The sequence below is a fragment of the Marmota flaviventris genome, chromosome 9 (genome assembly GCF_047511675.1).
Source record: "Marmota flaviventris isolate mMarFla1 chromosome 9, mMarFla1.hap1, whole genome shotgun sequence".
Taxonomy (NCBI): Eukaryota; Metazoa; Chordata; class Mammalia; order Rodentia; family Sciuridae; genus Marmota; species Marmota flaviventris.
This window is the reverse complement of record NC_092506.1, coordinates 50,891,408-51,179,765: the sequence shown is the minus strand read 5'-3', so window position 1 is coordinate 51,179,765 and position 288,358 is coordinate 50,891,408. Positions and strand designations below refer to the sequence as shown.

The 288,358-nt window shown below is 46.7% G+C and overlaps 1 protein-coding gene and 2 long non-coding RNA genes across 7 annotated transcripts; 1 reads left to right on the top strand and 2 right to left on the bottom strand.

Annotated features, from left to right (window-relative positions):
* The first annotated feature begins 76,905 nt into the window (after positions 1-76,905).
* Mical2 (microtubule associated monooxygenase, calponin and LIM domain containing 2) lies at positions 76,906-283,488 on the top strand. 2 transcript variants are annotated; one of them, XM_071616384.1, is made up of 35 exons: positions 76,906-77,057; positions 101,767-101,837; positions 120,964-121,303; positions 155,652-155,859; positions 158,231-158,347; positions 159,790-159,891; positions 162,661-162,816; positions 166,130-166,230; positions 170,623-170,880; positions 172,146-172,261; positions 173,073-173,199; positions 173,855-173,945; positions 175,009-175,156; positions 176,176-176,375; positions 176,729-176,835; positions 184,264-184,332; positions 187,404-187,553; positions 188,976-189,098; positions 190,148-190,339; positions 190,533-190,634; positions 203,339-203,446; positions 204,380-204,566; positions 205,762-205,850; positions 207,061-207,151; positions 222,000-222,180; positions 226,569-226,750; positions 232,625-232,699; positions 237,079-237,233; positions 238,458-239,781; positions 255,943-256,061; positions 260,708-260,800; positions 263,859-263,952; positions 277,931-278,033; positions 280,166-280,239; positions 283,188-283,488. In XM_071616384.1, the coding sequence occupies exons 3-35, from the start codon at positions 121,040-121,042 to the stop codon at positions 283,370-283,372; spliced, it is 5,691 nt and encodes a 1,896-aa protein (XP_071472485.1). In that variant the 5' UTR covers positions 76,906-77,057; positions 101,767-101,837; positions 120,964-121,039; the 3' UTR covers positions 283,373-283,488. The 2 variants fall into 2 exon arrangements, with proteins under 2 accessions (XP_071472485.1, XP_027798227.1); XM_027942426.3 differs by lacking the exons at positions 188,976-189,098; positions 190,148-190,339; positions 190,533-190,634; ... (10 more) ...; positions 280,166-280,239; positions 283,188-283,488 and having other exon boundaries at positions 207,061-210,979.
* Positions 77,792-85,907, bottom strand: LOC114098272 (uncharacterized). Its single transcript, XR_003583712.3, has 3 exons — positions 85,821-85,907; positions 84,791-84,921; positions 77,792-78,039 (listed from the first exon to the last, which is right to left on the bottom strand). It is a non-coding gene; the product is annotated as an uncharacterized lncRNA (long non-coding RNA).
* Positions 258,522-283,322, bottom strand: LOC139706877 (uncharacterized). Of its 4 annotated transcripts, XR_011708557.1 has the most exons (7): positions 283,237-283,322; positions 280,162-280,214; positions 276,861-277,000; positions 275,240-275,323; positions 263,639-264,017; positions 262,177-263,056; positions 258,522-261,648 (listed from the first exon to the last, which is right to left on the bottom strand). It is a non-coding gene; the product is annotated as an uncharacterized lncRNA (long non-coding RNA). The 4 variants fall into 4 exon arrangements; XR_011708554.1 differs by having other exon boundaries at positions 258,522-263,056; XR_011708555.1 differs by having other exon boundaries at positions 258,522-263,056; positions 263,772-264,017.
* Positions 283,489-288,358: the final 4,870 nt, after the last annotated feature.

The following is a 288,358-nucleotide window of genomic DNA, read 5'->3' as shown; positions in this document are numbered from 1 at the left end:
TCGAACCCGGGCTGCACGCATGCCAGGCGAGCACGCTACCGCTTGAGCCACATCCCCAGCCCGCATATATTATTTATGAGTGTTACACATTCAGCAAAAATTGCAGATATGTGCAGGTTGCCTCTGAGTGGGATATGGGAAGATATGGGGGACATCTGTAGTTGTATTAGGGCATTTTATTTCTTTAAGAAAGGGAATGTACTATGGGAAAACACTGAGAAAAAGAGTCCAAATATTCACATCTGTTTAATCATCATAGTGGATTTACTGCATGTGGGTACATGAGCATGTCTGCTTTGTTATTTTTAGTATATTTGAAATATTTTGTGAATTAATTAGTAAAAGAAAAGGGACGCCCCCCCACCCCCAATATGGCAAAAGAAGAAAAAATGAAAGGAAAAACACCACCAAAGAAACCGTCTTGCAGTGGAGCAACTTCTCTTAGATCTATTCTCCACAGTCGCTAACCCTCCCAAGGGCCAGCAGTGGGTTCCATTGCTGTGAGGGACAAGGGTCTACATGAGATGGGTGGAGGGGCATTTTCCTTATATAGAAGGCCCTCTGTCTGCTTGAATGGTGGGGTGGCTTCCTGCCACAAGGATCTGAGTGGTGGCTCTGCTCAGTAAAGGGAACTCATCTGAGGATTTTTCCCTCAGGCCCCAGGGGAGAGAAGAACTCTCCAATGGAGAAACCCCAGGTATCTGGAACACACAGACAGTCTAGTTATATGATTATTATTGACTGATTTTTAAAACTTTAAGCATTCTGTGTACACATGGGAGGAGAGTTTATCACACATTTCCTTCTCCCCTCACCCCTTGCCTTCCATCTTAAATAGACCATTCTGAATATAATTTGGAACAAAAGTGGGAAGAGTTGTGATCAGAGATAACACATCCACCAGCTCTTTTGTTTTCCCCGCTGGAAGGCAAACCACGTGAGATTGCATATGGCACTTGTCCCCCACCAGTCTCTCCCGGGGCCTTGATAGGGATGTGCTGAATAAATGCAGGCCTGCTAAGCCACAGTGCAAACAAGAGACAGGACAGGGATAAGATGGCATGAAAACACAAGGAGAAACTGGCAGGTGAAGGAAGGTAGGGTGAAGACACCTGTGAAAATCAACTCTTTTCAGAACACCTGATTCAATGAACTATGGTGGGAGTTGGGGTTAGATAGCATCAGCAGGGGTGACCACCCCACTTGATTGGAGACCAAGGATGGACATCTGACTGAAACTGGACTCATCAGATACTTGCTTGGATATGAGGCTGGTAAAACCATTCAACTGAGGAAGAGAGAAACAGAGAAGAGCCTGTGAGCCTGAGGGAGGGTAGAGAAGGGTGGCAGGAGGAGAGCAGCTGCTCCATTCCACGATGCCACTCTGGTTCTTGGGTCTAGTCTTTTCTGAGTCTTTTTGAGATCCAGCTGTACCATCCGTGTTTAAATGCTGTAAGATGTTTTATATCCTTCTCACACAGAGTCGACCTTCAGTATCTTTGAGGGATGGATTCCAGAGCTTCCCACAGTTACCAAAATCTTTGGATGTTCAAGTACCATATATAAAATGGCATCTATGTGCAGATATCCTATGCACATCTTCCTGTAGACTTTGTTGTTTCTTTCTCTTCTGTTTCTTGTTATGTTGGGCATGCAACCCAGGACCTCACACACACTAGGCAAATGCTGTACCACTGAGATACATTCCCAGCCATGACCTGTGGAAGTTAAATCACCTCTAGATTACTTATAATACCGAATGCAACGTAAATGCTATGCAAATTGTTCTTATACTATGTTGTTTAGGGAAGACCAAAGTGTGTACATGTTCAGTAAAGATACAATTTGCGGGTGCAGATTTTTGATCTGGTTGAATCCATTAATGCAGGACCACAGATATGGAGGGCCAGCTGTATTCCCTTTTTTGGAGCTGTTTGGTGATTTTTTGGTTACTGTCTATCAAACTGCCTTACCTTAGACACTCATAGTTCTTATAAACCTCTGGGATAGGGATGCCTACATGTCAACAAAGTGATTCTCTTCAAGGAAGGTTTGCTTTAAAGGAGATTTTCCCCTTTGAAATCCCTCAGAAACAGAGCCATCTGGTCTGTTGAACAGGGACAAGTCACCAGGAACACCTCCCCTTTGCTAGCCAACTTCTGAACCACAGTGCCCTTACCAATTTCACAGAGCCTCCTCAGGTCCTGCCTGTAACTTGTTATTGTTCTGAAGAAATTGGTGCCAAGATTTTTCTGAAAGGAAACTCCATCTGTCTCTGGAAAGAGTATCCACGTGGATTCAGGATTTCCATGAGTAAAACCACTGAATATCCAAAACATACATTTAATTTGCCAAGTTTCCATGGGTTGGTGCAAAAGAGACCCAGAGGACCTAATTCCTGGCCATCACCCCTGGAATGCAGCATAGGAGGGGTGAGCTCGAGCCTAGCCCTCTTGCTTTTTTACTTAGCAGGTGGATCTGTGTTCTCTGTATATTCTTGTGTCTAGAGTGGCAGATGACTAAGGAGCAGAGGATTTTGGTGGAACCATCACCAAAAGAGGAAAAGTGAAGAATTGATATTAGGCAACTATGCAGGGAAAATATCTAGAAATGTGCTTCTTCCCAGTTCTTGCCACTGCTTAGGGATAGAATGATGTGTTTATTTCTTCCTGAGAGCAATTTCTGATGCTGGTTGCGTAGTGGAGTCGTGTTTATATAAGTTTGTTAAAAAATACAGATGCTGGGGGGCTGCCTTTAGAGATACTGATTCAGTGGGTGTGAGATGGGGTCCCCTTTGTGCTCTTGACCTAGTCCTGGCTCTGCAGGCCACAAGGAAAATCCTTGCTAAGCCTTTTGTTATCATCAGTCTCTCCACAAAGCTCTCCACCCAGCCAGTTAGCCTCCTCTCTGCCTTCAGAGTGATTTGGATAGGCTCAGTAAGGCTTGCTTTCCTCTGGATGCAGTTTGAAGCTGCTGGAGTCTTTGGAAGAAGACTGGACTTAGACTAGCTAGCACTGGAATTGGATTCTGACTCTGACCCTTACTGCCATAACTTGACTCTCCCAGGATTCTCTTGCCTATTGGCAAGTTAATGCCCAAACCCCAGGGCTCCTAGCTCCCACCAACTGACACTCAGATCATGTGGGAAGTCTCCAAGGGATGTGTCTGTGCACCCAAGATTCAGTCCTGCTTCCATGATCTTTGCTATCACCATCTCCAGGACAATTGTGCTGTCTTATACATAGTGAACCACAACCCGACAGGTGCTGCTCTCAGCCTGGCAGAAATTTCCAGTGAAGTGGGTCAGCTCCTATTGGGCTTTGTTGCATTAAGGTCTTTGCTGGTGAGCAATAAAAAGGAATGAGCTGCTTATGTCCACAACAATACGATGTATCTCAAATGCATTTTGCTAAGTGAAAGAAGTTGACTTCAAAAGGTTACCTACTGTTTCCATTTATATAATGTCCTAGAAAAGGCAAAACTATCAGGACTGCAAACAGACCACTGACTGCCAGGGGTTAAGGGCGGGTGGGGGGTGGTGACAATAAAGGAACTCTGGGATATTTGAAGGGGTCTATGCCTTCATCCAGGTGGGTAGGTACATGGCAATGGTATATATTTATCAAAGCGGAATTGAAAAAGACTGAATTTTATGTATGTAGTACATATCAAAATTAAAAGAAAATGGGGTTAAAGAAGGAAAATAACTTGCTCAAGGTCAGAGCCAGGGATTCAAACAGGTGTGTTGAACTCCTGAATCCTGACTTTTAGCTGCAACACAATATAGCCACTCAAAAGCCTTTTCCTGAGGAGGGGCACTTCTAGGAAATGGGGCTTTGTCTGGACCAGGATCAGACAAAGAAGTAAGACGTAGGGGCAGCATAGTGTGGAAACAGAATAGGGGTTTGCTGCCTCCTCCATACTATCTTGACTAAGCCAATGCATCTCTCTGAACTTTTCTCATTTTATGTAATTTCTCCTTTGCTAAGAGAGTAACAAAAGCCTACTTTTACCATAAAAAAAAAAAATCCTCTTTGGGAGGCATGGTGATTATATTGTCAAATCAGAGACTGGGCCAATGCCAGTTCTGTATCATTCCCCAGGTGACCCGGACCACCTTCTCCACTCCTCTGAGCTCCATTGTCTTCATCTATAAAAGGAAGGCAAAGATTTTTATCTATCTCATGGGACAGTTGTGATTCTTACAAGAAATAGTTCCTTAAAGCATTTAACAGAGTGCCTGGTGTGTACTTTGCACCAGGAAATGGTAGCTGCTATTATACAATCTCGTTGTGCACACAATTACCACGAGGCTCTGCAAAGTGGGCAGGGAACAGAGCCCCTTTGTATGTGCTCAGTGGGGCTCCGGGAAGGCAGGGTGAGGGGGTGCCCACAGCAAATGTGCTTAGACCACAAAGGGCTGTGGAGGGTCTGGTGCCGCAGCTCTTTCTGTTTGCGCAGGCAAACCTTTTATTTGCCTCCTGCACAGAGCTGCCAGGATGAGTGGGTCAGAAGTTCACATGGCAAATAAGCTCTGCCCCCAGATATGCTCCATCCTCTCCCAGGACCTGACACTGGGACTGGCACACTTTAGACAGCTTTTCTTTTCTCATAACCTTAGCATCTCCACATCCTCTTCTGCAATTTGATTTTCACTTGAACATGTGATGAAATGTAAGATTCAAAAGAAGAGACTTGTCCAATGTCCCACTATTAACTAGGGACAGCCATCCCACAATCAGAGCCACTTGGATATAATTATTGCTGCAACTGTGTCTTCTCATTTTGATTCTTCTGTCATTGTCATGCTCAGCCTTCTCCTTCTGGACTGGAGACAGGCCCTAACAGTGGTCCACGGACTTAATATCTTGGCAAGACCATAGCCCCATGCCCATTTGTCTGGGTTGCTTTGCGTGTCCACCCACTGGCCCTCAGGTTGATTAACATTGCCAGGAGCACAGCCCAGCATCTGGCATTCTGTAGCCCTGTGGTGCTCAAACTTCAGCAGGCACTCAGAATGAACTGGGTTCCCCAGGGCCAGTGGATGTTAAACACAGGCTTCTGGATGAGGTCCTAGACTTGGCAGAGCTACAAGTTCTCTGTTTGTTTTTTTTTTTTATCATCCTAACAAGATTCGTCCAGGGACCAAAATTTCAGAACCTCTATTCTTTTTGTCGTTGCTGTTCTTGTTCTTTTTAGATATGCATGACAGTAGAATAAATTTTGACATATTATATACACCCATGGAGTACAACTTAGGATCCATTTTTGTGGTTGTACATAATATGGAGTTTCACTGGTGGTGTATTCATATATGAACATAGGAAGAACCTCTATTCTTAACTGCTGGGGAGATTACAAACTTCCCTGGTGGTGAGAAGCTGGGGGTGGTATTGCTGGTATTAGCTCCTCAGCTCAGGTAGAGATTGTGACTATAGATAAAATGAAAAGGAAAACTGAGTTCCTTTCTAAGTTTCACATTCTTCTTTTAGCCAGTTACCATTACACATTCTTTCCCGCCCCCTTCATACTGGAGATTGAACTCAGGGGCACTTAACCACTGAGCCACATCCCCAGCCCTAGTTTGTGTTTTATTTAGAGACAGGGTCTCACTGAGTTGCTAAACACCTCTCCATTGCTGAGGCTGGCTTTGAACTCTCAATCCTCCTGACTCAGCCTCCTGAGTCGCTGGAATTACAGGTGTGCACCACTGCGCCGGCACCCAGCTCCTTTACACATTCTTGATAGGTCCATATTACAGGACAAAGAAAGGAGGAATCAGTGACAAATCTACTAAAATGGACCAGCATAGAGGGTTCCAGAAAATTAGTGGATAAGGAGTGATATTTACAGAACACAACTGATAAGGGAAGGGAAGGGCTGTAAAAGCAATGCTGAATGTCACATCCAAGGCGAACAAGGGAGAGAGTAAAAAGCATCAGGTTAGAAACTAGCCTGGAGATGTTCCTGAAGCAGTTTAGAATGAGTAGTTCAGGCCCAAGTGTTCAAAGGGTAGACAGGTGGTGGGCAGCAGCTGTCTATACGAGCTGATGGCCAGATGTATCCTAGAGTGGGCTGCTGATAGGTCAGGGGTCCACTGGGACTGAATATCACTTGCACATTTGATAAGCAGAGAAATTGGGTAATTTTGGAAAACCCCAATGAGAGATTATTTTCACCTATGAGAAGAAATAGGCAAATCTATGTATTCTCATTTATAGATGCTACAAGTAGTTATTAAGGAATTCCATGTGCTGAGTGGGCTCTGCCCCAGGGGCTGGAATAGAGGTGAACATATTTTAATAGCATTTACATTCTATGGGATAGACCACCACCACCACCTCTGTGCAAAGAGAAATAAATGATATTTGAGACAGTGATAAATGCTATGAAACAGTAACACAGACAGGTAAGGGGAAAGGAGAGGAAAGTTGCTTTTAATATGAACCATGTTAGAAAACCTTGGCTGATAAAGGGACATTGAAGTGGAGACATAGAGGGAGGGATAGTATCTGACAAGGTCTGGAAGCCACAACTGGTAGAGCACTCTTAAAACCCAAAACAAAAAGACAAAAAAAAAAAAAAAGGCAGAGGATCTGAAGAGATGTTTCTCCAGAGAAAATAAATGAACGGTCAACAAGCACAAGAAAAGATGCCAAACATCATTAGTCATGAGGAAAATGCAGATCAAAACCACAATGAGACGCTACTTCACACTTATGAGGATGTGTTCACACTCATAACAAGGGTTGGTAAAAATGTGGAGAAATTAGAATCCTCATACATCATTGATGGAAATGCAAAACGGTCTGCTCACTGTGGAAAACAGATAATTTCTCCAAAAGTTAAACATTGAGTTACCATAAGACTAGCAGTTCTACTTCCAGAATTGGAAATAGGTCTATGGAAGCTGAACTGGGAAACTCACAAGATGAAGGCCAGTCACTGAACTCAGCAAGACAATGTCTAAATAGTGAAGGAAAAAAAATGCTGGAGAAGTAGCTCAGAGGTAGAGAGCCAATATTAATTAAAACAAACAAACAAACAAACAAACAAAACACTGGTCTGGGGCTAGGGCTCAGCAGTAGAGCACTCGATTAGCACATGTGAGGCACTGGGTTCAATCCTCAGCACCACATAAAAATAAATAAATAAAATGAAGGTATTTTGCTCAACTACAACTAAAACAAACAAACAAACAAAAAAACCTAAACCTATACCTAAATGGGATGCTTCCACTACCACTACTATTAACCATAAACTCCTAACCTAACATACTAACCGTAACCTAAATCATGACTCTAGTTGTAAACACTAACCCAAAATGCTGGCCTAAACCCTAATCCTATTAAAAACTAAACCCTAAAGCCAAATTCCTAACCCTATCTCTAAATGTAATACAAAATTAACCCAAACCTTAAACTGAACACTAATAGTAAACGAGCCAGAGCCCTAATGAAATACTTTCCAGTAACAAAAACACTAAACAAAAAACGTAACTCAAACCCAAAACCTTATACAATCTGAATTGTAACCCTTAACTGTAACCCTAATGTTAACCATTAAACCTAACCACAATCCCAAACCTAAACATACCCCTAACCAAACCCTAAGGCAAAACTAACACTAACCCTAAGTCTATCACAAAACAATAACCCTAATCCTAACCCTAATCACGGAGCTAGACCCTAACCATAAACAATAAACCTAAAAAATAGCACTAAAATCCTAACACTAGTCTAACACTAATTCTAAAACAAATAATAAACCCAAATGTTAAATCCTAAAATCAAACCCTAATCCTAAACCTAAAACAATCAACCTAAACCAGAAACACTAAACCCTAAAAGTAACTCCAACCCCTATCATAACCCTAACTATAACCCTAATGCATGAGTCTAACAATCTGTAATGCTAATGCATGAGTCTAATACTAAACCTAACCCTAAACCCAACCACAAACCTAACTCTAACCCTAACACAAACTAAAGTATAAACATAATGCCAATCTTAAAACAAAAATCCTAACTTTAAATTTAACCATAACACTAAACCCTAAACATAACCATAAAAACAATATCATAAAGCTAACATTTAACCTAAACTTGATTACTAACTATAAACCCTAGACCCTAACACTAAACCCTAACACTAACTGTAATGCTAAACTCGAACCCTAACCTTCATCCTAAGCCCTAACCCCTAACCACAACCCTAACACTAACCCTCTACCCTTAACCCCCAACCCTAACCCTAAAACTGTTACCCTAACCCTAAAAACCTTAGCCTTAACCCTAACCCTAGCCCTAGTACTCACCTAACCCTTTCCCTAACTCAACCCCAACCCTTTTTCCAAATGTGACCTTTAACCCAACCTCTAACCTCCATCCTAAAACAACTCTCACCATAACACTACCTACCTGCAGATGGCGGCAGCTCGCACAGCCTAAGGACTTAGGCCCTCAAGACAGACTCCTCTTCAGACGCCCAAACAAGTACATATATAACATATTCATAGTAGCCAAAAAGTAGAAATAGCTCAGATGTTCACCAGCAGATTGGTGGAATATTTTTCAACCTCAAAATGAATGAAGTATTGATAGGTGCTATACTGGGGGTAAACAGACATACATGCATAAAAGGACAAATGTGTGACTCCATTTACATGACATATCCATAATAGATACCTCTATCATAATTGCCAGGGGCTGAGGAAGGGAAGAAACTGCTTCATGGCTAGAGGAGGGGGTCACTGGGGCAAGTCATGGACATGTACATATTCCCCACATCCCTTCTTCTTTCACCTCCCTCCCTTTATGTGCTTCCTGACCCCACCACAAAAACAGCAGGTTGCCCAGGCTGGCCTCAAACTTAACAATCCTCCTGCTTCAGCCTCCTGCGGAGTTGTGATTACAGGTATGTGGGATTTTACTTTGAAGGGCTATCCCAGAAGTCAATAGAGTCATGGATTGTGATTGTGGACAGCATTGTGAATGTACTAGATGCCCTTGAACTATTCACTTCAAAATGGTTGTTTATGTTATGTAAATTTCACTTCAATAAATTATTAGGGGGGGAAAAAGAAAGTATGGAGTGGAATGATGCCCAAGATAAATTGCTAAGGTTAAAAAAAAAAAGAGAGGGAGGGGCTGGGGCTGGGGCTCAGTGGTAGAGCGCTTGCCTAGCATGTGTGAGGCCCTGGGTTCGATTCTCAGCACCACATACAAACAAACAAATAAATAAAGGTCCATTAATAACTAATAAAAATATTTAAAAAGAGAGAGAGAAAAGGAAAAAAAAAAAAGAAAGAATAATGAAAAGAAAAGAGAGAGAAAAATAAAAAAGAAAAAGCAAGAAGAAGGTACAAACAGTGTGTGCAGTACATTTCTAGGTCTCTATCAGTGGGGAGTCTCTCCTGCTTACTGTTTACTTTCCTGTACCTGATGAAATTGGTGAAATGTGTGTGTGTTGCCTAAGGAGAACATTAGAAGTGCTTTAATAAATTATTTTTGAACCCAGTGCTGAATGCAGAGTCAGACCTGGGCTGAAATCCTGGCTCTGCCCCACCCTGCCACGCCCGCCCAGCTGGTGACCTTGTGTCCCTTTGGTTTCCTTGGCCTCAGGTTCCAGGCTCCACTCTGTAAGTAGGGGTGTTATCTCTGCCTGTGCCCCAGGGCCGTCAAGTCCATTAAGGGCTGGGGTTTGGCAAGTGCTGAGCAGTGTTTATTCCTGACACTTCTGATAACAGCTGTGTGAAGTTTTTCACAACAGCAACCAGCTTGGACACCCGGCATTGTGTCCTGCCATTTAACACCACCCACACTGAAAACCTGGAGTTGGTGCAGACCCCATGGGCTCTGAGCTTCCTCTTACAAGACTGGCCCCCACTGCAGATGCCTGTTCAGAGTCCTCAGTTGTCACCTATGCTTCTGACCTCTGACTGACCAGCTGTAATTAAGGGGCTCATGAACCCCCTCCCCAGGTTTGATGAGTTTGCCAAGGTGGCTCACAGTAAAACACTTATTATGACCTATTTGTCATATTATTATCAGGAAAGTACTTTCCTTGCTGTTGCCGGTTTCCATGGAGGATATGACTCAGGAACAAAGGGATGCAGAGGGCCAGTTCAGGGCATGGAGCCGCCATGCCCTCTCTGTGTGTACCACTTTCCCAGAAAAATTGTTTGACAATTATAACAGTTTGGATCTTAAATGTCCCCCAACGGATCATATTCTATTTTTGTTTGTTTGTTTGTTTTTGTACAGAGAACTGAGCCCAGGGGTGCTTTACCGCCGAGCTACACCTCAGGCCTTTTTTACTGATTTATTTAATATTGAGACAGAGTCTCACTAAGTTGCCCAGGTTGGCCTCAAACTTAACAATCCTCCTGCTTCAGCCTCCTGCGGAGTTGTGATTACAGGTTTGTGTCACCTTGTCTGGTTCAAAGGCCCATATGCTAAAAACTTGCTCATCAGCCTGTGGCACTGTTGGGAGGTGGTGGAACTTTAGGAGGTGGGTCCTGGTTGCAGGAAGTGAAGTTATTGGTCATGTTTTAGTCAGCTTTCCTTTGCTGTGACCAAAACACCCAATAAGAACAACTTAATGGAGGAAAATCATATTTGGGGCCCACAGTTTCAGAGGTCTCAGTGGCTCTGGGTCCAAGGTGAGGTACCGCATCATGGCGGAAGCCTGGAAGAGGAAAACTGCTGTTTTTGTGGTGGGGTCAGGAAGCACATAAAGGGAGGGAGGTAAATGAAGAAGAGAAGCGGGAAAGATGTGCCCTTCCAGGGCTGGCCCCAGTGACCCCCTCCCCTAGCCATGCCCCACCTTCCTGTAGTTACCACCCAGTCAGCCCATTCAAAACTAGGGTGGACTCATCAGGTTAGACCTCCCCTAATGTAATCATTTGAACTCCAAATGTTCCTGAATTAACAGGAGCTTTTGGGGGGGGGGCACCTCACATCCAAACCATGACAGGAGGGATGCCCTTGAAGGGTAAGGTATTAGACCCCAGCCCCTCCTTTCTCTCTTTGCTTCCTAGGCACCTCAGGGTAAGCAGCTTTTCTGTACCCTACACTCCCTGTCATGATGCTCTGCGTCACCACAGGCTGTGCCGCCAGTGACAACAGGCTGAAACCGTGAGTCAAAATAACTCTTTCCTCCTTATAGTTGATTATCTAATGTATCTTGTCACACGGACAGAAAGCTGACTAATGCACCAACCCGGAAGTTCTCCACACACTGTTTTTAAGGTTTTGATGGAGGTTTGACCACACAGAGGTTATTAATTCATTGACCATTGGTGAGTGACTCAATCTCCAGTTCCTCCTTCCTCCTCTGAGGCCAGGTTGGGCTCAGTCACCTTTGGTCTTTCTATAGACCAGGCCTGCAACTGTCTTGTGGCCCTGGACACCAGTCACCTCATTAGCATACAAAAGACACTTCTGTTACTCTGGAGAGTCTGAAGTTTTTAGGAGCAGCGTGCCAGGGACCAAGTTCATAAAGCAAATTTACGCTTTCTGTGGTAACACAGGTTGTTAGCAGCCAGATCCTTAAGAAAGAAAAAAGCGAGAAAAAACACCATGTAAACCCTGCTCCCCAAATCCACCATGCTTTTTCACTTTGATAGGGGAAGAGCCCTTGAGGTTTTGCAAAGATAAGGCCATGCATCACAGACTGCCCAGTCATACAGGCCAAGGCTGAGTGCGGTGACCTCAGCTGGGGATTGAGCTGCCAATGCAGGCTAGAGTAAGGCCACACCGCAGACGGGTGGACTGGAATGATTTTTAAGAGACACTGAGAGAACCAGCCAATATTGCTCTAAAATCAACTCCAGTTTAAGGGCATGCCCTTCATTGCTGCCCAGCTGGCAATACTCTTGAAGTCCAAGGAGGTGACTGTTGAGAGGCCAGCCTGGACTACTTAGCCAGATCCTGTCTCAAAATAAAAAATAAAAAGGGCTGGAGATGTGGATCAGTGGCAAAGTGCTCCTGGGGTTCATTCCCCAGTACAAAAAAAAAAAAAAAAAAAACTCTGAGGAAGCTGCAGGTGGGCTCCTCAGGGTGTGCCCACAGCTTCCTGGCCATTGGCACTTCCTGCTGCCTGCTGCTAAATCAGTTTCCCAGGAGTCACCTGAAAGGATTAGGAAGAAGCTAGCCTCTGCCTCCCTCCTGCTACCTGCTTCCATGTTCTGCTCTTGCTTCAAATGAAATGGCTGCTCCTCTTTTTGTGTCTTGGTGCTTAGCATTTTTTCCTTTGGTTTGTAACTTGATTTAGTTTATCACCCACGCTGGACTGCGAGGTCCTGGAGGGCACCTTATTTACTACTCAGAGTCTGCTGAGCAGCAGGACAGGCCTTCTCATCAGGGCAGTGTCGCTCCTGCGGGGGCAAGAATTCTCTGTTTCATATCTTACTCTTTATGTTGAAAGCACACATGTACTACAGCGTCAAATAGTGTATTGGTGCCATTAAAATTGCACGGGCGGCAGATTGGAAATGTCTGAAAAGCCTCCTAGGGGAGAGATGAAAGAAAAAAAGGAAGGGAGGGAGAAGAAAAGAAGGACTGAGAGAAACTGGAACAGATAAAACCGTCAGAGTCTCAGTCAATCTGGGTTACCCCCGAGGAAGGTCACAGTGCCATGCCTTGGTCTGTGGTGACCATTAAATGAGACCAGGAGTGCGTTCTGCCTGGGGGCTGCGGCACACAGTAGATATGCAATAAAGGCCAGATCCTTCCAGGCTGGGCAGTGCCTCAGAGGACCGTGCTTCTAGGACTCGGCCCTTCCCAGTCTCGTATCCAACTCTACCAGCTGCCAATCTGCCCCGGCTCACTACAGGTACAGGTGGGTCCCATCACTAGGGCTTAGTGGACTCCTGTAGTTCACAGGTGAAGCATTGGTGAGAATGCAGAAAAATTAAATCCTCAGGCCCTGCTGGTGTAAATGTGAAACCACACAGATGCTTGGGGAAAGTCTAGCAGTTCTTCAAATGACTAAATATTGAGTTACCATATGAACCAGCAATTGCATTCCTAGGTATCTATCAGAGAGTAATGAAAATGTCTCCACAAAACTTTGGAGATGAATTTTCATTGTAGCTTGGCTCCCAAGAGTCAAATGTCCGCCAATGGCTGAATGGATAAACTAAGTGTGGTATGTCGATACAATGGGACATCACTGTATGATAAAAGGAAGTGGGTCTAGATATATACCACAATATAAATAAACATTATACTGGGCAACACATTATTGCTAAGCAAAACATTATGCAAATGAAAAGAAGCCCATAAGAAAGAATCCCTTCTTATACAATTTCATTTATACAAAATGTCCAGACTGGGCAAATCCAGAGAGCAGGAAGTAGAGGTGTCATTGTCTATTGCTAAGAGTAGATATTTGGAGGGAAATGAGGTGTGACTGCTGATGCATATGTGATTTCTTTGGGGGATGATGAAAATGTTCTAAAATTGATTGTGGTGGTGGTTGTACAGTTAGTTCCACATTGCACACACAGAAATCACTGAGCTGCATACTTTAAATAGGTGCATTGAATGATATGTGAGTTATATCTCAGAAAAGCTATTAAAAAATAGAAGGAAGCCAGACCCGTGGCACATGCCTGTAATCCGAACTTTTCAGAAGGCTGAGGCAGGAGGATCATGAGTTTAAGGTCAGTCTGGGCAACTTGAGCAGAGCAACCCTGGAAGCCATGGTCGCACTCTGTGACCCTCCTCTCTGTCATTGCTCAGGGGCTCAGTGAAGCACCGAACCCAACAAGGCTAAGTTCATTATCTTTCTGAAATCCAAGGGCCTCCTGCATGTGGCCATGAAATCCTGAGTTTCACCAGGCGCCCAGAGAAAGTCAAAGCTAAATCCCTTCAGTGGAGGGAAGCAGAGCCACACCCAGAGACGGTGCCCCTGTGCCTGGTTCCCAGTCTTCTGAGGTCCATCTGCTTCTTTGCTTCTTTGGAGTCTGTGAGGCACTCCTGCCCCTTATAATTCTCCTTTTGCTTAAACTAGCTTCAAATAACTTGTGCCATTTACAGTTGAACAGTCCTGGCTACAGCTATAAAGAAAAATGAAATTACGTCATTTTCAGGAAAATGGATGGAACTGGAGTGTTCTCCAGTGTTAAGTGAGATAAGCCAGACTCAGAAAGTCAAGGGTCATATGTTTTCTCTCATATGCAGAAGCTGGAGAGGAAAAAGGAGAAAAGAGTGATCTCATGAGAAGAGAAGCCAGACCAGTACAGTAGAGAAGGGATGGGAGGGGGAGGAGTGAAGGCCAAGGGGAGGTGGGGGGGGGGGATGAAATAGACAAAGGTATGCTATGTGCGTGTACAAATAGATCACAACGAATCCCACTATTATGCATAATTATAATGCACCAATAAAAATTTTTAAAAAGTCCTAGCTAGCAAAGAGAGAACTTTTGGAGATTTTTTTTTTCCTCGTTCTGCTTAACTAATGGGAAAAAAAAAAGGTGCCAAGCAAATTGGGATGGGCACGGGCTAGAGACAGGCAGGTAGATCTGAAGCTTTCCAAATATCAGCTTTGAGAGGCAGAGCTGGGTATAGATTACCAGGGCCCAGGACTAAGCTATTTCAAAGGAGCTGGGAAGGGCAGAGGAGTTCCCATTCTTCCCATGACAGTACTCCAAAGCTCTCAGAAAGCACTTTGTTTTCTTTTTCCGATGCCTTCCTTCAGCCTCCCTGGCCTCTTGCCAAGGTCTGGGAGCTCTTGATGTGCCAATGTGGCACCAGGACTTAATGGGTGTCACCTTCCCCTGGGTGTTTCAGGACCGTCTCTTTGTCTGAGCCCCTGGATGTCCAGTGCACTAATTAATCTCTGTGATGCTGGTGCTGAGCAGAAAGGCTGGCACACGGTGAGCCCTGTAAATGTGGAAGACATGAATAAATTTGGTTCTGTGCTCCATCACTCCATGTCAGAGCTCAGGCAAAACAAACTGCCTTCTGCAGTCTGGCTCTGTCACACGTCCCTCCTCCCCACAATGTTCCCTCCTCTGTAGTCATGGGATAAGACATTCCCAGATGGGCTGCCAAGAGGTGACTTGGGTGGGAGAAGTGAGTGAGATGTTCTCCAGCATCCTGGGTGATGTCTGGTCACATTGGCCTGCCTTCAGCAAGAGATCTGTAGGTCATTTTAGCCAGAATCCCCTCACTCTTGAGGTAGTAATTTTCCATCTATAATCTTTATTCTGCTCCTTGGCTCTAAATCCCACTGGACCATGCCCACTTCAAAGTCATGTCCACTTTCTGTCCCCCACTGTAAGATCCCGTTACAATGTCCCTGCACCTATTGCAAAAGTTTTCCAGAATAAGGTTTGCCTTTCTGTTGTTTAAAAAGGGTGGTGCATCTTTTTTTTTTTTCTATAATAACTCCTAATCCTTTTCCCAAATCAAATAATAGTCTTAGGTATAGGCGATTATCTTTCCACTGTCTCATTCAAAGTGTAAATAAAGCCTCTTTAACAGCTTTCCTGATTTTATTGCTCTGTAGCGTGCAGTCTGCTACTTGTGGAAGTCAAAGTCTGTCACTGAGTTGGCAGGTACAGTCCTTCACTGCTTCCGGTGCTGTCTGGAGCTCAGGGAATGGACTGGGCTGTGGGGGATAGGTTCATCTTCCCCTTGGCCCCTCCCTTCCCCTCTCTCTCTGATTTCCAGCTGCCAGGAATGGAGCAGCCTCCTCCATCACACCCTTCCACCATGATGTTCTGCCTCACCTTGGGCCCAGAGCAATAGACTCTGCCCACCATGGACTACATTTCTGGAACTGTGAGCCCAAACACACTCTCCATCCTCTAAGTTGTTCTTGTTGGCTCTTTTGGTTACAGAGATGCAAAGCTGACTAGCACAGTTAAGGAGGTTTAGTTCAAAATTCTGGTGATATGTATGAAGTGGCCATAATTGTTGAGATCAATTTATCAACCCTAGGTGCACATTAGAATTTTCTGGAAAGGTTTAAACTATTTGTGTCTGGCCTTAACACCCAGAAATTCTGTTGCAATGAAGTCTACAGTCTGGAGTCTAGGCTCCCCTGGTTCCTCACTCCCTTTTTTTCATACTAACTCTTCAAAATCAAATGTGTGATTTACACTTATACCATATCCTAATTTGGGCTTATCACATTTCAAGTATTCAGGAGCCACATGTGGCTGGTGGTTGCTGTTCTGGACTGCGCAGGCCTACTCAGTCACCCAAACGATGGTTCAACATGGCAAAATAAATCTTTTCATTTTTCTCTTAAAATATTTTTAAAATATTTACATACCCTTTGGCACATGAATTCCAAGAATCCATTCTTTTTTTTTCTCAAAAAAATTTTTTTTGATAGATAGACAGAATGCCTTTATTTTATTTGTTTATTTTTATGTGGTGCTGAGAATCGAACCCAGTGCCTCACACATGATAGGCAAGCTCTCTGCCACTGAGCTACATCCCCAGCCCAAGAATCCATTCTTCAGAAATATTTGCATAAATGTCAAAAAGCACATGCACAACTATATTCATTGTATCCTTGCTGCTACCACTGGAAGAGTCCAGATGCTGAAGCCAAATGCCTTGATTGTGAATTCTGCCTCTGCCACTTTAGGAGCTGCAAGACCTGAATGAATTAGTAAACCATTACCCTCCATTTCCTCATCTATGATAGCCCATAACAGTGGGCTATTTATAAAGATTAAATGAAATAATCTACATAAAATGCTTTTTATTGTTCCTGGCTCATAATAGATGCTAATTAAATCTCAGCTATCATTATTGTAACCAGTGGAGAAAATATTTCAACTGACAGGCCCAGGAACAGGAAAATGATTTATTGACTTATGGTACATTCATACAGTTTAAGCTACCTGAGACCAGGGACCGTGTTTTATTTCTTATTACATGATACTTAGCATCAGGTTCAGTACAGGGTAGGCACTCGGGTAGTATTTGAAGGATAGATGACATAGAAAGTCTTTATAATGAATGAAGCTGTTCACTGTGAATTAATATGGAAAGAGTCTAGAAAATGAGTATAACATGATTACATTTCTATAGGGAGAAAAAGAGGTACCTATAAAGAGAATGTGTTGGATTATGTAAGCTTAAGTAAAAGATCAGATGTGTGGCAAACTGGTGATGATTCTGAAAGAGCAAGCTAGCAATACTTCTTTTTAATTGTAAGTTACCTTGTCTTTCACTTATTTATGAGCTTATTTTTATAATCTATCTGTCAAGATCTTTGGTTGGTCTTATTTGTTTTCATTTCCCCCGTGTTTTAGTCTATTTTGTGTTGCAATAACTAAATACCTGAGGCTGGGTACTTTATAAAGTAGAGGTTTATTTGACCTGCAATTCTGATGGCTGGAGGGTCCAAATAGCATGGCATCGGCACCTTGACAAGGGCTCCCTTAGTGGTGTCACAACATGGTAGAGAAATGAAAAGGGAACAGGCCAGGTGCAGAAGGGGCTAAGCACATTAAATTGCCTTACTCTATAACAATCTGTCCCCACTAGAGCATTTCACACCAGAAGATCAGCATCAGTCCCTTCCAAGGTGGTGCCCCCATGACCTAAGTATTTTCCAGTAGTCCTCACCTCTAAAAAGATCCTCCACAGCAACACTGCCACACTGGGGCTCAAGCTTCCAGTGCAGTGTGTCGCTGGGGGACACTCTCAACCCGTATCCACACCACAGCACCCACTTGCCCAGCACTTGTTCTTGAGCACCCTGGGGTGCAGTAAATCCTGCCATTGAATTGCCAACCATGGCTTCCTCTACCTTGCCCACCTACACCAGCTAGTGCCTGCTCCAAGCATACACTTTTAAATGTTCTCCTTTTAAGTCTGTCTTTAAATATGGTACCATCAAATGTGCTCTGACTGGTCTATTATACACTCCAGACCTAATGCCCAGCAATCCTTAGGAGGTGGAAAGAAAATATCAGCTAAATGAAAGATTTGAAAAATAAAATTGCTGCAAGAGCCCAGCACTGTTGGAAGTCTGCCTTTTCCCGCAGGGTCACTGTTCAGAAAGACAGGAGAGACCAACAAATCCCTATGCCTTGGAGCCACCCATCAAGCATGTCTGTGTGGGTGATGGAAATGGTATTAACTTGGGCAGAATTTCAATTACATGTCTCTGGAACCAAATGTACTTCTTTATGTATCTCTGTCATTCGACGAAGGTTCAGCAGCCTGCCAGGACCAGCTCTCCCCCAGAGATAGAAAAATGAAGACAGGGTCCTGGCTGCAAGGAGGGAGCACCTCTGCTCTTGGTCTCTGTCACTTGCGCACTGGTACCTGACAGCGTCCTCTTTTTTCCCCCCTCGTTCATAAAGTTTTTTTCCTTATATTTTTTGTTGGTACATTATCTTTTTTCAAAACATGTTTTCCATGAACAAAAAATGTGTAGCAGAACTCAACTCCAGATCATTGGATAGAACTGTCACAGGAATCCAGGTGCAGCAGTGCATGCCTGTAATCCTAGTGGCTCGGGAGGCTGAGACAGGAGGATCATGAGTTCAAATCCAGCCTCAGCAAAGTCGAGGCTCTAAGCAACTCAGTGGGACCCTGTATCTGTTGTAGGGACAGACAAGGCAAGGCACCGAAGACAGCAGGAAACAGTTTTATTTGGCTGCAGCCAGGTTCAGAGGGCAAAGCTTTTGCTGTAATCAATTAATCCCTTGAACCTCAAGTTCAGGTAGTTTCAGAGTTTCATTCCCAGCATGTAAGGGGAGGGGCTCATAAGTTCACAGTCTGCAGAGGTTTACATAAAAGCAGCTTTTTCTTTCACTGTTTTGGGCAAGTTAATCCTTCAAGGACAGCACCTGAGAAGGGGAGAGCTTCTTCTCCCCTTTCTTTCCTTCCCCTGCCAGCTATTACCATGGAGCCCAGTTGGTAACTTCTCTTATCTTAGAAATGTAGACATTTCTGTGAAGCCCAGCTCAAGGGCAGAGCCTTGTTTGCACATTTCTACAAACTACTATACTGGATGTTTGTGAAAAACTAGTAAGGGGGTGTCCAGCACCTGGAGTGCTGGTAGCTTCCTGTCCAGTGGCCAAGTAAAACAGGGCGACATGAAAATAGGAGGTTTATCTACATTGAACTCTTTTGCAGAGACTCTTTTGCTGACAGTTTTAAAATCAGCCATGGTGAAGATTTCTGGAGAAGCCCAGTTAAGATTTTTCTGTGGAGAAATGGGGGTGCCACTTCATCTCTAAATAAAATACAAAACAGGGCTGGGGATGTGGCTCAGTGGTCAAGTGTCCCTGAGTTCAATCCCTGGAACCAAAAATAAAAACAAAACCAAAAAACTGTCACAGGAGATACGTGTGCTTGTCTTCTGTTTTAATGTTGTTTTTATGGATGCACACACTGTGCGCTCCAATGTGAGTGTGGTTCTCTCTGGGCTTTTGTTTCTCTTCAGGTATATGGGGTACTGACTTGTCCCCCAAACTCTCAGAGGCACTGAGGGTCATGTGACAGAAGGTGTTGAAAGAACATGGAGTGAACGTGAATGGAGCTGGGTAGAAGAGCGGGTGCTCTGCTGTTCTACCTGTAATCAATCACTATAATCTAAAGAGAATCTGCACATATGTCACAGAAAATGAAATAGAAACTGTTTTGGGGAGCACCTGCTTTTGGGGGACTTTTAAAAATCAAAATATTTCAGAGCAGGATGTGACTGTAGACAAGACATCCCTTGTCTCTGAGTCTCACTTTATTCTCCTATGAAGCAAGCCAAAGGACTAGGTCAGTGATTTTCAAATCACACTCCAGAAAACTGCCTGGGGAAGAGATTCTTTCTACCCCACCTCTACAAGCAGAGCAGCTATAATATTTACCCCTTTCATTAGATTAATTTAAAAAGTATATATACACTGCAACTAAAACAAAACCAAAAGCCAGACACTGTGAATAACCTGTCAGGCCGTCTTGCTCTGTTCTCTGTGTTGACACACTGAGGACCCGTGTGCATGGGCTCCGTGTGTATGTGCTCTTTGCCTGTGTGTGTCCGGCATGCACAGGGCCTCTAGGTGCAGAATTCCTTTGAAGGGGGGTTGGCAGAGTCTGCAGCCTGCTTGACTGTGTGCACTCGGATGCCCAATTTTCATAGCAGAATTCCTGAATCTGAACAACCTTTGGCCACTGAAGGCTAAGAAAAAAAATTCACCAACCAGTCCAGGGGGGAAAACCTCTTCTTCCTAAGACTGGAATATTTTTGTTGGCAGCAGATTAAATGTGTCTGGGAGTGGGGTCAGGGTGTGTTGGGGAGGGTGGAGGGCTATGGGAACAGCGCCCCCTTGTGGTTTCTGTGATCACGTTCCAGAGCAGCGCCCAGCGGGCTCGGAGCTAAGGGAGGGTTCCTAGATGGCTGTGCTCCTGGGACCGTGTCTGGTTGGGGAAGGAGAGTGCAAAGCCGAGGAGGAGACTGGACAAACTTCACAGCAGACACGTGCTGAGGCCAGGTTAGAAAGATGGTGAACCAGGAAGTCCGTAGAGAGAGGGCCCTAAGATGGCAGGTCTCTACCAGGGTACATGCAAGGAAGAGAAGACCCCCCCCCCCCCACTCTAACCTGAGGGCGCATCGTAAACCTTCCTGCTGAGAGCCGTCGGGTCCTCTCCCACCCACACAGGTTCACGCAGAAGGTAAGATGTTAGAGACTAAGCGTTGAGCTTGGCACCCAGAAATGCTCAGAGGCTTCTGTGTCTGTCCCCTCCCCTACTTTGTCTACTCTGTTGGTTTGACACTGTTGAACTCACAGCCCCTCCCCTCCACCCCGTGCAGCTGTGTCCAGTACCAAGATCAAGTGGCAGCGGGAGGCTGGGGTTGTGGCTCAGTGGTAGAGCGCTTGCCCAGCACATGCGGAGCCCTGGTTTCGATCCTCAGCACCACATAAAAATATAATAAAGCTGTTGTGTCCAACTGCAACTAAAAAATAAGTATTAAAAAAATCATGTGTGCTGTGGATATGAGTCACTCACATGATTTTTAATTTTCTAGTGTCCACTTTCAAAGAAGTAAAAAAAAAATAACATGAAATTAATTTTAACAATATATTTTATTTCACCCAATATATCTAATATCTTGGCATGTTAACATATAATTAAAATAAAATTCAGTAATTAGATATTTTACCCAGTGTTCATATATATATATATATATATATATATATATGTTTTTTTCTTTGAAATTCCTTGTGTATTTTATACTTATGACACATTTTTATTTGGACTTCCTACATTTCAAGTGCTGGATAGCTAAGTGCTCAATATCTGCACAATCTATGAGCTAAGAATAGTTTTCATATTTTAAAATCGTTAAAAAATCAAAAGAATAATATTTCTTGACACATGAAAATTGTAGGATATTCAGATTTCACTGTGCATAAATAGTTCTGTTGGCACACGGCATTCCTTTGTGCTGTAGAGAAATGGTGTGGGGCTGAAGTCTGATTCAGAGTCTCCCCCACCCCCCATAAGCCTCCGGTCTAGCCACACGTCTAACCCTCTATGGGGCCCTGCACCACCTGTTCTCTGACTGAAAACCCCAGACTCTGTCAGCAGAAGAAACCCATTTAACATGTGCTTGTCACTGGAGCCTGGTGGGACAGTCTTTACCCAGGTACCTCTGGGCGGGGGAACATTTGCCAAATGCCTCCACATCTTCTTGTTCATGAGGCCCCAAACTGGTCAAGTCAGAATTGATGGAGACCATCACTCCACCACTTAACCAATGGGGAAACTTAGGCCCCCAAATGGAAGGAACATTGCCGGATCACAAAGCAACTCTCTCATTTCCCATCCTGGGTCTCTGTCCTCCCTGTGCCCCACCAGACCATGTGGCCCATGCCTTCTCTATACAGGCAGCCAGGAACTCAGAAGCCCTGTAGACTTGACCCTAGGGGTCTGCTGCTTAAAGCAAGAAAGACCCTGGAAAGACAGCCCCTGCACCTCTCTCCACTTGTCTGGGCTGCTTCACTCCCCCCACCCCTTCCTCCACTTTCTGGCCACTGTGAGCCACTTCACTGGGCAGCGGACCATCCTCCTGATCACCTCCAGGGTTCTGCCTGCAGGAAGGAGGGCTGTCCTCCGCACACATGGTAAATACCTTCTCCCCAACACAGCCCACCCTCCCTGCCCTCAGAGATCAGCCTGAAGGTTGCTTCCTTCGTCTGTTCTCACCGCCACCTCTGTAAACAGCCACTATCTAGAACCATGTCTGGCTTCTCGCTGTCAATGCAGAACCTGGCACAGTTTGCAGGTGGGAAATGAGGGGTGGGGGCTAGAGGACCTGGAATCAGGAACGTTCCCATCCAGACTCACCCAGTGCTTGGGCTGCCTCCCCTTGCCCTTCCTCAGAATTCCTGGAAAAGTGCCTTTTCCTTGTAGAGAAGGGAGTTGACCCTGCTCTGAACCCCAGCTGGGCTGGGGCAGGGGGCTTGGCAGCCCCTCTAGGCAGTCAGCAGTGGCAGGTCCTCAAGGCTTCCTGGCTGATTTGTACTCACCAGAGCTCTGCAAGGTGACCAGGAGGTGGCGCCAAAGTGCTGCCAACGAGAACGGTGTCCCTGGTACAGTCAGATCAATGCCCTGGGTGGAGGGGGCTCCAGGTGGAGGCCCAGGGCAGGGTGGGTATGGCAGAGCCAGATGGGTTTTGGTCTTCCATTTGTTCTCCTGCCTCCTGCCGTGATGAGCATCCTGCTCTCCAACAATGGTTAGGCAGCAGGCTCCTTGGAGGTGAAGGTCAGGAAGGCTGCTTTGTGACTAGCAGCCCTCAGCCTTGGTCAGCCTTCGGATCTGCCCAGGACCAGACACTGACTTTGTGGGGAGTTGGGAAAGGATACGTGCAGAAGCTGCCTGTGCACTTCCCATGCTGGATTCTCATGATCACCTTGACTTTGGTGTTCTAGGCTCAAAGGCTGGAAGCCAACAAGGAAATCTGGCCATCGTTAAGAGCTGGCATGCCCACGTGGGTTACAAGTCTTTTGAGACTTTGAATCCTCTTCCTCTTGGGTAGGCTGGGTGAAGCCAGGAAGACAGGACCCTTGAGCCAGTTGCCTCTGGCAGCAAGCAGCCTCCATGTTATGCAATTACTATTATTTGTCATGTTGGCTTAACATGAACAAGGTTGGGAAGCCCTGTCCAATATGGTGGCCACTAGCTGCCTTCAACAATTTGAATTTAAATTAATTAATAAAATTAAATTTAAAATCCGGTTCTTTATTTCCATTAGTCACATTTCATGCATTCAATGACCACAGGTGGCTAGTGGCTACCATATCAGACACATTTCTGTCACTGAAAGCTCTACTGGACAGCAAGAAGCTAGAGCTTACTCAGATCTCTTCTGGAGAGGGTATGCTTTGGAATTTCAGAGAGTTTTTGACCCTCTAAGCACACTACCTTCCACGGGTAGTTATCGCAAGGCTGGGAATTGAAATTGGTCCTTATGATTCAGCCCTGATTTTGCCCTATCATTGTGGCCTCGAAGAAGTCATTTAAACTTGTTCCATCTCCATTCCTCATCTATGAACTGAGGAGGATACCAGCTCCCGTGGTTATCATTTAGTGTGGCAGGGCAGATGCGTTTCTAAATGCAGTGGTGGTCTGGTCTTATGGTCCTACCACCCCCACCTAGCTTGTCATCCTGCATGTGCTCAAGTTCTTGTCACCAGTCTATCTCTATCCACACCTGCGCCAGGTTCTGCAGCTCACGCCAAGGGAGCAGAAGCTTTGATTTGTGCCTGGGGGAGACTGCAGTGGAGGTGGGAAGGTGAGATAAGTGCAGCCTGAAGCCACTCCTAGGCAGTGCAGGGGGCATCCGGGCATCCAGGGCTGCAGGTCCCCGGGGAGCACTTTGTTTCTAAGGGATTCATCTGAGCAGGCCTCACAGAGGAGGAGGTGAGAGCAGAACTGGTTGTGAAGGCAGTAGAGGGTTTGGATCAGCAGAGATAATGGGGGAAGTAGCAGTGGGGAACAGTGTTGGGCGGGGGAACGGCGTGTTCCTGGGTTGGGAGGGAGGGTTGAGCTAATGCACAGTGAAGGGCAGAACAGCTGAGCTCTCAAGGAGGGGAGGAACTGAGAGGAAAATGTGTTTAAGGAAAGCTCTCAGGCCTAAGAAGCCAGGACGTGTTGCTCGAGTTGGATGAGGCAGGTGGTCTTCAGGCAGATGGGAACTGGAGCTGGGAAAGAAGCAGAAGATGGTGCTGACAGCACACGCAGGAAGGCTCCTGGGGGAATCTCTGACAGTGACAACAGCACCAGGGGCTTCCAGGGCCGCACACAACACCACCCAGAGAGCTGCTGACACCTTGAGCCCAAATTGCTGGTCTGAACACACTAACCAGAAACTGACTTAATTGTCCTGTGCAAGAGTCCACATGGAATTGGGAGGTGCTGGGGCTGGGCACAGAGAGGAAATGGGCAAAGGGCATGCATGTCATAATTTATCAACATCTGAGCCCCAGCCCCTCAATCGGTTAAGACTAAGGACAGGATGAGAATTGCGACCGAGGACGCAGGAGGAAAGGAGGGGGTGTCTATGGAGAGGACTGAACGTGCGTGAAACAGGGCTGGGTGTCAAATTCCATTCACACTTATATGCACATCTGTGCAAATAAACACATAAAAGTACACAAATATAATCTGTCCAACTTACATACTCATGTCAACCAGCTCCGGAGACCTTTACGGATGCTCACACAACTCTCGTGCAAATGCACCTGCATTACGGGCACAGGTCAGGACACATGCGTGCATGTACATGTTCTCCCTCCAGCCGCCCTTCCGAGGCCTGGAGCTGGGGTTGGCTTTGGGTTCGCAGAAATCAAGCCAGAAAGTGTCCTGTCCTGCGTCCATTTCTGATGCAGCCTTCTCCAGACTTTTCTTGTAAACACGATTTATTTTGGAAAGCAACTTCTCTGTTTTCAAATAAAACATTAGGACATGCAGTATTGGATTTCCCTGATCTGACATTGACCTAGAAAAATGTGCTGGCAGGAACAGAAAATGCTATGCCCCACTGTGTTGGCAGGCACAAGTGAGTCTCACTGCTCTTGGCTTTGACTGCGAAGATTAGGATGCAAGTGAGAGGGGACGGTGCCGCCTCCCCAGGCAGCACTCCCCAGCAGAGCTGCAGCCAAGGAGACTCAGGGAAGCATACTCAATGTCTTTCCCCACTGAGCCATAGCGTCCCGGAATCCCCTAGCTGAACCTCCAACTGAACGCTGTGCCCGTTCAGATCAGTGTTTGTAATTGTCTTCCTTCATGGCCTTTCGTGAGGATGAAATGAGATCAGAAATGTCAAGTGCCCCACCGGGGGCTGGGCGTCTAATACGCTCAATAAACTTGAGATCAAATCCCAGCTTTGCCACTGACTAACTGAGTAATTAGGGCATGCCTGATCTCCTCGGTTATAGAACAAAACAGATAATAACAAAAAGTGTGGATTAAATGAGTTAATACACACCAAGCGCTTTGACCAGTGCTTGTGCTGAGTAAGCATGGGAATACTCAGTCATGATGTTAAATATTACCTCAGTGATAGAATCAAGCCATTAAATCACTCAAGCATTCCATGTGTCTTTATTTAGAGTTTATTATGTGCCAGGCACTGGGGATGCAGCAGTGAACAAGAACCCTGTGGTAGGTAGGATGGTGACCCCCTCAGGCTGACGTCTCCATCCCTGGAGTCACTGTGTGTGTTATGTACATGGCTGGGAGAGCTGAGGTTGCAGGTGGAATTAAAGTTGCCTGTCACCTGGCCAGAGATGGAGAGGTGTGTTCGAGCTCATCCAGGTATGGCCAGTGTGATCACAAAGCAGAGGAGCCAGGGGAGAGGTCTAAGTATCAGGACGGTGGCTTTGAGGATGGAAGGGACCCTGAGCCATGGTCTGAGGTGGTCTTGGAGCTGGGAAAGGGCCAGGAAAAATTGTCCCCTGCAGCTTTAGAAAGAAAACAGCCCTGCCTTTCATCTTAGCCTGGTGAGAACTTCAGAACCGTAAGATGACAAATCTGTGTTGCTTTAAGCCACTAAGTTTGTGGCAATTTGTCATAGCAGTCATAGGAAAGTAATATAAACCCTCCATGAGGAGTGTCCATTCTTCATGGGTTTGAAGGGCGGGACACAGGGGTCAGCCTGGCTAGACCTTGTTGGTCTGCCACCCCTCTAGCCACAGCCATCTCCATGCCCCATGGCCCTCTGCTCACACAGGGCTGAAGGGTGGCCCTACTCTGTCCAGGAGCTTCCGGGCTCTGGCAGGAAGGACACAGCTAAGGTTCACAGGTTCTTGGGCTGGGGAGGGGGCTGGTGTGCCACACCTGGCCCAGGTGTGGGTATGGCTGCTGCAATGAGCAGGTTCCCAGATACCTGCTGGTGGGGAGAAGAGAAGTTGTGATTTGTCAAAGCCAAAAGAGAAGGCCGAGGTGAGCAGGCTGCCTCTGCGAGAGTCTCCCCAGGTTTCTGTAATTACAAGCTCTTGATTGCACATAATCAGGAAAACCTTGACTTCGCCCATTCAGCCTTGGAACACAACATTGGGCTTGGCTCTCATCTTGCCAGGCTGCTGGGCTGCTTAGAGAAGCCTTCTTCTTTCATCTTCTAGGCCTTTAATTGGCAGGTCTGAGCCCAGGGAGCCACCTCAGGAGAGGGTTGAGGCCTGAGTTAGATGGTGCCTCCTCGGCCCCTCCCTGTCCAAGTCACTGAAGTCTCTGCTCCATCCCTGAACTGGGCCAGAGGTCTTGAGCAGCTCAGTTTACCAGCAGGTGGGGTCTGCTACTCAAGTTGGAGTTCAGGGATCTTACAAGGATGGTGCCTTTTGGCCCATGTTTAGGAACTCAGGCTGTGCACTGCTTAAGGGCACTACATCTAAAGGGTGTTATCCTAAAGGCAGACGAATTAATGTAGGTGAGGGCACACTGGATAGCAGGCACTCTGGGCTTCCAGGCAGGTGATTTGGCAGATTTCCCTTTGACCTAAATTCACAATGGCCCACAGGGCTGTGCGTGTGTGCACCCTGACCCCTGCACTTCAGAGGCTCTTTAAGGCTTGATTCCCAGGACTGCAAGACTTTGAACCTGTCACCTGCCCACGCTGGCACTGGGAGTGAGTGTGCTTCTGGCCGTGAGTGTGCATCATGGTGTGCATTCTGTGGAGTCAGGGCTGTTTACACTAACTTGACCTAGACTTTTTAACTTGAGGCAGGAACATCTTTTCCTAATTTGCAGAAAGGCCATTTGTGTGGAGAGACCTGACCCTTGGTTTCCCTTGGTAAAGTTTCCATTCTCCAATAGCTAGAGTCCTGCTCCCAGGGTCAGCTGGACCTGACTTCTGTTCATCTCTGACTCTTACCCCAGGGCTGAGCCCAGACCCGTGCCACTGCCCAGTGCCCACAATGAACTAGCGAGCTACCTGGAGCCCACTACCCTTCAGTGTCCTCCACCAGGGCCAGGCAGGGGAGGAGCGAGCTGAGGAAGTCCTCTCTGATAGCAGGCCTGGGGAGGCTGGAAGAGCAGGTAGGCCTTTCCGGGGAGCAGCTTGGAGTGCAAACGCACATCCTCGGACACAGTGACCTCCCTGGGGAATTTGTTCTTAAGAGGATCCATGCTCAGATTTTGCAGGAAGGATGTGTGTGGCAGTGCTGGTCACGTGCACGACAGTAAAGTCAACCCCATGTCCGTGAAGTGGAGAGACAGCTGACTCCAGCAGCCCTCTGCTGTCTGTCATGGGGTGTTCCTAGAAATCTATCCCAAAGTCAGATGTTTGAAAATTGGACAGTAGTTTATTTTTAAAAACTGATGAGAGCTTTTAAGGTTATGAGAGATGTTTATATCTTGCCTACAAATATACAAACATGATTAAATCACTGATTGACTTTTTCCCAGGGTTTTTCTTTTGAGATATAATTGACAAATAAAAATTGTCTATATCTGAGGTGGATGCACCATTTTTCCATGGACATCTACATTGTGGAATGTCACCACGGTGAAGCTAATGCACATCTCCATCAGCTGGTCACATAGTGTCTTTGTGTGTTCCTGGTGAGAATGTGTAAGATCTCCCTGAAAAAATTCAAGGAATGAATATCGTACTGTTAAGTATAATCCCCATGTTCTAAGTAGCTCTCCAGAACTTCTTCATCCCGCAAACGGAAACTTTGTACCCTTTGTTATCGCCCCATTCCTCCACTCCCAACCCCTGGCAACTATCGTTCTAGTTTTTTGACTTTTTTATATTCCACGTATAAATGAGATCATGCTGTGCCTGTTTTCCTGTACCTGGCACGGTTCATTTGGCATAATGTCCTCAAGGTTCATTTACATTTTGCAGATGACAGGGTAAAATCACTAACTGTTCATCTCTAATGAATGAATGAAATTACTAACTATGCCCAACCTTTTATATACAGTCTTTAACAATATGTGTCTTGGTTTGCTCAAAAGTAACCCTTGATGCAAACATTTGAATGCACGTAGTTTATGCTTGAGGTGATCCCACCCAAAATTCTGATAGGGACTGGGTGCAGTGTCAAATGTCTATAATCCCAGCAGCTCAGGAGGCTAAGGCAGGAGGATTGCAAATTTGAGGCCAGCTTCAGCAATTTAGACCCTTAGCAACTTAATGAGACGGTGTCTCAAATTAAAAAATATAAAGGACTGGGATGTAGCTCAGTGGTAAAGCGGCCCTGGTGTTCAGCTTCCAGTAAAAGAAAAGAAAAGGAAAGAAATACAGATAGGAGATAGTGGAGATGGAGTAGGGAAAGGAGGAAAGAAAGCCAAGCTAGTGAAAAATGGCTTATCAAGCACATTGCCACTGCGGGCAGTGGAGCTGCACTCCCCCGGGAACTCTGGGAAATAGCACAGATACTGACATACGTGCCTGTGGGGAGGGAGCTGGGTATCTATCTACCACCTCCCATCACTCATGGAGGTGGACTGTTCCTAAGGGGCCTGATGTCCCAGCACTTCCTGTCCTGCTTAGCAGGCTCCCTGCCCAGGAGAAGACTTGACAGCATCCCCAGCGTGATCCTGAGGGGAAAGCTTTATAAACCCTCTGTGATCCACAAACACTCAGGGGGCAGGTTGGCTAGGAAAGTGTGTATTCAAAGTTTGGCTTTGAGGAAGATAGAGGAGAACTTTCTGTCTCAAAGCTCCGTCTTTGGGGGACTCAGGGGTGTAGAGAGCTTTTACAAGAGAAAAGTAGGCCTGGGGGAACAAAAGGGGGGAAATTCACACATGTAGATTTAGCTAGCCAGAGAGCATGTCAGACCTCATTTCCTTGGTACCCAGAGGAGGTTTTTAAAATTTTCAGTGGGAGGAAGTTCAGAAGTTAAAACAAGTTGGAGCTTTTCGTTTTAAAGGGGGTGTGTTTCACCAGGGGCCATGCACCCAGCAGCCAGGACCCAGCAGGGATGCTGTGTGTGTTGGGGTGAGAGGGCAGGGCACTGATAGTGTAGGTCACGGCGTGCCTCCAGATTGTGTGGTTTTTCTTTCCTTCTTTTTTTTTTTTGTAAATTGATTTTTAAAGAAATAAATGACAGTGGAATGCATTACAATTCTTATTACACATATACAGCACAATTTTTCATATCTCTGGTTATATACAAAGTATATTCACACTAATTTGTGTCTTCATACATGTACTTTGGATAATGATGTCCATCACATTCCACCAGCCTTGTTAATCCCCTGCCCCCTCCTTTTCCCTTCCACCCCTCTGCCCTATCTAGAGTTCCTCTGTTCCTCCCATGCTCCCCCTCCCTACCCCACTATGAACAGCCTCCTTATATCAGAGAAAACATTTGGCATTTGTTTTTGGGGGGGTTGGCTAACTTCACTTAGCATTATTTTCTCCAATGCCATCCATTTACCTGCAAATGCCATGATTTTATTCTCTTTTAATGCTGAGTAAAATTCCATTGTGTATATATGCCACATTTTCTTTATTCATTCATCTACTGAAGGGCATCTAGGTTGGTTCCACATTTAGCTATTGTGAATTGTGCTGCTATAAACATTGATGTGCCTGTGTCCCTGTAGTAGGGTGTTTTTAAGTCCTTTGGGTATAGACCAAGGAGAGGGACAGCTGAGTCAAATGGTGGTTCCATTCCCAGATTTCCAAGGAATCTCCATACTGCTTTCCATATTGGCTGCATCTATTTGCAGTCCCACCAGCAATGTATGAGTGTACCTTTTTCCCCCCATCCTCGCCAACACTTGTTGTTTGTCTTCATAATAGCTGCCATTCTGACTGGAGTGAGATGGAATCTTAGAGTAGTTTTGATTTGCATTTCTCTAATTGCTAGAGATGATGAACATTTTTCATATATTTGTTGATTGATTATATATCCTCTTCTGAGAAATATCTGTTCAGGTCTTTGGCCCATTTATTGACTGTTTTTTTTTTTTTTTGTGCTCAGCTTTTTGAGTTCTTTATGTACGCTAGAAATTAGTGCTCTATCTGATGTGTGAGGGGTAAAAATTTGCTTCTAGGATGTAGGCTCTCTGTTCACCTCACAGATAGTTTCTTTTGCTGAGAAGAAACTTTTTAGTTTGATTCCATCCCATTGGTTTTAATTCTTGCGCTATAGGAGTCTTATTAAGGAAGTTGGGACCTAATCCCACATGATTAAGATTAGGGCCTACTTTTTCTTCTATTAGACACAAAGTCTCTGGTTTAATTCTTAGGTCCTTGATCCACTTTGAGTTTTGTGCATGGTGAGAGATGGGGTTTAATTTCATTTTATTGCATATGGATTTCCAGTTTTCCCAGCACCATTTGTTGAAGATACTATCTTTTCTCCAATGCATGTTTTTGGCACCTTTGTCTAATATAAGATAACTGTAATTATGTGGGTTAGTCTCTGTGTCCTCTATTCTGTACCATTGGTCTACCCGCCTGTTTTTTCTTTAATCTTATTCTTTTCCCAAACACTGAACCTACAGGTGTCAGACAAATCCAGAGGTGCTAAGCAACTGGGTGAGACCCTGTCTCTAAATAAAATACAAAATAGGGCTGGGGACATGACTCAGTGGCTGAATGCCCCTGAGTTTAATCTCCAGTACCCCCCCCCCCCAAAAAAAAGAGGGTAATGATTTGAGAGTGAAGGTTCCTAGCCTCTGGTGGGCAGAATTTTCTGTCTTTGTCACAATGTAATTATCTCCAGGTATCAGCATTTTTACATTTCTATTACTGCTACTTTTTATAAACAGCAGGAACCAAATGACCTTTCTATGTCAGAGCTTGGAAAAAAACAATAATAGCTAACACTTAGGAATGCTGAGATGGGCCAGGCTTACTTTATCCTAGAAGCAATGCCATGGGATACATATTGTTACTCTCCTTGCTATTTTACAATTAAAGAAATGGAGGCCCAGGGAGGTTAAGTGATTAACTTAAGAACACACAGACATTAGGTGGTATAACCTGAAGTCTAACTCCAGAGCTTATGGGCTTTGTGTGTGTGTGTGTGTGTGTGTGTGTGTGTGCGCGCGTAAGTAATCCTGAGTGTCGAATCCAGGGTCTCATGCATGCTAGGCAAGCACTGTACCTTTGAGAGAACACTACCAACCCTTTGTATTTTATTTTGCAACAGGTTCTCACTAAGTTGTCCAGGCTGGCCTTGAACTCTGGATCCTCCCACCTCAGCCTCCCAAGTCTCTGCTATGACAAGTGAGTGCCACTGTCCAGCCAGTTTCTGTTTTTAATCAGCCTGCCCTCCCCTCAGAGGCCGCAAGACTATTCAACATGGTCTTGCCACTGACTGAAAGCTTGAACATGGCAAATGAAAGAGAGTTTAGGGGTGTCCTATAATAATATACAACAATGTCAATTTTTTCAAATTTGAGTATGTCAACAATAGTACAGTATGAAGAGGTCAGTGTTGGAGCAAATACACGTTTTAATCTGTGAACTTGGCTAGAAACCTTTCATATTTTCTCTGACCTGAAATGAGTTCTCAAGGCACACCTGTCTGAATGAGGGGACTTCAGGCCTTGACCTTCTCCCCAGGGCTGAGAGGGGTGTTCAGTGCCAGAGGCTGAGGTCGGGGAGAGGAGGTGAGGTGGGGGAGGGGGTCCACTCTGAGGGCTTCCTTCACACCCATTGCTGTTTTGCCTGGCCACACCATCTCCCTCATCCTGGCCACATGTCCTCTGTGGGCCCACAGGCTCTGCCGAGTTCCCAGAGCTCTCAGAGTGTAAGAACATCACCCTAACATCCCTGGCCATGCTGAAAGCCAAGGTCCAGGGCTATGTTTTCAAAGGATCCCCAGAAAGTTTATGTGGGAAACTCAATCCCAATGCAATGGTGTTGGGGGCAGGGTCTAATGGGAAGTGGAACTGGTCACCAGGGCTCCTGCGTCACCGGTGGCTTAATGCCCAATATAAAAGGACTTGAGGTGCTTCAGTCCACATGCAAGACTCCTTCTGGGGTGGGGGTGGGGGGACAAGGTGGAACCATACACCAAGAGCATGTGGTCTCCGGTCCAAGCCTCACTCTTCCTCTGCCCTCATCAGGGAAGTCCTTTGGTTTTTGCTTTCAATGGTGAGAAAAAGCTGTTTAGTGACTATATACCTCCAAATCTGGTGTATGGTGCATCCCAAATTCCTTTCTGTCCCCAATGTTCTGGCTATCTCTTATGGCATGACACATGCATTTTATTTTGGTCTGGGGTTGCTAGATAAAACACTGCAGATATTTACCTGTAAATACTATTATATCTTCAGATGAAAACATTTAAGCTTTTCTTTAACACAATACAGATGGAAATTTGAGTTTTCATAGTCTAAATATATCCCATGCAATATTTGGGACATACTGGGACTAAAAAAAAAATCATGGTGGATCTAAAATTCAAATTTAACTAGACTTTCTATTGTTTTATTGTCGAATGCAGCAACCCTCGTGAGGAATTGGGAAAGGGTCTGGCAAGGGCTGAAAAATCCACTTCCAAGATGCCTGTTTGGTGCTTGGTGATCCTTGGCTTTGCATGGCACCTGAAGTGACATCCTCTAGGTTCTCTCAGCATGGCAGCCTCATGGTAATTGGCCTTCCTCCCTGGTGGTTTGGGAAATTGCCTTTGGGAACAGGAAGTGGCAGCAGCCCTTCTCTTCAGCCTGGGCCTTGGCAACATGGCCCCTATGGCTTCTGCCTTATTCTATTGCTCAAGCACCAGGGAGCACAGACCCCACCTCTCAGTGCAGCAGTGGCATAGTCTGTGGTCATCTTTCATCTGTCTCCACCACGGAGGAGGAGTAGACTGTCCTCTACCCCAAAGCTTGTCGGTCACCTATTTTTCTCTTACATCATCCTTTCCTGAGTCAATGGCCCCAGCTCAGTCCAGCTGCTGTCTGATGGGGGAAGAGTCCTAGAATAAGAGGAAGTTCAGAAGGTGTCTTACTGGCAGGTTTTGCCCTGCTGACACCTTGCCTTTGGATGTCTGGCCTCCAGAATGGAAACCCTAGGTTTCTGTGGTCTTGAGCTGTTCAGACTGTGGTGGTTTGTTACAGCAGCTATGAGGAGCTAATACAGCCCTTCATTCCTTGAATCAATATCCAGGGATAGGCACCACATTTTATTGCCTTATTCACTATAAAGATGGGGAAACTGAGATTCTTACCTGGGCTCCACAGCAGAGTAGAACTCAAAACCCAGATCCCTCTGTCCCCAGTGTCTGAACCTTCTCCAGGAGGCCACAGCTGCATCCTATAGCCCCAGGTTTCCAGCAATTTCTGTCAGGCCTCATGCACTGTTTCCAAAGTCAATTCTCCTTATCCTGTCTGGCAGCCTGCAGTGACAAAGAAGCCAGTCCCTAGGGCCTCTCCATGGCAGGAGCTCTCTTCCTCTTGGACCTGCCCTGCATCAGACCCTGCCCTGACCCCCATCCCTAATAGCACGTAAATGTAAGCTGGGATGAATGGAACTGGGCAGCTGGGTCCAGGTGCGTTTTCTGCCATTACGTCTGCAGCTGCTGATAAGCCACTGTGTCACTTCACTGAGCCAGGGTGTGTCCCTCACAGGGGAGCCACAGCCTCTCCTCTGGCCAGGAGAGGACCACCTACCATCACTTTCCTTTCTTTAGATTCTTTGTTTCTGGTTTTAAAATGAAACCATACTTTTTGAAATAAAAAATTAGAAAAGATAATGAAGGACAAAGAAAAAAACCCCCAGAATTTATATAGCTGATAGCAGTTTGCTATTTATATTTGCACAGAAGGGAAAAAACCAGATGCATTCAAATGCTTCTGGATATATCATATATATAGGATTCATCCATTCATAGCACGTATTGAGATATATTTAAAAATAAATATTTATATAGAAACTCATTTTACTCTTGGAGAAATCTGGCTCTAAGAATAATTTTGTATATTAATTTCTAAGCACTATCAAGGTCTTTATAAATTTCTTTGTAAATATCCCTTTCATGAATGTATACTATTTTATCAAGTGGCTTATCATTCCTTAATCATTTATTTTTTCTATTACTAAGCATTCAGGTAATTTCTAGTTTTTCATTACCACTTTGAAAATGATATAATCATTTTTGATGATGCCCTTGACATGAATTATCGGGTTCAAGTCTACAAAGACAATTTTTTTAGAACTTCGAAGGATAATTCACATCACATAAAAATCACACATGGTAAGCCTACAATTTGATGATTTTTGAAAAGTCCACAACTATGCATCCATTCCTCAATTCAGTTTTAGAATTTTTAAAAAAATCATCCCTGAATGTTTCTTTGTGCTCATTTGTAGTCAAATTCACACCACACTAACCCCAGGCAACCACGAACCTACTTTCTGTCTCTACAGTTTTGCTTTTGGAGAGCATTTTGTATACACAGAAGCATACCATACATATTCTGCACATGTGGCCTCAGCATGCTGGCTTTGTGGCCCAGGTGTCGTAGCATGGACGGTTCCTTTATCACCAGGGCCATCTCATTGCCCATACAGTACCACAATTGTTTTATTCACTTGTGAGGGACGTTCTGATTGTTTCCAGCTGTGGAGAGGGAGGCCGCTGTGCTGCCTACACGTGAGCCCTGGTGAGCACACACGTTTCCACCCATCTTGTTAGACACCTGGGAGTGGGTGCAATGAGGAGCCTACATGTGACGTTTTAAGAAATGATCCCACTGGTTTCCGAAGTGGCTGCTCCACTTTATTTTTCCACCAGAGTCAACACTTGTCACTTTGATTTTGCTCATTCTAATAAAATATACATCAGCTTCTCTTGTGGCTTGAATTCACATTTTTTTCCTAATACCTAGTAACGGTGAATATCTTTTCAGGTGCTTGTTGACCATTCATGGATCTTCTTTGGAGAAACGTCTTTAGACATCTTTTGCTCATTTTTAAATTGGGTTGGTTGTCTGTCTCATGATTGCAAGGGTTTTTGTTTTGCAAACAAGTTTCTGATCAGGCATTTGATTTGCAAATCTTTTATCTGGGTCTGTGGGTAATCTCTTTATACATGTGTTTTCATTTTATTTTTGAGATGGGGTCTCCCTATGTTGCTCAGGCTGGCCTCAAATTCCTGGGCTCAAGCAATCCTCTTATTTCAGTCTCCCAAATAGCTGGGGCTACAGGTGCATGCCGGTGTGCTCAGCGTCTTAATTTTTTTTTTTTAATCAGGGATTGAATCCTGGAGCACTTAACCACTGAGCCACATCCCCAGTCCTTTCAAAAATATATTTTATTGAGAGACAGGGTCTCACTAAGTTGCTTAGGGCCTTGCTAAATTGCTGAGGCTGGTTTTGAACTTGTGATCCTCCTTCCTCTGCCTCCTGAGTCACTGGGATTACAGGTGTGTCCCACTTGCCCAGGTATCTTCATATTTTTCATGGTGCTTTTTGAAGAGCTAAAGTTTGTAATTTTGATAAAGTCAAAAAAATTTAATTATCCTTTTTGGTGACTTGTCCATGAAAGTTTTACCTAACAGGAAGTCACAGACATTTCTATTGTATGTTCCTAAAATTGTTTTTTAAAACTTAACTTGAAAATAATTGTGTTCCCTTTTCCATTTTGAAAATAATCTATGGCATGATAAAAAAGTAGAAACTATAGATGAGCAAAAGGAAGAAAATATAGATCCCTTATAACTCATTATCCAGAGATAAGCCATTATTTTTTATTTGTTCTAATTAGTAGAATGCACTATGTCACATCATACATAAATGGAGTATAATTTCTCAGCCTTCTGGTTGTATGTAATGTAGAATCACACTGGTTGTGTAATCTGGTATTAATGATCGATTCATTCTACTCTCCTTCCTACCCCCATATCCCCTCTCTTCTTCCTTCACTACCCACTACCTAATCCAAAGTAACTTTATTCTTCCCTAGCCTCACCCCCACCCCATCCCCCATTGTGAATTAGCATCTGCGTATCAGAGAAAACATTCAGCCTTTGGTTTTTCCGGATTGACTTATTTCACTTAGCATGATATTCTCCAGCTCCATCCATATGCCACCAAATGCCATAATTTCATTCTTCTTTAAGACTGAATAATATTCCATCGTGTATATATACTACATTTTCTTTATCCATTCATCTGTTGAAGGATACCTAGTTTGGTTCCATAGTTTAGCTATTGTGAATTGAGGTGCTATAAACATCAATGTGGCTGCATTACTATAGCATGCTGATTTTAAATCCTTTGGGTATAGACCAAGGAGTGGGATAGCTGGGTCAAATGGTGGTTCCATTCCCAGTTTTCTGAGGAATCTCCATACTGCTTTCCATAATGGTTGCACCAAATGCAGTCCCACCAGCAATGCATGAATGTACCTTTTTCCCCACATTCTCGCCAACATGTATCGTTACTTGTATCCTTGATAATTGCCATTCTGACTGGAGTGAGATGAAATCTTAGCTTTTAAAAAATATTTAATTTTTAGTTGTAGTTGGACATGATACCTTTATTTTACTTATTTATTTTTATGTGGTGCTGAGGATTGAACACAGGGTCTCACATGTGCTAGGCGAGCGTTCTACCGCTGAGCCACAACCCTAGCCCTGCAATCTTAGTTTTGATCTGCATTCCTCTAATTGCTAGTGATGGTGAACATTTTTTTCATATATTTGTTGATCAGTTGTGTTTCTTCTGTGAAGTGTCTGTCCAATTCCTTAGTCCATTTATTGATTGGGTTATTTGTTTTTTTTTTTTAGAGAGAATTTTTTTAATGTTTATTTTTTAGTTTTCAGCGGACACAACATCTTTGTTTGTATGTGGTGCTGAGGATCGAACCCGGGCCGCACGCATGCCAGGCGATCGCGCTACCGCTTGAGCCACATCCCCAGCCCGGGTTATTTGTTTTTTGGGTGTTAAATTTTTTGAGTTCTTTATGTACCCTGGAGATTATTGCTCTATCTGAGGTGCATGTGGTAAAGATTTTTCTCCCATTCTGTAGGCTCTTTGTTCACATTATTGATTGTTTCCGTTGGTGAGAAGAAGCTTTTTAGTTTGAATCCATCCCATTTATTGATTCTTGATTCTACTCCTTGTGCTTTAGGAGTCTTACTAAGGAAGGCAGTTCCTAAGCCAGTGTGGTGAAGGTTTGGGCCTACTTTTTCTTCTATTAGGCACAGAGTCTCTGTTCTAGTGCCTAAGTCTTTGATTCACATTGAGTAGATCGTGCACAGTGAGAGATAGGGGTTTAAGTTTATTTTGTTACATGTAGCTTTCCAAGCATCATTTGTCAAATAGGCCATCTTTTCTCCAGTGAATGTTTCTGGTGCCTTTGCCAAAGGTATCTCCCTAGTATGACGTAACTGTATTTATGTGGGTTTGTCTCTGTATCTTCTATTCTGTACCACTGGTCTACATGTCTGTTTTGGTACCAATACTATGTTGTTTTTGTTAGTATGGCTCTGTAGTATAGTTTAAGGTCTGGTATTATGATGCCTCCTGCTTCACTCTTCTTGCTAAGGATTGCTTTGGATGGATAGTCTGTGTGTCTTAGTTTTCCAAATGAATTTCATGACATCTTTTTCTAGTTCTATGAAGAATGTTACTAGGATTTTAATAGGAATATCAGTCACTATTAATGTTTGCCAATATTGATTACCTTGTACTGCATAACAAATTATCCTCCAAATATAACGGCTAAAACAGCACTCATATATTATCTCAGAGTTTCTGTGGTCAAGAAACTGGGCCTGCTTTTCTGTATGGCCTTGGCTCAGGAACACTCACAAGGTTGTGGTCAAGGTATTAGCTGAGGCAGCAGGCATCTCAAGGCCTGACCGGGAGAGAATGTGTCCCCAGGTTCACTCATGGGGCTGTTGGCTGAGTGTATCAATTCCTTGTCCTGTTGGTGTCTCTACAGGACATTCCAGGTTTCCCTGAAAGCGAGCAAGAGAAGCCATGTCACCTAGTCTCAGAGGTGATGTTCTTTCAGTTTGTGCTCTATTGTATTTGTAGGAGTTGGTCCAGAGGTCCAGTCAACTTTCACACAGTGTCCTTCCTGTTGGTCATTGTTTTTCTTGTCAATTAGGTGTTAAGTCGTTACCTGTGCATCATTACTTTCTGCCAATACAGGGCCCCTTTTTGGATTCTAGATTCTGCTGGGTCAGGATCTTCACAGGTGAGAACTGCAGCCCTCCGTATACCTACCTTCTAGAAACTCTAGGCCTTTCTAGTGGGAGCGGGTTAAGAGTTACAATAGGTAACTGCTCCTTATGAATGACAACTGCACAGATGGCTTAGCAGCATGCTTACTCCCCACCCCCCAAATAGTGTTTAGCACCAATATGTTCCAGCTCCTCGTTCCCAGGGTGGGGGATACCATTTTCGCCTTGTATTCTTCAGGGAGCCATGTTTAAGGGTCCCAAGCAGGCAGAGCCCCAGTAAAGAGGCCTGGCTCTCATGTCCTTCCTCTTGGGGACTGCACAGGCCTTTCCTTTGAGGGAACCTGGGGGCTGCCTGCCTGGTGCTTGCTCCAGAGCAGCTCTGACACCAAGCTGTAAGTCCAGAGGCCACTTTTAGATGCAAGTCTGCTGGTGTGGGGACTTTATGAGAACAGGAATCCCTGGCTGTGAAATTGCTGGCATTTCATGATGTGAGAGAAGATTTACAAGCTCTGTGCTGAGCTGGGCTCTATATTCAGGCCAAGCTGTTATGCAATCCAGCCTGTGAGGCTGGCGGAACCTGAGGGGGTGGCAGGTGGAAGGAAGGGAAGCCACCATCCCACTGTGCCTGGGAACTCTGCCCTATCCAAACACCCACTGTGGGTGGATGCCTTCATCCATGTCCACCTCTGGGAGAGGTCACCTGCAGTGATTAGTGAGCCAGTGGGCAAGTTGCAACATGCGACATGGTGGACTCAGAATGGATGGGTCTCAAAGGTGGCTCTTTCCCTTCCTCACTAAGGGGCCCTCTGTGTGGGCCTGATATTCTCCCTTCCACCCACTCCAAAGGAGATGCAAGTACACCTTTTCCATAATCCCATAACTGTTTTGCATACATATATGCATTTTTTTTGTGTGTGTGTGTGCTTTAGATTTTTTTTTCCAGTCTAGTCTGTCTCCTCCACTAGAATTTAAATTCCCTGAAATCAGGAACTATGCACAGCACTGGTTCACATCCACACACAGGCTGGGCTGGCCTGAGCTCCCTAGGTTTGGAAGGATCCAAACATCTATTCATTCATGGAGTGGACCGTTCACCCTCTGTGCCTCCTCAGGTCTTCTAATTTTTCTGGTGGCCTCACCATGCTGACATCCAGCTTGATATATAATCCAGTGAATAAATGGCTATGTGCATGCTTCCAGAGGTGGGGAGCTCAGGACTTTACAGGCCAGCCCAGCTCATCTGGATGGTCTTCCTTGGATTGTGCTGCCATTACCACCATGTGGCTTCTTCCATTGTCCTCACCTGAAGTCACTTTGCCCAAACCCCCTCCTCCTCTCTATTGTACCCTTCATGGACTTGAAAATAGAGCCACATGCTTTTCAGGATGAGTGTCCCCATGTCTGTTGGCTGTCTCTTCTGTGAAATAGCCACCCTCGTCACTGTCCCTCAATAAGTTGGTGACGCTTGGAGCCTCTCGGGGATTCTTGGCAGCATGCAATGAACATTTAGGTCACATTTTCACACACGGAGTTTTTGACTAGAAAAAGAGCCAGTGGATTTAACTGAGAAGCAACATTTAAAACCCATTCTCACTCTGCTTCTTTGCCCAAATTTTCCAGTAAACAGCAGTCAAAAGAAGGAGCCCTGGATCTTGGAGGCTAAATGGCCCTATAGACCACATCCCCTCATACCTTGGAGGGCCAGGATGAAGGGTGTGGGAGTGAAGGCAGAGTGCCTTTCAGGGTCCCACTCTACAGAGGTGAGGGAACTGGCCTTTCTCTTAGCAAGGGCAGTGCTCACTTGGCAGAGGAGGAGGAAGTGGGGGTCTCGGAGCTCTAGGGCATGCCAGAAGGGTCTGCAATAAAGGGCATATGCTGTTTGAAAGTGGGTATGTAATATTCTTGTTCTCATAACCTACAGATTCAATGCATTTGGGGTTTTTTTGCATGGTGGGGAGAGAAAACGTGGGACACAAGTGTATAAAGGTTGGGATACTGGCTGTGACTACTCTTGGTTCATATAGATACTACTACTATGATCACTATTAATCCTCACCACCCAAGGCCCAGCTTGATGTGTTGATACTGATGCCCTGCCTGACGACCATTCAAGCATCCAGTTGCTCTGTGCCTGCTGTGCCCAGGTCCTCGTGGGTTTCTTCTCCATCTTTCCCTTTCCAAAAGCCTTATCTCCCCATGCTAAGGAATTTGTGGATATTTTTTAAATCTTCAAACATGATAAACTAAATGCCCAAGAAAATCCAATCTTAAGTGTTGCTTAAAGGCTGTTAAAATGGAATGCTCTTTCATCTTCATGACAAACTTTTTTAAAAAAATTAACTGTAGATGGACACAATACCTTTATTTTGTTTATTTAGTTTTTTATATGGTGCTGAGGCTCACACATGCTAGGCAAGCACACTATCACTCAGCCACAACCCTAGCTTCCATGACAAACTTTTAAGGTAAAAAAATTAGTTGTGTAGAAATGTTCACATCTCTATCAATTTCCAGTCTAATAAACTGCTCCCAAGACTTTTCTCATTGCAAGTAGGTGCACTTTAGTTTCATTCTGAAAATAATCATAGCTTGGAATATTTTTAATGGAGAGTTGAGGCGTTTGGGTGACAACCCCTCCCCCTTCTTTTTTTTTTTTTCCAGTAAAGAAAAAAAGAAAAACAAAATGAGTTTCATCATCCCATGGAACCCTAGTGGGCAGCTGGGATTCAGATAACTGTCCATGTCACTTAGGAAAGGCGACTTAAAACAATACACTGTCACAAAACAAATAATACAAACTTAAAAAGGCAGGAAGTTCAGGGGTTTACAAAGGGTTGGATCTGTCATCCAAAGGAGGAGAGGAGCCCTGTTCCACAGGCGTGAATGGGCAGCTCTTCAAGCGTCTGTTTTGGCAGGAAAGCCACCAGCTTTAGGAGTAAATGAGAGCTGCTTCTATCACCATCAACTCCTGGTGTCCAGGACACTGACCACACCATCCACTCTGCTCATCCGGTCCACATGGAGGTGAAGTCAATGTTTTATTTAGAGATACTACTACTATGACCACTATTAATTAATTTAATCTCACAATTAGAACATCAGACACTAAATGGACACACTTGGAATCCACAAGGCATGGGCCTACCAGCCCTCACCAGGCTGTGAATCCCAGCCACAGTGCAAACTTCTTGGTGCCTCAGTTTCCCCTTTCTAATATGCGTGGTTGCACCAGGACTGAGTGTGGGAGGCTCATAGCAGCCACTGTTGTGTAAACAATGAGAGGATCAGAGTGTCCTGAGGGCTCTCTGTGTCATTGGGCCCGTGAAATCTGAGGACCAAAGGGCTGAAGAAGACGGAGCACCTTGTCCCCTGCCACTTGGTGTGCACGCCCTGTACCTTGGCTTTGCGGCTCCCTGAGGCGATGTGCTTGCTCTCAGCCAAAGTCGGCAGCTTCACCCGGTAACATTATAACTTTAATTGTGGTACTGAGCACCATGGTGCCTCTGGTCTATTTCAGTCTGAGCCGAGTCAAGAGGGGATGATCTGACTGCCTTGGTGTGTGCGCAGCCTGAAGGGTGCAGAGGGAGCCCTCTGAACAGGTGTCTGAGCACATAAATGTTGGCTCTGGGCAGCATGGGCTTGCATCCCAGCTCTGCCATGAATGGCTGCTTGCTCTTCTGGCTAACTTTCCTAATGTTGTTAAGACTCAGCCCCCCACCTCTAAATGGGAGATTAAAGTTACTGCCACACACAGAAGGTGACACAGTGGAGTTGTGTGCCAAGGACACAGTCCAGGCTTGACCCTTGCACTTCCACTAGGTTCCCTCCTGGCAGACTGGCAGAAGAGGGGTAAGGGGGCAGGGTGCTACCCTGGCCAGTCTGAGAGAAGCTGCTTCTTCCGCAGCCCTGGACTGCGCAGTGGGACCCCTTCATAGACTTGCCTTGCCCTGCTTATCTTTAGGACTCCCCTTCTACTGAATCCCTGTACAAATCCCCTTCTAGAAGTTACTGCACATGGGTCCTAGTTTTCCCAGCCTCTCTTCCAATGCTCACCTACACCAGTACTGGTGGTTTTAGTCTGTTCTATTCTGGCCAGGCACATACTCATCTGGACCTGGGACCAGTTCATCATTTGTTTACGAGGATTATTTTGGAGAATAGGTCAAAGTTTCCAAGACCACAGGATCTTTCTGCCTGTCCTCTCCCATTACAGTTAGATATGAAGTGTCTCCCAAAAGCGCATGTGTGAGATAATTGAAGAAGGTTTAGAGGAGAAATGATTGGGTTATGAGAGCCTTAACACAATCAGTGGATTAATTTTCCTGACGTCCATGATGGGATTAACTGAGTGGTAACTGTGAAGGCACGTAGGGTGTGGCTGGAGGAGGTGGGTCATCCAGGACGTGTCTTTGGTCAGTAGAGTTTCTCTCTCTCTCTCTCTCTCTCTCTCTCTCTCTCTCTCTCTCTCTCTCTTCCAGATCATCATGTAGGCTGCTTCCCTCCACCATACTCTTCCACCATGATGATCTGCCTTACCTCAAGCCCTGAGAGATGGAGCTGGCTGTCTATGGACTGAGAACTCTGAAACTGTGAGCCTCTAAATAAACTTTTCCTCCTCTAAAATTGTTCTTGGCAAGTCTTTTAGTAACAGCAAGAAAAGAGCTGACTAAAACATCTCCCAAGCTCCCCACCACACACACACACACATGGTGTGGGATTTCTCTCTCTCTCTCTTTCTCTCTCTCTCTCTCTCTCTCTCTCTCTCTCTCCCACTCTCCCTTATTTTCTGGCTCATGAAATTCCTCACTCTAGTTGCTTGACCGCTGGGCTCATACCTTGTTGTTCTTGTTTGCCTGGTTTGGTTTCATTTTTCTTGCAGGTTTTGGGGTAAATAGTCTTTGATCTTTCTGAAAGTTAACAATGAGTAAAGACATTTACATAGAAGTTCTTCAAAACACAAATATTTGTTGCCCAGTTATGTAGTTTCTCTGTTGATCTCGGAACCAAAGTTTTTATGGGGACATCTGCCAATTGAAGAGTTTCTAGAGTTTACGATGAGTTAAAATATACCATTTGCAGTTACTTACTTGTTTTCACCAGGAACTTCCTCAATATTAAGTAACCAGTCAATTAAAAAAAAAAAAAAAAAAAAACAGGCACAAATCGAATACAGAGGACCAGCAATGGCAAGCAGCATCCCAGATCTCGGTTGTTGAGCATGAGGTACCTGTGTTTAGCTCGGGTGGTGTCATAGGAAATGCTGTACTTACTCATAAAATGTGAAACTTGTGAAATACTTTTATACGAGTTCTTTTAAAGTCCACTTTTGTAGTTGTGGATTGGTAGTATAGATTAACCTGTCACCGGCAACCTTTAAATTTCAAGTCTTAATTTAAATTTCACATCAGAATATAATGTGGCAAGGTGACAGCTTCTGAGTCATTCAGGGACCCTGACCTCCTCCACCCTATGGTCCAACTTCCTCCAAGTCCTTGGAGTCCTCTTCACTTAGTGCACTGATGAGAAGCTTGAGGAGCCCATGGGAGGGTGTTTGTGTGGGCCAGGCTCCTTGGTGGGGCTCATCACTTCTGTCCCCACCCTATTGACAAAAACTTGATTGATGCTTGTCACACTTGACCACAAGAAAGTGTGTGCCCAGAGGAAAAGAGCAGATGGATAGTGGAGAGGAGCAGCAGTTTCTGCTGTCAGTATGTAACCTCGCCCAAGTGTGAATGCCATCAGAGAGCTTGTGGCAGGTAGAATAATGGAACCCCCAGAGATGTGCACGTCCTAATCCCAGAACCTGAGACTATGTGACCTTATGGGCAGAAGGGACTTTTCAAATGAGATAAAGAAGCTTAGGATGAGATTTTCCTGGATGATCTCAGTGATCCACCAATCAAAAGGGTCCTCATATGTGGATGAAGAACTCAGGAGAGTCAGAGAGACTTGAAGATGCTCTGTGAGTGGCATTGGAGACAGAGGCGGGGCCTTGAGGCAAGGAATGCAGGCATCTGCTGGGCTGGAAAAGGTGAGCAGAGGAATGCAACCCTGCTGGCACCTTGATTCTAGCCCAGGAAGCCCTATATTTGGACCCCTGGACTGTAAGACAATAAATCTGTGTTTGAAGCTACTGCACTTGTGAGAGTTTGTTGCAGCAGCAATAGAAAACTGATCAAGGCCTGGTTCTATCTTGTATCCCTACTGTGTGCCTGACCGTGAGAGGTTTTCATTTTCCACTTAGTCTTCAATGGGGAGCAAGCGCCCCTGTGAAGCAGGAACTGAAGCCATTGAAGGAATATGGGCCATGTTAAGTGACGGGAGAGGATGTCATAAAGCTAAGATAAGGAAGTCTGTTGGTACAGAAGAAAAACAAACTCAGGTTTTCCTGTTAGACACAACAGATCAGTTCTGTGATTCCCAAATGTGTGGGGGTTCTCCCCAACTGCAAGAAAGCAACTCATTCTGTGAATGCCAACTGGGTGTTGTGTCATTGGGTTCAACTCTGGCACTCTCTATCTGGAGGTAGCATCAGATCCTGCATGTGGAGAACTCAGGACTGCTCCCCACTCCAGATGGCAGTTGGCAGTCCAGGTCTCTGAAACTTCTAGAGGCTAGAAGTTAAGGTTCCCACAACCTCATCTTTCAGCTCGGTAAATTTGTTAGAGAGGCTCACAGATCTCAGGGAAAAACATTTATATTTATTGGTTTGTTATAAAGGATATTTGAAGTATAAAAATAAATATCCGGTTAAATCGATACCTAGGTGAGGTCTGAAAGGTCCTGAGCCTGGGGTCTTCCACTGCTGCAGAGCTGGTGGGTGCCACCTTTCCAGCAGGGGATGAGCTCTTGCCCACCCTCTTGTAAGCCTCCAGTCCAGAAGTTCTAGAAGTTCTAGAACCTTGTCCTTTCAGGGTCTTATGGAGACTTCACTGCATAAGCATGACAAATTTAATGCTCCTAGACTGAGTGGGGACCCTAAAAGGCCTGTCTGTTCAGATTCTTCTGGGCCTTTCACCTTTATGGTTCTGAATTTAATCTGCAGATGCTTCAGGAATCAAGGACAAAAGGCCAAATATTTAAACAAAAGATATGCTTATATTCCAGGCATTTAGGGAACAACAAGGGAGTTATAAGTTATGGGAGTTATAAGCTAGGAACTGTGAATGAAAACCAAAATATTTATATCTCCTAATAATACCAGGGTGGTGACCGAACTTGGGGAAAGGAGGAGTCATGGAGGCTGGTGGCCTGGAAGGAGCAGAGTTAGAAGCATGTGGTTCCTTTCCTCCTGGCTCTTGGAGCCCAGCCTGTGGGGAATGGAGTGTTTTCTAAAGATGGGGTGATGTCAGCGGATCCACATTTGGTTTCTGATGAGGACGTGAGAAGAAAGGGGACGTGGTCAGGAGCTCAGAGTCTGGAGTCAAACTGCCAGGGTTCAAACTAACTTGCCCCACCTCCTGTATCCAGCTGTGTAGCCTTAGGTGTAATTAACCACCCCCAAATGAGTGGAAAACAGCATTTTGTTATGCTCAGACATTCTGTGGGGTGGGCAGGGGTTGGCCAGGAGAGCTTTCCTCTGATCTGTATTATCTGGGCCTCAGTGGGGAGCTTTGAAGTCTGGGGTGACTCCACAGCTGGGTCTAGAAGCATCTGGAATTCCTTGTGGGCTGTCAACTGGGCCCTTCACCAGAGTTTATAGAGAACATTCATATGTGGCTTCTCATGGGTCCTAGGACTCCTCACTGCATGGCGACCTCCGTAGTCCAATATCTTATGTGAAAGTTGGGTTTTCACAGGCAAATACCCAGGTTCATACAGTGGAGCCTGTGGCTTCCTGTGCAGCTTACCTCAGAAGTCCCCTGTGTCACTTCTGCTCTATTCTGTTAGTACATCATCAAAACCCACCAGACTTAAGAAGGAAATTGGATTCTGCCTCCTGGCAAAGCATTATCAGACAGCAATATTGTTGCAGCCGTCTTTGGAAAATACAATGTGCTACATCTGGCAATTCTTTACTTTATCTGAGATTCAGTTTCTTCATCAGGCAGATAGTGGGTGTGATGTTAATGCATTGGAAGCCTTTGGCCCAGCCTCTGGTGCATGATGATATCCTAAGTGTTCCTGAGACAGCAGAGACTGATGTCTGCTCTTTCCCTAGTTGCATCCACAGTGCCTCACACAGTTTCAGCATATGTATGAATCCAAGAGGTTCATTTGATTATCTATTGCCATGTAACAACCACAGCAAAATGTAGTGACTTAAAACGATATTGATCTTATTTGCCCATGGTTCTGTGAGTCTGCTACTGGTCTCACCTGGGATCATTCATGTGACTTTACTTACACATCAAACAGTTGGAGAGCCTCGGTTCCCTCCATGTGGCCTTTTTAGCTGGCTAGCTCAGGCCCATGTGCACCATGGTCTCAGAGTTCCAAGGGCAGCCAAAAAAGGAAGTCCTAATGGGGCTGGGGATGTGGCTCAAGCGGTATCGCGCTCACCTGGCATCCGTGCGGCCCGGGTTCGATCCTCAGCACCACATACAAACAAAGATGTTGTGTCCGCCGAAAACTAAAAAATAAATATTAAAATCCTCTCTCTCTCTCTCTCAAAAAAAAAAAAGGAAGTCCTAATGAGCTATGTGTCATTAGCACATTTCCGTTGGCCATGTATCTTAGTCACTTTTGAACTGCTACAACAGAATACCAAAGACGGGGTGGTTTATAATGAACAGTTCAAGACTGAGAAGCCACATCTGGTGAGAGCCTTCTTGCAGCATCATAACATGGCAGGAGGTATCACTAAGCAAGAGAGAGTGAGCAAAGGGGCCAGACTTGGCTTTTGTAAAGAACTTATTCTAACAATAATGAGTCCGTGAGGATAATAGTATGAGGCTATTCATGGGAGGAGAACCCTTTGACCTAACCATCTCTCAACTCTGTTGCATTGGGGATTAAGTTTTCAATACATGAACTCTGGGAAGACATTCAAACCACAGCCCCAGAGCAAGTCACATGGCCAAGCCTGGATTCAAGGAATGGAGAAAGAAATTCTACTTTTTCATAGGAGAAATGGCAAAGTTACATTGCAAAATGTTTAGAGATAGGAGGAATAACTACAGCTGTCTTTGCAGATAATCTAATAGAATCAATAACGGAGATAAAGGATAGCAGTTGGGAGGGGATGGAGAAGCAAGAGAGGGAGAAATGCTGAGCATGTGTGGCACTTGGTCCACACATGTGCCAGTCAGAGGGTTTTGCTCCAACTTCTGGATTTTGCATAACAAAGTTCAGAGAAGGGGAAAGCTCTAGCTTGACTGACAGGGCAGCTCACAAGGTCACCTGTGACCAGATTCTTTCCATTCATTTTCTGTCCTCCTGGGTGAGATCTTTGCCTTTAGACCCTTAAAAGATGACTGCAGCAAACCCCAGAGTCCATCTAGACAACCGTAGAGGAAAAAGTGGAAACCCTTTTTCAGGATTCAGACCTGGGAGGCTTAAGGAAACCAATGTTTTTCCCATACTTCAGCAGGCTGCAAGTCCAAAATGAAGGTGTTGCAGTCCACGTTCCTTCTGCAACCTGTAGGGGATTATTCCCCGCCTCTTCTTAGCTTCCAGTGGTTTTCTGGGCATCCTGGGCATTCCTTGGCTTATAGATGCATTATCCAATTCTCCATCTTCAAATGCCATCCTCCTCCTGTGTCTTCACATAATCTCCCCTGAGTGCATGCCTATGTCCAAATTCCCTCTTTTTATAAGGATACCAGTCAAACTAAGTCCCACCTTCATGACCTCATTTCAACTTGATTACTTTTGTGAAACAAAACAAAACAAAAACTCCTTATTTCCAAATAAGATTACATTCCAAAGTACCACAAGTTAGGATGCTGACATATCTTTTAGGTGAACACAATACAGCCCATGACACCTGCTCAGAAGACTCATCATCTGAGGGGACATTGGAGCGAGCCACAGTGACCCTGCTGCCCAGAGACAAATGAGTGTGTAAGTGAATGAAAGAACAGGGCACAGGGGCCTCCCATGGAGTCCAGGGCTAGCTTGGAGGCTGGAACATAATTTTAACCCTGAAACTCTGAGGATCTTTGGGCACTCATGCCTTTGGTTTATGACATTGTTGATCACAGTTATGACTTATCTCCAGCTGCCTCTTTGGTCAGGAACAGAGAACAAATGCTGCTCCTCCAGGAAATTTTGACGATACAAGATTTGATGTGGCTTCAAGGAATGCATCATGAGGATAAGTGCAGCCTGCTTCTGTGGATGCCTGGCAAGTGAGCACCTCATACCACAAACCATCGTCACCACAGCAACCGCCGGACAGCAGCAGCTACCTAGCAACACCGCCTCCCTCTCCCACCTTCCCTCTCCCTTCTGCTGTGTGGGGCCTTCAGGCACTGGCTTCCCTTTAAGGCAGCTGCTGTGGGTGGAACGTGGGAGTTCACTGGGGAGAAAGAGGGCACTCTTGGAGGCCCTGCTCTCAAAGCTTCCTGGGGTTGCCTTGTCGTTTTAGCATCTGTTTATATTTTCTTCATTGCTGAATGTACTGAGCACTGAGTAGCTAAACTTGAAATTTGCACCCACCATTCGAAGTCCTGAATAAATAGGTGAAGCCAGAACAGAGGTGGCCGCACTTCAGAGCAGGAGCTGAACTGCTCACCTGAGTGCTTTGGAGGAAGTGGAGAAACGTGGTGGAGTGGGGTTTCAGAGTGCCCCCTGAGAAGTTCCAGAGTTAAAAATAGAGATCTCCCCCTCCTAATCTCTTAGAGATGAATCTCAGTGTGGATCCTCTAAAAATAGGCAGTTATCTCCACAGATAACTAGTGGACCTTCACTTTTTATTGTGATTTTTGAGGACAGGTTTTTTTTTAATATATATATTTTTATTTCTCTGGAGACACAGAAATCGTTTTGCAGCCTGGGTACTTTGAGGATGCAACACACACCAAAGTGGGTGTTTGAGAAGGTAACTGGTAGAGAAAAGGGCACAGACGTGGGAGGAGAACAACTCCAGGAACCTCTACACTTCTGCCCAGAGCAGGGACACAGGGAGCCATCTGTCCTCCCCCCATAGTTAGATTTGCCTGCTGCAAAAGAGGCACTTCTTTTTGTCCAGTAGCAGCTCCTTCTCTTAGGTTTGCTCCCTCTCCCTCTCCTAGTTAATGGTGTCACCACCCACCCTCCCTGTCCCTCACACCTGTCAGCAGGTCATGAGTCTTTCTCTTCTTCCCCATCTCTTTCCTTCCAACCCTCCTTGACCCACCTGCCTTCTTTCTGTCCCCCTCCCTGAGCCTCCTTCATCCTCCACACTGCCAAAAAGGTCTTGCTTGCTGAATCTCTCATCTAATCACACCTCTTTTGCACAGGACATAGCTGTACCCTTAGCTAGCTCTCGACTCTTTGTCTGGGAGGCTGGCCCACGTGGGCTATGGCAATAGTCCCCTTTGGCTTCTGGCCTCTGGCTGGGTTTGGCCAATGGGTAGTACCAGCAGAAGGTCAGGGGCAGGTGTATTTAAGCCCTGGATCCCTCACTGTGGAAACACCGCTCCCCCAATGCCATTGCTCCTCTCAAGGTGACCTTCACATGACTCTCTCAGCAATGCTTCTTCTTCCTGAAGTTACTTATTCTGCAGGTGCTATTCTACCTAGCAGTTTTACTGCACACTACTCAAACCTTGGTCCCTTGTTGAACAGTCCACCAGTTACCCCAGCTGAGTGGCCATGTGTTTGTGCTGGGAGTCCCGAGTGATTCAGTTCTCCTACTCAAAACTCCCATTGACATAAAGGTAAAGTCCAAATTGAGGACTGCAGGATCTGAGGTCCTTCATTGTCCAGCCCCACAGCATCTTTCTGCCCTGGTGTTTGCCATGGCCTGGACTCTAGAATCGAATCATCAGGAGTTATTTGCTTTTGCTTTCAGACACTTGTACACCTGCCCACTGTTCCTGTGTCTGCACTGCCTCTCTTCCTTTCTCAGCACCAGGAAAATGTGGCTGTATTTTAAGGCCTCACACAGGTGCTGATGACTTAGTACAGTGCCTGGGGATTGGTAAATTCTTAGTAAATCTATATGGATGATGATGATGAGTAGATCTATGATGAATGAGAATGTTTGAGAGCCTTGCACTTTTCTTCCAGGTCTGATGTCATGCAAAGACATGTTTATGCACATGTCACTGGATGCTTAAGGAAAAGCATGTAAGGCTAATGTAACCCTCAGGCACTATCCAGTTCTCTTTCCTACACTCTGGGGACCAGCAGCAAAGGGAAAGCAAGGCTTCTGAGCACAAACCAGCACAGGTTATATAACCGTGATCAAAGCTAGGAAGGGAGCCCCAGCATCGTCCCCGGCGGGCTGTCTTTCATGATTCCTGCATGAATCACTGTTGGAAAAAATAGAGTGGAGATGTTCTAAGGCACCAGATGGATAATCAGTGGGAAAATCCTTCCTTCAGGCCATTCTTGCTCAACAAATGTTCCCCTGCTGTGGGCCTCTTCAGGAGTTGGTGCCTGGTGAGTGGTAGGGGGCCCACGCCCACTTGGAGGTCTCAGCGGGAGCCAGGGCAGGGAGGCCTGGATGGCTTTCATCCATTCACTGGCCTGGCTCATTCAGGTGCCACAGCCAAAACAGTAATTCCCCAATCCTCCTCTGCTCAGGGCGTGGCTATTAAAGAATGATTTTCTGGAAAGTACATAAGACCAAAAACTTAGGGGGAAGGGGTTTAGCTCAATAGCAGGGCACTTGCTTAGCATGCTATGTGTGAGGTCCTGGGTTCAATCCTCACAGCACCAAAACACACAAAAACCTTAATAGATATTATTAAAAATCAATGCAGCTACTATACCTCTAGGATTTTCCAAAACAGTCATGAGTTCACATGTTCTGTTTGGCCTCATGCACCACAGAAATGTCCCAGTAATTCCAATAGCACCTTACTAGAAATGGTGCCAAATCTTCAATCAGACTTCAGCTCCCAATTTCTAGTATAGAAAACATACTCAAGTTTTTCTTGTCTAGGAAAAAGATTCATTTCCCCCTTTGCTCTCTAGGAGACCCTCCTAGATGCTCAGAATAATAATAGACCAATGTTTTTTTAGGAATCTGAGGATGTAAACATGCCTTTTAGGATGAGTCTTTCAATTCCCAAGCCTGCAAGTGTGGTTCACCAGGCACTAGGAACCCTCAGGGGTCTCCCACTGTGTTCAGACCTGGAGGATTTCTCTCTGAGTTGTCCCTAGTTATAGATCCTGCTGATGCCTGGCCTCAGCCTGTATTACAGATTTCCATTTCTGTTCTAGAGTCTCATCTTTTCTATGTAGTTTCATCTGACTCCTTCTTAGCAACTGCTGACTCTCCTAAAGCAGAGGCCACATAGTCCATGAACCTGAGTCTGATGATATTATTTGAGCTTCTGGATAAAGCTTCCCCTAAAGGCAGTTCTCCTTTTTTGTTTAATCTATTTGCGATGGGTTTAGGGTTGTAATATAAAGATCCGTAGGAGTGGGCTATGCTAAAGTCCATTTAGAGTCTTCCAGTTCTCTGGGACAAGGAATAGTCCTACTATCTCCTCCCGCTGCTTGACCCAGGCTGCCATGAGGAAACATCATGCCCCATGTCCCAGACTTGGCAGTGTCACCCTGCAGCTGCCCTGCTCAAGCCCCCACCTCTGAGTAATCTCAGACTTCCTGTGTGATGTCTGGGTTCCCACTACCTTTGGACTAACCTTCAGATCAAAACTGTCCACCATGTCCTTGACCATATGTGTCTAGGATCCACAGTGAACTGAGCCTGAGATAGGAGAACTCTGGGCTCTGCCCTGGGGAGTTGCCACAGAAGAGGCTGAACAATAGGCAGGGGCTGACAGTCCCATTAGTGAGACAGAGAAGGAGCAAAGGCACACACAGATTGACTTGGCCACGGGAGTGTGCCCTTCCGAAGCATCACTGTGGGATCGGCCATCCCAGACCTGGGGTCTGCCTCTCCCAGGATAGCTTCTTCAGGTCCAGCAGAGAGCAAAAGGTGGTGCAACCCCGTGGCAAGCCACTTGTTGTCATCTAGATGGTCTGGCAACTATACTCTTAGGCCTGAACCCTAGAGAAATGCTTGCATATTTGTACCAAGATATACATACCAAACATGCCTGTTGTGGCAGTGTTAAAAATAACCTAGGAACACCCAAATAAATAAATCTGGCATATTTATCCAGTGAAATACTAATATAGCCATAAAAATGAAATGAATGTCTTGAGGCTATATACAACAACATGGGTGAATCTCATAAATATAACTGAGCAAAAGAACCAAGATACGGAGAAATCCCACAATGTGATTCTATTTATATAAAGCTCAAAACAGGTAAAAGTAAACAATTTTTCTCTCCGGATGCAAAGTCAGGTGATAAAAGTAAAGGAAAAGGAAGCTGATTCCATAGAAGTATAAGAGGTAGGGAAAGGAGTGTGAGCAGATAGATGTGTGCAAGGTGCGTGAACTGCTGGCAGGCTTTCCTTTCCTGATGTGTGTGATGAGCCCCTGGGTGTTTGCTTTATTTATTGCTCTATGCACTTTTCTATATATGTGTTGATTTTTTTTTGTACCAGGGATTGAATTCAGGGGTGTTCAACCACCATTTTTTATTTTGAGACAGGGTCTCGCTAACTTGCTTAGGGCAAGTTGAGTCGCTGAGGCTGGCTTTGAACTTGTGATCCTCCTGCCTCAGCCTCCAGAGTGGCTGGGATTACAGGCATGGGATCCACCACCATGCCAAGCTGATTTTTAAAATTAAAATTGGAAGTAGGAGAGGATCTCATTCAAAGAGGAGCCTGGATAAGGGTGTCACACTCAGATGCTCTTGGTTTAAAAATCTTGGTTCCAAAGAGGTGCAGTCCCTGCTTGATGCTCACATCCCACCCTGCTCCTGGATCACCCATCACCTAGAAATCAGCCTCAAAGCCTCTAGCACTGACAGAAGCAAGCTCATCTTTGACTAAGCATGACTCAGCCATCCCTGATGGCGTCTTCTGGGCCTGTGCCCTCCCAAGGATGTAATTGAGTTTGCTCTGCGGGAAGACAGTCTGTAATGAATTTCCTAGAATGGAAACCAAATGGAAATAAAAATAGTTGGGCAGATTGTTGGTGTTCCTCACAGCTCAGGAGTAGCTGGGATGCCTGGGCCTGTGCTAGTACCTGGCACACACACCTCATGCTCCATATTCTTCACATCCTCTGCTCAGAATGCTGGTGTGCATGCCAACTTTCTTAGCAGGATAGGAAGGTGGCATTAGCTTGTGCACCTTCTCAACAAGGCCGTTTCTGAGCATTTGTTCCCGTAGCACCTGCCAGACATCCTGTCATGGAGCCATGCTCTCTGACCAGCTGGTAGTAGCTGATCTCTCCCTGCTCTGAGTTGGGTGACTCTTCGGTAGGAATTGAGGCCACTGCCCCCAAGAAGAACCCAGAATGAGTTATCTCTCAGACCATCCGAAACTCTGTTCAAAGAACAGATGTCCCCTGTTTTGGAGCCTGGGGAATGGTGAGGCTAGTTTGAGGTCCTCATCTCGGTCTCTGGGATATGGGCCACCTGGTGACAAACTGTGCAAATAGAACTTCGGACTCCCCTCCACTTTTCTCTCTTTTGTCGCCAGGAAGTTCAGGGTTAGCAAACATGCCCCCCACCCCCAGTCCTTCTCTAGGGATTTGTCGAGGTTGTTCAGAGTGATCAAGGTGGCCAGGGGTTGCCAAGTAGTCGCTGGTGGCCTGCTAGAGATTTCCAACAATGGATCCCATGATGCATTTGCTGTGGTCCAGAATATGTATCCATTTCAGGTCAGAAAACCATGTAAGCAAAGGTGCAGGAAGCTGAAAGGGCACAGAGGGCTGGTTGCTGCCCGGTTGGCCATCCCCTGGCCTGAAGTCCCCTCTTTTCTTCCCTCAGCTGCAGAGCTCCCTTCTCTGTGGACCTGTGAGTACAAGAACTCAGCTCAGATCTCCTGGTCCCTTCCATCAGATGGAGCTGGTAAATTTCTAGGACCAACCATGTGTAGAGAGAAGTGGGCTTGAAGGGAGCTCAGAGCAGCCTAGGCAACCGAGGATAAAGGGAAGGATGTACAGAGCTGGAAGGAGGAAGGCAGGAAGGGACCTTGGTCACTGACGGCAGATGGAAGATTCAGTTTGTGGTGCAATGAAATCACCGTATATGGCTTGGGAGGAAATTTTCTGCAAGGAGCTGCATGCAAATAGGTCATCAAGTAATGGCAAAAGTATGCAGCCAGCCAGAGGTGCCTCTGCAGTTTCTGTGTCTCCAAGGGATAAGCAAACTCCAGGAAGCCATGCGGCTCACCGCTTCATGCAACTGAGGATGGGGATGAGAGGCTTTCCCATCTGCCTCCCTAGCCAGCCTCTTGCCTCCCCTTCCTACTTCCCCTCTGGGCTCTGCCAGACTCTGACCAGCATCCCTGTGTTCCTTGTGGCTGGGATCAGGCAGGGACGGGAGGTTGCCTAAGATGCTTGCTGGTGACTAATGCAGTACTTGAACAGGAAACAGCCTGAAAAGGGCTTAGGAAGATCTATAAATAGCTCATGTCCTAAAAAAAATGTACTTGGGAAGAAATGGAATTAACACATTGGGAGGAGAACAAGGAGAACACAGCCTTCAAGCAAGCCTAGGCCTTCTCCTGGGAAATGAACTCTCCAGATGGAGTCCATCTGCCCTTGTAGGATCAGCTGCACCTGGTATGTCCTGCTTTTCCCTGAGTTGACCAGCCAGTCCAGCCTGTGCCAATATGACATCCTGAACTGTCTGCGGTTCTGGGATCAAGCCTTATAGGGCCCATTGTGTGGGTGTGTGTATGTATGAGATGGGAGTTTACTGAGGCTCAGGGTGCAAGGCTATGATGGGCCTTGCTTGGTAGAGAAGTGGAGAATAGAGGCGGGCAAGTGTCAGGAATATCCCTTCTGACTGCCTCAGTTTCCCTCTATCCACCAGCTACAGCGATCCTTGGCCATCCTGAACCCAGTGAGGGAGGGGGATAGAATGGTGGGTCATCAGATGGAGTTCTAATACCAGCCAGGTTGCCCAACTGTTGAGTCACTTCTAAGACATTCCTTCCCTGGAAGATTGAGATGTTACTCTGGTCTGGTAGATTTCAAGTCTTTATTTTTCCAAAGGAAGTTTGAAGAAAGAACAGTGCTATGCTTGTTATGGTGAGGACCCAGAGTTCCTCAGGCTTAAGCACACCCTCTTCCCTGCCTCCCTGAGAAGCCTCCTCAGCGCTCGAGGCCCTCACAAAGTATTGTTTGAGGAACACAAGGGATTTATATCTCATGACTTGCCTGCAAACCTGTTAATGTCCATATTTACTATTGTGATAGGCTAATTACAAAAATGGACACAATACTCCCTCTCTTCCGGGATGCACAGCTCTGCCATGTGATTTTGTAGCACTTCCATCAAGAAATAGAATGCATTTTCCTAACCTTTGAATACAGGTTGGTCTTGAGATTTGCTTTGAACAATGTTGAATGACAGTATGTCAGCTCAAGTTTGGGTCTTAAGAGTTTAGGTACCCCCTACTTTCAGACCCCTGCTTCTGCCAAGACAACAGTTCTGAGTTGGCCTGCAGGAGAATGAGGGAACATTCAGAGCAGAGAATAGAGTTGTCCTGTTGGAGGCCAAACCAGACCAGGCAGCCTGTCAGCTGCTGAAGATGAACGAGCAACTAGATGAGAAGTCATAAATGGTGGCTGTTCTAAGGTTTATGCCTTGGGGAGTCTATTTTATTTCTCCTCCAGCTATCTATTGCTGAGTTTCAACCCAACCCAACACCTAGTGGCTTAAAATGACTTACTACGTACTCACTTCTTATGGGTTCCCATGGTCCTGTGCATCCACCAGTCTCAGCTGGGTGATGCCCACTTAGGCTTTTCCATGTGATTATAGCACATGACCACTGAGGTTTCAACTGGGCTAAGGGTCTGAGATGGCTCACTCCCATGCCCTGTGCTTGATGTTGGCTATTGTCATGGCTCAGCTGGGCTGCTACCTGCACATGACTTCTCCCTGTGGCATGAGCTTCTCCCAGCATGACATCTGGGTTCCAAGAGGCAGGCAAGGAACTGCCAGCCAGGGAGGGGTGGTGGCAGCTTGGCACAGCTACACTTCCCCCACATTCCATAGGTCAAGCATCCATTGCATCCTACCCTGTAAGGGGGTAAAGAAGCAGATGTCACCTCTTGATAGGGAAACGGTAAGGTTACATTGAGAAAGCACTTACAGGTTGAGAGATATTGGGACCATCTTTAAGAAATAAGATCTCTGGGGCTGGGGATGTGGCTCAAGCGGTAGCATGCCCGCCTGGTATGCGTGCGGCCCAGGTTCGATCCTCAGCACCACGTACAAACAAAGATGTTGTGTCTGCCGAAAAAAACTAAAATAAATAAATAAATATTAAAAAAAAAAAAAAAAAAAGATCTTAACTTTAAAAAAAAAAAAAAAAGAAATAAGATCTCTGGCTCCTTACTCAATCCCACAGGGAGTAGCAAATGCTGAGCATTTTGGAGATGAAGATGTGCAGGGCCTTGCTGAGCACTGTCAGCTGCTCTGGGCCCAAAGGGTAAAATGAGGTGACTGAACAGTGACAACTGCGTGCCGCAGGGAGGAGGTGGCCTCTGGAGTGTATTAATTTGTCCTCTTTACCTCTTGGTTTCCTCTTTTTCATTTTTCTAAGGGCTCTTCAGTATGGGTATGAGGAAATGCAACTGTTTAATTTCAAAAGTGAACTGACAGCAGTCAACACCAGCCAAGTGCTTTGTCAATACCTTTGTAAAGGGAAACATCAGACTATCTGCAGGTTCAAGTTAAGATTTGCACCTTTGACCCGTACAGTGGGAAGGAAGGCATCCATCTCTGCTTGCCCCAGCCAGGCCCATCTTTAAGGGTTGGAGATCCTGAAACTGTGTTTAGCTTCCCCGAGGCCCATGAGCCTGTGAACCCGACCTGCTCCTGCAGTGGAAACCCCATCTGGGCGGTGAGAGAGACAGCTCTTGGTTTATCGCCCTAGCTTTCCTGACAAAGCTTCCCTCCTTGGGCCCCCACGTGTTTTCTCAGCTCCAGCCTTTCCCCAGCCCAGGCTGGTGACTGAGCTTCCACTTCAGTTCTCACAGGTTTCCCAGTGAGCAGGGAATCTCATGGTTCCCATTTGACTGAAATCCCAAGGTCTTGCTAACTTCCCTTCTCTTTTCCCCTTAAAGGCCAGACCTTGTTCCTGAATCCAAAGCCACTTTCTGTATCAAGCTAGAAGTCCCCTCAGAAGATCCGTGCTGGTGCCCACCTGAGGACAAGTATCCTTGGCAAACGCCAAAGACTCTCAAGCCCTGCCCATCTACCCAAGAGCCCCTGCCAGGCCTGAAGCCAGCCTGTTAGCTCCCATGTGGGCCTCAGGACTTAATACTCCTGTCCTGACAGCCTTGTAGCTGAGCCCAGAGGGTTTCGACAGGAAGCTGGCGGATGCCTCCCATACTGAGTTGGTTTTTGGCTTGCTTTGGCACCAACATCCTGTCTGCCCTGTTTCCTATGGAGGGGCAAACTAGACTGGTTTTTAATTAAGCCCATACCCCTGAGAGCTTAGGGCGCATGTTGGCTTCATAGAATTCCTTCAGTAGCTATCAGAAAAGGGAGGTGGCCCAGAGAGCCGGGGATAGGAGAGAGGGAGGGGAAAATAAAGTCAAAAGTCCACAATGGCTCCTTCCTGGCGGAGGTAATACCGCAGCAATCTGCCTTCTATAATCGGTTGCTCACCTGAGTGTCCAGGCTCAGGAGTGGCAGTCCCTCCCCAAAGTGGCCTCCCCAAGCCCACAGCTCCACCCTGGGCATGCCTATTCTCCTTCCTATCCATCCACCAATACTGAGGAGGACCTCTGAACAATTTTCTTCAAATCAGTGCATGGGACACATGCAGGTCTGAAAATACTTGAACAGAGGAAATTGTCCAGAGTTCCACCCCAGAGAGAAGTGGTATGTGTTTTCTAGGGAAGTTTTGATTTTTTTTTAATTTAAGCTTAACCAAATTACACACTTCAGATCATCTCTCTGGTGCTTCCTTTGGTCCTGAGTTGAGTCCCTCTGCCAGGCTACAGGGATCATAGGGCTGCTGTGGCTTCTCTGTCCCCATCACAAAGGGCAAGGGTCCCTTTGGAATGGGTTTCAAGATTCTCTCCTAATACTGTCATGTGTAACTAATTAAAACAAATAAAAAAATAAAAAATTAAAAAAAAATATTTTCTCCTATACGCACCAGGCTTCAAATAACTGCCCTCAGAGAGGATCCTTAATTGTGAAAATCTGCCCACCTTCTTCTCCTCTCCTTTCTCCTTCAAAGGACTCACAAGGTCTCCCTGGAAAGATCAGATCACTCTTGAATGGGTGCTCACAGGTCCCAGGATGCAGACCCTGGGACAGGAGGTCCCCCTTTCCAGGACAGCCTGCAACCTCAGCTGCCACCACCCTCCTCTCTTCCTATCCTCTCTCTCTCCCACCTCACCTTCCTCCTTCCCGTTTATTCCTTCCATGGTTTCTCCTTGACCCTCTCTCTCCTCTCTCCCTCTCTTTTCCTCCCCTCCATATAGGTTCCAATGGGCACACTGCTGGACTCAGATTCCACAGTCAATGGTTGACACATCATTCCTTCCTCGACGCGCTGGATGGCCCTGACCAGATGAGTCACTTCATCTTCCTGAGCCATCCTTTCTCCTGTGCAAAATGGAGAGGACCCCACCTGCCACTGTGGTGAGGACGAGGGGATTCTAATCTTTTAAGCACTCAACCAGGGCCACAGGTGATAGCTCCTGGGTGAGTGTTCACTGGCTCGAATCCCCGCTGGGATGTGATAAGGGTCCACTGTGTGCTGGGTGCAAAAGGCACAGAGGAGGGCGAGGCAGAGAGCCTTGAACAAACCTCTGCTGGACTCTCTGCTGGAGTATATGGTAATTATTTGTTTCCAGAAGCAGTGGAAGGAGATATAAATAGCTCCCCTGCTAAGCACTCGGGGACTGGATTTTAAAGGCTTCTGAACACTTAAACACAGAGTCGCCTGGTGGCGGGGAGGAAAACCCAAACCTTGATCCTGCAGCCAAGCCCTTCTCCTGTCTGTTCTGCTAACAGGTTTGCCTAAAACCCCATCCCCCTCCCACCCGGGGAAGCAATGTTTCAAATAGGAGGAAATCATGTGTCTCAAGCACCTACCTTCTGCCTGTGGAGCAGGGCAGGCTCAGAGCCCTGCGCAGGCCTGTGTGACCCCTTGAAGCCAGCCATGTTGGCTTGTCATAGGGTCCCTATCTGCTTAGACTCAGGCTGGGTGCTTCAGTGGTCTTCGTTGGTGTGCCAGCTCTGACTGATTTGGGGAGCTGCCTGTAGAGATAGCTTGGGAAGGAAGTTGAAAGCCCCAGGGCTGGAGGAAGAGAGTACTATGGTGGACAGCAATACCTGCCCCAGTGGCATGATTAGGTCACAGTAGTGGGGAGGTCAGTACATTCATCATTTCTGGGACAGCCAACCTTGGCTGCCTGTTTGAACAGCATGTCTTCCAGCCCCGCCACTGCTCTGCTCTGCCCCAACAGCTCTCAGTGCTCTTTCCTCCACTGGGACTCCTCTGGGAGCGCTGCTCTGGGTCATTACCGAGGCCTACCTAGGAGACCTGAGCAGTTGGAGGGCTGAACCTGGCTCATGGGTGGCAAGACTCGGAACCGTAAAGATAGGACTTCCCTCAAATTACTGTAAAAATTTAAGGAATTTCCTAAATCTTTACAAGCTGATCTTAACCACCACATGGAAGAGAGAAGTACAAAGAATAACTTAAATGATTTTGGAGAAGAATAAGGAGGAGAGACTTACCCTGCCAGCTACTAAGACCTATTATAAAGACACTGACATTAAAGAATTAGTGCAGGAACAGACAATAGACAATGGAATAGAACAGAGAGCCCAGAAATAGGCCCACATGCATTCACATAATGTTGAGAGAAAAAAGAAATTGTAATTTCATTATATATGTGTATACACCCACCCACTCACACACAAATGCACACATACATGTAGTATGCATATATACAAAGTTAATATGTTCAAAAACATGAAAAACAGTACGAAATATTGTTTAGAATATGTGCTTTTATAGTAATAATTAAAACATTCATTTGAATAATAAAAATTCAGAAGGAGAAGGAACACATTCCTTTGGGTTAAAAGCATTAACTATAATGTTTATATCTTTAAAAAGACAAAGAGGGCTGGGGATGTGGCTCAAGCGGTAGCGCGCTTGCCTGGCATCCTCAGCACCACATACAAAGATGTTGTGTCCGCCGAAAACTAAAAAAATAAATATTAAAAAATTCTCTCTCTCTCTTAAAAAAAAAAAAGAACTTATGGGTGACGAAATAAAAAAAGGATATGGGTAAATATTTAAAAAAAAAATAAAAATAAAAAGACAGAGAGAAAAAAATGACAGAAGTAAATATGGTAAATAGTAAGATTTGTCAAAGCTGGACAGTGGGTACATGAGTGTTTGCTGTTTCAGACTTTGTTGCCCTGTGTTTGTTTGAACTAATAAAGGAAAAAATTCCCACAATCTTGGTCTCAGGGATTCCCCCAAAATATAGTTAAGGCCTGGGAAGCCAAAGGCAGAGATGATTTTGCATATTTCTCACATGTGATATTTAATGATGTCATGATCATTAATTCAGCACCAGTAAAGTGTTGGGCATTGAGGAAACAAAAATAATTAAGGTCTGTCCTTTCCCCAACGTAGGAGATGGGTAAATGATCATATTGTGGTATGTGCTAAAACTGAGGTGTGCTTCAGAGTGTCAGGATGCAGGGTCAAGTCAAACCTTGATCCTGCAGCAAAGCCCTTCTCCAGTCTATTCCGCTAACAGGTTTGCCTAAAACCCCATCCCCCTCCCACCCAGGAAGCAATGTTTCAAATAGGAGGAAATCATGTGTCTTAAGCGCCTACCCTCTGCTTGTGGAGCAGGGCAGGCTCAGAGCACAGAAGGAGGCAGCCATTCATTCTGCCAAAGGTGTGGGTGCAGGGGAAGCATGGACTTGGGCCAGAAAGCAGAAGTAGGAGTTTGCAAGACCTAGAGATGAAGAGATTAGAGCTCAGTGAGCGGGAGAAAGCATGGAGGTGCCTGTCATGTTGCAGGGCTGGAGGGCAGCTTGCAGGGGGCCATGAGCTTCATGGGGAAACTTCTGGCAGTTGTTCAGGGCAGGAAAAATGATTTAAGGCAAGGAGACATTAGGAGGCCCCTGAAAGTGTTTAAATGAGAGGTGTTGGAAACCTTAACTGCAATCGAGTGATTTGGGTTATACGGTGGTCCTCTGTATCTGTGAATTTGATAGAGAACAGTGAGAACATGAGGCTAAAAGCATAATTCTATAAACTTGGCCCACTGGGCTGATCCCCACATGGTTTCTTTTTTAAAGCAATTTACCTGCAGCTCTGCCTGGCTTAAGTCGACAGGATATGCTACATTCCTCAGCAAACCACCTGTTATCTGCAAGAAGAAATGCAGGCCTGAAATGCCAATAAAAAGAACACAGGTTACCTTCAAGTGGGGGAACTTTTGTGACCCAGACCAGATCCCAGAACTCAAGGAGATAAGGATAATTCCCTCAACCATAAAATCTGTAAGAACAGCTCCCAATTAGAAGGGATCAGCATGGGCCAACGTGACCTAGAGTTGTTATGTGCCATGGGGACTTGAAAGTCTGATGTCATTCTGCTGCCAGTCAAAAGTCAAGAAGTAGACCTGGGCAGGACTCTGGAAACTTCTCTGGTCCCGGGGACTCCACTGAAACTGGAGGGAGAAGAGGTACCCCACTGTTCTCCTCTCTGAGAGGATTCACTCTGTCTCTTGAGAGTGTCCCCTTTTCCTATCCCTTATAATAAGCTCATGCCTGTTACTCTGAGCAACATGCCTGAAATCTTTCTGGCATGATCACAAGAATCTGGGTGAAGAAGGGACCTCTGTGGCTGCCTCAGCTTTGTGGTAGGCCTCTACCCTGTAACAGGTTTCAACCAACCTCAGATGAAATTATTAGAAAAAAAAATTGTGCCTGTACTGAATATATGCAATTTTTTTTCATGATTTCCTAAACAATACAGCATAATCATGATTTGCATAGCACTGACTTTACATCAGGTATTATAAGAATTCTAGAGATGATTTAAAGTATACCGGAGGATGTGCAGAGGTTATATGCAATGGTAACCATTTTATATAAGAGACCTGAGCATCGTTAGATTTGGGTATCTATGGATGTCCTAGAATCAATCCTTAGAGATGACTGTAGTTTTTCTGCAAAATTGCAAATCAATGAAGAGAGGGACAATGGCTGAATCAAGTTTTATCTGTATTGGGGTTTGTTTAATCCAGTTTTGTTTATCTTCCCACAGCACCCACAGGAGCTCCCTGCCTGTGATAGGAGCTTGGTATATATGATGTTGATAGAGGGGAGGGAGGCAGGAAGGAAGCCAGCAGGCCCGAGGCCTACCCCCTTCTTTTCCAGATAAGGAAACAGCTAGAGAGAGGGAGTTATGTTTTCCAGGACATCCTTAGCTGGAAGATTGCTGTTACTCTGAAACCTCTAACTATTCTGCTGACAAGTTTATAAGCCCATGCACTTTTGATGCAGAGACTACAGGTATAGTCTAGTACCCTGAATGAATTCTGTTGAAGTTGTGTTCTCTATAAGGAAGTACTTTCTGTTCCCTGAAGGCAGGAAAAAAAAAAAAAGTGTTCCTTTAAAAGAGACTGAATTCTCCATGATGAATAATACAAAACAATAAGCCCTTCACCTGGCCTCTCTCCAATGAACAGACTCTATTCAGGTGAATCTAAAGGCACCTGATTGTGCGCTGTTGGCTCTGAGGGCAGGGCAAGGCCAGCAGTACCTGAAGACTTTACAAGTCTTTTGTTCTGCCACCAAGCAGTAAATGAGTCTCCACCCCAGCAGAGTCAACTTCCAGCCACCTGAACAAAATTAACAAACTGCATACAAAGCAGAACACCTCTAAAGCGCACTCAGGTGTGAACATAGGGGCATCCATCCCTCTGCCATTCTTCTCATCTGCTGGAGACTGACAGCCGCCGGCCCCTCCAGTCCAAGTTTCCTCTTCCTGCCGAGGCTCCAGACCCTGTCTCCTCCCATCCCCTGCAGGATCCGGCTCCATCTGTCCTCGACTCTGCTTCTCTTCTCCCCCTCACCTGACTCTCTTCCAGCATCTGAACATGCTCAAGGCCTAAAAATGAAAATACCAGAAGCCACCCTCTCTTCGGCTTCCTCCCACACTTAGTGTCCCCTTCCAATCATGTGGGATTCTGCGGAGAGCCACCTATCCTGACTGTCTCAGATCCAGTTCACCAACTCCCAAGTCCAGGCTTCATATCCATCTCTGTATGAATGAAGGAAGGGAGTTAGAGGCTGACACTTAGTGAGTGCTTTCCGCGAACCAAGAGATGTTGTAAGAATATTATATGTATTAATTGATGTTGTCCTGACGACATCACTGCCAGGTAAGAGCTGTTGTTATTTACATTTCATTGGGGGGGGGGGGGGAAAGGGAGGCAGAGAGCAGGTGAGTATTTGCTCTGGGCCATCAGGATTTGAGCAAAGGCAGCAGGCACCAGAGACCGCGCTCTTATCTTTATGTTTTCCCCTTTCTTTTTTAAAAAAATTTTTTAATATTTATTTTTTAGTTGTAGTCGGACACAATACCTTTAGTTTATTTATTTATTTTTATTTGGTGCTGAGGATTGAACTCAGGGCCTTGCACATGCTAGGCAAGTGCTCTACCGCTGAGCCACAACCCCAGCTCTTTTCCCCTTTCTTCTACCTGCATCCAGGACCCACCCATCTTGAAGGGGGAAAAATATGCATTCATTGCACATTTAGCAAAAGAGAGGAACCACGGTGACTTAAAATTCAAATGAGTGTCTTATTATTTATTTATTCATTTTTTTTATTATTTTTACTCTTTCTGAGGTTCTCCCAGGTATGAGGCAAAAAGAGAAAGACATGAATCTGTCACTAAGATGCTCAGAGTTCAAAAGGGGAGCGGAGCAGCACTGAGGAATGAACAGAGAGCTGGTAAATCGGGAGCAGGGAGTTAGCGAAGTCCAGGGGGAGTTGCTTACATTGTTTGTAGCAGTGGTCTTGCTGTGCATTGGAATCATCCTGATGTTTAAAAACTACTGACACCTGTTCTCATCCCCAGATGTTAGGATGTAGTTGGCACTGGAAGTTTTTAAAACTCCCCAGGTGAGTTTAAAGTTCAGCAAAATTTGGGAAACCCCAGCTGAAAGGGTGATGCAGAGGGAGTTTGGTTTACAAGTGACACAAAGCAGAACTCTAATGAGCTTAAGAATAAAACCAAAAACAAAAAACCAGGGCCGGGGAGTGCCATGTCTTGGATTATTAAAAACATAGACCAAGAGTATATCACTCTGGGTAGGGTTTGATACAGATCTCCAAAGTTGTCACTGGGATAAGTTTTCCTCTTTCCCTCATGGTGGCTCTAATCTTGGGTTCCCCTCATTTGCAAGAAACAGAAGTTCAACCTCTGTGCTTCCTTTCTTTACATCCAGTGCAAAGAAGAGGTCTGATGTCTTCAAAGCTCAAACCAAGCCCAAGAGTCAGTTGCCTCTGACTTAGTCCTGGACCAATTCCTAGGGCTGAGAGGTGGAGACAGCCGATTGGCTCACTGGGGGTCCTGGGTCCACTTATGGGGTCAGGATGGGGGCTGCTTCACCTGGAAGCCCCTGTGGAGAGTGGAACATTTGTGACAGGGCCTGTTTGCTCTAGGAGATGAGGGAAAGGAGGTGGGCAGGGCCAGATGGAGGAGTTTAACTATGTTTTCTAGAAGGTAGAGGTATTTAAATAGCAGAATGACATGACCACTTTTATATTTTAAGATATAATTCTGAAAGTTATGGAAAGAATATCTATGAATAAAAAGAAAAGGAGGTTGTAGTCATGCCTAGAAGAGATATTAGGTATCTAAATTAAGACACTGGCCCCAGAGGTGGACAGGAGGGAAAAGATGTTTCTGAATTATAATTAATAGGATTTGTTATCCAGTTGATGAAGAAGGTTTAGAGAAAGAGAGGAACCACAGGTAACTGAAAATTCACACTTGGAAAATTGGGTGGACGATGGTACCATTAGTGGAATTAGGAGCATCAATCGTCAGTCTGGTTTTAGATGATTCAACCTGGAGACACTGACTTTGAGATGTCATCTTGGTCCATTTTGTATTGTCATAACATCACAAACTGAGTAATTTATAAAGATAAAGAATTGATTTCCCACAGTTCTGGAGGCTGGGAAATCCAATATCAAGGTGCCAGCATCTGGCGGAGCCTTCTGGCCTTCATCCTATGGCAGAAGGTGAGAGGGTGAGCAAGAGCAAGAGCAAAAGCAACAGCAACCCGCTCTGAGGACAACAAACCCACTGCTGTGGCAGTGACATCAATCCATTCATGAGGGCAGAGCCCTAGGACCTACTCACCTCTGAGGGGCCTACCTCTCAACACTGGTGCATTAGGGTTTCAATTTCCAACACATCGACTTTGCGGAGATATTCGAAACATGGCAAATGTCTAGGACACAGATGAACAGAAGAATCTGGGGAGAGCAGGAAGACCCTGAGGTCATTCTGACAGCAGAAGCTGGGGTGGTGGGTATGATCCCCCATGGAGAGATGGAGAAGAAGGAGTAGGAAGAGGGCAGAGGTGGACAGGTGGTGTTTGGAACAAAGGAAGGAGAGTTTCAGGAAGGGATGGTCAGAAACATCCTATGGGGTAAGGCCATGAAGGAGGAAAGAAGCTGAAAATAGACTATGGCTTTGACCACTAGGAGGTCCTACCACCCCAACGAGAGCCCGGGTACAGGGTTTGGGGAGGGTGAGAACAAAGATGCAGGGGAAATATGGATGGGTCACTCAAGAACCTGATGGTAAGAGGTGGAGGCAGTGCTTCAAGGTGTGTCAGATAATTTTTATATGCTTGCTTTGTAGCTTTTGTTATTATTTATTTCCTTTTTAAAGTTTAGTTTGGTTTGTTTAAGGAGAGAAACTGGACCATGATAATAGCTACCAGGAAAAATTAAAAGAAAGAGAAAAGTTGAAGATAAAAGAAGTGACTTTCCATATAGACAGAAAGCAAATCAGCCGTTGCTAGAGACAGAGAGGAAGGGGGAAAGGGAGCGAACTGCTCAACGGGGGTGGAGTTTCCTTTGGGGAAGATAAAAATGTTGTGGAACTCGATAATGGTGATGGTTGCACAACCTTGTGAATTCACTAAATGCCACTGAATTTTACACTTTAAAACGGTGAATTTTTGTTTGCATGTGTGTCTTACCGTGCGCACACACACAAAAAAATAATCTTAGCATATGCTGTGCTTAGTGGGTTTTGTTGTTATAAAATTATAATTTTATAACAACTTTACTACTCCCATTTTAAGTAAGAGAAAGCTAAGTTTCTGAAAGACTGTTTTATCCAACTAGATTGGATACAACTAGATGGATAATTCTAACCCAAACTAATTTAACTACAAAGCCCAAACTTAACCATTTTATCATACTGCCCCCATCATGAAAAGATTTCTTAGGTACATGTACAGATAATGTAAATTGATTCGCATATACCAATGTGTTAGTTAGCTTTGTATTACTGTAATGAAATATCTGAGACAATCAACTTAAAAAGAGGAAAGGGTTTTTTTGTCTCATAGTTTTGGAGATTTCAGGCCATGGTAGGCACACCAATGCTTTCAGGTCATGGTTGGCACACCATTGCTTCTGGACCTGTAGTAGAGCAGTCCATTATGGTGGGAGTGTGTGGCAGAAGAAACTTCTCACTTCTTGGCAGCCAGAAAGCAAAGAAAGAGAGAAGAAGGGGAGGGATTCCCACTGTTTCCTTTGAGGGTCCACCCCCAATGACCTAGGACCTCCCACTAGGCTCCGCCTCTTAAAGGTCCCACCATTTCCTAATAGGGCCAAGCTGGGAACCAAGTGTTTATCATGTGGGCCTTTCAGAGTATTCTGGATCCAAACTATAGCACCCAAAGTGTTAATGGTCTAAATATCTGGGTGATGAGGATATCTGTGTTTTGAGATATTTTTTCTTTTTGATTGGGGACAGCATTGATTTGAAAAATGATAAAGCTTAATTTTAATGCAAGGAGGAACAAGATTTAGAGGTAGGATGTTTCTCCAAAGGAAGTGTTATAGGCATGTAAGAAGCAACTGGAGGGGATATGGAACCACACAGGGACATGGGTGAGTCTGCGTGCAGAGTATGGAGGGAGCAAGAACAGAAAGACTGTTTTATAAGGAAGACTTCTCAAGGTGGCAACCTCTAGGACAATCTGAAAGGGAGTGATGCTTGTCACTGGGTGGAAGTGAGGAGGGAGGGCTCCTGGGAGGGGGAACTATAGTACCCTCCTGGAGCCTGGGGAGGGGGTGGAGAGAAATAGACAGAGGCTGCACCCAGTGGGTATGCTCCATGCCATCTCTCTCTGCTCCTCTTCCAGGACTCATTCCTTCTTCTCTGCCCAGAAACAACCATACAAAATGAATTTGCTTTGCTCCATTCTCTCCAAAGGGCAGCCACAGCCTCATTCTCAGATGCTTCCCTTGGTTCTCAAAGAAGCAGAAAACCTCGAGGGCAGACCTCTCAGCATCCTAGAAGCTGCTGGGGCTCGTGCCTTCCCTGCTTTGTTCTGGGATCCTGTGACTCTTGGGCACACACCCAGAGCCCTTGTTCAATTGCTTCTTTGATTTCCTCCCAGTTGAACTGTCCGGAATTGTTGGCCAGTGGGAGGGTGTGGAGTGGTAAACTGTGCAGAGAAATGATATTGCTATCCTCTCCTCCTTGCCTGTGTGCCAAGGGATCAACCCCCTTTATTTGAGGCATTGCCCAAACCAGTTTGCCTAATGAGCCACTTTCCTGTGGACTGGCAGGTCTCCCATTCATTCCCTCTTACCAGTGTTTACCCTCTTTTAGGGAATGGCCTACTCTATTATTGATGTTGTAGTTTTGCCATTTCTTTGACAAACCAATATGTCCAAGGGTCTTTCCTATTTCCAATAAGCACATATCATAGTTATAGTACTTTTATATTTAATAAGATATTGTGCTGGTCATCAGTTTTAGAGGGGCAAAGTGACCACTTCTTAGGTTCAGGAGAGAGACAAATAGCTTTGCATTCTAGTTCTGCTAGGTCTTGAGCCTCCTTGGTCTATGGTTTCCCTCCATGTAAAATGAGGTTAACATTCCTGACCTGCTATGTGGGTGTCATGAAGATAAGGGTCCATGGGAGGCCTTCAAGAAGGGGCAGTTTGTATTCACCTATTTAATCAGTTAGGGTTTTCAGGAGGCAGGATCATCAATATGATGTGTATTATTATAGGTCCTAGAGTTCACACAATTGTGGGAGCTGGCCAAAAGTTCTATCAGAGGCTACTGTCAAGATGTCTCCTGGGGGCTCTGAGGTTGCTGTAGATCCACAGGCTTGGCAGATGGGCAGAAACCCAGATGTGAAGTGGAGCCAATCAAAAGCAAACTGGAATTCAGACAAACTGAATCCTTGAGACCACGGCAGAATTCTCACCACCTCTAACTTTGACAGCCTGGTGACCCTTAGAAGCAGCAAATTAGAGCATGTTCCCTGGCCCAGCCTCAGGGGAGCTGAAGGAGGAGAATCTGCAGGAGTTGAGGAGCTGGAAGGCAGGCTGCCACCCCATGCCACCGACATGCATGAGCTGCAGTGGTGCCAGAAATGTTGTGCTGAATGTCTGTGCAAAGGCAGTTTCCCAGTCTCACACAAATGTCCCTGTGGTCAGTCCTAACCCAGAACCATTCTGGAAAGGGAATAATCCTGAGAAGTTCTAGCTTAGTAGTTGCTACTATACCAAACCACCACAGTGAAAAGTGGTTGGCATTTATTGAGAGCCGGAACGTCTTCTGGTTTGACCTATGCTCCGATCACACAAGGAAGGGCACATTATCCCCGTTTACTAGATTGATCTGAGTCACACCCCAGCAAATGCAGAGTTTGGAACCTAGGTCACCATAGTCTGAGCTCTTTCTTCCAGAAAGTTACTTATGCAGCTGGCTTGGGCTCCCCCCCACCCCCGCCCCGGCCCCAAGTCCTCAACATGCTAGGCAAATGCTCTACCACTGAGCTACATCCCTAGCCCCAAGTTAAGGCTTTTCTATTCAGCTCTATCAGTGTAACACTAGGAATGCCCCTGTAGGTCACTGATCTGACAAGAGCTAGGACAGCTCCTCCTGAACCCCCCAGAGTTGGGGCTGTCTCAAATAGTCTGCTGCACACAGGAAAAAGATTTTCAGAGAAAAGCAGGAAGGCAGCAGGAATGTAACTATAATTAAAATGTATGTATCCACTACAAAATGCACCCAATTTAGAACAAAGTTTGGCGAGGGTGGAGGGAAGGCACGCTGAGTGGACATCAAGGGGCACATCAGGATGACATGAATTTCTGAGAGGTAAGAAGCACAAATTCCAGGAATCTAGAGGTGGCAGGGGTAGGGAGGGGGAGTGCAGGTCTAGGGGTCCAGGCCTGTTAGAGAAGCAGTAGTTGGATGGTACAAACACCTGGTTTAGCAGGTATTTTTTGTTTGTTTGTTTCTTTTGAATAGCTTCTGTCTTAATCCTTCAGTAAATTTTACTGTCACTTCCCACATGCCAGGTGCTGTTTCAGCAATGTGCATTGAGGTCGTGACATTGGCTACCTCACCATGGCTCCTCTCAAGGGCTTGATGAAGGGGGCTGTGATGAGCTTGGGGTGGGTTGCCCCAAAAGGAGATCCTGAGGTAAGAAATTGAATGTGAGCAGTTTATTGGAAGTAATCCCAGGGAGCACCAGTGAGGGCTAGGCAAGGGTGGCAGGGGAGTGACCTGAAGGAAGTCACTTTAGGCTGTGCAGATGCGCAGGGTACTGCTGTAGGCACCTATAGCCTTGTCTTGCTGGGACAGAGATAGAAGCTCAGAACACATCTCCAAGATATCCTCCCTGAGGGGTGAGAAATTTGGGGTATATGTCCCCCCCACCGTTGACCACACTTGGTTGGAGGCTGCTCATCTCCAGTACTTTGGGTCAGCCGGGTGCATTGACCGTGCCTGCTGCAGAGGCTAGAGGAAGCCCCCAGGCAGAGCCACAAGTGTTTGCATTAGAAGGCCAAGGCAAATATGGAAACCAACAGCATCTGCTTTACATCTGATAGACACTTATTTCTCTCTATCTCTTCCTAACTACTCTTGACTTTCACCCAGGTGCCTCCCCCCTTCCTCCCATGCAGACTGTGCCTGGCAGGGGAAGCTCAGCCCACCCAGCCCTAGGAAGGGCCCCTGACTGCATGGACAATCTGCACATTCCATTCCTCTGGCCATGGCACAGGTTCAAGTGGGCCCGTAACCCAATCCAAGCAGAGGGGCTGTCAGGACTCCTGCTTGGAATGCCAGGTCAGAAAGGGTCTCTTCCAGATAAGGAGGCTGGTGGCACTGAAAACTGTTGGCACTTGCCACTGTGAGGAAAACCAGCCTGAAGAAGAAGCCAGACAGACCCAGAGGAGGGCAGAGTCTGGAAGGCTGCAAAGAAAGGTAGCAGGAGTTTTACTTCCGGACTCCGCACTGACAGAGTCTCCCCTCCCGTTGTAATCAGGTCTCCACGGTGACAAGAGGAGCATGTTTACTTGTAGCCCTAACATCCATGCAAGGAGAGAACTCCTCTCACTGTGCATCGAGACGCTGATCCTAAAGAAGAATTCTGCTTGGACCATATGCTTGGACCGTTGGAGTGACCATCTCTGAGGCTCTGTGACTAAGTAGGCCTGGGAGCTGTGCCTAGTCCCGTGTCAGAAGGGCAGGAGATGGTACTGGAATAAGGGGAAATGGAGGAGCTAGCCAAATCCCTCTCCTCACACAAACCTCAGCTACACCAGTCCCTAGATGGTTCTTGCCCTCCCCTCTAGCTTCACCTTGAGCCCACCCAGCCTCCACAGTGCAGAGAGCATGGCAGGCACTCGGTAAGCACCTACTCTGTGAGTGGGTGGAGGAAGCCCTTGCAGTTCCTGGCTCTGCACCCCAACTCTGATCGTTCCCATTGGTTCCCACCCCGAATGCTCGCACAGCCTGCCATCCATCCCTCGCAGCTCAGTCATCTCTCACGGCTCAGCCACTCGCTCCTTCAGTCTCCAGAGAACAGGCCACTCTCTCCTTGCTGTCCCCCAGCACCCCACAGAGGTTCAGGTTTGGAAGTCAGCTGGTCAGACCCACTCTGCCGTATGTTGGAGGCTGGGCCAGGCACTCTGTTTCTCCAAGGGGCTGTTCTCTCATTTCTGAGGTACAGTTGATAATGGTACCTGCCTCAAAATGTGGCTGAGAGACATAACATGAGCACAGATTTGATGCTGAGAACCGCCAGGTTTCTGACCTGGAGTTGAATACAGAATCCAAGCCCCTTACAGAGTCAGAAACCCCTCATATAGCATTTACTATGTGCAGGGCACTGGTCTATGCATGTATCTCCCCATTACTATTACCCTATTACAGGTGAGAAAACTGCTGCATAGAGAGGTTAAGTTACTTGCCCAAGAGCACACAGGGTAATAATCTGAAGAACTGGGATTCAAACCCAAGCATCTTGGCTTCAGATCTGTGCTATTAACTGCTTGGCTATGAGTCCTGTTGGCCTAACCAACCGTACACGTTTGTGGGATGGAAATATGATGATGGGTAGATGAATATGAGTGAGTCCCTGTTTTAGTCAGTTTTTTTTCACTGCTTTGACCAAAAGACCTGATAAGAACAATGTATCTTTAGAAGAAGATACATTTATTTGGGAGCTCATGGTTTTAGAGTTCTCTGTCCTTAGACAGCTGGCTCCATTCCCTGGAGTTCTAGGTGAGGCTGAACATCAAGGGGGGGGGGGGGGAGAGTGTGGTGGAGGGAAGCATCTCTCCACTTACAAGATACAAAATATATCCCCAAAGGCATGCTCCCCAATAAGTCCCCCAATGACCCACCTCCTCCTGCCACATCCTACCCGCCTTCAGTTACCACTCAGTTCATCCCTATCAGGGAATTAATTCACTGATTGGGTTCAAGCTCTCCTAAGCTAATCATTTCACCTCTAAGCCTTCTTGCATTGCTTCACATGTGAATTTTGTGGGGGCACCTCACATCCAAACCATCCGGTCCCCTCCACAGACTAGAACAGAGAAGAAGATTCCTGTCCTTGCCCCTGCCCAGCTTCTGTGTGGAGGCTTTGGGAATACAAGTTGAGAGTTGTCTCCCTGGCTCCGTCCAGTTACAGCAGTGTGTTCTGGCAGGGGCTACAGGTTTGCCTCAGTTGGAATCTTCCTGGGCTGCAGGTGTGACCCAGCCCACTGAGCAGGTGCACTGGGTTTTCACTTGGTGTCTTCTATCTCTAGGGAAAAGAATTATGCCATTGGATTTCACAGTTGACTCTGAAAATATGTGTCTCCCCAGTCTGTTTAGGGCTGGGCTGGACTACCTTCCTGACCCTGTTTCTTCCCCTCTCCTCTCTATGCCACTTTGTCTCTATTTGCTCTGGTCAGGGTGTCTGGTTGGGACGTCACCTCCTGCCTGTAGCTGCTGCTCTTGGCTCTCCAGCCCCCGACTTCCTCCCAATTGCTGGCAATGTGTGCACATTCCCCAAAGTGCTGTGACATCTCCGAGGACATTACCAATTTGGGCAGGTCCCAAGAGAAGGGCCATTTCTTCCCCAAACTGCCTCTGGACAATCCAGTGGAAGTGGGGTAGACCTGACAAGTTTCTAGTGGCCTTAAAAACTTCTCTCTGTCGTATCCATAAACAACGGGTGCCTTCTGAGGCCTATCAGGATGATAAGGGGCTCGAACAAGGCCCTGGTAATCTTGCTTCTCACGCACCCCTGAGTCTGTTGGAGGGAGGTACCAATGTTTCTACTTCCTGGCTTAGAAAATTCTTTCCAAAGATAGCTCCCAAGGTAGCCTGGGGCTAAGTGGCCTCTAGCTCATCTTTTGACCAGGTCAGTGGACTCAATAGATAGCAGCCTTCCTTTTCCTCCTCTTGAAAGACCAAAGCCCTCTGATAGTAGCTTGGGAGGAAGCTAGTGAGTGCCACACTCACTATTTAACCCCTTGCCAGAATGTATGGAAAGGAGGACAAGATGATGGCCAGGAATACTTGTAAAACTCTGCTCTGCCACTCAAATGCCTTCAGAGGCATCCTGGCCTCTCTACGGAAAATCTCCTGCTGGGGAATTCACCCTGTTCCACGCTGACCTTTCTTCAAGCACAGTGCTAGGTTGGAAATAAAGGGAAGCCAGACCATAGGCCCCTCAGCCCTCTCAGAACACGGTCAGGTGGATGCTGATGATGACAAGGACTGCCAGCTGGAGTGCCCTCAGAGGCGGGCATGTGTGGGGCTGCGGAGGCTCATTGCTTCAGTCGGAGATGAAGATATTTTTAGGGATGAATCCGGGCCTTCCTTCTCTCCCTCCTTCTGATGCTAAGTAGCCATCTGCATCTCCCAGACAACCTCCACAGGCAGCATTCTAGAAAAGCAGGCTAGGGAAGTGGCTGTGATTATATATAGAACATAGAGCGGCTCCATCAGGAGGTTGAATTTGCCTGGTGTACCAAGAGCGAGAAAAGGCTGTGGGAGACTTGGAACCCACTCACTTCCTCTGGGACCCTCACAAGGGCCTCCTTACATCTGCGCCTCCATTCATTCATTTAATCTGATAAGGGGCTAGATAATATTTCTTCTAAGGTCCACTCTTAACATTGTGTGATCTTCCCTTTGAAAGAGCTGAGTTGTATAAACTTCCAGAAAATTCCAGCAGGACATTCCCTGGTGATCATTTTGCCGTATGACATCCTGAACCCACTCTTCTCCTCTTTCTGGGGGAGATGGTCAGCAAGGTTGGCTTGTATGAGGTGACAAGAGGCTCTGACCCAAGAAGTCCCAAGGTGTGTCTCCCTCTATCCAGGTAGCTCCCATCAATTCCCAGCTTGTCCTATATCCAAGGAAAAACACAGGCCCCAGGCTAAGCTAGCAAGGGTCTTTCTCAGTTGAGCTCCCTGAGATAAGGATTGGGAGTGGAGGAGAGGAGGCAGAGTTCTAGGAATGCAATGGCAACTTCTCATTTTTGAGCTGCTAGAACTTCTGTACTGAGCAATGCTATCTCTGTTAAAAACTTCATTGGCCCACAGTGTTCCTGAAATAATGACAAATTTGCTTTAATCTGAAGGGAAAACATTGTGCTATAGATAAGGCAATGGGAATTATAAAAAAAAATGAACAATAAATAATACAGCTCCCATAGCATCATGTGCTTCTGATGATTTATCTGCTGCCTTATTAGTTACATGAGTACAGGAAGCACATCTAGATCTTGATAGGGTTTGTTAAATGAATAAATGACTCTGCCTACATCCCCATCCACAACTTGGGGGTCTCAGGCCCGGGCCAATAGCAACAGGTCTTGTCCAGTGAAATCAAGCTGGAGACAGAGATAAAGGGGTTTCCTAAAGCTCCTCACTGTCTTGAGTCTGCTATATCATTCTGCAAAGAAGACAGGGCCAGGTCAGCAGTGTCTCCTCTTTCTTACAACAGACTTGAGCTCTACAGAATGCGTGAATGGACTAGCGGTGGGTCAGGCTGGAACAGTTCTTTCACGAACAGACCTGACCTATCTAGTGTCCCAGAGTCATGGCTATTAGAGGTTCCAGACACTGTGGTTAGGCCACCAGTAGTTATGCCAATTCTGGAATCAGATAGATCTGGGTCAAATCCACACTTACTAACCATATGACAAGATGCTTTACTCATAGTTTTCAGTTTCCACATCTGGGAAACAGGGTGATAATAGAAATGTATCCCTGTAGATCCAGGCTCAAATGAGATCATGTGTTGAGGACCATCTGTCAACTGATGTCACAGGCCTAGTTCCATCAGAATGGAATATTGCTCCTCTGAGTTGGTGCTGATTGAGCTGTGTAAACTGAGCAGGGACAGCTTTTGGGAAAAATTCATCTGTACGAAGTTGATTAAATTCTGAAGATGCTAAGAGATCTGTCAGGTGGGACAACACCTGGGAAAATCCAAAAGGCCAGGGGTAGTAAAGAATAAGAGAAAAAATAGACCCCAGGTTTTGGGGACAAACTGTTCTGTTTGTACTTTCCTGGCAACGGAAAGTGGTCTTTCCTGAAGGTGGTCTTGTGCTGGGGAATTCCAGCAGCTTGGAGCCATAGTACTGTTTGCTCATTGCCCAAACCTGCCTGTTTTCCTCCCTCTGGGTCATCTGTTCCAGGAACATTTATTGATGCTTACCTTGGGTAAAGCCCCATGATGGAGCTGGGCCCCAGAGGTGAGTCAGCCATTGTATCTGCCCACGAGTCTGCTCAGTTCATGATCACTGCTACAGCAGTGTGTCCCAGGTGTCTTGCATGACTTACACTCTTTAAAGTGCTTCATATTTCTTCTAGGCTCTACCTCACTCACACTGTTTTCTGTCAAGGTTTTTCTTTGGAGCTGTGGTGACTCTGGGCAACAGGGAAAGGTGGGCAGAGCAGAAACTAAGGCGACACCCAAGAAAGAAGGTATTTAGGTAATTTGACCAAATCAACACAGATGGTCCACACCACCACCCCTTTTCCTTCAAGTTCTATCCAAAGTAAGGCCAGTTCAAGTGAGGGCCTATTAGCTAGCAGAACAGTTTGCTGATGCTCAGGATGGTCACCAACCAAACCAAGGAAAGAGACTGACAGGGTGTACACAGTACAGGAAGTGCTATACTGCTCCCTCATGTCCAAAAGGGGACAGTGAGTCGCTTTCCAGCTGCCTAGGCCAAGAACCTTGAGGCTCAGCCCTTGCCTCTCCCTTGACACTAAAATACCAACACCTGGGTTTTCATCTCGCAGCATCACCACGCCCTGCTCCCGTCAGCCTTCGTTTTGGTCTCCGACCTGCGCTGTTTGGGGTGGGAGAGCCGGGCCGCTCCCTGCGCTCAGGGCCGGGCTTCGGCCCACGTGCGCCAGAGGCAGCAGTGGTGACAGCCGGCCCCATGAGGGCGGGGAGAGCGCGGGGGTGGACCCCGCGCCGCACTGCCATTGGCCGTGCTCCTGGGTTTGGAGGCGGGGCCTCGCCCCCGGATGCCCTGTCATTGGCCGCGCCGCCAATGAGGGCGTTTCCCAGTCCGGACCGCCGCACAGCGCAGAACTGCAGGCGCCCGGCCGGCTAAGCCTGCGCTGGGCCGCCTCGCTAGCTCTCAGCTCCGCAGGCGGCCGCCGGGTCTCGACCGCTGAGCCCACAGCTTGAGGCGGAGCAGGCGCTGATCCGAGGCCAGGCTGCCCAGGAGTCTCTCGGTAAGGCGGAGGCGGCGTGAGCTTCGGGCGGGCGGGCGCGGGTGGGAACTGTGCCAGCGGTGTCTGGACTCTGAGCCCTGCCCTGCGCCCGGGAGGGTCAGGTGCGGCCGCGGCATCCCACGTCTCAAACCCACCCGGCGGAGCGCGCTGCGAGCAGGTGTTATAGTCGATGGAGCCCACGGCGCCCCAGGTCAAGCCTCCGAACCAATTAGAACGTAACGAAAACCTGCTGATAACCCGAGCTATCTCTTACTCCTCTCTCAAACACCCAAACCCTGCGATTCTAATCCTAGAAAATCCCAAACGTTAGAGCGAGGTGGGCGCAACGCGCCAGCAGTGCCGCCTGTCATCCAGCGGGTCCTTCCCGAACTTAGCTTCACAGGATTTGGGTTCCGCGCCCTTTATGTCCTTTCGGCTCTTCACTGGGCGCCCCCCCCTCCCCATTCTTCTCCCTCCTTAATAACAGGAAGTTAAGTTGGGCCAAATGTCAGTGGCTAGGCCGGCTGTGGGCTGGGACCCGGGCTGGGGCCGGGGCCGCAGCACTGTCCTCTCGGCATCGCATGCCCCAGCAGTGGGCTTTCACCGCAGGCCCAGGAGCACCCGGGACCCGGCGTCCCCGGCGCCCTCCCTGTGGTTGTCTGACTGCCCGTTGGGAAAGGTGGGGTCTTGCCCGCAGTCCCTGCCGCGGCTGACCCGCGGAGCAAGTGGGGTTAACTTTATCCGGGCCAGCCTCATCTGTCAGAGCTGGGAACGGCCTTTACTGGATAGGGAAGAGGCGTGTTGAAACCAGAGTAAACGTGTGTCTCCTTCCACATTGTTTGTTCTGGATCCTGGGTTCTTAAAGCGGAAAGAGCTTTCATTTGTAAGCCATAGGACCTGTGGGTGTGCTTCGCGTGCTGGCGCTCTTGCTGACAGTCTGGTCTGGTCTTCAGTGGTTTGGGTGAAGGATGAAGTCACTAACCAGCCCCCTTGTGGACAGGTCCTACGTGGAAAAAGCCAACAGTCAGTTGTCCTCCACATTTGCCTGCCTGGGTTCCCTGGCACTAGTGCCCTCTCTGTGTCAGTCCCTTCGGTAGGGGCAGAGGACCCAACAAATGGGCTTTGAGTCCCCAGGACAGCCCCAAGTGATGTTCTGGAGACTTTAATTGCAGTAAGAACTGGCCTTCTTCAGGCAGAGGGAAGATGGATTTATTAAGCACCTCTTGGGCACCAGTTCTGGTCCTGGGGCATTTTTGCAACTGATTTCACTGGTTACTCTCCAAAATGACTGAGTTTTTGCCCCACTCTCCTCATTCCATTTTAGAGATGGGGAAAGAGAAAGTGTCTGAGCCAGGTCTTGGCTCTGTCCATGCTAAGTCCAGAGCCTCTTCTGCTACCCTAAGGCTGTGGAAAGTGGAATGCTATGCATGAAACTGTGGCTTCCCTGTAGGTTGACTGAAGCCTTCTGGCCTCTGGAGGATTCTGTCCACCAGGATTTCAGGAGATGTTTCTTTAGCAAAACACATGAACTGACCCAGGTTAGCCTATGTTATTCAACCTGCAAACTCGTTGCTTACACTGTCCTCTGGTCAAGGGTGATGGATAGTGCTGGCCATGATATGACAGGGAGGGATTGACTGCTGGTTTGGGGGCACTGTTTTTTTTTTTTTTTTTTTTTGGGAGGGGGGTGCTCTTTCCACCATTGACTTGGCCTCATCTTTGAGAGTTGACTTTTCCATTAGTCTGAAAAGACTATTTTAGGTGAAATAACCTTGACCTTAAAACAGATTCCAGTTTTATGACTTTTCTTTTTCTTTCCTTCTTTCTATCTCCTTCCTTTCTTCCTTCTTTTTTTTTTTTTTTTCTTCTTTGGAGGGAGAAGGCAGGTGCTGAGGTATGCTAGTTGTGTTTGTGGTCTGATTGAAATACAGTTTGACATACCTTTATAAAAATGACATCACTTTTTATCTCTGTCCACTTTCTTCTTTGGGCCTAGGGCTTTGTCTTTCTGCTCGTCCCTTCTTCCAAAAGAAAATCTCAGCTAGATACCAATCAATTATACTTTAGTATAAATTAGCTTAAGGACTATGGCTGGTTGTGGCTGTGAAGTTCCATTCCCAGGAGCTACAAGGAGCATCCAGGTAATCCCCATTCCTTTTTTGCTTATGATTGGGGTGTATCTTTATTCTCTCTGCCATGCTCATACCCCTGTCTGGGTTTTCTTTCTAGCCATGCACCTGCTCCCTTCTCTCCCCACTAATGAAGAGTAGAGGTCTTGCCTTCTTGGTGCAGAGGCTTGGCTAAAGATTTGGGCTGAACATTGTTAGTCCTCAGAGGACTAACAGTCTCTGTTATTTAAAGAGCCAGGGAAGAGAATACTGTTCACCATGCTGGGACATTTCATTCTTTGTATGAGAGCCCTGCATTAGCCCTCTGAAGATGTAGATGGGGCTGTTCCCATTTTATGGACCAGGAAACTGAGACTCAGAAATGTTGTAACTTGCCCCCATTAGAAAGTTAGTGAGATAAGATTGGATTCCAGCCTTGGTCTGTTGAGGGGGAGGGATAAAACATTAAGGGAAGCAGGAAAACCTTGTGGCTGTCCTCTGAACTCTAGAGCTTGGTGGGGAGAGTTCCTTTGCTGGACTGACTACTCCCTACTCTATATTGTAATTAAGTGTGAACATGTCTTCTCACCCCACCATAAAATGGCTTTAAAACACTCATAAATGGGCTGGGATTGTGGCTCAGTGGTAGAGCACTTGCCTACCATGTGTGAGACACTGGGTTTGATTCTCAGCACCACATATAAATAACTAAAGTAAAGGACCACTGACAATTAAAAAAATATTTTAAAAAAACACTCAGATTTATTTTCTGGTTCTCTTAAGTCCTCCTTGCTCTGTATTTCCTTAGCCTTTCACTAAGGACATCCACCATGATGTGTTACTGCCCATTATTAAAAAAATATTATGATATGATTCTGCAATCTGTATACGGGGTAAAAATGGGAGTTCATAACCCACTTGAATCAAAGTGTGAAATATGATATGTCAAGAACTATGTAATGTTTTGAACAACCAACAATAAAAAATTTAAAAAAAATATTATGAACATTTTCAAACACTTAAAACTAGAATAGTCTAATGAGACCCATATACTCCTTACCCAGCTTTATTAGCCACCAAGACTGTCAGATTATGTCTTTTTCCTTTCCCTCTCTTCTCTCTTCCTGAAGTATTTTAAAGCAAACCTCTGACGTCATGTCATTTTGTACCTATATAATCCAGTATTGATCTTTTAAAAAAAGAATCTTTTCTTGCAAAGCCACACTGTCATCACTGCACAGAACAGAATGGGCAGTATTTCTTTGGTATCACCTGTCTGTATTTGGATATGCTTCGTTGCCAGAAATGATCTTTACAGTGGTTTATTGGAGTCAGGAGCAATGTGCATGCGGCACTTGTCCGTTGGTCCTTTCATGCCTGTTTCAATTGAGAGAAGCTCCCCTCCTCTCACTCAGCTTTACCCTCTGTTTTAAGTGCCTGTCTCTACCCTCCCAGAGCACGGCAAACCCCTTGAGACTAGAGTTCTCTTCTATGCCATGCAAGATACACAGAGTAAAGTCGTGTGTGGAGGACCTGGCAGAGACTCAGTGAGCATCTGTCCAGTGTTATGGCCAATCAAGAAATGTGTTTGGAATGGACTGAACCCTGTTGGGGGTTGTGTACTGCCAAGCACGTGTTTGCAAAAGAGGTTTCCAAAAAAAAAAAAAAAAAAAAAAGACTTGCTCACATGTGGCTGTTTCCCCAGCAAGCATCAGTCTATGGACATCCTGAAGCAGAGCTGGCCCTCACTGACTGATTTATGGTAGGGAGCCCAGAGGGCCACATCAGTGCCCTGATAGCAACTGGCTTCTGAAGATCCCACGTGGGCTGATGGGGACTGAGGTCATTTTTGCTCAAGCTTTGAACTCCGCCACAGTCATGACTATGCTATGATCCAGGTCTTTGGTGCTGGGCTTGGTGGAGAATGCCACACAACTTTTCCCTCTTTCTCTGAGCAGTGTTTTTCTTGCCTTCTAGAGCTTTCTTGAACCTGCTTCACACTTGGGTGAGTGATGGAGTGTTTCTCCAAACACCATTCATCTGCAAATGTAGAGGGGACAGGGCATGTAAGAAAATGAACATGTATGACCTGTTTGTTCTCTGAATTTTTTCTGTAGAGTTAAGTGTCACCACTGGCATCTTGCAGGAGACCAGAGGCTCGGGAGGGAGGGAAAGGATGCACCTGCCCTTCTTGACAATGCCTTTCAGACAGGCATCTCCTGCCCCATCTCCTTCTGAGTGCTGGCATTTTGGGACATGTCTCCTTATCCCACCTCCACCCTGTAGAAGCCCCTTCTCTGAAAGAGCCCTCAAAATGAAGAGTTGAATTTTTGTTTTATTATGTTTTCTGTTGGCTGGCTTCTTTCTTTCTTTCTTTTTTAAACACAGTCTTTTCCACTAGGAAGAGAGAGAACAAAATTTTAAGTCTCTCTCTGAATGGCAGTACCAGAGTTGATTTTTTTCCTTTTATTGTTCACTACTTAGTATTTTTTCCAAAATTTTCAGAGTAGAAATATTTTATTTTTATAATGAAAAATTCAAATATTAAAAAAATTTTTTTTCTCTTATAAAAGAGGACTCCAACTGATTTGGAATGAGTAGACATAATTATCCGTATATTTGGTGTAGCTATATATGTAAAACCACAGGGCTACTGGAATTTTGCTATTTCCTAGGGCCATTATTTTAAAGAACATCCTGGTCTTGTTACAAGTTAGGAAATAAAGAAAACTGGGGCTTAGGAAATAAAGAAAACTGGGGCTTAGGAAAGAGAAAAATATAAGACAACCATGAAATCTTGCCCTCCTCCCCATTGCGCTTCCTCCCTTTCCTTCCTGAGAATATTGTTTTACTGTTCCCCAAATGAGATCTTTCTAATGTTAGGCTCTCCATTTTGATTTTCATATTCAAGGAGTTTGAGCCATCAGCCAAAATAAAATGATACAGTGTGTTAGCACAAAGCAGACAGGGCCGAGCTGCTGGCTCCAGGGGACCGTCTTGTTCTCTTGGGAAAATGCCTGATGCCCCAACACTCTGCTCAGCTCACTTGGGTGCCCTGACCCTCCCCCCTCCAGCTTCTGTTTTCTCCCTGCACCCTCCCCCAACCTGGAAAGCATGGCTGTTCCGGGCTGATAAGGTGCCTCCTTCTAAAGCATGGATCATCTGGTCTCAGAATTCAGTGCTGGTCAGTGTGATAGGTGACATGGGCCCTCTAGTCACAAACAAAGCCTCACTGAAGGGTTGAGCCCACTGTGGGTCTGATTCTGAGCTTCTTCCTTCTCTGTCAGCTGTCCAGGAATATCCATCCCTGCATCCCAAATATAGTCTTTTGTGGTGGCCATGTGTGGCCTGGTTTCTTCATGTGCTTGCTCTGCACCTGCCCGTGCATCCAAATATGACCATAGTTATCATGGGAAAAGTTACTCCTGTCTCAGTGGGGCCTGGCAGGCAGCTGTGGGTATTGGATAGTGTTGTGTTTTTAGGGCTAGAACTAAAAACCCTTAAAAAAAAAAAAAAAGGACTAATGTTTCTCTCCCCTGAAGGTCAAGGTCATTTCCCTGCTTTCCTCTACCCCCAAGTCTCCACTTCCCTGCAGCTGTCTGGATACCTTGCAGCACCTGTATTCTTTCCAAGCCTCGCTCGGAATTCTTTTGGGGGAACAGAGGTAAGGGCAGCCCCAAAACAGTAACTGTTTCCTGATGGTTTAAAACTCAGGTTTCTCTCCTTCCCTGGGCAATGGGGGACATCCATTGCAAATGCCCTTTGTGATGGCAGCAAGAGGAAGGCAGCAAGGAGTTGGACAGGGGCTGCTGGTCCCTGAGCTGCTGCAACAGCCCATGCTCCTGACGCACCCTGTCCAGAAGCCTAGCATGGGTCTGAGAATGCCCCGTGCTGACCTTGCCACCATAGTGTCCATATGCTGAGGTGCCTCTCAGGTCCCTGAATGGCCAGCATTGGCCACTTATCAGGGTGCTAACTGTATTTGGCGATGATTTGTGAGATCTCAGAATATTGCTGAGAGTTGGGAAAATGAGGTATATGGGAAGATGAAGAAATGGCTGGAGAAAGAGTCAGTTAGACCTTTGGGTCACTAAGGAGAGCTGCTCCTGGAGCAGAGTGAACCCAGGGTTTATGGGGAGGTCAGTCTGCAGACCCCTGTTGGACAACTGCTCATCCCTGGGGAGCAGAATGCGAGGTGGAGGTGCTGCGTGCATGTCCTCGGCTGCCATAAAGTCAGGCTGTTGTCAGCTCCACGCATCAGAACAGCTGGTATTTGCACGATCTGATGCACAGATAAAACCAGAAAACCAGGAGCTCCTGCTTGGAGGAAGGAGGTGTCTGATAGCCAGTTGAAAGGGCGAATGGAAGAGAAGCATAAGCAGGGGCACTAGGGAGGCCTCTTTCCGTACTCCCAAAGACAGGGTTCAGTCTCTTTTCCTTAGGAAATGTCCCGTGGGGTCTTGGGGACTCTGGATCCCATGCTGGCAGAGCTTCCTGGCCATCTGCCCAGGCATCAGTGTTTGGAAGGAGGGAGGAAGCACTGGATAAAATCTCAGCCTGCTTCTGGAGTCTAGGTGCACCTCAACCAGGGGACCTAGGAGTTCTTCATGACCCAGGTGTTCTTCTCCAGCTTGGGTATTATTTTGTATTTGGTATCTTGGGCTCTCTTAAGAGCAGTTTACTGCTCCTTCCCCCAACAACACTTACATAAATACTTGGTACTCCCCTATACACGTACATGGATACAAGGTTCTCACTACCCCCCATACATACATCAGTGGTACTTGCCCCCACATGCACACAGACGCTTGGTTAATATTCATACAAAGGGAACATAATTAATAAGTAAGTGCTTCCCTCGCCCTTCAGCCCTCTGTTCTCTTCTCATTGGCAGTTGTCCCCAGTCTCTGGTAGATCCTCCCAGATATAGTTTAGATATATCCTTGCACCTGTTTCAACCATGGCTTTCCCTCGGACCTGCTGGGAAGTGACCAATAGGTGAAGACACAGGGCCCAGAGGGCTGTGGAAACTCGGGCAGCTACTGAAGTTAACTGAAGCCTAACTATTGCCCCCTCCACTCTATTTTGTCACCTCTACCCTTTAGGGATCCCTTGTGTTAGATGTGGGGATGTGAAGAAACTGGGCACTGAGAATAGACCTCAGGGGCATATTCTGAATGCAGGTAATAGAGCAAAACAAACAAAAACGAGTTTAGACAGACCTGGGTTCCAATCCTAGCCACGTGGCCTCAGGCGAGTTCTTGAGCCCTAGTATTTAGTTTATAAAAAAGGAGGTAATTACATCTATCTCAAGGGATTGATGTAAAGATGAAATTAAAATATTTGTGAAGTGCCTTGCCTAGGTACACATTCAGAATGTCATTTCCCCCCCCACACTTCTAAAGAGTGACCCATTTCCAAAGTGAAAGACGGGTGTGGAGTTCTCCGTATGACATTCTGAAAGTCCTGTGGGTGGGTGGTGAGCCTTGGTTTCCCTCACAGGCAGCCAGTTCTCCCTTTACTAACAAGCTGAACTTCCTCTGCCCAGTTGGCCCTACCGTAGGGAGTCCATCTCCACCCCACTCAGCCTCGCAACCCCACCTCCTCCTGGCCCTCCACCCTGCCACACTCCTCCACAATCCTCACCTCTGGATCCCTCCTCCTCCCCCTGGCAGCTGGATGCTGCCTGGAGAGGGCTGCAGGCTGTTTATGTGGTATTTCTTTAGAAGCTTCTAGCAGATGTCTGTTTATTGCTGAGACTTCATCTTTATCTTCAGCTCGAGAGAAGTGAGAGGCTATTTTTAAAGACCTTTCATTGGCATGGCCACATAATACCACTTAGCTGGCCTCCAAGTTTAATTCTTCATTGCTCTCCAGCTCTACCATGATGAAACCCTTCAGATCCAGGCTGAGAGACCTTATATGTCCTGATTTCAGAGCAGCACTTAAATTTAGCTGGCAGTTGTAATCTCTTAAAAAGTTAGGCCAGGGAGAGAAGGCCACCGACTAACTGTCTTTCCTCCCCCCATTTCAGACAGATGGTATGAATGAGAGGATCATTTCTGTGTCCATAGCAACCATCACCTTCCTCCACCCGTGCTCCATCCTGCCACCTGCAGGGCTGAGGTCTGCTCTCATGTGTGTCTGAGGACTGGCAGGGAGATCTTTAGCACTACATTTCCCTTTGGACTCAGGTGGGGCTTGAGGGGAGGAGGGGGTGGAGGAGGGAGGGGGTTGCTTCACTGACCTCCCTGGAAAGAGGAGGGCAGACAGTAGGTCACAGAACCTTGGGATGTTAGGTTGAAAGTGTCATCAAAGATTATCTGCCTCTCACTCTTGCCTACTCACTTAGCCTTGGAGAAACTGAGGCTCAGAAGCTTCTTGATGCTGAGCAGAGGCCAGAGAGGTGTGTTCCTTGTTCAAGGTCACATGGCCAGGTCAGTGTCTCTTCTCACCCACCGTTTCCCACTGGGGTGATCCTTGGTCAGTCTATGGCTGTTGTTTTTGCAGTCACCCTTCCTTAATGAAGGACAGTATCACCTACCCTATCCCCTTTCTAACAATTCTGCTGACTTTGAATTTAAGATGTGTACCCTTTAACACTGGTTAGCTTTGCTCTCAAGATCTTCCCTTATCAAAACACCTTCCTTGGAGTCTTGGAGTTTCAAATTCTTACCTTTATTTTCAGCCCTTGTCTGCAGAGGATCTTTGTCAAAAATGCTGAATTTAACAGGGAAGGACACCATGTTGATGGAGATTGCCCTTTTTATCTCTAATTAACTGCCTGCTGAACCTTGAGAGAAAATGGGGTGTGGGATGAGTCAGCTGGGAGGAGGAGGAGGAGGGAATCCAGAAAGGAATGTAAATAGAGTACCTGGTGGGGGGCATCGGGAACCATAGGCCAGGGCTAGTTAGTGGTAATGTGCAGCTGTTGCACTGGAGGCCCTGGAGGACCAAGAGCTGAGCATCCTTCTGATGCCTGGAGGTGGGTGCATTCAGCAAGCTGGCTGATGGCTGCACAAGAGATAGTGTATAGAATGCCTGAGGCGCCACTAATCAAGGGCCAGCTGGAACTTCCTGGAGGAGGCAGGACTTGTTGGAAGATGGGTGGGATTTCCACAGGCAGAGGTGGGCTGAGTAAGAGCACTGGGAGATGTGGAAAAGTGTGGTGGGGGGGTGATGCTGAGGCTGGGGGTAGAGTGGCAGGGCCATAGAAGAGTATGGTGGGAGCTAATCCTTCAGGCAGATGGGCTTAGTGGGAGGAGCTTAGGAGGCCTGTGTGCCTTCCAGGCATTGGAAGTGCACACTGAGCAGATGGTCATTTGCCTGGACAGAGAAGGGAAATGGGGTCCCTTAAGGCCAGGGACCAAGTTAGGCTTGATCTTGATTTCGTCATACTCTTTGTGTGCATAGGCCTTTCTGTTTCTGAGGACTGCAGCCCATTTTGGAACTGCCTGGTTACCACATGGCTGTCCCTTTCTGCGGCTGTGCCACCATGTTTGCCTGTCTGTGCTTTGGCAGCTCATCACTCTGGGGAAATAGTAACTGTTCACTTTCTTCTCCTGGCTGCTGCACACCTTGTCCACTGGTCATTCCCCTCCCTCAGGGTCAGTTTCAGGGTAGTGAATAGGGAATGAAGGGTATGCACCCTTGGGGGTGGGTACCCATGGGTCAGGAGCAAGAGTTCCCTGCTTCCCCATAGTGAGGCAGTAAAGCTGGGATGGGGCAGGAACAGCCTGTGTAAGAATGACGGTGCACCATCACCTGAAAGGATGCCATTCTCTCCTGTGACCTCACTGTCCCCTGAGGCCTCACTTTAGGTGGACCCTGGCCATGTGGAGGTGGGTGAAGATTGGGCTGGTCCTCCACCTGCTCCAGTGTTGACCTGGCCTGTGGGAGTCATGGCAACCTCGTGTGTTTACAACCTTGATATTTGAGCAGGACTATTTGCACCTGTTGTCTGACATATACGTCTCAAGGACACCCTTGCTTTATGTGTTGGGATAATTTGCTCCTGCAAGCAGCAAGTCGAATAAGTTTAATACTCATGTAGCTATTGATGGGGATTCTGTTTGAAATTGTCTCTGTTTCTTTTATTTATTTTTTCCTATCAGTTGATTGATCAATTGATCACTGGATGCATTCATTCTGCCAATTAAGACTTTGGAAAGCATGTTGTCACAGACAGACCATGGCTTTTCAGAGTCAGGGTTCTCTGCTGTGACTTATGTCACAGGGTGCTTGTGGGATTAAAAGGGGCATTGGGCACAGCATATCTGCCACATTGCCTGCCACACAGTGAGCACACAGGTGGCCTCTTCCTTCTGGCCCACTTGTGAACTGGACCACAGGGGTCTTGGAACACAGACGTAGGCAGGGTTCCTTTTTACCTGAGGCCTCATGTTCTTACAGTTTGCTAAGTGGGTTTTGGGTTTTACCCATAAGTAGTGACTTTTTAAAAGTGACTCAGAGCTGAGTGTGGTACATGCCTGCAATCCCAGCAAACAAGGTGGCCAAGGCAGGAGGATCACAAGTTCAAAGCCAGCCTCAGCGATTTAAGGAGACACTGTCTCAAAATAAAAAGGTCTGGGGATGTAGCTCGGTGGGTTCACTCCCCCCCACCCCCACCAAAAAAAAAAAGACTCTATCAAAGAGCCTTCATTGCCATGAGGAAATTGGGACACCTCTCTGTTTGTAGTAAGAAGTTCTTCTCATCAAACTTGGAACTCCAAGGCTGGGAGAGCCTTATCAACCCCATCGGGTGCTTGGTTTCTCCACTGGGATGGTCTAGCCTGAGGTTGTATGCTGGAAGTAACCCCTTTCACCTTTAGACGGCTCCTCGGAAGGGCTCCCTATAGCTTCTGGCATTTCATCTCATTTCTTCCTCCAGGAAGCCACAGTGGCTCCACCACATGACACCTCTTCAGATATTATGTTTCTGTAAGGAACAAATTAGACACCATTGATCAGTCATAAGATGGACCATTATTTTGTGTACCATCAAGAAAGAGAAAGTCCTGCCAATGAAATGTGGACACACTATCTTGCTATCACTTATGCTTTATTTTTTTTAATATTTACTGAAAAACATTTTTAAGACTTTAGATATTTTTTATACCACTCTTTCATTCATATATATATATATATATATATATATATATATATATATATATAAAACACAAAATTGGTTAGGCATTTCTAAACTTCTTCACTTTCAGAATCCAACTATTGTTTTTGTTGTTTCACTCCAGGACATCCATGTTGATGTCTTTCTGACATGTTATTATCTTCTGGTCAGGTGGGAATGTATTTCTTCATCTCTGTTGTCTTTGGAGTTTTCCCAGCTGCCAACACCCATTCTCTAAGTTTTGATGTTGTTTTCTTGATTTTACCAGAAAGTGTTGATGAAAGTTTTGTGTCAACAACCAGGACTTAAATGGCCCTTCAGTGTTTCAGCTCCTGAAATATGGAAGTTGCAGATGTGCGTCTATGCCAGCAGGAATAACAGCCAGATTCCTGTCCGTGAGGCAATGACAACTGCTACGGCTGGCTCCTGAGACAATTGTTAGATGCTGGGAATTGTAAGAAACATTCTGCTGTCAGACATTTTATAATTGAAGTAATTGGAAACAAGTGCATCTTCTAATAAACGAGAACCGGTATTGATAGCTCCCTTGACCACTCTTGGGTCTTCTCCTAGATTAATGACCTGAGAGACGGGGTCAGATTTTTTTTTTTTTTTTTTTGTCTTCCCTATGAGTCTCCTCTGAACATGCTGCAGTGTGCCCTTATCTTTTTATTCAGTGAAGACAGTACCCAGAATTGTATATCATATTCATGCTATGACTACAGGATAGGAAGGGAGCGATGACCTCCCTGGTTCATGACATCTGCTCTCCTTTACGCAGCCCAAGTCTGAATCAGCTTTTCTGCAGCTACCACACATAACTGACTCACTGATGCTACCACCGACCAGGTATTTTTAACATTTGCTGTCACCAAGCTACTTCTCCCCGTCTTCAACTTGTGTGGCTTTAGAATTTAAACACAGCCTCCTGTTTTGTCCCCACCTGATTCAGAATAATCATTCTGGCTAAATCTCAACTTGAATTTGGCGTGTACCTGTTCCACTGTGCTCTTTCAGGATTGTGTGTGTGTGTGTGTTCTGTCGCATTACCAGGTCTCTACGTCTTACCAAGAGGAGCTCTCTGCCACATTGATAGAGATCTCCCTTCAGAGACAGCACACTTTAACCAGCTCACTTGGGGAACCCTGGTTCCAGCTGCCTCTTACCTAGTCTCGGTCCTTTGCTTCTGACCTGTGACTAGATGCCTCCTGGAAGCCCGAGATGGCATGTCTATTGCAGCTCTCCATCTATCATTGCATAGCTCATCAGAAAAAAAAAAAAAGGACACAGCTGTCTTCTGAGTGACCCAAGTTCCCGCAGGGCTCCAGGACCATTTCCAGGTGTTCCTGGGATGTCCCATGAAAGCAGTTGCACCAATCGCAATGGATTTAGTGTCTCCTATGAAAACTCTGTGCTCTGGGATATACCCGTTCTTCCTCAGAAGACTTGGGGTTATTGAAAGTATCCAGATATCCATTAAAAACTACACCAAAACAAGTCCTGTCTCACATGCGCGATCTCTCTCTCTCTCTCTCTCTCTCTCTCTCTCAACGTAGGCTCCTCACTCTCCTCCGCCTTCCCTCCATGCACATGGCTGCAAGTGCATTTCAGAGACTGAGTCATTTACTTCCCCAATCTCAGTCTGTTGTCTTAGAGTCTCTGGCACCAACTTCCCCTTCTGGGTCTCCCAAATCTCACAGGAAATGATTGGTTTTCCTCTGTCGCTCTTGTGTCCTCCTGGTCACTGGCTCATTCCACCACTGCTGTGGGAACTAGGGAATGAGGTTAGTCCCTGTGTCCATGGACACTTCCTTCCTCTTCTGGAAGATGGAATTCTCAGTGAAGCCAGGCTGCGCTTTTAGTCACGGGGGCTTTCAGCAGAGTTGGGGGTCAGTCTCACCCAGCTTTGCTCTTAGCTGGATGGATCCATGCCATTGGTAGCCCAGGGGCTTGGGTTCCATGGTAGCTTCATGCCTAAGTCACCCACACGTTGTCCAGGACTGTTCTCTTTTTTCCTGCGTGTTCCACAGGGATGTACGTTATTTTTGTCACGAGATACTCTTCTATGCCTACCCTCGTCCAAGTCTATTTCTTTAAAAGATAAAAGAGGCCACCGGCAGTGTGTGTAGTCTGCTATCAGTTATGCAAATAAAACGCACACATTTATATTTGCACGTAGAGGCAGAACACTGTCTGGAAGGAGGCAGGCTACTAGGAATCAGGTGGCTGGTTTAAGAGTGGGTCACACTGGGGGAGTGGCCTGGAGAGGTGGGAAGCTTCCTGTGGGCTCCTGGGCTTTTGGATTTGGAAACCCAGTGAATCTATTTCCTATTCAAAATTTAAAGAAAATCACAGATAATCTGGGAGTCCCAACAGGCAATTTAGAGCTGGCGAGGCCCTGTGGAAGGAGTGTGACTCACCAGCCTGAATCAGGGCCATGACACTTCCGGCTCACCTGGGCCTGGCTCCCCAGGTGTGGTGCAGGCAGAGCTTGGCACTGGGCCAACACAGGAGGGTCTGTAGGAAGCTGCCCTCCTCCCTGCCTCCTGAGCTCAGAGGTAACTGGAGATTTGACCGCCATTGGTTATAATCTCAGTTTCCTGAGAGCCAGTGCCGGGTGGCATGCCCGAGCCTCCAGAGTTGGTTTCCTGCTATGAATTGCCTAAAACTTAAGCTGTGGCTTTTCCCTCTGGTAGACTTCAGTGTCTGAGGAAATGGGAACTTGCTGAACCTCTGGGTTTGCTTAGGAGGCCACAAACTTCCTTTCCCAGACCTGGAGTGCTTTATAAACCATCTGGTCTGCCCTGCCCAGGGGACGAGGTTCGAACTGAAAAGCCAGGAGGCGTGCTGGCCTCTGTCATGCTAGTGCTCCTGTCGCTCAGTTTGCAGGAACTGGGTTCAGAGCAGGCTCTAAAGAGAAAATGCAGAGGTTGGGAGAAGCTCATCCAGGTACTGATAATTAAAGGAGTGACCCGATTGGGAAGCTGATTTATTTACCTTGGGAAGGTGAGAAGCATTTATTAAACACCGACTGTGTGCACTAGGTACTGTGCTGTGGAGATGACAAGATGGATAAAGCTCAGCCTCTTCTCCTGAAGCATTCACTGTGTGCTTGGGAAAACAAGACACGCGGTGTTGAAAAATTAAGTAGCAAGAGACTTTGGTAACAGTTCAACTCAGTCATAGAAGGCCAGTCACAAGGTAGTTCATGACTAATGACCATATGAGTGGAGGAGACAGCAGTGGGTGTGGGGAGTGTTTTCGATGGGCTGGGTGGGGAAGGTCTAGAAAGTTCCTGGAGGAGGCGGCAGCAGTGGCAATGGTGGTGGCATTGGCTCTGGTGGCATCAGTATTTGATCTAGGTCTTGAAGGGTAGGTAAAATCAGGATAGAGAGGTGGAGGGAAGACGAGGTATCTCTTTTATGCATCAGGGCCCAGGCAAAGGTGGGTACGGGAAGTGGAGGTGGCAGGTGAGCCGTGTGGTACAGCCTTCAGTGAGAGACAGACAGATTGTGTAAATCCAGAACAGGATGGACCATGAAGGCCTGGGGACCCACAGGGAGTACTTGTAATCCGGGAAGGATGGGCAAAAGAGGATTTGGCTTCCAGACATTTCCATCCGGGCATCTCCAGCCTGTCCTCGGGAGGAGGGGGAGGCAGGCCGGCCACACTCTCACCATTGCTCCATTGGACATTTTCTTGGATCCTGGTAATGTCTGCTCTGTGCTCGTTGAGCAGATGTCCATCGGCTCTCCCTCTCTGCCGGGCACTGTTCTTTGCTGGGTTTCTAGCAGGGAAACAAAACAAAACAAAACAGGGTGACATCCTTGCCACCTGGAACTCATATTCTAGGAAGGAGGCGGTAGAGCTTATTTGTTTATTGTTCCCCCTCCTAGAATATGTGGGGGAGGCCAGGGGATGAGAGGTGTGGCAGACAGAACTAAAGCAGGTGAGGACGGGCTGTGTGGGCGTGGAGGACGCTCATCTCCCATAGTGGTCAGGGAAGGCCTGCTGATTTGCCCTGTCACTGGGGCTTGTAAACCAGCAAGTGAAATGTCTGGGGTCATGGGAACAGAGGCAAGGCCACATCCTGCAGGAATTTTGAGGCCCCATTTTATCTTCAACCCATTGGGTTCTAGGAAGTAGGGAGCATTTGAGTGTTCTTGAGCAGAGGAAATTTTTTTTCCCCCATGCATGGGAAAATGACCATTGTGACTTTGTGAAGGATGCAGTACAGGAGGTGGAGACTGAGGGCTGACGTCCCAGGAGGAGATGAGAAAGTATGCTCCTTTGACACTTCTCTCTCAGTAATTCAAGCTCCTCATTTGTGCAATGGACATAAAGCAGTCCTTACCTTATAGGAACACTTTTGGGAGGACAAAATGGATTACTAAGTGTCGAACACTGATAACAGTAGTTGGTATGGGTTAAGTGCCTGGTAGATATCAGATTGCTTCACTGACTTTCCTCTCTCTCCATATATATGCATGAGTAAAAGTCACATGTTGGACATACCCTTTCTAGACATCCTAATGCTAAGTCCAATAAAGATATTTTTAAGGATTAAATGAGGTAACTCATGTAATGGATCCAGCAACGTGGCGGATGAACACCAGGTGACCGCAAACGCAAAGTGCTGCTCTCCCCACTGGAGATAATTGTGGAGAAGATGCTTCTGAAATTGGAACGCTTTGTAAAGTCTTCTGATTTGGCCATTGTTTATGGAGCCTGTGGAGCACCAGGTGCTGCACTGAACATGATTTCATCTCGTAACATCAGCTGAATAATCAGCATGAACTGAATCCTTTTTTGTGCATATTCATTATACCAAATGACGGGCCTCACTGAGGCCCATGGGTCCACGCCTATATCATGATTTGATCCATTTTGCTCCCCGGGACTTCCCTCTCCCCTCCCTTGCCTCCTGCTCCCCTTCTTCTGTTCTATTAATCTCCCTTCTGCTCTTGTGAACCACATCTTACAGATGAGGAAGCTGAGGCTCAGAGGCGAAAACTTGCCAAGGTCACGCAATATGGGGGTCATCCCAGCATGTGGCAGAGCTGGGATAATCCCATGAGTGTTCTGTTGAGAAAAATGTAGACATCAACAAGGGTTCTTACACCAGTCTCCCTTGGTCATACCTGTCCACAGGGAGCCTCAGAGAAGGCAGGGTGGGGCCAATTTTCAGGACAGACCAAGGCAATGTTGAGAGGTGGAGAGGCCCTGGGCATGGAGGCGGGAGCTGCCTAAGGGTGGGAGAGGCAGAGAGGCTGTGGATGAGCTAGTGCCTTCCCTCGGTGACTCAGTCCTGCAGGCCTTATCAGAGCTTCAGCCACATAGAGAGTTTATCTTGATTGACTCATCCCTTCATGGGCTGATGGAGTTGAGCTGATGGGTTCAAATCCTGTCTCCACCACTTACCAGGATGGGAGTCAGTTTGCTTGTGCCTCAGTTTTGCCAGCTGTGAGGCTGCTCTGTAGAGCTGCTGTGAGTTCAGTGAGATGTATAAACACTCAAAACGGTGCCTGGCCTGCAGCCAGGAGGAGTTATTATGCTAATTATTATTATATTACTGTAATAGCCTCTTGGGACTTCTAAGGCCAGAATAACATGCCTGTCCTCTGCAGGATAGCTCCGATGGCACATCTTGTTTTGCCTTCTGATGCAACTGTAGGATCATAGACTGCCCAGGGGTCCCATCAGTATGTTGACTTTTGCATCTATGGAGACTCCAGCTTTGTATAGAAGGTGTTGAAGGTGTTGGCCAAAAGAAGTGGATTTCTGGGCTGGGGTTGTAGCTCAGTGGTAGAGCACTTGCCTAGCATGTGTGAGACACTGATTTTGATTCTCAGGGCCACATAAAAACAAATAAAATAAAGGTTTTGTGTCCACCTCCAACTTAAAAATAATTTAAAAAGTGGATTCCCTGTTCTTTTCTCTCCAACCACATCTGACCTGAAGACCCCACCTCCTAGGACTATGGAAAATGTCTGATAATCCTAAGAGCACTGTACCATTTGCCAAGCATGTTCATATTTGTGTTTCATTTGTCCTTCATGATCGTCTCTGTGTTATTGTTATCATCCTTGCTTATCAACCCTGCAGTGAGGTCATTTACTCAAAAGACTCAGCTGGTGCAAGGTGATAAATCAGGTGCTCATCCCAGGAAGCTTTGTTCTAGAGTCTCAGACTGGCCACACCCCAAAGCCATCTCATCTTCTCCCCTTTAGCCCTTTCCCTAAAGAGGGTTGGGAGGGGGCCCTGAGACTGACAGATATCAATGCAGTTTTGCTTTCAGCCCCTCTGCCCTCCGGGCTGCTGCTTCTAGAGCAAGCACATAGTGGTGGGTTTGGGCTGAGCAGATCCTCAGAGCTTCTCAAATCATCTCCAATCCCATTTCCTCTTCTCTATAGGTCTGGGGTCTGGGCTGGGACTTGGTATTCAGGGCTGGATGGGGAGTGGAGACAGCTTTGTAGCTTTAAGCATTTGCAGCAGTAAAGAGCTTATGCCCTGAGGGACCGTATAATTGGAGGTGGAGGGGGCAGGTGGGAACCCACAGCTTCACCCAGGAGGAGAGTCAGGTGCTGAGACTCAGGGAGTCCAGAACCACATCTAGGGTGCAGGGAATGCTGGGGGTGCTATAGCAGAGACTACTGGAGTAGAGGAGGCACTTCTTCCCTGGAAGCAAACAGGGCTCAAGGACAGCCTTTAATCCAGACTTCTGAAACTCCATGGACTTTTGGAAATCCTCAGGAATCCTAGGCAGAAGAATCTTCTATTTAGTTCAGTTCAACAAAAGCCCATTGAGGGAGTGTCTACACAGCCCTGCGGGGACCTGTCAGGAGGCAGTCAGGCCCTACAGCCTTGTTACTTTGCCCCTTGGCCCTCCTGGAAACCCTGGATGCCCAGGGTGGAGTGCTGTTTACATGCACGTGGTGTGGCAGCATCTTAGGTGTCTGGGACCCAAAGCAAGAGCTAGAATTTAGGCCTGACAGGTCAACAGGGCCTCGCAGACCAGGACTTGGCCACTACCCCTGCTGATGGAGTTGAATTCTCAGGTTGTAGTGGGAAGAGAGATTATTGAGACTTTACATGCATATGCTTCTTAGTGTCGCCAGGATTGTGTGGGACGAAGGAGCAGGCTCAGGGGCCTCTGGAGTGCAGGTGCAAGGCTCTAAAAGAACAGCTCAGGCAGCCCTTTCCTCACTCACCCTCCAACCTGGCCATTCTCACTGTTGTCCTCTGCCCGACCAGGGGGCTCATCCCTGCCCCAGCTCTGTGCTTGACTCAGCTGCGTTTTCCCTCCCTCCTCCCCTCTTCTCCTCCTCCTTTCCTCTCCTCCTCCTCCTCCTCTCCTTTTTCTTCTCCTCCTCTCCTTTTTCTCCTCCTCCTCCTCTTCCTTCTCCTCCTCCTTCTCCGCTTGGAGCCAGCTCTACCTACTTCACAAAGGCGTCCTCAACTCTCTCTGCCAAAGCTCACTCTGCTTTCTCCATCTGCCTCCTGGGTGCAGAGCCAACAGCCCCCGGTTCACATGTCCCAGCTTCCTGCACCCTCTTTGCTTCCTACAGTGTACTAGGCAGCAGGGTCAAGGCTGGGACATTGGAGCCCACCTGGCCCAGGTACATGTTGTAGCTCTGCTACTTTAGGAGCTGTGCAGCTTTGGGCAGGTGCTTTAGTTTCCTCAGTCTGTTTCCATATCGAGGCTATCGAGGCTATGTCTCCCTCACAAGGGAATTGGAAAAATTGCTTTGCACACAGTTCTAGGCTCACGGTAAATGGCTACATATGACAGTTTTGACTGTTCTTGGATGTGTAGGATCTTATTGAATGCTCACCCTAGCTTCTAAGCAGACATCCCCAAAGGGATGCAAATGAGCTCAGAGTGGAAGTGACTTGCCCCAGGTCTCACGATGGCAGGCGCACAGTTCAGGTGCTGAGTCCAGGTTAGCCATCGTCCTTCTGCCTCTGTGTCCTGAGTCTGTGGTCCCTGTTTCCCATGCTTTTTAGCATTCCCCATAGTCTCTGCCAGGCACAGAGCAAATTATTATTGAATAATCTTTTCTGGATAGTTCAAGGAAAAGCAGATTGGGTGGGGGCAGGAGAGGGGACCCCAGGAGCTTTTCATTCCCTTTAAGGTTTCCGGCTGGTCCAGTTGCCTGTGGATCCCTGCAGTGTGCTATTCTAACCCCAGGAAGCACCACCCTGGGTGCCACCTCACACCTAGCCAGTGGGAGCCAACAGGGCCACACTCCAATGGGAAAGCCTGCCAGTTCCCTTTATTTTTTAAGTATCAGAGAATAAAGCTACCAAAAAAGAGGAAGGAAGGAAGGAAGGAAGGGAGGGAGGGAGGGAGGGAGGGAGGGAAGGAAGGTGGAAAGGGGAAACACCTGCCTATATAATCCCTGTGGCCACTACTCCCTGTAAGGAGCTGGTAGAAAGCAAAGAAAGGCTCTCAGCTGCCAGGGGGTGCTGGCTGGGGTGTGTCCTGTGGGGGCAGCAGACAAGGCCCTCTCGAAATGCTTTCTGACAATCCCCACACCAACAGGCACAACCCAGCCCTGCCAAGAGCTGCTCCTCTTGACACTATTGTGGTCAGGAGGATTTCTACATCATTCCAGATCATGGCCTCCAGTTTAGTTCTCCTGCAGATGCTGGAAGCTGGCAGTGTCCCCTTTTGAGCCAGCTGAAGCCTGTCTGGGAGGCCTTGCTCACAGGTTGCCTGGGTTACTGGTGCAGACGGTGGTACAGGGCTGTGTGGGGCCTGGGAGAGGCTGTGTGCGCTCACCTCGTGGTGGATGCTACAGCAGGGTGGGGGGTCAGTGGGGTCGGCTTCTTAGTTTTTGCTACCAGGCCAGGATTCTATTTTTTTTCTAAAGCCTTTTAAAAATACATCTGAAGGTGGGATTTCTTTTCCTGTCTTCTAACAAACATTAGAAGGCTTGGGTATTCAGAAATAGGTTACCTGTGGCCCTGACCTAGACGGTGGCAAGGCAATGAGATCAAGCAGAGAGAACCGTGTTCAGCACAGTGTGATGTGACAAAGACTGCAGTCCTACCTGTGAGGTCAGTGTCTCTTGGGTCAGGTGACAGAAAATCCAAACTCCCCATGGGATTCCAATGGGCACGTCCTGGCTAAAACTCACCAACAGATGCCTTCTCATTAATGTCACAATGGAGCTCTGTGAGATTAAACAGAATGAGGTCCAGAGGAGGAAACCTGCCCAGGGATGTTCCTGTCCTGTCTGCCCTCAGGCAGCCCCTTCCTCTGATGGGCGATCAGGGGTGAGGGAGCAGCAGGACATCACTATCCCCCATGACAGCAGAAATGACCACATGAGGAGGAGACCCCAGGCTCTGTCTGGGGACAAAGTGAAGCCAGTGCTTTGGGAAGAAGGGGCGTGAGGCATTAGCAGCGTGATGTTGCCAATTAGTTATTTATTTCTCTGAGCCTCAATTTCTTCAACTGAGAATGGGCCGAATGATCACCCAGGTCTGCACGTTGTGCTGAGGCTGGATGAGATCATACAAAGAGCCTGATCCCCAGCACCTGGGACACTGAAGCCCTCCTAAGAGCAGTTGCTCTCCCTTCCCCTTCCTCCATCTTTTCTCCCGTAATCTTCCTTTAGAGAGAGTTGTATTCAATAACTTTTCTGCACCACTTTGAAGTCAATGAGAATCAGCTCCAGCTTTCTTCTTTTTCCTCTTCTCCTTTGCTAACATTCATGGCAAAGGAGCCCAGGTCCCCACCAGGGACCACAGGACCAGGCTGCTGCTTTTTGGTTTCAGCATGAGGTGCCCGCAGGGAGGGCAGGGTCCAGGGGCTGGCAGCAGCCTCCCCTGCTCCAGTTTGCAGCCACCTCACTGTCCATGTTTGCTCGGCCCTGGCTGCCTGGGTCTCTCTGGGGGTGGACAGCTGGCTTTTCCCCTTGGTGGGATTTGGTGGTGACATAGCCGTGCTGTTGTTAGTCGGGATTCCTGGTTTCAAGGGACAGGAGCCAAGAGTAAATGATTTTATGTAAAAGTTGGACATATTAGAAGGCTTCAGGGGAGCTCGAAGAGTCAAGAGCACACTGAAGAGTCCAGCCCCAAGAAGAGAACAGATGATCTCAGCCTCCCCGACAGAGACCCTGCTGGGTGGTGCACAGCCATAGGCAACTCCCCGCTGACCCCACACAGCCCCCCACCCGGCTCAAGAGGACCAGGCAAACCCAGGACTCTTCAGATTGGAGCACACATACACCCTTTGTATCAGGGCCATACCAAGGAGAAAGGATACTCTCAGGACCTACTTTGAGTCCTGGATCCATCTTTTTTGCTGAGTGGGAGATGCGGGGGATTGTATCAATAGAAGAAAAGAACAAAAACACAAACTCGCTTTTATAGAGAAATTACTTTCTGCCAGCCATTATTCTAACCTCTTTACCTGCAAAACTCATTTGATCTTCATAGTTGCCCCCATTTTACACACCAGGAGACTGAGGCACAGAGAGGTGAAGCAGTTTACCCAAGGTGACTTAACGAGGAGGAGGGCTGGGATTGAACCGAGGCAGAGGGCTCCAAATGTGCTCTTTTTGTTTGTTTGTTCATTTTGTGGTACTGGAGATGGAACCCAGGGGTGCATTAGCATTGAGCTACATCCCCAGCCCTTTTAATTTTTTGAGGCAGGGTCTTGTTAAGTTGTGAAGGCTGGCCTCAAACTTGTGATCCTCCTGCTTTAGCCTCTTGAGTCACTGGGATTACAGGTGTTCACTACTATGCCCAACACAGGTGTGCTCTAAACCACGCACTCTGATGTAGACAGTAAGAACTGATGTCACCTCTCAATACTTGCTGTGAACATGAGCTGGGCTAAGTCCTTTACAGCATTATCTCATTTAATCTTTAGAATATCTCCATGAAGTAGGTACCAACATCATTTCCAGTTTTAGATAAGAACCTGAGGTTTACAGAGATTATGTGAATTACTCAGGGCCACTTAACTGCCACCAAGCCTTTGTCTTCCATTGGGGAAGCTGGATTGTGCTGCTCTTGGTGTGTCTCTCATGAACTACACCAAATGATTCTTGAATAAGTCTTCAGTGCATCAAATCTCAGGATTCATTCATTTCTTTATTCAAAAAAGATTCATTGACTTCCCAGGGTGTGCCAGGCCCTGCCTAAGTGCTTGGAGTGCCTCAGGGAAGCCCCTGCCTCTATGCAGTTAGGTGGGGAGAATGTCAGAGACGAAGGATTCCCTGAGCTTCCCTTCCTTGGGATTCTCATGTTCCTTGGGACCTTGAGGACACTTAGATTCACGGGAAGTCTTTTCAGGATCAAAACAGGCCCACAAGGGACTGGAGACCTCATGCCTCTTGGCTTAGATCTGGCATGATAGCAAGCCACGGGAGACAGGTTTTCTCCATTCTCATTGATGACGGAAGGAGGCTCTGGGTCAGGAACAAGCATGGGGTGGGCTCAGGAGAGCTCCCCCGAGTCCCAGGGCTGCTGTGGCTGGTGCTGGTGAGGACTGTGGGCCACGCCTCAGTGTCCTCTTCTGGACTACTACACCACCTCCTGCCAGGGTTGCTGGGAGGATTCGCTGAGGCAGCGCAAGGTCAAAGCCAGCACAGGTGACTCCCCCACAGCCTTTAACCACTAGGTAGTTCTGTAGGTGTCTCTAGAAGTCAGGATCCATGGATCCATGGAATGGGACAGCTGAAAGGGGTCCTTGGTGAGGAAATCATCAATTATGTCTAGCTACTCATAGATAAAGAAATAGGCCCTAGGAAGTGCCGGGCGCTGGGACTGTCTGGTTTAGTGCAGTTTCAGGGGGTGCAAAGCATGTTGGGCTATTGGTCCATAGAGGGTGTGTGTTAGTTGGCCCCTTAATGTCTGGATCAGTGTGTTCAGGCCTTTGTAGGAATCCAACCAATGGTCAGCCCTGTGACCTGGCCCGGATGTGCCCACTTTCATTCCATCAGGAAGACAACCCAACCTTAGAGAGCTTCTTGTCTCCCAACTGGCCTCAATAATATCACAGGGTACTCAGGAACTCTGTCCCTGAGATCTAGGGAGCAGGAGGCCATCACTAGTTTCTTGAATTCTGTATCACGGTGTCCAGCTCTGCCACTCACAGCTCCTGGAGTCTTCTGTGAGAAGCAGGGACAGATAAGTTAAGGCCTCCAGCCGCTCTGACTTGTGGCTTGAGACAACAGCACGGAGCCTATAGCTCATGCTGATAGAATGTGGCCAAGGCAGGCCAGCCTGTTCGTCCGCCGGCACAGGCCCCGAGGGGTGTGGGCTTGGTAATGGTGATGATGGTGGGAAGGACTGTAGCTCCTGCCCGGGTGACTGCTCTGGGAGCTCACCAGGCTCACAGTAGCACTAGGCATTCACAGCCAGGACACCTCAGTATGGGGGCAAGAACCCTGAGCCCTGTGTCAGTCAGGCCTGGGTGCAAATCCTGCCATGCTGGGTGACCTTGGCAAGGACCATCACTCCTTAGGCCTCTGTTCCTTGTCTGTGAGGAACCACTGAGATAATGCACGTCTAGGCCTAGCGGTGTGGATTCCATGCATGACCAGTGCTCAGCAAATAGTGGGTTCTGTCCCATTAAAGGTCTGGAGGTTTGGGACTCTCACATGGCTGTGTGTGTGTGTGTGTGTGTGTGTGTGTGTGTGTGAGAGAGAGAGAGAGAGAGAGAGAGAGAGAGAGAGTATGTGTGTGTGTGTGTGTGTGTGTGTGTGTAGTGGATAAGCAGCCCAGCTGCTCTCTGAGCAAAGTGTGTGTGCTTCCCCAGAGTGTGGATATTGCCCCTTTTAAAGCTCAAATTTCACATCTGTATTAGGTTTTGTTCTCTTGAGTCTTCCTCTTAGACATTAGGATTTTATTATTTTTTTAATGTGAATGTAAATCATTAGAAATATTTTGTAACTCTGGGCCCCCTTTTCCAAATAGGTGTAGAGACATTTTTTGCAACAGCAGTAGGCGGTAACCAAGTAACGTGGGTAGCCCCTATAAGCCAAAAGAATACAGTCATGATCAGATGGCCCACTTCTGTAGCTTCCTAGGTTTTGAGCATTTTGGACCTTTCCACTAGAGGCAATGTGACACTTTTCACATTGGTGACCTGTGATCAAGTTTTGCACCAGTTTTATTTACTTCCATTCTGTCTCAACCTTAGAAATCCTGGCACTCTCTGTTTTTATTTAAGCAGAGTCTTTGTTTAGACATAGGGTAAGGCCTTAGGGTGCACAGCCAACAGGCAGATGGTAGGACCTGCTTCGCAGTCTTTCTTCACATGCCAAACCTGGGGCACAGACAGAGGTTATCTGTCCATTTCCTCTTGCTGGCTAAAGTGTTGCTAAGAGAAAAAAAATGCACAAAATAATAATTTATTAGGAAACTCAGCTATGATCAGAGCCTTGTGCAAACTCTTGAAGGGGAGAAGATAGGAGGCTACGATGTCAGATCACGAGGCTGACATTAATTGTTGGGTTCTTTTTTTTTTTTAAAGGAACATGGCAACCTGTATGGGGCTTGCCCCCAAAGGAGAAGTCTTTAGCCCTTGTGATGCCTGAGAACCAAGTAAGTCACAGTGGGGTCTCTCTTACACATTGAGTAGCTCCTGGGGGATCTAGTTTCAGGCTTAGGGAAGTATGGGAGCTCTCAAATTCTCTTCAAGTCATGTGACCCACTGAAGAAGCGTGGTGAAACCTTGGATACCTCCTCAGCCCTTTGTCCTGGTCCAAGACTCCAGGGCTGCACATCCTCCCCAGCTGTCAGAGGGGGCAGGCTGAGGCTGACATTCTTTCCAGGAGGTGAGAGACCCATCTAACTGGGCAATGTGTGGCTGGGCCTCCCGGAACCAACGCCAGCAGTGCGGCCCTTCAGACCTCAGGCAAGCTCTCTGAGGGGGCTTATCTGCCCAGGTCTGGGCAAGAGAGGCATTGGCCAGGTGGCCTCTAGGGAATGACTCCGAGCATCCTGGAGCACAAGTCCACATTCACGGCATCTTTATCCACATGAGCTCCACTCTGAGAACAGACCTGTTTATAGATTTCTATGGCTTCTGGTGTCTGGAAGGGCCTTCCTGCTGCCCTCCCGGCTCCACGTGCTCTTCCCTCTGTGCTGCACTCTGTAGTTCAGCCAGAGACGCTCTCAGAGACACATCTGACCATCTCTCCTGTGGCCCCGCCAGCTGGACCTCAGGCTCACTGTTCTGCCTCCTTTTCTGCCTCTCCTCTCTGTCCTGGCTCCAGCCCCACCATCCTGGAATAGCTTGCCATGTCTGGGACGTGCTGTTCCTCTGAGGAGCTTCCCTCCCTCCCCAGGCCAGGTTGGAGCCTCCTCCTCAGCACTGCCAGAGTGCTTTGTCCCTCAGATATACCACTGAATTAAGGAACCTTTACTCTCAGTCTTACCCGCTAGCTGAAGGGGCCTCTGGGCAGGAAGCCATCCTCAACCTTCCTATCTGAGGCAGGAGCCCTTCCCCACAGGCACAGACCCCAGCACATGCAACAGCTATTCTGTTGATCCAAGGAGTCTGAACCCTGAGTTAGTTCAGGACTTTCAGCCTGACCTAACTTTTGGCAACCACCAGCCAGCTCTGAATAGAGCATAGATGAAGCTCTGTCACAGTAACTGTCTTGACAGAGCCTTGAACCCTGGGAGAGGTGGTGGCCTTAGCCTCCCTTATTTGATTGACGTGTAGAATGAGCATTGAGAGGCCTGACAACTTGCCCCAGATTGTAGGCTATTGTGGACCAGGTCTCACGTCCTCCGTGTACTGGGCTAGTCTGGTTTCTATAATGCAAAACTTTATTAGAGAGGTTATTTAGAGCAAACCCCTCATTATCAAATAGGGAAATTGAGGCTTTGCCTAAACAGACTTTCTCAAGGTTGCAGAGCTATCTGGTGTCAAGTGGAGTGTCAGAATACAGGCCCTGGGCTTCCAGCACCCTCCTCACTCCTCTTCTGCCTGCCTCCTGTATGCAGCCATTCGAGGGCATTTCTACATGTAGGGCAAAGTGCTTAAAGAACATTCTGAGCTGGAGGGGACACAGAGATGAAGACAATTGGCCCTTGCCCCAGGAGGTCCCCCCACTGTGAGCCTGGGGCAAGAGTTGTTTGGTGCAGGAGGAGGGGGGAAGACCTGAGGGCCCAATCTAAGGCTAGGGTCCTGAGGTCAGCTGGGAGCATGTCTGTGCAGTCAGAGCTGGCTGGTGGATGCCAAGAACCTACCGGAGGACAGGATGAAAAGGGGTTGACTGGACCCAGGGAAAGCTGCTCAGTTCTGATTCTTAGTGCCTGGGAAAGACCCAGGCAAAGAGGCCCAGATTGGCCAGTCTGCAGCAGCCTGAGAATCCCTCCCCTTCCCTGCAGAAGCAGCATGCCAGGGGCGTCCACAGAGGAGGCGAGCAGTGAACAGTGAATTCCAGTGTTGTCTGAAATGTGCGTGGGGAGGACGTGTGTGCGGTTCTGGCTGGCTCACTTCTATTGTGTGCAGATGAATTCTGGGTTGTGTTTCTGATTGACCACGTGACCGGTTGTTGTCTTCCCCCCTTGGATCTCAACCTGGCTCATTCATTCAGTGGAACTTGACACAGGGCCTGGTGAGTCCCAGTGTTCACTCCAGCCCTTCTTGCAATGTCTTGGGCACACGGACTGGAGATTGGCACTGACCACCGATTCTGTCTCCATTGGCAAGTTGAAACATATAATCTGCCCAAATTACAGAGAATGTTTGCCAAATAGGTACCTTGGCTTGTTTTCCAAAACATGACCAGATTATATACTTCTCTAGGGCAGAGAAAGTGTGTCATGTTATATCATTATTGTTTATACCTCATATTTACGCTGTGCTTCACATTTTATAAAGATCATTGCATCTTCATGATCAGGCAGGTGGATATACTCCCATTTTCTAGATGAGGAATTTGTCATAGACAGGCTGGAACCCACCTAAGATAATATAGCTTTTCAAGGGCTGAGCTCAGGCCTCCTGTTTGAAAATTCCATAGTCTCTCTCCTCTACTAAACCATATGCAAGACCCTGGAGGACTGAGACATAAGAGTTGCTCACTAAGAATTTGTTGAGTGAATGAACATTTTTTGTTGTTTGTTTGGGCCTCTTAATCATAAATGGATCTTCTTTAGCAGCAAGGAGATCACTGCCCCGTGAAGTATTTGAGTTTCTCTCCATGATAAAGGACTAGTGAGCTCTGTTCTCACCCAGCCTCAACTCCTTGAACTGGGTCATGCACACTGAATAATTAATTCCTTGAGTCTTTTACTATTCCTGAGTCAGGAACTTCCTCCTCCTGATGCAGAGATGATCTGACAGACATAAGTCTTTGACCAGATCGAGCCTGACAGGCAGATGTTATTGTGTTAATTGTCATAAACCTTCGGATGGCCTCAGATGCACCTCAGCCTAAACAGGTCAGACTTCCAGTGGGTCGTTCAATCTTCTCCTGACACTCTTCCCCCATCAACTTTCTCTAGTCTGAGGGAGGGGCGGCTGGGGGTTCTCTCACCTATTTAGGGTGCTCTAAGGACAGGGAGACCCGCCTTTCCCTTCTCACTGACCTCTGAACTTTCACAGATTTTGTGGCAAGGTCTGGAGAGAGAACAGAAAGACCATGTCAAGCCAGGAAGGAATGCACCAGCTGGGGAGGCGGTCAGGATAACATCTCCTGGGCCCGCTCTTTCCCTAAGTGACACGAGGGTCATGTTTCTTAGAGTCTGCAGGGCATCTCCTGACCTCATTAGACACTTAAGGTCAACTGAGTTGAGTGGAAAAAAGAGTGAACGGAGACCCAAAGATTGATGTTCTAGTATGCACTGTTCACGGCTTAGCTGGGTGGCCGTAGATCTCTCCGTAAGCAGATAAGGGAGGCCTGGGAGGCTGAGTAGCACATTAAAGGAGCCTCCTGGACTCCTCTGGTCCTTAGTGTGGGCTCTAAGTTTGTCCTTGTGATTGGCACTGCCTGCTCTCAGGTTCTCTTCTTGAAGAGCTTGCTTCGGTTAGCACTGTCCCCCTGGCCTGTGAAGCTCTGCAACCAAGCCCCCCACCATGCACAGGTAACAACAGCCTATTGGTGTCCTTGACTCCCGCCAAGCAGCATGGGAGCTCATCTAATGTGTAAGAGTGTTGGAGGCCTCAAGAGGAGAGCTGGATTGATCTAAAAGGCAATGGGATTATGGGGTGTTGGGATACCCAAGTTCTTAGTGCCCCAAAGTTCCTAGGCTCTGTTGACCAGAGGGTAGTGAATATAGTCTTAAGAATATGGCCCCATGTGGCCTGGTCAGGGGTGGCCAGAGACTCCGGAGCAATAAAGGAAGGAGCATTGGTAGAAGGCTGCTCAGTGAGAGACAGACGACTAAACACAGAAAGGAGAGGGGCCAGGGAAGTGGGTCCATCACTGAGACAGACGGATGGAGAATACTGAATCTGGAAAGAAATGATAGAGGGCCTTGTCCCATCTTCATGTTTGTATATTGAGCATCTGAGGTCCAGAGGAGTGATTTAAACCGACCCATAAAGCAGGCCATTTACGACTGGAGGGAGATGGAAGCCAAGTCTGATTGCAGCATATGGTGCCTTCCCCAGGTGACACTGCCTCCTGATATCAGGTACCCTGCCTTCCACTTGTCTCTCTGACCCTGAGCAGGATGGCTAAGGTGTTAGCAGGGCCCACACCTTGCTGTTTATCAGGCCCAATAAAACTTGGGTGTAGCAGCGAGGAGTCTGTACTTTGACCTTGACAGTGTTGAGTTAGCACCATCCTGTTTTATGGTATATGGTGGGGGTAAAGATCAATTAAAGACTGGGGAAGAAGGCGGTGATGGCCCAGCATCCATAATGGGACTTCCCAGGGCCAGGCCCACGGCTTGCTCCTTGGGATGCAAAAGTGAGTAAGAACCAATCTCTTGACTCCCAGGAGTTTGTGGCCTGGCGGCCAGACAGATGTTTTCTAGCCACAACTATCTAAACATTATCATAGAGAGACACCCCTTGTACTCTGGAAACACTGAGAACAGAGCAGCACACAGGGAAGGGTGCACCTAGGAGGTCCTGCAAGACCTGGGGATTAAGGATGAAGAGGAGATTGCCAGGCAGAGAAGGAAGCAGAAGGTTTTGCAAGAAAAACATGTGGAGGTAAGAAAGAGCCTGATTTGGCATTTGGAAGTAAGGAGAGGTTGCATGCATGTTTTCTTCTTAGCCCGGAGTACAAGGAATGGAACATTCAGTTGAGAGATCAGGAGAGGGAAGGGGAGGGGATTTGGAGCCAGACTGTCCAAGGCGTTTGCAAAACACTTGCTACTATGGGAGTTTCATTCACAAAAGTATCAGGAGAACAGCAAAGACCCTCCAGAGGTGAATTCTCCAGATTCTAAAGCGCTACCAGCTTGTTTGAGATAGTTTGTGTCCATTTTCTACATTTTGTGTCACACACCCATGAAGGTGATTCTTGGTGGGGCAAAAGGGGAGTGGGATGGGATGGGCCCTGCCGACAGTTCATATTTAAAATGTCTCAGATTCCTTTTGCCAAATAAGCTGATAGCAAACACCCTTGTGAGTTCATGTGCACACTGTCGCTCCAGGGACTGGTTTGCATTCCAGACAGGGCCACATAATAATTCTGTAGGAATCAGGGGTATGGGGTGAGAAAGCTACTTAAAAAAAAAGAAAGAAAGAAAGAAAAGAAAAAAAAAAGGACCAGTGAAAATACATAGCTGTTTTTAAGGATGATGTTTACAAAGCATCCAGGAAGCGAATTGTCCTGGGCATGTTGCCCCCACTCACCTTCCTGAGATCGACCCTAGGAGGTCTGTTTTGGAAACTGAGCTTTGAGCCTGAACTGTCTTCTGTGGAGGGGAATAGACCAATAAACTCAGGAGTGATCTGCCGTCAAAGGCTTCCTGATCACAGATTAGCAGGCCACTTGGCAAGCCCCCACCCTGGGTTTTATTTTTGAGGAAAAAGAAAATCCTCTTGGGATAGTTGCTGCTTGTTTTAGTGAATGTGGTTTCCATGTACAAACCTAAATGCCAAGCAGAGAGTCCAGAACCTTCGTTGAACCACTAGTTCATAATGGAAATGGGGAGACTGTCTCTGACTACAGGGAAAATTCCCTGATTTGCAGTCCTGTCCCCTGGGGTTGCTGGATGTTGGAGCTTGGGACTAGTGAAAAGTATTTGGACCCACTCTGTGGTTAAAGCACTTACTGGGTCCTGAGCATCTGTCTCAGCCTCTCCAGCTCATGGGGTCATGTCTTAGAGTACTTCCCAAGAGTTGGCCTCCTAAGACCTCTACCTCTTTTGCATAGTCTTTCTTTCTCTTGGCCACCAGCCTCATTAGCATCATCAAGTAGGCAGATATTCCAGGATATTTGCACACCAGTCCTGGAAGGTGAAATAAGCCTGTTAAGGCAATAATGTCCTCGGTACTCAGTTAAGCAGCGGAATGTGTTTTAGGGAGAACAGTTGCTACCTTATCTGATCAGAGAGTCTTTCTGCATTTACTTAATTGTCTTTGTTGATCTTTGGGGAAAACAGTTCCCAGGAGACTTCAATTGCTCTGTACAGGAAGTGGGTGTCTTTGTCCCTCACTTCTGCCCAGACCTCTGGAACACCTCCTGACAGCTGCATGTTTTCCCTAGGTAGAGAGCCCCCATTGGTCTGGAGAAGTGAAGAAGACACTCTATGTTTGCAAGTCAGAGCTCTCTGTCTCTGTGGCTTTCTGGTCTCTTGCTCTCCTGAGGTTGTATCTGGGAACTGCTAAGCTGTGTCAGGCACATTTCCTGGCACAGAGTCATCCAAGTCTGTGCAATGAATGTACGAATGAATAGATAAGCAGCGAGCGAGTCTTGTCTTCCAGCAGAAGTGAAGAGGAAGTGAACGGTCTCTGCCGAGTGGCCTGCGTGCCAGGCAGGATCCAGCATGCACTTCAGAAAAGACCCCTGTGGCCCTGGGAGCAAAGGGAGTTGCCTGATAAAGCTGTCTCCTGGGTGGGGCTGGGGGGAAGCTGACCTTTGATCCGCATCAACCTCAAGATTATGAACCTTATTTTTAGGGATTAAAACAAACAAGCATCGATAGCAACTTCAGGTTACTGGGAATGCTGGCCCGGGTGGAAGCAGGGTGGAGTCCACTCCCCTGGCTACCTGTGCTTGCCCATCCCGCCCCCACCTGACTGAAGGTCCCACTCCTGGACCCGTCTCCTGGGAACCTCCTGACATGAGTCCTTGCTTTGTCAGGCTGCGTCTCTACAACATGGGGAATCTTACATTAAACCCTAGATCCTGGCCTCCCAAGTGTGTCGACCTGTCGGTAGGTTTTAAATAGCCCATTAGTCCTTTCTGACTCAGGCAGGACTCATGTGTCCATTGCAGGTGGACACACCTGCTCATAAAGGCTGAATGCCATTTATAGGCCCTTCTGTGGAGACTAGGGTGAGGGCATGGGCCGCTGCCCTGTGGGCTAGGTGGACAGCCCAACAGAAGGAACAGTCAAGCACTTACCTTCTGTGGCCTCGGCGTGTCTACATCAAGGCCAGCCCACTGCTGAGCCCAGGAAGGTATTATTCATATTGTCAATAACATTCATGGTGACATAGACAATGCTTATATAATTGCATATTAGGAAATCAATCCTGAGATTAAAGGTCGTAATTCAAATTGAAAAAACTTCAAAGTGGAAGCAGTTTCCTCCCTCCTGAGATGGATTATTTTTTTATACTTGGCAAACATTCTTTCACTCAATGAACATAGGTAAAACCACCTTCTAGGAGCAGGAACAGTACTGGTCCTGGGTTACAAAACTAAGAGTCAGTAGGCAACCCATCGGTAGCCAAAGAAGGATGCGGCACACAAAGCTGAATTACTTGAATCTTAAATATTGATTGGGGACCAACCGAATACCAAGAACTGAGGCAAGTACTCTGGGAATTAGAAAGGAAACTAAAGACCTGGGACTTTTCCTTAAGAAGTTTAGATATTTGTTGACCAGACAAGATTAATGCACAAAAGACATGACGGGTTCATGGCTAAATAAAGTGCTGATGGCCCAGTTGATGCCCTTGTGACCCTTGTATTATAACTGGTTGTCTCTCCCAACAGGTCACAGTTCTCAGTTGTTCACCTGGTACCCACAGCCTACCAGGGGAGGCTCTGTGTATAGTGCAGGTTGTCAGAGGATGAAGGAACAGAAGTGATGGAATGTGGTTACTGTTTTCCAAACATGACTGGTCAATAGAACTCTGTGTGTGTGTGTGTGTGTGTGTGTGTTCGCACGCGCGTGTGCGTGCATATGTGTGCATGCATGTGGTGCTGGGGATTGAATCCAGGGATGCTCTACCTTTGACCTATATCCTCATCCATTTTTTAAAATTTTTTATTTTGAGACAGGATCTTCCCAAGTTGCCCAGGTTGGCCTTGAACTTGTGATCCTCCTGCCTCAGCCTCCCAGGTGGCTGGGATTATAGGTGTGCCTCACAATGCCTGGCTACCTGGCTTTCCTCTTAGACTTTAGGCTGCAGAGGTTCTGTTTGGGAGTGGGCCCAGTAAGATGGGCCCAGAGGTTCTGTTTGGGAGTGGGCCCAGGAAGATGAATGTTCAGATATTTCTTGGTGATTCTTCTGTGCAGCCAGGTTTGTGGCCTCTTGGCAATGACTGCAGGAATTTAGAAGAATGCAGGGGAAAGAGTGGCAGGTAAGGAGCGGGAAGCTTTCCCACCTGAAGGCTGTAGCTCACCCTTGAGACCCAGCTGTGGGCCAGCTTCTCCCCAGGAGCTGCTCTTGGGCTCTCAGTTACTGTTTCTCCCCACTCTGGGTCTGCAAGTCTTGGTGCCCATCTCCGCTGCAGGGAATTCGGGACTTTTATTCCCTGAATAGACGGTGTAGCTCCTAGCAGGTCTTCTGTGAGTATGTGGCTGACTTGGCTTCAGAGGATGCTGAGATCTTAGCAGGACGGGAGAAGAAAGGCAGAGACCTGATGTGGCCCAGAAGATGCAGCCACTGGCAGAGCCCCAGCACCTTTGGGAACTGAACCTAACTAAGAAGAGGGGACTATACTCGGGGGATAGCCCCAGGGAGCCAGGCAGGGGAGTCTGAACTGGTTCAGGGGTGTAGGGACCCCTGAGACTTTATGAACAGTGACAGTCCAAGCCACCATAGGTCCTGAATTTCATGTGATGCTCTTGATTTGATTTATCCACAAGCAGTTGTTAGTGAGCATCTAACATTGCCAGAGGCACAGGTGCAGCCTCTGACCTCAGAGAGCTCATAGTTTGATGAGACAGACAGGCCTGTAAGTAGATCAATGTGATGGTGTATGGGAAATCACCACACAGACCTCCAGAGATGCAGTGTGGGAAGAGGGGCTGGGGAGGACAAGTCAGGCTTCAAAGAAGCCCATTCAACTGAGAACCCTGCCTAGCAAGGCGGCCCTGTGTTTCATCCTCAAGTAACCCAGTGGGACAGGACTATCATTATCCCCATTTTATGGATGAGAAAACTGAGGTTCAAAGAGGTTAGGTAACTCATATGGGCTCACACGCCTAGTAAGTGGTAGGTCAGGGTTTGTAGCCAGTCTGCGTGACTCCAGAGTCCAAACTGGGACCTGTGACAATCCCTGCCATGGTGGTTTCAGCTGTAAAGATAACTGGGGTTTCACCAGTGACCAGAGCCGGGCTGGGCTTTCTAGACATGGACCGGCACAAGCCAGGTCACAGTGCACTAAGGAACCAGGGATGATTCAGTGGGTCTTGAGGACCAGGAGAGGATGGGAGGACAGGCTGGAGGGGTGGGCGGGGGCTGGACCATGAAGGCAGTTTTTGTTTTGGTCTGCTGAGATGTTTAGACTTCACCCTGCCGACTGTTGGGTGCTGCCGAAGGGTTGTAACAGGAACTGGCCTGTCCAAGTGTGTGTTTTGATACAAAGACGTCTCTGGCTGCAGTTTGAGCACTAGGCTGGGGGGTTGGAGGAAGGGGAATCTGGAGTCAGGAAAGGCATTGGTGAGCAGGCTCTGAGAGGTCCAGGGAGAGCAGAGGGAGACCTGCACCTCCGAGGAAGCACGGGAGGCCAGTAGACAGGGCTACTGGGGAGGCAGGACTTGGTGACCAGCCAGCTCAGCAAGATGAGGGAAGGGGGTCCAACAGCATGGACTCCAAGGATGAGATAGGAACTCCTGGTACAATGGAGCTGTCCCTGGGGGATGGGCTGCAGGAGGAGGCACAGGAGCAGGTGAAGTTGAATAGACCACACGTGAGGTCTCTGTGGGAAAGCAGGGCAATGTCTGGTGACAGGTGACACCTGGCGTGGAAGGCAGCAGAGAGATGGGCACTGGAGCTACAGTTCAGGGTTGTCAGGACACTGGTTGAGCCATGGAGGTGCTAAGGTCCTGGAGGGTGAAGATCAGAATCTTCACTTTCAAGGGCAGGTAGAGAGTCCCAAAAGAACAAACATGCAGGGCTGGGGTTGTAGCTCAGCGGCTGAGTGCTTTCCTCGCAAGCACGAAGTACTGGGCTCGATCCTCAGCACCCATAAAAAATAAAAGTAAAGATATTGTGTCCATCTACAACTAAAAAATAAAATTAAAGTTAAAAAAAGAACAAAAAATGAATGGTGACTGCATGCACCTACCATGGGGTAGGTGATGACATGGAGCATGACCATGCCCGGTGGGCGTGTGGGTAGAAACCAGATTGTGGCCACTAAAGGGTGAGTGGGCTGCAAAGGGGAGGAAGCAAAGTATGATGTATGGTTTTGTCTCCTCCAGGAAAAACAAATTCAGATCTCACTGTGGTTGAAACTGTGCCCAGTTTGGGGGGTGTCTTCATATTGAATTAGTTCACAAGTAAGAAAACAGCAAAGAACTTATTGGACAATGAATCCTTTTGGGGGGTGAAAAATACAGTTTGGTGGCACAGTTCTGCAAACCAGGGGGACCTTTGGAGGACAGATCATCAGACACCACTGGGTGTCCAGTGGCTCGGGATGGGGTCAGCTCTGTGCTCACCTTAGGTTCCTGACATGGTTCTGTGCACACTATGAACAGGCATTGGTGAGAAACGGTGTGAAGTGTACTTTGCCATGATTTCTCCTCCTCTTCCCCAGCATCCGTCTCTACAGTCAGACTAATTATGAGGATTCAAGTTCCTGACACCTAATTTCAGCAAATCAGGAAGAGTAGCACCACTCAAATACTGAGGGTCTCCTGGGGCATGAGTTTTTGGGAGTGCTGGGCAGAGATTTGAGGGAAAGTATGCCTGTAGCTGTTCCTGGGCCCTGTGCCACTGACACTTAACCCTGCACGTCTGGGAGCCTGGAGCTGTGAGAGGCACCTCCATTTAATTTCCACAAGAACACTGTGCTGTCATGACTTGCTCAGGAGACCTTGTGACTCAGAGAGCCACGTTCCCTCCCTCGCATCACATGGCTCGCAGGACCACAGGAGCCTTCCAGAATGCTCAGGCCGGAAGGGAGAGCAAGGGAGTGAGCTAGCTTGTCTGTCCCAGTCTCCAGGGAAATCAGAGAAAGGATGTGTTGTTCAAGATCAGGTGTGTACGTGGAGTGCCTAAATAGAGGGGTGGGCAGGCTTACTCCTGGGGCCCAGGAACGTCTCCAGGATCCTGAGGTATTCATGGAAAGCTAGACATACGATGACAGGACAGGTTGTCGCCAGAGTTGGTACAGCTGTGGTGTTCAAGTGAGAGGCCGATTCTGAGACCAGCCTTCCTGTTGGAGGGAATACCTTGTGACACAGGCCAAATTTGACATGCCCACCACGAATGCCTACTGGATTCATTAAGGTGATGCTTACTGCCTAAATAAACCCCATATTCTCACAGCTTCACAGACTTCAAGTTTATTTCTCACATATGTAAAGACCAGAGTTCTGGTCATAAAGGCCTCTCCACTGAGGGGACATCCAGGGAACCCGGCTCCTCTCTCCCTGTGGCCCTGCCATCTTTGTCACATGGTTTCTAGCCACTGTGCTCTGGAGGAGGGGAAGAGCACAAAGGGCCTCGAGGGAGCTTCTGACAAGATAGTCCTCCAAGTGGCACAAGTCCCTCCTGCTTGTGTTCCGTGACCCAGAAGTTGGTCACCTGGACTCACACAGCTGCAAGGAAGAGCCCAGGAGGAAGGAGCAACTCGCCTGGGGTCGCTATTCCTGTCTCTGCCAGGCTTCCCACCATGACTAGACGGTCACTTCTCAGCAGAGTGTTTATTGGTGCATTAGTTATTGTCCTCATTTCATATTACTTGATATCTCATGACTACAGAGTCTGGCATTTTGGAGTTTGATGACCAGAGACCATGATTCAGTGTGCAAAGCAGTACTTGTACACCTTTGGCACTATCCACCGTGTGCAGCGGTGTAGGAAAGAATGGTGGTTAGGAGTGTCCCTCTGGACTCTGGCTGTGGGTGGTTGAATCAAGTTGCTGACTTCTCTAATTTTTTCAACAATGAGGATGATCCTCACATCTAACAATGCCTTTGTTATAATGATTAACTGTTTCTTCCCATACAAAGCTTTAACACATTGCCTGAGACTTCATAGATGCTCACGGAATGGCCACAGTTATCTTCTCAAGATCATATGTTCCTTTAGTCCTTTAGCATGTGCTCTGTAGACAGGGCTTCATGCTAGAATGGCTATGATCGAGGTCAGTACAGGGTGCTATGGGAACACTGGGGAGGGATTGTGGTGGGAGGCAAGGTAGGGTTAGGGGAGGAGGCTGGAAGGTGGATTAGGAGTTCTGGGATAGAGATGTGCTCAGGTCCATGTGCCCTGTGGAAGAGCAGCGAGTATGGTAGCTGATGGAGCTGACACTGTTGTTATAAATGGGAATGTTTCCCTGCATGACAGTGGTATTTTCCTGATGAATCAAAAGCATTCATAGGTAGTGTCCTTGAAGTTGACATGAGTCAATAAAAAAATAGGCCAAGCCCTGACTTTGAGGGATGGAGCTTGTCCCATTACACAACCGTCGTTTGCATTCATTCAAGTGAGTCCAGCAGACCAGGGCAGAACCTGGACCTGTCTTCAAGGAGCTTTTGGGGAATCTGCTTTCTGTAGGAAAGAGTGCTTTCTGCATTCAGGGACTGTGATCTGCCAGCAGCACTGTACAGGGACCATCAGCAGCCAGGGTCAGAAGTGTTCTTCCAGGAGGGGCGATATTTGGTGGGCCCCAGAAACTAAGTCTAAGGAGCTGGTACCAGAACTTCCCTGGGGCTTCCTGGAAACTAGAAGTGTGAGTTCACAGTTTTCCTGGGCACCCAATGCATGCTCGAGGCAGCTTAGGGCACACATAGAATAGTCTGCCAAGTTTCCATAGGTAGTGAAATCTTTGTTATTTTGTCTACTGGTCTATTTTATCAACCAGATAAACAGGTTTCCATCTTGGGGGGTCTCTGGCGGGGTCCTGCAGGCACAGCTAAGGCTTGTGTGGGAGGTCCTTTCATCCCCATACCCATGGGGAGGGTATGGTTCCTTGGAAGGGAGCCTGCCACACTGGACCTGAGGGTCCTAGGCTCTGGAGAGAAGAGCTGCTGGGAGGGAACTTGCCAGTGACCTGTTAGAATTTAAGCCAATTTATTAGTTGGCTCAGTGTCAGGGTTTCAGGCAGGATGCCCCTTTCCTTGCTGAAGAAGGTTGGGGTTGGAGACCATGCAGGCCTAGGAGGCCTAGGAGGCCAGTCCTGCCAGGTCTGAGTGAGTCGAGAAGTCTGTACAAGGCCTACTTTCTTTTTTTGTTTTTTGAGAGAGAGAGAGAGAGAGAAAATTTTTTAATATTTATTTTTTAGTTTTCGGTGGACACAACATCTTTATTTTATTTTAATGTGGTGCTGAGGATGGAACCCAGTGCCCCACGCATGCCAGGCGAGCGTACTACCACTTGAGCCACATCCCCAGCCCTCAAGGCCTACTTTCTAATACTAGTACTGACCGTCAGGGAGAGGAGACTCCTTGACATGAAACCTGTCTAAAGCAACAGGCTGTAAAAATTGTGCATCCTCTGGGTAGGAAATCTGGGAAATTCAGAGAAAGACAGCCTAATACTCTATTGTTAGGTTACCCCGTGACTTAAGACAGTGACCTGCAGTTGACACTTGTACTCTCCAGGCCCAGACTGCCAGAAACTATGAAACTTAACTTATACAATTCACATAGTGGCTTCAGAAAGGGACCGTCAATGTGTTTCTTTTCCTATTTGACAGTAGCCGTACCAGTGTCCTTAGGAGGGCAGTAGGAAGGTCAGGCCAGGGCTCAAGCCCAGGTCACCTTATGCCTGGGCCAGAGTTCTTTCTTTTCCTAGAAGGTCCTACAGAGAGGCTTAGCAGTATGGGCAGAGATGTGGCGCATGGGTAGAAATCTTGAGGAAAAATTTTAAAATGCATTCATGTATATATATATGTATATACATTACAGAAAAGAAAGATGGGCAAGTTCTGAGATTACTTTTTTTTAAGACCCATACTTTTGAGAGAGAAAGGGCACATACCAGCCCACAAGTTTGTTACTTTGGGTAAGGCAGGCAAAGGGGCCTGGCTGGCAGTGGCCCTGAGATGCTGCCTTCCCTCCTTCTGGCACTGTGCCTGGTCAGCATCTAGGTGTGTCCAGGCATCAAGACCCTAGAGGGTGGGGACTGATTCATGTTGTCCCAGGGCCTGGCACTGTAAATGGTTCCAAGAAGGAGTGGATGGAGGAGAGAAGTGGGGATGTGTGAGGTCCCTTGAAGCCGGGCCAGTGGAGTTCACTCACTGTTGAAGAGTGTGGGAGGCCAGAACTGGGAGGACAGGAGCAAAATAAACTGGGGTCATAGAGAGGGAGCAGGCATAGAAGGCCAGGGCCTGCAGTGCACTTGTGGTCTCTTCAGAGCTCCTGCCATGGGCACTGGGTGACAGGCGGCAGGGGGGTTGTCTGGACCCTTGTTACAGTCTGGGACCTTGTTGGCCTTCTTTTTGGCCTTTCTAGAGGAGCTCCAGCACACACGGGTTTAGCCTGTATGGAAAGGGCTTCAACTTCTGGTGGGAGATCTCAGGCCTGAGACTAGGAAGTAGAGACCTTTGGAGACAGAACTCTTCTCTCTGGAGGATGACTAAGAAGACTTCCTAAGACTGTCTTCCCGACAGAGCAGGTGGCCTAGGAGTGGCATTCCCCACTGTGGAGGTGGTGGAGGGAAGGCCGGAAGGAGACCACAGGCAGGCCAAGGTGGCCCTTTCAGACTCTTCCCAACCCTGCAGTTGCTCCTGTTGGTTCAAGTTGGCTTCCTAGTGAGAGATGGAAAGTCAGAAGGAAAGATGAGGTCTTCAGGCCCCACCTGTGAATCAGACTCAGGGGTCTGCAGAGTGACAGTGTGTGCAGGAGACATTTGCCATCGCCAAGTCCCCGACTGGCTCCTGCCTCCTCTCAGGGGTTGGGCTAATGTAGGCTCAGAGCCAGATCTTCAGTCCCCAGCTCCCACCTGCTGCAAGTGCAGGATGGACACCCCCTCCATTGCTGAGCCTTCCCATGGTCTATTTGGTGAGGCAGACCCGGGAGATGGCAGGTTTGATTAGGGCAGCGTGGCAGTGTAAATGTCAAGAGGTTTTTGCTCTTAGATTGCATTGACCTTGAAACAGATCTTGTCTGGGTACCTCAAGGGATTGAGGATTGAGCTTTTTCCTCATGGGAAAGTTCTGCCTAGTGTCTGTCCCTCTCCAGACCTCCTTGAGTTTTTATAGAACTCTATAATTTTCCCAAGGTTTGTCCACACTGTTTGCTGTTGTTTGGCAGATGACTTGGCAGGGGGGTGGGCAGAAAGTATGATCCTAAATGTGAGTGCACAGGCAAAACTGGGGTATGGAGACCTGTCACTCATTTTGAGAGGGGCTCAGGGACTCTGCAAAAACCCTGAACTTGTCTCCAGATGCTGCAGGCTGAGCCCATCACCAGTACTGTCTCCTGTAGTTTGAGGTCATGAATCTTAATTTGTAGTGGCTGGAGGTGGGGGTGGGGAATAGCTTTGTGACTCATGATGTCACAGAGGCAGGGGAACAGAAAAACCACAACTAAGGGACTCCAGTTGGCAAAACGCAAACTGCTTCAAACCTATTCTTGGAAACTACAGCATCACATCTTGTTTCTTCCCAGAAAATGCAGAACCTTTCATCCTTCTGGATGAAATAATTGCTTCTATTTCTAAGACATGTCAAACTCCGAAAAGGCAGCAGCTGGGTGGTGATAAACAAGACTTGTCCACCCAGAGCTAGCCACCCAGAGTCCTCTGAGCTAATGCACTCTTGACGTGCTTCTTCTGGGGGGACAGGGGAAAGGTACCTACTAGAGGCAGGACACCCTGGTTCTCTGAAAACTTGATGCTCAGATTCCCTACTCCTCCTGAGTGCTAGGTCGACCCTTTCCAGTTCCTTAGTGGCACCACCCTGCACCCTGTGTGTCTTCAGCTCCTCACCAAGACCACCCTGAGTGAGGTTCCCCACTTGACATATGAGGAACTTGAAACTCAGTTCAATGACTTGCCTGGAGCTACAGGGCGAGGAAGCAAGTTTGAACACAGGTAACTAAGCTAAGTTATCAAAAATCATGTTCTCTTTTCCCCTTCCTTTTGGGTTGAGGGTGTTTGGGCCACTTGAAGAGTAATGAGTGCTAAGTTGTCACATAGCAGCCAGGAGCTAAATACATCGTATACCTAATCTCCTTTATTCCTTACCACCCTAGAAAGCAAATAGTATTGTTCCCATTTTACACATGAGACAACTGAGGCTAAGGCAGGCGAAAGAACTCACCTAGGGTCACAAAGCTAGTATGTACTTGAGACCAGATTCCTACCCAGGTTTGCCTGACTCAAAATGTTCTGTTTTCCCATGGGGAAAGTCACCCATTGTGAATGTTAGCATCATCTTTAAAGTCTCTGCCTTAAACTGGCAAGCTGATTTTAAAGGTTGAGAGTTGACTCTTGAAATCGAGGGAGGCAGGTCTGAGCCTGGTACGGGCTGTGGGGTACATGTCCAAGGCTGCGTTTATCTCCTGCTGTCGGCCCATCTCCATACACTTCCCCTTATCTCGCCCCAGATAAGAGCGGGTTCCGGAGCTCCCACGCCCACCCGGAGCCCTCAGCACCACCTTTGGCTCTTTCTCCACCGGAGCCCTAAGATTAAGTCGTGCATTTTTCTTTGGAGGGAGGAGACGAGTTCTTCCAGTTTGTAAATTATTGTCTGGGAGTCCCATCTGCCTTGATACCGCCAAATGGCGCATGCTTTTAGACAAGGAGGAGCTGGCAACTGGGAGCGTTTTGATTTTCAAAACTTATTTTTTCAAACTGTTGCATCCCCCAGGTACAAATCTGCCTGCATGATGGATGCAGCAGGCATGAGCACATCTGCTGAGCCTCTCCCAGGGCCAGGCTGTGCCGACACCTGCATTTCTTTCTCCCTCTTCACAGCAACCATCGAGGTGGAGATCATCATCCATCTGTTGTACAAGAAGAAACTGAGGCTCAAAGTCTCAGTGGCTTGTGTGAGGCTGTGTGGGCAGCAAAGGGGCAAGCCAAGCTCTGGACTCAGGCTCCTGAGGCCCCAGAGCCACCTGGCCATCCTTGAAAGGACCGCAGGAGAGCAGTTGAATGCAGGCGGTCTTGAAGTTGTCAGCCAGCTACTGCGTCCTTTGTTCCTGCTGGCACAGAAGTGGTTCCAAAGATAGATAGAGCCTGAGAATGTGAATATGCCCAGAAAAGCAAACGAGTCCTACTTTCGTTTATGCTTTCTGGGTGGCAAGTGTGGCACGTGGGGGGAAAGTCAAGACACCAAAGGTGGCAGTGTTTATGTGAGTAGTGCCAAGGGAGCTCAGTGGACATTAAAGGAGCTGGGGCAGCATCCGCAAAGGAATCCAGGTCTCATCTGGGCCAGGCAGAGCACCGCAGAGCCAGCCCTTCCAGCCTGTGGAACTTGTTGAGTGGCATGGGCCAGGGCTCCCAGGTGGGGCCTGGAGCCTGGTTGAGGTGTGCCAGCCAGCCAGGAGCGTGTGCTGGTCTGCCTTCAGCCAAGCACAGGGCCAGGCACACTGGAAGATCCCAGGGGAGGCTGGAAGGGAGGGCCGGGTTGGTGCTCCTGGGCACTTCCTTGACCTGTCCTGGACATGCCCTCACACTCACCTTCTCTGAACTGCTGAACCCTTCAACTTACTGTCATTTTGCAACTTTACGACTCTTTCCAGATTCGTGCCCTGTAGGGTCTCTCCTTTGCCTGGAATGTCACTCCCGCGTCTTGTAGTGAAATCCTCCCATTCATAGGACTGGAGCTTCTTGAGCCCCTTGCGACTCCTTGAGCTCTGCTAGACACCTGCTGCTCCGGCTCCGCAGTACTCTGTCCTTATTCCACAGCACTTGTCTATAGTCTTGTCATCAACTGTATGGTCCTGTCTTCTTGCCAGGCCAGGCCCGAGCCTGCATTGCTTATCTCTCCATCCCCATCCCCTAGCATGATGCCCGGCGCACACCTGCTGCACCTCCAGCAGCTGCTGAATGAATGAGTCAGAGATCAGGGAAGGTGAGAACACTTTGCTTCACTCTTAGAATTATAAGCCAACCTATGATCCAAATGTACCCACAGAAATGTTCTTGGGGGTGAAAAGCTCTATTGGAGAGCTCAGTTCTCGTGAGTCCTTTTGTTTACAGACCCCACAAAAGGCAGGACCTCTTGACCACTGTCCAGCCTTGGCCCTGCCTCTCCACACTGGCCTCCTAGCACTAGCTTTGGATTCCAGAAAAATAGCTAGTATTTTGGAAAATCAGCTCTACTTTATTTTTGTTCCTTTGAAACTTCAGTGACTTTCCTAAGGCATGCCTGAGGGTGGAGTAGTGCAGAGAGAAGCATCCATGCCAAAACCTTGGCGAGCTATTTTTGTGAAGTGAATGAACATCCTCTGCATTTTTCCCTTCCATCAGCCTGAGCACTTGTTCCAACCAGCTCAGCCTAGACTTACAAAGCACAGACTCCTTTTGTCCATTTGAAAGAAGAGGCCCACGTGTCTCTGTCTCCCGTGTTTCTGACTAAGGTAGATGGTGTGCTTCCAGCAGATTCCAGAAACAGAAGGAAGTTTTGAGAAATTGCAATGGGTAACTTGTCTGGGGGAAAACACCTGCCCTCTGGTAACTAATGAAGAAAGATTTTAAAGTTTCCTGTCCGAGCACAGGTGGGACTATCATGAGGCCTGGAGAGGTGTGTGCTCTGGGGTTTTTCCCGTTCACTGATGTCATGGGGCTAGGCTGCATTCATCTTAGCCAATCAAGTCGCTGCACCAAGAACAGTAGGTTTTCAGTGGTATTAAATCTAGTGCATTTTTTCTGTCTTTCTCCTTCACCAGTCACTATTTCCAGAGCCATCTGGCTTGTAGCAAGATCGACCAGGTACCGTTGACATGAGTCAGGGTATATATAACTTTGCGTAACCTGTGTGTTTTTTTTTCAGCCAGGGAGAGGAGTGAGTGGGTGCTGGGGAGAAAGACTGGCAGTAAGGCATCCTTGCCGGGTTAGGGGGTATGATGTACACTTTCCGGAGATGGTCTAGATTTAGCACTAAGTATAATGAATGAAGATGGGTGTTTTAGTATCTTAAAGGAATTTCATCACTTCCTGTTGGTGCCCATCCTCCACTCTCCCCTCACTGCCCATGCACCTCACCTCTGTCTCCACCCACCTTTGCAGGTGTGACGCTTCTCCTGGTGTTTCATGGTGATCCCCTCTGTCCTGTCCGCACCCTGCTCCACGTGGCTCCTGAACCATGGGGGAGAATGAGGACGAGAAGCAGAGCCAGGCCGGGCAGGTTTTTGAGAACTTTGTCCAGGCTTCCACATGCAAAGGGACCCTGCAGGCCTTCAACATCCTCACCCAACACTTGGACCTGGACCCTCTGGACCACAGAAACTTCTACTCCAAGCTCAAGTCCAAGGTGACCACCTGGAAGGCCAAAGCCCTGTGGTACAAATTGGACAAGCGAGGCTCCCACAAAGAGTACAAGCGGGGGAAGTCGTGTATGAACACCAAGGTAAGGGGCACAGCCAGGGAGACCTGGGACAGGTGGGTTGGCATTTGGGAGTTAAGAGGCAGCTGCCCTTCTGCTATTTTGAAGCTCTGAACAGATGTGGGCGTGAATGTTGTATCGTCATGCTCGGCTGAAGGTTTCCTTTGTCTGTGTGCTTAGCTTGTCTTGGCTGGGAGTTTCCACATTATCCTGGTGGCCTCAGCCACCCTTCTGGTCTCTTTTCCAAAGGAGAGAAACCAAAGGCCAGGTGAGGGAGCTAAGCAAATCTTTGCTATTATCCTACTTCCACAGTTACCATGACCCACAGCTACCTCTGATACCCACTGTTGATCCAGCAACTCCTGCGGGCTAGGCACTTTATATCCATGATCACACTGAACACCTGCAGGAGTTCTGTGGGCCATTTTAGAGAGGTGGAAATGGAGAAGCCAATTATACAGGTCACACAACTAGAAGGCAACTTGGGTCTGTTTGATTCCAGGGCTTAAGCCCTAAATTCCACACAGAGGCTTAATTAAAGAGATGTATTCCCCGGGAGCAAACCCTTAGAAAGATCCCCTGGTTTTTAATGAGTTGGCTAAGAAGTAGGGGTCTGTGGTCCCTACCTCCTTTTCAGCCCTCTTCTTTCCCTCCCTCCGGACACCTCTCAGTTCTCTACCTCCTTTCCTAGTATGCATGTCTCTGCTCAGGATTGCACTCATAGTTAATCCTCCACAAATATTTGCATCCTTTATCATTTGGCTTTAGGCTGCATCCGTGAAAGCAGGGCTGACCACAAATCACATCTCTGGCATCTCCAAAATGCCCACCACCCAACAGGCAGCTCAAAGTCAAGACTTGCCAGCTGGCCCTGGGGGGCTCTCGGCCCTGGGCACGAATCCAAGCCTTGTGTTTAGGTTGAGATTGGATGTGCTGTATTTAGACTTCTCAGGAGGTAGCTCAGTCAGAGCCCTTGGAATTCCAGTCAGTGCCAATCCCAGGACAAGGGGATTGAACTCTCCATGGCAATCAGCACTGTTGTGTTTTTGTTTTGGTGACGGAGGAGGTGTTGAGTCCATCGTGGGATACGGCTGCTTTCCATTGCTCTGGGGAGACAGCTGTCAAGCTCCCCTGAGCCTGGGATGCACTGACCGTCCAGGGCATAGGAAGAGCATTCCATCAGGGTGCGGCACCAAACAGACAGCCCAGGGCACATTAGCCACCCAGGCAGTACCCGCCATGCTCCAGCCTCAGGCAGAGACATGGTAGTGGTAGGGAAATAGAAGGGGAGGAGAGGTGGGACCAGTGTCCTGGCTGAACTTCCACCCAGGGTCCCCTCTCTAGTTGTAACTTCATGGTTCCCTATTCAGGTGCAGCTCTTCAGGGTTAAAGGGGTGGGGGGACTTGTAGCATTCAGTGTTACCCTTCTCAGTCATTGTATAAAGTAGCTTTCTTAAAAAAAAAAAAAAGTTTTGCATATAGTCCTCCTCCAAGATAAAATTGAACAAACCAGTAAATAAATTCAACAGGTCCCATAGAAAGAATGGCCCAGCTGCTTGGTGCAGTCTCAGGAGTTTTCAGAATCCTGTTTTATTAGGAAATATCATCGCCCCACACACCCAGCACTTTGTGGGACTGCCTTGGAGATCTGAGGGTGGGTCCCCCCAGGGCGTCAGCCAGCAGGGGGATGAGTGGAAGGTTGGCCACCATGAAGATGTCGTCTTCAAAAATCACCAGCCAGGTGTTGCCTGGTTTGTCTGGCCAGCCCCCGTTTTATAGGCTTCGATGGCTTGAAGTGGCAGAGTCCTCACTTCTTGTGGCTGGCACCTGAGATACAAAGGGAAAGAAAAAGTCTTTGAGTTTGTGAGGTGGAGTAAGGGTGGTTCTTGCCTAGGGATTTTTATGCCTTTCTTTTGAGGAGGAACAAAGACATTTCAAATGTGTGATAGTCTGTCTCATGAAAACCCTGGGTGCTGAGAGTGGGGGATACATTTGAAAATGCACCTCGAGGGTGGATTGTGACTGTGTGAGGTCACTTGAGCTGCACACTTCAGAAGCCCAGCTCAATCTAAGCAGACAACACCGGTAAATCATTAACTCATGGGACAGGATGGCCCAGACACAGTCATTTCCATCCTCCCTCCTTCCATCTGTGTCTCAGCGTTGTGCTCTGGGTTGGTTCCTTTCCTCCTCCCTGGTAGACAGATTTTCCTCCTCATTGGTAGCTTCTGCTTCATATATTTTGTAGGTTCATGATCCAAAAAGACTGGAATCTTTACCTTCCAGCTCAGAGTTGAAAAAATCTCAGGGAGGATTTTGATTGGCCCACCTCTGGTTTTATAATGGTGAAAGCCAGGGGAACTGGCCGCTGTGATTGGCAGAACTTTCATGAATCATGATTAAGGTGAGGGAGGAGCAGGTCCCTGAGGATGGGGGGGTACAGGTCCCAAACAATGTGGGGGTGAAGAACAGACACAGGCGTCCTCTACAGTGACTGCTGTCGTGGTCCAATCCGGCCATATTGGATCCATGTGAGGGTGATTAATGCTCAGCTCTCCAAGGCCAGTGCTTATCTGCCTTTTTGTGAGGCGAAACCCTAGAAGAGGGATCCTGTGTCTCTTCACATGAACAGACACTGCCTGGTTTATACACAACATTTAGGTTTCCTCTGGTGTAGTGGTGGACGCTTAGTATTAGCCAAACAAGAAATGCTGGGCATTAGCATACAGTGGCTGATCATAAATGCTAAGCCAGATATTGCAGGTGTGGCAGGTGTGGGGCATAAAGCCAAGCATCTGGTTAGCCACAGGTCTTGTGGAAATAAATGCAATCCAGCCAGACCCCTACCTCCACACCCATGTGGACACCTCTCCACCATCTGGAGTACATCTGTGCTTTAGCAGTTCACAAGCATTTATCAGGCCCTGGCATTCACACCCACGTGCCTGTGCTAACAGTGGTGGTGGGAGACTGGGGACCAACATCTATTCGGAGCAGGAAGGCTCCGACGAAGGGGCCAGGAGACAAGAGAAAGACTTAGGAGGCCTCTGGAGCAATGATGCAGGTGGCAGTTGCATAATGCAGCTGGAGATCATTGTTCATTACTGGTTTTTATTTATGAGAGTTTCAGCAGGCGCTTAATAATTCTTTCCCTGGCTTCTGTCTTCCCACATAAACAGACACTGTCTTGTTCACAACCCACATTTACGTTTCTTGGGTGTGACTCGATAAGAATGGGGTGGACCCAAGGATCAAGCCAGATTCACTCCTTTAGAACAGATATTGGCTCTGCCTTTGAGTCACATTTGGGTCAACTGTCACCTCCAACGGGGAACTGTTACCTGAGAAAGCAACCCAGTAGAACCTGGGATACATCATGGGGTGTAGGATCGCCATGTCACAAAAATCTCGGTTTCTTCATTTTTTCATAGGAACCTTTAGTGCTAGGAGGAACTTAGGAGAACGTGCCATCTCTGCATTTGACAGGTGACAAAAGGGGGTCCCAGGAAGCTAACGCTCCTTAGCTGGAGCCAGCGAGCGGCACCACTGGGGTTTGGACTTTCTTCTCTGGTTTGCTCTTAGGATCTTTTGTTCATTCATCCAGCAGCAGGTGTGTCTAGCTCCTGATCAGACAGGAAGGATGGTTTATAAGATGCATAAGGAGCACTTCCCACATGAGCTTTCTGTAATGGAAACAGAAATGCACTTATTTCCATATTTATTCGCTGATTTAATAATTCCCGAGATGAATAATTATTCAACACTAAGTAGCTAACATGTGCTAGGCCCTAAGTATCTAACAGCTAATTAACAGCTCTGTGGCCTCAGGCAGGTTACTTAATATCTCTGTGGCATTCTCTGAAGACAATAATGGTCCTTCTGCTTTATAGTTATGGTAAGGATTCAATCAGGTCATCTATGTAAAGTGCTCAGAATGTTGCCTACCACCTAACAAGTGATCAGCAAATATCTGGCCATTATTATTGTTAATGATGTACGTGCTGTAAGAGGTGTGCACACTGGCATGCGGGAGTATAGAAAAACAAGTGACTAACCGTGACTGGGGTAGTCTGGGAATGCTTCCTGGAAGAGGAGGAGTGATGTGGGGCTTGACAGACCAGTAGGATTTTGCCTTGCAGAGCTGAAGGAACACCAGCAAAGAGGTCTAGTTTAGGGAGGGTATTGCTTGTGTCAATGGGAAAGCAGGGGTGCAGGTGTAGAGAGGGGGTGAGAGCCAGAGAGCAGAATGCATGGATGAGGGGCATGCCAGGCTGGGAGGGAGAGGTGTCCGAGTCAAAGCGAAGACCTGGAGACCATCAGCAAGGAGCCCCAGCCCTTCCTGGAGTGGATGCTCCCACCTGTCCAGCCCAGGGCTCTTGCTACCACCTCCCACAGTATTGCTCAGTAATCACAGGTGATCTTTAGGGACCAGTGCCCCGGAAATGACTCCTGGACATAATGAAGACTCTGGTGCTGTCTCTCTAGAAGAGCATGTCTGTCTTTTGTGGGGTCACTCCACACCTTCTCCTCCTGAGCATGACCCTGGCCCAGCTGTGCCTCTGCAGCACCTCCCAAGTGTGGAGCTGGGCCTCTGACCAGTGCTCATGGCCCCACTTGCCCCGTAGCTCCTAAGTCACCTTTTAGCAAAGCAGGAGGCAGAGAGGTAGGGCGAGAGGGGGTTGGGGTGGAAGGGGTGAAACTGGGAGTAGAAGACAGCAGCTCTCTGTCGGCCTGGATAAGCCTATCTGACATTCCTGGCCTCTGAAGTCACCCACTGAGGCTGCGCTGGTCGAGGCAGGTCAAGTACCACGTTGCCTAATATGGACCATTGTAGTCCCAACCGATAAAGCAGAGGTTGGTCTCTGGGGTGTGGAATTCTGCATTCATGGAACAAGGGGAGATGGACTCTGGGTTCGTCCACTTACCTCATGGTGGACGGCCCGCGCCCCTGCATTAGGCAGGTTTGCAAGCCTGGCCCCTGACAGAGCTGGAGTCACAACTGCTCCGCCTCTGCAGCTCCGTGGGGTGTGTGTGGGTTGGCACAAGTGAGTGCCTTGGGCATTCTGCAGGCGCTCCAGTGAAAAGCTCTCATTTTTGGCTATCTTCATAGAATGTAGCCCATCCAGGTCCACTGTGGTTCATTTTGTGAATCTACAACCTGCCCTCTGTGGCCATGGGTTCTATATCATGGGTACAACCAACCCTGGATCAAAAATACTTGAAAAAAATTTCATCTTTCCTAAACCTGTACACACTTTCCCCCTTGTCTTTATTCCATAAATAATATAGTATAACAATTATTTGCATAGCATTACAGTTTTTAAGGTATCATAAGTAATTGCAAGGTGATTAAAATATACAGAAAATATGCCTAGGTTATATGCAAACACTGTGCCATCTAATATTAGGGACTTGAGCATGTATGAGCTTTGGTATCTGTGGGGAAGAGAGAGGAGGGTATAGATCCCCATGGATTACAGTAATGACTGTATTTTTGAATACTGCAAGTATGTGTGTGTTACTAGAGACTAAACCCAGGACCTGGCATTGCTATGCAAGTGCTCTTAAACTATATCCTTAGCTATATCACTAAGCTATATCCTTAGCTCTTTTTTAAAAAATTTTTACATTTATTTTTTAAATTTTGAGACACAATCTTACTAAATTGCTGAGAGTGTTGCTAAATTGCTGAGGCTGGCCTTAAACTCGCCATCCTCCTACCTCAGCCTCCCCAGAGTTGCTGGGATTGTAGGTGTGCATCACCACTCCCCACACTGGACTACGTTTTTTGTCTTGTACACAAAAAAAAACCTAATTAAAAATGAAATGCCACCTTGTGTGGTGGCACACCCCTGTAATCCCAGTGATACTTGGGAGGCTGAGGCAAGAGGATTACAAGTTCAAGGCCAGCCTCAGCAATTTAGTGAGACCCTCAGCAACTTAGCAAGACCCTGTCTCAATATAAAAAATAAAGCCAGGCACAGTGGCACAGCCTGCAGTCCCGCAGCTCAGGAGGCTGAGGCAGGAGGATCATGAGTTCAAAGCCAGCCTCAGCAATGAGGAGGCGCTAAGCAACTCAGTGAGACACTGTCTCTAAATAAAATACAAAATAGGGCTGGGGATGTGTCTCAGTGGTTGAGCGTCCCAGAGTGAGTTCAATAGCCGCTACTTAAAAACAAAAACAAAAACAAAACCTCCAAAATGCATAATGAGGATTAAAAGTAATTCAAGTAGAATAAGAAAATATAGAGTGAAAAGAAGCCTCTTTCTCCACTCCCCACTCCCCCTCGTGGCAACTACTGCACCATTTCCTGTAGCCTTCCTCCAGGTCTCTGGGTGTGTGTGTTTGTGTATGTTTATAAGTCTCCCCTTTCCGCTTTGAGATGGGGACTCACATGTTGCCCAGGCTGGTCTTGAACTGTGGGACTCAAGCAGGCCTCCTGCCTCAGTCTCCTAGGCAGCTGGGACTACAGATCCCCCCACCAGGCCCGGCTTTAATGGGAAAAACCTATCTAGGCTTGTTCTGCACATTAGTTTTTTACACTCCAAAATATGTCGTGGAGCTTGTTTCAGTGTGTATCACTCTTATCCTTTTATTCATGGTTTTTATGGTTTTCCGTTTTGTGATTCTGTCACAGTTTATTTAACTGCTTGGACTGTTTCCCATAATACCATCCTCAACGGGCTGATATCTGTTTCCTTAACCACACCTCTTCACCTGCGCGTGGAAGCTCCTCTAGACACCTTGTAGGAATTCTGAGTCGGCGTGGGTGCGTATTGGCTTTAACAATTCCAGGCACTGACGGGTTCTCCCTGGGTAGACACACTCTCCAATTGGGCAGGGGAGTGCCAAGAGTCCTTTAAAAGGCAGGAATCACAAGGTTGCCCCTAATACTGTGCCATCTAATATTAGGGACTTGAGCACGGGTGAGTTTTGGTATCTGTGGGGAAGAGAGTGGAGGGTATCAGTCACAGTGTTGTCCTTGGCCTCATGAGTGGGCGTCAATGGACCCTCTCTGAGGCCTGGAGCCTGCGTGGGTAGCCTTGAATGGGCCACTGAGGAAAGAGCAGTCCAGCAGTGGCCGGTAAGGGTTGCTGCTACATCCGTGACAGCAACGGGTGACTACTGTCACCACCCAAGATCTGCAGAGTGCTTTATGCTTCACAACATGGCTTGAGATGCATGCTTTCATTAAGAAGCTCACTTTATCAATGAAGGAGAGTGCTTATGTGTGTGTGTGTGTGTGTGTATCACATTGATGTGATTATATTCTTATTCAAAGTTCCATCAGCTAATGGGAGCTTTTAGGGCCTGGCCACGGAGCCTGTGTGTGACTTGTTCTGAACAGGAGACTGGTCTGGCTCACTTGTTCTCTTTGTGACTCAGCTCCAGAGAGTGTCACCTCCTCCCCCTTCTTTTGTCCCATCTCCAGCCTGGGTCTAGGGGCACAGTGGGCCTGCGAGCTCCTTAGCCCTGTGGCTAGCAGCTGGTCAGTGCCCACATGGATGATGACTGTGACTGTCTCTTTCCCCTCGACTGTGGGTTGCCTGAGGACAGGGACCATGTCTAGCCCAAGCTAGCACAGGGAGTGGCCCAGCAGGCGAGGTGCAAGAGGAGTGAACTTGGTCAGTCAAGGGCTTCCTTCTGGAGCCGTCCTGGCTGAGCCCTGCTGTTCCCAGGCCAGCTAGTGGGCTTGCAGGAAATGGCACCCACCAGTCCTTGATTCCTTGCATAAGATCTGCCCAAATTTGCCCTGAGTGTTGCTCGCTGAGCACCCTTCCCTGAGGGGCAGGGATGGTGACCACAGTCTCGTCTGGGCCTGGACTAGCATCTGGCAGCTCGTAGAACTTTCAAGAGGGCTGGGACGTCGGCCAGTGGCCTGTGAGGCTGGAAAGCCAGGCTTCCTTTTTCTTGGAGAAAAACAAAAACCCTCTTGCAGTTCCTGGCCCACCCAGGATTGCACAAGGCCTCTGGGAATCTCTGGCCGGGATTATCCAAATAAATGTGTGCCGCTGGGCAGGGCGAAAGGAAACCATGAGGCAGTTTAACACTCTGCTCACCACAGAAGGCAGACCTTGGCTTCCCTTCCCTGACGGTTAGGGCCTCTCACTCTGCTGTTTTTGATTTTTTTTTTTTCCACAATAAAATAATGTCTTGAGGACCAGCTTATTCTATGGCAGGGAGTTCTCCCACTTGGTGTGAACACATCTGCCCACCTCCCCAGCTGGATGAGTTCAGCTTCCTGCTGCAGGGCTGGTCTTGGGCAGTCCACCAGGCCCAACTGTTAAGTTGTTGCCCTCGCTGCATCAGCAAGGATTGCATTCGGCTGCAAGTAACTGAAAATTTGACCTAAAACAAATAGGGACCTTTTTTTTTAAACCAGAAATCAGGTGAGAGATGGTGGCTCTAGATTTGGCAATTATATTCTCTAGACCAGTGCTGTCTAATAGAAATATAATATGAGCCATATAAACTATCTAAAATTTTCTAGAAGTCACATGTAAAAAAATGCAAAAGAAATGATGTGATAAGTTTTAATCATATATTTTATTTAACCTAACATATCCATAATATTATAAGTTCAACATGTTGCAAATATAAAAAATAATCACTGAGGTATGTCACATTTTTAATATTAAGTCATGAAATATAATGTGTGATTTACAGCTTATCTCAATATAGACTAGCCAGAGTTCAAGTGATCAATAGCTCTATGTGGCTAGTTACTATTAAATTGGACAGCATAGCTTTTCCTCTCATGCTTGTCACTTTATGGTTACAAGGTAACTGCTGCAGCACCAGTCATCATATTTGTTTTTGAGATAGGAATAAGATAGAAGGGACTGCTCTAGCTACATACGTCTTATCATGTAGGCAAAAGTGTTTCCAGAAATTCCATTCAAATATAAGCTCCATGATAATACGTTCTTTGCTGATTCATCGACACCTAGGATAATGTCTGACACCTAATAGGTATTTGTCACAGGCTGAGTTCTTCAAAAGCAGAAGCTTAGAAGGTGTTTAGCGTGCAAGGTGTTCATTAGCAGTCAACATCTGTGAAAGGAACTGGGAGGAAGCAGAATGAGGGTTGAGGAAGAAATTGAAGGTTGAGGACCAGATGCCTGCAGGTTTGAGCACTTGGGTCTTTCATACTTGATCTTTTAGCAAACGAGTTTTGTAAAAGATATGGGTGGGAGGCCCTGTGATTCTCAGTTCATGTAGGATGGCCAGCTGTGAGCTCAGCTTTCTGTATAATGTGTTAACATATACCAATCAAACATCCGTAACATGTATGTAGTTCTAGAAGTAGGTACATAGGGAAGTAAGGTAAATATCATAGTACAGAGGCCGCTCAACCTGTGAAGAGTTAGCATGTGAAATTATCCTAGAAAATGTACTTAATACACCCCACCTACTGAACATAGCTTAGCAACACAGTAGTGTGTGTGTGTGTGTGTGTGTGTGTGTGTGTGTGTGATCTTTCATGTATTATATATAAGGTGATGTTACAAGCCTGCTCAGAGTCCTCAACAGCAGGTACCGTGTTTCAGGTAACCTGGCGTAACCCCTGCCCTTCTCCATAGTCCTATGACATGTAAATACAGGGTAGCGAGCTATCACCAAAGACCTGTCCAGAGAATTCTGCATGGAATATTCTATTCTCAGGACTCTTTTTCTCTAAGGAAGAGTGATCTAGATCTGAGAAACACACCTGGGACACCTCCTTCAGGTCCAGATATTCAGAACGAACCCAGGGGAGGGGTCCTTGTCCTTCTACCCACCCAGGGCCTATCAATCAGCTCTTTGTTAACTTTTAAAAAAAGATCTTTTAGTGTTTACTATTTTTTTTCTGCATCCCAAGAGTATTTTTAAAAATTGTGGTAAAATACATATAACTTAAAATGTGCCGTCAGTAACATTAATAGCACGCATGGTATTATTCAATCAGCACCACTTTCTATTTCTAACATTTTCCACTCCTCCAAATAGAAACTCACCCTCAGCCCTTTCTGTCTCTATCAGTTGCCTATTCTGGATGTTCCGCACAAGTGGAACCGTATATTTGTCTTTTCGTGTTTGACTTATTTCAGTTAGCACAAGGTCTCCAAGGTTCGTCTCTGGGACACTGTGGGTCAGAACTTCACTCTGTTTTTTTTTTTTTCAAATTTAATAAGATATTTCATTTAACCCAACATATACAAAATATCATTTGAGCATGTGATAACTATAAAGTTATTTATGATCTATTTTAGATTTTTGGTACAAAGTCTTCAAAATCTGATGTGCGTTTTCCTCTTGCAGGGCTTCTCAGTTCAGATGCTAAATTTTAATCAGAAATACTTAGTTTGTATTTAGATCTCATAAAAGTTACTGTTGACAAGTAGATTTCCATATTCAGCTTATTCCAATTTGAAAGTCTTTCAGAAATCGAGTTGAGTAGGAGGGATCTTTAAATTATAATAATAATATATGTATGTGACATGAAATTTATCCTTAAGTGTGTGGTTTGGTGTCCTCCAGTGCATCCACGTCGTTGTGTCACTGTTATGGTCATACATCCTTGGCACCTTGTTCATCTTGCCAAAATGAAACTCTGTATCATCAAACAACTCCCACTCGTCCCCAGGCCCCGCCCCTGACTGTCACCATTTTCCTGTGATTGACAATAAGGTCGACACCTCTCAGCACTTCCCACAAGTGGACTCCCAGTGCGCATCCTCTTGCGACTGCATAGTTCACTTAGCATGATGTCTTTAAGGTTCATCCATGTCCTAGTGTATGTCAGAGTCTCCTTATTTAGGGCCAAATAATATTCTCTTGCATGTAACATCACATGTTTATCCATTCACTGATGGGCAGTTGGCTTTTCCACTGTCAGACTATAATGCAGCCATGATCTCTGGGATACAGGTGTCAGTGTGAACTCTCTTTTCCAGTTCTTTGGCTTATATACCTTAGAGTGGCATCACTGCGTCCTCTGGTAATTCCATTTTTTACTTTCTGAGGAAACACCCATTGTTGACATTTACTGTTATTTCTTCTTTTTACACTATGTACTCATTTGTGGTGCTGGAGATGGAACCCGTGGCCTCGTGCGTGCTAAGCAAGTGTTCTACCACTGAGCTACACCCCGGGCTTTAACTCTTATTTTTAAAATTGTCATCCCCGAATTAATTTGTTATAGTTTTTAATTCACTAAAAATTATTTTGGGGTTTTGCTGCATGCCAGGCACTGGGGATAGGAGGATATACAAAATCGCTGTCCTCTTGGGGTCTGTGTGCTCGTCAGTGAGAGGCAGACACTGACGGGCACCTGCGTGTGCGTGGCCAGCTGTGGTCGGTGCTGGGGGTATGCAAAGTGGGAGGCAGGCATGGGCACCCTGCAGCGTGGGCACCCTGTAGGCGTGGGCACCCTGAAGGCGTGGCTTGCTGCTCTCCACGGGGTGTCCTGGGGAGCTGTCTAGGAGGTCCTGAGGGCAGCACGGTCAAGAGCAAGTGGCTCTCGGAGGGGAGATTCTAGGCAGAGGGACAGCAGCAGGTGCAGAGATGCCAGTAAGCAGGGCCTCTGCATGTGAGGAGACCAGTGGCTGGAGGAACCAGGCCAGAGAGGTCCCAGAGAGAATAGGTGACAGAGGGTGTCAGTCTGAAACCCCTGGAAGGGCTTGGCTTTTACTCTGCACGAGAGGCAAAGCCAGGGGAGGTTTTGCTCTGACTGTGAGATGCCAGGGATGAGAGATGAAGGTAGACGAGGGTCCCTCCTGTCTGCGAGTAGCGGCCATCTCAGGCCTAAAGAATGCACTGTGTCCTGCGCCCTCTCTGGGTCCGAGGACTGTCAGAGGTGCTCAGTCACCACGTGCCAGCAGATTGGGGACAGGAAGAAACCGGCCTCGCTGCCAGGTCGGGACAGGTCTGGACACTCTGATTTAAGGTCCTGAGGAAACAGCAGCACTAACCACACTCCAAGAACAGGCTCACTCCCAGGTATTGACTGCTAAGGGCCAGTTCTCCATATTAGGCACCAGAGATGAGGAGGGGACAGTGGAGAGGGCCCTTGTACCCATGAAGCTTTCCTTTTAGTCTGGAGAGAACAGAGATGCAAAAGACAATTTTATCACTGTGTCCCTAGGTCCTGAGTGGGGTCCTTCCCAGTAGATTCTGGATGAGCTGTCAGGGAAGTCCTTTCTGGGATATGAGAAGCAGCAGCATCCAGGCAATGGGCTGGGTGTTCAGAGAGAACAGTAAGTGCAAAGGCCCTGAGACAGGAAAGTTCCTGATCAGTTGTAGGAAGCATCAAGGTAGCCAAGAGGGGCTGGAGTGGGGTGAGCAAAGGGGAGAGGGTGCAAGGTGAAGTGGGGAGGGGTAGGCAGGAGCCAATTCATTAAAAGTCTTTTGTTTAGTCCTCTGTCAGGAGTTGAGGTTTTATTATAAGATTTCTCACTGAATGCCAACTCCGTGGCTTATCCACTCTGTGCTAGTTAGACCCTCTGTTTCTTTATTGATGAAATGGAGATAACAGTAGTAGTTACTGTCTCATGGAGCTAGAGTAGAGATCTTATATGAGAAAAGGTACACAAAGCATTTGAAGTGCCCAAATCTTTTTGTTAGTCTCATTCTTCTTGAAACTATCCTATTGGCTTTGGTGACTCGAAAGTGTCATGAGTACATTCATATTTTTGTGCTGCCATCATCACTGCTGTCTCCAGAACTTCTTCATCTTGTAAAACTGGAACCCTGTGCCTGTTAAACACTAGCTCTCCATTCCTCCTCCCCAGCCCCTGGCAACCCCCAGCCTACTTTCTGTCTCTATGAATTTGATTACTGTAAGCACCTCACACGAGTGGAATCATATGACATTTGTCCTTTTCTGTGACTGCCTTATTTCACAAATAATATCCTCAAGGTTCAGCTAGGTTGTAGCATGTGTCAGAATTTCCTTCCTTTTTAGGGCTAAATAATGTTCCATTGTATGGACATACCACATTTTGTTAATCCATTGACCCTTCAATAGACAAAGATTACTTCCTACATTTGGCTCTTGTGAATGATGGCTAGGAATATGGCAGTGTTCACATCTTTTCAAGACCCTGATTTTGATTATTTAGGTACATATCCAGGAATGGAATTTCTGGGTCATGTATAATTTTATTTTAAAAACTTGGGGGAACTGTCATAATGTTTTTCACGGTGGCTATATCACTTTACATTCCCACCAAGAGGGCTCAAGTGTTCAAATTTCTTCACATCCTCAATGATACTTATTTATTGTTTTGGTTTGGTATTCGCCATCCTAATGGATGCGAGGTCACATCTGATTGCGGTTTGGGTCTGCATTTCCCTGATCATCGGTGACACTGAGTATCTTCTCATGTGCTTGCCGTCCATTCAGGTGTCTTCTATGGAGAAACGTCTATTCAAGTCTCTTACCTATTTTTGAATCTGTTTGTGTTTGTTGTTGTTGTTGTTGACTTTGAAGAATGCTCTGTAGAGTCACCTCCTAACCTCAGATATGTAATTTGTAGATATTTTCTCTCCTTCTGTGGGTTCCCATTTTTGCTAGGTGGATGGTGTGCCTGACTGCACAAAAGTTTCAAATATCACTGTGGTCTGATTGTCCGTTTTGTCTTTTGTTGCCTAGATCTTTGGAGTCATGTCCAAGAAAACATGATCAAATTCAATATCGTGGGGCTTTTATTCTGTGTTTTCTTCTAGATGTCTTGAGTTTCAGCTCTTGCATTTAGTTCTTTGGTCCATCGAGAGTAAATTTTTGTACACGGTGTTAGGTAAAGGTGTGGTGCTGCTTTTTTAGGCCAGTTTTTAAGTCTTCGCGCTTTCTCCCTGGTCACAGTTCAGCCTTTGCATCCTCCAGGGGTTTGTCTGTGACTCCCTTGGCTTCTGCTGGGCATGCTTTCTCAGGGGGAATCTCAGCCACACAGGCCTGTCACCTCCATGAAGATGACTCCCCACTCCTGACCATGATCCCATGATGCCATCAAAGCACATTCTGCATATTATCAGGAAGCACCCTTTTTTTTTTTTTTTTTTTTTTGGTACTAGGGATTGAACCCCGGGGTGCCTAACCACTCAGCCACATCCCCAGCCCTTTTTATTTATTTAGAGACAGGGTCTCGCTAAGTCGCTTAGGGCCTTCTCTGTTGCAGAGGCTGGCTTTGAACTTTCGATCCTCCTGCCTCCGCCTCCTGAGGGGCTGGGATTCCAGGCATGTGCCCCCACACCCAGCTTCCTCCTGCTCTTTTAAAACATGTGCACCATCTTCTTTCTGAAACCTGCTTTTCTTCCTCTTTCGTCAAAGCCCTGCAGTGAGCCCTGCAGTGCTGGTGGACCCCCGGCCCCTGTCTGCCTCCCCGTCAGTCTGGTGCTGTGGCTGCCTTTGCAGTTTCATGCCCTCCGGGCCCCTGCTCCCAGGCTTGCTGGCCCTACTCTGGTTCAGGGGCTGAGCTCTCCTCTAGGTGATCATGGACTGACCCCTCTTCCTACCTTTCCCCCTCCAGCCAGCCACAGCCCCTGGAGAGTCACCTTCCCTAACCCACCTCTGACTGTGACTCTGTTCAAATCCAGTGGCCCCAGTGCCTGTGGGTTAAAGCTCCTACTCCCGCCCTGCCTGGTGCCCTGTGTCCTCGAGCTCTCCGGCCTCACCCACTCATCCCCACCCCTCCCTCTCCCAAGCCCATCTGGCTGCACTCCTCTCCTGCCCCAGCCTGTCCTCCACCCCGCCCGTGGCCAGCATTGGTGGCAGCTCCAGTGTCTGACCTGCTCAACGCCCGTCCTCACAGATCCACCCCCTTTATGGCTCCAGCAGCTTCTAACGCCCACTGCCACCTCCGCAGCCCCCTCCCAGGGCCACCGCTGGGAGTTTGCCACCACCCGGAAAGGCTCCACCCAACCCTCTTGTGCATCCTCCTCTCTAACCACAACCCGAGGCTGCTGCTTCTCTTTCTGCATCACTGTCACGAAACCTGCTGCCACCCAGATCTCTCTCTGGGCCCTTCCTTCCCTGTCGGCTGTTGGCTCTGCAGGCCTCACCTGCTGGCCCCTCTGGGAGCCCGGGACTGCCTTGGCCATGGTGTGCTGCAGCTTCTCAGTGCCCCTGACTTCAGGCGGACCCCACCCTCAGCTGCCACCGTTCTGCCACTGTGGGAGGAAGACGCAGAGCCACAGTTGGCTTCCTTCCCGGTGACCTAGTGTTGAGCATCTGAGCACTGCAGGGACCACCTCGCAAGCCAGGCCAGCCATCTGAGGTCTGCCTGACTCCCACTGCACCTGCCCGCCCTTCCCCTCCCTGCTGTCCATCTGGCCCCTTCCCTTTAAGCAGCCATCTGAAGTGTCTCCACTTCTGCTTTACCCCCAGTCCATGTCACCCATGCCATTCCCCCACGTGCCAGGAGCATGGCCTTTATCAGAGTCAATTGGGCCCTTGGAGCTCACAAAAACCATAATTGCAATTTATCCTCGTCCACTTGACCTCTTTTGGACCCTGGACTTCGGGTAGTCCACCATCTCCTTGAATCCCTCTTCTCCCTAAAATGATGCCTGGGTGTATAGTGAGGGCCACTGTCCTGGAGGGAAGGAAAGGGGGCTGTGCTCCTTTGCAAAGAACAGCAGACCTGAGCGTCATCGGGGCCAGACTCCACCGGCCTCTCCTACTTGCTTGGCAGAAGGGTGTCTGTGAAGAACACCCGGGGCCCTTCATCTGGTGTTGCTGAACCCAGCCACAGGTTGGGGGGACACGGATTCCTGACCCCTCTGGTGCTGCAGGAGCCTCCTGTGTTTTGGCCCCTCAGAGCTGTTGAAGCTCCTGATCATGCCAAGGGACTTGTCACTTGTTAGAGTTTAATGACATGTCACAGAAGCAAGGAACTTTTCTATTGGCAAAGCAGTTCTGCATCCAACACTCTGTTTGATGCTCACAATAACTCTGGGAGGTAAATCAGGCTGCTTTACAGACAAGGAACTGAAGCATCATTGAGCTAAAGGACTTGCCCAGAATTTCACAGGGATAAATGGAGGAACACAAGAATGTTCAAAACCAGCAGTCCCAGATTTTGGTATCCAGATGATCAACATTTGCTTTGGTCTCCAACAGAGGGTGACTCTCAGACAAATATGAAATAAGTGGAGGTAGTGATGTCCAGCTGTGATTCCAGAGACTAGAGAGGCTGAGGCAGGAGGATCGTGAGTTCAAAGCCAGCCTCAGCAAAAGCGAAGAGCTAAGCCTCTCAGTGATGCCCTGTCTCTAAATAAAATACAAAATAGGGCTGGGGATGTGGCTCAGTGGTCAAGTGCCTTTGAGTTCCATCCCTGGTGCCCCACCCCCCCAAAAAAAGAATTTAACTTTGAAATCAAAATTTTCTCTTCTGCAAGGTGAAGACGATATTACCTAGAATGGTAATAAGGGGGGAATGAGCTGACTGAGCAGGGGAGGGGACTGTAGCATGGTAACAATCAGAAGATGGTAGCTGTCACTATATCATCCTACAGGTTTAAGGGAAAGGCTGACGATTGTCCCCCATGCAGGGGGCACATAGCAGTGCTGGTCTGGGACAGGGATTGTTAATCCTCAGGGGTCTGTGAACTTGAATGAGAAAAAAAACCTTCATTTTCACTAACCTCTAACTGAAATGTAACCCATTCCTCAGTTATGGAAGTAGGCGGCCAAGCTTTGTTAGGAGCATCCAACTGTTCACCAAGAGCATCACGGGTACAGCGTCTTCATCTCTCTTGCCGTGGGTGTCCGGGTCTCCACCCGTGGCTCACCCTTACTACGTCTGGAAATTATGCGAGGCGTGAGAGCTGCTGCTACGATGTATCGTGTGATCTAATGTGTTATTGGATACGTGTTGACTGTATGTTTTATGCATTTAAAGTGAATATTCTGAGGTGTCTGTCGGCTTCGCTAGGTTGCTGTGGTGGTCCCTGGCATCCCGACGAAGGGCCCTGGGCTGATGCAGTAGAGCTGGGAGGAGGGGCAGGACTCTATGAGGCCCCACTGTGTGCACAGCAGGCCTGCGGGGAAGAGCCCATGTGGGCCTTGGGGGCAAATCTTGGCTCTCCACTCAGCTCTGTGGCCCAGGGACGATCGGTCAACTCGGCTGAACCCCAGTCTCCTCGTCTGTGAAGCAGCACTGTTCAAACACACCTATCAGACCAGCTGTAGCACCATGTAACCAGCCGTTCCCAGCAGCGGGAGGTCCTGAGGGACATGACTTCCCGTCCCCTTCCTGCCGACTCTGTTCTGCGTCCTCTGGTGTGCTGGGAGAGGGGTGGGCACAGGTCCTCCGAGGCCTCTCTTAAATGTGCCTGTTCTTTCACTGGGGACCCCGCACGGTGTGTGGTGGTGCTGGGTGGAGCCGCAGTCTGCAGCCTCCAGGGAACAATCAGGCGTTCCTCCCCAGAGCAGCAGGAGAATCAGGCTCTCAGGCTCTCCTGACCCGTCCCCCGTCCACCTTGGCCTTCCTGCTCACCTCTAGCCTGATGTCATGAGGTGGGAACGCGCAGGCTGCTCCCTGCTCTCAGACCACCAGTCCCTACCCTGGCATCTGGACCAGCTGATAGCGCGCCTGGGAAACCCATTCATCATTGTCCTCGGTGGCCCTGCAGCCCAGGTCCACGCTGGCGGCCTCTCCATCTGTGTCAGGCCAACAGCCCTTTGATGGAAAACGGAGCCCATTGTTGTCTCGTTGAAAGGTGCTAAAGTGATGGAATGCTTTCCTCGTCCAGGATGTGGGGAGCTGGCGGGCGGGACGGCTCCCGGCCTCTAGGAAACTCTATCCTGACTCCTTTGTATTGTTCTTAATTAAACTCCGAATCAACAAAACAAAACAGCTTTGTGGTCACTGGGTTCAGAGGACATGTATTGTGGCTTTGTTTTTTGGTCATTTAGCTGTCCTGGCCTTTGGGACCTTGATCTCTTTCAACTTGATTTTCGGAGTCTGTCAACCCATCAGGGAAGCCCCGCTGACTACTGACCATTGCTCCATTCCTTAAAAGGAGGACTTAGGTCTCAGCCTGGTGGGTGTCCCCCTACCTGGGCCAGCCTAGTCCCCAGGCTTCCCTCCAGCTCCGAGCCCAGAGCCCAGCTTCTGTGCTTCTCGCTCCTCAGGGGATTGCGGGAGAGGGAAGCATGAATGGCAAATGCTTCTGGACTGGATTGAGCCAGGGGAGGTTGCTGGTGTGTCTTGTGTTGTAAGCGTCACTGGCAGGATGCTGGCTGGGGACTGATGAGGTGAGAGGAGATCTTCCTCCCCAGGACATAGGAGAGTGAGTTGGGCCAAGGGCTCCGTTCAATAGAATGTTCTTGAAGCTTTCACTTCTCAATGCCAGAAAGGGAAGTAGTGGAGTGGATATGGGACTGTGCTAGACAGTGTGGTCTTTGGGGTGAGACCAGCTTGGGTTTATATCTCACATATAACTGTGTGACTTTAGGCATGTTACTTAACTTCTCTGTTCCTTAATTATAAAATGGGAATAATAATAGTAGTACCCACCTCAGAGATGGGTTTTGAGGACTAGATAAATTAATATGTGTAAAACATTGGAATCGACGCCCAGCACAAGGTAAGCTTATTACCTTTGTTGTTATTGTTTGGGGGTAGGAGGAATATGAGCAGTGGGGCTCTATTTCTTGCCTCTCCCCACCTGCCCTGCAAGCAGCTCCTTGATGACCATTCCCCTGGGGGTTAAGAGTGAGTGTCTGTGCCAGGGGAGGTCTCCACTGTGGACCCTGCATGTGGCTGTTCTTGCCCATGGAGGCTACAGAGCTGAGGTCGACTGCTTCTCTGAAGTTCTGGACCAGTAGAGGTAACAGGAAGACCCAGGCTCACTTTCTGCAGAATGCCTCCTTCCCGAGCATCCCAAGCCATCCTCTGCCCCTGAGAATGTCTGACATTCGGGTTTGTGATAAAATGGTCTGGGCTCTTATAAGAGGTTTCATAAATAGATTCTCGACTGTATTCAACCAAGCCACCCCTGGGCCTTTGCATATTTTTGCTTCAATGAGGTGAGCTGGGGGATCCATCGCTTCAGTCTTCTGGGCGAGGCGGGTTGCTGAGTTTAGCTTGGCGGTGAAGAGCAGCAGCTGCTCACCATGCTGGCCTCACCGTTTCTGACTTCTGTCAAGCCCAGGTGAGCTGTCCCCAGCACATAGTTGTTGAAGGAACTCTCAGCTCAGACTCTTGGTGCTATCTCTAGTTCTATCTGCCTGAGGGGTTTGCACCGTGGGGGGTGGGGGGTGTAGAGTAACCACTTCCATTCAACAAATATGGATGACAGAAGGAAGGAAGGAGGCAGGAGAATCGTCACCATCACCCTGTTCCAGACACGGGTGACAAAGTAGTAAGCTCTCAGTGACTGAATGACACAGAGCCATTACGATGGCTCAGTGCTGGAGGAAGTGTCCATGGCCACTCTGGAGTGCCTTCCCACACAAAGGAGCGTCTGCTTGCCTCCTTTCTTCTTGATCCAAGCCGCTGGTGCTTCCTTCTCACCCCCTGGCCAGCCCGGTCTTCTCCAGCCATCACCAGCTGGACTGACAGGGGCAGGGCCCCCAGTCCCCTAGAAGCTCGCTGGTGTGGACAGGGGCTACCGTGAACATCACGGAGAAGACTGAGGCCTCGGAGACCAGGTGCCTGATTGGAGGAGTCCACCGGCTTTGAGTTCTTAGTTCTCTGTTCAGCTCTAGTTCTTGGGTTTCTCTGCACGGTGCTGCTTGCTCAGCCGTCCATGGCAGGCAGCAAAGATGTCCAAGCTGTCAGGGGTCTCGAGTGGGAACTGAGTTTACACCATTATACTCTGTTTCACTTCCTGTCAACTGCTTCCAGGTGAACCCCAACCCCAACTTTGAGATTCTATACCTTCTTCTCCATATATGACCTCTCCCAGGCACAGAGTTGGGGCTCAGCAAAGAAGTCCTGGAACAGAAGGTTGGTCCAGTTGCTCTCACTGGGGTTCCCGACCCTGGAGCCTTGGGCTTTCTCTTCCATCCACCGAGGCCGGAGATGGAAGCCTGCAGGCAGTTCCAGGAGTGAATTTCCTTTCTGGGATTAGCGGGAGCCTGCACTGTTCCTGGAACTCCTGGGAAGGGGTTGAGAGCCCTCCCGTGCTTAAGAAGTGGGTTTCAAAAAACAAACAAGGCCTTGCCTACGTGGGATGAAGCAGAGGTTAGATGTGGTTTGGGGAACTTTTTTTTTTTTTTCTTTTTTGTTTTGTTGAAAACAGGAGAAGGAACTTTCTTAGTGGGCCTTTATCCCTATGAAAGTAGCACGTTTAGTAGTAAGCTTGTTCAGAGAACAATGAGTTCTCTGTATGAAGAGTAAATTTATTAACAATTCTCGTTTGTGGACGGCATTATAATTTACAAAGCCCTTTTCACATGCATTGTGAGCATGTAAGTATCATATGTAAATTTCCCCCTTCAGGTTATTATATTTAAAAAATAAAAACATAAGACTCTCAATCTGCCTATACTAGAGTAGAAAGCACACCCGGAGGCTGGGCCTCAGTTTACCCATCTGCAAATGAGGAGGATGGAGAGGTATAGGGGAGAGTGCTTCTGAGGCCTGGGTGACCAGTGGAGTGTTGAAGCCATTGCTGAGCTGCCTCTGAAGGCCTTGGGATGCCAGTCAAGGGCGGTTCCCTTCAGGAGTAGCCGGCTCAGATGTGGGGAGGTCCAGCTCCCAGAGGCGGGTGGGGAGGCGCAGGCCCCCAGCAAGGCCAAGCTCCTGAGGAGAAGCACTGCCCACCGTTCAGAACTTGGGTGGTCCCTCTCGCAGCTTCTGCCTGACTCAAGCCAGGGAGGCCCTGTCCCTGCTGGGCCCCCTTCTCTTCCCCCGTGGGGTCTGCCTCTGCCCTTCTGTTTCCGTTTGTCCTCCTCAGTCCTCTTCCTGCCCCCATTTGTTATTCCTTTATCTTCTTCCCACTTCTCTTTAATTCCACGGAGCTCTTTGGCATTTAATTATCCAGGTTTCCTGTTTCTTGCTCTCTATATAAAACATTGATTCATTAAATGATTTCATAATCAAGAAAACATCTCCATGATTATTTCATTTTTAAATTCTGAGCTTCAGCTAATTGTTTTTTTCCTTAAAATATCTAGTGAAGCACCCTGGCCCAGGCACTTCTAGGGGTGTGGCCCTGCACTTCCCTCTGCACATGAATGTAGAAACCACGTCCTGGCAGCAGCAAGGCCCCACCCTTCCACTGAGTGACCCCGAGGACATGCTGGTGTGTGGTGGAGTGGTCTCCGGCAAGGGTCTTGAGTCTTCTGGAACTGGCTGGAGACTGACTCAGACCCTGTGGTTTTGAAGGCTTTGTTTCTGTGGTCCATGGGCTGACACAGGGCTGGTCCCGGGGACTGGTGGGTGTTTCCCCAGCCTGGATGAGTCGCCTCCATCTTTCCGACTCCTGATTCTCTGCAGTCTGGGGGATGCTTTCCTGAAAGTCCTCAGTGACCCCTTATTGTCCAGATGGGCTTCCCTGGCCCCCTCCCCAGGGCTCTCCCAAGTTCCCCTCTACCTGTCTTCATCCCCTAATTGTACCCCCATCCCATGGGTGGGGGGTTCACCCCATGGGATGGGGGTACAACCACATCTGTTGGTTGGTGTGGTCCTTGGAACACAAATCTCTTCTTCTCCCTCCAGCTCTTCACTGTTCAGTGTGGGACCCACTAACTATATGATGAGGCACTTGAAACATGGCCGGTCTGCATTGAGCTGTGCTCTGTGCAAAATATTGACCGGATTTTAAATACTCAATATGAAAAAAAAAAAAAAGCTGGTAAAATGTATCACTAATGCTCTTATATTAAGTACATGTTGAAATGATAACATTTTGGATATGCAGGATTAAATAAAATATTAAAATTAATTTTACCTGTTGCCTTTTACTTTTTTAGGAAAAAAATGTGGCTACTAGCAAATTTTAAATGGCATGTTTGCCTTATGGTATATTTCTACTGCAGTGATTCTTGACCAGTTGTAGTTTTGCCTTTAGGGACATTTCACAATAGTGGGAGATATTGTTGATCATCATGCCAGGGGAGAGAGGGTTCTAACGGGTGGAGACCAGGGATGCCGCTAAATATCCTTCAATGCAAAGGGTAGCCCTCCACAACCAATGGCATGTCCCAGACTGTTGACAATGTGAAGGTCAAGAAACCTGATCCTGAAGGCTAGCTATGCTAATATTCTTTTGTTGGCAGTGGCTGCTCTGGAGGTCTTAGGGGTCAGGAGAAAAAACATGATGGACAGGGTCAGACAGATGTACCCATGGGCAGGTTATTGAACATTTCTGAGCCTCCACTTCCTCATCTATGAAATGGGCATAATGATACCTACTTTATAGGATTCTAATTAGGAGTAAATGAGATTGACATGTCCTGATGCATAGTGAACCCCACTAGGCAGACGTTGGAAATCTGTATTATTGTTGAAAACTTGCGTTGGACTCTGTTGGCTCTCTGGATAGAATGTTGGGATTTCTATGTGCCGCCCAGATTTTCTATGAGTACCTTGACACTCAACAAATTGAAAGCCAGATTTATAATATCACACTTCCTCTCCCTTCCCACTCTCTTCATTTATCCTTCCTTCCAACTTTCAGTCTTGGTTCACAGTACTAACATCCTCCCACTCTGAGACTCTGAGTCAGCTTTACTTCTTCCTTCCACCCCCTCACCCATCGTTGTGAGCTCTCAATCTTTGTAGTCCACATGTCTCACCCAGCCCCTCCTTTCCAGTCCCACCTAGTGGGACCCCTTCACCTGCTCCCTCCCAGTGCCTCTGTGGGTGAGGGGCGCTCCATCCTGCTCAGGAATCTTTAGCATCATCATTTGCTCAAGTGTGGGTACCTGTGGGCAGGAAAGGTGACGTGTCCATCTCTATTACCCTAGCACCCCACAGGATGCCCAGAAGAAAGCTAGTCACTGAATGTTTTTAAAATGAATGAATGAATGCAATCCCTTCCACCTTGTCTCATGGAGATGAACCAGGCATTGCAAGAGCTAAGGGTAGTAGCTCCAAAAGCCTTATTTTCCTTCAGTAGTTCAGCAGACATAGCTAAAACATGCCCTTCCTGCCTTATCCCCCACTACCCCCACCACCCCCACTGTCTCTCTGAGTTTGAACAGGGAGGCAGTTTGTTCTTCCTTGGGGGGTTACAGTGATGACACAATAGACCTGGATCCCGGAAGTCCCGCCTCCCGGAAGTGGACTTCCTCAACCAGTCTCAGGGTGATGCCAAAGCCATGGCTCATGCTCTGCTGGTCCAGGCCTGCCTCTAGAGAGCAGGTGCTCTGAATGCCCAGGCATGCCTTCCTCTCAGTGGCACAAAGAGCTCCCAAGCAGCTCCCAGCAGGCTGCAAGGAGAGGCTTTCCAGAAATGTGCCCTTTAAGATGCTCTGACAAAGAGAACATCATGTGTTCTTTGGCAGGTTGTAGGCATCTATCACATGGTAGTGGTGGGTGGGCAGGGCGATGTCGGATTGGAGTCTCCTGGTGTCTAGACACTGTGGTCTAGTCACAGTTTTTAAAACATTTTAATTACAAGCCATTTTATGGTGTAAGTTGACCCACTTAGAATTATTAAGAAATTCTGAGTAAGTTTGTTCACTTTTTTTTTTTTTTTTTTTTGTGGAGGCCGCAAGTTGAGTTCAAAACTACATTCCACTGGTAAGTTCTCTGGTCTGTAGAGCTCATGTGAGATGCTGCAGGGGCCTTGCCTTCCTCCTGTCCGCTGCAAGGCCTGCTGGCTCCTTGTCTGGGACAGGCCTCTGCAGACATATTGGGGTTAATCTCCTGGAGCATCAGGTGTCCACATTTCTTCTGTGGGTTGTGTACCTGATGTATATCCCAGCCCCCAAAGATGGATCAAGGTGTAATTGACCAAATGACTTTATTCTTGGGAAATTTGAGGATTTGTGTCACCTTTAATTGGCTTTGTGACATCTTGTTTCTCTTTCTGAGCTGAAGTGTTTCATTGGTAAACTGTGAGAAAATATCCATCATCTTTGCAACTTTATTTCTCTCCTTCCCTTCTAAACCTGTGCTTTGAAGCAAATTGTTTAGCAAATGGGTTTGTATAACAGTATCTTTCTTTCATTTTTTTTTTTTTTTGGCAAAGTCTAAAGACACAGTACTGCCGATTATCATTTCTAATCAGCCATGGGTAATCTGCATTCACACAAAATTAACAAAATTCCAGGTAAAATTCAACAAGATCAGTGGTTAATAGGTTGGGATCTGGATTAAAAAAAAAAAAAGAAAGGAGGCAGGAGAAGAGTTCGCTGCTATCATTTATTGACTGCTTGCCATTGCTGGTCCAGGCTCTTTAATGAATGATTCTGCAGGTTTTTTGTCTTCATCTCCAAAAGAACCCTAGTTGGTAGGTATGATACTTATTCAGAAATCTGACATCCATGCACATGGGCTGTCTATGTCACTCCTCCACCTTGCCTGCTGTTTCTGGGGCTGTTCAGTCCAGGGAAGGTTAGTCTCATCCTGTCTATATGCCTGAATTATATCTGCAGAGACCCCTGAGCCATGTTTGTTCAGCACCTGCCCCTGGGGCAGGAAGCTTTAGGGAAGGGGAGCATGAGGGAAGATGGCATATTCTTCCAGTAAGTTCTTATAGCATGTTCTTTCCTGCTGCCTCCTTCTCAGGAATCTACTAAGGCTGTTGGTAGGTGGTTGGCTGTGGACATAAGTACTGGTCCAGATCTGGCTGTGAAATGGCAGGGCTGGCCTTGTTCTCCTTGGCCCCAGCATGAATAGCTGCTGTCCTCAGTCTCTCCTTTGTTGACCTCAGAGGAATAGGAGTTGGTGGCAGTTGAAGGAGTGCTGTCCTTATTCCATGCAGAGCTATCAGCAGGCTACATAGTGGCCCTTCTTCAGAGGCCAGCCTTGTCAACAGAGAGGGGCCAGCCTTGCTGGTGGTTACAAGTAGTCCTGGGATGAGGTGATGTCAGTGGAGGGTTCAAGTCCCTGCTAGGGAGAAGAAAGGGACCAGCAAGGAAAAGCATGACATAACACTTTGGAGAAAGGTGACAACCAGGACATTATAGAGGAAAGAGCCAGATGCCAGCATCAGAAGGACATTGTGGTGACTCCCCACTCTGCCCTTCCTCAGGTGCATGATCTGAGGCAAGTACGACTTGGTGGAGGGGAGTTGTGTTTGGAGCTGGACCGCCTGGGTCCAAATGCCAGCTCCTCCATGATCCACTGTGTGATGAGATCTCGGCCTGCTGCTTGGCCATCGCGTGCCTTGGTTTCCTAATTGGGTCGTGAGGCATGAGTGCATTGACACGTGACACTTAGAACTGCTTGACACAGAGCAGAGTTCAACAAATGCTAGCCATGTAAAGTCTTTTCACCTCTGAGCCCTGGTTTCTTACTTATAAAAGGGGAACCATGATCCCACTTTCACAGTGATTCCTGAAAGGACCAACTGAGCGAGTCCACCCAGGCAGGTTTGGCCGCAGAGAAGTGACGCACTCAGAGATGCCTGCGTTGACCTCAAGTGGCCCCCGGCTGCAGCACCTGTTGAGTGGAAATGTGGGCCATCAGGCAGATTGACAGCTGCTGGTCTTCCCTGGCTGGAGTTCTCTGGACTGGGCAAGAGCCGGGTGTGGATGCTCAGCCTGTGTTCTGCCTTTAACACTGGATTAAGTGACCCATGTTGTTGGCTCCGTAGGAGAGCTTCTGAGTTTTCCTTCAGGAACCTGCCAGGGTCTGCTGCTCTCACAGCCACCAAGCCAGACTGTCCCCAGCGGTGCTGGTGCACCAGGGCCTCCTGAGCACTTCTCCTTTCTCCTTCTCTCCCTCTTCATTATGATTATAGTTGTCCTTGTCATGGTCTAGTGGTCATTGTCCTTGCCCTCCTCCTCTTTTTTTCCTCCCTCTCTTTTGGAGGGCATTTCAGCATTATTTACTAAAATTTTGATATTTACAAACCCAATCATCTAATAATTCTATGTCAAATGTGTTCAGCAGAAATACTGCAGCACAAAAATAGTAGCGATAAATAGTCAATGCAGTATTGTGATTTGGGGAGGGGGATCAAGATGGGGGTGGGGTCAAGAGATGAAGACGATAAAGAAGCCTGAGGAATTCAGGACCCTGGTTCCAGCAGTTACTGGTTCCTGGTCTGCTCCTGCCTCTCCCTGCTCTCCCTGGAAGTCTCTGTGCATGGTGGTTAGATGCCTTGGTGTGCATCCTGGCCCCGACAGCTGTGAAACACTGATGATGGACGTACACTGTGAACACGGAACACGAGCCTCCAACATGGTTCCAAATTCAGCTCTGGTTGGTGTAATATGGGAACACCTATATGACAGAATTGAGGGGTTTTAAGAGTTACTAAGCAAAAAGACAAGGAGAAAATGATAAAAATGAACTGGTCTATTTCTGGATGCCAGACTGTTTATGTATTCTAGCTCTTTTTTCCCCCCACATGCAGATTTTAACTGGCCCTAGATATTTTAGCTTTGACTCAACCCATCTCAGAAGGTTGTGAGATTCTTGTGACATCCATTTTAGGGTCTTGGAAGAACCCGTGACTTCTACTCTCCTGAGAGGAGGGAAGGCAGTATCCTGCCCAGGCCACTCCCTACCCAAGAGCTCGTAGGAGGAAAAACCATTGATGGCGAGAAAACCTATGCTATCAGAAGCAAAATGTCATAATTTATCATAGCATGATGTATTTAAGATATGTAAATTTCATCCTATGTAAGTTTTTCCTTAAAAAAATCTGATCAGTAGAAATAAAATGGTTTAGAAAGAAAGAAGGAAAGAAAGAAAAGAAACTGAATAAATATTGCACTCTAGTCAATGAAATGCATCCTAAAAAATTTGGGAGGAAATGTACTAATTCTGCAATTTAGTTGAAATGTACCAAAAAAGTATTAAAATATAATAAATTAACTAATTAATGAACAGAGGGATGACTGGAAGAACAGAAATGTGATGAAGCAAGGAGAGGAAAATCTAATTCTAGTTTCTAGGGGGCAAGTATTTTTAGTGTTTGCTAAAATTCTTGAAATTTTTCTGGGTGTTCAAAAACGTTTACTATTAAACATTGCAGAAAATATTGTAAAGCTACTAGCACAAAAAGAGGGGAAAATGTCTGGAAAATAAAAAAGTACATGCTGGAAATATTCACAAACATTTTAAATGCTCTTTGAGTACATGGATGTTGAGATGAAGAAGAGCAAAACTAGGCCAACATTTTTTCCTGAAATAGATTCCTTTTTTTAAAAAAAATCTTAGAAATTACATGGATTGATTTTAGAGGAAGAACGTACCAGGCTAGGGTGAAGCAGGTGGAAAGGTCCTGCCTGCTCAGTGAAGCCTTTACACCTGTGGTCAGAGAGGAAGGGGTGTGGCAGGCACTGCAGGCAGATGGAAATGGGGTCAAGGTCCTATGGGGTCTGGAGGCCATGGGGAGGTCTTCTGGTCTTGAGCTCTGAGTGCCACAGGAAAGCACCCGAGGTCCCGAGCTGGGCTTCAGAAGCACTGATGTGGCTGCTACGTGTGGAGCCTGGAAGGCCCAAGGTTGGAATGGAGGCAGCGAGGCAAGAGGGAGCACTAACAGGAGGTGGAGCAGGGATGTCATGACCTAGTAAGCTGGCAGTATGGAGGAACTGAAAACTGACTGTATTCTGGGTCTGTTCTGAAGGAAGTCAAAAGGATTTACTGGAGGGTAACTATAAGGTAAAAGAGGAGAGAATTGAATTTTTTATCTAAACAGCTAGAAAAGTAGATATGCATTTACCAGGACAGTGAGAGTGGGGGAGGTAGAGGGAGGGGTCAGTTCGAGAGTTTGATTGCAGATCTGCTACTATGAGATGCTTATTAGACCAGCTGGAATGTAAGGTTATGGGATGCTGGGGTCCAGGGGAGCTTCAGGTTCAGGCGTGATTTTGAGCATCATCAGCATGTAAAGTGGTATGTAAAGCCATCAAAGTAGATGGTGTCAAGGTCAAGAAGAAAAGAGGAACAAGATTGAACCCTAGTGTTCCACTGTGTAGAGTCAGGAGGATGAGGAAGGTAGCGGTTGCCTGAGCACCCCAGAGGAGTCAAGAGTGTGTGCTGTTTCAAACACTGCTGTCATCCACGCACAGTGGCGTGCCCCTGTAACCCCAGCCACTCAGTAGGCTGAAACAGAAGGATTGCAAGTTTGAGGCCAGCCTCAGTGACTTAGCAAGACCTTGCCTCAAAATGGAAAATCAAAAGGGCTGGGGTGTGATTTGGTAGTTGAGCACCCCTGGAAAATGAGAAAACTGAAGTGCTGGAAGATTCAATGATTTGACCATGGTATTAGATATATGAGATAAACATGCAATAAGCAGTAGCTCCATTTTTATTTATTATTTACTCATTTATTTTGCTATCATCAATACTATCATTACTTTTGCTCTTCTCAATAGGGATACACAAGCTTCAGCCAAGTTGGGATTGAGTTGGTGCTCTGAGATCTCTTTGCTGTCAGGGGCTGGGCTGGGGCAGTGCTCACACCCTGCCTGGGAATGCAGACTTTAATTGGGACATGCTGTGAGGTGCAAACAGCACCCAGAGACAGTACAGGCCTTGAGGACTGTGCTCAGAACTTCCAGACCAGGCATCCGGTATGAGCATGCTCATGAGGCCGAGGGACAGAATGTTTGCAAATGAAATTGTCCCCACATCTAAACCCTGTGGTCCCAATTTCAGTTGCTCATAAGAGGCAGAGAGTACCAGCTTAGGCTAGAAGGGAGAGATGAAGTGGAATGAAATATTTCTCAAAGAAATTAGAGGTTTTTTCTTGAGAGGAAGCATGGAGCATAAGATATTTTTTTCCATTTCCTGTCTATAAACTTCTGAGGTTAGGAAGTGTGTGTAACCATTACTCAGGAACAACTGGATGTGATCAAGATACAGGTCAGGGTGGGGACCTGGGCAGGGTCATATCCATCGGATGAGATTTAGCTCCCTGTGCACAGAAGTTCGTGAAGATCCCTGCTAGCCAGCCCCCTCTCAGAGACTCCTCTTGGGTCAAAGTCTTAGTTGGCCATCTCTCTCTGAGTCCCCCTTAGCACTGTCCTGCAGGGTAAGGCTGTTCCACCAGGCCCCACCATAAGCTTCCTACTCTGGAGGTACGTGGGTTGCAACTTGGATTTGAGAGCTCTCTACCCTACAATTCTGAGCAAGCTGTTTTGCTCATGGTAACCCAGTAACAGTCAGGGGCTTCCTGCCTGGGTTTAGGAAAGTAGCTCAACCTGAGAACCAGAGAGGTTGCAGAGCCACTCAGGGAGTTCAGTGGCATGGTCCTGGCACCAAAGCACTTCCCCAGGGAGCCGGCCTGTGGGTTAGCATGCCAGGAAGTTTGCTGCTACCAGGGAGACGGCACCATGCCTGATACCCCAATGCACAGCTCGCTGCCAGGCCACAACTCAACACGGAAGATTTGCATGATCTGAGCCCAACTCAGCTGCAGTGGCACCTGCCAGTGTGGCTTCTCAGAGCTTGCATAGGCTCTAGCTCCATCCGGCCAGTGAACTTCCACCTTGGGGAAGCTCAGGAAGCTCAGCCCAGGCACAACTCTGTCTTTCCATGCAGAGGCCCCATGAACTCAGTCTGAACTCTGGCTCCATTCAGAAGGCCACCATGTGCTTCAAGGAGGGAAAGAGTGAAATCCCCTCACTTCATCCCCACTACCTCCTGTAAGCCCAGGCTTTACTCTCAGATAAGCTGTTAATGCAGCATAGATGTCCTAATCACTCCTTTCAGATGAGGGGCAGGGCAGCAAAGTGGAACGGTGAATGACAAGCCCCATCTGCAGGCCACCTCTGCTTGCTGGCTTCCTGCACACCACCTCTCTGTAGATCTGCACACAGTGCCCAAGGAGAGCAGAGGCAGAATTCAGAAGCAGAAATGCAGGCTGCAAACTAAAGAGCCCTGACCACTCTTTGGGACTGAATGTTTTATACATTCAGGCCTGACCCCTGTACACCCACTCACTCATGGGTTGGGAAGAGGGGCAGTTGGAAGGTGTGCCAGGTCACCAGGAAGTAATTTGTGTTTGCCAGGCCCCTCTGAAGTGGAGCAAGAGTCCTGTGTGAGCTGTGGCCTCTGCAGCCCTTGTGACCTAACTAGGCGAGATGGCCATCATCTCCATCCCACCCCTTGATAAACAAAGAGCTGGCGTTTGTCTCTCCTCTTCACTAACATGGAGGCCTAAACTCTGCTGAGCTTATCTATACAATGGATTTCCTGCTGGTGTTGGATCCTCCCCTAGCCCCAGTGAGTAATAATTTATATCGCCTGAGCACACAGACATGCTGACGTCCATGATGCTGGTGGCCTTGGCAGACCCCGATTCCCTCAGTCTGGGTGGGGATCTACAGACGTTAACCCCAGCTGAGCTGACCCACACAGAACATCCCAGTTAGAGAGAGGGAGCAAGAATGGAGAGTCCTGAGAGGGCCTGCAGAGTGCAGGCACCCACCAGCCATGCATTGAGGCCTCCTGTGCGCCAGGCCCAGGCCGGGTGCTGGGTGTTCAGAAATGCAGACACACAGAGTGCAGGAGCATTCCAACCCGCTCCGGATCAGACTTGGGTGATTAAGACCCAGAGCTTAGTTCTGGGGCAGCAGTCAGAACAGAGCTGGCAGAGTGTTGAGGAAGGGTAGATAGTAGAGGGAGCTCGAGGAAAGCATCAGTTCTGAGTTAATGAAAAGCTTTCCTTTCCTGGAAGTCGGTCCTCAGCACTGAGGGCCTGGAGGTGTCGGGAAAGGGAAGTGCCCTTTGGGTTGAGTTAGCACCACCCTGTGCCTCTGTAGTCAGTTTGGGCCATCAGCCAGGGTATTCCAAGGAGGCCCTCTTCTCGGGTACTCCAAGGAGGCCCTCTTCTCGGCTGCTCCTCCGCCCAGGCATGCGGGTGTTCAGCCTCTTGTCAGAATACCAAGGCCCTGGCTGTTTGAAGGGGAACTGGCCTGGCTCCTGCCAACAACCTCTCTTCCTGACCTTGATAACATCTGGGTGGAATTTTTTTCCCTTTATATACTTAGGCCCATTGGTGTTTGCTTTGACTTTGGATTACGGTATGATTGGCATCTCTGAAATTTCAGGCCCCAAATGTGTGCCGGGTCCTAGAACTGTGAGAAAGCTGGACTTTTGCTAATGGGATTTCGGGTGTGTCCAGGTGGAGCAGAAACAGTGCACTGGTAACTGTTTGCACACAAAATGCAGAGAGCAGCCCCAGCTGGCGGGGAGGGGTCTTCTGCCTGGGGGCAGTGATGGGTCAGGCCTGGTGGGAGGAAGCCTGCGATGGAGTTGGGGGAGGCCTCCTCCCCTTCCTGCCCTTCCTCACCCTACATCCTTCATCACCCTCCCCCCACGTTCCTGGCCCTGGAGTGACCAAACTTGCAAACAGGAAAAGATGTACTAACTGCAAAGAAATGCAATGGGTCCAGACTTAACCCCAAAGCAAACCTCATAAGTGTGGGGTTTGGAGCATGCTTTAAAATGACCGTCATTGTCTGGCTATGTGCAGCGAGGAGCTGCCTGGGGTGTGAGATCAGGATGGAGCTGGGCTTGGGGAGTGGGTCCTCTCCAGGTGCCTCCAACTGGAGAGGAAACCCGTGCCCCACACACCGGCTCACTCCCTGACTTCTCTGGAGTCTCTGGGGTGAGTCCTATCTTATCGGGTGACTTCATTTCCTCTAGTTGGGTGTTCACAACTCTCTGGAAGGTTCCAACCAGTCAACCACACTGATTGTGGTGTGGGAGCTTCTGACATGCTTGATTGCACTTTCCCTTTGGGACCTTGGCGGCCCAGCTGAGTGATAGCTGGAGAGTGGAGGATTGTGTTTTTTTTTTTAAGATAAGGTTTGTTCCTAAGTATGATGAAGTTTCCAGATGCCTCTGGGAAACTCTGAAGGCGTGAGGGCCTTGCAGTTGCCCTTCTGGGCAGCCTCCAGCTCCAAGACCCCTTGCTCAGGAAGTGTCCCATGTTCCTCTGGTTTAGACACCTCTGGTGTACCATAAAACCTGGTTTGGATGGAAGGACCTTAGCCCCATAAACTCCAGGTGATCACATATCTTCCCTTCTGTCCTAACAGGCTTCTTCCCTGGAGAGGACCTCATCATGTTCAACACGCAGTGTCTTTTGAGGACCTAGTGTGGGATTTGCACAGAGCCCTATTTGCCATCTTTGCCCATGTGGCCCCGGTCCCCACAGCACCAAGGCCATACTCCTTCCCTTGGGATTTAAATCTTCAGCGTCTGGCTCCAGACTAACTCTCCTCTTTTTATATCTCCTTTCCTTCTCTCCTCCCACCCTGAACTTCTCTTTCTCTTAGAACAGTCTGTCCCCTTGGCTGAAATGTTCCTATAATTATTATTCCTGGCAAGCTGGAAGCAGGACAGCATAATGGGCTCTGGAATGAGACCACCCGGGTTCGAATCCTGGTGCTGTCCCTTTCAATCTGTGGAACCCTGGGCCAGTCACCTAGCTGTGTTGTGCCTTGCTTTCCCCATCTGTGAAATGGGCATAGTAATAGTTCCTTCCTGTGAGCAATAGCAGGTCCTTAGAGATGTCATGAGGATGAAAGCTCAAGCATTTGAAATATCTGACACGTAGTAAGAATTCAACATATGGAGGCTGCAATGATTAATAAAAGCTTTTAAAGAGCCTTCTCCGTGAAGTCATTTCCAAAAAAACTAGGCAGGATGAGCTTTTCCCTTTCTGGGCCCCGAACTAACCCCATAAGGTTCCAGTTATTTATTTCCAAGTCTGAATTTACCTCTGGCCTGAGATTTCTTAGAATACAGGGACTAGATTTCAGCAATAGCAACATTTACATCAGTGTGTGCCGGGCTCTCTACCGTAGGCTTTTTTCTCATCAATTTTTTTTATCAAGACATAAACATTCACCCAATTAAACTATACAAGCCAGTGGTTTTCTTATATTCACAAAGTTGTGCAGACATTTTAAGAAGAAGCTCTGCGTCCGTTAGCAGTCAGCCCTGGCAACCACAGATCTGCTCTCTGTCTCCGTGGATTTGCCTATTCTGGATATTTTGTATAAGTAGAAATATATAGTACACACCCATTTGCCTCAGATTTCTTTTACTTAAGCCCAGTGTTTGGGGATTCATTATGCATTCAAACCTATTCCTTTTTAAAGCTGAATAATACTCTATTGTAAGGATACATCACATTTTATAAATTCATCAACTAAGGGACATTAGCATTGTTCCACTTTGGGGGCTCTTGTGACTAATGCTGCCATGAGCATCCATGCTCTGGTTTTCGTGTGGACATGTGTTTTCATTTCTCTTGGGTACATACATAGGGGTTGAATTGCTGGCCCACATGGTCACCTTAAATTTGACTATTCACATCGGCATTTGCATTCCTTTCAGTGATGAATGAGGATTCAAATTTCTCCATTTCCTCACAAATACTTTATTCTCTTTTTTTTATTATCGCCATCTTAGTATGGAGTATGAAGTGACATCTCATTGTGGCTTTGGGTCACATTCCCCTGGTGGCTAATGGTATTGGGCATCTTTTCATGTACTTACCAACCATTTGTACGTGTTCTTTGGAGAAATGTCTAACCAGATTCTTTGTCTGCTCTTTAATTAGGCTGTTTGTATTTTTGTTGTTGAATTGTAAAAATTCTTTGCTTATTTTGGATACAAGTCTCTCATCAGATATATATAATTGACACATAGTTTCTCTCACCTGGAGGGATGTCTTTTCATTTTTTTGACAATATCCTTAGAAGCACCAAAGTTTTAAATTTTGACAAAGTATCAATTTTTTCTTCTGTTGCTTGTGCCCTTGGTGTTATATCAAATAAACTATTGCTTAATTCAAGATCACAAAGATGTACTTTATACTTAAAAAGTCATCTTTTTTATAGTGAAAAATTGGGCTTCATTTGTGTACAGTGAATCAAAGAGCATTCCGCTGTCATGTATAACTGATTAGAACAAATTGAAAAAATAAAATAAAATAAAGTTATCTTATTGACGATAACCCCAAAAGGAAAAATGACTCTTTGCAGACCCACTTTACAGATAAGGAAATCAAAGGGCCAAATGCCAGATCTGGGATTTGAACTTGGTTTCAGTTTCACTCTAAACCTCATGCCCATCTTGCTGTGCCTTCTCCCCAAGTCTCTGTACCTCTGCGTCCCTACAGGGCTTGTGCAGTGACTGGTGCACTGTCGGCCCACAGGTCATGTGAGCTGGGTGGAGGAATGGCAGGCCCTGGCCCGTGTGCACGTGCCTCGCAGGCTGGCTTGGGTGGGTTGGGGCTTGCTCCACTGACGAGATGCGAGAAGTCACCTGGCATCTCTCCTCTACTCTGCAGTGTCTCATCGTTGGGGGAGGACCATGTGGCCTGCGCACTGCCATCGAGCTTGCTTACCTGGGAGCCAAAGTGGTCGTGGTGGAGAAGAGGGATACCTTCTCCCGGAACAATGTGCTGCACCTCTGGCCTTTCACCATCCACGACCTGCGGGGCCTGGGAGCCAAGAAGTTCTACGGGAAGTTCTGCGCCGGCTCCATCGACCACATCAGTGAGTAGAGCCTGTGGGTGGTGCTCCAGGAAGGTCGAGATCCTCCCTGGGTTTGACTCTGCATCTAGAAGGCCCAGATAGTCCCCTCTGGGAAATCCCTGGAGGCTCCTTGCTTCCAACTGGTGCATTTGGTGAAGGCCTGCTTTGGACCTTAACACTATGCTGGCACATAGTAGGTACTCAGGAAAATGCTTTGCGTCCAACATGTACAGTGAGGAAGAGGCAGCCACGGTCCCCAGATTTGGGACTCCAGAGCTGCCTTCCCTGACCCAGGGCTTTCTGCGGGGATGGGTGAGAGGTCAGCCCTGAGAGCCACGTCCTTATGAGAACAAGAAGGTGTGGGGAAGGGGAGCAGAGTTCGGGTGAGAATGACGAGAGGGAAATATCCGCCACACTGGGCGTGATTTGTTTGGACACAGGAGAGTTCGCCAGCAGTGGCCTCAGAGTTTATTCCCTCTTTGGGATGTGAAAATTCCGAGAGTCCAGTGGAAAGAAATTTGGATTTGCCCAGAAAGCTGCAGCGTCAGCGGTCAGGATGTTCTGCCCCACCCTTGGAAGAATGTGTGGTGTCCGTTACCCACGTAGAGCAAGGACATTGAACACCGCTTCTTATCAGACCCTCCTGGGAGGCAGCACAGCCCAGCAGGCCTGGTGGGCCCAGGGCTGTGGCCTGGTCTTCCCAGCGGGGAGCCCCTCCTGCCCTCACCCACAGGCTCTGTCTCACCCCTAGACCTTGGAAAGAAGTGCCAGAAAGGCTCTGGGAATGAGAGTGAAACATTCAGAACCATTATTGTGGAGGGGAGCTCTGGCCCTGTGAAGAGAGGTGGGGGAAATTTATTGAGCACCTACTGTGTGCTGGAACCAGAGAGACTAGGAACCTTGGCCCTGTGAGGAGAGGCCAGGCCTCCCCTGAAGGAGTTTTGTGGCCAGAGGTGGCCGGGGCTCTTCCTAGCCCACTGACTGGCTTCTGTTCGGACCATCCCTGCTCTCTCCAGCCCCAGCTGAATCCCGTGCTTGGCCTTGCTCAGCAGTTCTCCGCAGGTCCTGTGTTAGCAACCTCTTCCACTTCCCACTGAGGTGGTTCCCACCCTCACCCCAGCCTCTTGCTCTTAGCAGATGGTCTCCCTCCTGCACTCTGGGGAAGAGAAGCCACTGATGCCACACCCTGCTCCAGCCCCTGTGCCTCCTCCTGCCTGCTCACCTGTTCCTTGCTTGCACCTGCAGTCGAGAGGTAGACCTGGACATCTCCTCTCAGACTGCAACCCCGCCTTGGCTCCCTCCCCTCCTTTTACCTGCTCCTCCCACAGGCCTTCCTGCTCCTCATGTCTCACTGACTGTCCAGTCTTCTGTGTGTGCCCCAGGACCATCCTTACCTCAGAATGTCCATTCTGGAAAGAGGAGTTGTGGGCTTTTGCACCATTCATTCCCACCTTCCCCCATGACAGCCCGATCTCTCCCCACCACCCAAGTCTGCAGAAGCCTCCTGCCCCCAACTTCCCTGACCTCCTGTGAGATTTGATATTCTTGGTTCCACCTCTCTTAGCTTCCAGGACCCCAGCTCAGGCCCTGTTCTCCACCACCACCACCCCACAACCACCGTGCCCGGCTCCATTCTTTTTACCTGTATTTCCTCCATTAAAGGGTGTGTCCCCACCTCCCATGCTGAGCCTGGCACCTGATACATTGTAGATGCTCAACAAATATTAAATGAGCTAAACCTGTGAAATACAGGGGGGCCCGTGGAGAGTTTAGAACTGCTCACTCTGTGGAAAAATACCTGGAGGGATGCCCATCTGTACAGAATGGCGGGAGTCAAAATAGGGAAATGAGGTTCTACTCATTGGAAGAATTTTGAGAGTAAACAGGAAGTGGAGAACCTGACCCTTACTTACCCTTGGAGGGCAAAGAGCTTAGGCACAGCCTCCCCACGTTGAGCCACTGGATCACCATCTTCCCTTGTTGCCCTTCACTCTCTGTGTGCTCCTCTTTCCATCTTCACCTTACCAAGCCCAGAGCCCAGCTCAGGAAGGAGGCAGGAGAGGCGAAGCCCCCCTCCCTAGGGCGTCATCCAACGCTAGAGCAGGAACTTTGAATCAGACAGATCCAGGCCCACCTTCTAGTTCTGCTCCTGTGTGACCTCAAGCAAGTCACTTAACCTCAGTTTCTCATAGATAAAAATGAGAATAACGAAGGTACTAAAGGGCTGCTGTAAAACACAGAGTGTCTGTCGCCAAAATCAGTGCTGGGGATGATCATGGTTGGCGTATTGCCACACCCTAATCCCTGAGCAGTGATTGTGCGGTGTTCTGCATACAGGAGGTGCTCGGGTGTTGCTACTGACAGTTCTTCTCCGCCTCTGTCTTCCTAACAGGTATTCGTCAACTGCAGCTCATCCTATTCAAGGTGGCCCTGATGTTGGGAGTTGAAATCCATGTGAACGTGGAGTTCGTGAAGGTTCTGGAGCCTCCTGAAGATCAGGAAAATCAAAGTACAGTGTAGTTTTCCTTTTCTGTCTCCAAGTCAGATATTGCAAACCAGAAGCTACACTTGCAGCTGTCAGAGGGTGCTTCTGTGAGAGTTATTTTTATTGAGAGCTGTCTGGCACACTTCCAGCCAAGGATAGTTTACCTTTTTTGACCATTGCTATTGCTCCTACCCTCCAGGGAGGAGGAGGGTAGGATTATTATTAAGCCATCAAACCTATAATTTGGTGGTCTTGTCCTTAGGAGATGCTATTTTGACAAATTAAGTCCAGTCGATAGCAGGAAAGAAGACGTAGATTTGGTGGTTGGTGAAGTTCATTCATATGCACTCCAAGTTATGCATGAGAGTTCACACGTAGGTGTGTGGATACACCTGTTGGACCCACAAGGTATTTCAAAATCTAGTACAGAAAGTGAGGCTTCTAGAACAACTATGAGATAAAGGTTCAATGTATTTTTCAGTCAATGTTTTTAGTTATACATGGACACAGCACCTTTTTTTAAATTTACTTTTACGTGGTGCTGAGGATTGAACCGAGTTCTTCATACATGGGAGGCAAGCATTCTACTGCTCAGCCACACCCCAGCCGCCATCAATAATATTTTAATCATATTGAGGTTTAACTTATAAGCCATAAAATTCACCCATATAGATATACTCTATTTAGTAACATTTCTCTTGCTTAGTATGCTTATTTAAGTTCAGATCCCTTAGACTCCCCGAGATCAGAGAGGTTGTCCACGAAGCCTCTGCATCTTTCTTACTGTCAATATCTTCTACTGCCCAGGAGGGGCTAAGAGTTCTGAGCCAGCATGGTGTTGGAAAACTCACAGTTTCCTGCTTGGGGTATACCTCGTTTCTCCTTCCCTCTGCCCAGCATTTGTGAGAATTTAAGGGAGCCCTTTGTTGGCTTTTCTAGCAGGACACTATTTATTACCTGGCACTCAGCGACGTGTGCTCCTGACCGGCATCTCTACTAGACACACAGGCTGTCCCTGAAAATGTTTTTACCCAAGGCAGCGAACTCCACAACAGAACATTTTGAGCATGAAGTAGAAATGCAAATTGTTTTTGTTCTCCATCTTTTGGGTCCGTTTAGCATTAAGAAGGTACTGAGTAATGTGGGGGAATGAGAAGAGAACACAGCAGAATCTAGTGAGAAAAATACTGTGCACGGGGGACTAGTTTAGGAATCATTTGGGATAAACTTCCAGTGAAGGCCAGTGAAACTAGGCATGGAGCTGCGTTGCTGGTTTACTTTGTCCCGTGCTGCACTGACACTAAAGCCAGCAGATGCCAAGTAGAGCGTGACCTTGGACTGCCTTGTCCCTTCCCCTGAAGGCTCTGCCTGGGCAGCATTGTCCATTTCTCATGGCCAACACACAGAGCTGTCACCACCTTCCTCCCACCGCTCCCTGTCGCTCATCTCCCCTTTGTGTCCTGCAGAAATTGGCTGGCGGGCAGAATTCCTGCCTGCAGACCACGCCCTGTCGGAGTTCGAGTTTGACGTCATCATTGGTGCTGATGGCCGCAGGAACACCCTGGAAGGTGAAGGCTCTTCCTCTTGGGATGGGGGTGGGGAGAGTGGGAGGGATTGGAGACAGTGGGTGAGATGCCAGGTGCCAAAGCTGGGGGAGCTTCTCAGAGGGCAGGTGTCCCATCCTGCCTTGAGGTAGGTGGGCAGGGCTCCAAGAGGCCGGGAGTGAGAGGGCAACCATTTCATGCTCTCTGGACCTTGGTTTTCCCAGCTCTAAACTGAGGGTAGCAGAACCCATTCAGAGCACTGTGCTGAGGATTGGAGACACTCACCTATTCTGCGATTATTCTGCGATTCCCAGACTCACTGATATGTAAAAATGCTTTATAAAGGTTAAGTGCTGTGGGAAAAATCAACATGCATTTATTGAGCACCTCCTGATGTGCAAGCCAGGGTGCCGAGCACTTTAATAAGTACTTCATCTGGGACAAACACTTCATGCGGTTAATGGTGTTTGTTCACATTCAAGTGCTCTGCTAACGGAAGGAGTTAGAGAAAGAGTCTCCCCCTCCTCTTTCCACAACGCTTAAGCACACCCACTGCTGGGCAGTTAGATAAGGTCTGCCAAACTGTCACCGTACAAAACCATGCTTCGCTGGGTCCTAGAGTTGGATGCACAGTGTGCTTTCCTGGGGTGAGATCCACTTTGGGTGAGAGAGAAACCCTAATAGTAGGAGATGCAGCAGTCACGTCCATCCCAGACCCCGAATCAATTAGGCTCCTGGGTGTCCTGATTTATAGTAGCAGTACTGATTTAAAACCACAAGTCGTAACGAATACGGCCCCCAATGGCATCTCTTAGACTAGGGACAACACTGCTTTTTGAGCTTGCCCCCCTTGAGGGCCACAAGTTGCCAGTGTCTAACTGGGAGGGCACCCCCTGAGCACAGGACACATGCCCTGAAATAGCTGACAGAAATTTCAGGATGTCTAGTCCTTCTGATTCAGGCCCTTCCCTGGGTGTTCTTTACCACCACCGCCACCTTCTGATGTCACTTCTGTTCCCTCACAATCAGTACCCAATATCTGACAGGACATCTTAGGCAATTCTAGCTTCCAATCTGGATGTGGTACTCTTTGGATTTCCTATGTTGTTTTGGTGGTTTGGTGAATAACTATTCCTGTAACTTTGACAAAGGTCTAATGAGGAACAACTTGAAGGAGAGGTTCCAAGTAGAAACCCAAGGTTTCAGTCAAAGGAATTTTGGGCAGAGGATTGGGCACCAGCATGAGGCCAGAGTACATGGTGAGAGGATGTGCAGGGAATTCCCAAGGTGATGCTGGGGCAGGTCTGTATCTGTGTGACTAGGGTCTTAGTTTGTTTTCTGGTACTATTATAGAATACATGAGTCTGGGAAATTTATTAAAAATAGAGGTTTATTTAGCTCATGATTCTGGAAGCTGAAAGACCAAGAGCCTGGCACCAGAGTCTGGCAAGGGCTTTTGTGCCACATCATTACATGACAGGGGGCATCCCATAGCAAGACAGAACCAGCTGACCAAGAGAGCCCCCAGGATGGCCTGTCAACTCACGAATTCATGCACGAATGAATCCAATCTTGAGGGCAGAGCCTTTTGACACAATCGCTTTCCTAAGACCCCTCTCCAGCTACCATGACATATAAATGGGGGGATTAAGCTTCCAACACAGGAATGCAGGGGACACATTCAAACCATAGCTACTGGGCCCTGGAATCAAGCAGCTAAGCAGCATGTCTGGGGTGGGAGTGGGAGGATTCAGGACCACAGGAAAACTAGATGGAAAAGGAAGAGGAGGAGAAGGTTCCACTGAGCTGTGACCACCTGCTGTGATCCTGCATCACCGCCTTTCAACACAAGTTTTCATATAAACCATTGAGAACCAAGACCCCTAAGGATGTAGTCCTATGTAGTCCTACACAGTCAAATGTACTAGACATTTCAAGAGAGCTACAAGAGTGAATGTTGAATGGCCTCCGCCTAAAGAAATAATGAAGGTTTGAGGAGATGAGCTAACTACCCTGATTTGATTATTGCTTATTACATACATGTATCAAGTATCACATTGTATGCCATAAGCATGCACAATTATCTTGTGTCAATTTAAACAAAAAATAAAAATTTAAGAAGAGCCATAAGGAATTAGAGTGCTAAATTAATTCGTGTTCATAATATATTTATTGGCTGTGTACTAAGTGCCTGTCACTGGGAATTAGTATATTAGTTTCCCGGGGATGCTCTAAGGAAGTACCACAAACTGAGTGCTATTGTGGCCTAGTCATGGAGGCTGGAAGTCCACAACCAAGTTGCCCTCGGGGTTAATTCCTTTTGAGGGCTGTGAGAAGAATGGGTCCCCTGCCCCTCTCCTGGCTGCTGGTGTTTGCTGCAGTCTTGGTGTCCCTTGGGTTATGATCTTTATCTTCACAGGATGGTCTGTCTCCCTCTGGGCACATGTGTGTCCTTCTTTCCCCTGTCTATGAGAACGTCAATCATACTGGAGTAGGGGGCTCCTCTGTAAAAGGGTGAGCTCTGGGACTAGTTACCTGCTGGAGAAGATCACTTGGGCCATTGCCAAGCCTAACTAATCAGGTTTAGGGAAGGACAGAGTCCCACTGACTTTGCAAGCCTCTCATGACATGTTGTTTCCTCTTGGGAGCAAACCTGTCATTTCTCCTGTCCTCCAGAGGCCTAGAGGCCTGGTTTCGCTGGCCCGTGGGCACTGAGGAGGGCTTTCTCCGTGATGGTTTTCGGTGTTGGTGCCCAACCCAGAAGACTGACTTTGCTGTCTCCTTCCCCCACAGGGTTCAGGAGAAAGGAGTTCCGGGGGAAGCTGGCTATTGCCATCACTGCCAACTTCATAAACAGAAACAGCACAGCGGAGGCCAAGGTGGAAGAGATCAGCGGCGTGGCCTTCATCTTCAACCAGAAATTTTTTCAGGACCTGAAAGAAGAAACAGGTGAGACCTTCTCCTCTGTCCCAACCAGCTCTTGTCCATATTTTCTGGGGTATCTAGAGGGGCACGGTGGCTTCACGGGCTCCTGGGACTGGAAGACTCATACTGAGAGGGTGAAAGCGGAGATTTCTCCTTATGGTAATAAGTGGGCAGTGTTCCTTCAAGGGGTTCTTGATGGAACATTCTGGATGTTTTACCTGAAAATGGATAACAAAGCACTAACTCTGTCGACATTTACCGTGGGCCTACTGTGTGCCAGTGCTCAGTATTGTGGAGTGCAAGATCAAAGTCGGCATGATCCTCCCCCACCCCAACATAGCTCCCTGACCATCAAGGATCCACATAAAGTGCCCTAATGCAAGATGGTCAGCGCTGCACCCGGGCCAGTGTGAGACTCAGGGGTGCTCTGGGAGCCAGGAACCTGCAGGTGGCACCTGAAGAAGCACACATGCTGCACGCCAGCTGCCACACTCCAAGGGATGTCCAGGGATGCCACTCACTGGCAGCATTTGACATCCAGCCACGGGCCTGGAGAACAGAGGCGCTGATTCACTCACTCAGTGGCTGCTACATGCCAGATACTGCTTTGGAGCCTGAGTTAGACCAATGAAGGAGACCAAATCCCTCCCTCCCAGGACCTGTATTCGTGCTATGGAGGGAGATAATCAATAAACAGATAAAGTGACAGGTCAGGCAGCCGTAAGGATGGTGGAGAAAACAAAGTGAGGGGAAAGCAAGGGATGAACCACCTGTTCCCAATTAAATAAATTCCAGACTTTTTCTTTTTTTTGGGGGGGTGGGGGGTAAGTACTAGGGATTGAACCCAGGGATGCTTAGCCACTGAGCCACACCCCCAGTCACATATATATATTTATTTATTTATTTATTTTTTCAGACAGGGACTTGCTAAATTACTTAGGGCCTCACTAAGTTGCTGAGGCTGGTTTTGAACTTGCAGTCCTCCTGCCTCAGCCTCCTGAGTTGCTAAGGTTACAGGTGTGTGCTACCACACCCGGCTTTCTTTCTTTTTTTTTAGAGAGAGAGAGAGAATTTTTTAATATTTATTTATTTTCTTTAGTTTTTGGCAGACACAACACCTTTGTTTGTATATGGTGCTGAGGATCGAACCCAGCGCAGCGTGCATGTCAGGCGTGCATGCCAGGCAAGCACGCTACCGCTTGAGCCACATCCCCAGCTCTTGCTTTTTTTTTTAAGTTGACTAACAATGTGTATTTTCCCTTCAAAAGGCAGTGTGATAACAATGTTAAATGCTATCTTCTGCTGGAGGTAAGCCATGTGCTTTTTGACCTCCAGTACAGCACCTTCACTGCTTTTCTGCTTTTCTCACTCAGAGTCACATTTAAGATACTGCCCATATTTCTCATTCAATGTCACATTTTCAACATAGCCCTCCTGACGGTCAGTTTTGGGGGCAGTGGAACATCTCACCAAGTAGGTGTCACTGCTTTTAAGCCCCAGATTGGCAAACCATGGCTGGCCGCATGTTTTTATATTGTGTTTGAGCAAAGAATGACTTTGTATTTTGAAAGTTGCTAAAGAAAAAAAATCACAAGTATAATATTTTTTGATGCATGAAAATTACATGAAATTTAAGTTTTGATGTCCCTAAGTAAAAGTTGGTGACAACACAACCATGCCTGTTCTATGAGTTCTTACAACAGGGACCGTATGGATCACACAGTCAAAAATGTTTACCATCGGACCCTTTGAAAAATATTTGCTGACCTCTGATTTAAACCTTTCACGATTTACTGTTGCAGATAAGACTGTTTCTGTTGAATCTATCTTTAAACTTATTTTCTAGGAATGAGATTAATTTTGGAACCAGACTGCCTCTCGCTGTTCACAATGAAATGCATCCAGTGACCCTTTGAGTTTCCCCACCGTTGCATAACTTTATTGAGTTTTAATATTTCCTTCCAGCATTTGCATCCTTTTGGATTATTTAAAAATTCTCCAACACTTCCTTTCCCTCAAAGCCAAGAAAACAGATATTTAAACCACCAAGTAATAAATTATGACGGGACATTGAATGTTTCAATGTGCTTCCTTTAAACTTTGCTGAGGTTGTCGCCTTGGGCCGTTGTTTCACAAAGTGCCCTCACACAGAGACAGCGACATTTCCTCTGGTTCTCTTGGGGGTCCTCTGCATTCATGGCTGTTCCCTACTCCTCTGTAGTAAAGGTCCCTGCAGTTGCCCAGCCCAACTCCCTTGTGTGGCGTGCGGATGGGTCTCCAGGTGTCTGTTCCTTTCTCTCCCTTCAAATAAACTAGTGCAATGGTTCTCCCACTCAAGTATGCATCAGAATCACCCGACAGCTTGTTAAAACCCTAGGTGCTGGCCCCATCCCCAGAGTTTCTGATGCAGTAGGTCTTGGATAAGCTGCTGATAAGCTGTGTTTTTAGGGACCACACTTTGAGAACAACTGACTAAGCTCTCATTTCTCAGTGTGGTTTTTGCAGAAACCCAAAGTGCAAAATAAATATTCTCCTGGCCTCTAATCTGAGTTGTTCCTACTGCTGCACCTGGGTTTTCACTTACAAGGAGGGAAATGGTAGGAGCATCCCTTAGTGTAGCCTGAGGAGAATTTCCACAGCTCTAGCCACATGGAGGGCACAGTGGATAGTGCTCAGAGCCACACAGGCTCAGATTCAAATCCTGGCTGTGTTGCTGTTTAGCTTCCATGGCCAGGTCCAGCAGTTTCTGCAACATCTTGCTCAGCTCCACCCTAGAAATACTGGCTCACAACCCCCGTGCACATTGTGAATTAAAACAACAACAACAATGTCCTTCTGTGATTATAAATGCTAGCTGTAAAACTCAGGTAACTTTGGGTTCTCTCTCATCTTCTCAGCCTTGTGTCTTAAACTTGGTCTTGCATGAAGATTCTGCAGATAAATAATGAGCCCTGCCATAAGTTGATGTGAACATACTTTATATACAGAGATACAAAAAAATTGTGCTCTATATGTGTAATAAGGATTGTAATCCATTCCACTGTGTGGTGTATTTAAAAAAATAATAAAACCAATTAAAAAAATACATCTGCACAGGGTAAAGGCCATCCTTGGTGGCCATGGCAAATTAAGGATGGGTGTCAGTAGAAACCAACCCTGAGATCTCTTAAGTCTAGGATCTTGGACTTATAGCCTTAGAATGGTATGAAAATAAATTTTCTTGTTTACATAAATAATAATAATAATAATAATGAGACCTGCAATGAGGCAAAACACAGTTCCCGGCACTCAGCCGGCTTTGGGGAAGTAACCTGGGTCTGAACACTTCTCTTTTCAGGGATCGATCTTGAGAACATTGTTTACTACAAGGACAGCACCCACTATTTTGTCATGACTGCCAAGAAGCAGAGTCTGCTGGACAAAGGTGTCATCATTAATGTATGTACCTTGGCTCATTTCTCACCTGCCTTTCCCTTTGTGACCTGGGCTGGCACCACCAGCAGGTGTGGGAGAAGACACTCTCCTGCCAGGAACTGAGCACAGGGAGGAGACAGAAGGGGCCTCCCACTTCCCCCATTCCTCGCCCTTTGCGTTGCTTGAGTTCTGGGTAAAGGAGCCACGCCCAGGCCTGGAGAGGGCTTCTGCAGAGCTGTGTGCTGGTGTTAGTCCACACTAACAAGGCTTCACCTACCCTGGTCCTTCTCTGGGAGGTCACATGGAGACAGATGGGGGCTGATTGTCCTGGTAGAACACAGAGATGCTTTCACTTGAAAATTTCATGCTGTGTCCCCTTGTTGTAGAATGGGGGAAAGCTCACTATTTGCCACATACTAACTCATAATCAACTGTTCATTTTTTATTTTCTGAAACTCAGTCATCCTGTCTACAAAATAGGAATGATTTCTATCGGAAAGGGTTCTTGAGTGGAGTATGTATACATACATACATGTACACATACATACGCACACACGGAGCACCTAGCTTGTGATGGATTTGCAGATTCCCTCCATAACTTCTCAGTCTTGTTTGGACACCCACTCTTTTGTCCTGCTGGCTTCCTGGCTTCTGCTTTGTGGCTTTGCATCTTCAAGTAACAGGGCTGGAGGGAAGAGGCACATGGAGTGGTGGGCCCTAGACTGGTAGCTCCTCTGGTCAGGTTTCAGCCCTCCCAGAGCCCCTGTTCTCACCTGCACCGCCACCACTGCATGCTCAAGATAAGCATCGTGCAGCCCCAGGTCAGCCTGCTCCCTGATGCTGGCCTACAGCCCAAGCAGCATGGTGACTATTCATTGCTGCTTGTCAGAGAAGAATGTGCCTCTCTTCTCGCCAGCCTGTGCTGGCAGCTGGCCGGGTGGCATTTGTAACCCAGCCCTCCCCTGGGTCTCCTCCACATTGGCTCAGGTCTTTGCTGAAAGCCAGGGTTGTGGATGGAGGCTGCAGATGGCAGCTGCTGAGTGAGGCTGGCTGAGCATACCCTCAGAGGTGTGAGCACCGGGCTTCAACAGCTGGTGTCCACTTCTGGGGAGGCAGCATAACCCCTTCCTGCTGCCCTCCTGATTGCCCCCTGAGTCTGGCACTGGCTGTCAGGAGCAGTGCAGGGCAGGGCCAGCGTGCAGGGTGCAGGTGCAGTAGGCACCTTTGCCGGAGAGGGCCTGGGCTCCAGGAAAAGTGTGACTGGGGTTTTGCGTTTCACTGTCCGAGTGCTCCACACTCCTGGGATGCCAAGGTCACCTTCAGGTCATCCCAGGGCATTTGTCCAGGCAATGACATGTTGCTCAAGGTGGCTGGATTCCTTGGCAGTCATCGCAGCCCCTCCATGTTCCCATCTTGGGCTCTGTTTCATGGTGCAGGTCCCAGAGTATGATCTGCTCTGCTTGCACAGTGGCTTTGGGGAGCTGGGAGTGGATCCCAGGCCTGTGATGACCTCACCAAGGCCTCTCCTCCCCCAGAGGACTCCTCAACCTCCTGAGATGGTGCCAAGGGCCTCAAGGGCCACAGCACAAACTCATATCTAGAAATTGGAGGCCATAGGCTGGACATGGGAGAACAGGACTCTGCTTGGGATTAGGAGCTCTGGCCTGAGTTTCCGGTGTCCGGCCAACTCTACAGCGTATGTGTGGCCCATCTACCCAGCCACTTACATTGGCATTCTTCTCTTGCCCCCAGAGAAAGGACAAGTCGTCCTCATTATCCTCTCCCTATGTAGGTCAGCGTCGTCCTACTGGTGCCACAGGTGCTGCATAAGTGTCTGTTGAATGACTGACTGCCCTCTGGACAAGAGATCTCCCTTACCTGGGTCCCTGTTTATTCCAGCTGATCCCTGGGCTTCCCTTCATGGTTCTTAAAGGGAGAGTAAAATTTCTCCTCTAGAAACCCTGCCTCTGGGCTCCCAGCTGTGTTGAGCTTTCTCTTGCCCCAAGAGCAAGAGCCTCCCCGGGCCCCTCTTCCCTGGCCCATGCCCACTCAGGCTGTGGTCACCACAGGCAATTCTCACTACAGTGTGGCATGGGTCCCCATTTGGGCTGTCTCTGTACTGTGCCCTGCCTCCTGTGAAGGGTTGGGTGGGCCTTGCCTACCTTCTCTTCCATCCAGCTCAGCAATGGGGCAGCTCTTCTTCCTATTGGATCCCTCACCCTTCACTCATTTTTTGTGGCTTCCCTCCCCCACTGTCCCATCTCTCTAATTTAGCATCCAGTCTCCCTTCAGTCTTTCCCACAGGCCATGGAAAATCAGGCCCAAATGTGTCCTCCTGCCCCACTTTTACCGTATTTTAGAACAACCACCCCAGGCCTGCCCACTTCATCTAAAACCCCGTTCCCTGCCCTTCTGCCCTGATTTTCCTTATTATCCTTGTTCTCACCTCCTCTTGAGGGTTCTGCCACCAACTTCCTTGCCCAGGACTCCCCACAGCAGCACCAGGGGGGCTCTGACCCAGGTCCAAGCCCAGGTCTGCTCCCTCTGTCACGTCCCCACATTCCTGATTGGGGTCTGCACCAGGCAGTGTCTTCACTGTAGTGTGGCACCACGTGTAGCTCATGGTCCCCCTGAGGGGGCCCGGGCATGTTCTGAGGGGAGGTGTGCGTGCGCCTCCTCCGTGCCGTCCTCCTGATTCTCATCACCACTCCTTCCAGGGAGGCCAGTGAGCATGGGACCCAAGAATAGGTGTCAAAAAAAACCCCCAACTAACTACAACTCCATCTCAACACCAGGACCGACAAAGGATTCTCGGACCAGTGCTAGGAGCAATTGGGGAATGGTGGTGTGGGTGTGGAAATATTAGAAGTTCTCCAACAAGGTGTTTGAATGATGGCTCTTCTGAAAACGGAAACAGGAGGTCACTGTGGGTGCAGGTGAGGCTGAGCCTCTTAGGACCTGCAAAAGCTCATGCCAGCACCTTGGGCTGATAGGGGTTGCATTTCACCACATGCCACTTTTCATGTCCCCATGAATTACTGGGGACAGGCATTTTCATCCATTTCCATTCACTTCCCACATACCAAGCATGGGCCTGAGATTTCACGTACGTAGTCTCATTCAGTCTTCATGTGGCTCTGTGTGGTAGATTTCATTACTCGCATTTTAGAATGAGAAAACAGAGGCTCAGCACCAAGTTAAATGACTTGCCCAATATAGTTAATGAACACAGAGGTGGAATTTGACCCATTGCCCTTGCTGACTGCAAAGCCTGTGTCCATCCTATGGGCCAGTTCTTCACTCTATGAGGCAATATGAGATTTTTTTTTTTCCTTTTTTTTTTTTTGCAGGATGGGGGCGGGTAGTCAGGATTGAACACAGGGGCACTTAACTATTGAGCCATACCTCCAGACCTTTTTTATGTTTTACTTAGAGAGAGGGTCTCACTGAGTTGCTTAGGGCCTCACTAAGTTGCTGAGGCTGGCTTTGAACTTGTAATCCTCCTGCCTCAGCCTCCCAAGCCACTGGGATTACAGGTGTGTTCCACCATGCCCTGCCATGTTTTTTTTGTGTCATCTTTGGAACATGGCCTTTTAGTTTGCCACCTGATGAGCAGATTAGTCTCTGGGTCTGGTCTACACTGCTTTCTTCCTTCTCTGACATCCTATGGTGCACCACCAGGATGGTTGGACCTCCTCGTCCTCTAAGCTCAGGGTGCTCCACCCCACACAGGGAAGTAGAATAATGAACACCCTAAGAGCAAAGCCAAGCCATGAGCAGCCCTCAGCCTCTCAGGAAAGGAGTATCTGATTCTGGAAAGAAAGTTTGAGTGTTATGCTGAGCACCCCACCCCACCCCCCTGTCTTTTTGACTACTCAATGCAACGTATCTGGATCACATTAGCTTAGCTGAGTCCATTATTAAATCACACTTACTGACTTGCTCCTTTGTCTTTTAATTGTGTTAGAAGTTATCGCAAGAACCAGTCATGAGGAATGTGTTTCTTATTTGCTGTAAGACCATTATCAAGTACATTGTTCATTACAACTCTCGGTGCTTGCTGTCAAAATTCCTACGTGAGACAGATCTTTTAGAATTTAGTGCCAGGAAAAAATGACCTCCCCCGAGGAATAGCTATGCTTCCTTCTTTCTGATAAGGAAAGCCCTGTAACATATCACATTTCCCTTTTGCCTTGGATGCCAGGAAGCTCCAAGCCAAATTTGATGCTTAATCACAACCGTGTTAACCCTCACAGCTGGCTGATTGGCTTCCTCCCTCTTCCCTCGATGCTGGTTGTCTATTTCTGTTTTGATTAGCCTCACTGTGTAGGCCCAGGCCAAGTCCTTTTGCCTAGAGAGGATGTGACTCCTACCCTGCAGAGGAGCAGGCTGCTGCACTGTTCTGATCTTCCCTAGGACTACATCGACACAGAGATGCTGCTGTGTGCCGAGAACGTGAACCAGGAAAACCTGCTCTCCTACGCCAGGGAAGCTGCAGACTTTGCCACCAATTACCAGCTGCCATCCTTAGACTTTGCCATGAACCACTATGGGCAGCCCGATGTGGCCATGTTCGACTTCACCTCCATGTACGCATCCGAGAATGCAGCCCTGGTGCGTGAACGTCAGTCGCACCAGCTGCTGGTGGCCCTCGTGGGTGACAGCTTGCTCGAGGTAACGCTTGTGTGTGGAGCCTCTCATTCCTGCAAAGAGACAGATCCGTGCATTTAACTCCAGCTGGCAGCATCTGCTGTCACACAGTTCTGGGAAGGACAGGCTCAGCCAGTGTCAGGACACTGCCAAGGCCAACCTGGCCCCAAGCCTGCCCTTTCATTGAATCCCAAAGAACCCTCCTGCCTGCATGTGGGTGGGAGCACTTTCTCTCCCATCTCCAGATTTTTTTTTTTTTTTTGGTACTGGGAATTGAACCCAAGGGCACTAACCACAGAGCCACATCCCCAGCTGTTTTATATTTTATTTAGAGACAGGGTCTCACTAAGTTGCTTAGGGCCTCACTAAATTGCTGAGGCTGGCCTTGAACTCATGATCCTCCTGCCTCAGCCTCCCAAGCTGCTGGGATTAAAGGCATGCGCCACCACGCCCAGCTAGGCTGACTTCTTCGTTGAAGTACAAAATTAGGCAGCCTGGTCTGGACCGTTGGGCTGTTCTCAGAGCAAGCATGTGTACCCTGAGCCAGGCAAAGACTCCTCACTCATGTGAGTGGCCCTTTGTGACCTTTCAATGTGGAGATCTTTTAGGGTGCAAGAGAAGCCTGGGAGCCCCAGTGTGGTTTCCCAGCCATGACTTCCCTGATCAAACCTGCCAGTATCAGAATCCTTAGCTTGAATGGATGTTTTCAGAAGGGATAAAATTTTATCTTCATGTAAGCACGGATCAAACCACGTTTATGTGTTGATCCCGGGTACAGAGTCAGAGTCCAAAACGTGCTTTAGGTGTTCATGACAAATTCGCTGGGCTCAGCTTGGCTGAACTGGTCCTCACTCACCATTGTGCGTGGACACTCTCCTTGGCTCTGTATTTGAGCATCCAACACCCACTGTCCCTAATGTCCCTCCCAGCCTTCCTTCCTGCCGTGCTCTGTGCTACACCCAAACCAGATGGGCTCTTCCTTCATCAGCCCCTGAGTTTTGTCCACACTGTTTCCAGAGGGACCATGATCAGACTCCCTGCATATGGGCCACTCTTCCATGACGTGTCCTTCTCTCCTAGCCCTTGAGCAGTTTTGCTGGCTCATGTCCTAGCGCCCTTTGCAGTTGAGTTTGCGCTACAGCCCTCTGTAATTAGGGCGGCCTTGTACAGTCAGCAGGGCTGCTGCTGTGTCCCCTCATTGTCCCACCATTGCCTTTCTCAGGCTGACAATGGGATGGAAGCTGGCAGTCATGAGTATCAACCAGAATCTTGCATGTGTTCTCTTGTAGCCATTTTGGCCCATGGGCACAGGCTGCGCCCGTGGCTTCCTGGCAGCCTTTGACACAGCATGGATGGTGAAGAGCTGGGACCAGGGCACCCCTCCCCTGGAGCTGCTGGCAGAAAGGTGAGGTTTAGAGCAGAACTCCTAGCTGGGGGGGTCAGGGGGTCAGAGGATCAGGCAGGAGACAGAGCAAGATTGGCTGTACCTAGGAACTCCGTCTCATGCTCATTTGCCTTCCCATGTGTGGCCTGATTTAATCATCAAGGTTCCCAAGGACACTTTATCCATCATCATCTCCCTTCTTCAGTGACTTTTCCTGGTGGCCAAGGTCTTAGGCCCTGGATGCCAAAGAAAAATCTTCATCTAGGGCAACCATAAACTTGGGGCTCCCTGACATTGCTCATTCACCCAACACCCAGAGAGGTTTATTTAAGGGCATCTTCCAGAACAGTGTTGGGGTTCTCTGACCTCCCTCTCCCATGGCTGAGGTATTGGGCTTCCTCCCAGACCCCAGTGCTGGCCACGTGGCTGTGACAGCTGGTGAACTGGGAGAAGGCAGGGCTGGCAGGAAGACAGGCTGCTGATGGTCTTGGGTGTGGAAGTCTGTGGCCTTGGGGAACAGGCCACCGCAGGCAGCAGGACTAAGTGGTGGTCACAGCTAAACCACAGGTTGCTGCGCTTCCAGCCCTGAGTTCCCAGCCTTCTCAGGGAGGAGGCCAGCATTCCTGCCACCCACACATCCCTTCCTCTTGGCCCCTTTGGCCTTCCTATGTGGCAGATCTCAAAACTGGGAGTGCCAGGCATTTCAGGGAAGAGTTACACATTCTCATCTGGAAGCCCTAGGATAGGGGGATGGGAGAGGTGGGAGAAGGTGGGGACAAGTGCCTGAGGGGGCCAGAGTAATCCCTGACCTCTGGGTTCGGCCTCTCTTCAGAGAAAGTCTGTACCGGCTATTACCTCAAACCACCCCAGAGAACATCAACAAGAACTTTGAGCAGTACACATTGGACCCAGGGACGCGGTACCCAAACCTCAACTCCCACTGTGTCAGGCCCCATCAGGTAAGTCCATTCCTGGTCCCTGTCTGGGTCAGACTGGGGAAGGGAGGAGAGGGTCTCATAAAAATCTTAGCACATTCCTGGGACTGAGGCCAGTAAGGCCTCTTGGCCCAAGGGTGGAACCAGTTCTTCTCCTTAGGAGACCCAGGAGAGCGATATAGATAGCATTTTTTCTACCCCACAGAAGAGAACTGGAAAAATGTACTGTGTGTATACATATTTATTCATGTATGTGCATATATTTACATGTGTTAATTTGTCACTGTGCACATGCAATACTGATCATGATTTTCTCAAATAATTTACCAGGCCAAATATCTTCTCTTCTTCACCACCCAGGATTCTGGAGTCCACTGTTCCCCCATTGATTCAGAGCCACACAAACCCCAACCTCTTCAGTCAATAGGACTAAGAATGGTGTGGATTTTTAAAATTAGCCAATTAGCTATGTTCACCTACCCCCCACCATTTGGGGGATAACTGAGGTCCCTGTCTAGGACTCAGGTGGCCTGGGTTCCCTTGCAAAAAGTCCTGCCATTCAGCATTGGAGGGAAGCAAGGATGGGCAGGAAGTGAGCAGGGCTGGGCTGTATGCAGAGGCCCCGAGATGGGGACTTGGGGGAGATGGTAGGCAAGCGTGCAGCCTCTTTTGCTCATAGGTGAAGCATCTGTACATCACCAAGGAGCTGGACAGCTACCCTCTCAAGAGAGTGGACTCAGTGAGGAGGTCCATCAGCCTCTCCAGGCGGGGTAAGCAGCCCTGACCAGGTCACCAGGATGGGCTTTGGGGGGAGAAGGAGACCTGCTCAGTGTCTATGGTGACAAACTGTGCCTCTGTCAACCTGTGCTTGTGAAACCTTGGGCAGGCGCCTCTCTTCTCTGTCCTTCAGCTTCTTCATCAGGTTGACCAAGAGCAGGAGGGGCAGGACCATTGGAGAGTTAGGGTTCATGGGCGTGGAACCCTTAGCACAGGAAGATGGCCTGGGGGATCATTTCACAGGTCTTATTTTTCTTCCCTCATTTCCAACGTAGGGTCTTATCTCCCTAAGTGTCAAGTGCTTCGTAGTTCTGATCTTCCTGGGCCTGACACAGTGCAGGGGCGGGTGCTTAATGTCAGGGGAAGGGTGATTCAGTGAGGAACTTCCCCAGCATCCAGCTTCCCTCAGGTCCCTCCTGCCTAGAGACACTCGCGGCCTCTGCCTGTCCAGGCCTTGCTGCCTCTCCTTCACTAAGCAAACCCAGCTCTCCACAGACCCCGCGCCCTGCTGCCAATAGACTGTTGACTCAAATAAACTCTTTTACTGTTCCACAAACACAGCAGGGTTTTCCAGGTTCTTTGCCATGACAGGGTCCCGTTTTCTTAGAATGACTTCTTCTGTCCGATGAATTCCTAGATATTCTCCAGGACCCAGCTCAAATGCATATCCCTGGACCCTTTCTTTGCAGAGTTCTCCTTGCTGGGCCACCACGGGGCCCACCCCCTCACATGTTCCCACACCCCCATGCATCTCCCTCTATTGTAGCACCACGTCATCCTCCCCTAGAAGATGACCGTGTGTTGACAGGATCTGCATTCCAGCCGCCAGTCTGGGACCTGGCAACAGTGGGCCTTAGGGACTCTACTGGGAAACAACTTCCTGTCCCAGGATCTTGCCCTCCAGCTATCCTCTTGATCAGGCCCCTAAGCAGCAGCCCACGGGGAATTGCACCCACGTCCAGCCCCTTCCCTTTCTGCAGCTCTTCCTGCTTCTCAGCCCTGGTGCAAGCTCCTGAGGTCACCCCAGGTCTCACTGCCTGTGCTCCCTCCCTGCAGAGTCAGACATCCGGCCCAGCAAGCTCTTAACCTGGTGCCAGCAGCAAACCGAGGGTTACCGGCACGTCAATGTCACCAACCTGACCACATCCTGGCGCAGTGGCCTGGCCCTGTGTGCCATCATCCACCGATTCCGGCCAGATCTGATGTGAGTCTGGGGCCCATGCTGGGCCATGGAGATGAGAGACACCAAGGTTGCTTGGCTGAATGCAGACACCCCACACCTGGATCAATAGTTCTCTGCATGTTTTCCATTTGAGATTTTCCTTAAACTTGCTATTTTCCCTTTGCACGGACTGTTTCATCGGTAATGGGTTTGATCTGTGACCCTAATACATAAGGACAAAAATTGGCTCAGGCTCAATGATTGCCTTCTCCCCCTGCCCTCACCCCAGTTAGCAGACACTGGCAATGTGAACAATCAGAGCTCTATCCCCAAGAGACGAAGTAGGGCAAGACCTAAATCTGGGCGCCAGTATGAGGGGCTTACAGCCAAAAGACGTGTGCTGGACACCCAGATCCATTAGCTGAGTGTAGATGGGCAGCCACTTTGTTTCTGGGAGCTCTAGATTCCTCGTAGAATGATAAGGGTAGAATGATGGCAAAGTCATTGGGAAGACAAGATTACATTGCGGAAACACTTTGTGATATCCAAAGCAGGACAATGTTTATATTGACAGCAGAATAGCCTCACAGCCAATGCAAATCCATCCGAAGAGGCTGATGGAAATTACCGAATGGCATTGGTCCACACCTTTAGGAATCAAGATTGCCATGAGGAGGAAATGGGAATCCCACTTTTTACTTTATGTGGTGTATATAACTTGGTTTCTTAAAAAAAAAAAAAAAAAAAAAAAAAAACCCTAAATGCTTTTTTAATTAAAAAGTAGAAACAGAAGGGAAATGATAATAAGTAGCTTATTAATTTTCCATTTTCTTAGGGTAGCAGCTCAGGCTCAATGCATGATCATGGCGCCTGTCTGATTTGGTTCCTCCCAGACTGAGAAGGGTGGGGCCAGCCTCTTCAGGTCTGGGGTGGTGGTTGGGACTCTGGGACACGGGCTGGGGTCTCTGGAACCTGGCAGAGCATCAGCCCACAGTGCTCCTCACAGGTTAGACATCTTCTCACCTCTCCCTGAACTTCTTCACCTTGTAATGATTCTCCAGCAATTTTGACTCTCTGAATGAAGATGACGCTGTAGAGAACAACCAGCTGGCATTTGACGTGGCTGAACGTGAATTTGGGATCCCTCCAGTGACCACCGGAAAAGAGATGGCATCAGCCCAGGAGCCAGACAAGCTGAGCATGGTCATGTACCTTTCCAAGTTCTACGAGCTCTTCCAGGGCTCCCCGCTGAGGCCCATGGGTAAGCACCTGCACAGGATGTTGCCCAGCCCCTTGGGCCACCTCTACCCTGGAGCCCGAGTCTGCCTTCTCCTAACACTTCTGTCTTCTGCTTCGGAGCTGCCTGCTGCCTTCCCTTTGACTCTGAGGCCAGCAAGGGTGACCTCAGTTTGGGGACCCTGTATGTATCAGGGAATCTGCATAATAGGCACCATTTCCATTATGGGAGGTCACCATAGGAACCACCCCCTTCTCAGACTTTAGTCCAGGGTAAGGTAACTCTTTTAAAAGGACCTTGATATGACCACACCCCCTGGTTATAATACCTCCTGGGCCCAGGCTCCAAATCTCAGTTTTGCTTGTATTTCCCAACAGAATCTTGGCGCAAAAACTATGGAGAAAATACAGACCTCAGCTTGACCAAATGCTCCATTTCGAATAACTATCTCAACCTCACGTTTCCAAGGAAGAGGACTCCACGGGTAAGTTCTGGCCTGGTTTTTATCTTATTTCTCATTGCACATGGGTGAGGTTAAGAGAATGGAGAATTTCAAGCCCTTGGTCTATTTGTGCTAACAAATTGTGCAGATCAAGCACTCACAGAAGATGTGCATAAAACTCAGTTGGATAAGTAAGTGTTTCTGGAAGTTCTCTCTGCCAATCCGTTTCATGGACTTAGTAGTTACAGGAATGGGTTGGTGGGGAGCAGAGAGGACATGTTGGTGAAGAGTTTTGTTGTTTGCTTTGGACAGTGGTGGCATGGAACCCAGGGGTGCTCTACCACTGAGCTACACCCCTAGCCTTTTTCTTAGTTTGAGACAAGGTCTCCCTAAATTGCCCAGGCTGGCTTGGAACTTGTGAGCCACCTGCCTCAGTTCCTGGGATAACAGGTGTACACTGCTCTGCCAGGCTTTGGTGAATATTTTTTAAAGTAAACCAGATTAATGACTCGGGCATCTTCTAGGGGTGGGAGTGAGGTGATTTCTCACTTTGTCCATCAGGGACCTGATGGTAGAAGTGTGGCAGGGATGCTACAGGTACACGACGTTTCCATTCATTTTATTTTGTTCGTCCATTCAACAAACATTCAACTCTACTAGATGCCGACCACCCTGGGTAGTTTTTAGTCTTTCAAAAGAAATTCTAATAGTTCTGCTTATATGGTGAGTCCAGGTAAATCAGAGTATTTTACAAGAGGTCTGACAGGTATCATCGTGTTTCTCTAGAAAATTTAAAATATCCTGTGGCTCCTCTATGAGTTCACTGTGGTGTCACAGGTGCCTTGGTACACAGTCTGGGAACCACAGGCCTAATGGGCAGTTGCCATGTTAATTGAATGATAGCATCTCCATGGGAGACAGAATACAAGTTTTCTTGCTTAATGTGCTCATTTTACAGATACAAATAAGGACCTCGGGAGGTCTGATGCCCTGACCAAGGTCACACACTGCTTAGCTGTACTTCATTGCTTTGCCCCTGTGCCACATGTCCTTTGCCACTCATTAGCTCATTCATTAAGAGACATTTATCATGTATCCAGTGGTAGGACATGCAGAAGTGATGTGACGCTTGACCTTAGAGTCCAGCTGGGGAGTTCAGAAGAAGTCCAAGACCAAGGTCAGAACCTCCGGGAGCAAGAGTATTTAAGGGACTGGGAAAGGGGTCAGGAAGCCCAGGGAGGAGAGTGTTTCTACAAAAGAGGCCCCAGAAGACAGTGTCGGGACAGAGAAGCCAGGCAATGTGAGGACAGAGGGCAGGCGACAGAATCTGGACGTGTTGGGGCAGAAGGCACATGTCAGAGGACTAGGACTGGATTGTGGAGTTTATGGGATGGCTGTGGAAAGAGGAGGGGAGATGAGCCATGGGGAATGGGCCAGAGGGAGGCCCCTGGCTGTCGCAGGGGTGCTGGGGACAGGGTGGTTGAAAGCTCCCCGCCCAGAGCTCACCATCTCTCCAGCAGGCTGCAGGCCTCCACATGTCTCCCTGCTCTCCAGGTCCATCCTGCCTCCTCCTGCCAGCCCGTGCCCAGGGTACAGTGAGGCAGCCCAGCCTTTCTTTCTCTGTTATGTGAGTAGTGGTCACTTTCCCACTGAGGCCCATCTCCTGCTCCATGGAATGCTGCAGCAACTGTTTTGGATGACCTGAGGAGCAGGAGGCCTCATGCCTCTGCCCCTCCCTGGCTCTGGGGAAGGACGGGCCAGCGAGGCCAGGGCTGCTGAAGGGAGGATTGAGGCATTGAGGATTCTGGGGGGAAATGATGAGCTGCACCAGCTGCTCTCTGCCCACTGCTTGGACTGCCCTGACTCACAGCTCTCTGTGAGGGCTGTGCTGCCACCCCCACCCCCGTGTGTCCCACTGAGCCAGCACAGTGCCCCGCTCTGAAAATCCACTCAGCCCATTTTCCTTGGAAGCCCAAGGACCTCTGCTTCAGGCTGCTCCGTTCCCAGCAAGCCAGGGTGATCTTCCTGAGAACTCTCAAACCTTTCAGTCACCACACCTTTGTTTGCAGAGTGACACAATTGAACAGCCGGCCTGGCGCTGGCTCAGGGGGTTGGGGGTGGTCACAAGGCGACCAGCCAAGCCCTGGATGGCTGTTGGAGCCTCATTCCACCTCCTTCTGACTCTGCTCGGAATCCCTGGGGAAGCTGGGGCCTCTGCCCAGCCCAGCCCCGGCTCATTGTGGACTGTGTCCACCTGCAGGGTGTGTCCTTTGGCTGCCCAGCTGGAGAAGGGTCAAGCCCCACATGTCTGATCCCACGGCCACATTTAATGTCTGAAACTTGCTTCACTTTTTGGATAGTTTGAGAAATTTGGCTATTGAAATAAGTGCTGGCCTGGGCTTTATCTGTTCCCTCTCAGATCAGTGGACTGCTACTAGGTGACTGGGTGGATGGGCAAGTCTCCCAGGTCACACTGTGCCTGGGTCACCACTGAAACACCCTAACATGTTTCCCACACACTGAAGAAGTACCTTCTCCCTGTCCTACCAGGTGTCGTCTTTGTGTATCTGGATACGTTACTGGTAGGGGAACCTATTTACAGTGATCTTTGGCCTTAACATTTGCCACAAGATGCTGAGTCTACCCCAGAATGATCCTGAACAGGCAGAGCTATGTCAGCACACGTGCACACTCTGAAATCCACACGTGCATCTGTGTCTGTGAGTCGGTGCTCCAAGCTGTTGGTGTAGTTAGACATGCAGAGCACATGCCTTAGTGGAATAGAAATGTAGAATAGGTCACGTCTGTGTGATTCCGTGCCATTAGTCCCCTCCACCCCCACCATAGTACATAAAAGTACATCTTTGTTTAGCCACCCTCCCTGTCCTTCTCACCACCCTGCAGAGGAACACCCTGACATGGGAATTAAGCAGCGTGTACACATCTATTTACTATGTGGCGTCTTATTCTGAAGAGGATTCACTGTTGCCTGCTGAGCCAGTCTTAAGACTCTCTCTCCCTCCTGATTTTCACAGTTGATATTAAATTCTTCTTTCTTCCCTAATCTTATCTTCCTGATAACATCCAAATCCCAGCAAGACTTACCAACTTCATAAAGTAAGAGATTTTCTCCATTAAGGATCTTGTTACATTTAGGGGAGTAACCTCTCCATCCCAGGGCAAGTGGTACCCATGGGGTTGACTGGTTCTGAAGATTGGCTGGCTGCAGCTGGGAAAAGGAGAGGATCTTGGGGAGTTTCTTTTTCTCTTTAAAAGCCTTTGGTCTGCTTCTGTAAAGCTGCCTGTGATCCTGGTCAGCATTTCAAGGCTACTTAGCATGGACCAATTCTGAGGTCTTCAGGGCTATAGTCACCATGTGTGTAGGTAACACCTGGATATACATCCTTGGCCTCTGTCCTTCCCATGGTCAAATATCATGTACATACGCACACACTCATGCTGTCTACTTGGTACGCTCTCAGACCTAATTATACATGGCTGATGCATGTATTTATGGCCACTACAGTCAGTATGTAGTATATTAAATGCCTATGCAGGGTACCTAGGTCTTGTCCCATTTTGAACCCACTCTTTGGAGGACAACATAAAAAGTTGGCCCATCCCAGAAGCCAGGCATATAGCCTGGGGGCTTATTCTGCTCAGTCAGGTCTTCTTTCTGCAGCACTGGCCCCGTGTACAGAGAAGTTCATGCAGCACGATTCTCTCATATATCCACATCTGGTCTGCGTGATCCTGTTGCCCTTCCCAGCCCTCCTCTTCTTGACCCTCCTGCACTGGCACTTTCCAAAGAACCACAGATGTTATTTAAGAAAGTACCTCTTCTCTTCATCCATCTGTCCACCCATTAACATCTCAGAGCACCTGAGTTCTCTTCTCTGCCCTAGAGATAGAGCAGTGAACAAGACAAGCTAGGATCCTGCCCTAGGGAGTACCTTCTAGTGGGACTTGAAATGTCATCAATCCCCTTCCCCCAATTCTCCCACAAAGTCCACCCACCCACCCACCCAGCAGCCAGAACCCCTACTAGGTTTCTAGTCCTTCTTGTTTCCAACATTTGAAAGCTTGTGCATGTCAGGACACCAGTGTCCAGGCTGCTTCCTCTGCACACTGGCAGCCTGGGGTTCTGAGCTGATTTACAGATTGAGAATGCAATTTGAAGCCAGGCAGGCAAACACATATTTAGACATTCTGAGGACTCAGCCAGTATTCCAACCTCTCAACAAGCTCCCATGTGCATCTGCAAAGTGAGGTAATAATAGAGACATCATAGCATTGCTGCAAAGATGCTGTGAGCAAGTGCGTGCGCAGGTCCAGCCTAGGGGAAGAGGCTCCGTTGATGACATTTCCCCTCCTTTAGGGATCCTGATTAAATAAAGATGCTTATTTTCTGAAAAAATGAACAAAACTGTTTGGATTGAACCCTTGGTTCTGTACTGCAACCCTTGATAGCAGACAAGCATTTTCATATGTATTTTCTTTGCCCCTCGTGTGAGTTTTCAAGGAAAGCTGGGATTATATTCTCATCCCAATTTTGTAGGTGGGGAAACTTGGACTTGGGGGAGAATAAATTTTAATAAATCATATAGATTGTAAATGTCAAGGCCAGAACTAGAATTCAGATGTTGAAAATCCTTTTACTAAAACTAAACTGCACTAACACCAGTCTAAGACCAGTGTTCTGTTTTGAAATACTGGGGATAGAACCCAGGTCCTCACACATGCTAGGCAGGAGCTCTATCACTGAGCTACATCCAAAGCTGTATAGTTTAAGAATTATTTTACATCTGTGACTCATTCATCCTCATAATAGTTTATGTGCTAGATACTATAAGATTCCTTCTTATAGTTCTTATAGTTAGGTGATTTTTCTAAGATCACGCAGCCAGGAAGCAATTAGTTCCAAAACTCAAAAGAGCTCTCTTGCTAGTACTACTGCCCACCTTTGTAAGCATCATAACTGTTGTCCGACTCCACCAGGCCATAGTCTGCAATGGCCAATCTCTGTTCCTTTGATCCAGATCTAACTTTCTCCATGTTTAGCCTACACTAGCTAACTAAATATATAGTTTGCTTGCTTTAAGCTAAAATCACATTCACACAGGCAGTATGAGAACATGGCTATCTCATGCTAATCAAACAAATGATCAGATTGGCAAATATATGCCTTTAATTTTTTTTTTTAAAGAGGGAAAGCAATTAGTTTAATAAATGCCTTTTGGCATATAGACTCTTTTGAATCCTTGGGAAACCATGATAAGAAAATGTTCTTAGAGTGAGAGTTCTGGACAAATTAATAAGAAAAGAAAGTAGGCTGTTAGTTTATTCTCACACTCTCTGGCTGGCATGATAAGTGTTCACTTCCTCCTGGTACTTCCAGTACTTTGTAGAATGTGACTTTCCAAATTAGATAGGTAAGAACAAAATTAGATAAATCTCTGGGTTTTATTTTCTTAACTTTTTTATGTTTTAACTTAGGCCTTAGTTGAAAATCCATACTTCAATGATAAATCCATTATGGAACTAGGCACCCTTTGGGCATGTGTGTGGCTAAGCTTTCCATGTAAACTCATTTTATTGTCCCAAAATCAGGATGGATAGGTCTAAAGAAGTAGAGGCTGCTGCTCTCCACTTCCCCCCAACCCCAGAAGAATTTAGGGTCTTTCTGGAGCTGCTGGCTGGGCATTCTCTTCCAGGAATGCCTTTGGTGAGCCTGTAGATAACAAAGTTGGATCAGATCTGCACAAGGTTCTGGTAGATGGAACAATCCCACCCTGGGCTGTTGAGTATAAAGGAAGCCAGCTTTTCATTTAAGGGGGGGGGCGGGCAGAAATTCTCAAGATTATAAAGGGTTCTTGTTGGAGAACGTTCTGTACTTTCAGGGACTCCAATGTCAGGCCAGAGTGACTTTTGCAGGCTATGGAGCTGGAGACCCAGCCAGCCAGTGCCTCTAAGACCCAACACTGTTGCAAATAAGGTCATCTGTTTCTCTTGGTGTTCACCCAAAGGTTTGGGTTGAAATTATTTCCATTCACAGAATAATGATTTATGAGAAGCTGAGCAAAATGTTGAAGGGAAGGCAGAGCTCTTTGATCTGTTATTTTATGCTGCCTGGGTCAAATTTTTGAACTAATATCAACTACTAAACTGTGGTTGATCTTTTCTTTCTAAAAGAAAAAAAAATGATGTAAACAAGGGGAGGGGAGGGGCAGAGGGTAATGTTTGTTGGAAGCCAGTGGGTACATAGTGCCTGGGTGCTAGTTATTACTCTTTTAGGGCTGGCTGGGCATGTACCTGGATTCGAGGTGAGCAGGTGGCCTACAGCCAGCCCTTCCTCCTACATCTGTCATGGTGGGAAGACTAGGATGTGATCTGGGCCTACAATGAAGGATTCTGCAAAAGTGTAGGGGACTTTCTGCAGAAAGGGACAGTCAGTCACTGGGGCATGGCTGTGTGGTCCTGAGGGAGCTAGCCACTGAGAGATGGCTCCAGAGACTGGAGAGTCAGGGTGGAGAGGTCCAGATCCGGGAGGCCCCATGTGGAAGATGGGCTTCCCAGCCAGATGCAGAGGAGGTGCTGCCCTCAACCTCTCCACCCAGCTGGCCCTCGCCCTGTGTGATCCTCCTCATTCCCTCAGCAGACAGCTGATAGTGCTGTGCCTTTGGGTGGCCTTGCAGGGTCAGTAAACACGGTTTTGCAGATTTAAAGGTTTAGATTCAGGCAGCAGTTGCGAGGGGTTCTCAGTTGGGCAACCATGCACTGTATCTTGCAATCCAGGGATTCTTGTGAGAGTGAAGAGGCTCTATTAACAATTATGCTGAAGAGGGGAAGCAAATTACAACTGTCCCAGGAACACAGGGCTACATAGCCACTCTAATCCTCAGGCTGTATCTAATGCTTATTTGAAATTTAAAAATATCATGTTAGAGACTGAATTGCAGGCTTAATTTGCTACCAAATCCATGGACAGTTCATTCGAGTCCTGAGAATAATCCCAACAAGGCAAACCAGTGTCGCCTTCTTGTAGGAGAAGCTCCTAAGGAGCAGAAAATTACCCTAGGCTGTCTCCATAAGGCAGCACACTGAGGCCCAAGGGCTGTGACCCCAAGGTCACATTGCAATAGGAACAGTCCCTGTGCTGTCTGTCACAAGGATTCTGTTTGCCTTAGGATGTTTCATCATGAGCCTTTAGAAGGTAATTCCCAGCCCTTCTGAGCAAACCTGCTTCCTTAGGTGGGAGTGGGGGTGGATAATGCTCCCTCCATCATGCCCGAACATACCTCTGTGACAGCATTTGTCATGGATCAAGGTCACTTATTGCTGTGTCTGCTGTCAGGCAGGGATGCTTTCATGTGTGCTTTTAGTTCAAGGCCAGCACATGGCCTCAAGGATATTAATGGAACCCAAACCCTTGACAGCCCTGAGCTCACTGTGCTTTCTTGGCCTTTGCAGGTAGATGGCCAAACCGAAGAGAATGACATGAACAAGCGGAGGCGGAGAGGCTTCAATAACCTGGAAGAGGTTTGTGTGTGCAGGGTTAGTTTAAACAAAGGCCTGTTTCCTGATAACCAGTGGCTCAGGCCTGACCCACTGTGACAGCAGCCCTGGCATTTTTTCTTTGTCATGAACCACTGGGTTCCAGGCTTGGCTTGATGGAATAACAGCTGGGGTTCTGCTCCTTGATTTGCCCTTACTGGCTACATAACCTTGAGAAACATAACTTCCCAGGGTGTGGGTCCTGACTGTAAAATGTGATGATACATCTGAAATGTATGAAGCTTTGCAGTATTTTTAAAGACTAATAAGAGGTATAGATAGATCTGAACATGTATATGACCTATATGTTAACCAATATTCAATCACTATGAATAAGTAGGGAGGAGGCACCAGCAGGCTTAATTTAGCTCTCAGTCTTTGTCTTCTTTTGTTTTCTGCACTTTTAATCTTACATACAAAAGTCCTGGAGGCCACTAGTGCCACCTTCTGGTGAAAGGGAAAATTGCAGGCCATTTTAAAAAGACAATCTCTTAATTTCCCACCTGCTTCTGAAAAATGGGTCAGTGGGAAGAGTACCAGTTCCTGCTCCTCAGGCAGCAACTTAAAGAGAGCTGAGCTATAAGACTTCATTTTTTAGAAGGTCATTCTTATTCCAGGAAAGCAAGCATGCAAATGTCAGCAAAATGTAGGGTGCCACCATTAGCAAGCCTACTTACTGGCCAATGTCAAAGCCATGGCTAGAGGCACGGGGGATAATTTGAATAATACATTGATTCCTGATTTATAGGACTTAGAGAGACTTTTTTATATGGTTGAAGAGTTTTTGTTGCTGTATTTTTTAGGACATTGTTGTTCATGTCTGTGACTTGCCCCATCTCAGGACAGTGAGCTCTGTATAACGAATAGAGCCAGGAGGCTCACCTCTGGGAAGTGCAGCTGCCTGCTACTCCCCTCATCTTCTCACACACACAAAAAAGCCTGGAGTTCAGTTCCCATCTGAAAGATCTGTCCACAGATGTTCAAATCACCTCTGTCTGAAGTGTTTCCAGGGCTTCTCCTGGCTGTGGCTTCCCACTCTCAGCTGCAGTGTGACTGAGAAGCCAACCTGTAGGGAGGTAACCAGGAGGAGGAGCTGAGCTGTTCACGGGGCTAAAGTGCACTCCTCCCAGGTCGCAGGTGGCTCTCCACCTTCCTGCCCGTGCTGCTGGCCCTTTCCTGCTCCCCAGAAGCCTCCCAGGTTCACTTTGTCTTCAGGAGTCTTTTCCTGCCTTTCACTCTTGACCTCTTGAGGGGCTGTTTACACTGCTTCTGCTACTGGCAGCAAAATTTCTGGAGTGGGAAGAAATCTGCTTTGCATCTGTCCCTCTGAGACGGCTCTGGTCTGTTTTCAGAGGCAGCTGTTTTGTTTAAAGTCAGTTTTATCAAATCAATAATTCTCTCTAAATTCTTCCTACTCAAAGTGTGGTCCCAAGATCCAGCAGCAGCAGCAGCAGCATCTCTTGGGTTAGAAAGGCAGGCTCTGGGGCACAACCCAGACCTGGAATCATATCTGCTTTTGAAGGTCCATCTTGGGTCATTTGTTGAATATTGATGTCTGAAAGTGCTGGCCTGTGTCCACTGTGTTGTCTGACTTTGATCTTCTACAAATAGTGATTTCCCAGTAAACACTCTTCTTCCCTGCTCCCGCTTATACTGATGTGCAGGGTCACATTTCACAATTTGAAGTGGGGCGTGCCCACATGGTTTCCCATGAGGCTGTCCCTCCTAGGGATCCTTCTAAAAAGCAATTGAGCCTAGCTTACTTCTTCCTATGAATTTCTTCTAAATGAACACATCTTCATTTTTCATGAGAATGCTACTGCTGTGGGGAAGACCCATTGTCTCCTTGAGAAAGCTCACCCACTGCCCGCTGGCATGGCAGTGCATTTATGTTTCCTGGGTGTGTGGGAGGGGATCCTTCAGGAAGGGGGGGCAGCTGGTAATTTTCCAATTTTTATTGGTAAGAGATGACCTTACATGGAACTCTATGTTACAAAAGAGCTTAACTAAGCAGTTGAGGGCTACATCATCATTTGTGAGTCATACACTCCAAATTTAGGATAGGATAAGGACAGCCCTGTGGATGCCACAGAGGCATCCTTCCCCTAAACCCATAGCCCCAGTCTAACCACCAGAAAACATCAGACCAACTCGATTGAGGGGCTTTCTATAAATAGCTGCCCAATACCCTTCAAAAGTATGAAGGCCATGAATGATCAGGAAAGATGGAGAAATTATCACAGCTTGGAGGAGACTAAGGAGACGTGATGACCACATGCAGCGTGGGATCCTGGACTGAAGCCTGGAACAGAAAAACAGACATTAATGGAAAAACTGATGCGATCCAAATAACGCCTACGGTTTCATTAACAGTATCATGCCCATGTTAATTTCTTAGTTTTGATAACAGTAGTGTGATTGTTCCAGATGTTGCTTTAAAGGCAGCTGGGTGATGGGTACCGAGGATCAAGCTGTGTGGTCTGTGCAACTTTTATGTAAACCTAAAATCATTTCTAAATTAAACGTTTTTTAAAGACTGCAAACACTGAGCAGTCCTGGTTGAAGTGGGGAAGCAGGTACAGAAAAGAGAGGAGAAAGAAGCTGTGCTTAGCCAGACTGACACCCCCTCTTGCTTCCTTCATCCCCACTACTCTTCACCTCTTCTCAGCCACATAGTGTATTTTTGAAAAATATCTTATGTGATACTTCTTTGTTATAACTGATTTTTGCAGTAACTGCTTGAATTGAGTTATCCCTCCCATTTTATAGATGAGGAAACTTCAGAGAAGTTAAGTAGATTGCCAAGGTCATGGGATGGGAAAGTCAGAATTCAAACCCTAACTTTCTAACTCCAAGCATGGCTGCCCCTTTCTTCTTAATAAAGATGTGTTCATTCAGAGGAAATTCCCATGAGAGTTGTCTCTGAGGTTTGCCAACTGCCTCTGCCTTGCTTCCTCACCCATGAAGCAGGCTCTGCTTTGGGAAACCAGTGGCCCCAGGCACAGATACCAAGGTTCCAGGATCCAACCTCCAATATGCTCTTTTGACTTTTACAGCCATCAACCTTCTCCAGCCGTAGATTGGGCTCCAATCAAGAGTGCAGCAGCACTAAGGAAGGTGGAAATCAGAACAAAGTCAAGTCCATGGCAAATCAGCTGCTGGCCAAGTTTGAGGAGAGTACTCGGAACCCCTCGGTCCTGAAGCAGGTGAGTCATGTCACTAGACCTGCCTTCCTGGTAACCATTAACCTGCTGGGAAGCCAGCCGCAGTGTTCAGGCTAGGGATGGACTGAGCTATGCCAGCCTGGCCTGGTGCAAAGGAATCATGAGCTGCCCGGTCAACAGGCCACAGACTTTTCCATGAGGCCAACTGTTCTCCACTTTGAAGATCATGCTATCCCATTGTAGTGATGCAGCTCTGCCATTGCAGCATGAAACCACTACACAGGATGCCTAAACAAATGAGCATGACCATGTTTCAATAAAACTTTATTTACAAAAACAGACAACCAGCCAGATTTAGCCTGTGGGCCATAGTTTGCTGATACCCGTTTTGCATTAAAGAAATCCATTCCCTAATTTGGTGTCGCTTTAAAACCATGACTTGATTTGCAGCCAGTTTTGAGATGGTACAGCTTGAGGGAGCTTTGGAGATGCTGGTGTGTGGGAGAGCGCTGTCTAAGTCCATGGTGAGACAGTTCGTCCAAACCAAAGGAAGCTGACTCAGACACTTGCAGGGATCTGAGCCAGCCTCAAAGTGTTCCCTCTCCCAGCCAGCCATGCAGGGCCACTGCATCTGTCCAGGATTAGTCTGCGACGAGAGCAGGTTGAAAGCTGTGGGTCAGACTGCAGGCCTCCTTGTGACTCTAGCTCCAGGTCTTTGCTCATAGTTCAGTCCACCACCCACCCCCGCCCCCACCACCAGTTTTGACTAGGGATGTTGTCACATTTCAAAAACTTTGGGGAAGGAGCTCCAGTTGTCTATGGAGAATACTTGTGCCATGACAGAATGAGGCTCCTTTTGGGAGGACAGACTCTTGGCTAATTAGAATTAGAGGCAATCAGCCTCTTGGCCTTGGTGTGGACCATGCCACTCCTAGACTAACCAACCCTCCCAAGAACTGACATTATTATAAGGGGGCATTTCTCTGAGACCTCTAATTCTCTACAACTGCTCTTGATCGCCCCTGCTGGGGGCTTGGCCTCCTAGAATCCCCAGGTGTTGATGAATGCTTGATTCCTCCAGAAGGACTGGAGTGTCCCTATCCCAGAAAGGGCGGGAAGCTTTCCCGTCTCCAGGACTCCTGGACTGACTTTGGCCTGATGTGGGCTCTGCCTCTGGCAGTGCAGGACCAGAGCCCAGTGTCTGAGCCAGAAGCAAGGCCTGTGGGATTCACACATTGTCCAAGAGGAGGGGACTCTAGGCTCCGTGTTCCTGTGGACAGAGAGCCAGGCCTCCAGTTTCCCAGCCAGGCCTGGCTTGTAGGAGCCTGGCTAGTTGTCTCTCTGCCCTTGCAAACTGCACCTGCCTGCTCACCTTCTCTTCTCCCTCCAAGTGTCTCATTCTGATTCACCTTTTCCTCCATGTCTCCTGTGGCTGTTTTTTCGGACTCACCTTATTCCTCCCAGGAACGCCGTGTTTCAGGGCTAGGTAAGCCTGTCCCATGCTCTTCCTCCGACCCGCCTGTAAACTCCCGCTGCCCCAAGCCAGAGGAGCCCCCTCGCAGCCCATCACCTCCTCTGAAAAGGCAGGTAGGGCTCCTTCCTGCAGATGCTATTTTGCTGAAGCCAAGGGAGACTTTGGGGGTGGGATCAGTGGCTCCCTCCATCCCCCACAAGGGCTGATCATAGATTCTCTGGCCAAGCCGACACAGCTTGAGGTGACCACCCTTATCTATAAGATTAACTATGAATGTAGCACTTGAAATAGACGTCGTTGATTCCTCGGTCAGTCAAGGGTATTGACTGACCAACTCTTGGTGTTGCTGCTTAAAGGAAAACGAACAGCACCATGTGAGCATTTTATGGATGCCCAGTGGCACTGAGCTGTCTGCTCAGCCTGACCCAGCGAACAGGCGATTTCCACATCAATGAGTCATGGTTGGAATGGGCTTGGGTGGCCATGCGGCTGCACCCATTGAAGGCATGAGGCTGGAGCGTGGTGAGGCCCTTCTCCGCGCAGGACCTCTGTTAGTGATGGAACAGAACCACTATGAGTGACCACAGATTCCAAAGACATCTGGTCAGCATTAGGCATTTTATGTTGCTTCTGGTGGTAGATTTGGAGTGGAGCAAGTGTGAATCTGACTCTACAATTTTACATCTGTGCCATAAGATCCACCTGGGGAGCTTTTATTTTTAAAAAATACCGACGCTCACTCAGAACAATCACTCGGCATCTCTGGGCACTGGGTAATTAGCATCAGAGGCAATCAGCCTCTTGGTCTTGGTGTGGACCATGCCCCTCCTGGAGTAACCAACCTACCCCAGATTTGGGTATTTTTTTAAAGTACTCTAGATGATTTCAGTGTACAGCTAGGGCTAAGAACCAGGTTTGGCTCCGGGGTCTAGGGTGAGGTCCAGGATGTGTTTTATTCATGAGGGCATCAGGTAATTCTGATGCAGGTGGCAGCTGAGCCACCCCAAGACCAGTTGGGAATCTTTCTTAGGGTGTGCCTGGTGTGTCCTGTCTCTGGTGCTCACGGGGTTCCTTGCACCAGGGTCTGTAGAAAGGTCACAGGAGGGAAGGGAGCTTCATCTTCCCTCTCTCCCAGTTCTTCTCTGTACTTTTGATGGGGCAGGTGCTCAGAGAGCTCAAGCAAGTGCCTGCTGGTGGGGAGTATCCTAGCAGGCCATGGAGGGCCAGGGCCAAGTCTGACCTGGAGCTGGGCGGGCCAGAAAATCTCGGCACCCTGCCTCCTACCTGCCAGGGAGCGCTGGCCCTTTCCGGGGTGCTACGGCGGCTACAACAAGTGGAAGAAAAGATTCTCCAGGTGAAAGATCACTCCTTTCTGCCTGTGTCCCTCCCTGTCTGTTGACTTCCTGTCCTCCCTCCGCCCTGGCCTGATCACTCCCTGTCTCCTGTCCTGCCTAGTGTGGAGAGCCTCCCTCACCTCTCCCCAGGAGGCCACCCTCAAAGTCTCGGTCACTCTCTCTTTTCTCTCTCCTTTCCCACCTTGACTGCAGAAGAGGGCTCAGAACTTGGCCAACAGAGAGTTTCACAAAAAGAACATTAAGGAGAAGGCCGCTCACCTCGCCTCCATGTTTGGACACGAGGATTCCTCACAGGTAAACCCAGGGCTTGCAGAGCCCCCAGGAACCCAGGTGCTGGACATCCAGCCAGGCGACCATGAACCAGACTCTGGAGCTTGATATCCTCCTTTCTCTTTCTGGTAGCACAGTGACTATTCATTTTTCAAGCTACTAAAGAGTCTGAGCTGGCATCTAAAAAAGACCCAAATGCAAAGATTCAAAATAAGTCAGTACATCATGACAAGGAGAAAGTCAAGGCAGGAAAGTAAGCCCAAGTCCAAGGAAAATGTTACCAAGCAGGAACACAAGCTGATACACCCTAGAGAGTTTTGAAATGGGCTGTGGGTTTCCTAAGGGCCACTGCAAAAAGGGAATGCTGTTCAGTTGCAAGACTCACAGTGGCCTTTAAGGTGGAAGCAAACCAGGTGCTCCTTCTGTTTGAGGGCCCTGATCAGGGAGGCACTGAATGATAAGGCCACAGACATGCCATAACCTGGGGTCTCCTTTGCAAAGGGCAACATCAAGCTAGAATGGAAATCCCTGCATTACATAGGATTACACAGCCCCCTCCAAGCCAGTTACTTATTTGGAAAAGAAGGGAGCTGGAAGAGCGGGTAATGAGGCCCGTGGTGGATACATGGGTGACAATCAGCCTGTCTGTAGAACGTTTCTCCTCTGCCACTTTCACTCAGTCTCCTCACCTCTGCTACTTGGGATAGATACTTCACATGTAGTTCATTTTTAGGGTTCCCCGTGGCTGCCGGGAGGCCAGCACAGTTGTCTGCCCACAGCTGCAGAGGTCCCGCTGTGATCATCTGTCCCAGAGAGGGCCAGGGTTTCCCCTCCTAAGCTTGCAGCAGCTGCTCCTTTACACCAGAATTAGCTGGCCTCTGGAGCAGATGTAGGCAGGCACCAAACGGATCTGCTTGAGCTATTTTAATGTGAAAAACGAGCTGGAGTAGTTGCAGCCGAATGCAGTGTAAACCAGGAGGCACATAATCCTGCTTGGCTCCAAAGACAGGTTTCTGTTTAGTCTTGAGAGACTCGAGAGACAGGCCCAACATCTCCCCCACACGAGGCACAGATAGGGCTGTCTGGTCAAGGTCTGCAGGGCTGTGCACGCCCCTGGATAATCCTAGTTTCCTCTATCTCTGTTCTGTGCAGAACAAACTGCTCTCTAAAGGCCTGTCTCATACTCATCCTCCGTCTTCTCCCTCTTGCCTTCCGTCTCCTGATCCAACTGCTACTTCCTCTCCACCGACTGTTGACTCTGCTTCTCCTGCCAGAAAGGTAGTTGTCCTGAACCATGTGCTGCCCACCCGCTTGCATGCTCTCATGCTCTGCTTGGCCGGCACAGACAAACATCTGGAGCTTGGCTTGGCTGCCGTGAAAACTTGTAGGCTGTTTTGCTAGAGTCCTGGATTAGGTTTTGGTTTTGTGTTAGAGCATGCAACACTGAGTACAGTCAGTGTGCAGAGCACCTGCCAAACAGGGCTCGCTCTTCCAGGACTTAGCCAGGGACCCATGAGATGCCAAGCACTATGTCAGATGCTAAGAAAACAAAAAAGGGGGAGGTCTAGTTCCCTGACTAGTTTGGATGAAAATAGCACATTATCATAGAAATCAGTCATTACTTTCCTTTTCCCTTATTTCTGCTTTTGCAGTGCTGGGGATTGAACCTAGGGCCTTGTGCCTGCTGGGTAAGGGTTCTACCACTGAGCTGCATCCCTAGCCCAGAAGTCACATTTCACTACATACAATTGCTAATATTTGGTTGGTTTAAACTAACAAAATGACAGTTCCTAGTGGTAAACCTTTTACTATTAATTCTGTAAGAGGTATAAAGGGCAAGATTGTGGAAACAGAGAGAAGCCTTGGAAAGATTCACAGAGAACATACTATGGAAACTGGGTGCTAAAGGTCACACAGGAGGATTTTGCTATAGAAAAGTGTAGGGCTAGGGTGTTCTAGAGCGGAGCGAGCCTGTGCAAAGGTGGGCAGGCAGGACTGGCAAGAAGTGGAACGACAGAATGTTTGATGTGGCCTGAATTTGGGACTGAAAGTATTTTGGGGGCTGTGGGGAGCAAAGGGGAAGATGAGCATGCTCTATGTTAAGGAATCTCATTTCCCCCCCTGGGTTACAGTCAGCCAGGGAAGGACCTGCTCTGTTTAGGTAGTCACGCACAGGTGGGCTTGGAGGAAGGCAGGAGGCACGGAGCTGACTTTGGTTAAGTATGCAATGGAACCCATTATCTGTGAGCAATGATCACATTTGGGTCTGAGACACTATTTCACCTCTGGGATGATGTGTCCTCAGCTGGACTGTGCTCCCCTGAACACACCCAAGCTGTCCAGTTCCCACAGAGGCTCAATGTGCAGCGCGGAATGTCCCCTTGTCCGGGGTACTGCTGGTTTACTTCTGTTCTGTCAGGCACAAGCCAATTTGTGCTGTTGCATAAAGGAAGAATGAGAGGCCACTTCTTCGTGTGTAGCTGGGGGTTCCACCCCAGTGACCCCCCTCTGTGGAGAGAAGGTAGGATCCCCAAGAAAGGGGAAAGAGTGTGACTTGCTAGACTAGCTGAAAGGTCCCCAGTGTGAGTGTGAAGCACCCCCCCCCCCCCGAGGAGAACAGTAGGAGGTGACATGGAGAAGAAACACAAACACTTCACGTCTTAGTAGCCATGGTCAAGATGCCCAGCAGCCTGTTCCAGGGTAGCCCCGGGTCAGCTGTGTGGCTCTAAGTCTCCCTCCATTTCTCCTCAATATAAGAGTGGTCCTGACTGTCATGATGGTGAGCTATGTGGATGGAGACATATAACCTTGCTGTTATCACCAGCAAGGTTTCAGGACAGCTTTTTTGTCCAGCTAGGGAGAGGAGTGTGACCTAGAGAATACTTCCTAATATAGGAGAGGTCATTGGCACCCTTGACCATATAGGACAGGTGAGGACACCTGGCCACACGCTGGGGCGTGGCTTGTTCTCCCAGCTGCTCAGCCAGCCCACACCTTACTTCTCCCTGGCTCCGTCCCTCTGGCTACCTGGGCCCTTCTGAGTAGAGCCTGTCTAGGGCCACTCTCACCCCTGCCTTTCTCCCCCCACCCCAGGAAGGCCTGGCTTGGTCTTTCACAGCTGATGGCAGATCTGGGCAAGAGCAGCCCCCTTTCTTCTCAAGCTCCTGCCTTGGTTCCCAGTGGCACTGGCTTCTCTAAGTGGTGGCAGGAGGCAGCCTGCTAGGAACGAGAGGAGCAGCAGATACTCACTGTGAATAAGCTTTTCTCCCAATACATCCTGGTCAAGCCCTGCCAAGGTCTCCCACAGGGAGCTCTGGAGACAGCTCTAAACCAGTGTCACTCCTTAAGCCAATAAGTGGACGTTTATCCATTCAACAACCATTTATCAAATGGCAACATAGTGTTGGGGACTTGGGGCTCTTGGGAGAGGTACTAATGAATCAGAGTAAATTCCTGCCCTGATGAGGCTTTCATTCTAGTAGGGGGAAGTAAACAATCAAAAATAATATGACATAAAAGCAAATTCTATAATAATATGTCAGAAGATAAGACAAGACTTTCTATGGTGATGTGAGAGCCAGTAGCAGGGGCCCGGAGCTCTGGGGGAAAGGTCCACTTTGAAATGGGGTGGGCAGCAGGGGTCTTCCTGTGCCTGTGACGACTGAACAGGAGAAGATAATAAAGGTTCAGGGATGATACCAGGACCCAGTCCTGCGATCCCTCTGAACCATAGGGCCAAGTGTGAATGGAGGCCTTGTTAGAGGGACCAGCCCCATACTGTGTCCATATGAAGCCCTCTACCCTGGGGCAGGGAGGGTACCAATGAGACTCCCTTTGGGGCGGCCAACCCCAGGTCCTCTGGCCCCCATCTCTGCAGCTTTGTTCTTATGTCTCCCGGGTTGTAGTAATTATCCTCTCTTTTTTCTTATCCTATCTCCCAACCCAACCTTGGCCATCAGACGATGGTATAATTAGGCTATTTTAACAGCTCCCACCTTATTAATTAGAAGCTGATGTACCTTTCATGTGTGGCAGGGAGTGATCAGGGACTCTTAGAAGGGGCTCCTCTAGCGGGGGGAGGGGGGCAAGTCACAGAATCTCTCCGTGCCTTAGTTTCTCCAAGTGCCCACACTCACGGTCCCTGCAGGTCTCACTGCAGGTCCATGGTAGGCAGCCAGGGATGGAGTAGGAAGCTTTAGTGGCAAGCAGTCTCGGGAAGGGTCTTGCCAGCACCCCCACCACCATGTCCACACTTTATTTTCTGCCTCTCCCACCCCTCCTTCACCATTGATTCAACACCGGGCTTTGCACATGCTGAGTGTGGCAGAATCCAACCCCCTCTGAAGAGAGAACCGGCTGCCCCTTAAAGTAGACAATGACTTGGTGACAAACGTCTTTATTTCATCTTGATGGAGCTCAGGGCATCTCTCCCCAGGAGAGGGCCTGGAGTCTTCATGCTTCTTCCAAAGAGACCAGGGGCTGCTGTGATTGCCCAGTAACCCCAGGCTGCCTCCATTCCGGAAAGCCCAAAGAAGAAAAATGCACTTGAAGCTGATGCTTAGTCCTTGGCAACCTCCTGGCAGGCAGTATGTTGTGTTCCTGCCTCGGAGCCCACACCCCAGCTCTGAGGATCCAGGACTAATCCCTCCTTGGGATTAGTGGGCGCAGACTTGGCCAAACCCACCATGAGGAACAGGTGTTCCCCAGGGATGTGAACTCGAGCCACCAGCTCCAGGAGAGCCAGCCAGGGTCTGCCTGCAGACTGCACTTGCACTCCCAGCTGATGCTCTGCTGTAAAACTCAGAGTGGTCCTTTTGGTTTTCTGACCCAAACAGCCACAGAGAGTCCTGAGGTCCTCTCATATAGGACCCAGACCTTTTCCAGAACCTGACTTTCAAAGCCTTGGGCTATGGGCCATGTCCAGTCTTATGTCCCCAGCATCATTTTTCTCACCCATCCATCAAACCAGCTTCCTCTAGTGGTCTCCGCTCTCTACCAACCATTCATTTCTTTCTTAGAGAAGAGACTGTGCTGACTTAACCTGCTGCATGCTGCTGCCATTTGCCCAAGGCTGCTGAGCTCTTGCAAAAATAAGATAGTAGCCAAGCATTTGCACAGCTAAGCAGGGGACCCCTTCAATGAGCTAGAAACTGTGGTTCAGTCCTCTTATGTCAGGAGATCAATGAGCATTGCAGAAAGAGCTTTCTCTACCTTAAGGATGTTTGTTTTTCAACTGGATTTGCAAGTTTACTCTAGAGATTTGCATACTAGAGGGAAATGGAATTGCTGAGCCAGTTTTGGCTGGGCAGTCTGACATTATTGCATCGGATGCAGGGATAAATCAAAGCTGCCTTCAACCTCACTGTCTCTCTATCCTGGGCACAGAGCTAGGCAACTTTTGGAGATCTTTAGTGTGCATCCCAGCCTGGGGGATGAATTTGAATTTGCTGAGTACCTGGTATGTGTCCAGGAGGGACATATATGAGTTTAGAATCAGCTTGAGCTTAAAGTACCAGTTACTCACTGTGTGACTTTGGACGAGGCAGTGTTCCTCTCTGAGCCTTAGTTCCCAAACCCATAAAGTGGAGACATCAACAGTTACTCCAGAGGGTGATTTTTGGAATACTTCAGTGACCTGACGTGTAAAATGCCAGAAGTAAATGTTCTCTTCTAGAAGAAACTTCTAGAAGAAAGCTCATTTATCTAAACTGCATGTCAATTCCTCCTTTCTAAAGGAAGAGAACTTACCTTCTGGTTTTCATTTCCGTGCCAGCCACTTAAGAGCAGTGCCACCTTAGGTAATTTAGCCTCCCTGAGCCTCAGCTGCCTCCCCATCAAAGGCTGGGAGAGCTCAATGCATATGACCAGCAGCACTGTGCCTGGCACCAGGGATGAAAGTGGCAGAGGTGGGCTCCCCCTGGGAGATCATGGCCCCAAAGGCTGTAATTTCTAAACCCCTTAAAAAAAAACAAAACAGTTTTGGTTTCTTGCTCTCCCCTGCCCTTGGTCGGATAGCAGAGGAATCAGGTCCAGCAGCCTGTCCTCAGATGTTTTCTCTTCCAATGACTCCTCAGTGAGGATGTCCTTGCCCAGTGGCCCAGGAGCCCTCTTCTGGCCCTACCTGTGGAATCCTCTCCTTCCCACAAGTTCTCAGCTCCTGGGCCCTGACAGCTCTACCCCCATCCCTGCCTGACCCGGGTGGGCTTGCCTGGTGCGCACAACACCCACACAGCCACAGGGAGTCAACTCTGTGGGGAGGCAGCCTGGACACCTGGTATTCTTGGCTGAGTTCCTGGCCTAAGGAGGGAAGTTGCCATTATTTGGACACAAAGGACCCAGGAGCCTGCTTCCTCCCTCTTACCGAGTAGCTCCCCTGTGCCAGGAGTGTAGAAATGAACAAGGCAGCGCTGCCAACATCAGGAAGTACAGACTGGGGGAGAGAAGGGCCTTCTGGGACAGTGTGAGAAGTGTCCCACATCCAGGCAGGGACTGGCGGGCTCTGAACTGGGGTCACAGGATTGCCTCAAGGTGGACGTCCAGCCTTCTTCTGCAGCCTCTGGCATTGGCACATGTGACACGGTTATGTCACCATGAATTAATCCAGGTTGGCTCAAAAGGAAGGCAGCTTGCTCGACCTGGCTAGGCACATCATTCTCGTTTGTGCAGAGGAGAATCTTTTAGGGAAAAGAAAGGAGTCCCAGGTCATAGAAATGCAAAGCTGCACAATCGCGGTGCTTTGGACTCCCTTTGAGCCACCAAGGGCCTCTGGCACCCAGCAGCATGCGAAGCACAGACTCTTTTGCCACCCTGTGGGGTTGGTGGTGCTCTCCCCATTTTACATATGAGGAAGTTTGGGCTTGCAGAAGGGAAATGGCATATGTGAGTCTAACCTAATATAATGTGGGACGAGGGCCTGCATGAAATGCCTGATCAGTCTAGATTGTTCTGATTAATCAGCTGAAAAATAAATTGAATTGAAAAGGGGAAAAATGTGACAAAAAATATTCAAATCCTCATAAATTGCAAAAGCAGTCCCATGAGACTTTAAAATTGCTAATTCTTAAAAAACAAAACAACAACAACAACAACAAAAAAAAACTAGTGATTGGAAGAAGGTCATTTTTTAGCTAAATCATCAGATTGCCCAATTTCACATTTAGAAATTGTTCCCAGGCAAATTTAAGTTCGCCCTGACCAGCCCTCCGTGGGAACATATGTGGCTCCCCACTCAATGTGGTAATCTCCTTGCTGAGAACATGTGACTCTTACTCTGAGGTCAACACCAGGATGAGTTCTCTAGAAGTTTCTCTGCAAGTTAAGCATTTCTTTATGTCTCGGAAAACAGACAACCTGGCAATTCCCCAGCCGACTAGAGCAGGACTACTCAAAGTGTGGTCCGTAGGCAGAGACTGGTCTGTGATCCAGGGAGTCCATCAAGTAAGAGTAACCATTAGAGACTCATAGAGCAACTTGGCCTTGCCACATATGCAAATGTATGATCATACTTTTAGTAATTTATTTTTATGTTAACCAGAAGGATCTAACCACAATGAATCAGAGATTTAAAAAAAAAAACAACTGGTGAGCATGTACAAATAGTTTGAGGAGCATTGAGCTAGCAGAAGCCAGAGAGCTGTATCCCCACCCCCATGGAACCAAGAAAGACATCCAGGAAGAAGACAGCCCTCGGTCCTTGGGGCAAAGTCCACCTTCACAGTAGTCTTGGGTTGGGCTTCTAGATCCCCTGTCATCCCTTGAGACAAGTTCTCTAACAACTGGTTTCCTTGTGACCACTCCTAGGCGACATCTTGGTGATTCTGGAATGGGTTGCAGCAGGGTAGGAAGGACAAATGGGAGACCCAATGCCAGTTTCCCTAAGGATGCGTTCCTCTCCAGTCTTTTTATAATGTCCCTCTCAGAGTGCATGTGTGTGGATGCCACTGGGAGAAAGAAGCCATTTGGCCCTCGATAAAAGGAAGGACTGGGTGTGGCCTTCACTCTGGATCCCCTTGGCAGTGATCTGGACAGTGTGCTGATAGAACAATTGAGCAGACTGTGATTGCAAAGGCACATTTTGGTGACACCCCCAGCAACCTCCCAGCCCCCTGCATGCTTTGGTAATTGCTTCCTAAGTCAGGATTGCTCAGAAGCTCAGTGATACAAAGTGCTTATTAGCTAAGTAGTTAATAAGGTCTCATTAGGGATTTGCATTTAAAGCCTTAGAAAGTATAGTCTCAACCTCTGCCACATGGTGGGTGAAGGGTGCGATCGGGGTGCGTGGGTGTCTTGGCATCGCCTGGTACCTTTCTGGGACAGTACCCTGGAGCAGTTCACACACTGGGCTAGTGGAGACAGCCACCCATGGGGCTGGGTGGGCAAGGCTGAATGGGACCCCCTCTGCCTTCCCTCTTTATTTTGATCAGGGCTGTATTCTCAGCCTCTATCTGAGTGGCAGAGTTGGGGGCCCCATCTGGGGATCGAACCTCAGGCCAACAATGGCTTATTGTCCTGAGCCAACACACCTGAACTTTCCTGGAAGCAGGAGTCAAGTAGCTTGGCATTTTTTAGCCTTCTGAAAATGGCAGAAAGCAATGCTTCGAGCAAAATCCTAATCTCCCTCAGGCCAGGCCGGCATGATGGGGGCAGGGCTGGGATGGCCTGGCAGCTGCTGCTCCTGAGAAGTAGCAGGCTTTGTAAGTCTGATGAGACCCCATCTGCGGAAGCCTGAGGGATCAGACACCCCTCCCCACTCCACCCCCAGGCCCGCAGCCACTTCTCAGCAGTTCCCAAGAGCCGCACAAATGCATCATGGAGTGACTGCTCCAAAGTTGCTCTTAGTGTTGACTCCCTTAATCAGGACGGGAGGAAAGTCTCCTGGGCCTTGTCATTCTCGCCAACCTGCTTGGCATCCCTCTCCTATTCATCCTGAGAGCACCTCTGCTTTTGCTTGAATCCAAAGAGTTAGCATGAGGTGCAGAGGGGGCTCCTCAGCCAGGAACTGGGGAGCTGTGCAGATTCCTGTCCTTTGCTTCTCTGATTCTAGACCCTCATGCTTTGTATTCGAGGCTTCCTATTATGGGATTAGATATGGCCTCCCAAGAGCAGACTAGGGTTTAGATGGAGAGTATCATTTCACCCACATTTGAGTCACTGTTACTTGTGGTCCTCAAAGCTATCAACCTTTGCCCAGAGGTCCTCCTGCAGCCTGTGGTGCTGCTTGACCTGGCCTTTCCTCCCAGAAGCTGGATTTGGAGACTAGGCAGGATCTGGAGCCCCTCTTCCTCCAGAGTCTTATGCTCAGAAAGAGTATTTCCCAAATCACAGGTTTTGCATGCTTGATTCCCCTAAGCAGAGGACAGCGTTCTGCTGCATTCTCTCCTGGAGAGGGAGAACAAGTTGGGGTTTGCTGAGGGCTGGATGCGTGATAGTGCCTGGTCCTGCTCCAGCTGCCAGCCTCGCCCCTTCCCCAGCTCCCAGCCTCTCCCCTTCCCCAGCTCCTCAACACACTGGTGGGATCCAGACGTTTGTAGGTTCAGGAGAACGACACTCAGATGAGGGGTGTTCAGACCCATGTGGAGCTGCTGCCTCTCCCGCTCTGGGCTGGCTTTGCCCTGCACCAGCTCTGGGACCCGTGTGGCACTGCCATTGAGCCCTCCACTGTGCTCTCCAAACAGCCCAGAGTAGCCCAGCCACCCCTTCACTCCAGCCACTGCTTGTTGGCAAACTGTTCCATGGTCCTGCCCGGAGGGACTCAGACATGGGTGCAGCTCTGTAGGTACCCAAGAGTGGAGGGCTGAATCCAGAGGAGGGAGGAGGGAGGATCAAGCTTATCTTGGCCCAGCCCTGCCACGCACCATGCACTCGGTCCTTCTCACAAATCCATGGGGCAGGTGCAACTGCCCTCATTTTACTAAACGAGAAAATAGCTCAGAACCTGTCAGAGGTGAAATTGGGCCCTGCCTGTCCCCGTGGCCACTTAGCTGCAGCCACAGCCCTCCCAGGTGATGGGCTCTCTGGAGCAGGACTGCAGATTTGCCTTCTGTCTGTGAGAGAGTGGTTCCTGGTTTCCTTCTCTCCTTAGCTTGGCTTCTCTGTCTTACAAACTTTTGCACAGACTTTTGCACACACACACACAGGTGCAACACAGGCCTATGGGTAATTATTAGCCCCAAAGAGTTCAATTCCCCCTGCCCCTAATGAGACAGGCTTGACGGCCAGAGCTGGGGTCAGGAGTCCTGAGAATAGTTCTGAATCTTGCACTTATATGATAAGTGATCTCAAGGAGATCCCTTCCCCTCTCTGGAATCCATTTTGTTTAATAATTGACATTATTCCTTTTGAGATGATTTGACAATATCAAAAGATGGGAAAATATAATTAATATGTTGAAGGCACATTGATTTGAGTGTCTTTTAAGTTATGCATGACAGTGGAATTCATTTTGATATAATTGTTCGAGCATGGAATATAGCTTCTTCTAATTAGGACCACTTTCTTGTTGATGTACACAATGGTGAAATTCACTGTGGTGTATTCATATATGTTCATAGAAAAATTATATCAGGTTCATTCTGCTGTCTTTCCTTTTCCTATTCCCCTTTCCTTCCTTTTATTTCCCTTTGTCTAATCTACTGAACTTCTATTCTGGCCCTCCCCACCCTTATTATGGGTTAGCTTCCACATATCACTGAAAATATCCAACCTTTTGCTTTTGAGGATTAGCTTGTTTCACTTAGCCTGATCATCTCCAGATCCATCCATTTACTGGCAAATATTATAAAGTCATTTTTTATGGCTGACTAATATTCCATTTTGTGTTTGTGTGTGTGTGTGTGTGTGTGTGTGTGTGTGAGAGAGAGAGAGAGAGACACTTTTTCTTTATCCATTCATCAGTTGACGAGCACCTAGGTTGGCTCCATAACTTAGCTATTGTAAATGGAGCTGCTATAAACATTGATGTGGCTGTGTCACATATTATATGCTGATTTTAAATCCTTTGGATATATACCAAGGAGTGGGATAGCTGGGTCAAATAGTGGTTCCATTCCTAGTTTTGCAAGGTATTTCCATAATTCTTTCCAGAGTTTTTGCACCAGTTTGCAGTCCCACCAGCAATGCGTGAGTGTATTTCCCCGACCACACATCCTTGCCAACATGCATTGTTACTTGTATTCTTGATAATTGCCATTCTAACTAGAGTGAGATGAAATAAGAAAAGATAGCCTCTTCAACAAATGGTGCTGGGAAAACTGGAAATCCATGTGTAGTAGAATAATATTTAACCCCTATCTCTCATCTTTAATCAACTCAAAGTGGATCAAAGACCTAGGAATTAGACCAGAAACCTTGCACATACTGGGAGAACATCTAGGCCCAATATTACAACATATGGGCTTAGAAACTGACTTTCTTAACAAGACTCCTAAAGCGCAAGAAGTAAAATCGAAAATCAATAAATGGGATGACATCAAACTAAAAAGCTTCTTCACAGCAAAGGAAATAATCAAGAATATGAGGAGCTGGGCTTGGTGTTGCATGCCTGTGATCCCAGCGACTTGGGAGGCTGAGGCAAGAGGATCACCAGTACAAAGCCAGCCTTAGCAACTTAGTGAGGCCCTAAGAAATTCAGCGACACCCTGTCTCTAAATAAAATATTTTAAAAGGGCTGGAGGTGTGTCTCAGCAGTTTAATCCCCTGGGTTCAATCCCTTGTACACACACACAAAAAAAAAAAAGAGTGTTAAGAGAGAGTCTACAGAATGAGAGAAAATCTTTGCCACCTGCAACTCAGGGCATTCATTTCCAAGTTATACAAAGAACTCAAAAAAACTTAACACTAAACAAACAAACAAACAAACAAACCCAATCAATAAATGGGCAAAGGTACTAAACAAACACATCTTAAAAGAATAAATACGAATGGTCAATAAATACATGAATAAATGGTCAACATCTCTAGTAATTAGAAAACTGCAAATTAAAACTACTCTTGAGATTCATTTGCCCCATTAGGGCAGAGGCTCAGTGAACCCCTGAAGGCCTGGCACCCCCAATGGATGTGGTTCTGCCAGTCACTAGGCTCACCCAACGTTTTGGGGAGGTTTTCTTAATATTTTTTCCAATTTTTTTATTGTGTTAAAATACACTTAGCATAAAGCCATCTTAACCATTTTTCATTGTACACTTCAGTGATACTAAGTATACTTATACTGTTGTGTAACCTTCATGACCCTCCATCTCCAGAACTCTTTTGATCTTATAAAACTAAAACTGCACCCGTAAAAAATGTTTCCCCTGGGGCCTGGGGTTGTGGCTCAGTGGTGGAGCATTTGCCTGGCATGTGTGAGGCACTGGGTTTCATTCTCAGCACCACATAAAAATAAATAAAAGTCCAACCCAACTAAAAAATAATTATAAAAAAAAAGTTTCCCCTGGCGACCACTATTCTGTCTCTGTGATTCTGATGACTCCAGGTACCTCAGAGAAGTGGAGTCTGTGTGTGTGTGTGTGTGTGTGTGTGTGTGTGTGTGTGTGTGTGTGTCTTCTTTCCTCTCTCCATCTCCGGATGCTCACCTCCTCCTCCTGGATGGCTTACCTCTCTGGGACATTGGGTGCTGTTGGCATGTGGGTTCGGAGCACTCTCCCACCTCCAGCCTTGCTGCATTTTCCTTCTGGGTGCTAACTGGCCTCTCTTTTGTCTCTGTCCCCTCCGACTCTGCTATTGGTTAGCTGACGGTAGGGAAAGTGTCCAGCGGAATAGGGGCTGCAGCTGAAGTCCTGGTCAATCTGTACTTGAATGATCACAGACGTAAGACCCAGGCCACCTCTCCAGACCTGGTAAGGACATGCGCTCTCAGCCTTCACCTGCAGACACTGGCCCTGGCCTCCTAGGGGGGAGCATGGGCGGTGGAGAGGACGACGGCCCAGCCCCCTGAAAGCTCCCCTTCTCTGGGAACAAGAGAAACGGGCTGGGCCTGAGCAGAGGCGCCAGGGAAGCCGCGTTTCCTTAAAGACGAACTTCACTCAGGTCCTCTGTGGGACTGTCTGTGGCTCTGGAGAAGGAGGGTCCATGTTGTCAGTGTTTGGTGCCGACCTGAATGGCCCTGTGTGTTGGATGGGGAACCGAGTAGTGGAGAGAACACAAGAGCTTCCCTCTCGTTCTCCCTCCTCACATGAGGCTGCTTGCTGCCACCACCAGCCACGTGCATTGACAGTTTGTCTCCCCTTGGCACATTGTCTTGGAACTGCCCAGGGCTGGGCTGTCCTGGCCCACGTCTCCCCTCTACCTTTGCCTGTGATGGTTTGTCAGACTCAAGTTCTCCCTTATTGACACTCTCTTGAGCAGACTTGAGGCCACCAGCTTTGCTTGTCTGACCTAGTCACTGCAGAGAGCAAGGACATGTAGAACATCCTCAGCAGGATCGTGTCAGTAACCCCCTCTGGAGCCAGTGATGTTTATCTCCTATAGAGAATACCACTGGGCAGACACCCAACCCTTCCCAGGGGGGAGTGTGAGTTGTCAAGAAAGCTGGCGTCGTGACACCTGCTCCATCGGACCCTCCCACCCAGAGCCAGAGCAGCCAGTCTGGGGAAGAAGCCCTGTCTCTCCCCAGGGACAGATATCAGGAACCTCTATCTTTGCAGCAAAGATGCGAGCGGCAAACCAGAGTCCAAGATGTCCCCGTAGTTCAGTTTGGAGTTTCTCAGCACCCAGGCCTGGCCCCCGAAGACTCTCTGGACCTCACGCACTGCTCCTCTGTTCCGCCCCAGGAGTCTGTACGGAAGGTGTTCCCACTGAACCTGGGTGGCAGCGACACCTGCTACTTCTGTAAGAAGCGAGTGTACGTGATGGAGCGGCTGAGCGCCGAGGGCCACTTCTTCCACCGCGAGTGCTTCCGCTGCAGCGTCTGTGCCACCACCCTGCACCTGGCCGCCTACACCTTCGACTGTGATGAAGGTAAACCCCCGCAGCCAGGAGGGCACTGGCTCTGGCCTCAGCTGTGACCTTCCCAGCCCTGAGGAGGTTCTAGGACACCCAACCCTTCCCAGGGGGGAGTGTGAGTTGTCAAGAAAGCTGTTTAGAGAACCTGGGAGCCCCAGCTGCAGAGGCCACCTGTGTTGTGAGGGACCGGGAAGCCATGGCCACCACCACAGTATGCCGCGCTCTGGTGGCACCCAGGTTCTGAGGGCTCTATATAAATCTTCTCATTTAGCCACACCACCTTCCATGGTCCCTGAGTACCCAAGAAAATCAACCCTGATAACAGGGTGTACTACATGATGGCCTATTGGTAGTATTTATAAAATATGAGTTATTAAAAAATGACCTTGATAATAACATTTCCTCTGATAAGTGGCCTACCAGAGATCATCAAGGAAGGAGCTCTGCTCAGCACAGCGGTGATGGGTTTGTAATTTCCAGCACTTTCCATTGCACCATCAAGTGTAGCATAGTGCTTAGGATGACATACCCTCCAACTCACAGGCCAGCTTCAAATTCAGATTACACCTGCTAGCCATATAACCTGGGCCTGTGATTTAACCTCTTGGTCTCTCAGTTTCCTTGTCTGTAAAGTAAGGATGATAATAGTACTTAGCTCAGGAGATTGTTGTGAGTTATTTACGTGAAGCGTTTAGACTAGCGCCTGACGCACAGGAAGTCCCACACCAAGTTCTTCACTATTGTTCTTGTTGCCATCACTGTTTTTACTATCGTAGCAGAGAGCAGGGAAACTTTTTCTGGAAGGTACCCAGTGGTCCTGGGCAGTGGCCAGTTACCCAGCATGTCCCCCGTCGGCATCTTTTCTTGCCTGACACAGCTTTCCCTTGTTCTCAGCCTTCCCTACTCCCGAGGGATTCCGGAAAGAAGGACCAAGAGTGCTGATACTCAGAGCTACCATTTTGCTCCCTGGGAGCCCCCATTGCTGGAGCTTTCTCTAAAGCAACAAAGAGTGCAGCTGTCTCATCTCAGGGCCACATTTTTAGGGCAGGTGACAGATGCCATTTCTCAAGGTTGAGTGGATCTGGGCTGATTTTTATTAATGATGTATTCTAAGTTGGATAGCCATGGGACCTTGGCTTATGTCTACTGTGGCTGTTTTACAGGGGGAAAAAAATTGTATGTGTATGTGTGTCTCTTTGTCTTTTTACAGGCAAATTTTACTGCAAGCCTCATTTCAGTCACTATAAAACCAATAGCAAACAACGGAAGAGGCGGGCAGAGCTGAAGCAGCAAAGAGAGGTATGTTCTATCTTGAGTGTTGGTGGGACAGGGAAACCCCTTAAGAGGAGAAGGTCAAGCATTCCTCAATGTTAGACCAACTTTTATGGCCCTGGGGGGGGGGGGGGACAAAAACTACCCTCAGATAAAAAAAAAAAAGAGCCTCCACTTCCTGGTGTGGGTGGTTCCTGTGCATGGTCTGTGGTCTGTTGAGCCAGCCTCTGGGGTTTGTCCCATTCCAGATGCCAGTTCCCAGGTAAGTGGTTGGCTGGCTTCTCCTGAAGCCAAGGACAGTATTTGCTCAGCCACATAAAGCCACATGGTCACTCTGTGCCTGGGGCCCACCTGGCCACAAGGTGCTGTTTGCAGGAGGAACACCTGATATAAGGTCAGCTTTTCACCCTTCCTGGTCCTTCCCCAGGCCCTTCAATGTCAGCTTAAAGCCCAGCCCACTGAGTTTATAGATGAGGCAGCGCCCCCTCTGGCAGCTCTTAGCAAATACCTTTTCTCTGGATTGATGAATCACCCACCACCATAAAACCACAACCTAAAACTTTTTTCTAATAATACAAGTAATGTAGTCTCAATGTAAAAAAATAGGGGTGATGGATTTTAAAACATATAAAGAAGAAAAGTTAATCACTGTACTCTGAAAAAACTACCCCGTCCAGACTTTTTTCCTAGGTATTCTTAACCCAGTTAGAATCCTATCTATCTCCACAGTTTCATTTCCTCCTTTTCCTTTTTCTTTTTTTAATCAACAGTGTATCAATAACAGTTTTCCATGATGTTAAAAATTCTTTGGGATTCTAATTTTTAATGCCTATAATAGATCCTATTTTATGCATGATCAATAACCTACTTCACTAGCCCCACGTTTGGACTTACACTTTGGTATTTTTATCTTACAAATGTTTTTTTTTACAATGAATGTCTTTATATGCAAATCTTCACCTGTGTTTCAAAATATTATCTTAGTATAAATCACTACAAGTTGGGTTGCTGGTCAAAGGGCAACCATTTATTTTGAAGCCTCATGAACTATATGGTCAGTTTATCCCCCCAAAAGTTGTGCCCATATTCAGCATCATGAGTGGGGCCTGAGACTATTTGGGGGGTGAACCCACAGTTTGCCAAGTTAGAGTTTCTCTGGCCCTCTCAGTCTGCTTTGTTGGAGGAGTCCTCTGTGAGAGTCGTGGACTAAATGCCCTCATTTTGGTCTCTTTCTCAGAAGGAGGGGACGTGGCAGGAGCAAGAAGTCCCTCAGCGAGACACTCCCACGGAAAGTTCTTGTGCAGTGGCTGCCATTGGCACACCAGAAGGTAGCCCCCCAGGTATCTCCACCTCCTTCTTTAGGAGAGCCCTGAGCTGGCCTCTCAGGCTGCAGAGGGACCTGCTCCGCCTCCCCTGGGGCCTGCTTAACTGGATGCAGGGACTCCTGCAAGCTGCCGGCCTCCATTTCAGGGACAATGCTTACAACTACTGCTACATGTACGAGCTTCTGAGCCTTGGGCTGCCACTTCTCTGGGCCTTCGCTGAGGTCCTGGCAACCATGTACCGGGAGTCTGAGGATTCCCTCGAGAGCATTCGAAGCTGGGTGCTCAGGTGCATCCCCATCAAGCTCCAGTGAAGCCCCTGGCTGTCCCAAAGTGCCTTAACATTTCCATAGTTTAGATGGCAGTGTGTTTGTAGTTTGCAAAGGCTCTGGCCAGGAAGTCTAGTGTCTATAACCAATTAGCTCCAAGCCAAAGAGTTTCACATTGGCCACCTATGACTGGCCTTGACAGGATGAACATCTAGCCATGGTGCTAGGGCCAGGGATGACATGAAGGATGTGTTTTATAACTTTGTACTGTTTTTTATACCAAAGCGAGCCATATTTCTGGGTTTACATTTCAATTTTTTAACTTTCACTAAGCCAAGAAAAAACATTTTTTTTTCTAAAGTGTCAGTTTTTCTAAACATGGGTTTGAAGTTTATAATCGGTTGTACAAGCCCCTTCCACATTCTAGTGAGTTGTAATAATCGCTACCTGCAAAGTTAACAGTCTGGGATTTATATACACAAAAGTGAATGTGCGATCTTCTGACAAGTGCCTTTTGACTTTTGTAACTGGATGCCCCTTGTCAACAGTGGGCATGTTTTTTTTGTTGTTGTTGTTGTTTTGGGTTTTTTTTTTTTTCCAATATGAAAGCATAATGATTTTGGAAGAAAAGAATAATAGAATGAATGCACATAGCAATGTGTAGTTGACTCTGTCCTCCAGAGGGAGGACCATTTTCTCTTTTGTTTTGATATAAAAGAAACTTAAGGGCTTTTTCCCACACCAAATCATAAGCCAGTGTTGCAGAACCACAGGGTTTCAGATTGTTGCAAACCTACATTTTTCCTTCCACTAATGGGCACTGCAGGGAAAGCCCAATGGCACTTGACCCCAGAGATCCATCAAGCTGATGCCATACTGAGGACAAGCTATTTCAGTTGGTGGCATTTGGGCCTCTAAAAGATAAGGCCGCTCAGGGAGAGGAAGAAGTCACCCCCTCCCTTGGTGTTAGCTGAGCCTGAGGGTGCTTGTGAGCCCTTGGGAAGCATGGCCTGCCTAGTGGTCCTTGTCTACAGGTGCCCAGCCACATGGTCCTAACATTTAGGGTCCAGGTTCATGTGACCCTAGCAAAAAGGGTGTTTGCACTCCAGGGGGATCTCTGCGGCATTCTTGACCTGCAGAGAGGGCTAGGAATGGACCAATTCAATGAAATGGGTCCTGTCAGAGCAAAAAATGAGTATGAGGCCCACCTGCATGTTTTACTCAGGGTGTCTGGCAGAGCCCTCAGCTGTCCCCACCCCGACTCTACCTGGACATGCACAGCTGCAGGATCTGGTTGAGCAACTGAGGAGCTGATAGAGAAAGACCCTCTAGGGGTTCAGTGTACCCACAGTCTTTAGGCTCACGAGGCCTCTGAGTAAATACTACCTCTAGAGATTCCTCTAGATCCAGGGCTGGAACCTGGTGCATGTGAGGAGCCAGAGTTCTCGAGGACATGAGATGACAAGTTTCTATGGGGGGTGGGGGAGGAAATAGGGGTTGCAAAATTTCGACAATCACTTCCCTGAAATCCTTGGGGGAAAACAGCAGCCCGACTGTGGCCAAGTCTGTGGGAACCGGCTCCTCTGACTCGCATTGTATTTTTCTCATGTGTTGCTGGGATTTCAATGTTACGCACGATGGAGGAGCTGTTGGTTCCTTTTATGTTTGATTTAAATTCTTGAGGTCACGATGTGGACAGCCGTGTTACTGTGATTGCCACCAGCTCAGGGTGGGCTGATCCCCTTTGTGAAGCTGGGGTTTCTGGTCATAAGGAGACTGGTTTGAATTACTGTAATAGAGGGGGTTGTGCCTGTCACAAGCCTGAGATATTTGTATGTTCTGAGACCGTGAACCTTCCTGGTGAGCAGCACCGACACATGGGTGGATCCTGGGATGGGGGCAGACACCTCGAGGCCTCTGCTACGTATTCAAGGATAAATATAAGGCACCAGAGTAAAAGTGGGACAAAGAGAATATGGAGATGGGAGGTCTCTCAGTCGGGTAGAGCAGAGCATTGACAATATGCAGACCACATGTGTCCACTCCTGTCAATCAGCAGCTGGTCACCACCAGAAAGGTTCATCTCTCCTAATTGAGGTGACTTGTTGGGAGAAGTTTTCCTTTTTTTTTTTTTTTAACGGTTTCCTGACTTTCAACTTGAGTGCCTTCTCCTATCGTCATTCATTTCTTCTTTGCCACCCAGCTAAGATCTCTTTTCTGTCTTTCTCTTTCCAACCTTACACTGTGGCCGTCAGTTCATTTCAGCCTTCCAGTGCTACACCCACTTCTTGGCTGACACACTTCTGCTCTAAGGTGACTGATTTTCTTGGCAATTTTCAGAGAGTGGTGCTAACCCCTAACCTGCTTTCCGTACCCCGTCCTCCCCGCCCCCAGTACTGGTTGTGCTAATTGTGAGTGTCTTGCATACTAACGGACTCATTTGGTGGCATGGATAGTTAACAGCGTGGGGTGGTGTTCAGCTCAAAAGCCATGTTCTAATTTCACTTCCCCTGGAGCCAGCAGCCTGTTCCACACCAAGTGCATGCCCCACCTCTCCTCTGTTCCCTGGGCCAGTTTGAGTGCATGTTTTCCAATGGCACCTGCAAAGCCACTTGCCTTCTTGGGAGGGTTAACCCTGAGACAGTACCTTATAGGGAGGGCTCTGTCACCCTTGAAAAGAATGCTTTTGTCTAACAACCTCTGAAAACTGTCCTGTACAGTAGCGTCTTTTTATTTTGGTTCTAACATAATTACTAAATGCCATTGACCCAAATCACAGGCGATTCATTTTGTAGGGATTTTTAAAAATATTTGCTCTCAGGCTTCATCACAAGTTTGACCCTTGCTGTGTATTGTGAACATGTCATCACACTATTCTAGCAAATCCTTCCTCTATGGCAGCCTGCACCATAGATTCAAGGGGTTGGCGGGTGCTCTTCTTATCCCCCGTGGCTCCTAAAGCCCCAATAATTCAGGAGCTTTAAACAAGGTAGTCACTGTCACAGGAGAGAAATGGCTTTGAGAAATGACCGAGGTCAACCCCAGGCCTGGAACCAAGTTTAAATGCTCCTGTGACTTGTCTTAAAGCACATATTCCTGCAGCCTCATTGACCTGGAGCAGCAGGACAATCAAAGTGCTCCTCAAAGAACCAGCATATCATGTGCTGTGGAGCTGTTGAGGCCAGGCCTCGCAGTCTCAGGCTGCAGTTGGTGTCTGTCCTGCATGGAGCCAGAACCACCCTGACCTCTGAGCCTCTGCCCAGCCCTGCATGCCGCATCCCTCGCTGCATTGGTGTAGAGCCTGGCCAGTACGAAGTCGTTGCTCTTGTCTTATCTTCTCTTGCAGAGTCTCCCTCCCTTTCTAGAATGTCTACCAAAGAGAGCCTTCCTCCCTCTCAGCCTCTCTTTAGCTAGCCTCCCTCTCTCATTGCAAGGCATGTCTGTGACCTTTGGTGATCATTTACAGTGCCACGTGGAACCCTGTATTTTGCACACAGCAAACAATGTTTAGCTTTATTTATGGTATTTGATGCTGTAAATGAAAATAAATATGGTTCTTTATAAAGCTCATTGTTTCCTCTCTTCTTTGCCATGGAAACTCCTAAAAACTCAAATACAGGGATAGGTTTAGGGAGTCTGTCTTCCCTAAACCGCTGGTGGGACTTGCACTTGTGGTGACATGGGATTCTCTGGGGCTGCGCTGGGACACTCCAAAATATTACCCAGGGGTAATATTTGGAAAATGTCACCAATACTCCGGGGCCAAGCTTTGGGATCTCTTCCTTGAAAACTCATGGTACTCTGCTATTCTAAATGCTGGGCAGAGTAGGTGAGGGTCAGTGTGACTTCTGCTCTTAGGAACAGACTGTAGACTGCTCCCTGCACCCATTTCCCCCACACTTCCAAGCCAGAGCCCTGATGAGCTTTGCCAATGAACTTTCAGGATTTAGGCCCCTAGAGAGCAAAGGTTGGGTCTTGAACATTTTACACTGCTCCAGCTGAGTGGTGGGTGGAAGGTAAAGAGGAAAGAGGGATACCCGTCAGGATGGCAGTGAACACAGCAGGTGTGCTCTCATCACATGGAGAGCCATTCACCATCCCCTACCCACAAAAGTTCCGGTCATTCAGCACCTTCTGAGTCCAGCTCCCAGGGCAGGCTCCACCCAACTGCAGGCTGTGTTCAGGGGAAGGATTTGGAGCTTCACTCTGCTAGGCTACATAGTGCCCCTGGGCAGAGGCCTGCCATCGCCAGGCCTGATGTAGCGGGGTTTCCGACACTGATATGACAAGCCACCTGTGAACTTTATGAGGGCTCCGCACCTCCAAAGGAGCAGATTTGGGGCCCTGGTCTCCAGCTTACCTGCTGGTGCCTGGATCTGCCTTCAGAGCCAACTCAGGTCATGACCAAGGGTCTTGTACTCCTTTCCTTCCATCCAAGGAAAGACGTGAGGGACCGGAAGCCAGCTAGCAGGTTTGGCAAGTGTCTCATTCCTTTACTTACCTATCCTAGCCATTACTCTAGATTCTGGGGATACAGCAGTGGACGACCCAAAATCCCTATATCTCCCTGCATTTTAGAGATATGTGTCTCAGAACTGCTGTCCTAGATCTGATTCATCTTATTTGTTTACCTGTGTTTGTTCATTTACTCAATTGATCATTACTGAGCATCTACTGTGTGCTGGGAATGCAGCAGGGAATGAAACAGACAAGAATCTTCCACTCTGTAGAGCTCAGGGTTTGGTTTTGATTTTTCTTTAGAGTTGGATTAAAGCAACATTCTTCCAAGTGTGGTACCCCAAGAGTTGCTTCACAAATAGAGAGTTCCATAGTCACAAAGTTTGAGAAATGTTTTATACTGATCTTGCCAGTCCTTCTGAACCTTGAGATGCACAAGATTCATTAGCATGTTAAAGGTCTCCCTAGGAGTCCTCTGGTGAACAAGCTTAATTAATTGTTCATATTGGCTTCCCATTCTTACTTGGAAATTTTGTTGTTGATTCGGTTTGGATATTACAATCTACAGAAATAGCATTTGGTAGAATATTCTTTAACCACATTAAAGACTTACATTCTAAAAGTAAAATAATATAATTAAATATTAAATTATAATTTCCCACCACCACAGACTCAATACACACACATATATATATTTGTGTATGTGTACATATGTGTGTGTGTTTGTGTATACATACAATAGAATTAAACATCAGCTCATGGAGTGACAATTCTCTAAGTTTTAATACCTGTAAAAGAAAAAAAAAATATGTAGACAAAACATGAGACAAATCTGACTATGCATTTTTTAAAACAGCATATAATAGTAAAATTTAAAATCTTTTAGGCAAACTGAGGAAAAATATGAATTAATAAGGTTAAAAAGTCAAATGCCATGGTATTTAAAGAGTTCCTTGACTGCTGGCCTTCCCAGGTCCCTCCCCCAGTGGAAGTGATCCATTCGTATTTATTTATGACCAGAAGATAAATGCACAAAGGCTGCAAACAAATAATTTCACTTAAGCAGATTAAAAAGCTAAACACTAAGAAGAAAAAAGAAAGCATTTACAGAAAAGTTCTTTCTTGCCTTCCAAAGGAATGTAAATTACTTATGCTGTACCACTGACTTAGCAAGATTGCAAGAGAAAATAAGAACTTAGTATTGAGTTAAACATACTCTGGGACAGTCTTTTACTGGAAAGCAATATGGCAATTATTATTAAGATCCAGAAGCCGGGCTCAGTGGTACATACCTGTAATCCCAGCAACTCTGGAGGCTGAGGCAGGAGGATCTCTCAAGGGCAGCCTCAGCAACGTAACAAGACCTTGTCTCTAAATAAAATATTTTTAAAAGGGCTGGAGATGTGGCTCAGTGATTAAGCACCCCTGGGTTCAATCTCCAGTACCAAAAAAAAAAAAAAAAAAATAGATTCAGAAAAGGGCTATGACCTCTCAGCCCAATAATCCTACCCCAGGGAATGTATTCTAAAGAAATAACCCAACAGAAGGAATAAATCTGTTTTGCTTGAATACTAAGTAGAGTTAAGTAGGTCAACCAGAGTGGGGGAGCTGCTCTCCTTTATTTCTGTGAACTCATTCATTTTTATAACTTTTGTTTTCAATTCCTTAAATAAGTAAAAGAAAGTTTCTGCCTCCTCCACTGGCCCAGCTATTACATGGCGAGCATTTTCTCTGTGCAGCACTGGGCCAAGGACTTAATACACAGCTGCTCATTAGCACTTCACCTCCTGGTGAAAACCTTGAGGTCAGCACTAATGGTAAGAAGACCCTGTTAAAGTAGCTCACTGGTACCAGAGAGGCGAGTCTACAGCGACCTCTTCAACTGTGAAGGCTCAAGAGAGGCCACCAGGGCCCCGGCTCAGAGCCAGGCGCCTGTTCTAAGGGTCCTTGGTGTATGATAAGGGCCCTGGACTTGGCCAAGCCCTGGCTTTGACTCCTGGCATTTTGTTCTGATTTGGCGACATTGGCCAAGTTCCCTCTGCAAACCGGGACCAAACAAAACCTCAGCATAGCATTTTGTGAAGGTGAAACCCATGAGCCGAGCACTCAGCCTGAGCCACAGTGCTCTGCTGAGCCCAGGAAGACTTTCTGCAGACACTCTAGATCAGCTGGAGCTTAGAACACCTGGCAGAACATCTTCAGGTTGAGGACTAGGCAGAGGCCCAGTGCTCACTGGGCAACCCCATCTATTTCTTTCTAGTTCTCTAGCTTCCCCAGCCACCCACCTACCGATCCCCAGACCTCAGTTCTAGAGCCCCCTTCCCTCCCTCCACTGCCAACAGGACTTGAGTTTGCTTTAGAGAGTGCCCAAGTCACAATAAGAGGGAACACAGTCCTGGCTCTGTTTCCAGCCATCTACCCACCACCTCCCTACCCACACCTCCACCTGCGCTCTACCAGGGCGTCCAGCTCAGACCACCTCCAATCCTGATTTCCCCTGAAATGGGCTCCGCCCTTGGCTGCCCCCATTGTTGCAAACAGCAATTCCCCTCTTCCTGTTGCTCATCCCCCAATGCTGGGGGTCATTCTTGATTCTACTTTCTCTTGGCCCCACATCCAACCCATCAGCAAATCCCAACAGCAGCAGAATATGTCGCCTCCTCACCACCTTCACACTAGCTGGCCTTAGCCACTATTGTTCCTTCCTGGATTATGGCAGTGGCCTCCTAGGAGGCTCCTCTACTTCTCCCTCTACCCCTCAATCTATTTTCAACACTCATATGGAGGGATCCTCTAAGTCAGGTCTCCTGCTCAGAGATCCTCCCCACCCCCAGCTCCCCAGCTCCTACCTTGTAAACTCCAAAGGCAAACATTAGTTCAAGGGTCTCTATCCAGCCTGGCCTTGCACTCTGACCTATTCGTCTCCTTCACACACTATTCCAGACACACCGACTTCCTACACCTGTGCATTCTGCCTTAAAGCCTTTGCACTGGCTGTTCCCTCTGCCAAGAATACCCTTCCCAGTATCCATATGGCTGCTCCTGTCCTTTGCTCAAGTCTGTTCAGGCTGTCACTCTCAGGGAGGTGTCCTTGTAGCACTGTAGGCTGCACCCCTAGGCGATCCTACTCACCTTACCTACTAGGGTTTTTTTTTCCACATTTATCACCTTCAGCTCTGCCATGTAACTCAATCATTCGAGTTGTGTATTGTTTATGTTTTGCTCTGTGCTAGGGCATAAGCTCCCTAAGTCTGGGATCTCTGGTTCTTTTGAGTGCTTACGTAACCCCAACAGGTAGAACACACAGGGGCCCTCAGGAAATGCTCGTGGATTATAGGCTCTCTGGTCTGGGCCTCAGGCTGGGAGCTGTCGGAGCCAGGGAAGTTCTTGCTGGCATCCACCGCAGCTCAGGAGGGAGGACTGGAGGAGGAGGAGGACATTGTGCATCCTGCTGCATCTGTAGACCCTTTGATTTTGACAGAAGCCTTGTTTTTGCCTTCTGAGGGGAATCATCCCCACACAGTTCTCTTGTCACAAAGTGACAGGTGGGCTTGGGTGGCTTCTAGCAGGGCTAGGCCAGAGGTTGGCGGTAGAGAGCAGTTCCAGGGGGAACTGGAACAGCGTGTTCCACTTTGGGGCATGATAGCCCATGACACCAGGCCATACACGTCCTCCCACCTCCTTGCTGTCCCCTGCTCTGGGGTCCTGACACAGAAATCCAGATGACAGGATAAAAACAAGGGGAGATGCTACCAGCACCTTGACTAGGGTGGAGCGAAAGCTGCCACTGGATCCCCTACATCAAGACATGTGGGTGGCTCAACTTGGCTTTGACCTTATAAGCCTAGTTGTCCTGTACCTGTAACCAAGGCCAAGGGAGGCTGCTGTCCAGTAGCAACTCCTCAAGTGTGTGTGTGGGGGGGGCCCTAGAGCACCAGAAGATCAGCTGTCCTCTGAGCTGCAGGCTAGTGCCTAGTGGTGGCGGGGGTGGGGTGGGGTGGGAAGAAGAGTCGGGGTCCCAGAACTGAGGCCCTAAACCTGCTGCTGTTGGCCAAACAATCTAGCTCCCTTGCTGCTCTGTAGCGTACAGAGCCAATGGGAAGACACACACGAACTCCCAACACTTGCACCAAAGGAGGGTGGTTCAGGGGGAGCCTCCTCTGAAGACTGGGGCCTATTGTAGGCCCTCCTATGGCTGCCATTTCCCCAGTGCTCGGCCCAGTGTCCAGGATGAGGGTTCTCGGGTAGGAGCTGGTCACCCCTGGGTTTCCAGGGAAGGACCTGGCCTCAGCCCCTTCCGCCAATCAAATTTTGTGGCTTCCTCTTGTTTGCATTTAGTCTAATGTACTGGTCTCTGCACAGAGGCCGTTGCTAAGGCCAGGCAGGGCCCTCCGAGTAACACTACCTGCCCTGGCTTCAGGACAGTGGAGGGTGTGCCTGTGTGTCAACAACCAGGCCCATTGGTTGGACCTGGGACGCCTTGTGAGAGTACAGCAAAGCCCAGTAGCCAAGTCCCAGGGTCAGGGGAGGGCCCAGAGGCCCAGCACTACAGTCAACTGATTCTTTCCTGAAGCTCCATGGGTGCTCCCTGAGTATGCCCAGAGGAGTCATGCTCCAAAGACCCCAGGATGGCAGTGGCTGTCTTTGGACATATGCACCTTTATCTTAGAAGACCCCACACTGCACAGGATGTTAGTGCTGCTGTGGGCGAATCTTCCTCCCAGAGCACTTGTGGCATCCCCTGAGGTAGACAGAGGGACTGCCAGCTCAGACCCCTTCCCATGGCCCTCCCCATTCTGCTGGGATCTTTTCAGTGTCCCCTCAGCCATCATGGTCCACCTTACAAGTACCTTGTGCCTAGCGTCCCAGCCATCTACCTATTCATGCTCAGAGACACTGTAGCAGCCCCTGCCCCTGCTCTGCTCTGTATTGGAGAGGCACGGCCTCCACACAGTATGTCATCCAGTGTTCCTTGCAGCTGACTTCCTGTTAGGTGTCACTGCTGGATGCACTGGTGGGAGGCTGAGGGCAAGATCAAGGGAGAAACCAGGGTGCTCTTCCTGCCTCTCTGCCTTGCAGCTGTGGCTGTGGTCCCTGGGCTTTGGTAGCCCCTGCCCTTCCCCCACCCCACTCTCTGGTGGCTTCCCACTGTGTTCATCTCTGAGTTCCTGCACCATCCCCATCTGGCCATTCAGCTGCTCTAACACCTTTGACTCCTTACCTTTCCTCTGTTGAACTCCCTGGTTTCAGCTCCATTTTCCTGATTACACCACTTTATTTCTCAATTTTTATCTACCAAGAGAACAGGGGACACAACAGCAGGGGAGGTTCCTCCAAGCCTAGAGCCAGAAATGACTGGCAATTAGGACCATGGCTCTGTAGTGGCCCTGGACAACTCCTCTGAACCTCAGTTTTCTTTCCTGTAAAATGGAGTTAATAACAATCATGGGGATCGTGTGCTGCTCTGTTATCTTCCTGGGTTCTGGGGTGAGTTGGAAGAGTCTCGAGACGGGTGGAAAACAGGAGTGCCTTCCACTGCGGAACCAGGGCAGCCCAGGACCCTGTGCCAGGCCCAGGCAGGAAAGGGCCTTGGGACTTGGCTGCTGCTGGGGTGGTGTGTGAGGTCAGACATTCCCAGGATGTTGATGGCAATGCCTTCCCCAAGAACTAGAATTCCTGAGTCGCCTCTGTCACCAGGAGCAGGAATCTGGTCCGAGTACTGAGAGGAGCATGAGATGCTTGGTTCTGAGCTGACCTGCTTCCCTCCAGGAGGCCCAGCTGGCTGCTGCTCTGGGAGGTGCAGATCCTTCTCCCCCAACCCACTCCCCACCTGCCATCCTGGTCCCCCCATACCACACACCCCGCCCTTATATAGTCCTGGATTCTCCCTGATCTGAGAGGACTTCAGGCAGAGTCTAAAGTGAAGAGCAGTCTGCTTAGGGGAGGGAGTGAGGGGCTGGCCTCATGCAGCACAGGTGAGCGCCCTGTCCCCTCACCTAGGCAGGCTGCAGACATGGCTGCCTGGTGAGTGGCAGGCCATCAGCTGCAGCAGGTCTGACACTGTGCACTCCTGTGCTGCCTGGGTGAAGTGCTCTCTGGGTTCTGCTTTCCTCCACTCTTCCACTGGTGCAATGATGGTACCCTCCTCTTAGGGCTGTCGGGATATCAGAGATGTGGACACAGAGTGCTGAACAAGCATGGGTGCTGGACAATGAGTTGTGTGGCCTCAGGATGGTTAATAGTACCCCCGCCACTGACACCAGTTCGACCAGTCCTTCCGTGACCCCTAGGTTTGTGAGGACAAGAACCCAAGGTCTCTGGAAGCAAAAATCCTGGCATGGAAATGAGCCCCAGAACCCAAAGTACCTGTGGCTGGATGGAAACAGGAGGGGCATGTCCTTCCTTTGGGGTTTGCCTTGGCTAGCTGGTGGGGGTGCAAAGGAAACACTATCTTCTTGTCTGCAGTCTCTGCATCCCAGTGCCCACCCGTGGCCCCTTCACTAATCACCAGGCTCCACTATGAGACACACTGGCCCTGGCTCTGCAGTACTGGGGCACCATTGGTTAGCCGTGCCCTCCACCCCTCCCGGTCTCCAGGGAGCAACTATTCTACTCCTGAGTCCCACTGGCAAAGCCAAAACTCTCTGGGAGGTCAAAAGAAAAGCAGAACCCTGGGTATCCCTGCAGTTTGGGTCTGGTGCCACCACAGCCTGACTCAGCTACCTGCTGCCACCTCATGCTACCAGGTCACCAGCACCTCCCTGAGTCTCCTCCCCTCTGTGGGTCCCCCAGTCCACCTTCCACTCTGACACAGAGTGGTCTTTCTATGCCACTAATCTGATGATTCCAGTCCCCAGCTCACAACTCTACAGTGGAGGCGCTTGTAGTAAAATCCACCCTGAACCTGCCACTCAAGCTCTTTCATGGTTGGATGTCAAAGGACTCATTTCTGGCTTTTTTTTTTAACATGCCCTCATGTCCTCCAGCCACATGGACTTATTTTCCACTCCCATGCAGATGGCAGCTCTCTCCCACCTTGCTCTTGCTCCAGAGGCCCCTAGAAGTACCATCTCCCCTTCCGTGGGTCAACTCTTGCCCATCCCATGCTCCAGCCTAGTTAAAATGGCACCTTTGACCTAGTGTCTGCTGCATGAAAGTCAGACCTCCCACACCTTCCACCTGTTCACTGCCTGCCTCTAGATAGTTTGCCTTATAATGTAGACATCTATGAACGTGTCTCTTCTTCTCTGAGACAAAAAGAGGTCATTGAAGGCAGAGACCGTGGTGACTGATACATTTCCTAATCCCTAGCATAGGCCCTGGTCAGAGGAGGGTACAGTAGCACCTGTTAGGTGCATGAGTATTGGGCATGTGGTTCACAGGCACACAAACACACCTGTTCTCAGATATAGTCAGGTATGGAGCAGGATCTCAGCCACAATAATTCTGTATAACAAACCTTTCAGATCTTAGTGGCCTATGGCCTCTACTTTCTTGCTCATGAGCCTATGGGTTGGCTGGGCCCTGCAGGTTTAAGGTGGGCTGGGCTCCCATGGGATTGGCCAGGCTGGGCTCCAGGCTATAGGTTGGCTCCAGGTGTGTTCCATGTGCCCTCAACCAGGGACTCGGGCTGAAGGGGCAGCACCATCTGAAATAATTCCTTTCATGGCAATCTAGCATGAGTGACAGGCCAAACCTGCAAGTCCACCTGAACCCTCTGCTCACAACACATCCAAGTGTTTCACTGGTCCAAGCAAGTCTCACGGCCAAACCTCCATCAATGGGACAGGCAGGGGTGCCCCACCTACTCTGGTGAGAAGGACTATAAACACACAGTCCCCTGTCACAGAGAGCAAGTGAAGAACTGTGGGCATATTCCGAGTCCAAATTTGCAGAATAAAAGCCACAAGCCTGGATATCTATCTGGGGATCTGTTGTGCTCATGGACACACAGACTGGTCCCCATCCTCTGATGCAATGTGTGGCCACGTGCTTGCAACTTAATCTCTGTAGTCTTCAGTTTTCTCCTCAGAAAAATGGGGCCAATAATACTGCTTGGCTCAGAGGATCATGTGAGCTTAACAGGCTTAGCACATGTAGAATGCTCAAGTGCCAAATGATTTGTGGTTTATATTGAGCACCCCCCCAAATAGCTGCTAGAATACTGGATGGCCGAGATGGAACAGGTGGAGGGGCAGGGAGAGGAAGTGTCCCTTGGAGCAGTGAGGAGCCAGGGAGGACCCCAAAGCCCTGTAAGTTGGATTTCACAATAGTGGAGCTCCCACTATGGGGGACTTTGCTGGGGGTAGTTTGGGGTGGGGCATAAGCAGGATGAAAGGGGATTGATAAAGAAGTGTAGAACATGAGTGCAGCCAAGTCTTCCAAGAAGACAGGCTAGAAAGGAGGAAGAAGAGAGAAAGGGCTGCCGGGTGGGGTCTGAGGTTAAAAAGTGGTTTCCTAAAACTGGAGCCTTCAGTGTATGTAAATCCCGGTGGAAAAAATCCAGTATGCAAAAAAAGTTAAGAGCCTGGGAAAGAAAAGACAATGGCTCCTATTTGGGGACAATGGGTGAGATCCAGCCAAGATCAGTTTAGGTCTTTCCCTTGGAAAGGGAAAAGGACAAGTACTCCACGGTGACCAGAGAAGGGTTACCCATCAGATCAGGAACCAAGAGGGATTCGTCCACTCACTCAACAGGCAGCCCCTGAGCACCCACTGTTAGGTAAACTCCAGCCACAAACAACATGGGCAAAAATCACCGCTTAGATTCTAGTCCTGGGAGAGAGACAATAAACAAAATAAGAAAATTGTATATTTGATTGGGAGTTGAGATGTGTGGCGAGTGAAACTTCAGGGCGCGTTCAACAGGATGGCTGGTGCAGGATCTCTGAGAAGGTGGTGAAGGAGCCAGCCCTGCATGCAAATATCCCCAGGAAGAGCATCTTCTAGCCGAAGTGAGAGCAGTGCAAGGGGCCTGGGGTGGGGAACAGCAAGGAGGTCAGAGCCAAGCGAACCAGGGGGCAGTAGAGGAACAAGGATACAGAGCCACTGGGGGCCACAGTAGGTAAGATTCTTCAGCTTTATTTCCCTGTGAAAAGAGGAGCCCATGGGATTTGAGCAGAGAATGGCGATGTCTGACTTGTGCTTCTGCAGGGTCACTCTGGCTGCTGGGAAAGGCTGAGGGGGTGGGACATGGCAGGGGAGAGCTGGGAGCCCAGGTTGAGCTGTTTCTGTCATCCAGGCCAGAGGTGATGAGGCAGGGACCAGGTGATAGAAAGCAGGGCCGCATCCCTGATGGATTTTAAAGGGACAGCCACCACGACTGGCTGATGGCTTGAGTGAAGGATGAGAGGAAGAAAGGAGTCAGAGAAGCTACCTGACCAACGGGGGCTAATGCTGTCACCTGCCAAGATGGCAATGGCTGTGGGTGCGGCAGGTTGGTGGGCGAGATGAAGCATTCAGTTTGGAGAGGTTGAGTTTGATGTGCATGTTAGATGTCCATGTGGAAGTGCTGAGTAAGCGCAGTATGTGTGTCAGGATTCAGGGAGAGGGCCAGGCTGGAGAGTAAGCCTGGGAGCCATTGTTGTCTAGGGTTATTTAAAACCATGAGATCCTCAGGGACATGAGGGTAGACAAAGAGGTTCAGAGCCTGAGCCCTGTGGCCCTTCAGCATTCTGACACCAAGGAGAGAAGGTGGGACGAGCAAAGGAGACCAGAAAGGAGATACCGGGGCTGAGAGGAGGGCTGTGTCTGAAGGGGAGCTTGATGGGCTGGGTCAATAAGATGAGAACTGAGACGTCACCCCTGGGTTTAGCAATAGGTTGGGCCTTGTGATTTGGACACCAGCAGCCAGAGGCTGGTGAGCCTGAGGTGGACCCTCTGAACATGTTGGGACCCTCCCTACCATTAAATGGGATGAGGAATGTGTCCATGCCCGAAATGCTGTGCATCTGCTGGGCAGAGGGATGGGCTCCAGCAAAGGCAGAGCCGCTCTCAGAGGTGGGTCTCAGAGCTCCTGTGTAGACCGAGGCCTGCACCCTTCCAGAATCCCGCCCAGACCCCTGAGGAGCGGGTGCCCTTCTAGAGTCACCATGCCACCATCTCTCTAGAGCCTGTTCTCTCAGCAGATGAGCCCATCTCCCCCAAGAAGCCGAAGAGTGTCCCTGAGCCAGAGCCCGGTGATACAGAAGGAGGAGCCACCTCTCCCCTGCCCTCCGAGTGGACCTCTGTGAGGATCAGCCCTGGGGAGGACGGGGTTGGGCAGGACGTGTTGGCCGTGCGTGTCCTGGTCACCAGCGAGGACAGCAGGTATGCCCAGGCGGCTGCAGGATGGGGACCACACCAGGGTTGGAGGAGGAAGCAACATTTGGGATCTGGCCTCTCCACTCACTTGCAGAAGGACTTCTCTGGGCATCAGTTTCCTCATCAGTCAAATGGGGACGATCATAGCGCCTGTCTCAGAAGGAGTTGTAAGGATCAAAACATTAGCATGTGGAAGTGTATGGAACAAGGCTCAGGGTGTAAAAAACCCTGAAAATGTCAGCAATTATTTTCTTGGGGAAGGGAAAGGCCCTGGCATCACAGTTGTCTCCCAGGAGGTGACTGTCACATGATCTGCAGCAAGGGCTGCAGATGGGCATTACCTGTCACAGGGAGGGGCTCCTGGGGCCCTCCCACCCTGAGAGCACAGTGCATGGTGATGGGGAAGCCAGCAGGGGAAATGAAGCCTGGTGACTTGATGACTGTTTCTGAGGGTGTCATCTCACCTCCTGCATCAGATCCCCACCCAGAGTGGTAATGAGAAGTGCAGACTGCAGGCCTTGCCCACAGACACACCCACAGACACACCCACATCATTCAGGAGCTCAAGCAACAAGAAGTATCGGCTGCCTGTCATCTACTAGACCCAGCACAGGGCAGTGACCAACCCCATGCAAAATCCTTGCTCTCACCTCTTTTCTTCAGGTTGGGCAGATAGCCAGCAAACAAGGAAGCATTAATGGGGAAAATAAAACATGCACCAGGTAGAGAAGCAAAGTAGGAGCACATGGTAGAGAGCCACGAGTCAGCTCTTAGATTGGGCGGCCAGATAAGGCCTCTGTGTCCTTACTGACTGCCAAAATCATGCTTGGTAACAAGCCAGCCCTGAGTGAGTGACTTAACCCCGTTTATTACATCCTCGACTGTGGGGGCCAGCAGCTCAGCAGGCCCTGGGGACAGCCCTGGCCTTGGTGACCTGGCCCAGCAGAATTCTTCTACAGTAGAGTTGGCTGTCAGCTGTGGTGACAGGAGGGTTACTGTGCCCAGAGTCTTCATCCTCCATCCAGCAAGTGAGGTTAGCTCAAAAGGAGAGCAGCACAAGGTTTCTGGAGACCCAGGTTTGGCCCTGCCCAGTACTGTTCCCATGGCATCTGATTGGCTACCGCCAGTCACATGGTCAGCTCAGATTCAAGGAGCCAGGAAGTAGGTTTCACCCTTTATAAGAAGAGCTGCAAAGTCCTATTGCAGAGGAGTGTGGCTCCAAAGAGAAGGATGGCAGCCATTTTTGCAGAGCACCTACCATGGCCTGCTTGAGGAGGTGACATTGACGCTGAAAAGGGGTTAGGAAGGAATGGTCAAGGAAGAAGGGCAGTCCAGCCATGACAACAGCTAGTGCACAGGCCCTGGGGTGGGAGTGAGCCTGATGGAGGAGAGGTCTTGGAAGGAAGGCAGGAGTGGGGCGCAGGGAGCCTGGGAAGGGTTGCATTCTAAGCCAGAGATAATTGAAAGAGAGTTTTCAAGTTGAAGAGTGACATCTCAGTCACAATTCTTGAAAATCGGCAGGCCCTGGTGCGGGGAATGGATGGTCAGGTGGAGCAGAGCAAAGGCAGGGAGATCAGGGACTGGTGGAACAGCGGGATGGGTTTGCTGATTGGCTGAACCTGAGGGAAGAAGAGTTCAAGGGCAACTCCCAGGTTTTGACTCCATCACTGAACGGATAGTATGATCATTTCCTGAGGTGAGAAGGATTTCAGGGGATATAGGTCATGGGGAAAACCAAGAGTTCAATCCTGGACCCCTAGGGTTTGAGTTGCCCACATCTTTGTGCAGATATCAAGTTAGCAGTCCAACATGCCAGTCTAACATCTGAACTTTCAGGGAAACAGGACTGAAGATGGGGAGTTCAGAATCCACTAAACTAAAGGACTTGAGGGGTCCTGAATGGAGTAAGATTATCCTCCTGTTGATAAAGGGGAGCAGGGCCTGGAATAGAGCCCCAGGGCATTTGCCCATTCAGAAAGCAAGCAGGGAAAGAGTGAGCAAAGCCCACTGGAGAGGAGGGAAACCAAGATGGGGCAGTTAAGGAGTGCAAGAGGAGAGAGTGTTTCAAAAAGGGATCTGAGGACAAGGGTGGCTCAGTGGCAGAGCATGGGCCCTGAAGGACGGTGTGGTTTGCTACCTTGGGAAGCTGTGGAGTCCAGTCAACAGCATAGAGAAGGGAGTTTGGGGCTTTCCAACAGGAAAGTCCTCATTAACATCCACAACGTGGTCTCCGTGGAATCAGTGGGCAGAGGCCTAATTGAAGAACGTGGGGGGACAACAGGAGGGAAAAAATGGAGGCAATGGTCACGGACATCTAACTTATTAAGTCTTGATCATTTAGACTCTGGAAAGGGGCCTACCCACGCTTCAGCAAGTGTCACAGTTGATTCTGATGTGCACATCTGCGTGAAAACCACTCCCCGAGAGTGCCCTTAGTAGTCATTAAGATAGAAAACCAGGGCCCAGAGGGGAGAAGGCACCTGCCCAAGGTCTCACAGCCTTCTAGTCCTCTAGGCTCACTTAGGACCATCCCCATGGTAAGAGGCAGACACCCGGTTCAAGGTAGCTTTGGTAACAAAGGCAGACGTATTGGCTGGTGTGGGCCAGGAAGTCCAAGGGTGGTCCTCACTTCAGGCCACCTTGAGGAGGTGACGTTGAAGCCAGAGACTCACAGTAGCTGTCCCTTGCTGCCTCTTCACAGGTCAGCCCTGCAGCAATCCACAGAGAGGCTGTCCCCACCTGTGCAACCCTCACTACAGAGGGCTTCAGCCCATATCCATAAATAATGTCACAGAACAGGATCCAGGGAAGCCCCCACTTGGTGTTACCCAGGTCATACACCCACCTCTGGGACTGACCAGTGCACAGGATGGGGTGCCAGGCCTAGGCAGGCCTGGGCACTAGGAAGGGTCCACTAGGCACACAGGTAGACAAGGGGCAGTGACCTAGTGGAAGAACCATGCTGGATGGATGGATGGACGATAGATTCATATAGATCCATAGATAGATAGACAGGAAGGATATTTACCTTCACTAAAATGTCTCATGCCCCCCCACACACCAGGCTTGGGCTCGGCTGTCTCCTCTGCCCACAACACTCTGCCTCCACTTCTCTACCACTTAAATTCCTGCCACGTTAAATACCACGTCCCCAAATGCCAGAGAGGCTTTTCTACTCCCCACCCCCACCCCCCCATTCTGGGGGAAGGAAAGCAGCATTTCAGGGTCTGAAGTTTTAGGATCAAGTTCCTGCAGACGAGCTCCTTTGGCCCCAAGAGCTCAGGAGCTGTGCTCAGGGCTGGGAGATGGTGAGACACCCCCTACTTTATGTGAGTTGTGGGTCAGCCATTTGCTGGGAGCCTTCTCCTGCTCTGATCCAAGCTTATATCAGTCAGCTTTGTGTCACAAAGTACCACAGCCCAGGTGACTTAAGCAATAGGAACTTCCCTTCTCACAGTTCTGTGGGATGGAGGTCTGAGATCAAGGCGCTGGCAGGGTTGGCTCCAATTAGGGCTGGAGGGACGCATCTGTTCCAGGCCTCTCTCCTGGGCTTGTTGATGGCCATCTCCTGATCACATGGTGGCGTTTTCCTAGTGCACACACGTTCTATGCCCAAATTCCCTGTTCTTATGAGGCCACCAGTCATATAGGATGGTGCTGATAACGCCAAGGTCGCGGGTTCGTTCCCCGTACGGGCCACCAAATGCCGCAGTCTGGCTGGGCACAATCAGGAGCCACTTGTCAAAAGAAACTAACTTTATTTTTAGAACCACACACGCCAAACAAAACAGCCTCTCAGGAAAAACCCTCAGAGCCTCAACTGCCACCACCAGCTTTCCACAAGCCTCTCTCTCCCACACAAGCTTCTCTCCCCCTCCCACAATCCTCCTGCTCTTGAGGCCGATTGGCTGGGTCACGTGGGCGGAGCCAAAAAAGTCCCCCAATGAGCAGCTCCGTGGTCTGAAAGGGCAGGGAAACAGCCCAATGAGCATCACCGCAGAAGAGCCAATCAGCTAGATGTTGCTGGGGCCGCTGTGAGCCAATCATCAGCCGGCAGCTGGTTGCTGGCAGCTGGAAGTTTGCTGGGGCCCCTTCGGCTGTGGCTCTCAACATCCTAATAACCCCATTTTAACTTAGTTACCTCTTTAATGACCCTGTCTCTAAATGCAGTCACATTCTGAGGTTCTGGAGGTTAAGAATTCAACAGAGGAATTGGGGGTTTCAGACCTCAGACTGTGGTGCAGTCCAAGGCTGGGGACTGGGCACAGATGAACTAAACCCCCTATTGATTCCAAGGTCTGCAGGAGACAGGAATGGAAGGGTGTCATGTGGGTGTGTGCAGGGGGTGGGTTCCAGGGCTTCCAGCTCACCCACTCCCTCCCTCCTCCTTCCAGCTCCGATGCAGAATCTGACTATGGCAGCAGCGAGGCCTCCAGTGGGAAGCCCTGTGAAGGGAGAGCCTGGCAGCCAGAATCCCCACCTCTACCGAAGCCCCTCACCCGGCACATCTCCTTGAGGGAGCCTCTGACCAGGGCAGACTCTCCACAGTGCCTGGAGGAGCTGCAAGCTGCACACGGTGAGCAAAGGGTGCACCGTGCTTCACTCTGGAACCCTGGGAGGGAGTGGGACCCTCATGGCCTGCCTTTCCTCCTGGAGGCCAGGTGACTGTGGCACTCACAGGGTGGGAGCTTTGAGGAGGGAGGTTCGAGTGAGGCTGGGGGGTCTGCACCAGGGCTGGCGTGCTTCTCCAGCTTTGAAGTCCCAAGTGGGAAAACATCAGAGGGGCCTGATCCCCTGTTGGATGTCACCGGCTGGCAGAGATAAGGGGGACCCAGTTCCCTCCTACCTGGAACAGCTTCTCTGCTGTAACCTGTGTGGATATTGCCTCAGAGGTTCCTCCAACAACCTTTAACCCCTAAAGGAAAGGACGTGGGACCAGCTGCTGTGGGACACCATGCAGCCCTGGGCAGCACAGGGGCCATTCCTGGGGCATGGGGCTCATGAAATGCACCCAAACTGTGCCTACACAATAATAAGTGAATCTTCAGTGAGCACCTGGAATTTTCCTACCCATGGCCCCATTTTATCCTAGGTGGGCCCTGTATGTAGGTAAATTATATAAAGCCCAGTTTTCAGGTAGAAAAAGACCAGGAGCTCTCCCCTGGTCTCCTCTCCAGAGGATTGAGAACAGGTGATGGGGGACCACCCTCCAAACTCTGGCCTACTTAGAACAAGTTGTCTTTAGCAACCCAGTTTGTTTTAATTCATAAAGGTGACCCAGAATTGAGTGTTTTGGTTCAGTCAACATCAACCTGTGACCAAGTCATCTGACTTGCAGGAAGGAGAGCCAAGGAAGAAACAGGCCAACAAACTTGCCTCCTTCCTTTAGGACCAATAAATAGCCTTTTCTGCTGGACACCAAACTTGTCCTGCACCGCCCTCTGGTGGCCAAGAGTAAAATTTCCACCTGGTCCTCAGAAGCCCTGGTTTCCCAGGAAGAAGGATTGGAGCCAAAGAGAATAGATGCAGATATTTTTAACTTTGAACTTCCCCTTCCATGTGGATCTCTCTTTTTTTTTTTTTTTTAAGAAAAATGGATGTTGTCACCAAAATACATTTTTAAAGTACCATTTGTAGTATGAAAAGCTGAGCACAGGCATTGAACTGAGTACTGTCCTGTACCCAGAGTGTCCTGCCTTGCCTCTGGTTACCACTAACTCCCCACCCCTTGCGTCTCCCTGGGCTCCAGCCTCCCACTTGCAGATCCAGAGCCTGCCTGTCTTTCTTTTTTTTTTCCTTTTGTTTCTCCTCTCTCCTCAACAGTCATGGGATTTTAGGCCACTTATGAGAAAGACGTAATACAAAGTTATGACTCTATACATGACAAACGAAGCCTCAGAGTCGAGCATAACAAAGCCAATTTAGGAAGTAAAATTTTCCAGAGAGAGAGAACATAGTTCTAAACAGACAGTATTAAAAAGGGAACACACACAATTGTTCTCCTTGTCCAAGAGAAAAATATATACTGGTTTACATAGTTATCAAGAGTAGACACAACTTTTATTAATGTTGAACGCTATAGAAAGTTTCTGCTCATGTCAAATAGATGATATCAAGAACTGTTTTAGCTCATATCTTAATGAGTCCTCAGAAAATTTCTTAAGGTTGTTTCTCATAGTGCCCCCTGCTGGCAGGTTAGGGTAAGACAGTGAGTCATGGACTTTGGTTTAAGAGACTAAGGCAGTTGGCCAAAGCATTTTGTTTCTGACAGTCTAACTTAACTCTAGAATAAAATACCAAGAACACAGAGGGGTGGATAGAGGAATGTTAGACAATCCTTTGTTGACTTCGTTTTCATCAATTATGGTTTCAATCACTGATAGGCCGGACGCAATGGTTAAGGTTAGCATCTCTAACGTTACTCTTAATGCTGATATAAGAAGCTCAACACTTTCCCAGATAATGTAGGGTTGACATCATGAGTGGATGTTATTGAACTCACCTGGATTCTCCCCTGGATAAATGCCTTTAAGGTGGATTCAGAGAAGACCAGACAAGACCAGGATATTGCTTTTGAAAGATTCCTGGTTTGTGCACTCATGCTCAAAGCCAAAAGAGAGAAATAAACCAAGAGCCATCTCCAGATGAATGGATAAACAAAATGCAGCACATCCATGCAAAGCAATGTTATTCAACCTGAAAAGGGAACAAAAATCTGATATATAGTACAATATGGATAAACCCTGAGGACATACACTAAGTGCAGTAAGCCAGTCATAAAAAAGGGTTTGTTTGGGGTGAGAGAAAAGTTTTGGAAATGGATAGTGGTGATGGTTGTTCGGAATGTAGATGTACTTAATGCCACTGAATTATATGCTATCTATTTTTTTTTTAACTAAACAGCAAAACAGCTTGGAAGAGCTTTGGGATTGATGAACAAATAGAGGTCCTGGGAGAGTGGTGGGCCTGAGGGGGCATGTAAGCCTCATACCCCTTCCCCATCCCTTTGTTGAAGTATCACTTCCATTTGGTTGTTCCTGAGTTGTACAACACATTAGTAAATGTTTAAGAAATGGTATTTTTTATGTTATGTACATTTTGCCGCCATTTAACAAGAGATTTCCAGGATCACCTCAGCTGGTCAAGGAAGCTCTCATACCCACCAAGTTCTTTTACAGAGCCTGCCCAAGGAGATGGCGTGAAATACAACTTACATACACCCTGTGTTATGAAAACCATAGAAAACATTCCCCTAAAACATCTGTGGTATTAATCTGATTTCCATTGCTGTGACGAAATACCTGAGATAAACAACTTAAAAAGAGAAAAGATTGATTTTGGCTCATGGTTTCTGAGGTGACTTGTTGCTTGGCCCTGTTGCTTTTGGTCCTGTGGTAAGGCAGAACATCATGGCGAGAGCACATGGCAGAGGAAAATGCTCACCTAGTGGCAACTGGGAAGCAAAATGAAAAAGAGGAAGAAGCCACAGTCCCAATAACTCCTTCAAGGGCACACCCCCCAGTAACCTGACCTCCTTCCATTAGGCACCATCTCCTAAACATTCCACCACCTCCCAATAGCACCACAGCCTGGGGACCAAGCCTTAAACATATTGGACTTTGGGGGGCCATTTAAAATCCAAACTATAATAATTTAGTCCAGTGATTCATATAAATTTTGTCTAGAAGGCATATCCCTGGATCCTCACCATCAGAAAATCAAATTCCATGGGTCTAAAATGGGACAGTATCTGCATTTGGTATAAGCAACCCAGGTACATGGATGTAGGTGGGCCTGACCCATACTTTGGGAATCACAGAAAAGCGGCTTCCTGGGGGCCTGCCTGGATAAATTAATTGGAAAATGCATGCCCAAGCAACTCAATGGATGGATCTAGTGCATTGGATTTTTGGATAGAAACCGAGTTGATTTAGGAGGGCAATCTGCCCCCAAATTATTTTGGCATAGAAGGATTGGTATTTATCCATTTTTTTTTTCCTGGCAATAATCTGATAACAGGATGGTCCAATGGCATATGGAGGACACCACTAGTTTGTAACAATAATGAGATCATCAGCACCATATGGCAAAATTCTCACCCTCTTACTCCTTTTGCAGATCATACACTGAAATCCCCCAAATTAAAGTGCTCCTTTAAAATAAGAACTATATGCAAACATTAAGCACACATAAAACATAAGCTAAAAAGAAGAGAACTAGCCGTTCTTTATGCTGCTTAGAGCTACTAGAACTAGTCATTGCCATTCACACTCATTGTTTCCATTGTGGTAAAAAATATGTGCATGTTTGTCTCATAAATAGTAGTGTTGGGAAATCTCTCATTAATCTTATCGCTTTCCTTTTTTTTTTTTTTTTTTCCTTTTTAGTATTCAGTGCTAGGGATTGAACTCTAGACAATTGCTCTACCACTGAGCTACATCCCCTAATTTTAGTCATCTCCAATAGGTTCCATTCCACAATGTTAATAGTAGAAGAGAAGCAGTCAGAGCTTTTAAGTCATGGCTGGGAATGTCCCCGAACAGCTCATGTGTTGAAGGAATTGCAGCAAGGTCCACAAGTGGAGCTTTAGGTAATGATGGATTCTAACCTCATTGGTGGATTAATCCACTTGAAGATTTAGTAATTTGAATGGACTGCTAGATAGGAACTGTAAGCAGATAGGGTATGTTTGGAGGAAGTAAGTCACAGGGGGTGTGCCTTTGGCCTCTCTCTCCTTCCTAGTTGCCATGAACTGAACAGATTTCTTCACCATGCCCTTCTGCCATTGTGTTTCTGTCTTGCAGCCAGCTGATTATGGACTGAAACGTCTGAAATCATGAGCCAAAATAAATCTCTCCTCCTCTAAGCTGTACTTGTCAGGCATTTTGGTCACAACAATGAAGGGCTAACATAAGAAGTCTTATATTTTTCTTGGGTGGTCTCTTGGTTAGGGGTCTGCAGGATGCAACTGTGCTTAACTTGCTTGCTCCTCATGTAAAACATCCAATCTGGCAAACTAAGTGGCTGCACTTTGAGTACCATCTGGTAATGGGGTGTGGGGGTTATTCACCATCCATCCACACTGGCTCCACCTCAGATCCATGGATTTGATTTTGAGGGCAAGCCTGTGGGATTGGAATCCTACTAGAGAGAGGAGATACAAAGCATTTCCAAATGTGGAAAGGGAGGGAGAGGAGCCAAGGGTCTAAGGAGCCCAAGGAACTTGACCTGAGAAAAGGAAGCCCCAAGGTAGTGGCTCACACCTGTGCTCCACAACCTGGCTTGTAAGAAAGCGCTGAGGTCCAACCCTGAACTGGTAGGGAGTAGAATGTCTAAGACTGGAGAGATGATGACTGTCCATCATTGGCTTAGCAGTGATGAACTCCAAGCTTGTTGGAACATGAATAAGGAAACTGAGGCCCACAGATGTTATATGATTTGATTCTGTGCATGGGAGTTGTCAGTTTTTTGACTCCAGGCAATTGTGGGCAAAGCACACACATGCCCACACACTGGCTGGGCCTTGGATCCAGAAAGGTCTATATTCAAACTTTCCCTGCCGCCATCTTCCCATCCCCAAATCCTTTCCACCCCCTTCCTTTCCTCTCATGCCCACAGACCAGCTTTGTGAGTCTCTGGATGGGCATTGAGCCCATTCTTTCTCTTTGGCTGTGATGGAAATACCTGAGACGGAATCTGGAGGTCCTATGTGGGAACTGGGTCCACTTAGATCCCCTCTGCCCACTTGCATGCCCCAAATGGCCAAGACCCCTTTCCTTCTGCATGCAGTGTTCATTTTTCTCAGCTGGTTCTCAAGGCCCAGCTAAGCAGTAGGTCTTCAGTAGGAAGGACACCGTGTACTGCAGACGTGTTTCCATTGGAACCATGCCACAAGAAGGGGGTCAAGGGGTCACGGCAATGGCTTGCCCGGAGGTTCCATTAAAACTGGTTTCCTGGACTTGGGGGGCTCTGGGAGAAAAGGGAAGGCAGGGGCTATAACTTTCTGCAGCTTCCTGGTTGCAGAGGAGCTCCAGTGTCCTATTACATCTACGGAGCATTGACATGAGGCCTCAGCTGTAAAGGCCGGCTCTGATATAAATGAATGAATGTAGGTGTGCTCATCCACACACAGGGAGGCATGTTTTTGTGTATATGTTTCTACACATGCATGAAAGAGGGCTTATTAACCATCAGTGACACAGAATGATGGCTCATACTTGGAGGCATTCTCTGACAGGGGGCAGTGCCTGCCCTGAAGCCGGTTCTCAATGAATATTTAATGAGTGGATGAATGACAAATGGGGTTTGGGGGCAGGGAAGTGTGGTGTGGGGAAAGGAAAGTTTCCGTCAGTTAGAGCCACCTGTCTGCTAATTTGGGGTAAATGGGCTAGAGGAGTATCCCCTCTACACATCTGATGGACTCTTGCTCTCTTTTTCTTTCTCACCACAGCTTTGCAACGGGCCAATAGCTTCCAGGCTCCAACTCCAAGCAAACACCAGAACTGGAGAAGAAGATTCCAGTCCAGTGAGTCATATCGAAAGCTCTCTGTGGGTTGGGTGGGCTGGACTGGGCTGGGCAGGGGTTGATTCCCAGGCAGTGGCGCTCTCTCTTTCCTTACATGGTGCCTGTCTTCTCTGCCATGGCCTCCAGGATGTGAGGGGCAAAAAAACAACATGAAGTTGACCTGATTTCCACTGTGGACTAAAGGAAGAATTCTCCAAGGGATTTGGGACTGGCCCTATCCCTCTCTGCCCCCTACTCTAGAATCAGGGAGACTTGAGATTCCAGAATTTCACCCAGAAGCAGGCTTAGTGGGGATACTGAGGCCCACGGATGTTATGTGATTTGATTCTGTGCATGGGAGTTGTCAGCATTTTGACTCCAGCCAAATTGTGGGCAGAGCAAGAAAGGAAGCAACACAGACACACACACACAGACACACACACACACAGCCCTACTCCTTTTTCTGAGCATCTTGGTCCCAAGGAAGAGCAGAGATGGATGAAGGCGAGGGACCCCACCAGGGGGCGCAGTGGCCACACACACAGTTGCATCCCAAGCTGGCCCACAATCCCAGCCACAGCAGGGACAAAGCAGGAACTCCCTTCAGAGGCCCTGAGCAAGAGGCTGGGACTCATCCATTCCATTGCTGCCTTCCTCTCCCCCTGTGCCACATTCCCTCTCCAGGCTCGCCTAGGAGAGGAGGTGCAGGAAGGCCTTGGGTCTGGCAAGGTTTACATAATGAAACATCGTACTTGGAAGGGAGCCCTAGCTCCTTCCTTCTGAGTCAGTACTGACTCCTAGCCAGTGAGTCACTCTCCAGCAACCCCAAGACCCACCAGACCTCACTGGGTCAGACTGGGACAGGGGCCACCTTTGGAGCTAGACCAGGACTACACATTTGTGCAAGCTGCTTCATCTGGGGACAATCTAAAATGATGCTTGAATTACTGACAGTGCCCAAGGCAGTGAGAGCAAGAGGGTGGAGGGAATTAAAGCCTTCCACATGTCCTCCTCTCATTCCTGGCCCCAACCCCTCGGAGGGCACTGGGATCCTTCCCTTGGGCAGATCCACATGGGTGTAGAGTCCATTCCAATGCTTCTGAGTGCCACCACTATGAGGGGCTCAGTTGTGCCCTCAAGGAGTTCCTAGCCTGGGTGAGAGCCAGGGGACTGGTGGAGACACAGCAGTGTCAAGGTGCTGGAGGAGGCACAGGACAGAGAAAGGACTGACACACAGCAGCGAGGTGCCTGGCATGGACCTAGGGACTCAATCGTCAGTAACCGAAGAGTATCAAGTGCTGATTTTCGTGTACAGAAAAGCTGGTTTGAGGGAAGCACTTGAGTTGGAATTATTAGGTGGGCGTATATATATTATATGGTCTGGCCCAGAAGAGATACCTGTTCCTTGTTTTCTCAGTGAATGGATGCTTTTTTTGCATGGGGAAGATTCTGGGGATGGAATCCAGGGCCTTGCACATGCTAGGCAAGCACCCCACCACTGAGCCATGCCCTCAGCCCTGCTGAATGAATGAATGAACCATGGAGCTGGTGAGACTCAGTGCAAAGCACAGGGCTTCAGGTTTTTCCGGCTGCAGCCCCTAGAGGGCGCTCCCAGACTTTGAGAGGGATTTGAGGCATTCATAGCCTCCAAATTCTGGGAAGCTGCACCCTGAAATCTCAGTCCTCATAAAAAAAAAAAAAATCCCAAGCTGAAAGCCACTAGAGCCATCTTTTTTGTAATAGGAAAAAAACATAGGACACTCTCCCCAGATGACCATGATGCCAGAATGTCCTCTAGGATTCCGGAAAAAGGTCACTCTGGTCAGAGGGCTCAAGAGGAGGTAACGTGGCTTTTGATCCAGGGTGTCAGAAGCTGTGATTCAGGCTCTGGCTTGCTCAACAACCCCTTTTGCACAAAGGGACCCTAAGGGGCAGTGGCACCCAGGACCAAGAATCTGCAGAGGGCAAGGGAGCCAAGATTCCAGGAAAGAACCAGAGAGGGGGGTCTGAATTGGCAAATGAGGAAACATGAAGAGCTGGAGAAATTGTGGCTGGGATGGGTGCATGGCTCCCTCTGGAAAGGGCCAGGGCTTCAGCCATGTCTTTACAAGACACCATCTGAGGCATGAGAGAAGGGGACGGGGATGGAACTCATATGTAGCTAACATGAAGCATTTGTGTCCTATACTGCTCGGCACTTTTTTGTGACCCATTTATTCCCTCAACCATCCCCTGAAGCAGTGCTAGACTTGAGGAAGCTGGGGGTCAGTGTCCAGCAGCTGCTGTGAGTGTGAAGGGGTGAGGTCCCAGGCTCCCCTTGACCATGTTCTGAGTGAACTCAAAGGCATAACCAGTCTCCAGCAGGTGACATTTCCCATCATCACTCAGCTTGGCTCTGGTTCCACTTGCCCCTCCCAGACTGTGGCTTGAATGGCAGCCCAGGGACCAGGGTTGGCCTACACGGGAGCCCTGCTCCCCAACTCCTCAAGCCCTCCCCAGGCTCTACCTCTAATACAGGGCGTGAGGACCATGAATGGAGAGAGACCCCACTGGCCAGGTGGGCTGGGAATTAAAGAAAGGAGGGGGGAGCAGCTTCCAGGTCACGACCTTGTGAACCCCAAGGCTTTTCTGCTGGGCTCGTGTCCCCAGGTGTCCCTGACTGTGTGTCATAAGGTCCCCTGAGACTCCATGGAGGAACAAAAAGGCAGTGTGTGGAGCCAAGACAACTTTTGAAACAAATTAAGGAGTTGGATTCAGAAGATGGCAGGGAGAGGAGAATGAGGGGGCGAGGGAGAGGGGGAGAAGGAATTTGGCAGGAATTTGGCAAGCTGAGGACAGGAAGCAAGGCAACAACTGACTCACGACTTTTGCCTTTTTAGGCTCGAACCATCTCGTTGTGGGCTGAGGTGGGGGTGCCGGTGAAGGGAGGCAGGCCAGCCGCCTGGCAGCCCATGGCCTGTCTCCCAACAGCTCCTTCTTGCCCACCCTCACATCAGCTCTCTCCCCTGGGGTTACCTGTTCCCTTGGAAGCTTTTTGGAAGCCTCCCCTTTGGGGGCTTGTCGACCATGTGAGTGGGGTAGCCATCTTTTCAGAACCCAAATCTGGGGTACGCCATCTGACATGCTTGCGTTCACGTGTGAGGAAAGAAGGGCAGAATACTGAACGTTCAGCCCCGTGGCCACTTCTGCTGTAAGAATGGGACTGGCTGGAACTCGTGGGGGTGGTTAGGTATGACCTGGACTGTGTGGGTCCCTGAGGAGGAGCTTCTCACCCAGAGCTTTGAGGAAACTGGGCCTTGGGTTGAGCTAAGAAGGGAGCTAAAATCCAAAGCCTGGACACCTCAGAGGGAAATCTCAATGGGTCATCTGAGCAGCCATAAGCAGGCAGCGAGACATGGGAGTGACCAGTAGGCAGCAGTCCTGGGGGGTGTCTGGGGGACACCCATATGTGCTCCCACGGTTCATGGGAGAGCTGGGTGTGTAAGAACCCAGTAATGAGGGGCACATCGGCAGACTGCGTGGCATTCAGAAACTATTTGAGTGCAGCTTGTCTGAAATAGTTCAATATGGAGATAAAATACTTGAGATTTCAGATTTAAGACTACTATCCTCAAGGGGGTAGCGGGGGAGAGAAGCACATGTGAGCGTGGAAGAACTTCTAGGCCACAACTGTCACCATCTGCTCTCATGAGACCAGATGATGTCAGCTGTCCACAGTGGGAATTAAGCTCCTCCCCGGGCCCAGCCATGCTCCTTTCTCACGCATCTCTGAGCAGATACACTGCTTTCCTGTTTGTTCCCTGACCAACAGAAGCTTGGCATAGATCTCACTCTGTGTGCTTCAGATGATTTGATATGGCTGTAACCTCCCTCCCTTGTGTTCCCTTGATGGCACAGCCTGGCCACCTGTCTGAGAGCCCCTTGGGTGCTCGTGAGAGGAAGAGCCATTCCATTAGTTGTGAATGTCTACCCCGTGTGTGCCACGGCTAATGCTTCAGCACCTCGTGGGCAGAAACCTCAGATGGTTTATTGATGAATGACTTAATGTAGCCCCAGCTCTTAACCATCAGAGCTTTAGGGAAACTTAAGGGTAGATGTCTATTTCCAATAAGCACTCTGAAAAGTCTAGGTCACCTGCCTCGGGAACAACCTCAGGAGTTTGAAACACGGTGGTCCTTTGACTTTTCATCTTGGGGTTCCCTTTGTCCCCAGGGCTCCTCTGCCTTTCTGGGTCCCATTCCTCCAATTCCCAAGATGTGGCCACCAGGAACCTCTGAGTCAGTCTCCAACCCTTCCTCTTCTTGGCTCTGCCTGTAGAACAGGAGCCTCACTGCAAGCCTCGTCTTTTTGCAAGCTCTTTCACAACAGCTCTGTAACAGAGAATGTTCTTTCCTCGGTAGATTTGCCGTCAATGAACAAAAGAACCCTGTCATCTCCAAAGGAGCCTTCTCCTCTTCCTCTTTCTTCCTGGTCTTCTCCTTCATCTTCCCCACCATCATCTTCTTCTTCAGCCAGTGTCCCTGGGCATACCCCAGATGACTCCTCCCCATCTCAGGTGAGTACAGCCGAGGGCCCCCCCCCGCACAGGCCTAGGAAGGTGAGCTCCTCCTGCCTTCCACACTTGACTCTGGATGCTGTGTGCTCTTAAGTGCCCCCTAGTGCAAGGCCAGGGCCAGAGAAAAACTTGTCAACGGTCCACTCCAGGCCTTCTTCACAAGTGCCTTTCATGAAAGCTCATCCACTCCAAGGACACAGACACCCTCCCTCAGAAACCTCTTGAGGGGTGGACTTTGTACCAAGTATTGCACCATGGGATGCAGAGATGCTGGGACAGGTGCTCTGCCCTTGGGAACTCACAGAGGGTATTAAGGAGCTCACAACTAAAGGAACAGACACAGAGGGAGCCTTTGCTAGCATCTAAGGACCTTGGAAGCAACATCCTTCTTGTATAGGAAATGTCATTTTTGACAAGCATGGCTGGACTCTTTCTTTCCATAGGCAATTGTCAAGCCTCTGTGCCTGCCAGCCCTGTTGTAGGTTCTAGGAAGTCAAGTGCACAAGACAGAAATAATGAGTGCTCTTGTGAAGGCCCCAGTTCTCTGAACTGCAAGGCACAGCCACTCATTGCAGAGTCTACTTATATTCTCCCTTTGCCAAGGGCCAAGTTCCTCCATGCTGGAAGTGGCTACTTTTCTCGGTGGTACAAGGTGTGAAATTTAGAAGGGTCACTGAAAGGTACTAAAGGTCACACTTTTGCCACCACAGCAGAAAGGTAACTGTCACTTTCTCACCTCAAAAGCCTCCAACAAAGAAATCTTGGTCTTGTGATTGTTAGAGGAACATACCTGGTAAAGGAGGCCATTCGGTAGGACCACGTTTGGGCATCTCCTTTGGAGATGACGGGGTTCTCGCCTTCTGCCATGTGCCTGGCCATCCTTGGAGCCAGCCATCCCTGTGCTCACTGGCCTAGGAGCTCATCAAGGGCAGCAGACACACGTTGGTCTTCCCTTCTGGCTTCCTACCCACCCAATCTAGGACCCAGAATGGCCTTTAATCAGTGTGGATTTAGGGGCTCCAGGTAGATCTCAACAGGTTCCAAGAACCCTCTTAGAACAAAGAGCAGCCCCATGAAATCCTCTGAGGCAAAACCATTTTTGACTTTGGTATCTGAGATCTGGAGAAAAAAAAGGAAGTAGAGTGTAGGTTGGGATTTGCCTCCTCCATATAAATAAATGCTGTAAATTATTAGCTAACTGCCATTTCTGCCCATCCCCTCTAGGTGGCAGCTTACAATCCCCATTCACAGGTCTCCAGAGGTCACTCCAGTCCATCTACCCCAATCTTTCTGAGACGAGCCAGAGCCCAAGGAACACCCATGGAAACTCCCCTCTATCTGCCTCATGGTGCCGTGCTGGAGCGGGCAGAATACTGCCTGGTGAGCCCCGGAGGAGACAGTGTCACAAGCCCTGTGGAGATGGCTTCTGAGGACTGTGAGGAAGCAGAGGCCCCTCTTGGAGGTACCAAGAGCCTCCACAAAGACCCATACCCCATTGGGCAGAAGGACAGGTGCCTCACACATCAAGAGCAATCTCTCGTGGGTGGAAAAGAACCAAGAGAGGAGAGGATCAGACCCAGGAGGCAGCAGGAGGGCAGGTCAGAGCTGGCAGAGGAGAGGAAGTCGGGCTTGAAGAAGTTAGTCCTCACTCAGGAACAGAAGACCATGCTGCTGGATTGGAATGACTCCATCCCTGAGACTGTGCACCTCAGGGCTGAGGAACCACTTTCCCAGGACAGTCCTGGGGGTGATAGACCAGGCCGTGTGCTGAAGCCAGTCCACCCCTTGACCCTCCCTCGGGCATGGAAACAGACACTGCCAGCCCAGAGAGAGGCCCAGGAGGAGACACGGGCCCCAGCTGTACGGACTCCGGCAGAGCAAGGTGCCCCACCTAAGTCTCCCCTGCGGCTCATAGCCAATGCCCTCCGAAAGTCCCTGGGAAACTTCTTTCCCAACTCCGAAGGTGGAAAGAAGGCCTGGGCCAAGTCAGAATCCAAAACTTTGCCCACAGATCAGCCACACACCTGTACTTGCTCATTCAGCCTTCGGAAAACCAGTTCCAACAAGGAGGGGGACCAGCAGTCCAGTGGGACACATGTGGCAAGCAGGGCCTCTGCTTTCTTCTCCCTGGGTTCCCAGGCTGCTCAGTTCTCGAGGCTTAGCCCTTCGGACCCTGCCCTCTGCGCCCATAGTTTGCCCAATCGGCCATCTAAGAGATTTCCTGCACTAGCGTCCCCACCCTGCAGCAAGATGGAAGATGTCCCCATACTCCTGGAGAAAGTGAGTTTGCAAGAGACCTTACCAGATGCTGCTAGGGTTCCAAAGAAAGGAGCCTCACTTTTTTCCTCCCTCAAATTCAAAGACAAATCTTTTGAAAGTTTCCTTCAAGAATCTAAACAAAGGAAGGACATCAGGGACCTCTTTAGCAGCCCTGATGGGAAGGTGCTGTGCAGGGACAATGTCCTATCCCTGGAGAAGCTGGCACAGCCTTTCAGAAGCACCTCCCTGGAACAGGTGGCCCATCTTCCTTCTCCAGGAGGAGACGCAAGTAAGTGGCTCTTTCCGTATAGAAGTCGACAGTTCCTGATGGTCAGTTAGTTATCCTTGCTTGGGTTAGCAAACAGGCATCATCACTCTGGTTTGTTTCTCAAATTAAATTCTAAATTTGCTTCTCAAATTAAACACAAAAATAGAGAAACTTGAAATTGAAATTTTTTTAAAAAAATAAAATTTTGAAATTAGGACATTGAAAGTGTTGAGTTAACTAGAATTCCATCCCTTTCTTGCTCATTGACTGTTTTTACTAAGTTGTACATAAAATATAACTTTTTAAAAATTAGCATTATGCCATAGGTATTATGCCAATTACCATCTGATTTACATAAATGTAATTGAATAGACTAGAATGTTTTGTGGATACCTTGTCATTTAATGAATTATTTTCTTTTGTTTATAGGTATACATGAATATATAAATTATAGATTAATATATTTATATTTCATGTATGGTGTTGAATGAATTTTTATGCATAGAGCTTTTTGTTTCTTTTGAATTACTAGGTTAAACACTTTTCTATATATTTGGTTACCAATGGAAATGTAGACTTTTTATGTTTAAATCTGATTTTTTAAAATTATAAATTAATATATCAAGGACTATAATCAAACAACATGGAAATATCTAAAAAAAAAAAACTATATTTATTATCTCATCACTTCTGTACTTGCCAAAGATTTAGTATATTCCTTTAGCAACAATTTAGTTGTTGGTTGATTGCTTGAAACAAATGATGATCTTACTATTTCTATTGTCAAGCGACTGTTTTTCTTTATTCTTTTTTTTACTTTTTTATTTTCTTATACAATTTTTATTTTGGAACTTTAGTTTTCAAGTAAAAACAAAATTACTTATCTTCTTTTGTTTCCCAATCAAATATCTATAATATTAACAAGAGGCTTTATTTGAAGTCAAGTTTGGGATAAGCATAGATCAGGTTAGGGTATCACTCTATCCTTTACATCATCTATCAAAAGTTCATGTGTCACAAATATTTTGTAGATAATATAGTCACATGGTTTAAAATCAAAGGGTACAAAAGGCACAAGGTGAAAGTCCTCCCTCCCATCCTTGTCGGTAAGGCATCTGGACTCTATCTTGATGATAGATATTATTATCACTTTCTTGGCCATTCTTCCAGGCAGAGTTTATGCATTAAAAGAAAATTTACATATGCTTTCTTTTTCTTACACAAGTAGTAGCATGGTAGCATGCTGCACACACATTTCTTTTTTCTTTTTGTACTTTTAATTTTGTCTTGGAGATCATTCCATATTAGTACATAAAGAACTTTCTCTGTCAGGTGAAGCTGGTGCACTCCTGTAATCAGGAAGCTGAGGCAAGAAGACCGCTGGTTTGAGGCCAGCCTCCACAACTAAGTGAGACCTTGTCTGAAAATGAAAAATAAATAAATAAAAAGGTCTGGGGATGTAGTTCAGTGTCTGGGGATGTAGTTTGGTGGTAGTTACCCGGGGGGTGGGGTGGGGAGAACTTTCTCCTTTGTTTTATTGCTGCCCTGTATTCCAGGGTACCTTAATTTATGCAGCCAGTCCCCAAGGATGCAAGGATTGTTATTTCACATCTTGTTATCACCAGCAGTGCTACACTGATTAACTGAGAACTTAATCCATTTGGCATATGCGTGAATTTATCTGTAGGATAATAAATTCCAGAAATGGAAATGCCTGAGCAAAGGATGTGTAAATTGGGAACTTTCATATTGATTGCCCGGTTATTCCCCATCCTGGTGTGCAGATCACATTCCCAACAGCCAAGGTGGAGTAACCAATGTGTTCCCTGCCTTCCTAATTTTAACCTTTCCCAACCCAATAAACTCAGAAAAGTTGAAATTTCAATGAAGTAATTGAGCCTCTTTTCATATGTTAAAGAGACGTTCATGTTTCTTTTCCTTGTATTGTTGGTTCTGTCCTTTGTCCAGTTTTTTGTTGGTTTGTTAGTATTTTCTTAATGACAGGTAGGAACTCTATTTAAAAGGAAAGAACATTTCTTATGTTGTTACAAATATGCTTTTTCCAATTTCTTGTTTGTGCTTAAATTTTTTTATGTTTTTTTTTGAGGGGGGCAGAGCAGAGGGAGTGCTAGGAATTAAACTCAGGGGCACTCAACCACTGAGCCACATCCCCATCCCTATTTTGTATTTTATTTAGAGGCAGGGTCTCACTGAGTTGCTTAGCATCTTGCTGTTGCTGAATCTGGCTTTGAACTCCCCATCCTCCTCCCTAGCTGCTGGGATTACAGGCATGCACCACCACACCCAGCGTTTATGATGGGTTTTGTTGCATTCAATTTTTATTTTTATATAGTGATTATAACTTTTTATTTTATGGAAGAAGAAAGAGCTTCTTTAAAGTTTATAGAATTTTCTTACAGTTTCATTGAGTATTTTTGTTTGATCTTTTTTTTTTGCATTTAAATATTTACATCAAGAAATTATACTACTATAAAATATCAATTATGGCTCCAACCTTATTTTTTTTAGATGTCTCCCTACTTATCCGATATAATTTAGTGAATAATCCATCTTTTCCTCTCTTATGTAAGGCAAGAAGATTGCTGGTTTTAGGCCATCCTCAGCAACTATTTATCAAATATTGGATTCTGCACTTGTATTTATTTTCATCCTACTATATTCCCTTGAGTTGTTCTTTCATGTATCAATACCACACTATTTTAATTATCTCACTTTATTTGTGTGTGCTTAATAATTTTTTACATATTTTACTATTAGTAGGAAGAGTATTCTGATCTTCTTTTTCTACAATATCCTGACTTTTCATGCTTATCTGATAGTCTCTATGAATTTAACTTCAGCTTGTCTATGTATCAAAAAAAAATCTGTTAGTGCTTTTATGCGATTGAGCTAAATTCATAAACTACTTACTTTGATAAAAAATCACAAACTTACGATATGAATTGTCTTTTCAGCTGTTCATTTCTTTTTCATGACCCTCAGGAACATTTTAATCTTTGTATCAAATAAATCTTGAGTATTTATTAAGTTTACTATTAGGTACATTTGTTCTTGCTATTACTGTAAACAAGATCTTTCCAGTTTATATTCCTACTTCTTGTTTATACAAAAGTTATTGATTTCTGTATACTAATTTCATACCCATTCATCTTACTACATTCTCTTTTCTTGTGTCAAGATTTCTCTAGGTTATTTCTATATCTACACTCAACATCAGCAAATAATCATTTTACCTTCTGCTTTTAAATTATGTATCTCTTATTTTGTTCCCCTAGTTTCTTTTGTTACAGAATCTCCAGAATAATATTAAAGTATTAATAATGATAACCTTATGACATTCCTAAATTCAATGAAAATGCTACTAGTATTTTCCCATTTAAACATGATACTGGCTTCTGGGTTGACTGAGATATATCTTATCCTTTTATGGACAAAACCTTCCTATTCTAATAAAAATATTTTCAATCATACATAAATGGTGAATTCTATCAAATGTCTTTCAGCACCTTTTAAGATATTTGTATGATTTTTTTCTCCTTAGTTTGATATCATAAATTAGATAATAGATTTAGGGCTATTGAACCATCCTTGCATTGGTGAACCACTTAATCTTAAGTTCTTATTTTAATATACTTTCCAAGTCTGTTTAGTAATGTTTTATTCTTAAATAAAACATTGAATTTTATGGAATTTTATTAATTTTTTCATTAATATAGTTAAGATTGGTCTACAGTTCACTGACATCACATTTATGTGACTTCTGTAAGTATTGATTACAATAAGTTGGGTAATATATTTTCCTGATTTTTATGGAGAGATGTATTCCTGTATATTCAACATGAAATTGTGTGACTTCCTTGGCTTAGAACAGAATGGGAGTGTAGAGAAGGGAATTAGATCTGGACTGGCCAGCTCTGCAAATAATGCCTGGGCCTCTCTCTTAGAAGATCCTTGTGTTTCTTAAAGGTGTTCCTAGATTATATGCTAAGGATGTAAAGATTTTATCAATCCCATCAGATTAGGCCCTTCAGTCTTCTATTTCCTGTCCATTCCAGCAAATGCATACAGTGACACTGCTGTCTCTGCATTTATCTTATTTTTACAAGAAAACTTTCTAAGCAAATTAAAGATACATGTAAACTTATCTGGATATTTAAATGGCTTAGGGGCATAAACTAATTTCAAGTACTTACCAATGCCCATCTTACACAATTTTAATGCTAGCTATCATTCTTGTGTATAATTAAAGAAAGCCCCCTGAAAACCTTTTTATGTTTATATAAACGTATTGCAGTATAACATCTTTAAAGTCTTTAAATATTATGTCTACAACTGATGAGTTTTTACAAAGTACACCACTGTGTTTTTGTCTCTGAGGTTAAGCTACAGAACATTCGCTGAACACAGATGCCTCCTCATTCATTACTCCCTCTGTATACCCCACCCAACAAAAGGATTGCCACCTGACTCCTATCAGCTTAGATTATTTTTGCAGCATTTTAATTTTTTCACTTTAAAAAATAAAATAATTTGATATTGTAGTAGGAAGAATTATGCATAATCTTGTCCCCTAGAGTATGGTGGGAACATTTCACTCCATCCTGTGATTAGGTTAGGGGATTTTAAGGACATAATTAAGTCCCAAAACAATCAACTTGGAGTTAATCAAAAGGGAGATCATCCTGGGCAGGCCTAACTTAATCAGGCAATCCCTTAACAAGGACTTTCCAAGGTCAGAGACTGGATTCTAAGCCTGAAAGACATGATTTTGCTGGCCTAGAAGAAGCAGTAAACTGTCACATTGTGAGAAGGCCATGAACAGATGGCCTTTAGGAGTTAAGATTGACAGCCACAGAGAAAAAGGACCCTGTGCCCTACAACCAATAGGAACTGAATTTTGACAACAGACTGAATGAGCTTGAAAGAGGACATTGAGCTACAGATGAGAACTGCAGCTCAGCTGACACCTTGATGTCAGCCTTGTAAGACTCTGGGCAGAGTATTGGTGGAGTTATGCCTGGACTTCTGACCTACTGAGCCTTAAATAATAAAACCTAGGTAATTGTAAAGCTAGGTAATTGGTTGTGCAGTAGGAAGCCAGACAAGTATGTACTCTTTTGTGCCTGCCTATCTTCACTGAACATTATGGGGGTGGTGGATTTATCCATGTTGTTATGTGCAGAATTGGTTTATTCTTTTTAGTTTCTGTATTTCATCCCATTGTATGAATATTTCACAATTTATTTGTGCATTCTGTTTCTAGGTATTGAGGCTGTTTTCAGTTGTTTTTATTATGAATGATGCTGCTTCAAGCAAGCTTATACATACCTTTGGTGCATGCATGTGCTCATTTCTGTTAGATGTTGCCAAAGATAAATGAAGCTAGACACTAAAGTAGTAAGGACAAATTTTAATCAGTAATATACTATTGCAATAGGAAGAAGTTCCAGTATGATATGAAATCAACTTTGATTTCTATAGAAGTCAATGGGGTGCCTTACAGGGAGAATGAGGCAGGGTGGAAGGGGCTCAGTAGAGTCAAGGAAGTAAAAATTTACAAAGGCTAATCTGTATAAAGACAGATTAAGCTAGCTGTGTCTATTAACTGGCAGTTAAAGAATCTGTCTTCCAACAGAGACTGGGAGACAGTGACCCTATCCTTTGTGGTGATTATACTTTAAGAGAATGGCTTTCATGTCCTTGAGAAAGATGCTCTTGAGTTGAAGGAGACACATAGACATCTCAAAGGGACAGAGGAAGGATTTACATTTGGGAACCCTTTTTAGTAAGTAGTCTAAGAACAGGGCAGGGGATATCATTGGGTGTTGGCTAAAATAAACAGGAAAGTCTTTTGGCAACTGAGCTTTCTCAGGTACCTAAGGATCATCCCTAAGGGTATGATCTTGAGCTGTCAGAAACTACATTAGTATATAAGTATTTTAATATGTGTGTGTGTGGGGGGGGTGAACGATCATTTGTGTTGAGAGTCTATAACTTTTTATAGGCTGAGATTGAAGACCAATGGAGAAGAGGGTTCAGAGGATCCTGGTCAGAGTTCAGCCAAGGAGAGAAGCTTTGTGAGCATCCACCTAGCAGTGGAATTGCTAGGTCATGGAGTAGGTGGAAGAGTTGATTTAATTGATGCAGTATAGTCAGTTTCTCCAAGTGGTTGTTACAATCTATAGGCCCTCCAGCAGACAGGAGACCTCCCCTCGCTCCACATACTTGGTAATCTCAGTTTTGTTTTGTTTTCCTGTTGATATTGCTGTATTTGTAGGTGTGTGATAGCATCTCATTACTTTGATTTGCATTTACCTGATAATGGTGTTGTGTATTTTTCATAGGTTTATTTAAGTATTCTCTTGTATGAAGTCTTTAAATCTTTGGCTCATATTCTTATGTGTTGTCAGTCTTTTCTTTATTGATTCCTAATCTGTGTTGATTCTGGTTAATCAGTCCTTTGTCAGATATCTGTGTTGCAAATATCTTCTCTCATTTTTTGATTCACTTTTTTATGTTGTCTTGAGGATCAAACCCAGTGCTTCACATTTGCTAGGCAAGCACTCTGCCATTAAGCTACAATCCCAGCCCCTAAATGTATCTTTTGATAAACTGGAAGTACCTACTTTAATAAAGTGAAATTTATAATATCTTCCTTTATTATTAATTTTTGCATTTTTGTTTATGAAATCTTTCCCTACTCCAAGGTCATGTTAATGTTCTACATCACCTTCTAGAAATGTACTAAACGAATATAGAAATCCCTATTTCACAATTGAGACATGGCTAGAGTGAGTGAGGAAGTGTATTTTTAAGTTTTTTAATTTTAATGAATTTTTTTAAAAATGGAAGTGGTGTATAATGTTTTTCTGTTAAATACACCTTTAGTTTTGATAGGATTGTATTTCATATTAGCCATTAAAAACTTAGCACCTGAACTACGATATGCTATAGATGTAAAATATTCATCGACTCTTGAAGATTTAGTATGAAAGAAGTAATGTAAAATAACTTATTCATAGTTTTTGCATAAATTGCAAATTGAAATGATAATATTTTTGAAATTTGGGGTAAAATTATGTTCATCTATTTCTTTTTACATTTTTAATGTATAAATTACATACACGGCTTATATTTCTACTGGACAAGACACTTAGAGGAGCTTTATTAGTTTATCTTTCACAATTAATTCTGTTAATTGTTTTCTTACTTTTATCTTGAAGTTCAATTCGTGGCTCTTTTTAGCTTCTTGAGATGGATCTTAGAGCATTCAGTCTCAAATTTTCGTCTGCTTAATATATGCCTTCTTAAAAGCCCCGAATTTCCCTTTAGTCACTGCTTTAACTGAATCAGAGTTGTTTCATTATGACTTGCTTTTATCATCAGTCAATTTTAGTGTAATAGTATTGTTTAATTTCTACATCATTTTATGATTTCTAGCTTAATTTCACAATTGTCATAATACATACTACATATGGATTAATCTTTTGAGATTTGTTGATACTTGCTTTATGATTTGGCTTATCAAGTCAACTTGGTAAATGTTCTGCATGTGCTTGGAAAAAAATGTATATTCTCTACTTTTTGGATGTGATGTTCTCTATACTTAGAAATTAGGTCAAATTTATGGTAGTGTTTGCTCCTATCCTCTATATCCTTACTGATATTTTGGTCTGATTTTTCTATCACCTGATCAGAGAGCTATGTTTAAAATATCTGAAAATGATTGAGGTTTTGATTATTTTCTAGTTTTAGTTCAATAGATTTTTGCTTTATATATTTTGAGGCTATTCTATTAGCTGCATCCATATTTGACTGCTATAGTATACTTTTACATTGACACTGGGATCATCATCTCTTATTTTTGCAATATTTTTCGGCCTTCAAGACTTTGTCTGATTTTTAATGTAGCTATGCTAGCTTTCTTGTAATTTTTTTTTTACATGATATCTTTTTCTCTCATTGTAAACTTACTTTGTTCTGAAAGTTTCTTATAAGCAGCATATAGTTTGAGTTTTTTAAAATCTGATTTGATAGTCTTTCCCTTTTATTTTGTTATTTAGTCCACTTGCAGTTAGCATTATTATGATATATGTGGATTTAAATCTCAGCTTACTATTTGGTTTTCATTAGTTTGATCTCATATTTTCTTGCTTCTTTTGCTTTTCTTTGCATTTTTGAATGCAGTTTCTTTTTTATTTAATAGTTATGGTAATCGTAATATATAGTACATATAATTATGCATAGTTTGTTCATTAATATTTTGGTCGTTACCCAGGAGGTTATAATGTTAATTGATGACTAAAATGAATCTATGTTAAATTAATTTTCTTATCTGTTCCTGAATAGCCTAAGAACTTTAGAAAACTTTAAACTCCATTTATCTTCTTCCAACTTTTATGATGTTGCTGTCATATATTTTAATTTTATACCTATCTTAAGGCCATGGAGATTATAATTAAATTTTAAACAATCAGTGTTCCTATTTTCTCTTTGGGAAGGAGATCTCTCTCTCTCTCTCTCTCTCACACACACACACACACACACACACACACACACACGCACACAGTGAATTTTCTTTTCTTAAAGAACCCCTTTTTAGCTGGGTGCAGTGATGCATGCCTCTAATCCCAGTGGCTTGGGAGGCTTAGGCAGGAGGATCTCAAGTTCAAAGCCAGCCTCGGCAATGGTGAGGCACTAAGCAACTCAGTGAGACCCTGTTTGTATACCCAGCCCTGCCACCCAAAAGAACCCCCTTTTAGGATTTCTTTTAGTGTGAAGAGAAATACTCTTAGGTTTCATTTCTCTGAACTTTTGCCTTTATTTCTAAAGGATATTTCTTCAGAATATAGATTACAAATTGGAAGTCAGTATCTTTTTTTGGTGGGGGGGGAGTTAGTATCTTTCATTATTTAATACTATCATTCCATTGTTTATATGGAAAGCCAGTTTTATAATCATCTGTCCTTCTTTGAACATAAGGTGTATATTTTCTATGTGAATTTTTATTTGAATAGATACAGAGAAATGTATGCAAAAACAAGTGCTGGTACAACAGTGTGGTTATTTCAGGGGTGAGAACAAATGGAAGGTTTGTATGCATGCTCATTATTAATATTTTCTTTTACAAATTTGGGCAGGATACCTGCTATAACAAATTATGCTCTAAAATTTTCAAATTATCAAAGTCAAATATTAAATAATATTAAAAATCAAATATTACTAATGATTTATAATGAAACCTGAGATCCTGCTCTCATTCTCCTCACTGGCCCAACCATCCTCTACAGGTACTCGCTTTTAATTATTTCAGCTTATTATTATTATTTCCAGTTATTATTTCTATATTTGTAAATAATATCCTTGTGTTAGTCAGCCTTCCATTACTGTAAAACAAAATACCTGAGATAATCGAGTTACAAAGAGATAAGGTTTATTTTGACTCAAGTTTTTAAGGTTTCAGTCCATGATTGACTGATCTCATTGCTTTTGGCCCTACAGCACAGCAGCGTATCATGGTGACAGTTCAGGGAGATAACTGCTCATCATGAGACCAGGGAACAAAAGAGTTGAGGAAGGAACTGAGGTCCTGCTATCTCCCTTCAAGGGCATGCTCTGTTTACCTAAAGACCTTTCACTAGGTTTTTAGGGAACATAGTCATATTTTCCAACTTTTTTTTTTTTTTTTTTTTTTTTTTTTTGGCACTGGGGATTGAACTCAGGGGCACTCAACCACTGAGGCACATCCCCAGCCCTATTTTTGTATTTTATTTAGAGACAGGGTCTCACTGAGTTGCTAAGTGTCTTGCCAATGCTGAGGTTGGCTTTCAACTCTCATCCTCATGATTCAGCCTCCAGAGCCACTTACAACATAAGTTTGTCATTGACTTTCAGCCTTTCTTTTCTTTTAATACAAATATTTAAAGTCATACATTTCCCTCTAAGCCCATCTTTAGCTGCATCCTACAAATTTTGATATTTTTGTTTAGTTCAAATTGCTCTTAATTTTCTTTGTGATTTTTTTCTTTGATCTATGAGTTAATTATAAAAGTGTTCTCTAATTTAAAAATACTTAGGGATTTTCCCAGGTATCTTTTAATTATCTATTTCTATCTTTTTGTTTTGTTTGGTTTTGTGTTTCTTCTCTATATTCAGTATGATACCTCATTCTCACACTTAATTTGTTGATTCCTTAGTGCTGAAGTGTCTGTTCCTGAGTTTTTCTGGGATATGGCCCACTCATGGCAATTCTACTCTGTAAGCACCCCTACTTCCACTTTTCTCAACCCATATCTATCCTCTCTCCATTTTCCAAATTTTACAATAAATCTTATCAACTGTTGTCTTCACTCCTTTTCTCTCTGTTCCTTCTACTTTGTTTCTGTGGTTTACTTTTTAAAATCCCACCCTCATTCTAGTTAGGTTAGGGTGGCGATGTTGATACAGACTGTGTTTGATTTTCAGTGTTCCATTAACCTCCCTTGACCTCTGTGGTAGGCCATGGTAAGTCTGGTATAGGCCGGATGATGCTCTTAAGAAGTATGTAATTGCAGTCCAGCAAGATTTTCTCATATATTAAATTGGTGGATTCATGGATGATCTAATTTCTAATTTAATTCCTTTGTGGTCAAGAGAATTTTTCGTGACTTCAATTTCCTTTATCAAGATGGTGTGATAGCTCAACATAGGTCTGTCTTAGGGAATGTTTCATGTACATTTGTAAGGAATCTGCTGCTGTTTGGTGTAGTGTTCCACGATATGAAGTAGGTTAAGTTGTTCAGTAGTGCTCCCAAGCTATGTACTCTAATGTTACTTACGCTATCAATTACTGAGAGGAGAGTTAATACTCCTAACTGTAATTTTGGAATTATATATTTATCCTTTCAGTACAATCAATTTTTGCTTCATATATTTTGAAGCTCTGTAATTTAGTGCATCCGCATTTAATATCTTATCTTTTTGACATATTTACATTTTTATTATGGAATATTATTTCTGTTCTTATTTCTTGTCCTAAAACTACTTTGATATAACCACATGAGCTTTGTTACGATTAGTGTTTTCATACTACAGTTTTTCTATCTTTTGTCTTTTAGCTTCTCCTTATATTTAAGATAGATTTACTGTAAGTAGTATATAGTAAGTTCTTGCTTTATTAAAATCTAATCGGATAATCTCCACTTTTAAAATAATAAAGCTTAGACCATCTACATTTAGTGAATATCTAATATAGTTGATTTTCAATCTACTATTTTGCTATTTGTTCTTATTTGTGTCATCTAATTTTATTTCCTTTCCATTCCTTCTTTTGGTTCAATCGAGATTTCTAACATATTATTTTGCTTCTGATACTGGCTTATTAGTTATATCTATATATGCTTAAGGGAGGTATATGTGTATTTATAGTAGGTAGTTTATGGTTTATAATTTGAATTACTGATTTATCATAGCCTACCTAAAATAATACTATGCCACTGCAGGTATAGTATATGACAACTGTATAGTTTTTTCTTTCAACATTTTTGTTGTTTTTAAATATTTTTTTAGTTGTAGATAGACACAGTACTTTTATTTTATTTTTATGTGGTGCTAGGGATTGAACTCAGTGCTCTCCATATGCGAGGCAAGCACTCTACCACTGAGCTGTGACCCCAGCCCCATTTTTATTATTTTTGTATTACATTTTGCTTCAATGCATGTTTTAAAAAGGATCTTCTTTCTTTCTTTCTTTCTTTCTTTCTTTCTTTCTTTCTTATTATCTATATTTCCATCTAAGTTACCTGAAATAGTAAAAAAAAAAAAAAAAAAAAAAAAGAGAGAGAGAGAGAAAAAAAAAACTTTATGTTTACTATTTCTGGAATTATTCATTTCATATAACATCTAGATTTTTTCACATTTTATATGCATATCTGCTAACAACAAATCCCAGCTTTTGTCTTCAAAAAGGAAATAAGATTTTTTAAAAACCTTAGCTTTGCCTTCATTGATAGGTTCTGCACCCCTGCCCTCTTTTTTCAGCTCTTTAATGACATTGTTGTATTGTCTTTCAACCTGTTTAGGTCCTGATGGGATGTACGTGAACATCCTTATCCTTGTTTCTCTGTGTGCAATGTAACATTTTTCTTTGTGTGCTTTTAAGGGTTTCTCTCTCTCTGATTTTCAGTAATTTTATTATCATGAACCTTACTGTGATTTTCTTTCTGTTTATCCTGATTGTGGTTTATTGAGCTTCTTGGAACTGTAGATTCATAATTTTCATTGAGTTTGGATGGTTTTCAACAATATTGCATCAACTACCTTTTTGGTTCCCATTTCTCCCGTTTCCTGGCACTGTAAACATGTATTTTAGACTACTCGATTTTGTCACTGAGGTTCTTGGTCATCTTTTTAGTTCATTTTGTTAATTTTCTCCCTTGTGCTTCATTTTGAATAGTTTTTGTTGCTGTTGTTAATTCCACTGATTTTTTTTTTCTTTGCAATGCTTAATCTTCTGTGAAAATGATCCAGTGAAATTTTCATTTCAGTTTTGTATTTTTCATTTTATAGGTTCTGTTTGGTTCTTTTTTATACATTCAACTTCTGTTCTCATTGAATTCATTTGCTACATTTAAATTTAAAAAAAATTAATTAGTTGATTATTATAATTTGGGGGGAGGGAGTACTGGGGATTGAATTCAGGGGTACTCAACCACTGAGCCACATGTCTCTAAATAAATACAAAATACACATGTCTCTAAATAAATACAAAATAGGTATTTTGTATTTATTCTCACTGAGTTGCTTAGCGCCTTACTCTTTCTGAGGCTGGCTTTGAACTCGCAATGCTCCTGCCTCAGCCTCCTGAGCCACTGGGATTACAGGCATGTGCCTCCATGCCCAGCTTAATTGTTTATTTTAATGGGCAAAATCTGTATAGATTTGTCCAGTATAGCATGATGCTTTACAATGCACACATTATGGAATGACTTGATAGAACTAATTAATGTATGAATTATCTCACATGCTTATAATATTTTGCGAGAATACTTTAAATCTATTCTTTTAGCAATTTTCAAGAATATAAAACATTTAACTATTATCACTGTGTTGGATGATAGATCTCTTAAAATTATTCAATTTAACTGAAAATTTAAATCCTTTGACCAATATCTCCTATTCCCTGTCTTCTAGTATGTGTTCACCATTCTACTCTCTGCTTCTACAATTCCTTTTTCAGATAGTTTGATGTTGATATATTTTAAAAATTCATAGATTTTCATTTGTAAATTTTGTATCCTACAATTTTGATAAATTGATTTATTAGCTTTTGGGGGGGTAGAATTATTTTTTTAAATTCTTGAGCACCTTCATAATAGCTATTTTATCATAATAGTTTCTTGATTCCAGCAGACCTGTCATTTCTGGGTCTGCTTTTATTGATTGATTTTTCTCTTATCTGATTTACCCTGCTTTTTTACATACCTAGTAATTGTTTACCAGCTGCTAAACATTATGAATATTGCTTTGTAGAGTGTCTAGATTTTTTTTTAGTTAAATAATATTAAATAGGGAGTAAAGAATGTGTGGTGGGCAGTAAAGTAACTTGCAGATCACTTTTTTCCCACCAAGACTTGTTTTTAAGCTTTGCTCAAGTGAGTCTATAATAACATTTACTTTAGGCTTATTTATTTCTATTAATAATTGTGACTTCTATGGTCTCTAAATGTCTCAAAGGTCTGTGCAACCTTGGCTAGTTAGAACTTGAACATGTTTCTCCTATAAAAGCTCCAGAGACTGCTTAGCCTACAAAGTTCTAGCAGCTATTTGCCCAAACTCATGCAGTTTCTCTCTATGCATCTATAGTTCATTATTAAGCAATTGATCAAAGGGACATCTGTGCTTATTGCTGAAGTCTTTTTTTTTTTCCTTATCTCCCTCTCTCTAGTGCTCTGTCCTGTACATTCCAGCTGCCTCAATCTGTCCAGACTCTGATTTCTGTCTTTTCAACTCATTAAGTCTATGAGTTTAGGCTCTTCCTATCTGCACTGTAATTTGGAAAGAACCTTTAGGCAGAAAGCTGCTGTGATAGCAGAGCTTTCCTCATTTGCATCTGTCCTTGCCTTTAACATAATTCTGCACTACTTGTTGTCCAATTTTTGGAAACAGATGCTTCATGTATTTTGTCCTGATTTCTAGTGCTTTGCGGTGAGAAATCAATTCCAGAGTCGCTTACTCTAACACAGCCAGAGTGGAACAATGCTGCAAAGATTTTAAAACTCTGCAAATGATAAGTGAACTCCAGAATGCCTCCTTCTACAATGGATGGAGGGGGTGAAGAGGGAGACTCGGAGACAACTCTATAGCTTCTTTCTTGCTAGAGTTTAAGAAATGCATTTTATTTGGAAGCATTTTTGCCTCCATTTCAAAATGGAATTTAATGGAAATACTTATTTTTTGCAAGTTAGAAAAAGTTCCAACTTTAAATTTATGCTCTTCCCATAAATGACTATTAATTAGGCAGTTTTGCAAATACCGAAGTATTGTTAATTTGGATCAGTGATGATGAAGGGGCAGCTGCTGCTGCTTATAATACTGACTACATTAACTTAAGCACCTCCAGTCAGTACCAGGCACTGTGTTGGGGCACTTTGCATTGATTAATTTTACTCTTGAGAGACTCAAGGAAGTTAAGTTAGTTCCTCAAGTTCACACGCTAGGAACTAAATGCCCAGTGACTGAATTACTCCATGGTAAATTAGTGGCTGGAACTGGGAAACAATCTCTGCTCACCTCTAACAATGCCTCCTTCGTATCATGCTGCTCTCTGATTCTATCTTTACCTGAGCTTTCCCATCTGGCAAATTAAAGTGGAAAACAGTGAACTCCCTCCCCAGAGAGGCTGTGTTATTATATACATGTTTTGCATTATTTTGATCTGAATAACAGCATATGTAAATGTGCTCCTGGAGATTAAAATTACCCTTATTTTGTAAAACTTGGCCTATTCCACTAGGGTGAATAGTTGAAAATTATGGGGAGGAGAAGGCAGGCTGGAGAGAATGTTAACTGGCTTGGAATTGCTTTTCCTCCTTTCTGCCCACCCATACATAGTCGTGTTCAGACACAAGCTGCCATTAGCAGAGTGAAGAGAAGTTTCCCATCGTGGAGTACTAGCTGGTTCTGATGTTTGGTGTCCAGAGCGGGTTAATCCAAATATTAATGCCTGTGTGCCAGGTTGATACGTAGGGGCAGATGTTCTTGCTGAGAAGAATGAAAGCTTCCTGTTGCACCTGGAAACCCTTATCACACCTGGTGCCCAGCAGGGTCACAAAGAGATTCTGGTTAACACGGGCACATGGTGGCTGCCAACCTCTTGTGCAGAGGCTGGCGTGGCCCGTGGCTTGGGCTGTCCGTGGGCCCTGTGTTGTTGAGCCATCCCTATCTTGAACTGCCTTTCCTGGCATTTGAATCATCACTTCGATGATGTGATAATATCTGCAAGTTGGGAAAATAAAAGTGGCATTTGTTTAGCTATAATTAATGAAATATTTATGTTGCATGAGACTATGTGATAAAACCTTAGGCTTAGAGTCCTTGTGCTTCTGATTACATTTGGGATTTTTTTTTTCTGTGACCAGACATTCTGACGCCAGCTCTTTTACACTGAGCAGATGTCATGTAGTAAAAATGGGTGCCAGATGCTGTGAGCCGCAGAAGGGCGATTTGTTTAAGAGCTGGCTCCGACTTTTTTGCATTCAATTACTCTGTAGAAAGAACCTTACACAAGTGTTTAGGTAACTCAGCTAACTTCAGACATGCATTTTAATAATAGATCTCATCTCTGAATGCATTGTAAGCAACATACCGTATAAATGGTGTTTAAGGAATTAATTGATTTCTGCATAATACCTTGCTTTTTGGTTTTCTTGGCTTTTTTTTTTTTAATATGAGAAGAGAGCTGCAAAACTCTTGGCAGGGATCCAGAAATGTAATTAACGTAGAGGGCCAAATTTTCAGTTGCCCTTAGGTACTGCTTCCCCAAGCTCCTGGCAGGTGCAGCTCGGGAAAGGCAGGGAGGGAGGACATGGGGTAAGTGCAAGGAGGGAGAGGCAGCTTTGGTGCACAGAGCAAAAAAAAAAGAAGAAGCTAACAGTTCAGTAAGTTCTTCTCTTCCCATTTCAGGCTCCAAGCACATCCCTGTTGGAGCCCAGGTGACAGAGGCTGCCTCTCCATCTTCCTCGGCCACCTCCTCCTCTTCAGCAGATGAAGAATACGATTCCCCATTTTCCTGGAGGTCAAAGGTAACTTCATTTGGAAAACCAAACAAGGTGTTGGTCAGCCTCAGGTTTCAGACCCAGTGTGGGCTCTTAGCAGCAGTGAATCCATTAGGAGGACCATGGTGCTTTGCCTCCGAAGCAGCCCTTCTTCTTACTTGGAATACCCCAAAAACTACCTCCATAAAAAAGAAAAAAAGAAAAAAAAACAACCTTTCTCAGGGACTCTAATTGGGAAAGGGAAAAAAAGAGGCATATTTACTTGAAACCATTTGGTAACTGCAGCTCTTAAAAGCTGGTTTAATATGTGGTCCAACAAGCAAACCATTGAAAAAATTACACCAAGCAGATGCATATTTCCCCGAGGGAAGCACAACTTCATTTAAGAAGCACTAGAGGCAGATTGCATGGAAAATGTGATGTTTATTCTAATCAGAACTATGAAATGCATCTAGACACGGGACACTCTGAGGATCCTACAACAGAAGGGGCTAGCCATGTGCCTGCGGGGGAGGCAGCAGTCTTCTTCATTTAGGGAACATTAATACTTCTAGAGAATACTTTAAACAACTCTCGTGCCCATAGAGAAAGCTGTAGATGTTTCTGTCTGTCACAGACTCAGGGACAAGCATCCAAAACCAAAACCCACTGGTGTTTTCTTTATCCACTGGGGCTGGAGCCTTTCCACTGGGACCAGGGAGGGGTGATAGATATCTGGACCTAAAATGTTTCCCGGGTGGACAGAGAAGCAGTTCACTGCTCTGGTGGTGTTTATTTTTTGGAGCAGTGTTGGGGAGGGAGGAAGAGACCCAAATTTATTTACTGAGACTCAACTTTTCCATATCTGGCATTGGGAGCTTTGGCATCACCTCAAGTCACTCGGGGGTTCCAATTCCCCATGGTTTAGCTTGGAACAGTCAGAAGGGGGCTGGGACAAGAGAGAGAGAGAGAGACGGGCGGGGGGAGGGGAGATGGAGAGAGAGCTTGTATGGATTTCTCATTTTTAAACGTGCGGCTTCTCTGATTAGCTTAATGCTCAACACAATGGATTGTGCATTGTGATTCTGGAGTTTCCTTTCTGCCCCGTTATCCCCTTGAGGGACCCTAAGTTAATTCTGTGTTCAAATGAGACAGAAATCCCAGCTTTGACGGCTTCCACACTCAAGGAGAATAAAAGATTGGAGTGGCCAAAACACATGGAAGTAGCAAGATGATGTTTTTAAGGGCCAGCCTTACAAATAGTTCCTTGTCCTCCTGCTGGCCCAGCACAGAGCTAGTTGTCACTTATGCTGCCCGGGTGGCAAAAGCATGCCTGCTTTGCCTGGCTTCTGAGGCATCCTGCTCTTACAGGAAGGGAAACTGGCAGCAGGATCCCTTACTCATAAGGACTCACTCACACTGAAGGAACAAGGGGAAGTGTTTGTCTTCTAGTTTCCTCATTTCTTCTGTCCCGTGTCGGTGTGTCCCCAGCCAGGTGGTATAAAGCCCAGGCAGCTCAAATGACCCTCTGTACAGGAAACTGGAGACTGGATATGTCCCCTCTGCCTCTTCCTTTTGCTCCCACCTGCCCCACCTTTGCCTTTCCGCCCAGACCCACACCTGGATCTGAGACAGACAGGAAACCATGTGGTTCGGCCAGCTTTCTCCCTTTTCCTCTACTGTCTCTTTCCTTCCCTAGCCCTCAGCCTCTCCCCTCGCCTCTCTGCATTGTCTCTCTATTGAGAATAGAAAAACTGAGCCTGGCATATAATAAAGCCATGGGAATGCTTGTTCTTAAAGCAGACTTCCTTTCTACATCAACATCATCTTTTTTTTTTTTTTTGATACCAAGAATTGAACCCAGGAGTGCTTAACCACTGAGCCACACCCCCATCCCAATTTTGTATTTTATTTAGAGACAGGGTCTCACCAAGTTGCTTAGCGCTTTGCTAAGTTGCTGAGGCTGGCTTTGAACTCGCAATCCTCCTGCCTCAGACTCCTGAGCCGCTGAGATTATAGGCATGCGCCACTGAGCCTTGCTCAATACCTTTTTGGTAAGAGATAATCACTAACTATTTCCTCTCCCAGGTTCTGTTTGGTGACTCTCGATAAAGCAGTCAGGGCTTGATGTTTTACTGCTGGGAAACACTAAGACCACACGGGGCTGTTGAGGCCACACCCCCATCCCCACTGCTCTGCCTTTCCCAGGAGTTGGATTAAATGGTCTCCCTTTAAAGGGAAATATTGGCACTTAATTTCTATAAGATCCACCATAGAGCAGGGGTCCTTGATGTGCCCCAACAGTTTATGGCAAGAGGAAAGGCAATGTAGACTGGATGGAAATGAAGATATTGGATTCAGCCTGTCTAGGCTTAACTCCTACCTCTCCCCATTACTAATTGTGTCAGTTTGGGGAAATTATTTAACCACTCTGATTTTTTTATTTCTACATTTACAGAATAAATACAATCTGAGGAATAAATGAGATGATACATGTGAAGTAATGAGTTCAGTATGGCATGTAGCACTCAATACCTGTTAGGATTTATCATGTTGGTCAGTAGGATGGCCACTCCAGAGATATTTGTTAAGTCAATGAATTTATTTTCCATACAGGTTGAGTTGGTCTTCTCTGGATTGCAGCTTGTTGATCCCTACCACCTCTCTCCCTGCACCAGCCTCTCCTCAAAGATCCTAGCTACCAACTGAAGGGTTCCCCATGCAAAAGGCCTGAAACCCCTCTTCAGGCTGATTGATAGTCATCTGGAAGGATTCCCAAAGAAACAAAGATGATGTAATATAAGAAAAATTGGGTTCTGAGAGCCAAAATATTTTTTCCCAGCATGAATAGCTTCAGGATTTAGGTCCTAAGGAGAATTCAAGAAAATCAAATCTCATTTTTAAAGTGAATGTTTCCACTGATAATGGGCAAAGCTTCCGAAGGCTTCAAACTGGATGCTCGTGATGGTTTCTCCATCCGTAGCCAAGGAGGTGACAGAGAGAACCACAAGGCCCTGAAGCATAAGTGCTTTCAAAGAATAGTCTCTGACCTCTGGTTTGGACCCAGATTGCCCTGGCAGTAGGTCTTTAAATCTCTATTCCCCATTTATGGATTGACAATCATTGAATGAGAAAATAATCATCACAGTCTTTGAGTGCCCGGATATGAAGCTAGTTGCAGCAATTTTTAAATTCCCTATTTGTTTTCTGAGATAATAGATATGCCAGTTCCCCTGATATGATCATTGCACATTTTATAAATGCATTAAAGTATCTCACTAGACCCCATAAATATGTATAGTCACTACATGTCAATTAAAATATAAAAAATAAGTTCCATATTTGTTTCTTCCAGTATTGAAAAGTAAGGTCTAGCATGTTATAATCCTCATTCTAATATGTATAAAGTTGATGTGTTTGTTCAGAGAAGGTAAACTCACAGTAAAACTAGCCCAATTTGAACATTTATCTTAACTATACCGGGTGTGTGTGTGTGTGTGGTTTAAAACATACTCCTACACCCAAAAAGTAATAGATTTTAGTAGAACATAATCATGTTGATTTATAATACAAAATAATATGCTGGTAGTGAAAATCATGTTATTGATTATAGTCTGATCTCTTTTTCTGAGCCTTCTGCAAAGCGCTTGCCCACATCATCTCGCTTTGCCCTTGTTGTATCCCTTCGAGGTGGGCATTGAATCCTCCTCATCACTTGGAAGAGGACTCTGGCATTCAGAAAGCTGAGGAATCTTCTGAAGTTCACACAGCTCCTCTGGGAATTGATGGCAGCTTTTCTTGGCCCAGGTCGGGGCCATTGCTCTGCTGCTTCTCTGATCAGGAAAATCTCCAGTTGGTAGAAGTGCCACACCACCACTTCTTCTTTCCTTGGTATCTAAAACCTTGGGAGTGGCACCATCGAGAGCCAGACATCTGTTTTACATGGATCAATACTGGATATTCTTTTTTCCCCCTCTTTCTGTCTTTGAACAAGTCCAGGCATACACAAAACCCATGATGATAACGCTGTATTTGTACAAGCAAAGTGAGGTACGGATGGGAAATAACCTTATGCCAAGTGTTTCAAAGCCAAGAAACACTTTACTTTGAATTATGTAGATACATTCTCCTGTTTATAAGTTTATTTATATATTGTAGACCCAACTTTAGTACTGTTTAAAGTTTTCAACTGGTGTTCATTGTGTGTGTGTGTGTGTGTGTGTGTGTGTGTGTATGCCTGCCTGCCTGCCTGGGGCCATCATCCCTGGGCAGGGTGGAAGCACCCATATAAGTCTAATTATTCTATTATTTCATTCTTCAACTGAGCTAAACCTAGTTAGTACTTGATTAAAGCCTCTCCCACCTATCCTCTCCCCCCCCACACACACACACTTACATTCTGACACCCACTAGCCATGTGTGGTCACTTAAATTCATTAAAATTAAATTTAAAATTCAATTTCTTCTTCACATTCGTCTCATTTCCAGTGTCTGATAGGCACAGAGGGCCATATTTTATACAGCACGGATACAGCTTATTTCCATCTCTGCCGGAAGTGATAGAGGATGCCATCATCCTAGAAGCTAAGCCAATGGCTGGGAGCTGTGGAAGGGTGGAAGACTGTGAAGACAATTTGTAAATTTCAGTCCTGCTTTTAGCAGTCTTATTTTTCCTTCTCTATTGTTTTCCTTAGGAAGAGAAGATACTCAGAAGAAGGAGAAAACTGGAAAAAGCAACAAGGCAATTGGTTAAGCAAGAAGAGTTGAAAAGACTTTATAAAGCTCAGGTCAGAAAATAGACATGAGATGAGCAAGTGGGCCTGGGGCTGCATGGGAAGGCCCCTCGGGGTCTGTACTGTGTTGGGGAGGTGGGCTTTCTGGGAAAGGCCGGTCTCTTCTCTGAGGGACCAGGTGTGTGGCTTTCTAAAGGCCTTGGCCCAGTCCCTAGTGGGACTTTGGGCCAGGTGCTGAGCTGGCCTACTCCCAGCCACCTTTCCATCTGCAGACGTGTGTTCTGCAAAGCAAAGCTGAGACAAGAATCTGCATATGGCCTTGGGAATCACCCTGAACCCTGACTGCCTTATAACAGTGACCTTGGCTTTGTCCTCTGAGGACACATATCTTCCATCAACTCCCTGAATGTCTTTGCTAAGATGACAGCTAATGGGAGCTGTCTCTATTTCAGGATTTGTTGAAAGCATCTGTATCCAGCACTCCAATACAGATTTCCTGGCCTGATGGTTTACTCCAAACATTTCTGCCCAAGGTCATTGCCAACAGGCAAAATAAAACAGAAAGTCTAGGCATCCTCCATCTTCCTGAAGACCCCAAGCCATGTCTTGAAGAATAGCTGGATTTGAGGATATAAGGACTTAGAATGACCAGTCATGTTAATTCATGTACCCTTCCCTCACTTTTTCCTTTTATCTAGTCATGTAACCCTGTGTGTTAGTCAGCTTCCTGTTACTGTAACAAAATACCTGAGATAATCAACTGAAAAAGAAAAAGGGTTTATTTTGGTTCATAGTTTCAGAGAGCCTAGTTCATGATTAGTGGTCCTGTTCCTTTGAGCCTGTGGTGACACAGTCGTCATGGTGGGAATGTGTACTGGAGCAACCTGCTCACCTCATGGTGGCTGGGAAGCAAAGAGAGAGACAGAAGAGGAGCTGGAATCCCAATATCCCCTTCAAGGGCACATCTCAATGATATAATTTCCTTCCAGTAGGCCCCACCTCCTAGAGGTTTCACCACCTCCAAATAGCACCATGGGCTGGGGACCGAGCCTTTAATATGTAGGCCTTTGGGGAAAATTACAGATCCAAACTACAGCATCCTTAAATAGCTCCTGTCAAGAATGAGTCCTTTTACCAGCTTCCATGATCTTTCTCAGTAATTGACTCAGGACCACTTCCACATCCTGGACAGGAATGACTCTATAAATTCCCCTCTTTCTGCTCTCAACTTCTAAAACAGGTCGCCTTAAAAATGTTTCCACTTGTCCTTCTAAGAGCAAGACATGTTTATATGACACTGATTGGCAGGTCTTGCAATTTCTCACTTCAGGCAGTAAGAAGAATTACAATGGTCTTTTGAGTCCTAACCTGCTAGCACCCTTGGTGGCCCTCTTTGATCTCTGAGTTCACCCTTCTTTTTAAAGACTCACCACTGCGTAGGTCTGCTTGGGCTGCCATCACCAAATGCCACAGACTGGCGGGGCTTAAACAACAGACATGGGTCTTCCCACCCTTCTGGAGGCTGCAAGTCTAACATCAAGGTGCCATTCAGCTTGGAGAGTGGTGAAGTCTCTTCCTGGCTGGCAGACAGCTGCCCTGGCTGGGTCCACACATGATCTTCTGCAAGTGCACATGTGGAGAGAGAGACCTCTGTTGTCTCTTCCTCTTCTTATAAGGACAGACCTATCAGATCAGGGCCCCATCCTTGTGACCTCACGTGACCATTACTGGCTCCTTCTAGACCCTGTCTCCAAATACAGCCCCACTGGGACTTAGGGCCTCAACTATGAATTTGGGGAAAACAGAATTTAGTCCCTAACAATCATATAGCTGTACTGCACAGGCATCAGTAATAAAGTCATTTAACAGCTTCCCTTCTTAGTAATTCTACAGCACACTTGCAAGAGATGGATTTATAAAGGTACAATAATGTCATTAAAGGACAGACAGAAAGGAAGAGGGCATGAAATTATAAGTAATTATAGACAGAATCTCTGTCTATGTCAGACTTTATGTTTTGAACTTGAATACTCGTAGCTGGGACAAGAGAGCCAGGGGGCTGCTCAGAACCCACCCCCTGGTTGGGTCTCTTCACGGGATCAATGATGCCTTGGCTATTGTGCCCGTGGTTCCAGGGGAGAAGGAAAAGCATGTGGGTTAAGGAGGAAGGAATGAGACAGTGCAGAAGTCCAATAGAAAAAGAATGCAGGTGTCCTGCCTGCCCAGACAGCTGACAGTTCCTTCAACGTTTCTCTTCTGACAGGTGCAAAATCCATTTTGCCGAAGGATGTCCCTTTGGGCAGCATGGGTCTGGTGTGAGAAAGCAGAGAAAATTGATGAGGATAAAGAAAATTATATAGGAAAGGCTTTCCCTAGCTCTCCTTCCCAACAGACTTCAAGGAATAATAGCTAGCAGGGAAAATAAATGTATTAATGCCAGCCCAGTCGTGACCCCAAACCTTAATAGGTGCTATGGAGAGTCTGAGGAGAGTATGAGTTGTCCCTTAATGTGTTAAATAAACATCATGTGTCTTGTCTTAATAACTTGCTTGTCACAAAGCCACAGTACACTTCTACAGTGACAGAACCCTGGGCATCAGCCTGAGGTGCAAGAAAAGTGTAGGTGCCATTGGTGGCTAAGGACAGTAGCAGGATAATCCTGAACCCCAGAAGCTGAGCAGGTCTCCTGCCCATATCATATTCTGGAGAAGTGTCTGCTGGCTCTCCTTGAGAAAATAGAACCTGGACATACTTCTCTGAGCTCGTATTCTGCAGCCCGGATCATTATGCTATGGCCATAGTCAGAGGCTGTGGGCTCCAAGGAACCCAGGAACCACGAGCACCACCTACAATCCCTGCAGTCCCATCCTGGAGGACTCCAGTGTGCCTGACCTTGTCAGGGGACTGTTTTGATAATGTACTTGGCAGCAGATGGAAAACACGGGGAACATTAAGGTCTGCTGGTCTGGGAATTCCGAGGCCCTTGGCCAGGACATGAAGGCAGTAAGGTCACTCGCGACAGCGCCTCTTCCTCCTGGAGAGCCAGTGGCACAATCAGCCCCCTTGATGTGTGTCCAGTGCTCCCTCGTGATGTGTGATCCTGGTGTTGCAGGCCATCCAGAGGCAGCTGGAGGAGGTGGAGGAGCGGCAGAGGGCTTCCGAGATCCAGGGCGTGAGGCTGGAGAAGGCACTGCGAGGAGAAGCAGGTACGGCACCCAAGCAACGGGGTGCGGGTCTTAGTCTACGGTTTGAGAATGGTGCTGGTCCTATCCTAGGGGCAAAACAAAGAGAACATGTCCCGTCCCCCCAGAGATCTGTCAACGTGGACAAGTAGTGCTGAGTCCACATCTGCTTCACACTTTTTTTTAAGCTTTTTTTTTTTAAAAAAAATAACTTATTTTTATTTGTATACATGACAATAGAACACATTTTGACATTTTTACATAATGAAGCATAACTTCCCATTCTTGTGGTTGTACATGGTATGGAGTTATACTGGTCGTGTATTCATATAGGAACGTGGAAAATTTATGTCTGATTCATTCTACTGTCTTTCCTATACTCATTCCCCGTCCCTTCCCTTCATTTCTCTTTGTTGAAGCCAATGAACTTCTGTTCTTCCCTCCTTCTCTTATTGTGTGTTTGCATCCGAATATCAGAGAGAAATTTAACCTTTGGTTTGGGGGGGATTGGTTTATTTTACATATCATGATAATCTCCAGTTCCATCCATTTACTGTTAAATGCCATAATTTCATTCTTCTCTATAGCTGAGTAATATTCCATTGTGTGTATATACCGCATTTTTTAAGTCCATTCCTCTGTTGAAGGGCACCTAGGTTGGTTCCATAGCTTAGCTATTGTGAATTGAGCTGCTATCAACATTCATGTGGCTGTGTCACTAGGGTATGCTGGAAATCATCCCATTTTACACTAATATTTTTCCTTTGCATGCCTGACTAGAAAATAGAAAACAAAAGGCTAAATTTATTTCTCTTACTAACACCTAAAGGTATATATCGTTTACACTAACTTCCCTCCTTTTGTCTAGTTTTTCTATATCCTAAGTTCACATTCCTGCTTCACACTTTAAAAATCCCATAGTGGCTGTGCTTGGAGGTGCATGCCTATAATCCCAGCAACTTGGCAGGAGGATTCCAAATTTGAGGACAGTCTCAACAACTTAGTGAGATGCTGAGAAACTTAGCAAGACCGTTTCAGAATTAAAAAAAGAAAGCAAGCACGGGGGAGGGGAAGAAAAACCTACCTGGTGGTTCAATATGAAGTTCCTCTGGGCATTGGTCAGCTGGTGGACCTTGTCACTGCTCTTTGAGACACGCAGCCTCTATTCTGGCTAGCATGAATGTCCTTTGCAATTCAGGGTTTAAGATACATGCAGGGGAAATATTTGGGAATTTGAGCAATTTTTGGAAGTGATTCCAAGCTCAGTTAAAGTCCTGGTTTCTCTCTTTTCCTTCTGTATCACCTGGGGCTAGTCACGTTGTAAACCTTTATAAACTTTCATTTTTTCTCATCGAAAACTGACATGCGAGTGCTTTTCTGCCTTATAAACTGAAATGATGATTAAAGAAGAAATTATACATGATGCTGAATTGAATCAGCCCATTGCCTGGACTTAGGTAAAAGCAATAAATGGGAATGGCCCACGGAGCTTCAGACTCCTACATTCAAATCGAGCCCATCCCTGAACTCCTGCCACGTGCTGGACATGAAGGCACATACCCATCACGCTACGGTGATGGGTATGACAACGTTTCTGCCTTGAGAAGTTTATAGTCCATTTGTCCACTGAGGGACAGAGACAGGTGAACAGGTGGAGCACAGTACAGTATGAGAGCTATAATAGCATGAGGGGGCCGTGCCAGTGAACCAAGATCTTAGAGGGAGAGAGTGATCAGGCCACGCTCCTTGGGAAAGGTGGTGTGCAAGATGAGAATCGGGAGGAAGAACAGGAATTCACCAGTGAGGGCTCAGTTTCCTTAAGTGGGAGTGATGACCAGACTTGCTTCTTGAGCTTGCACCAAGGATTAGCTAAAACAGCTCACACAAAACCCCTCGCTCAGGGCCTGGCATCCAGTGAATGATTAATCAAGTTTTTTTTTTTTCTTTTCTTACTAATTTACACTGGATTTCCTTGTAAAGAGAACCTCCTCATCAGTACTTATCTGTAGGAATCTCTTGGTTGCAGCAAAAAGCCTGGGAAGTGAAAAGGACACACCAGCAGAGCTGGGGCCTGTGTCCATTTGCCAGTAGGAACACAGGTCAACATGTGACATGGTTCTGCTCCCATTAGGCTGGGCAGAATTGGGAAAGTTGCTTAATGTCTCTGGCCCCAGATTCCTATCTGAAAGATGGAGATGATAATTCCTGTATTGTCAAGTCATTTTGAGAATTAAGAAGTTGATGGGCAAACATCTACCAGGGTGTCTACTAGAGTGTTGGCATCCAACAAACACTACCTAATCTTATTTTGCAAAATATTAAGTCTCCACACACATATACGTTTAAAGAACTGTCTTTCTAATCTTGACTGTTTGAAATTTAAATCATAGATACCAAATTTCTAAAGCTTCTTTTGAAAATTTCCCTCATACCAGTTGTAAAAAAAAAGAAAGAAAGAAAGAAAAAGAAAAAGAAAAGCAAGCTAGCTAGCTAGCTATTTTGAATTTCACCTAAAGAAATCCGGCCAGTGGATAGTGTTTTCAAAGGCGTGCCAAGCCCGTCAGAAGATGGATTCCATTCATTCCCTCTATGTCCTTGTTAATTTAATTCCCCTGTTAAGTTTATGGGCCTTTTGTCCTTGAATATCCTTGTGGGGGTGACAGATACAGATCAACAAGGGGCGGGGGTGGAGACAAAAAAGAGTCAAGTCATGGAGCATGGCCTTCCTGGAGACCCACAGGAAGAGTTGTAAGCCAGGCCATCAGAATTAATACACTGTAACTCATAATAACATTTGTGTAATAATAATATTCCTTTGCAGTTCAGTATTCTATCCAGTCCCTTTAAGAGATTGCCCTGTTGCTTAATGAATGACCAATGCTTATTAGGTTAAGTTGTATTTGAGCTGGCCTCTGCTGCTCTGGTTCAAGTGATTTAATGGGAATTATTTAATAGGTATTATTAGGATAATTAGAAAATGATCACAGTTAGGCAATAATATTGAGCTGTAAAGGTTGTGAATAACCAAATTTAGAGACAGGCCTGAAAACAGGAGTACCCTGCGACAGTCAGGCCAGGCTCCTCTAATAATTATGTGCGGCAGCCTGAAAGGGCCTTTTGTTCCTGGGAGTTATTCATTAGGGGGGCGTTGAATTAGAGGACCGTGCGGGGGTACAGGACAAGGGCCATGATGGCTGATGAGCAAAATGAGGCTTTGATGAGCTCCTAATTGTCCTGACAACAATTCCTGCTTTCTTCTTCCCCATCAATCAGAAATGAGCTCCTCCACTCCCCCGGGATGGATTTTTCCCCATTTTGTGGAGAAAAGGGAAACAAAGAAAAACAGAAATCTGACCCATCCACCCTAGATGACAAATCATGATGATTTGCAGGACATGTCTGTGTCTGTCTGTCTTTGACAAAGGCGATGGCATCCCCCCATGGTCCTGTCTGCACAGGTGGTGGACAGGACTAGCGGTGCCCTCATTCCTGGGGGCTGCCCTCGGTGGGAAGGCCACCCTGACTCGGCCGGCCACTAAGCCCCTTCTCGGTGGAGGCACTGTTTGCTATCCACTGGTTTGTTGGTGGCCAACATGGTGGTCAGTGTTGCCCACAGGGGCCCCGGGATACCCCCATTTATCAAGAGACCACCCTTCAAACCTAAGTGGCCCAGATGTCTGAATCTGAGCTTTCTCTCCATATCTGGAAAGAGGTGAAATCTGAGGAAAACTGAGCAGCTTCAAAGGAGAAAGGATTTATCTGAAGGGAAAGTGGACAATTTATTCCTCCCTTATTGTTTAACTCACTTTATCAGCTGGTTGTCTGCATTCGGCTTCTTGCCTTTTTTGGATGGTTTTCAGATGGTTTCTCCTTTATTAAGGGGTTCACAAAGACAAGTATGATGAGTGAGGCTGCCAGCAGGTGGCAGCAGGAGCACACATTATAAGGAGAAACTTCAAGGATGATTTAGACAGGAAGAGGGAAGTAGTTTGGTTTATACTCTGTGGTTTTCATCTTGACTACAGCTGAGGAAAAGAAGGAATAATATTTTCCTAAATAATGTAAACATGAGTCCTGAGGGGGAAAAAAACAAAACAGGTATTAGACGCTCCTGAGTTTGAATCTTGGTGTTGCCATTATAAAGCAAATACCTCTCTGACAAATTTTCTCCTCTGTAAAATGGGACTAATAATCTCCACCTACTGGGGTTGTAAAAAGAAAACATTAAATAATATGATGTTGGTAAATCATCTGAAAAGGAGCCTGGCATATAATGGGTGTTCCAAAAAGATTCATTCCTTCTCCTTCCTTTTATATCCCCATCACTTGAAAATGCAGTTTTCTCAAATTGTGTTCATTTGCTTATTTATTCACTCTGTTCACTTATAACTATATTCCCTAGAAGAGATTTAAGCTGGTTTCTATAAATACAAAAAAATACATGCAGTTCACATGTTTTGTCCAAGTGAGAATCTCATTGCAGATTCATTGTTGTGCCCCAACAAAACTCCACTGATTCCATAAAAGCAGTTCAACAATGAGAGCAGAACACTGTGGTTCTAAAGCCTGCCTCTCTGATAGCCAGCCATCACTTGGGAATGGATCTGGGGACCGGATATCGTTTAGGAAACCTTCCAGAACTATTTGTTCTCTAAATGTACCCAAAGGCGGTCAACTCAAGGTTATACACATGTCCGGTTACTGTGCTTGTAAAAGTCAGCAGAACAGGGAAGTGTTGAGGACCCTCCATGTTCAAGGAGTCTGACTGTTTGAATAGAGGTAAGCATAAAAATGGAACCACAGATAATATTTCACCACAGAATAAAATAGGATATGGTCAGAAAAAGGACTCAAACTATTGAGAATGCAAGAGTAACAAGAATCCAGAGTTAATGAAGCAAGGAATTTGAGTTGGTTTGCCTTAGCTTTATAGGTTCTGGATCCTTCCAGTGAAATTTAGTGAATCACAGGAAGGGAGTTTATTATCCATAGCACAATGTACAGCAGGAACATCAGCATGGTGGCACAAGTGGCCTGTGCCAAGTCCCAGGGTATGACATAATAGGCCTGGATGGCACCTGTGCACACCAAGGTGTGTACCACAGCTAAGGATCCCCGGGTGAAGAACTCAACAACTCTGGAGCAAATGCTAAGTGGGCCTGTAGCTCTTTTCCAGGAAGCAGGTCATTGTGCAGTGGTCATCCTAGGGCATGCCGACCTACTTCTCAGAATTATCTACCTGGCTAGTTTCAGGAATGGCTCAAGGTCAGAGGCTGGCTAGACCTTGCAGTTTGACACACTCAGTGAAGACGTGCAAGGATGTTCACAGTCCATGGAAGACTGCCCTGCTCGACAAATATCCACAATCCATCTATTGGGTGGGCCCTGGAAAAAGTCAGTGTCCTCTTTATAGGCCAAAAGTTGACTGTAAAGACCAAAGACAACCCTCTTAAACTGATTTTTTAAAAATAATTGACAGAAATAAAGAACAAAAAGGACAGACTAGACCAAAGATACAGTAAAAATTCAAAGAGACAAAAGAATCCCATGAACACTAATCCCATTATTTTAAATTCTGGCAATCTAAGTGTGATTTGACAGTCTCCATATTTAAAGATTAAAGAGAAAAGCTGTATGAGCTTTTCAATACAATAAGGAAAATCATATGACAAAATTGAACATCTATTTGGGATACAAAAAAAAAATAACTTTTGGCAAAAGAAGCAATAGAACTTTCTTAATTTGAAGAGTCTCTTCCAAACCCCTGCAGCAACATTGTTGAATAGAAGCATTCTTTTCAAAATCGGTAATAGATGAGGTTGCCTACCATGACATCTTCTATTCAGCTTGGTACATGCTTTTCTAGCCAGTTCAGTAAGGCAAGGGGTGGGGGGTGGGGGCAACATAAAGTTTGGAAAGGAAGAGACACATTTTTATTGTTTTCAGATTGCCCACATGGAAAACCCAAATGGGCATACCAAAGAAATTATTAAAAATAATAAGATCCAATATCATAGTCCATAGATGTAAGATCAAACTGGTAAGATCAATTGCATTTCTATATCTCCTCATCAAGCACCTAAAAAAATGAAATAACAAAGATGAGATCAATTACAGTAACATCAAAAACAATAAGGTACTTGGGAATAAATCCAACAAAAAATGTGTACCACCTTTATGGAGCCAATTTTAATGCTTTACTGAAAGTCACCAAAGGAACCAAGCATAATCCCACATATCTAAAAACTTGATATAAACCAGCAGTGGGGTTGGACATTACAAGAAACAAATGACTCTAAGACAATTGGTTTTCCATATAGGAAAAAAAATTGAAATTAGGTCTTATATCATATATGCATATCAATTCCATATAGATTATAACTTTAATTTGAAAACGAAATTTGAGAAGTTAAGAAAAATCTCTCTTGACCTCACACTGGTAGTTAATAGACACTATAAAGGAAATGAAAGAAAAACCACTAATGCAGAAAATATGTTTGCAGCCAAACATATTTAAACCAAAGGGAAAAAATTAGTATTCTAGTATATTCTTGTTATGGTTTGGATAGGAGGTATCCCCCAATAACCTCACATGATAGACCATGAAGTGATGTTCAGAGGTGAAATGATTAGATTATGAGAGCTGCAACCTAATCAGTGGGTTGATCCATTTGATGGATCAATCATTTGAATGGCTCACTGAGTAGTAACTCTAGGCAGATGGGGTGTGGCTGAAGGAAGTAGGTCACTGTTGAGGGGGTGTGCCTTTGGGAATTATATTTTGTCCCTGCTCCTTGTATGTGTGCGTGCTTGTGTGGTCTCTCTCTCTCTCTCTCTCTCTCTCTCTCTCTGTTTTCTGGCTGCCATGAGCTGAGCAGCTTTGATCCGCCACACCCTTTCACTATCATGTTCTTCCCCATCTCAGGGCCAGAGCAATGGAGTCAGCTGACCTCTGAACCCATGAGCCAAAATTAACTTTTCCTTTTCAAAGTTATTTTTCTTGTCAGGTATTTTGGTCATAGCGACCAAAAGTTAACTAACCCAATTCTCAAGTTCTTGCATATGAATAAGAAATAGGCACACAACCCAACATGAAAATAGACAAATGAGATAAATATACATTTCACAACAGAAGAACAGTTAATGGGCAATAAACACAAGAAAAAGACGCAGATATTGTAAGTATTTAGGAAAATACAAATTCGGTCTACAATAAACTATTTTAAACTAATAAAGTATCCAACTTAAAAAAATCTGATGATATTGAAATTAGAAAAAGATGAGGCATAAAGATGCTTTTATTCAATGTCAGCATAAATTGTCACATTTTGGAAGATGAGTCAGCTTTGTGCTGTTAAGCTGAACATGTGCATACCCTGCAATTCCAGAATTTCATTCCTAAGTGCGTCTTCCAGAGAAACTCTTGCCACATGGACCAGAAGATATGTACAAATATTCATAGTGACATCATTCCTAGGAGCAGAAGTCTAAGGGCAACCTACATATCTATTAACAGGGAAATGGATCATTTGTGGCATTGTGTGAACAGTATACATAGAGCAGTAAAAATGAATGAACAACATAGGTACATTTGTGCAAAGTAATATTGAATTTAAAATGAGCAAATTGGTCAGCGGGGGTGGTGGTGGCACACACCTATAATCCCAGCAGCTCGTGAGGCTGAGACAGGAGGATTGCGAGTTGAAAATCAGCCTCAGCAATGGCGAGGCATTAAGCAACTCAGTGAGACTCTGTCTCTAAATAAAATACAAAATAGGGCTGGGGATATGGCTCTGTGGCTGAGTGCCCCTGAGTTCAATTCCTAGTACACCCCCAAAAAAGAAAAAAAATGGGCAAGGTAGAGAAGACTACATATAGTGTGGTATCATTTCATGATTAGTAGCAAGAAAAACTACATTTTAAAATGATAAATTGAAATATAGTTTAAAAATTAAAAAAAAAAAACCCTAAAAAGTAGTTTAAGGAGGGAGGATTAGAATTGTTTTTCACTGAAAGCCCCAAGAGTGGAATCATGAGCTAGGTAGTAGCTTCTTGGGTTTGTCAAAACTAAATCAGACCAGACCCACAACCTGGCTTCCCGGGGTTATCATTATATGTAAGGAGCCTGCAGGGCAGATGTTCCCAGAGCTCTGGGTCCTGAAGTCTATTGCAGATTTCAATAAAATAAGCCCTCAGATGAGCTAAGAGCTGACCAAAAGGCAGGGGCTGAACCCCAGCCAGTCTCGAGGGAAATGCCCTGATCAGGTGACTGAGGGTCCTGGCTACTATGACTCCAGTGCACCCTGCCTCCCACTTCCTGATTCCCATCTTCAGTAAGAATGCCAGGTGCATTATAACAAAATTGCAGTAAACACTGAATTAGAACTTCTCATAGATGCTAAGGAGGTAGACAAATCACTTCCAAAGAATTTGAGAGTTACAAACCAGACAGCAAACAAGATTCAATTTGGAAAACCACATACCAACACCCAATCAGAGAAATACTCAGCAATACCTATGAAAGAAAATGGTTTTAAAAATCATGACTTTAAAGACTAGATTGCCCATCTGTTCTGGTATTATTCATTCAGGAAAAAAAGTTATTGATCATTCATGCCAATCACCTAACGTAAGCAGGGACTGAGAAGTGCCAGGCTTGGTGATTTAACTTGATTGTGGAGAGTTATTGGAGAAATTTTTCAGTAGGGAATGACATGATTTGCTTTGCATTTTTGAGAGCACTCTTGGGCAAAAGTGGATCAATCTAAATGACTCTGCTAATAATAAAAAATGGTTTTGTGTTGAGTTTTGATTATTTTGCCATACGAAATAGAATACTGACATTTTGTCCAGGAAGAGACATGACATGAGGGCCCAGGAGCAAATGAACAGCAGGTGGACAGTTAGCAGCACCCTGCACTGGAGATCAGAGGGCAAGAGGAAGGGTTGGATCCCTGGGCCATCTTATTCTTAGCCAGAGGCCACTTGCCTTCTGGTGACACTGTTAGAGCTGCAACCTGATTCCTTGATGAAGGAGTCATAGTCCTGCTCTGAAAGGACACTCAATGCCACAATAGCAGCCATGGGACCAGTTGGAAATATGGGTGAGAAAGGAATCTGCATGGGCACAGGGGACTGAAGCCTTGTCCAGCAGTGTTGATGGTCTACTCAGTCATGTGACCTTTTCATTTACATGAGGCCAAAAACAGCATTGTTATCATCATCATCATCATCATCATCATCATCATCATCATCATTATTTTGGTACTAGAAATCTAACCCTAGGTACTTTACCACTGAGCTACATCCCCAGGCCTTTTTATTTTTTATTTTGAGACAGGGTCTTGTTATGTTGCTGAGGTTCTTGCTGAGTTGCTGAGGCTGCCTCAAATTTGTAATCCTCCTGCCTCAGCCTCCTGAGTCACTGAGATTATAGGCATGCACCACTGTCCCAGGTTATTATTTAAGATTTTTTTTGTTAACCTCAAGTTGTCACAAGACAAGGTTTAGCCATGTATTACCAAATAAAGGGCTGCCTTCTAGCTGAGTTTTAAAGGTGAACAGAAAGTAATTTTTATGGAACTACAAAACTGGAAGAAATAACAAGGTGGTAATAAAAATGGCACAATTGGCTGAAGGTTTACTATGTGCCAAGCAGCACTATGCTAAACATTTTGCATATATTACGTCATTTAATACTCCTAACCAAAGTATGAGATAGTACTATCAACATGCTCATTTTCCACCAGGGGAGACCAAGGCCAAGAGGCATGAGGTTCTTTGCCCAATGTCACACATTCCTAAGTGGCAGGACCAGGCCTAACTGATCTCAAAGCCCATGGCCTCCTCACTCTACTGTATCTCTAGCGAGAGGCAATGCTATCTAGACTTCATCAGGACTCACAAGGACAGAACCCGATGGGTGACAATGAGTTGAAGGAAATCATGGAGGGATGGCTCTGTGCTTTGTTGGAATTAAGAGCAAGACCCTCCCGTATCCAGTGCTTTGGGAAGGCAGATTCCCTGGAGTCCTGCACAGGATTCCATGTCCAAAGATCTCTCAGTGATTTTGACTACTGAAGAAAGAAAAACGCTAAAAAATGAAGTACAGCCAATAAAATTGCAAACTATTCTATTGATAAAGGAAAATTAATTTGAGCAATTCAATTCAACTTGGGTTTGTTCAGTACAGTGTCATTGGAAGTCGGTGAGCAGTACAGGGCACTTTCTAATGCACCAGATTTTAGAAGGATGCATAAGATTGAAAAAGGGACTGTGTAATCCAGGATAAAAAGTCTGGCTAGAACTGGTGGGTATAATGCCGCAAAGAGGCTGAATGTGAAAAATAACAACAAAAAGTACTCTAAAGATGGTAAAATAGTCCTTCAAAGCTGTTTCTTTTGGATTGAGCACAAGGAAAAGTATAGGCCCAGGATTGTGGCAGATGGTATCATGTTAGATGATGAGAAAAGGCAGAATTTTCACTTCTCAGCTTTTCTGTTTTCTCTGTCAAAGAAAATGGTTCTTAATCTAGAAACATTAAACAAATATCTAGAAGAAGGAATTGAATCTGGATAGATGATGAAACCAGAGACCGTGAATTTGGTTCCCCAAGCCCAGGTAAATGATGGTTCATGTAGACAAGTGTCTAGATGTAGTATTGTCCAATTAGAATTTTCTGGATAAACCAAATTTAGCTCCTGCTATGGAAATAAATTACAGATGTAGCCTAAGATTTTCAAACTTATAGAGAATCCCAAAACCAAAAGACTAGAGATAAGTACATTTTCCACTCTTCATGTCAAAAAAAAAAAAAATGAACTCTGTTCCTTATCAAAATTCTAGAAAAGATTATTAAAGAAATTTGTGAGGCTTTAGAAAAAAATTAGAGATTATTTGGAACCATGGTAATTTACAGAGAAGCTATGAGAAGCAAATGTCATTTCATTTTCTATGTAGAATTTTAAAAAAAATGAAGGTATTCCCAATAAATAAATAAATAAATAAAATGAAGGTCCATCAACAACGAAAATACACACACACACACACACACATTTAAAAGATATATCCTACAAAATTAGAAGGAAAATTATGTGGGCTATCCTCAAATGACAAAATAATAATCCAGAGGTACCAGCTATGAAATAAAGCCAACTTCAGTGAATTGTGAGACCTGTGTTCAAATAACTGAAGGTCTTTCATGTAAAATATGTAGTTTTGTGTCTGTATAGTTCTCCAAATGGAAAAACTGGTATCAGTAACTAGGAGCCAACCCATTAAAGGCCAGTAGAAGGAAGCTTTCAGCACTTACCTACATAGTCATGCAGTGAGCTCCCTGGATAGCCTGGAACTCCCTCGTCTTATGGAGAACCATAGTAGACAATGAAGTGATCACCTTCCAGAAAGTGGGTAGAAGGAAATAGATATCAGTTCCTTGGCTGGACCACCTGAACCTGAGTGGTCATGAACATTTTTTTTTTACTATGTGCATTTTATGATTGAACAATTTCTGTTGCCATTTATTGAGCTTATTGTACATGCCAGAACTGGGTCAAGGGCTTTGTGTGCATAATCCTGCTGCAGCTTCACAAACTGAGACTCAGGGAGGCTATAATAATTACTCAAGTCCACACAGTGGTAGGTAGGAGAATAAAAGTTTGACCCCACATCTGAGTCTAAAAGTAAATGCTCTTAACTTTTAGGTTATATATGATCTCTGCTTTGTGCACTTCATTCTTTGATTGACACTGCCCTTGAATGCCCTGTTCTCCATCTTCTTCTTTATCTGGTAAATTCTTACTCATTTAGACTGAGCCTACTGGCTATGTCCTCTCTGAAGCCTTCTCTCACTTCTTCCATACAAGATACCACTTCCCCCTATGTTCCCATAGCAAGGAGCAGGTGACATCGACTTGGATATGTAGTGTTAGTTTTCTCCATGAACTGAAAGCTCTCCATTTTCCAAAGATCTGGATCCAATATTTATTCATTCTTATCTCCAAGTACCACAAATAATGCCCAGGAGATATTGGTATTTACTATGTGTCTAATTTTGTTCATTCACTCAAGATACCTTAGAAAGAATAACATCATATTTCCGTCCCTCCTCTCTTTCTCCCCTTTAATCCTTCCTGGATAAAGCTCCACACAACGTTCTTTTACTCCACCACCTTCAGTGTCCCTTGGTGTACTACAGACCACCATAAAACTGTCTTACCCTCTCCGATCCACATCTTCTCCATCTTCTTTCTTTTCCCCTTTGTGTTTCCCCATGCTGTTCCCTCTTCTTGAAAATGCTCTCTTCTATCCTCATTATTTCCTCCCCAAAGTAATGCCAGTTGAGACCCCAGCTCATCCCCTGACTAGGATGGCCCTGCCTATATGTTCAGAATGCCTTTTATTGCTTTGTTGTGACTGTTTCCTAGTATTCTACTTTATTCTAGTTCTTTGAGGTCATCTGGTCCAAAAGATTGTCTAACAAGTGTTTTTTGGTAGGCATTATGCCTTAGTGGCTCCAAACTTCTTGTGACACATAGCATATCACTGAATCCCCAGTCCTCAAGACAGAACCTGACATATAAAAGATACCTGACAAACAGGTGTAGATGGATGGATGGGTGGGTGGATGGATGGATGGACAGACCAGAAATCAAGTTTTGCATCCTAGCTCCAGTTTGTCCCTAAAATGAATAATTTGGGGCTTTGCGTATCGCATATAAATCTCTTGGGGCCCCAGTGTCCTTATAAGTAAGAAAGTGGTCAAAAAGACAAGGAGAAAAGGGAACCATTTTTCATGAATTGCTTGCTGTGGGCAGGGCAGTGTGCTAGGGGCACATGACTTCGGGGGAAGGAGACAGGGACATACATAGCAGTGAAAAGCCTGGGCTTAGGTTAAGATTCATTTGTGTACAAGACCTAGCTCTGTCACCTACTGACTATGAACTTGGGCAGCTTGCCTTAGTCTTCTGAACCTCTGTTTCTTTGGCTATCCAAATGGTGATGCTGAGAGTCTCCACTGCTGAGTTCATCAGGAGGGTTGAATGAGATGCTGCCAGTACGGTGGCCATTCTCGCTACAGGATAAATAGCAGCTCATTATTATTAAACTACACATGCATCTTATTATTCCAGTTTAGCTAAGGGAGAAGCAGAGGCTCCAAGATGTGGAACAACACGCCCAAACCCTCCATCTGCATTGTTTTCCCCTTAGCCGATGGGACCCTCCATTATAAATCCTAGAATAGCCATGAGTTTTGCCATACAGTGTGTGTCCTCATTTCAGGGAGCAAGATTGAAAAGCTACTTCTCAACCCTGGTCAGCTTCTAACACTGCAATATCTCAACATTTAGTATCCAACATTGAGAGTCTAAGAAGCAATGCTGACCTAATTATTCTTCTGTTGAAGGAAGGTCATAGGTCATAGTTTAAGTGGTCAGAATGTATGGATCTAATTTTCTCCATATAAGAATCAAAATTAATATTTTTTCATCATTAGCTTTTCTTTGGACAAAAAAAAAAATCAAAATGCCAATCACCACTTCAACAATCAAACGTGATGTGAGTTTCCCTGCCTCGTGAAGGGAGCCACACACCACCTGGGCACTCAGAAGGCAGTTGATTTGGGGGAAGAAGAGAAGAGCAGACAGCAACCGGCACTAGGGGTCTCTAGTGGAGGTGTGATGTACACACATACATCAGTTTTAGGGAGGAGGGGAGAGTAGGCAGGAGAAGTGTCCTTTGTGGTGGGAAGACCTTATCAAGGACATGACCTTGGAAGCTAAAGTGGTCATGCCCTAATGTTCAAGGGGACCTCCCCCCAGAGCCTGCACAAGTGGGTTTTATTTGTTATGCCCATGACCTCGAGGCATCAACAGGGTGCCAGGGAGCTTGCTACCTGCAGAGCCCTTCTTGCTACAAACATGGCCTGCTAAAGTGGCTCCAAAGCAGTTTGCTCATGGGGAGAGAAACGCCAATCTAACCCATTTGCCATTGATTTCTTAAGCAGATTCAGGGACACAGGATGAAGCACAGCTTTTGCAGGAATGGTTTAAGCTGGTTCTGGAGAAGAATAAATTAATGCGATATGAGTCGGAGCTGCTGATCATGTAAGTAAGGCAACATTGATAACAGCGAGTCCGAAAAGCAGAGGGCTGGGGGGTGGCTCACTCTCCTTAGTGGAAGTCCCGGGATTTTTTCTCTTTGTGCATAAAGAGTAGTGATTGAGGCAAATTGATATTTTATGTCTTGCATATCATGCTGGCATTAGTGTAAAGAATCTTCCGTTGTCTGTTCTTCCTGTGGTGTCCTATGGCTGAAATAGATTTCTTCCTCCAGTAAGGAGCTGGAGGTCATTCACCCCAGCCCTGTCCCCCACACCTAAGTTAAAAGAGCTGTCACACACCTGTGCTGGAGCACCACAAGTGGCATAGGAGCTTTCATCTGTGCCATCTGGTTTCATTTTTACCTCTACGCTGAGAGGTCACTAGGGGGACTTCTTGGGGGGCCTAATAAGCACTACCACTCTTCCCTGCCTGCGTTCTGAACCAGGTGAGAAATAAACAATAGAGTCAATGGATGGAACATCAAAATATCACCTTCTATCAATGGCTAGTGTGGCCAAGCACGAGAGCCCAGATGAGTTTGTAACTTTATTAGGGCCACAGTAGTAAATTCTCACAAAGCAGAGGGCTGACAACAATAGAAACTTATTCTCTCACCGTTCTGGAAGCCACAAGTCCAAATGGAGGCATTGATGGGGCCATGTTCCCTCCAAAGCCTCTAGGAGAGAACTCTTCCTTGCCTTTCTCACCTCTTGCAGCTCCAGGCATTCCTAGCCTGTGGCTGCACCTCCACACTATCTGTTTCTGTCTTCACAAGGCCTTCTTGGTGTGTCTGGGTCTTCTCTTCTGCCTCTTAAAGGGAGAATTGTCCTTAGGTTTGGGACTCACTGGGATAATCCAGAGGGTACTCATTTTAAGTACATCTGCAAAGACCGTGTGTCAAACAAGGGCACATTCAGAGCTTCCAGGGTTCAGGATATGAATACATCTTTGGGGGGGGGTCCCCCATTCAACCCATTATACTAACCAAACTCCAGCATTAGACATATCTATCTACCTGATCACAAAAGTCAGTGGACTTGTTTACTCCTTAGGGGGAAGGCTTTTATCCTTGACCCTGGGATCTCAACCAGGGGTGATATTATCTCCAAAGGCAATGTCTGGAGACATTTTTGGTTGTCACTGCTGGAGGTTGTTACTGATACCGTGTGAGTAGAAGACAAGGATGCTAAACAGCCTACAAGGCACAAGACAGCCCGTCCCCCTACCAACAAAGAATTATCCATCCTACAATGTCAATAGTGTCGAGGTTGAGAAAGTTGCAAGGCTCAGAGAAACTGAGAACACATGTTTGCTGAACAGGCTGAGCTTAAAAGAGAACTGAGAACCCTCAACTCTTCTTTCTCTATAGTCTCTAGGGATCGTATGACTTCAACTAGGATCTGTTAGCATTGTCACATTTGTCTGGGTCCTCAATTCTCCTGAGAGCTCTAGAGCAGCAGCAGCCTCTCTCATATGTGGGGACCTTCACAACCACTCTGCTATCAGTAGGGTGATCCCAGGCACTGAAAAATCCCAACTGGCTTCACCAAGACACTGTCAGCTTCTGGGTTTTGCTGTTGTTGCAGTGGAGAGACTGAGTTCCCAGCACTCTAGCATGGCCACTGCAAAGCCTCACTGACTCTTCTTTAGCTGCCTAAGTTTGATCTCCTCCACCTGGACCCAATATCTCACTGCTTATTTCTTTCGGTTTTCTTGTTGACCACAGTCAGAGACTTGAAAGTTGTTGGAGGTGATTCTTGAAAACATATTACACCTAAAGAAGACAAAGAGTTCCCAATAGTCACCGCTCCTCCCCTGGACTCTTCTAGGCACCGTTTCACTGTTCTGTCTCCTGTCCTTCCTACAGGGTAGACTGATGGCCTTCCAAGAGCATCCTGAGAATCTATCACAGCTTTCAGCTACTCCCTGTGTCTCTTGGGTCCAGCATATCTCTAAACCCTTCTGAACACCTCTGGTGATCCTAGCAGCAGCCAGAATTCCAATTTAGAGATATTCAAAGACCCCCATTTTAATAAGGTTAATTGCAGTAGCTGTTGTCAATGAGTGTTTTAGTCAGTTTTTATACACAAATTCCCTGTCTTTACTACCTGAACATTTTTTTCATACCTACCCAGGGCCCAAGAACTGGAATTAGAAGATCACCAAAGCAGACTGGAGCAGAAACTAAGAGAGAAAATGTTCAAGGAGGGTGAGTATGGTGATATGTTTTGGGCCCTTATTAAAGACATTTTGTCCCTTGAAGGACATCAAGTACACCAAGAACACTGCAATCCCCAGAGTAGAGTGCTCTCCCTGTCCTGCACGACCATGCAGCCTGAGAGGCAGAGGAGAGTGCAAAACCAGCCCCACCTTGTGTCCACCCCACACCCCCCAGAGCAAATCCCCATTGGGCTTCATCCAGCTAGGCTGAGAAGGAGGCATTTCCCCATGCCACATGCCTATAGGAACAAAGTCATTCATTCACCTCTTTGTTCACATGTCCACCCACCCACTTAGCAAACATGTACTGAGAACCTCGTGTGGACCTGGCACATGGTGAGAGCAACTCCCATACTCTAGGAGTTTGTGAGCTCACTGGGGAGGCCAATGTCCAGACCCGTTACTACTGTGCAGGATAATGCAGAAGGAGCCACAGCAGGTGCTTTGGGAGCACAGAGGAAGGTGGGACTTGTCCTGCCAGGGCCTAGAAATGGTAAAGGAAACAATCCCTCAGCATGGGCCAGGCTAAGGCATTGCCCGTGAGGAAACCATTCTACCCTGAAGGAGGGGGAGTTGAAATAAACTCAATTGACATGATACACAGCAAAAAAAAAAAAAAAAAAATGTATATACTATCTTTTTTGTCACAAGAGCTCAGATATGTCCAAGACAAGCTTCAGCTGAGAGGAATTATTTTATTTTTCTATGTTGTTTCTTAAAAAAGGAATATCAACACATGAAATACTAAGTTAACATGCCAGAGTGAATCTGATTTATACATCTGCTAAAATTTTTCGATTTTTCTGTTTCAGGCTAGTAAAACAAATACTGCCAAAGCCTCATTAGCCACCTTTGATGCCTTTTTCTTTATCTTACTAAGAAATGAAGGTCAGAGGGGGCTGGGGTTGTGGCTCAGTGGCAGAGCGCTCGCCTAGCACGTGTGAGGTGCTGGGTTCGATCCTCAGCACCACATAAAAATAAATAAAATAAAGGCATTGTGTCCAACTATAACTAAAAAAAAATTTAAAAAAGAAAAGAAATGAAGGTCATAATCCCCACGACTCAGGAGGAGAAGCAAGAGGATGGCAAATCTGAGACAGCCTCAGTAACTTAGTGAGACCCTCTCTCAAAATGAAACATTTTAAAAAAGAAGTGAAAGTCAGGCATTTTCTCACTCCTCTGATATTTACTTATACCCCCCAAAAAGTAGACTCTTGATTTTGTCCATAGCTGACTCATTTTCCACAAAAGAAATGAAATGAGAGCTCTTATCCCTCTCTGATAAACTAGGTCTGATGGAGTCTTTAAACGATCCTTGTAGAAAATGCTCAGTCTCTCTGGGATGAAATGCTAAGTCTTCCGATGGCTTCCCCTTCCTCCTGGGTTTCTCCGCAGGGTCAGTGCTGTCATTAAGGAAGAGGCAGCTTTGTGCCCTGGTGTCATAAGCATCTGTGTGGGGTACTCTAAGTCCTCACAGAGCTGTGTCCTGTCATCAGGTGCCGCTCTCCTGCTGGCACTTGCAGTTAAGCTGTAGGGCTGTTGTCACCCACAGCTTGGCCATTCTCTGGGTATGCTCTGGAATTTGGTGGCATTCCCTGGCTCACTGGGCCTCACCTGGGCATATCCTCCATCCAGGGTGGTCAGACAGCCTCCCATAGTCTCTTTGTCAAGTCACTTTTCTCTCTGCTGGGGGAACCTGTGGCAGACCCACTGGCCAGCTATCTTGGGCCACTTTAGGGTACGCAGTTGCTTCTCTGCTCCACCACTCTGCTTACACCACACATAGCAGATAGAGATCTGGGAGCCACACTCAGACACTTCCTGTGCCCTGTGTTTATCCACAGCGGCACCTTCTGAGCAGAGTGGACCGAGGGGCAGGACAAGAGTCCTTCCACCCCAGTGTTCCAGCAAAAGACATTCTCTGCCCCCCGTGGGGCTTCCAGGTCCCAGAATGGAGAGATGGGGACACAGAGCTCTCACCTTCCGCCTTTTCTGTCTCTTCTCCTTCCCTTAGAACATGAGGCACAAGGGAATAGTACTTCTCTACTTCCCTCTCATTGCATCTGCCTGCTCCCTGACCCAGCACTAAGCCCCACGAGAGACAGTGGCACTTTCTCCACCTGGGATGGGACTCCTCCTCGTCCTAAATGCATAAGTGGGAAGGGCTGAAGGAATTTAGAAAGGCTTCTCCTGTGGCAATAATCTAGTTGGCAAGTTTTAAATCTGGCTTTAAAATCCTCTGTTGAGTGTCAGAAAGTCATTACCACCTGCTTCTTAACTTGCTCTCTTCTCTAACAATCCTGTCTCCCCTGGGGATTGGATGCTTCGTGCCAATTAGGGACAAGGTTGTCACTCGGAAAGGCTGCAGGAGAAAGCAGAGTCCATCTGGAAACCTGATCCTAGGACAGTCAGGACAGTCAAATCTTACTTGGCTTCTGTGTGGTGTCTGCTCAAAAGGCTGCAACTTGTCATAAAGTGCAAAGGACAAAAGGATTGTCATCTCTGAAAGAAACAGCAGACACTGACACACACTGTTCATGAAGAGACTTCTCTCACAGATTTCCTTGCTGTGGCTCAGATATGTTTATGAAAAACAGACCTGTCATTGTTTTGTTGGTTTCTTTTTTAGGCAGGAGAGGAAGTTTGGGGACTTGATGGGGCAAGGCACATTAACTGCTTTTTTTTCACAAAGGGTATTTCCCTGGGCCACGAATATACCCTCAAGATGAAATCTGAGCTGGCTACCTTGCACAAAGCACCAGTCTTTCTAATCTGTGGCTTTAAGGGCAGTTTTTTGGTATTAAATTTGTTTCCTTGTTTTCTCCATTATTGAAATGAAAGGGCAGAACAAGTCTATAACAATCGTGAATGTTCATGCCAAGAGCTTTCCAGAGTCCAATCTTACCTGAGGCCCGACGGTTTTCTTTTTTTCTGTAGAGAGCCAGAAAGATGAGAATGATCGCAATGAGGAACAAAAAATACTCACCGAGATGATGCAAGTGATTGAGCAAAGGGACAAACTCGTGGACTCCTTAGAGGAACAGCGTGTCAAAGAGAAGGCGGAAGACCAGCACTTTGAAAGCTTCATCTCCTCCAGGGGCTGTCAGCTGAGCAGGACGTGAGGCACCAAACCTCTCTCCCTAAAGCCAGCCCAGACCACCACACTTTCTCATCCTGGATTCAAAGTTAAAAGTCTACTGCATTTTTTTTTCTTTTAATTAAAATTCTCTCATATGAACTACAGCTTCCCAAGGCTTTTCCAGAGACGATAATGGAAAACAAAACAAAACAGACTTTTGAAACTGGCAGTCAGCGTCAGCCAGGCTCTGACTGGAGGTATTCTTGGCGGATGACCAGTATTGTTTTCCCTAAAAAGTGACACAAAAACCTGAGTTTCTAGCTGCTTTTATCATTTTTCTCCCAATTCATTGAGTTACATGTTTTAAGACTTTTAAGAAGCTGCCCTTCATTAATACGTCCATATTTGCCCTTTTTTGCATGGATGACTGGTTTCCAAATGTCAGAAAGAAGCAGCAGCAGTTTAAAGATTAGGTTAATATTTAAATTGTGTTTCCAGAGAAGGAGAAGAAACCTTGAGATTACTGATTACAAAAAGCAAATAACTCATAAAGCAGGTGTTAATTCAATCCAGGGCGAATTTAATTTACCAGGTATATTTATAAGCCTTAATATAATATACATAAGCAATGAGAGTTTAATAGAACATTTGAGCTTTAATTTTATTTTTTATAAAAGGAAATAGAACTTTAACTTCATGCCAGCAAGATGGTTAGTTTTCACCAAATCCTGTTGGCTTAGAAAAGCTTTTCATTCCCCCAGTCCTCTCTGCTCATGGCCCCTGGGACATAATGATAAGCACTTTTAGGAAATGGGTGATTTTTGAAGTGCCTTTTAAATAAGGGTTGGTAATGGCAAACAGGAGAACCCGTTTGCTGATAAAACATTGGTGAAGTTGGTACTGCTACTAAATATACACTAGTAGTGGTAGCAGGATAGGCATGCTTCTCAATGGGGGCTGTCTTGGGTCCAAACAGTGGAGTGTTTTTGATTCTCTCAGGGATTGCCCAAGAGCTCTTCCAGATACTTCCAGGTAGAACTGAGGGCAGTGACTTCATTTATCCAATCCCAAATTAGGTCACGGATTTTTAAGTATATATATATTAAAAAAAAAAAAAAAAATATATATATATATATATATATATATATATATATATATATATATATATATATATATAAACATTTTCAAAAAGCTGGTAGGTGGTTTATGCACCACCATGCTGGGATTCCTGGGGCATTTTGACAGTACATATGGGAACCAAAGAAGGGGAGGCTTAAAATGGTAATGTGTCATGAAATATTTGGTTGTTTTCCCTCAGTGGAACTCTTTAAAGATTTAGACTGCTATTGACAAGACAGAGACTGAGAAACTGTTATATTTCTAGCCACTGGCTTCTGGAGTGTTTAAGGTGTCATTAGACACAAGGTGCTTTGCAATAGTTGGCTCTGTCTCGAGACCAGATTCTTCTCAACATAAGCTGACCCTCGAACCACTTCTGTCTGAGTTGCTGTCTGTGCACACCAATATGGCCAGCTGACAACCATAAATGAAATGTGTACAGACTTCCTGAGTCAGCCAACATTTTGGGTGGTATTTAAATGCAATTTTTCCATGGTATACCAAATTCCAAATGCTGTAGTTCTTTCTTCTTCTTTCCTTCCTTTCTTTTTCTTTTTTTTCTTTCCTTTTCTTTCTTTCTTTTTTTTTTTTTTTTAAGAATCAGGTCTTCTAGTGTCTTGAATTCTATTATTAGGAAATATGTGGAGGTATCTTTCTATATACTATTCCTATCAAAACTGTATTACTTCTGGCTATTTATCTATTGTATTTATTTATATATTTAGTTAAAACATAATATAATTTCCTCATAATTATGGTTTTCTTGTGTTATAATTTGGAGAAGACCTATTAGTACTAAGCTATTAGTATATAAGCTACTTAATATACAAATAACCCAGATATTTGGGGCAATGAGTTGTATAGTATTAAAGGCATGAGGAGATCATCAAAATAATATTTTCAGTCATTAGGCATTTAGAGATAAGAATATGGATGCACAGGAATGTTTACTCATTTTAAGAAAAATGTCTACTTTCTGTTTTCATTCTAGAATGTGCAGAAATACTCAAGTAACATCTTTTCTGTCAGTTAGATAAAAATGTACAATTTGATGCCTGCATACATGTAACAGAGAGCACCCAAATGTGTTGTTATGCAAAAGAATTAAGTATTTTAATTTGCTATAGTTCCATCTTAAAGCAAGATTCTCCCAAGAGGGCTAGCAAAGGTGGTTCCTGGTCCAATTATGGAAACAGCAAGTTGTTCACTTTTTTCCACAGACTCCCACGTTCTGTGGTTTATGGCTTAATCTTATCCGGCCCAGTTTAAGACACAAAACTCATAGCAAACAGTTTTCTACTTAGGCTGCCTCTCTCCATTCCAATTCCATTTCCAAAAGGACACAACTATTGTGGCTGTTGAACTACTTAAAGTAATTCCATTCCTTACTCACAAAAGAGAATGTTCTAAGACCCTAAAAATGTAAAGTGTTGTACATTGTGAAGGCAGTGTCTTTAATGTAACATGAGCAGGGTCATTTTGAAAATGCACAGAACTCACTGCCCTATAAAAGAGCACTGGTGAAGATGTCAAGGCTGAACAGTCAAGCCCCAGCCTTAGGATATATTTCACAGTCAATCTCCCACAGCTTCTAAATTAAGCCAAAGACTCTACAATAGTTATAAGCTCAGAATTTTATGTAAGTTGGATCAAGAAGACAGTTTTTAGTTATACTCTTCCAAAACACTCATTTATTTATTTTTAATTTTAAAAAATTCTTTGTGGTGCTAGGAATCAAACCCAAGGCCAGACACATACTAGCCTAGTGCTCTATGACTGAGCTACACCTCGGACTCCCAAACCATTCATTTATTGACCGACTTATTTAACATTCTCTGAATGAATGCCCATGGGGTTCTGCAGCCCTGTGCTAAATGCAAAGATACAAAAAAAATATTAATCCCCCTCTCTACCTCCAAATAAATACAAAGATCAGGAAATATCTACCACCCCCAAATACAAAGAACTATTTTTTTTTTATAAGCACCAATCTATTCTACACATATTTATCTCAAAAAAAAAAAGGGGGGGGGGGTTTACATCCACCACTATTGTAGTGCTTCTTTGGCAATAAAAATAAGTTCGTGTTTCTAAAACTGTGAAAAATAATATCAGGTTGTACTGTTTCCTTTAAACCTTGACTTGGGCAGTGTTAGGCTGCTTGGAATCAATCAATGCCGAGATGCAGCACGTTAATTGCAACTGAGACAGGAAGTGGCAGGTGTTTCCAACTCTGATGAGCTACAATGAAATTGATGTTTTCTGCATTCTGGAGGCAAATGACAATTCAGCAATGTCTCTCTCTTCCCAGGAAGCAGATTTACAGGCTTTTCCTTCCAAACTGAAAATGGCAGCATGCCCCACCCAGGTGGTTGTTCAGAGAACGACCTTCGCAGGGCAGAGATGGCAGGGGGCAGCTGGGGCCGCCACATGAACAGAGAAAGTGGCTGTCCCTGGATGTGGAGAGCTCAAATGGAGGGGCTGATTGTCAACAGTAGGTTCACGTACAGGGGAAAGTGTACAATTTCACCTACTGTTTATCTTCTTACCTCACTGCTGAGTGGCTTGTAGAAGATTAATTTGCTCCAACAATCGGGAACTATTCATGTGGATGGAAATGTGTTATATGTGCGCTGCTTTAAATACTGAAGTGAACCAAAAATAAATGATTTTTGTGTCTCAGGAATCAAAACATGTTCATGTAGCCTGGGTCTGGCCCCTCTGCGGGCAGCATCCATTTCATCTCTTTCTTTTCTTAGTGAAAGAACCTGGACAAAGCTTTGATCCCGTGTGGGAGTCTATGAATTAATGTTGGAAGTTTGATTACACTGGGCACCTGGAAGGACTTAACCTGAGTCCCTTCCCATTGGACTGGAATGGGAGGAGGAGCAAAGTGGCTCGCCTCTGGTACATTCTCTCAACAAAGAAAGCTATTCTGCGGGCTGGGGCCTGTCCTCGCTAGCCTCCCTGTCCCTCTCATCTCCTTACCTGGTAGAGCCTGGTTTTAAATTCCACTCACTCATCAGGAACATTCCCTTCTGCAGAGCTGGCCCCAACATTTAACTCCTACTCTTTCAGGACCAAGTTTGTTTGGTTTTCTTCTGTTTTGTTTTTTTTTCTTAATCCCAGCACGTTTATAGAGGGTGGGCAGATAATGCACCAGAATCACTACATCAGTCGCTCAAGGGGTTAGTCCCCGGAGCTCCCTTGGTATTCCACACTAAGCTCCCCTCCACTGCTTGCAAGCTTTTGATTAAATATTGGATGGGATTCACTTTTCCATTGGATATCAATGGAAAATGTACACAGTTGCTCTTGTTTCGTAAACACTGACCTCTTATCACCTTTGATGTGACTTTATAAGTTTCCTTGGGGCTCATCTGCCCGCTTTCTGCTCAGGAGCTACAGAGGCTCAGGTTTCTACAGCTGAAGCAGCAGCTGATCACCCCTGAGCCTGTCGGACATGCTGGGTAATTTCATGCTCATACCTTTTCTAGCTCACGTCTAGAAATGAAGAAAAGTAGGCATGAATGAGGCACTGGGTTCCGTTCCAGAAACTGGCAGTAAAGAAAGAAGGGAGGGAGGAAGGGAAGGAGGGAAGGAAGAAAAATAAAACCAGTGGCATGGCCAGGCGTGATGGCTGAAGCCTGTAATTCCAGCAACTCAAGAGGCTGAGGCGGGAGGATCGCAAGTTCAAAGCCAGCCTCAGCAACTTATCGAGGCCCTAATCAACTCAGCAAGATCCTGTCTCTAAGTAAAAATACCCCCCCCCCCCCCGCCACATGGTAGAGCCTTCCTTATGTGTGTGGGTGTGTGTGTGGGTTTGGGGATATGGCTGAGTGGCTAAGCACCCCTGGGTTCAATCCCTGGTACCCCCCCAAAAAACAAAACAAAAACAGTGGCATCACGG

Coding starts and splice junctions, on each gene's coding strand:
- Mical2 (XM_071616384.1), top strand. CDS start 121,040: ATGGGGGAGAATGAGGACGAGAAGCAGAGCCAGGCCGGGCAGGTTTTT. Junction 207,152..221,999: donor TGCCATTGGCACACCAGAAG/GTAGCCCCCCAG, acceptor TTCTCTCAGCAG/ATGAGCCCATCTCCCCCAAG. Junction 263,953..277,930: donor GGCACTGCGAGGAGAAGCAG/GTACGGCACCCA, acceptor TGATTTCTTAAG/CAGATTCAGGGACACAGGAT.